Source organism: Epinephelus lanceolatus, chromosome 1 (assembly GCF_041903045.1).
Source record: "Epinephelus lanceolatus isolate andai-2023 chromosome 1, ASM4190304v1, whole genome shotgun sequence".
NCBI classification, from domain to species: domain Eukaryota; kingdom Metazoa; phylum Chordata; class Actinopteri; order Perciformes; family Serranidae; genus Epinephelus; species Epinephelus lanceolatus.
This window is the reverse complement of record NC_135734.1, coordinates 34,449,854-34,681,289: the sequence shown is the minus strand read 5'-3', so window position 1 is coordinate 34,681,289 and position 231,436 is coordinate 34,449,854. Positions and strand designations below refer to the sequence as shown.

The 231,436-nt window shown below is 40.4% G+C and overlaps 10 protein-coding genes across 13 annotated transcripts; 3 read left to right on the top strand and 7 right to left on the bottom strand.

Annotated features, from left to right (window-relative positions):
- Positions 1-22,941: 22,941 nt before the first annotated feature.
- Positions 22,942-53,424, bottom strand: LOC117256736 (ras-related protein Rap-1A-like). Of its 4 annotated transcripts, none has more exons than XM_033626344.2 (8): positions 53,278-53,424; positions 44,927-45,015; positions 42,786-42,854; positions 42,431-42,487; positions 40,067-40,207; positions 35,857-36,000; positions 34,421-34,547; positions 22,942-23,954 (listed from the first exon to the last, which is right to left on the bottom strand). In XM_033626344.2, exons 2-7 carry the CDS (start codon positions 44,981-44,983, stop codon positions 34,458-34,460), a joined length of 558 nt encoding a protein of 185 aa, XP_033482235.1. In that variant the 5' UTR covers positions 44,984-45,015; positions 53,278-53,424; the 3' UTR covers positions 22,942-23,954; positions 34,421-34,457. The 4 variants fall into 4 exon arrangements, with proteins under 4 accessions (XP_033482235.1, XP_033482238.1, XP_033482236.1 ...); XM_033626347.2 differs by having other exon boundaries at positions 44,927-45,020; positions 53,278-53,330; XM_033626345.2 differs by lacking the exon at positions 53,278-53,424 and adding an exon at positions 50,604-50,753.
- A 3,190-nt stretch (positions 53,425-56,614) lies between these two features.
- timm17a (translocase of inner mitochondrial membrane 17 homolog A (yeast)) lies at positions 56,615-65,805 on the bottom strand. Its single transcript, XM_033625486.2, has 6 exons — positions 65,675-65,805; positions 64,593-64,692; positions 63,475-63,538; positions 61,583-61,711; positions 60,539-60,649; positions 56,615-57,541 (listed from the first exon to the last, which is right to left on the bottom strand). Exons 1-6 carry the CDS (start codon positions 65,788-65,790, stop codon positions 57,465-57,467), a joined length of 597 nt encoding a protein of 198 aa, XP_033481377.2. The 5' UTR covers positions 65,791-65,805; the 3' UTR covers positions 56,615-57,464.
- Positions 65,806-69,327: 3,522 nt separating this feature from the next.
- Positions 69,328-75,268, bottom strand: lmod1b (leiomodin 1b (smooth muscle)). Its single transcript, XM_033627843.2, has 3 exons — positions 74,849-75,268; positions 70,533-72,263; positions 69,328-70,459 (listed from the first exon to the last, which is right to left on the bottom strand). Exons 1-3 carry the CDS (start codon positions 75,134-75,136, stop codon positions 70,433-70,435), a joined length of 2,046 nt encoding a protein of 681 aa, XP_033483734.1. The 5' UTR covers positions 75,137-75,268; the 3' UTR covers positions 69,328-70,432.
- A 4,630-nt stretch (positions 75,269-79,898) lies between these two features.
- Positions 79,899-92,607, bottom strand: shisa4 (shisa family member 4). Its single transcript, XM_033627344.2, has 5 exons — positions 92,380-92,607; positions 88,226-88,403; positions 87,275-87,411; positions 86,998-87,189; positions 79,899-81,075 (listed from the first exon to the last, which is right to left on the bottom strand). Exons 1-5 carry the CDS (start codon positions 92,456-92,458, stop codon positions 81,035-81,037), a joined length of 627 nt encoding a protein of 208 aa, XP_033483235.2. The 5' UTR covers positions 92,459-92,607; the 3' UTR covers positions 79,899-81,034.
- A 6,987-nt stretch (positions 92,608-99,594) lies between these two features.
- On the bottom strand, positions 99,595-116,444 carry ipo9 (importin 9). Its single transcript, XM_033627258.2, has 24 exons — positions 116,147-116,444; positions 111,851-111,912; positions 111,607-111,693; positions 111,263-111,464; positions 109,668-109,756; positions 109,432-109,518; positions 108,974-109,093; positions 108,622-108,722; positions 108,220-108,278; positions 107,970-108,121; positions 107,509-107,607; positions 106,821-106,927; positions 106,219-106,358; positions 105,740-105,902; positions 105,022-105,248; positions 104,582-104,730; positions 104,303-104,431; positions 103,844-104,119; positions 103,567-103,733; positions 103,158-103,291; positions 102,913-103,032; positions 102,374-102,484; positions 102,177-102,253; positions 99,595-100,452 (listed from the first exon to the last, which is right to left on the bottom strand). The coding sequence occupies exons 1-24, from the start codon at positions 116,304-116,306 to the stop codon at positions 100,342-100,344; spliced, it is 3,129 nt and encodes a 1,042-aa protein (XP_033483149.2). The 5' UTR covers positions 116,307-116,444; the 3' UTR covers positions 99,595-100,341.
- Positions 116,445-121,231: 4,787 nt separating this feature from the next.
- LOC117257069 (guanine nucleotide-binding protein G(s) subunit alpha-like) lies at positions 121,232-169,476 on the bottom strand. The gene is made up of 12 exons (XM_033626946.2): positions 167,852-169,476; positions 165,261-165,333; positions 160,145-160,199; positions 158,862-158,981; positions 150,312-150,409; positions 131,136-131,190; positions 128,198-128,271; positions 127,802-127,860; positions 127,414-127,534; positions 126,144-126,274; positions 125,713-125,780; positions 121,232-123,614 (listed from the first exon to the last, which is right to left on the bottom strand). The coding sequence occupies exons 1-12, from the start codon at positions 167,988-167,990 to the stop codon at positions 123,468-123,470; spliced, it is 1,140 nt and encodes a 379-aa protein (XP_033482837.1). The 5' UTR covers positions 167,991-169,476; the 3' UTR covers positions 121,232-123,467.
- Positions 169,477-175,800: 6,324 nt separating this feature from the next.
- Positions 175,801-179,998, top strand: tubb1 (tubulin, beta 1 class VI). Its single transcript, XM_033626482.2, has 4 exons — positions 175,801-175,953; positions 176,871-176,979; positions 177,173-177,283; positions 178,259-179,998. Exons 1-4 carry the CDS (start codon positions 175,897-175,899, stop codon positions 179,401-179,403), a joined length of 1,422 nt encoding a protein of 473 aa, XP_033482373.1. The 5' UTR covers positions 175,801-175,896; the 3' UTR covers positions 179,404-179,998.
- Positions 179,999-181,824: 1,826 nt separating this feature from the next.
- prelid3b (PRELI domain containing 3) lies at positions 181,825-189,834 on the top strand. The gene is made up of 6 exons (XM_033626483.2): positions 181,825-181,982; positions 183,686-183,854; positions 185,210-185,299; positions 185,750-185,820; positions 185,923-186,025; positions 186,872-189,834. The coding sequence occupies exons 1-6, from the start codon at positions 181,951-181,953 to the stop codon at positions 186,986-186,988; spliced, it is 582 nt and encodes a 193-aa protein (XP_033482374.1). The 5' UTR covers positions 181,825-181,950; the 3' UTR covers positions 186,989-189,834.
- A 1,970-nt stretch (positions 189,835-191,804) lies between these two features.
- aurka (aurora kinase A) lies at positions 191,805-196,735 on the top strand. Its single transcript, XM_033625910.2, has 9 exons — positions 191,805-192,157; positions 192,575-192,640; positions 193,211-193,562; positions 193,696-193,738; positions 193,836-194,027; positions 194,550-194,688; positions 195,448-195,596; positions 195,842-196,016; positions 196,178-196,735. Exons 2-9 carry the CDS (start codon positions 192,578-192,580, stop codon positions 196,358-196,360), a joined length of 1,296 nt encoding a protein of 431 aa, XP_033481801.2. The 5' UTR covers positions 191,805-192,157; positions 192,575-192,577; the 3' UTR covers positions 196,361-196,735.
- A 3,152-nt stretch (positions 196,736-199,887) lies between these two features.
- slc32a1 (solute carrier family 32 member 1) lies at positions 199,888-204,438 on the bottom strand. Its single transcript, XM_033625507.2, has 2 exons — positions 203,454-204,438; positions 199,888-202,406 (listed from the first exon to the last, which is right to left on the bottom strand). Exons 1-2 carry the CDS (start codon positions 203,844-203,846, stop codon positions 201,219-201,221), a joined length of 1,581 nt encoding a protein of 526 aa, XP_033481398.2. The 5' UTR covers positions 203,847-204,438; the 3' UTR covers positions 199,888-201,218.
- Between the last annotated feature and the right edge of the window lie 26,998 nt (positions 204,439-231,436).

Below are 231,436 nucleotides of genomic sequence, written 5' to 3'. Positions count from 1 at the left end.
GCTGAAGGAGCCAGGGATCGAGTCGCCGATCTTCCGATTGGTGGACAACCTGCCCTGCTTACCTCTGAGCCACAGCCGCCCACAGAGTGGCAACACTCCAGTGGTTGAAGGAGAAACAATACTTACGTGTGAAATGTTTCCGACAATGTTTAAACTCAGAGAAATCTTTAACCTCTCTAGTTGCTCCAGGGGAAACGTGGGAAACACCAGATGATACGTCAGAGAGAGAGGAGGGAAGTTGTTGAGCCATCAGTACGTTAGCTAACTTTACTTGCTTACAGTTGTTTCATTAGAATGAAATGACATGACGCGAATAAAACTTTAATACATCTGAACATGACTTTTGTCGAAACATGTCACATAGATTTCATCGGCAGTGGAGGTTGTTTAATATTGGTCCATGAACCCACACTACTTCATGATGTCATCAAAGTCTGCAGCAGAAATGACATACTGTGCATTTAAATCTGCACATTCCCATGATAGGAAACAAATACTTACCAAATAATGTCGTCATTTTGGACATTTGAATGCAGCACTCATGCTGTGTGCTTTGTGCAAACAGCGTTATGTATCCTTGAGATCTGACTCTGCAGGATCGTCCATCAAAATCGTTCCCACTCCTAAATGACTATCCAGCAGTATTTTATCCAGTCTTTGTTACACTGCAGGAAATTAGGGCCACTCAGGCCACTTAACACAGACAGCAGCTGTGGATACTCGCTTCTTGAGAGTCCTTTTTGAAAGAAATATCAACCTGCACCATTTCAATAGGCTGCAACACAGCCTTTGAGAGGCAGGGCGCTGTGTTCACTTAGCTATTGTTGTGGGGAAATGGCTGTTCATCTGGGTGATATTTAGCTGTGGGTCCTTTGGTGTGTAATCATGCTCCAATAAGCAGCTCAGTATTCAGTTCACTCATCTCTGGCTGTGTAGTAGAGAACCACATGGGGACGAGGAGACGATTATTCTTGTGTGTGTGTGTGTGTGTGTGTATGTGTGTGTGTGTGTGTGTGTGTGTGTGTGGAGGAGTGGTGATGAAGACTGAGCTCTGTGATGAGAAGCCAATTGGCTGAAACCTTCCTCTTCCTCCCACCACCGACACACATGGTAGAGACACGAGAGTCCAGTGACGGATAAACGGATTTCCTCAGTCTGATTTTGACAAAAAAGAAACACAAAAAAAGTTCCCTTTGTTTCACTGTTCTATTGTCCGTTTAATATGTTATGAAATTCAGCTGTTCTGAACTGTGTCTAGCCCCGTCGCCACAAGAAAATATTGGCATTGTGCATTTCTGCAGACTGCAGATATGTTACATTTGTACAGTTCATATCAGCATTTCTAAAAAGCCACCATGGCGAGACAGCTGCCAAGCTGCAGACCACTGTTCCACACCAGCACACAGCAGAACAGGATGTTTTTTAGCGGGACGTCAGTCGCATTTCCGGCTGTGACTGTGCCACCAAAAGCAAATATTTTGAGCCAAAATATGATCTCTAATTAGAAACACTTATATCCATTGATGAATTTAAGGGCATCATCGAGACTGTGGTGACAGAGACATGTGCTTGTTTTTCTTGAGAGGCCACTATGTTTGAATAATTGTTGCTTTACTATGGATTGTTGTTGCATCTTGAATGTGTTCTGATTGGCTGCTATCTCAGCCAGGTCTCTCTTGTAAAAGAGATTTTCAATCTCAACGGGACTTCCTCGCTAAATAAAAGTTAAATAAATATTTTCCCAACCATTACCGAGTGGTTTTTCCGCCTAAACATAACCACAGGCATTGTTGAAATGTAAAGAACAGAGAGTTTCAGCATATCCGCAACATAATAATGAATCTGTGGTTGCAGAAACTTAAGCACTATTTGGATGGGATTAGTTTTACATAGGGATGTGGACTAATGTCAGTTTACCACAGGATGTCTGTAATAAAAATGTCCAATTCGCACGGGACAAGAAATCTCCGTAATTCTACCAGAGATGGAAGTGGTAGCTCGGGTTGCGCCCTGGCGTCACCTCCCTGTCGGCATGTGCGTGCTACATTGCTTCCTGTAAGCATCAGCTGAAGGATAATAATAATTAATGATTAGCCCAAAATGAAATATTGCCCATGATCAGGATTGTGTGTACACAACGATTAGCAATATGGATTTATATTAGGTCTACCTAACACAACCAGAAATCTCGTGGCTCTGATGAGTGCTTTCTTCTCGACCTTTTTGATTGGTCTCCCACGTAGGGCTATGCGATCATTAGAAGAATATCCACTATCATGACTGCCGACAACACCGAATGCTTCTTCAAGCGCCTCCATCATTGAAAAAAAAAAAAACATGGAAAACTAGCTGCAAAAGTGGAAAAATGGTTGTAAACAGGACATGACGAAATATTTACATACAATTTAAAAAGGATTGCGTTCGCATGGGATTAATATTACCCGAGGTATTTTCTCCGGACCGTTTTACAGAAGGTAAAAGTTGCCGTAATTTTTACTGACATCATCTGTAATGATTACAGACATGGCGCACTCGGATGGGACTAAAATCCCACGTCTCCACGTTAAACTGATCCTGTCCAAATAGAGCTTTACTCTACCAACATTTACTCTGTCGATTCGGTTGCTATGTCACATTGATTTTGCTGTTTTGAAAAGGTGTCTGCACCTCACTGTCTGAAATTTTTTTTCTCCCAGAAATGGAAAATCTGGCATTTTATTTATGGCGACAAACAGAACATAATTTTACAGAAACACTGGGGATTGTAGTGAATTATTGCAACACGTCCAACTTCAGTACTCAAAACTGACAGTTCACAAAGATCCCTCCCCTTACTGTTGCTACACCTTGAAGCTTTTCGTTCTCGTACAGCCAATTGACCATCAAAATTCGTAGTATGTTTTTTAAACAGTATATGTTTTACTTTTAAATTTAGATGAGAAAAGGCATTTAGAGGGCGGAGTAACTAATTTGTGTGGCAAAGGTAATGCTATTTGACTGTGGTGGCTGCTAATGCTGCTAACATTAGCTATCCTAATTTCTGATGTAGTAGTATCCAGTCAGCTTTCACACAGTGAGGAAATACTACACAATGGATTTGAGCTGCAACTCCACAAAATAACATTAAGTCCTCCTTGGCTGAGTAACAGTTAGGTTTGGGTACGGAAACCCATATTAAACGAGCCCCAGGGCTAATCAATCAAAGACCATAGTATTGATACGATCGGCTATCGGTTCTTAGTTTACTGATTGATTGATTGATTGATTGATTGATATTTTCAATCTAAGCTGCTGGCTGAGACAAACAGCCCCTCCTCTCTCTACCAGCACTAATGTTACCTGCACATCAGGAAAGAGGGAGCAGGACAGAGGACAGGAGGACAAGAGGAATGACTTACAGTGACTAATAAAAACTAAACTTGTGATGTCAGTAATATTATTTATATAGTGACTTTGCTCTTGTAAAAATTACTGTTGCTGCTCTGGAAACAATATTTAGTTATACTGAAAATATTCAGTAACTTGGCTCTGAATTTATTCATTTTCAAATTAATATATTTTCTAAAAAGCAGTTATTTAGAAATGTAAAAGAACCAAGTATCGAAAAAATCCCGTCCCTACTAACAGTCAGTTACAACTGTAGGTAGGCTGGTAAAGCTCGTTAGCTGGACATGCTAATGTTTGCAAATCAGGTTAGAGAAGACAAAAGGATACATTGCACTTTTGCTTTGTTTTTGGAAATCTAACAGCCACCACTCTCCGAACTAACTACAAAGGTTCAGCTAACTGTCAGTTTACAATTTTAATAAGCTATATTAGCACGTGACATTGAGATATGTGGTGGCTCGTGACAAAAAAGGGCAAATACCTGAAAATAATCAGAATACAATTAGCAATTACAAAACAGCTTCTCATTGAGGAATATTTTCATGAAAAGCCTTTAATGTTGAACGAGGACCTTACACCCTGAAGGGCAAACACTCCTGAATAAAATTCCCCTTAATGTAAATAGATATTTTTTTCATGCAGCGCACATTTTCTGGTGTTTTGTTCTTATTTCACCGAAGGCACAGTGTAACTAAATGGCAAACCCCAGGTGAGGACTGAATGTGTAAGCAATTATACCTCAAAATGACTTTCTGGGGGCTGATTTATCTCCATTGTGCACAGAGAGTGTATTATGAAACCCAGTCAGCGCACAATAAAACCCTTATTACACAAGCAATGAATTTCGTCAAGGAGTAGAGAAGAGGAGAAAAAAAAATCCAACCATCCATCCATCTGTAGAGTCACTGAGTCTACCTTGTGTTGAGCTGCAGCTGAATACAGAGCAGCCCAGGGAAGCCTCCACAATCCCTGGCAAGATATTCATTACAGCCACAAACCTCCAACTCAGCAGAACAGGAGAGCAGGATTCAGTCAGAGCAGCCATCTCCAGTGGCTCTGATTTCATGCTCCAAGCCACATTTCCCCCGTTGCGGAAAACCATCCCCCCCAAACACCCCCCACCCTTGTTTTTCCATTGTTCCAGCCGTTTTTCCGCTCGATGTCGGCCCACAAACGTGACTGCACGCAGAAAGTGGCCATCACGCTCAGGAGGGTAAAGCTCTCCTCCATGAGCTGCCAAGAGGAGAGGGATTGGATTTCATCACCTAACAAGAGCTCTATTTACCTGTGTGTGTGTGTGTGTGGTGTGCGTGTGTGTGTGTGCCCTTAATGTGGCTTCATCCATGAGGAAAAAACGCTCCTGCATCTCTGTAATATAAAGCCGTGTAATAATACGAGGTCCCCTCTGCTCTGTTGTCGGGGTTTTAAATCAATGGCGGAGGCTCTGCAGCCCTGACTCCAGTTCAGGGTGGATAATCACACAGAGATCCAGCACACACACAGTCCCTATCAGTTTTCATGCAACACACATTGTTCTGTTCTGTTTTTATCGTCTCATTTTTAAATCTCACAAAGGTTTAATAGCTGAGTTCTTCACATATGACTAAATGACTAACAGGAGAGAAGCATGTAAAAAATCTAACGGCAGGCTGACTCAGTGTTCAGACTCTCTGACTGCAAACGGCCAGATGTCAGCAGCTGCCTCATGAAGAATGTGTTTCTCTCTTTGAGGATCACCTCAGGGTCAAAGCTCATCTACCGCAGAAGCCCGCTGGTGATACACGTGTTCTGCAAGACAAATGCATATATAACACGGAAAAGCAGAGACAAAAAGACGACATCAAGGAGGGTCAACCCTGTCCCTTAGAAATCACGTTTGTATGTTACTAAACTGCGTTCTTCATTATGTCGCTTGTGGAGGTGAAATCTCTGCCTGGATTATGATCAGAGTCAACATGTCTTTCAGGTAATGAAACATTACATTCATGTATTGTGAAGGCTTCACAAGGAGGTGGCTGGGGAGGATGGCGGGGGTACAAAGCGTAGGACCATGACACCAGAACCTCAGGGTTTGGCTCACGACTCTGGTCATAGGTTTAGGCAACAAAAGCACTTTGGTTACAGTCAGGGAAAGATCATGATTTTGGTTAAATGTTAACAAAAAAGGTAATAAAATAATATCGCTGCAGTCAAAAGTGGACACTGTATGGCAAGATTGCTTGGGGTTTTTTTGGTGTTTTTTTTACTAAACATCTGATTTAGCTCTCTCAGACAAAATGTACAAAGCACACATATACAGGAAGAGGTGATTTCAGACAATCACGAATATACTGTTAAGCATCTATGTATCATATGTACTGTATATGGAAACACTCCGTCCCATTACAGTAGACACTGATGCAGCAACTAAACATTTAAGTAAGAGAAAAGACAATAAATACCAATTAAAAGACATAGTATGACAGAATAATAAAAAAAAATAAAAGACACTTGGGCAGTGACTTATGGCATCAGACACTGACGAAAAAACTTGTCTTTTAATGTGGGCATGGTATAGAGCCAGTCACCACTGTCGTTTAACGGCGCTTGACGGTATCAGGGTGAAACACGTTGGGACAAGAATGAAAGTTAAGGTGCAAAAGTCTGAGTAAGGTGGGTGGGAGGGGTGGTGGATGGGTCCAACAAACACAGACTTTCACCTGGGAGAGCAGTGTTTGTGTCCCGTAAGATTCTAAAATGTGTTTATTTTGAAAGAGACTGTAAGTGGTAAATTTCCTGTAAAAACAACAGTGTATTTTGAAAGAAGACAATGCATGTAACAGACTGAACTTGACACGGTGTCCCAGAACGTCCACAACCAACACACCCAGGGTACCTTTCACCTCGTATCTGGACATGGAGAGTCCATGACCAAACGTCGAAATGTGACGAGGTCGGAGTGAGAATGTGTTGAAACAGGACACATCAGTCAGAGAAGGATAAAGGATAAGTTAAATAAATACATAATAAAATACCGAAAAATCATCCGAAAATGTGACTTTGCCAATTTTCAATACTGCAGTTTATCAATCCCCTTATGTTAGATATTCCATTGGTATAAGATTGCCTGTTTTGGTAGAAAACTATTTCAAATTCAAATTCAATAAGATTGTACAGATGACTAAAATATGTTTTCAGTGAACGTTTTGTTCAGTATAAACAGATTTGCAGTTTGCCAGATGTGTAATTTGCAACACTTCCTCATTATGTTAACAGAAAACGTCATTTGCTCGACATTAGGTTTCCCCTTAAAAAACATATTTGCTGTTTCAAATTAGTTGTACATTTCTAGGAGACAGGGCTGTGAGGGCAGCACCAGTAAATAATCTAATAACATAATTGCAAAACGTTTTGCCTTGATATGATTTAATATGGCATCTGATGGTGACAGCAACCGATTTTTTTTTGCAATAAAGGCAACCCCCATCCATTATACAATAAAGAATACAGGAAACTACAGATAAGGGAAGGCATTATTAATATAGATAAAAAAGATTATAGTATCATACGATGAATCTGAACCCAATTAAACCCACTGACTCATTAAGATACACAACAACTAGAAAAAGACAGATAAAAAGAAAGGAAAATGCTACTGAATAAATCTCTGAATAAATGTGGTGACAGAGGATAAGCATTAGGTCTCCCCTCCTCCTCCTCCACCTCCTCCTCCTCCTCCTCCTCCTCCACCGCCATGAATAACTATGCAGGCCAGTGACGTGGTGCTATATCACAGGGGGGACAAGGTTAGATTAGCAGAGAGGGGGAGCAGCAGAGAGTCAAGGCGCTGGAGTGAACTGATATTGAAACATCACTAACACCGCTGCAGCCATCGCATCCTCTCTAATGACCAGGCTCGTACACACACACACACACACACACACACACACACACACACACTGATTGTGGTGTGTAATAGTCCTGTGGGAGCTGGTGTCCAGGAGGAAGAATGAGGTAATGATGAAAAAAGCCTGTGACAACAAGAGAGGAGCCGTCGTCTAATGAGCTATTGACATTTTCAGAGGATGAGTTCGAGGAGACACGCTCAGCAGCTGGATTTAGAAAACATGAATGAAAACAGCAGAAACAATTGAGAGGCATTAAAGACGACTGACACTGACATGAGAAATTAAAAGCATCGCAAAAACAGAAGATCAGGTTGCAAAAATTCAATGATGAATGCATCAAGAGGAGGAGAGGCTCGATGTGAGATATGATTTGAATCCCAAATCTTTTCAAAACACATAACAAACATCAGAAATAACTGCACAGCGCTCAGAATTCCCATCAGGACCATTTTTATGCCTCTACAGTACAAGCATGGTGATGTCTTGAATAATCATACAAAACACTGCACATACTGTATAATCAACACCAGTAATGATGTTGTGTTTTGAAGTGTTCTAATTTACAGAAGAAAGAGATGTGCACACACTGTGTAGCACGGAGCCTGAGCCGTATTTTCCTGTAATTATCACAGCAATTTGTGTCGTCTGTGTGAAGTTAAGACTGATTATAAAAATATTAATTAGTGTATGAATTGATTTTCCTTCTTTTTAAAGCACTTGGGGAGTTTTAGCTGTGTATTTTCACATGTGAAAATGAACATGTTTGTTTGTGCCGTATGTTAGTCAGGTCACAATTTCGATGACTTTGGAGTGAGACCAGGTTGTGAAAAACTACATTCATGTATCGCGTATGATTTTACAAGGAGGTTATACCAGGCTGCTAGGGGTTGCAATGTCTGTCGGTCCAACGCATTCTCACTCCGATCCTGTCACATATTGACTTTCTGCATCCACATATGACATGCAAGATACCCTGGGTGCATCGGCTGTTGACGTTCTGGGACGCTGTACCAACTTAACATTTACATAGTCTCTTTCAAAATAAACTACGTCGGTACGACACTACAAATTGATGTTTTTCACCTTCAACAACAAATACACATGGTTGGGTTTAGGGAAAAGATCAGGGTTTGGCTTTAGAATCTTACGGGACACAAACACCACTCTCTCGGGTGAAAGTCGATGTTTGTTGGACCCATCCACCTCCCCTCCCTTCCACCCCAGTCGTACTTTTGCTGCCTTAACTTTGGTCCTTGTCCCACCACGTTTCCCCCTGACACCGATGGGTGCGTTAATCTATAGCTGCAACCGGCCGCGTATCATGTCGACATTAAAGGATGGCATTTTTCGTTGGTTTCGTTGGTTGCTTAAGTGTTACCACAGTACAGAGGAAAAGGGGCGGGACTCAGGAAGGGTTAATTGTAGAAACTTAAAAGATCCATTCATTGTCATCAAGTCAGCTGCAACATTAGTAAGCAACCACATTAAACTGAGATGGTGAAACACTGTAAATATTATGCCTGCTAAACATCAGCACACTAATATGCTGACATTAGCATTCTGCTCAAAGCCTCAGAGAGATGGTGGCATGGCTTTGGACTCCTTTAGTCTTGTTATGGGTTGAGTGTGCAGTCACGACCACAGACATTTGTGGTTAGTTTTTAGTTCTGTCTTGTGCTGTAATTTAATCTTTTTGTACATCCAAATGCTTGTATTTGTGAGTAATCGACCACATTTCCTGGAATAGCTGCCAGAGAAAACTATGTCACATGGTCTTCATCTCTGTAATTACTACCTACTTCCTAAAAGTCCTAAAAATGTGCCACAGATGGAATAATGACAGCTATTGAACTCACCATGCAACAGATCCATTTCAGTGACAACTCTGCAAACTCAATCAGCTGATGAAGACTGTGTGATATGATTAAAAGCTCTGGAAAGAAAAATCATCACATGAATCATGGGTTTGGATTGTTTGGTTAAACTGCAATTTTCAAGGTCAAGAATAAATTTGTGCTTTCCAAACTGGAATTACCAGCTTGTGGTTGCATCCCTCTGTGAACCACTCAAGTTGCAGTTACTAAATACATCCATATCTGTCCAGACACATATGTCACCATGACAGTAGACACTTTTCAAATATGGATGCTGCTGCAAAGAAGCTACAAATCCTAAAACATGGATGCTTCACACACATCCTCAACCCAGCAGCACAGAAGATCTATACAGTCACCACGGTTTCAAGATGGGCACCTGTGATTAGTGTCACCAGTATCCAACCAAATGTTTCCCCTTCTGTTCCTCAGTTATGGCCTGTGTCCGAAATCATTCACTCGTTCACTGCTCCATAGTCACTATAAAGGGAGTTAAATGTAGAGGACTATATAGAGAGCTCATCTGCAACATGGACAAACACTTTCGGACTCTACTCAGGTCATTTTCTAGGTGCCATTAATTACATCATTGCTGTCACACAATTGAAACATGTCATATCAACTTTGGCTGGTGAACCATCCATAACAAATACTGACATGGGTATGTGTGATAAAAACATGTAATTATATTTAGCATACAAAGTACTTTGTGGCCATTTGTATTGTATTGTGTTGTGTTGTCTTGTCTTGTCTTGTGTTGTGAGATGCTGCTCTGCTCATATTAAACATGTTAATAATGTTAATGTTAATGGAGAGAGAACAACACAACTGCAACCTGTCCTACTAAAATAATTATTTACTGTGTAACCTTTGTTGTGTTGAAGTTTGTTTTACCAGTCAGTCATATAATTACTTGTGAATTCAATGGATAACGTTATGCATTATGACATTATGGCACAAATCAGAGCTAATAGCGACCCAGCTTGCTAACATTAGCTAGCATTATTAGCCCTACTCTGTACAGTAACTGTTAACCTCTACAGAAGATAAGTTGCCAGTTTTATTTTTATCTCTTCAGAGACTGATGGTTACACATTAAATTTAAAGTTTATTACATGGCAAAGAAAAAATGTCTAACTCACTTTATAGTGGACTATATTGTGAGTAGTGAGTGATTTCGGACACAGCCATGGTTCTACAGTATGTACAAGTACATTATGATGTCGTAGTGAAGTTAACCTTTGATCTTTTGAATAAAAAATGTCACCACTTAATCATTATATCCTATCAGACATTTGTGTGATTTTTTTTCGTAATTAGCGTATGATTTCTTTATGGCCAAAAACATGTTTTGTGAATTCAAAGTGACCTCTGACCACCAAATTGTAACCAGTTTATTGCTGAGTCCAAGGGACATTTGTGCCAAATTGGAAGAAATTCCTTCAAGGTGATGGAAAACCCCAAAACATAATTCCTCCAGCCACAGCCATCGCCTGCGCAGAGGCATGAAAAGTTGCCTAAACTTCTTTCAGTCATGTTGGAAGGAAGCTACAGTGATAACAATCTGGAAATCCATCGGTAAAAAAAACATCTTTACCTCTGGAGACACTGCCCGTAGTTTTTCGACTAACGGAAGTGCAGGGGCCTCGGGGATCGCTCAACCTCTTCACTTCCGGCGATGCCCCCAGGGAATCGCTGTGTTGTTTACAAATACTACCTCTTGAAGCTCATCGAGAGAATGCCAAGAGTGTGCAAAGCAGTAATCAGAGCAAAGGGTGGCTATTTTGAAGAAACTAGAATATAAAACATGTTTTCAGTTATTTCACCTTTTTTTGTTAAGTACATAACTCCACATGTGTTTATTCATAGTTTTGATGCCTTCAGTGAGAATCTACAATGTAAATAGTCATGAAAATAAAGAAAACGCATTGAATGAGAAGGTGTGTCCAAACTTTTGGCCTGTACTGTATATATATATATATGTATATTTATATTTATATTTATATTTGTATATATATATATATATATATATATATACAAATATAAATATATATATCACATTTTTCACGTCACTATATCACCGTGTAAACTAATCTGATGTTTGTAAAGTCTATAAACACAATGACTGAACAAACATTACTATTTATGTGTACACGTTTTGTAATTAATAACATGGTTATCGTACGTAGATTAGCTGGGCGCTAACCGTTAGCTGTTAGCCCCGTTAGCGGTGTCTGTAGTAACTCAGTAACTCAATAAACGGTCCATGAAAAAGATATTTTTTCCTGCGGATATCTTAGTTACAACATGATTGAGCTAGCAAAGCAGTTTTGTGTTGCTATGTGTGGTATTTATTCAGTTTTGGGAAATCACGATGTCTAGAAAGCATCAGTGGCTGCAGCTGACAGGGACAGCTAACAGCAGCAGCAAAGCTAACATCAGGATGTCACCTGTTAAAAGCCTCCCGTTGTCGGATACGACGTGAAATTACTCCAGTTAGTTCAATCATGTTGTAACTAAGACATCCGCTGGAAAAAATATTTTTTTCACGTTGACGAGACGTGGTTTTGGGTGCAGCGGTCACCATGGGCGCAGAGCTTGCTGTTTCTGTAGGTACAAATTTCCTGGGGACACCTGCATGTCTTGGCCCCGCCCCCTCCATTGTGATTGGCTAAAATCTGTCTTGAGAGATTACAGTGATAATGAAAATGTAATAGTGTGAGTTAGAGGAGTGGTTCCCAACTGGTGGGTCATGGGTCCATTCTGAATGGACCGCAAGAGACTTGCAAATATGTCAAGTTTGTAAAAAACATACTTGACACTTTAAGTACAGTGAATTTCCGGCACAGCACTTTTACTCTGAAGTGCTGTTTCCTGCTGTAGAGTGTGACTAACAGACAGCAAAGTAGTTCGACGACATGGCCAAACACAAGTATGACGCTGCATATATTACATTGTGTGGACCTTGAACTAATGACTGAGGATAAATTTGGACCCCGTGGCTAGACTAGCTGCGAACCACTGAGTTAGAGCATTATCAATATAAAGTCACAGGCTTTGCTCCAAATTCAGGAGGTTTAAAGGTTTAATTGGATTGTATTACATTGCTGTTGGTGGAAAACAAGATGTCCTCTTTTATGACTGATGTCAGTCTTTATGTTAGTTGAATATCTGTACAAAACAGAAAGCCTTGGAAAAAGATATTACTCTTGAGAAAGCATGACAAATATTTTGAATATTTTTACATTTTTCCTCAGACTGCCAGCTGTTTCAGGGGAAGCATCTCAACACAAATACATCATTTTTAAAGCGGATTTCACCCTAAAAAATAGCTGCATCTGTCTGATGATCATGATTAAACCACTTCATGAGGGTGAGATGGGGGAGCCATTTTTCTTGTACTATCAGAGGCTGTGATGCATTAGCACAATCTCGAGACAGACACACAGTGTTGCAGAGACGTATCACTAAGAGTAATTGACTGGAACTCGAGCCAACAGAAACAGGAAGGTCTCAGTAGAGTGGCTGCCACTTTGGGTTTTAAACACATTAACATTGATTTGTCAATGTTCTCTTGTCATCACAATCCGTACAACATTTCAAAGGGCAGAGGTGGTACTGACCAAATTAACACAGTCAAGTTCAATAATGAAAAAAGTAATTATAGTGGCTTTTAATTAATTAAGCATTCTTCTGCCAAGGTTAGTACATACATATGTAATATTGTACTAGAGTTATGAGTTTCAATAAGAGGAAAGATGTGAGGTAGTTAGAGGCTTTAACAGCAGAACTTTATAGATGAATATCAGGAAATGATTATTCTGTCTTGTCATAAAAGAAGTCCATCCAACTTTGTGATTCAGAGAGCAATAATGAGTTCGAAATGAACCATTAGTGATAAAGTGTCACACACATTGAAGTAATAATGGAGCACTACAGAATCAAGTACAGGCTTTAAAATGGACTGTTTTACAAATTAGAATGGACCAACAGCCTCTAATTTATATACAGAAATTTGGTAGTATTTGATGCCATGGGAATGAGAACAGGCTGAAAGTAGACTGAGGAGGGGTCAAGGTCTTAGTTGGAGAGTCAAATAAAATTGTATCATCTGCATATAAATTAATTTTGAGGTACATGTTATTTTTATAAGAATATTATTTATATATAATCTGAACAGTAATAGACCAAGATTAGAGCCCTGTGGCACTCCATCACTGATGATGCTGATTCAGCACCATCACTCATAACAGTGTGAGCTCTCCCTGTAACAACCAACTGAGCGCAATATCAACTAAATACTGTAGTCTGTTAAGAATAGTTTAATGATCAACAGTATTGAATGCTTTTGAGAGGCCACTAAAGACAGAAGCTCAAGAATGGAGACAGTGTCAGTAGTTAATGAAACTGCAGCTGTTATAAAAGATTACTACTGTATATAAAAGTACAGCAGGTTATAGTGTTGCTGTTGCCTGACAGATTTGAAATATTCAAGACTGAGCCACATTGCCTCCAGTTTTCCATACACCAACTGTCACAACCAAAGAGTCACTGCTGTCTAAACAGTCAGGCCACAAACCTGTGCTGCTATATATGTGAGTGTAAACAAAGACACAGACTGTGCTGCACGGTTGCCTGTGTAAATACAGGTGGGATTTGCTGTGGACAAATTGCCTCTTATTCCAAACGCAAACATAAAAGAATACCAGAGGGGGGAAAAAAACATCATCCATTTTCAATTAGGTGTCACTGCTAATGAGATCTGAAGCCCTTCATTTTAATTACAAAACTGTGCGATCGTAATCACGGGCAGGCTGGAATATCCATGTTAATAGAAAATTATACATTCAGCAATGTGTGGAAGGAAAAAACTAAGATATGGAAAGTATTTGGAAAAGACATGGTGTTAATATAGTTAAGATATATATGGGATAGTGTATTTATTTAAGTCCAGAAGTAGCACCATCTTGTACAAAAATTGCCTTTAAATCTTCATCTAATTGAGACAATTATAAATATATAGAACGCACTTTCTTTGAATCACCGAAAGTAATATTACAGTCATGTAACAAATGAACAGACAAACACTAGAAATGGTTGAGAAACCTGGGGAACCAGGCATTGAAATATATGGAGTATTAGACAATTACCTGGGCATCAATACAGCATCAGTGTACATCATCAAAATAAATAAATTACAGACAGGAAATGGCAGATGATGAATCCTGGGAGGGCAAACGTAACCTTGCGCTCCAAACTGCCAATATTCCCCTGACACTGAAGCTCATGTTCACTCCCTCTCCAGAAAATACATTAGACGCAGATGATATCCCGAGCCCGGGCCTTCAATCTATCCCACACAACCACTAATCTGTTAATTGATCTGGCGAGGGGAAGGAGAGAAAGGGTGTGTGTGTGTGTGTGTGTGTGTAGGGGATGGGGGGGATGACATTACAGATGAAATATATAATCTTTTATAATAGGTTCAGGGACCTTGAGTGCGATGAAAGCTGGCTGTTGTTTGGAGGCCCTCTTTAAGAATTCATCCATCCCAGTTTATTGTTGCAATCTCTGAGAGCAGTCTATGCTGCCATTGTTCAATAGAGACTTCAAACTGTGTTGAAGATGTAATTCAGACACTTAAATGGGACAATTTTTGACAGATAGCACCACCCACAAAACAATATATTTTCCAACTGTGAAAAGGTGTCAGATTTCAGAAGATACTGCGTACATCAAAGTGGGACACCACTGGCATGATGATAATAAATGTGAAAATGTCAAATGAGATGCTAAATGGGATGTTTTACTCAATAAAATCAAATTACAAGTTACGTTCCTGCCTTGTCTTTCATTCTCAGTGTGGAAACAAGACTAAGGGCCCTATATGAATAATTTATATAGGACAAGTTCATTAAGGGCACGTCCAGCCACTTTTGCTTGTACAACAGCACATAATCTGGGCATAAAGTAAGGTGCATGGGGCAAAGGAGTTATATTCAGTCCCTTAATTTATCATAGGTTTGTGTTTTTTGCCTCAAAATAGAAATACACTAACAAACTAGCAAACTGAGAGGCATACAAATGGAAGCCAAACTGTATGACAAGTATGGCTTCCATTTGAATGTCTCTCAGTTTGCCATTCACTATTTAAAGAAAAAACTACACCTCGCACGCAGGTGTATTGTATACAGCCAGTTAGACTGAAAATGGTTACTTTTTAACATCCTGTCCATTGTTGCCTTATGTATGCCCTGATAAAGGTAGAGCAGATAGAGGCATCAGGAAATAGCAGCTAATAAACATCAGGCTGCATCAATTAGGTGATGCTTAGTGTGTGTTACTGCTTGTAAGATAAAACATCCACACATATCAACACCTATGGTCATGAACTCTGGGTAGTGACCGAAAAAATGAGATCGCGGATACAAGTGGTGGAAATGAGTTTCTTCCATGGGATGGCTGGGCTCAGCCTTAGAGATAGGGTGAGGAGCTCGGACATCTGGAGGAAGCTCGGAGTAGAGCCGCTGCTCCTTTGCGTCGAAAGGGGTCAGTTGAGGTCGTTCGGGTATCTGACTAGGATGCCTCATGGGTGCCTCCTGCCCACTGGAGGTGTTCCGGGCACGTCCCACTGGTAGGAGGCCCCGGGGCAGACCCAGAACACCCTGGAGGGATTACACATCTCGTCTGGCCTTGGGGTCCCCCAGGAGGAGCTGGAAAGCATTGCTGGGTAGAAGGATGTCTGGGGTGCTTTGCTCGGCCTGCTGCCCCCGCAACCCTGCCCCGGATAACCGGATGAAAATGGATGGATGTATCAACACCCAGTGATTTCAGCATGATGTAAACAGCTGCACTTTCGTAGAAGTTTCTAGACCAAGGAGCGGTTTTATCTGTTGATGACAAATGCTTCTTTAAGATAATATATCTTCACTTTGGTCAGTTATTTTGGTGGTTTTGTATTGTCCATGATGAATGTCTTTTTCATGATGTGGTCTCCTGGAGCAAAGATGGTGGCACACCTGAGGCCTGTACGACAAAGCAAGATTTGGAGTTGGCGAGGCAACTTCAGGGTTAACTCTGGGGTTTCAGTGCTGTGAAGCTGGTTCTCCTTTTACCAAGATAAATCATCATGGTAACTTATGTTGAACAGCTAACTTGCTCTGGAGCAGGTTAATTTCAGAGTATCGGATTACAGCCTGTCAACGACATCTGACTAATCAGATCACGGAAGAAAAAAGTATCCATGGACAACTGGAAGTCTGGAGTCTCAGGTAAAGGAGAGGAGCCTCAATACTGTTACAGGTCAGTAGAATCATATCATTGTTCCAGGGCTCTGTTTCCACTGGTTTCAAAACAGCTTTTGAGAAACACAGAGATCATTTGCAGGATTTTAACTTATGCAAAGTTTATTTTACTCTGCAGTGATGGCGTTGCTATTGTTATACCCTGATTCCATCACTGCAGCTCAAAATAACATGAGACATTAGTGTCATTAGAACCAGGACGAAACAGTCAGACAGTAACACCCTGCCTCTTGCACATGAACGTGCTCCTATCTGGATAGGAAAACCCAGAACTGACTGAACTAGTTGAAAACCAGCTTTGTAGTACCGGCTATTCAGATGGCCAGTGTTAGGGTTAGTCAAACCAGATAATGAAAAGATGTCCTGGGTAAGTTGAACTGGCTTCACAGCGGGGTCAATCAGCTGTTGTTTCTGGACATGTCTCCCTGCTCCTGAGTAACTCCAGTGTTACAGTTCAGTCTTTCCACGCCTCTCTTTGTTCAGCAGGGTATTGGCATGTTGAAACAGATAGAGGTCTTCCCAAACTAAAATATACTTGTTTGCTGTAGCATTAAGTTTTCCCAAACTGGAAGGAGCCTGTCCTATCATGAAAACCGTTCCACAGCAAAGCCCACACAAGTATGACGATATGAGTGTCCATTTACTTTGGTCATACAGTGTAAAAGCATGTAAATATTTGAGGGACTGTTACCTCCAAATCAGAGCTACATATTTTCCCTCTTACCTGTAGAGCTATTTATCAGTCAAGATTGTTTTGGTGTAAATGTGGAGCATTGGTGATATATAAGCTTATTATACCATGTTTTATACAAGCCCCAATAGCTGTATACTTGGGAGGATCACATTTTGTAACACCCAGAAAAAGAGTGCTTTGATTTGACTCAAGCCCATCTGGTACCAAACAGCCCTCCTACTTTTCTGAAGGGACCTGGAGAAGCTGGAGAAAGCTCAGACCGGGGGAGTCTGGAGGATGACAGCAGGCATTATTTCACAGGGAGGATAATGAATGCAAAAGTGTTTTGGTATTACTGTGCTTCTCAACCACTAAAGGGATTAAGGGCCCGATCAAGGCTGCAGTGTAGGTGATAAGAGTCAAAAAAACAAGAACAAGAAGTGAGTCACACGCTCTAATCCCTTCTCCACCGTTCTCACCAGCAGACATTTAGCATCCTCCTCTGCTTGACACGTCCCCCTCTGAGACATAAGGAGCTTAGATGATGCAGCACATTTTTTTTCTCTCCTCTGAAAAATGTTCAGAAAACTTGAAGAAGAGCTCGTGCTCATGGTCTGCCTGGTTATTCTGACTCCTGATGAAACACAGACGCTTCTGGTAGTGTTACAGAATATATTATGCTGTAGGTTTCATTCAAAGTTATATGATATGATGTGATGCAATACGATAAGATACAATAAGATACCATACCATATATGATGTGATATGATATATGATACCATATATTATATGATACCATACCATACGATACAACACCATACAATACCATATATTATATGATATGATACCATACAATACGACACCATACGATACCATATATTATATGATATGATACCATACAATACGACACCATACGATACCATATATATGATATGATACGATACCATATGATACCGTATATGATACGATACCATACCATACCATTTATGATGTGATATGATATATGATACCATATATTATATGATATATATATATACGATACGACACCATACGATGCCGTATATGATACGATACCATACCATACCATATATGATGTGATATGATATATGATACCATATATTATATGATACCATACCATACCATACGACACCATGCGATACGACACCATACGATACCGTATATGATACGATACCATACCATACCATATATGATGTGATATATGATACCATACCATACGATATGACACCATGCAATGCGACACCATGGGATACCATATATTATATGATACGATACCATACAATACAACACCATACAATATGACACCATACGATACCGTATATGATACGATACCATACGATACCGTATATGATGTGATATGATATATGATACCATATATTATATACCATACCATACCATACGACACCATGCAATACGACACCATACGATACCATATATTATATGATACGATACCATACAATACAACACCATATGATACGACACCATACAATACTGTATATAATACGATACCATACCATACCGTATATGAGGTGATATGATATATGATGCCATATATTATATGATACGATACCATACAATACAACACCATACGATACGACACCATACGATACCGTATTTGATATGATACGACACCATACCATACCATACCATACCATATAATACTATATATTATATGATACAATACGATACCATATGATACTATATATTACATGATACGATACCATACGATACAACATCATATGATACGATACCATATGATACTGTGTATAATATGATATGATGCCATACGATACGATACCATATGATACTATATATTATACGATACGACACCATATGATACCGTATGTGATATGATACAATGCCATAAGATACCATACCATATGATACGACACCATACAATACGACATCATATTTTTACGACACCATATGATACTGTATATGATATGATATGACGCCATACGATACCATATGATACGACACCATATGATACGACACCATATGATATGACACCATATGATACTGTATATGATATGATACGACGCCATACGATACCATATGATACGACACCATACGATACGACACCATATGATATGACACCATATGATACTGTATATGATATGATACGATGCCATACGATACGATACCATATGATACTATATATTATACGATACGACACCATACGATACGACACCATACGATATGACACCATATGATACTGTATATGATATGATACGATGCCATATGATACGATACCATATGATACTATATATTATACGATACGACACCATATGATACCGTATATGATATGATAAGAAGCCATACGATACGATACCATACGATACAACACCATACAATACGACACCATATGAACCGTATATGATATGATATGATGCCATATGATACTATATATTATATGATACCATACCATACCATACCATATGATACTATATATTATATGATACCATACCATACCATACCATACTATATGATACTATATATTACATGATACCATACCATACCATACCATATCATATGATACTATATATTATATGATATGATACAATACGATACAATGTCATACGATACACTACCATATGGTACTATATAATATACGACATGATACGATACCATATGATGCTATATATTATATGACACGATACCATACAATACCATATTTGAAATGACATGATATGATACGATACCATATGATACGACACCGTATGATACCATATATGATATGATACGAAACCATACGATACAACACCATAAGGTGTATAATAACATATTGATACGGTACGATACGGTATGATATGTTATACATTTATCATACAATTTTTACTGAAGTAGCTATCACTTTAACATGTATGGTTTGGTTTATTATCCATAAACAGTTTATCATTGATTTTTCCAGAATATAACAGCTAAAACAATTAGATGATTTATTCATTTAATTGTGAGGATTTACTTTTCTTTATCTAACGTGATTGTAAATTTAAAGAGGAGCTATGCCCCATTTTCAAAATTCAAGACAAAACAGTTTTAGAACTTTGCAGAGAAAAGTTGCAGCTGTGTGAACTGGCCGTCTGTGCTGGACTCAAGCCGGCTGATGGTGTCTGGTCTTTAAACATCAAGCATGTCACCTCTTTCCACAGCCAATTGGCTTGTAGTGAAGTCCGCTGGTCAAGTCAAAATGGCTGCACAACTGCGTGTTCGCTTGCTGTGGCAGGTGCTCCCTCCCCGCTGAGCCCCGTTTCTGTCCTCATGTGATGTCATCAAGTATAAAGTCTGGAGCTGCTCCATAGACAATTGGTGCAGCTGAATTTCAAGGAGGCTACATCATCTTAGGATTCATATTAGGAATTTTTAGAAGATAATGTAAATTAAATAGGCTCACTATAAGGCACAAATATGTATTGCAGCTCCAGATAGATTTTTTAAAGTAAAGGTCACCGACCCCTGTACCAGACCAAGTGAGGCTATGGCAATTAAACCTCTGATTGTTCAGAAGTGAATAAGAGTGTTTCATTGCTTATGAACTCAACATCTCATTTGTAAAACAGAGGACGTAGTCTGGCTTCAAATAAAATTGTAATCACATTTGCATCTTCTGGTATAAAACACAAGCTTAGGTTTGTAAGTGATTATGTATTACAACAATTACGGTAAGTATGCATCTTTAATATGAAGTTTAAACTGAAATCAGCTCAAATTCATCTGCAGTCACTGCCATTGAGGTGGTACCTTTTTCCAGGTAAATATTCATGAAAACTGGTATTTCATCAAATAAAAATCATGTTGACTATATCCAGTTTAGCCTTCAACCTTTCATCTAGTCTGATTTTTAAATCCCCCCCAGCTTTTCTTTGCACTGTAAATCAGTGAGAGCAGATTACAGAAAATCCTGTATTTCAGGTGAGAAACTAAAATTAATCCAGGTTGTGGAGGCTCAGTGTACAAAGCACCAGGATCACTGTGAGATTTGCAGCACACACTGTATATCGTCCTTCCTTCTTTCCAATGTACATTGTTTTTGTGTGAGGAGGAATAATCATGAAAAGATGCACTCAGTTCAATGTGATTGATTGTCCCATTATTCCACATTATATAACTCAGTGCTGGGATGCAGGGTTTGAATCAGTTCACTGACAGCTTCTCACTCAATGTGTCATGGATTTCTGTTCATATACTGACACCTTGTGGTCATTTAAAGTAAGGCAACACATCATGTGTATTGTGGAGCATCATACACTTTAGGGGTACGTTTTTTTCAACCTGTACCCTTTTTCCCCCATGTTTTTGCACCTCGTTGACTAATGGGACCAACAGTAGTAATCGGTCCAGTTCTGAGCGTCATTGGTGCAGTCACAACAGCATCCCAATGTCAACTTATGTCCACTAAAAGTGTTTTTTTTCCTACCAATAACATGCTCTGACAACTCATGAAAAGCAGATTGACCCTTCTGTTAAAGAGTAAAATCCTTTTTTTTTTTAATCCTTTAAAACCTGGAGCAACATCACTTTTCTTGTGCTGCATTCAAAAGCCTTTGACGAGTATTTAAACCTTTCAAGATTGATCAAATTTCAAAAACATGGGTAAAAAAAAGGCACTGAGCAACTTGGTAATGTCCCATGAACTGCAAAAACATATATATATATTTAGAAAATTAGTTAAAAAAAAGCTAGGGAAAAACTATATTTATATTTATAATAATTATTTTAATATTTATATTTATATTTTAAAATTATGATACAGAACAATTAGTTTTTTTCTTCTCCTTTTTACACTAATTTTCTTGTTTTTAATTTTCTTTTACTAACTTTGTATTAATTTTTAAGGTATTTTTTTCCTTTCACTGTTCATTGCCTTCTTGCCTTCCATGTTTTTAAATGAGTCAGTTTGCTCAGGTTTAAAGGGGTTAACCAGAAACAGCTCTAAAAATTGCATCAACAATTTCCACCAGACTCCATGTAAATAAACAGTAATTTAAGAGTGTATAGAGAAAGCATATTTTCATATCTAACTGGGTGGATGAAGAGTTTATTTCAACAAAACCAGAGCTGGTGATTGTTGATACAGTGGAAAGATGAACCAAGACCGTTTTCATGACTTTTATTTTGCATCTGTCGACTCTGACGGAAGTGTGAGCTACAGTGATAAAATTACTGTATATTTAAATGGAGTCTGGTGGGTAAGTTGATGGTGAATTTGGGGCTGGTTCTGGTTTAACAAAAAGGGTTTTCCTCTTCAACTGAAAGGTCCGTCTCTGTAGGGATGCTTTCTGTGCGTTGTCAGACACTCAAGATATTATTCTATTAGTGGAGTGCACTTTTGATGGACATAAATTGATGCTACACTGCAGGGGTGTCACTCAATAGTGGACCAACTTCAAAAATTGTTACTCCCATTAATTTCTTAATCACAAAACACAGGAAAATAGGGCCCAGGTTGAAAAATACTCCACTGTTACTTCAAATATGTTAGTTGTAGAGTGCACATACTGCCATAACACAAACTGCCTACCCTCCCTCTCAGTGCCACCTACTGATCAATGAACACAGTGGTTTCATACCTAACAAAATGTCCACGTGCAGTTCCTATTTTTGTTCCACATAAAGTTTCCAGCCCTTAAAAACAGACCTTTTAATTTCAGTCTTCTCAAATAAGTCAAATCCGCTTTGGATAAAAGTTTAATTCACAAAAATACATTGACCAATATAATGAAAATGTACTAAAATGTACTTTAATAATCCATAAAAGCTGGAACATCATTGACAGAAAAACACAAGAAGCATTATTAGAGTTGGTTTAGTATAATATATTTCAGCTTCAAGAGACATAGAAATCAATCCTTATTTTTCCCCATATTTCTTCTATAAAAGACCCATTTTTTTTCTGAAGCATTATTATGCAAAAAATGGCATTAGAATATATTATGGGAGCTATGAAATCCCAGTGACTGAGTATAAAATTAAGTCACATCAGAGAGAGATATTTGCAGAAGAGAAGTCCATGAACAACAGGGCGAACAAAGAAAAAAAATATATAATAAAAATAATAATACATATTATAGACCTTGATCTATCATCACTGACATGACAGGCATGGAGAATAGGTGTATGGCTATAAAAAAATTCTCACTTTTCCACTTGATTTCACTTGAAAACATCTACACTTAATAACTGATGCATTTTTTTCATGCTCGTTTTTGAAGAATATTTATAATCATACAACTAAAAAGAGGTCAACTTCCATGTCTTTCAAATACGATATTGATATTGAAAAAGATGAAAAATACTGAATCCAAGTTCTAACTTTGTTTTTCCTTCTTTTCAACGCTGTTATTTTCTTTTTGTTAAAACTGTCAAGAAATGAAAATAAGTGGGCTGCTGTCTGGCCACGTAGGCGGCTCATGGACACTTTTTTTTTTAAACTTTCAGAGGCTTTTATCATCATCATCATCATCATCATCATCATCATCATCATCATCATCATCATCAGTTTGTGGTGTTTGTTGGTGCAGAAAATGGAGACTGTCCGTTCAGGGTTCACACTGAAACTGAGACACAGAGGAAGGTCCTCGGAGGCGAGAGACCAGAGTCTTCTCTTTCTCTTACTGTCTTTTCTTTCTCTCTCGTCACTCTCTCCATCTCTCTTTCTCTCTCACTCTCTCTGGTGTAGATCATCCTCGTCTTTGATAGGAGCAGTTCAGTCAGCTGATTCACCGTTTATGGCTGATGGAGGGAGGGGGGGAGGGGCTGTTGGAATGCTGGCACGTTCCAATCAGGGCAACAGTTCTTCATTACAGCATTTCTGCAAGACAGCACAGACGTTAAGACCTCGTTTCAAAGCTTCACTGAACATCATGTACAAGTAATCAGCGCCCTCTAGTGGCAGGTCAGTCACATTACACCTGTAGGAGGAGTAGGAGGACAGTGTAGGAGGAGAAAAACAAATTCAGGGCCACTGTGTTACATAAAACCACTCAGGAGTAAAATTTTGGCCTTAAAGCTACAGCTGTTAACGCTTATAAAAATAACCTGCAGTGTCATATTTGCCGAAACTGTCACTATGTTCTGAAAAAAGAACATGAGGCAGATTATCTGTGAAAAAAACATGTCGCTCCTCCTCCTACTGCTTCTAAAGGCATTTGCCAGAATCTCCCACAGCTCACCAACAACAACCCATCAGAGCTGAGGAGTCTCTAAGCAGCTGTCAATCATGTCAGTCACATTTTAGCAAGGCAATTCAAAGTGCTCTACATAAAACATCAAAAGCATCAAGACAAGGTGCAAAGAAACACATTGTAAAAGGACATTTTAAAGACAGCTATAATATAGAAAATAAAAAGTTAAAATATTCTAAGACAGGTATAAAATCCAAGAATAAAAGTTACACTGCAGTGTGATAAATTAACAGACAAGTCATCGGCCTTGATTTAAAAGAACTGAGAGTTCAGGTCTATGGAGGGAGTTCATCTGGAAAAACACTCTGAGGTTCTTTATGACTCCCCAAATTAAAAAAAATCACAAAGCAACAACCTGAACATGGTCAGTGCAGGAGAATGTGTGTTAACATGTCTGCTGGTCATTTTCATATCTTTTGGGAGTGTCCTAAAACGTCTTCTTGCTGGGTAGATGTGGTCACAGAGATCAGATCAGTAATGAGCTTACTAGCAGGTTGTAAAAAAGCAATAACCAGGAAATGGCTGAGTAACGACCTCTGAATGGATAGTTCAGGAAATTTTGTGTGCTTTTTTCTTTTCATAAAAAATAAATAAATTTATTAATAAATAAGGCTTAAAATATAGAAGACTGAGAGTTGCAGCAGACCTGCCATTTTCTGGGAGTTTGGGTTTGAAAGCAGGAGCAGTTTGATGAGCACTGCCTAGTTTGACAGTTTGACCACCGTTCACTAGCGCTGACTGGCATGATTGACAGCTGCGTTAAAGACTCCTCTGCTCCGATTGGTTGTTTTTGTTCACGTGTTAAGGTGATTAGAGGCACTACAATGCAATAGACTAGGCATTGTATGATTTTTTTTTTTTTTTTACTGATTATTTGTCTCACTTAGTGAGAGTTTCAGCAAATATTACAAGCAATATTTTTTTTTTTTACCAACTTGAGCTTTAAGGGCGAAAGATCCATTTTTAATTCTTATTCTCCGATTCAAGATTAAGTCAAGTCAATTTTATTTACATAACCCAATATCACAAATCAGTAGAGATGGGCAGATGAAGGCTTACGAAGATTCAGGGCTTTCTTTCTAATTGTGCTGAAAAAAATTCAAAGCCTAAGGTTTTTAAATGCAGCAAACACAGTGACTTCTAATGGCTTGTAAAACTTAAGCATTCCTTCAAGATGAGTATGAAACACTGAAACATTAAATTTGTTCAGAGGAGCTGTATTAAATGTAGATGGCATTGCTTTGGTGCATCTGCATCATCCGCCCATCTCTACTAATCCGCCTCCAGGGGCTTTACAATCTGCACAGCATACGACATCGTCTAACGTTAGATCCTCAATTTGGATAAGGAAAACTCCCACCCTCGAAAAAAATAATCCCTTGAACGAGGGGGAAAAAACGGAAGAAGCCTCAGGAAGAGGAGGAGGAGGGATTCCTCTCCCAGGACGGACAGAAATGCAATAAATGTGTGTACAGAATACACCAACAGAGTAAAACTGCACAGCTGACACACAATACAACCAAATTATAGATAGACTGTAAATATGTATGAAGAATAAAGTGTCATGCATAAATGCTCCCCAGTGTGGAGACAAGGTCTTGGCTTTCAAATTATTTAAGAGCTCTGCAGAGGTCTCCTGAGTCAGTAACCAGCAAGGCAGCAGCTGCATGTCTTCCATATTTTTGAATAAGTGTATAAAAGATCCGAGGTCTGAGCTCATACTCACACTACCACAACATAAAAAAGGTTCATGACATGATGGATTCAGTGTAGTACACATTAGTGCGATTCTTCCTAATGTTCACATTGAACATTAGATCGCTCCCTGGTGGCTGGCTGCAGTACAAGTCATAAACCTCACCCCATCCATGTGGACAGGACATGGGACGAACTAAAAGATCCAAGTACATGTCAAATTAATTTTTAATGTAGTTCTTTTCCCACTCATCTATCTTTGAACCACCTGAGCTGGCCCCTTTGAGGCGGTTCAGGCATCTGATCGGGATGCATCCTGGGCTCCTTCTAAAATGTTTGGTTTTAATTCGTTTTTGATGCCCTAAAAATCAGGTGTGGTGTCATGATTGCGTGTATGTCGATCAGTATGCTAACAAATGGTGGCGCTGCTCCCGTGGGTCTGGAACTCAATACCGCAGCTCCACTTCCTGATCACTACTGCACAGACTCTGGCCACAAAACTACAAGATGGCAGTGCCTGTATCGGAGATTTGTACGGTGTGTGGAAGAGGAGACAGGTCGTCCATCTTTTTATACAGTCTATGGTTTTTACCAATGGCAAAGCCTGAGGGTGGAGGACAGACAACAGTCCTGAAGGTGCCATGCTACCATCCAACCAGCCAGTGAGGGCAGTTGACTTGTCTCAGGATGCCAAGGAGAAAGTAAACCAATATTTTTCACAGCTGACATGTTGACTTGTGATGGTTACGAAGCACAGATGTTATTAACAAGATTAACGATGGCTGCATTCCAATTAAATGTTCCGAGGCCATGTTATCATGCATGCTACTGCAGCTCACGACATGGCATGACCAACTGAGGAACTTAAAAGGAAAGTAGCCATAACTAATGTCCTTGGTTTCACCTGTGCTTTTGCTGCTGTGACAGTCTGCTTTGGAGTCTATTGTGAAGTCTCTTGGATGTGTCTCCAGGTGGGAGGTGTGTATGAAACTCAAAGTGGATTTTAACATTTAAAAGACAACCCAAAGTTACCAAGTCTATAAACTCTAATGGCAAACTTGTGTATTGCAGTAATAAAACAACATGTGGGCACATCTGACTCAACACTGCAGAGTTTAGCACTGAGGGGGAGGAAAGCCACCTGTTGCCTGTAAGGTCTGTCTGATTTTTCTCAAACACAGTTATACTCAGATCTTTTAAGACACATCGCCTCTTTTTTTTATCTCCCATGTGTACAGTATGTCCTATAAATTCCAGGTTAAGAAAGGTCTATAATACTGGGGCTGCATCTGTTCTTGTATTGGTACTGAACCGTCATGGTTTGATGTACGCAGCCGCACGCAGAACACCCGGTATGTAGATTGATGCATGTAACATGGAACCAAAGATCACAAGCAGGAGCTCCACTCAGAAACTCAACACTTGCACTACCGTCTGTTTAAAATGTCTTTTTTCCTTCTGCTGTACCAAACTCACACCAAACTGAGGTACGACCTCTACTGAGCCAGCGTGCTTTTGTTTCTGGTCGTCTTCATTATTGTAATGCCCTATACACCAGCCTACTTTAAACTGCTATTGCAAAGGTGCTATAGAAATAAAGTTCATTCATTCATTCCTAACCCTAGGTATGAACTGAAATGTGACTTTTGTGCATCGTTACACCCCTAACAAATACTAATATTCTGCACCAACACAATCAATATACCATGATATCAGGTATCAGATCTCTGTCACTGTCAGCCACAGTAAATCCAGTGGCGGCTATAATCGCAGGCTGACAGCTCATGAGGTCAGCAAACTGGAAACTGCCCATGTTGTGCAAAGTGAAATGTCCCATTAACTCTCTCTCTGTGTCCTGTCCGAGGCTGGCACAGTAACCCCTCCCTCTCTCCTACACTGTATGAGCTTATGTGTTGGGAGCAGTGGAACAGGGGCGCTGTAATCCCATTAGTGTTGGTTCACTGGGCTGGCCAGCGTGTGAACGGGGGCGCGGACAGACACCGCCCCGGGGCCTGCTGACAGAGGCCCCACTCTCACACACTGGACCACTAACTGACCAACACAGATGGATTCAGACGAGGAACGCAGTGGGTGGTTCAGTGACCCTGATGTCTGGGCTGGGCACAATGGTGCTGTCTGTTTCACTAATCCTGTGTTATCTGTCATATCAAAGTTTTATTCCCCCCCCCTCGCCCCGAAAGTTAAAAGTGAAGGTGGATGTAAAATCTCTGCTGCTGGCTGATTCAGTGACGCTGACGTTTTGTCCTGACAACATAATGAGTTTACAGTGATTATGAAACCTTCTGACCAAAACTTTTGAAAAGCTCTTGTAAAATGTGAGCTGCTCAGCCACACCCATTTTAATATATGAACAACAAAGAGGCCCTGCTGCTGACACCAAACCCACACTGTTTTATGTTACATCTGTACACTTTTAATGAACTGTTTATGCTTATTATTTAATGCTGGCATACTGCACAAAGATCTCACAGTCTAATATAGAAAGCATTACTCATCAGGGTTTCCAGTATCCAGTAATTACCGTTCTTTAACTGAGGCCGACATACTTAAATCTCTGTGGGGGAAAACAGAAGAGAATATTGTAGGTCTAACATCGAAAGCAAGCACTCATCTATTACATTGCGCCACCTAACATTGGACACTTTCTGTCTACACTTAATCAGTTAAGTATGAACTTCTGTTAGGTCAGTTACGTCATGTGAACAAACCAAGCACCTATCAGCTGTGTGCTCCAGATCAGCCTGGATATGTGGGGTGAGAACTTGCTATCTTTCGCCTTTGTACTTTTTTTAAACAAATAAAAAACATTTTATGCTGTGATATTTACTGGAAATGACATACGGTGTAGCCAACAGAAAGTATGTTGTCATTAATGATAATCATTTACCAGAAACTTTAAGCTCCCTGGCGATCTCCCTCCAGCCAGCTGCCACCTTATTTAGGTTTTTGTAGTGAAATGAGGGGTAGGTAACTCCTCATTTCCACAAATTAGCCGCTCCTTGTCCACTGTGGTGCTTTCAAAGGGAGTGACAGGAATAACGGGGTTGTCCGGTAAAAGTTCAGCTCAGGCCGACAGAAAACAAAGCAATCAAACTGATTTTGTTGCCAACACTCGCTCAGGTAGCATTCAGTTAGAACATGATGTAAAGCTGATGGAAACTCTTCATGTTGTATGCTATAATGATAAAGACACCAGATTTTAGAGGATGAATAAAGTGATAAACAGGTGGGCAACAGTCTCTCTCCTGCAGCAGTAACTCAGTACTAATACCAGAAACAATACAGGAGATTCAGCAAGAGACATTCATGTCAGAACACTGTCAGCAGAGAATATAGCTATTATGATTACGTGATTATGACAATGTGACACTGAGGTCTGTGTTAAGAAATATATTTTTCAACTCAAATAAAATAGTCAGCTACAGGACGGCAGCCCTGAACCATGTCAGGATCAAGGACACTTCAGCGTGGTTGACACCCACAGAAATGACAGCTCATACTGAAGTCCTGCAGTCTAGGACAAAGTCTATTCATTTTGCCACCCTGGTGCCCATTAGTCTCAATGACTAAACACAGTGGGGGTGAAATAGAAAGCTTCTAAAAATTCAGGCAGCAACGTGGTGTCAGAGGCTCCTGTATCATCAACAAATATGAGCCAACTAACCCAAAAAGTGTTGAGGCCTTAGTTACAATATTTGTAACTGTCCACTGACCATCATGCCCCCAGGCAGGGCTTGAACTTCTCTGTCAAAGCTCTTTTATTCTTCATACGGCTACGTCCTTCACTGTTGGTGTTTCAATCCAAGTGCAACACCATGAATGCCCTTTGTCTCGTTCACACTGCACAGTTCAGCTTGACTCAACTCACGTTTCTACTGCAGGTACCCCTCAGTGTAGGTGTAGGCTATCAGCTGATCGCCATAGTGACGCTGCATAAACTGCAGAGATGTCACGTTTAAGACAGCACTCACTGAATGCTTTCATCGGCAACCAAACAGAGGGATGTCTGTACTTCATCAACTGTATGTTGTAGTTTTGAGGACTGGCATTTTCTAAAATCTGGAGAGCCAATAAGGAGCAAGTCAAGTTGAGTAGAGCCGTGAAAATTCAGCATTTCACTCTCCGTCCAGCTCCTCATCCTGCCTTTGAGAGTGGCCATGAAGAACATTTCTTTCCCAGTATAGTGTACGCTTTAGGCTTATACCTTCAATGTTTGGAAATACTGAGGCCCAACTCCATAATCTCCATGTGAGGCTGGATATACATCATGAGATCTCACAAGATCTGCTCAACTGACTGAACCTAAACTCATCTTTCAAAGGAAACTTTCCACATCAGGCTGGAAACATTCTTACTGAGACTTTTTAAGTCAGCGAGCGGTGGGTTAACTGGGGTTAAATCTTATCGGCAGCTCATGGTGACCTCTGATCTACAGTGGGTTTTTGGCCAGTGTGACCAGCAGCAACTGCATAAAAGGGCAAAACACCATGTAGGATGGAGAGCTTTTGTCCATGGCTTCAGGGAACACACAGGCCAAAGTAAGTGTGTATATACAGTATTGTCAGATGATAGAGATTTGTCTCTTTGCAGAAATTTAGCTTCAGCACTTAAACCAAAGTAGCTATGGCTTTACTATTTCTGTCTGTTTAAAGCTATTATGGCCACTGTTTATGGCCAGGATTGAAACATCTGCCGCCACATTCTGATTTTCTGTTTTTTTGGAGCTCATTAGGTGCACTGTTTGAATATATACATACCGTTCAGTTATTCATTGCTCCATACTCTGGCAGTGCAGAGCGTACTCTAGGCACAGAGAGCAGCAGAACGTCAGGTGCAGTGACAGTGAAAATCATTGTGCGGGCTATTTGTATTGTATTGTATTTTGCTTTCACTTGCAAACAGCTGCTCCCCACATTCATTCATCAGATCAACTGATTAATAATCCACCCTGCAACTTAAACTCCACAAACTGCTGCTGAGGGACAAAATGAAGAGTTCCACCTGTGCTGCCTTCATGGACCCACAAAAACCTTAGAATTTACAGAGTGGACACAAACTGATACGCAAGGACACCCAGCCAAGAAAGGGGAAAAAACGGACCTAATGATTTAAACCGGTAAAAACACTGAATAAAGCAGTTCGACGTTTAACGTCATGAAAGGACTGTTAACGACAGTGGTCGATGCAAAAACACGAAGGAACTGGACTACTGTAGAAACATGTTGGTGCAACATGCCGGACTCTATGGACGATGACGCTCTCCCAAAGTCGACGTAAACGGCTCATTCTAAGATAACGAAAATACGGTGATTCTTATTTTCAGTACCTGGTTATACATTTTAACATTTTTTATAATAGTTTCTCAGCTGAATTTTCAGGTAAATCATGACACATATGACAGCAGATGTACCATGACAATTTTCACCTTCAGCTAAAATAAAGATGTATAATATTTAAGACAACTGTAGAAAAATCCTTAAAACATTACAGCAGAAGGGGAAAAATGCAGCTACCAATGTTTACAGAAAGGGCTGAAAGGTATCTAATGTCCTGTTAGGCTGCAATCCAACACACCAACCATAGATGAAGATTAATTATTGCATCACGTACAGTAAATACCAGTAAACACCGGTCTAAAATTAACAGACTTGATTCTCTATTTAGAAAGATTGACGGGAATAAGCAGCTTCGTTTACAGAGCGTGTCTGTTGCCAGACTTCCTCTTTACTAGTATCCAGTCAAACGGTTAAAAAAAAGGCTGCGAAAAATACATGAAAAAAAAAAGAAGAAGCGATTCTGACTTTCCTGGGAAACAACCTGATGACAGATCCAGATTTCCTCAGATTTAACCAGCCGCTGCAGTCTGCTGAGGGCCATGTTTAAATCCAGCCATCATACAGTGACTCATTCATTCAACCGCTATGAAGACGTACAAAAAATTTGCTAATGAAAGCACTTCACACGTTTGAGGACTGACTCAGGGGATGTTTGCCTGCCCAGAAACATTTAGTGGATCTGTAACTAATCAGCATCAAAGAAATGCTATTCATTGTCACAGGATGACAACTGCAGCCATTGACAGAGTGTGACAAGACATGTCGGACACATACAGCTGGGATAAAGAGGTCTGATCTGTTGTCACGTGTAATAGTTCCTCTTAGGACAAACACTCCATTTGAAACCCAAGACAGAGAAGAGTTACACAACTAAACACCAATTAGTTGCAGTGGAATAACTACACACACACCTCAAAACACACATATGCTTGGTCAAATAAGATTGGAGGTGTCAAACACATGGCCCACAGGCCAGAACTGGCCCGCCAGAGGGTCCAATCTGTCCCTCTGGATGACTTTGCAAAGTGTGAAAGTTGCAAAGACGTCATTAATTTCATTTCTTTTTTAAATAAAATGCACAGCTATACTGTGGATCACAGTGTAAACGGTCCAGTTTTACTATTTCTTCACTGAGGTAAATGGGAAGCCAGTGTGTTTGGTGTGTTCACGGTACCTTTCAGGGGTCAAGAGTATATTTGGCGCCACTCTCTGACTAATCATGGCAAAAAATATAACAACATGCGAGGACAACTGAAAACACAGATGATAAATGAAATGTTGGCAGGTTTGAAAAAACAGACTGTTTTTATTCATATCCAAGAGATAAGCGATGCAGCTGTTAGCTACCTAAAGCTAGCTGCCTTATTGCTAACAAAATAGCATCAGCATCAAAGCCATACTATGAGGGAGTTTGTGAAGACTAGGGGTGCAATGAATAATCAATGTAGTTGACAAAAATCTATGACCAAATTAACTGCCGATGAATATAATACTGCATGCATTGTTTTGCATTGTAACATTTGCAAAGCTGACCTCGCCTGGCATGGGAGCACATCATTTATATTGGAGCATCTGAAGAAGAGGCACACTGGCTCTCCTGATGTTGAAGGCTTGTCTTGTAAGTTAATTAGCTTTTTAGCTAGCTAGCTTAGTGTTAAAATCCATGATTTGAAGGAATTAAACACCATCTGTGACCCGCATTAATGTCCAATGGCACATGAGCTGTAATGTCCTTTGTTTGACCAAAACACTAAATCCTGGAATCCTGGACTTTTTTTTAATATGGCGATCTGACAGAGTTAAGGAGTCTGTCGAAAAAGAAGCAGGAGATGTGTGCTTCATGTTGAATAAGGACTGTTGTGACAGTAGGAATACTGAAATGCTGAAATGCCGTTCAGAGGCAGCTGCACAGCGGAGTCACTGCACATGTTCAGGGGAGCGACCATGCTGCTATATTGTAGAGGTCAAGATAAGTAAACAAACTACGACACGTGCCCCCTGTGACACAAGAGGTCAGGAAATTGTACACGATTTTATGTGACAAATAGATAAATTGATTGATTAATTGCTGTATATAGCCACCTGTTTGGACCCAGACAGGACGTGATTTTAGTTGAACATTTTGTTGTATCAGGTTGTAACAGGAAAATGTATACCATCCTTTTTGTTAGCTAGCACAAACAAAACAGCCTCAAACTACATTTAAAAAGGTAATAAGCTAAATAAGAGCCATTACTTAATTGTGCAATTCATAATCTGAATAGCTGATTGTTAGTTAGGCTATCAGACTAGTCCTTAGTTGCAGCCCTTGTAAAAACATGCATGCTGAAAAAATGAGACATACTGTTGAAATTGGACTTGTTATTCTTAAGAAGTCAGACATCACACAGGTTCATCTGTTTCATAAATGGATTGTTCATTAATTGTGAATGTTTTCAGAATTCAGAAAACATTTCAGAATGTGCATGTCCTTCTTTACATGTAAAGAAAAGGAAACATTTGGAGCTCATGTTATTTACAAGTTATTATGTGGCCCATGAACTTAAATGTGTTAGATGAATCGTACTCAGATGTTTATGAGGAGTCAGATTATTTGGACTAAACTGACCCTGTTAACTTAACCTAGCAAAATAACTAAAGTTTCCACAGAAACCTTTGTAACATTTTCCTTCTTATAGCATTTGTTGCACCCCCATCTGCCTGGAGGGGGGGCTCTCTCTCTTCTCCAATACTCCTTATGTGCTCAGGTCCTTATAAAGCTAAAGAAGGGACGGTAACAACTGTTGACGCAATGTAATATTACGCTATACTGATTAATTTGACTCTACTTCACTGCAGGTAAACTTGTAATAGCCTGTGATGAATGATGACCCACAACTGATGTTAGCAGCATCATCTGAGATGACACAGAAAGATCAGAGCTATTATGTAACGCTAATTAACCTGACAGCCTGTGCCTATGCATCATGACCCCGTGAATAGGCAAGCTGCTGGGCCATTATGACTTACACTATGTGTCGAGAAATTTTAGACACACACACCTGGCTCAGAGCTGCTGCAGGGGCTGGAGGGGGATCTTTAAAGGAGGACACAGTTGGATTTCTTTTTTGCCTTCTTCTTTTCCACTGGCGTTTTCCTATTTATCTGTCTGACCAGGTCATAGAAGATCTGAGGAAGACGCCACAAACAAAAGAGAAAACTGTTAGTGATTTGACAGTGGTAAAATAATCCGTCATCATTCATACACAGCAACACACAGCGGCACCTTTCAAGGGGACCCATTATGCTCCTTTTCAGGTTCATACTTGTATGTTGGGTTTCTTCTAGAACATTTTTAATTTTTTTTATGATCAAAAAACACTTCATTTTCCTTTATAATGTCTGTGCAGGAACACCTGTATTCACCCTCTGTCTGAATCGCTCCATTTTAGCACTTGTCTCTTTAAGCCCCCCCTCCCAAAAAAGCCCAGTCTGCTCTGATTGGTCAGTGTTTCAGGTCTTCCATATCCTGGCATCTCCGCACCATCATTGCAGCCATGGGAATGACTGTAGCAGAGTTTAGCGGTACTTTCTGCCATGAAAAAAAAATCACCAGTAAAAGCTGTTACACTTCCAAGCTCACAATCGGACATGTTCCAGCAAAAATCTGATCCGAAATCAGGGAGGAATTAACATCGGCAACCAAGAATACATGTTTCCCTGTTGTTAGCATGTAGCTACACGTAGCAGTTCACACAAGAAGTGAGCACAAACTTCTTGTGTTTATTTGAACTGTTGTTAGCATGTAGCTACACGTAGCAGTGTATTTGCAGATAAAGTGTGACTATGTATAGCGGTACTTTCTACTATTAAAAACCACCAATAAAATCTTCCCACAACCGTACATGTTCCAACAAGAATATGATCCAAAATCATAAAGTAACAATATCTGCAACCAAGATTAAGTTAGCATGCAGCTACAAGTAGCAGTGTATGTAAACACTTGCAATAGCGTGCCTGGAGCAGATGACCATATAAAGACATCCATCACGATCTGACATGAGTATTCAGCGGTCACACAGGGATTACTTTCACATGTGCTTACCTTATTATTTTTAACTTAAGCTACATTTCACATGAACATCCAACATTGCGACATTATATGTATGATGGGAAATAAGGAAAAGCATAATAGTTCCCCTTTAAAAAAATCACTTGTAGCCTCATCACTAAATGGATTTATGTCAGCGTTTACACACAGTAGGTTTAACAAGGGTGTAGCACTGAGTAGAGGGAGTAATCCAGCTGAGCTCATTACCACCTGCATCTTGGATAAACCTTAGTGGTCTTTGTTAACAAAATAAAACTCTGATGAGGTTGCTTTTCAATTAGGTCAGCATTTAAACACTTCCCTGAGAGATAAATGTAATGGTGTGTCTTGTGTTTGAGGACTAATTGTGTACAATATGGGCTGTGATTTGTATCTGTGTGCGCTCACATCGAGGACGTTGATCTTTGACTTAGCAGAGGACTCTAAAAAGGCACAGTGGTTCCACTGTCTGGCCAGGTTCTGGCCCTGTTCCTTCCCCACCACACGCTCATCCTCCAAGTCGCACTTGTTCCCCACCAGGATCATCGGCACCTGAGGACATGCAAACAGAATGTAAGTAGGAATCCCTTTGTGGAAAGTGTGTTAGTTTGTTATACATATATACACATAAGTTGACTGCACACATGCCACTAAAAATACAGCACTGTCTCTTTTAAAATATTTTCTTTATACAACATTGTCCAACAAAATTGTCAGCACCCAAAGAGGAGAAACAACATCTGAAGCGATGAAAAATGCTGATCAAACACAGATGTGTCTTGACATTTATTTGAGTGGTAAGCCTGAAGGTTCAACAGTAAGCCCATAAAAACAGAGAACAAGAGGCAAGAGGAAGCGAGTGGTGAGGAACATTTGGTAATAAAAAATTAAAAGTTAGACAGAGAGGAGAATGAAGAAAAGTAAAGGCTTTAGAGGAAAGTGAAAAAGGATATGGAACGATGTTTGTGGGACAGTGTGAGGCATGAGCGAGATTTTTTTTTTTTATACGAGTGCCAATAGCAGTACACATTTTAAAATTGTACTTGCTAGATATAACTTTGATAACATGAGAAACAAGTTCTTTTTTTAACAAAATTATCCAAAATTTACAAACAGTGTGTATGCATGTTTGCATCTTTTTTTATACTTTGCTTCGCTTGTGGAGCCAGCCTCAAGTGGCCATTAGAAGTACTACAGTTGCTGCTTGGTGAACACATGATTAACAGCTAAGTAGTCTATCCACTTTAATTTGAAGCCTGGATTATAGGGTCACAAACACAATCAAGGGAATCAATCCATCCCTGGAGGGAGGCCAAAGTAATCATTTAGGTTACACAACAGTAACAAAAGAGATTAAAGAATCAATATGAGCTTCCAATGAATGCAGTTTCTTTTGGTTTTGTTTCTTTTGAAAGAAAATCCTTTTCAACCTAAACTGAAAACACAACCACTGACATGAAGTGCAGCTGGGTTTGGAATCTCCCAAATACCCAACACTTCTCCTTTCGTGCCCCGACTCAGATGTTTCAACGACCGAGGTCAAAAAAACAAAAACTCTCAGAGGAAGAGAGAATATTCTGGGCAAAACTTCAGCCCTAACTGTCACAGTGGGCAGAGCCGGGGCAGTCAGGGTGTCGGGATGCGTCTCATCCTGCCTGCTGTTTCCTGACCGTCTATCTAGGGAGCACGCTGGCCTGGAGGAAGTCATGGCAGCCCCGCCCAGCCCGGGATAACATCGCTTTCCTTCCTGAATGTTTTCGAACATTTCAGCTGGATTGCACGCTCCGACTGCTCCATGGAATTATATGATAGTGTGAGGCTGTGTGTGTGCTTGTGCTCATTCGTCATTTAAAATTAGCTTTACTTTACCGCCCTCTATAAACCTGTATGACACCAGCGAAAAGCTCAAGACTCAAGTCTGAGGAAGAGTTCAGTGCTTTATCTCAGTTTTCCAGGGGTTCACGGGATATTTGTGTTTGTGGTGCAGCTTAGCAAACAAGACACATAATCAACGAGTGGAAAATTTTGCAGGCAGCACAACGGGTGCCAATAATATATCAGCTGGGGAAATCTATTTGTGGTGGGACTGCAACAAATAAATCCATGCATGGGAAATCCTGCCTTCTCTCCCTTCTCCTGGTCCAGAAACAGCACCCAGACATGTCTTGTGGATCTGGAAAAACTGGGTATTTGTCAGCAATATGGTCGTACCCTGACATGCTTTGACTTGCTCAAACTTGAGACCTTCTCCCACCCACAATTCGACTGCTCAAGGGTCGTTTTTGACAGCACTGTGGCCACACTCCTCCAGAAAATAATACTTTTAAAGGCACAGCATGAATATTCCAGGGTTCTTTTTTCTTTTCTCTCTCGCCCTCTCTGAGCTGTGGGGCAGACGACAGGAAACTGCAATGTTTAGATTAACCCCATGGAGGTTGCTGCTTGATGTTTGATATCCAAACAAGCCCTCACACTGGACTGCTGAACGACATTTCTCCCAGGGGTCCTGGGAGAACGAGTGCTATGCCCCTCCTAACACAAACCCTGGGCCAAGCTGGGATGAAAAGGATGGAGAGAGCGGATGGTAGGATGGAGGTATGCAGGGAGGTAAAAAATGTTCAGTGTCAGCAGCACACGAGGCAGCATTAGCCTACTTTAAGAATCCATGCAGCCCACAGAGAATCTGTTCAGAGGCTGTTAACATGTTACAGACAGGTCCTGTCCCGCCCACAATGGCATGCCAGAGATTGGATTGCAGGGAACACAGAACGCAGTATAGAGTGGCTTAAATGAATGGAGCCAGTCGTTCCAAATGGAGCGGTGAGTCACAAGCATGGAGTCAAGCATTAGCACCGTCCGAGTCACACAAGCAGAGACGGAGATGGCCCGGAAAGGTCATAAGACCTCTCTTACATAAGAACAGTGGAAGGAAGTAAATGGAGTGAGCTTTTAATACACTGGTGACTGCTCACTCACTTTATTCTTCTCTCCTAACGACTTTTTCTAAGGAGATGGAATTTGGCCCCACTGTGTTAAATGTACAGTCATTAAAAGGCTTGTTAATTGAGCTTGGCGATATCAAGTGCGTCTGTTCATTTTGCCAGCTTTGCAGTAAATGTTGCGTAGAAGAGCTGAGAGTGAGAACAGCTGCAGCAGCAACGAGAATGTCTGCTTTAGCAAAAGCTTGAAAGCTTTCACCAATAAGAAAATTGCTCCTCTTGGATGGAAAAAAAGGAATGAATGTTAAGCATTTCCTTTGTGCATTCCTGCAAGGGGCAAAGAAAGATAAACAGATGTCACAGTCAGAGGTAAGGCTTAAATCACCAGCGGACTGATAGCTGACAGAGTGGCTGTTATACCCAGATAAGCACAAACTGGGGATATATTCACAGGCAACATAGTTAGGGAAGAAAAGGGATGTCAACCGTTTTCCTGCACGCTGAGGAGCCACTGATCCTGCAATCCATCTGTTAGCCTGAGGCTAACCTCAGCTCCCTGACCACGTAGGCCCTAATGAAGAACCACAACCTCACGATCCTGTATGTTTTTGATGAGCTGAGGCTTTCCTTGCACATCATCCCTGACAGTCCAATCACCCGCACAGAGTGCCAAACCACAGTAAGACCACAAGGCAGGCCGTAAAGAAGACGGGGAAAACACAGAGCAACAGGCGCTGAAAAGGCCAGTCAAAACAACAGGCAGAGGAGAATACTGGCACACATATAGAGGAAGGGGAGCAAGAGAAGGACTGACAGAAAGATGGACATAAAAGAGTGGTATAAAGCTTCCTCGCCAGGGCTGCATTGGGGCTTTTAGATGGTTGACAGGGAACAGAGAGATGCAAGGGAAGGAAAGAGTGAGGAGGAAGAGAGAGAGAGGGTTATGGTAACATTCCCTCCAGAGATCACCAAAAAAGGGCATCTAAGATCCAGCTGACGCACTATCTTCCCCACCAGAGAGGGGACAGAGGGCTTACTCACTCTACAGCCTCACAATTAAACAGAAAAATGGAAATGTGCTTCGAACAAACAGCGAACTAGGAAAATAATGACACATCCTCTTTTTATTTGCACTGTTTCGGGCAGACTCAGAAGGGAAAACCACATCCTATGCGTGTTAAAAAGCAAGAATAAGGGCTGAGCATCCACCAGTGAGGCAAAGACATTCCCTTGATTTTAATTAGCTATGTGGGGATGTTGGCTCTGTGTCCATGTTAAACAGAGATGAAGTAATCAAACCACAGGGACCTAACATTAGCTAATGCTAGGCTACGTACAGTACACAACTTTCACTGAGTGCTTTCTCATTGTTTTCGCTCCACGGACAACACAGAAATGACACCATGACACCGTGTACATTATGTCGAGCTCATACAAATTTGTAATTACTGGCATAAGATGCAGTGATTACAGTGTTGAATGGTATCCATAGCAACAGTGCAACCAGGTCCTGAACAATGTAGGCGGCTGAGAACACAGAAGTGGGGAGCTTGTAACCTATCTGTACCGTTAACACTGTCTGTGTTGCTACAACCCATTCAGCCATGATTTCAAGTTGTGTGAAAATGAAGAAGAGCTGGGGTAAACATGCTTAATAAGAGTGTACACTAAATACTTACATCCTCTGTGTCCTTTACTCGTAGAATCTGTTCTCTCAGGTCCTGGAGGTCGTTGAAGGTGGACTGTGCTGTGATGGAGTATACCAGGGCGAAGCCTTGGCCGTTCTTCATGTACAAGTCCCTCATTGCTGTGAACTGCTCCTACACAGCGGGAAAAATAAAGAGCAAACAGCTCCGTCACATGTTCTCTGCGATTTTATAAACTGCTGAATGGCTATTGTAAAAGTCTACTGCATATTAACAGGAAATCACAATGTCGTGATATGATCTGAGATCTATAGTGACAGATGTAGTGCAGTGGAAGTGTTGGATCTCTGTCAAGTCGTTCCACCACACACACACCGTTGTTCAGTGTGGGTAGACTATCAGCACCGTCTGATTCTTTCCACTAGAAACAAGCATGAACACGTATGTTGCCCCTGCACCATCGACATACGTACAATTACCTTACATTCTTCCAGCATACCTGTGCTGGACAAGACAGAGGTATTCCTACATGAACAAGACTTACAGTCTACAGCTATGTTGTAAGGCTGTACCTAGCTTTGATGCTAACATGCTGATGTTGAGCTGGTATACTTACAATATTCATCATCTAAAGCCCCTCTCACTTATGCACTTCAAACTTGAAATTACCTAGACATTACCTGGAGGAGCTGTATGTAAGTAGGCAAGTCTGAATCACTTGGATTGGACATTAAACGAACGTCACCCTACCAGCACCCGAGTGTGTGACTAAAGCAGGTAATTGTCCAGAAAACTCATAGCGAGCAAGTGGGTGTGTAAATGATGTGTCTATTGTGCAGCTTGGGAGAAACTGGAAGAAATCAAACATCTAAGGGTGAAGAAGGAGGGTCATTTACACAAAGACGGCAACAAACATGTCTATTAGCATGCTAACGCATACTGATGAGAGCTGCACACAAAGCCCAAACTCAATAGTTTTTTCAATACTGGGTCATAAACCAAAGTGTTGAACTTATTTTATTCTGTTCTACATCGATCCTATTTTATTCCTATATTTTAACTTGTGTACTATATCATGTCTTGCATTCTCATTCTTACTTGTGTTTTTCTTGTCATACGTTCTGTAGAAGCAAGGGAGCCTGGGAACATTCATTCATTCCATTGCTAACAAGTACTCCATTGTGCTTGTGACATAATAAACTTAAAACTAATGATGATACTAGATAAAATATTGGGGGGGGGGGGCAGTTAAAGTATTAATTGTTTCCTCACAGACACAGGAACATCTGTGCCAAATGGTAGTCCATCCTAAACCACTAATGTAAACTTTAAGGTGGCACTAGGGGAAAAGTCTGGGCGTCAACAAAGCCAGTAGATTTCATCCTGTGGGGAACAGGAGTTGCCAACTCTTTTCCAATTAAAGTAGCTAGCTCCAAAAGTTCACCAGATGATGTAATGCACTCGTATGCATTTTGGTGACACCACTGTGTATTAATTGGGGATAATGGAAGCATTTTACAACTTTGCTGGATTAGATTCAAAAGAAAAATCCTCAACAAAACATCTGAATGCAATGAGAGCTTCCAATCCAGAGAGCCAGAGTGTCAACTGAGCCATAAACTACTGAACTCCCACAGTGCAGCAAGCAGGGTCTACCCTCCTCCCGCCTACACCACACCTACTGACTGCCTGCACCGTGCTGCTGCATAGCAGAGAGCGGGAGAGACCCCTTGCCATCATCAGAGGAGCAGCAATTACTTTAAGCAGCATGCAAGGGAATGAATTCCAACTTATTATCTTTGAATCTAGTTCTCGTGTTTCCTCTAATGGTCTGAATAAGTCGCTAAGTGTCACAAATCACTTTTTAGAAATAATGTCGCAAAGAGGGTCTGAAAAGTTATTAAATCTAGATAGAAAGTCGCCAAGTTAGCAACAATGCTGAGTACTCTAAATGTCTTTACAAGGTTTTATCTTTATCCATAATAGTTGTTGAGTTTGATTCAAATACTGTTTTAATCTGGATCAACCTCCCTTCCAACCAACACTGCCATCCTTAGATCCACACCACTCACATGCTAAACCGTAACACATAATGCTGTCCAAGAAAAGGTATGATACGCTACATTTATGCAGGGGGGGGGGGGTTATAACAGTGTCGCACAACTTGATGGCATCTCAGGTGGTAAAATCTTTGAATGCAAGTCCAGACATTCGGTTCACCGACAGTTTTTTTTTTTTTTTTAAGATTTTCTTCAAAGATTCACATGTTAAGCCTGACATTTCTGAGAGAAGTTTCCATCATCTAAAATGTCACCGCTCAATACAGTGACTCAGGGGTCCGTATACACAGCGGTGCAGGGTATCGACAGAGACTTCAGTTGTATGGAGTTCACTTACTGTGCCTGCTGTGTCGAGAATTTCAAGCATACATTGCTGGCCATCTACCTCCACTTGCTGTAAGAGAGAGGATACGGTAACACATTTCAGGATAATGGGCAAGTCATTTCATATTTAAAATACTGCATACAGTGAGAATAAAGAGAGACTAACACAGAGGGAGAGATAAGAGAGAATAAAAGTGTAAAGACAAAAAAAGAAAAACAGGAGGGAGAAGGAGAAATAGAGAGATGAAGGGAGTTAAAAAAAATAGAGCACAATATCATGACGTGAACCCGCCGAGCAGCTGCTAACAATCAGCTCCTTCCTATCCAGCACTCGGCCTCCCCCTCAACCCCCCTCTAGGGACACTCACCTTTCTGTACGAGTCTTCTATTGTAGGGTCATATTTTTCCACAAAGATTCCCTGTACAAACTGAACTGTCTGTAAGAGAAGACACAGAGCAAGCCAGCGTCAGATCAATGTGACCTCCCCGGCCACAAGAACAAAACATCCAGAGTGGCAAAAATGGCCCCAAGTGCCAGATGTCCTTGCTGGGCAGGAGATTGGAGAAGAGGTTGTTCATGATGTTGCCAGAGAGACCAGAAAGGACGCAAGTAAAAGTCTGACTGATCTCATAGACAAATGTGACATACATATGCAAATGAAAGACTCTTAGGCAGGACAGTGCTACATTAAAGTGACGGCTCACTCGAAAAATCAAAAATATATATTTTTCCTCTCACCTGTAGTGCTGTTTATTAATCTAGATTGTTTTGGTGTGAGTTGCAGAGTGTTGGAGATATCAGCTGTAAAGATGTCGGCCTTATTTCTAATATAATGGAACTAGATGGCACTAAGCTTGTGGTACTCAAAGCACCAAAAAAAAACAAAAAAACATTTGAAAATCTCAACAGCAATGTCTCTTTACAGAATTCATGACTCTCAACTATTTTCGTTGTACCGAACTATACCCGCCAACCGAATCACCAAAGAGAAGGAAGAGTGCATCTACTCATGGACCTCATGGTCTCATAGTGAGGCTTGTACTCGTGACAGCTCCATATTTAAACATAAACTAATCAGCTGAACTGTAACATTAGCTAGCTCTGTGATGCTAGGTGGGCTAGCAGTAGGGCTGGGAATCACTACAGGCTCCACGATACAACATTATCACGATACTCCAGTCACGATACAGTATTATTGTTATTTTAAACGCATTGCCATATGCTGAGTATTGCTATATATTGCAATTCATTACCTGTTTTCGACTGCATAAAAAACAAAAACCTTACAGTTATTAGATAGCACAGATGTTGACAAAGTTATATTCACCTCAGTCACTTTTTGCAGCAGCAGCAAAATATATCTAGTGGACTGAAAAAGCAACTGATTATATTATTCAAGATGGCTACCTAAAGTTTAATTTGTATTTGATATATTGATAATTTATATAATATGATATGATAATGCCACACAAAAATATCGCAATACTATGCAATATTGATTTTTCCCCCCTCCCATAGCTAGCAGTAGATGCACACTTCCATCTGTGCAGTGACACGATTGGTGGGTGTAGTCCGGTTGAGAGAGAATAGCTCCTACATCACGAAAGTGATCACAGTAAGGTCTGTGGATTATCTTGAGTATCCAGGTCATGATTTCTGGAAAGAGACATTGCTGTTTATTTGTTTAATTGTATAGATTTGGCTCTTTGAGCACCACAAGCTGAGTGCCATTTAGTTCCATTATATTAAAGAGAAGGCAGACATCTCTACAGCTGATATCTCCAACACTCGGCAACTCACACCAAAACAATCTGGATTGATAAACAGCACTACAGGTAAGAGGTAAAGTATGTATTCTTCATTTTGGGGTGAACTGTCCCTTTAAGCACTGTGCCTAATGGCAGGTTTACATTAGGGGTAGACTGAGTTCACCTAATAATGTCTTAAGGTCTAAACATGTCCGCCTGCCAGTTTGAGGGATTAACCTGACTTCAACACCTGGTCGCAGTAAGCTAAGGAGGACATGCAACATTTTACAGACATTCACAGCCTCCTGACAAACTTACAGTGACAATAAAGTACACATAAGTACAAGACTCTGTGTTGGTACTTAATCAAAATGGTGAATTTGGAAATGGATTTCGACTTCTATATATCCGTCAATCCTTGACAAATAGATGGGGAATACAGAGTCAGAGAAGCCTGCAGCACACACAGCTAATCTTTTGAAAGAACTGTACTGTGTAACACCGGGCTTGAAGACTGTAGAGCTGAACGCTTACCTATAAATAGTGATAGCAAAACAAAACACTTGAAGTAAGAAACAGACAGTTTGTTCTGAGGTGTTGTTGCTCGCTGTGACAAAAATGCCTCACATTATTTTACAACAAAGTTTTCACAAAGTTTCAATGACAGCCCTACAAAGCCTGAAGGCAACACACTGCAGAGGTGTAAGAGGTGATGGTGGTGGTGTGGGGGTCAGAAAGGGGTTCAGGAGTGAATACTCACCAGAGCAGACTTGCCCACGCCTCCAGAGCCTAACACCACTAGCTTGTATTCACGCATGGCGGGTTTGCTTCACTGGACAGCCCAACAGTCTGCACTGGACAAATGTGGGAAAAGCAAAAATGGACAGACTGATTAGAAAAAGGTGCAAAAAATAGATAAAGACAAAACAAAAAAACAAAGTCGAGCTTTTCAAGTAAAACAAAGGAATTTTCCCAGTCTGGTCTGTGAGTTTTTCCACTCGAGAAAAGGAGGGATTCTAGTCATTCCTGGAGGTTATGGACAAGAAGCAGCACAACAATGGAGGCAACACCCATAAGTGGAGCTGCTTCAGGGTGGAGGAGGTGAAGAGTATGTGACCCCTCTCTAACACAAACCAGCTGTGGTGTGTACGAGTGTGGGGGGAACTGAAGGGGAGATGATACATGGATCTGGCAGATATTCCTCCTAATGACACAATAATCTGGCCTTCACACACCAAAACACACCCTGCTGTCAGATGTTTCAGTCACTCGCTCGTTCTTTGGTATTGTAACACAGCAACACACTGTCAGTGTTTTTTGACTCATGACAGAAAACAGCTGAGGGAAGTGGAAACTGCGATGGGGAGGAAATTGTGAAATCACTGGAATATCCCTTTAAGGGATGCAGAGGCTTCGACTCTTTGGCACACAGTGTGGCGTAAAGTCAGTTGGGTTAGCCAACTGGGTCACTACAAGTTGGGCTACAGGGACGGAGAGACGGCTACACTGAGGGATAGCTGAGGATGGGTGAAGCGGGGGATTTTGGATTCTTTGTCTTCTTTCTGGCCTTACATAAAATTATATTGTTGGAAAATCTGATGATCAGTCTGCAAAATATTTAAACTCCTAAATGTAAAAACAGTTCAACACAGAAACAATCCATATTTAGGTTTTTCAATGATTTATTTAGTTTAAGAACTTGGAGAATTTTTTTCAAGCCATAAAAAATATTAATCCTTCAGGTTAGAGCTGCAAAGATTTGTCAATAAATCAGTTTATTGAAACTACTTTTTTTCTTTGATGACTGATGACTCATGAGTCAGTTTTTTTTTTAAGAACAAATCCCAAAAATCAATTTATAGCATCTTCCTCTTTAAAAAGATTTTTGCTTTTAAATGAATAAAGTCTGACACACTCTCACATCTAAAGACCATGTCAGTTTTAACTCACACACTATTAGATCTCACAAAGACTGGTAAGATTGTAAGACTACAAACAGATTCCTTTGGAGATTATTTCCGGTCCTGATCTGGGTGGAAAACATTACACCAAACTCCCTTTAAGAAATATGACATATTAGCAATTACTCACTGTCCGCAAAAACACAAAACTCTAGAAACCCTAGATAAAATATGCCATATGTCAACAGTGTTTTTGTCATTTTGGCATCAAGATAACCCAGAAAGGTAGAACGCATTTGCGTACAAACTTGACTTTTTTTGTCGCTTTAACTAGCTACCAGCCTCCATTCATTAACTGCGCTATTTTAGTGGGAGGAGACTGTAGGAATGAGAGGCAAACAGTTTCAAAAATTTAGATTTCTCAGTAAAATAAGTGCTAGTTGGTGGTTTCCACGCCAAATTTAACACTGACTCTTGTTCACGCAACAACTCCATCAGAATCGCCTCCTTTTTCACAGTTCAAGAGAATCAAGATTGGTGTGAGGCTGGCGTGAGGCTGGCATTAGCCAGAGAAAACAGCTCATCTGAAGATGTGACCTTTGACAATTTTCACCATTTTCTGGCTATTTATAGACAAAATGATTACACAAGAAAGTAAATCTAATCTATAATGAAATAATAATTTGTTGCAACCCTACCTCGGTTAAAATGAAAAATCCCCAATCAACATATTTACAAATACATGGTTTTTACTGACAAAAACTGTCATGTTTTTCTTCTGTGTCGAGATCATTTTCCCCCTTAATTCATGTCAGTATTCTCTTGAATTGAAATTTTCATAATTTTTGGTGTCTGTTCCTGCACTGGGAATAAAGATGATGAGCAACCAAAATCGTAATAGAGGCTAATACTTAATCAAAGGCGAGGCTCAGGTAAGGCGCCGCCATCATTTCGGGAGCCAGTTGCTCCAGTCAGAGCTGGAGCTGCTGTACCCAAACTTCCTGAGGGCAAAACAGACACCAAGTTTCTTTGACTGAACATCAGAGGACTAACTAGCCTGTGATCCCAAAACCAGAGGATACAACTTAGGTTGAAAAGTGCAACACGTTGGCATCATGGCTGTGTTGAAAATCAGACAGTGGCTTCTGTTAAAATAAGGTCTCAGGGGAGAAAGTATAGCCTCGCATGATAATCAACCCTTTTTACAAACCATTAAAAGCTAATCGCCAGCCATTCTGGAAAGCAGATGATCCCCTCCTACACTGTTCTTTTTACAGCACTCTCCATCGAGACACTCAGGGGGTTGGACAAAGGACCAAGGACCTCAAACTTCAATCACAAGCAGTGACCATGTGGGATATGAAGCCCTGACTGTGAATAATTCATACTCTCTAATCCTCTACACACAAAGAGAAGTTCTCCTTGCACGATTAGGGAGGAGCCATTACAGGGGAGAAGAAAAAGACCAGGGCTGCACGAGCGCTGTGCAAACAGTCCCTGCTGCACTCTCATGTAAACATTCAAGTACAGAGTCAAGTGCATGCACAGTGTCACATATACGATGTCATACAGACAATGTCACGCTTAGATTTAGGCTAGGCCTCCCTTGTCAGCTACCCACACGTCACGGTTCTTGTACGGACGCTGTGGACTGAGACAGATGACCCGCTCTGTGACAGTGGCTGTTAGATCATATTGTGACTGCTCCAGAGGTCGTTATGGGGGACATCTGCTCCTCCAAAAAAGTATCAGTCAAACTTTATCTGTTCCCTCCCACGTTTAAAAAGTCCTTGAAGGATGAACAAAATTGAGGCGCATCAGACCTTGGTGTCCAATCTATGTGGTGGTGTTTGTCCAAAGCCCTACTCGCATGAGACTAGTATTACCTGGGGACCTCTGGTAATTTATAATAACCATGGAGGTCGTCTGTGATCTTAATCCAGTGTGAATTTGCCATGTCCATAATTCGTCACGTAAAAATTCCAAGATTTTTGCAAACACAGAGGTCATAACGATATCTCTTTGTTTCGGGGTTGTATTTTTTATTTTTATTTTTTTTTGCAAGGTTGTTTTTTCTTCGCCCTTCTTTGCTGCCTCTTTCCCAGTCTAGAATCATGGAGTCTGCATTGGCGATTATAAATGATAGTTTTGGCAGCACTTTTAGGTGCAAATTCACAAGGCTCATACCTATACAGTTTCGGACCAACAATTAACTGAGTCACTCTTTGCGTGTCCAATGCCTGTTTTTCTTCTTAGCAGCCATTGCTCTTGTCATTCAGGAGGCGAATGTCATGCACTGCCTTGACATCGTATTTGGGGGATAATGTCACTTCTCAAGTGAATGAGCCGCACAAAACCCAGACATGGAGAGCTAACTTCTGTATCACATAAGATCCCCTGGTAATACTAGTCTTGTGCAAATAGGGCTAAAGGCCTTTTGTTTTCATTTTTACCACAAAAATACCAATAATTTGACTGAGTCCGTTTAAACTCATTCACCTGCATTTTATAGGAAATTAGACAGTAATGCAGTGTTGTCAAAAATATCGCTTCATCAATCACTATCAGTCACCTTTGAATATTTGAAACGCTTACGAGACTCATTTTCTGCAGTATCGACGGTACCAGCAGCTATTTCTCACTGTCTCTTATTGTTTAAGTTCACTAAAGCTATTATGTTTTTTTCTGCTACTAACCAAGAAAATAATATTCATCATTATCATGTTACAGTCTTGATATGTTTATCTTTTAATAAAGGTGACGTTTAGTTCACCTGGTAGAGCCTGCACCCTGACGATCTAGGCACTGACCGCTGTTCGATCGAAAAGCAAAGCAAAATTGCTGGAAGCTTTTATTACAGTGTGGATCTTCTATTTGATTCTTGCATTAAAGTTAGAAAATTCAGTATTGTGACAACACTGTAGAAATTAAATCATTTCTTCTGTTGGTCGAAGAGGCACTCCTTATTTCAAGAGAGGCATGGTGCCTACATTTAAAAATGTTAAAGGAAAACGTGTTGTGAAAAATGAGCACATTGTATGGCCTGTTTCTATGGTCTATGGTTTTATATGTAAAGCCTATCTCGATACGGGGGATGGGTGTTTGGTTTGACACCACAGGTGTTTCAACAAGTTTGGTCACCAACTAACCAACTAAAATGAGAACTAGTGCATACGTTTTTAGTTTGCAATTCTTGGTGCTGACCACAGTAAAAAACACAGCACCATGAAAGAAAAAAAAAAATAGGGAAGAGTCATGTTCACAACATGAAGTAATGGTTTCTCCTCTCCAGAATCCCCGAAACTCTAGAGCAACTCTCATTAAGGAAACGAACATTTATTCTTGGAATGTAACTAACGATTATTTTTAACATCAGATATTCTGTGGATTATTTTACCTATTGGTTGATGAGTTGTTTGGACTGTAAAAAGTCAGAAAATTGTGAAAATTGTTGATCAGTTTTTCTTATGACGTCCTGAAATTTCTTGTTTTTTCCCACATCACAAAAACATTCAGTTTACTGTCGCAGAGGAATGAAAGAAGAGAAAAAATCTTAACATTTAAGAAGCTGGAATCAGACAATTTTTACTGATTTTTACTCAATTTTTTACTCAAAGCAATTAATTGATTATCAAATTAATTTGTAATTCATTCAATAGTTGACAAAAATTAAATAATTGTTGCAGCTCTAGTTTATCCAAAGTAGAAATCAGAGTTTATATGACAAATGTTTTTTGGCAATGTTGGCACTGTGATTTAGTTACTTTTAAGTTAGTTGCTTTCCTGTTAATTTTCACATAACCGTGTCATAAAAGCGTATAAAAATTGGCTGGTAATGAGCCGGTAAGCTGACGATTAAGCTCAACATTTGCCTACAAATAAAGACAATTAAGCTTTTGAATTCAAAATGCATCATTACATGTAGGTATTAGGCCACTTAAAATGGCAAGACTCTGAGTGCGTCTTACTGAGCTCAAGTAGGAGTCAAGGACAACAATTCTCAGCTCGAGTGTGTAAAGTCGTGTTCTCGAGAACAGCGAAGTGGTTGTGTTGCTTAATGCCTGCCAAGACACAAATATCACTCTGCCCAAATCAAATGACCTTACTGATCAACGCTCAAACAATTTTTGCTTAATATTCAATTCATGAACAACACCTGAACTCCTTTTATTTGAGCTCCCCACTCGTAACTGTAGCACTTTCTACAAATGGCTGAATAGGATGCTCATGCTTTGACACCTTTTCTACAAACTTTCATACCAGGAAAACTACACACAATGCTGCACTCACTCAACTGCCTGCCTACACACTCACTACACACACACACACACACACAAGGCCATTTAAGGACATCTCCCTTTAAAAACCAAACCTCTCCCGCTTTCCACTGCCCTCAACTACACACTGTCATTCCCAACAAAACAAACACGCTGCTGCCGTTCCTCTGCTCTTGTAGTAACCCCAGCAAATAAGGAGCGAGGGAAAGCCACATGCCACAGCAAACATGCTCCACCATGACATCACTGCATCACTCACCCTCTACAGCCAAAGGTATGTATCCATCTAAGGCTGGGAATTGGACGAGGTGGTGCTGCTAGTGAGAAAATGCAGCGAACGTGCCTGGATAAAAACCACGTCTCAAACCAAAGGAAACTGAAATGAGAGAGCAGGAGGCCTCACAGCTAAACCTACAACATTCAGGATGCACCGTTTCCTGGTGTAGTGAGGCTAATCCGACAGCGATGAAGCTGTCACAGCGCCTGACTCAGCAGGACGGTGTGATTGACAGCTGCCCTCTGTATCTTCCACCCCTGTGCGGATGGTACAAAAAAAAAATGCACACATCCGTTGGTTAAGCTAGCAGCATGATACCGACTCATGTGTCATCTTCTTATGTGCCTGCTTGTTGACCCACATGACAATTACAGGAGTTACACTGAACAAAATATCCCCTTGAGGTTTAAGGGTAGAAAAAAAACAGGGTGAGATAATAGTTGTTCTGGTAGAGTGTTTTTTAATGTTGATAAGCTCCTGGTTACTCATTACCTCCACCACAACCACAGCTCACATCACTTGTTCACAGTGAGCTTAGCATGAGAAACCCACTAACTTCAGGGGAATAACGCAGAAACTACTGACAGCAGAAAACCTGTCAAGTAAAGAGCTTGAGTAAAGAGGACAGGGCGCTTTAATTTACAGCCAACTTAGAACCAACTAATATCCTAATAATATCTTGAAAATTTTCTTGGATAGAACGATGTTATTTAGTGCTAATTATAGAGGGGAAGAGACTGTTTGAGTAGTTGTGTTGAGTTTAAAACCAGCTGCTGAAATCCAGAGGAATTCCCCTCAAAAAGTTGAACTGTATTATTTCATCTACTGTATTAAAGCGCATGATACCGCACATATTTCCATGTTTAGCTGACCTGCTGTGCCCTAACTAAAAGACTACTTAGCTTTGCAGTTAATTGGAATTAATTAATTGGAAGTATACTAATTGAACCTTGTCACCCTGTAATTAGTGCCAAATCACATAGTTGTTTCTAGGAAACTTCCCAGGAAATTACGGATTTACAAGCCTGTAAAATAAACCACTACCATCACAGCTTAAAGAAAGAAATGCCACCTTTTCACAGCGGCAACTGCTTTTAACACTTCACAGACAACACCACATCATTCAGGTAATCAAGACTTATGAGTAATGAGGGTGTTTATGATGTTAATGCTTGACGATGGTGTCAAACTTCCTGCACAATCTTTTCCATCAATGGTATACCTAAAAGTGCAAAGAAGCGAAAGCTCCTGTTATCTCATTGCAAAGTTCTTACATCTCTTTTCAGGTCCAATACAACCCTGGATGCCCCCGTGAGTCAGAGCAAAACTGCAGCCCGGCACACAAAACTTCACACTGACAAAGATCTGTAACTGACAAACACCATCAGCCGACTACATCTGTGTCGCTGGGGCCTTGACCTGTAACCACATCCTCTTTGCAGAGAGCAAAAAGGCTTCATGCTGATAGGATGGAAAAGGAGTAGCTACCAACTAAAATAGCCTCTTCCAGTCTCTGTTCCTGTTCAAGACTCCAGACAGCAGGTTTGCATCGAGAGAGAGGGGGGAGGAAGTGGGTTTTGACAGCCTGTATCTCATCATCAAAAAGCTGGGCTATGAAGAGATTCAGGGCACAGGATGAGGCAGATGTATCATTTCAGTTACCACAGGAAAAAAGAGACTCCTTACAGCAATGTCTACTTCACTTGGCAACTGTGATGATCCATTATTAATAAAGCAGACCTCCTGTGTGTTTATAGTTTGAGGATGGAGCACACACCTTTCCTGTTTCACACCACTGTCCCCCTGCAGCAAAAATAACCTGCAACAGGCTGGGGCTCCCAGACATGAGAAAGTCATTTGAGCTCTTGGGTTATCTCACTGTGAATCTACCTAATTTGCTTACGGCAGTAGCATATGCTTATCACTCCAGGTCATGCTAAGTCCCTGCAATCTGTGGCTGTGACTGTGCACCACAGAGCAGTAACTAACACTCCGTCGATGCATCATTATTAGCTTCCATAACATTAATCAAATTCCGTTCAAATCACAAACCCGCTTAAAGATAAATACCTAAAATACCCATAATCTGTAATCCAGGCGACTGAGACCAGCATATGTCCATAAACAATCTAGTTTCATACCAGCAAACTACACTAAGTCCCGTTATCAAAGCTGGTTAGCTGCATTCCGCTAACTAGCTAGCTTTAACTGCTCGCGACGGGCCGCCGACACTTCACAACCGCTAGCAACGGCTCGTTAGCAACAAGCTAGCTTAGCCGACACATTCCTGTCCTCGGCGTACAATCAAAACACAGCTAGGTTGTCAGAAACACGCTGCAATCAAGCGCATTTCACAGCTCAAACGTCAACCGGGCTTGGCAGGGGTGAAATCAGCCCGCATCACGGTGTATTTGCTCGGGAAAGACCGACTAGCTAACGTTACCTGCCCTTCCGCCTGGCCTTGACTAAAATGGGAGTGCACACTCCGTTTTGTACTTGCGGACAATTCTTCTCATTTCTCCGACACATATGAAAAGACGCCGTGCACTCCGCTGTTTCTGCTCGTTATCCCGCGTGTGTGGACGCGACGTGCTCCCACGCAAATGACTTATTTGACCGCGTTTGGCGTGTAGTAAAGTTTGGCATTTGCACTCACCGTTTCTCGCTCGCTGTCTTTCGCCGCTCCGCAAGTGTCAGTTTGCCTCCGGCCTCTGTGCGCAGCAGACGTCACTCCCCACTATTTCTCATTTTTCTTAAAAGGGCATGACACAGCGGCCACTCGTCCCGCATCATTTGCATGATAACGGGGCTGCACAGTAACGATGAGTGTCACTAAAACACACACATACACTGATTTAATCCATTATTACCTATATGATGCAAACACATTTATTACAGGAGGATTTAAACACGTTACAGTCTTGAAGCATGACTCACTTTCTGCATGTGAAATCTGTGCAGAAATGACAAAAACTAAAAGAAAGTACTTTTGTGTGTAAAGTGACATCACTAATTATCATGTTATTGTATTATGTCCAAGATATCTAAAAGTCCATGAGTAAGAGCTGCTGTAAGTCTATTCTGCAATCAAGTCAGCACAAGTCTCAGGTCCTTGAGGGTAAATTCTGAGCTTCCTTCTGTTCAATTTCAGGTTTCACACAGACACAGCATTATTTTTTTAGTCTTTTTAATTAAAAAAAAAAAAAAGAAAAAAAAAGTCTTTTTAATTAGGGATAGATAACAGCAGTAGAGATTTACAAGTGCTATTATTATTATTATTTTTTTTTTTTTTTGGTTAACAGAACAGGAGCAGTGAAAATAGTCTCTGCACTGTGAAATAATAGTCATAAATGATTTAAATATTATCAAGTATTTTTCCAAAAAATACACTACGGTGAAATGTAAGTAAGTAAACCCTCACAGTTAGCTTGGTTAAAGAGAAAGAAGGAAATGTGGACAAATAGAAGAATAAAAATCTAATAAAAAAAGGTAAATAACAAATTCAAAATAAATGAAAAAAATATATATGATTAAAATAAATAAAAATAAAATTAAAAAATGGTTAATAATCAATTCAGAGGGAATACATTTTTAAAATATATATACAAATAAATAAAAGAAATAAATAAAAATAATAAAGGGGGGCAGGGGGTTAGTCCAAGGACAGGGTTGGTGAGGAATTAAAGTAGTGGACACGCCCTTTAGAACATTTTCCTCGAAAATAGGTTAAAATTAGAGCTGAAAACATTAGTCTTTTAATCAAATAGTTGATCGACAAAAAATTAATCGACTTTAATAATCAACTTATTGTTTAAGTAGAGTTATTAAGTGTCAGGCTTAAGCTCCAGCTTCAAAAATCTGATTATTTAGTCCTCTGTGATAGCATACTAAACTATTTGGGGTAAGCTATTCCAATATGTCAAATGACTTAAATTCTTTGGGGCAAGTTAAAATAAGGTCTCAAGACAAGTCTCAAGCAAATTTCAAGTCAATTCAAAGTCTTCATATGAGGTCTCTGAATACTGATCATTAAAATGACAAACATTTTCCTTTCAAAGCTGTTAGTAGTGTTTATCATAGACCTGGCTGAGACCAGTGTTGAGGAGCAGTTGACTAGATGTAGTTCAGTTACTTGTGTAACTACGGTCTGCAGTGTTTGGCTGTCAGTTTAACTACATTCAAATCTCAGTAGCTTTATTAATGATTAACTACTGCGGGTCATGTAGTAAACTTGAAGCTACACGTTCATACTACTCTCATGATGTTTTTTGCCATACAACATGGCACAAGATCACTCACCTGCCATTTGACTAACATCAGCTCTGATTTGCAACCAACATGTCTGCACTCTAATACTAGGAGTTTCCCTACAAGTGTAGTGTGTTTCTGCTTCCACCCCTGCAGCTGCTCCCTGTTGTCTCCTTAAAACGCATCCTCAGGCTGCCTCAGGGAGGACTGCCTGCCCTCGTCCCTAAATCACACACACCTACAGTTTACTCAGAGTCAGTGTCAGTTGTACCTGTGTGTAACAATCTGACACTCCAGACTCAGATTGTGATCATTTCCCATAATGCAGTCTGGACATAGTTGAACTACATGTTGGAAATAGTTTTACTTTGACAAGCTGAACAATTCTGAGCGTAGTTAAGATGTAATTTAACTACTGCTCATTATGAAGGACCTAGTAGTTTGGTCCTGGTCTTCTAAACTTTCTGTGACAGCATTATGAATATTTTTGGGCTTTGGAGAGTTGGTCTGCCCAAACAAGGACTTTAAAATATGTCAGTATGGTTGTCTGTTGAAATTGTGACGTTTTCCTTCATTTTTTTCAACATTTTATAGATTAATTGATTCATTATCTTTTATTTAACCTTTATTTAACCAGGAAGTCCCATTGAGATTATGAGTAATGCAAAACAAAACAAAACAAATGCAACATATAATACAAAAATCCACAATAAAACAACAACTATTCAAACATAGTGGCCTCTCAAGAAACCCAAGCACATCTCCATCACCACATTCTTTATGATGCCCTTAAATTCATCGATAGATTTAAGTGCTTCTAATTTTAAGTTACTTGATTATTGAACAAAACAAGGGCGTGGTTTTGTTTCAGCAATGGGGGTGACACATGAAACAGGAGGTTTACAGATCCTTTGTCATCAAACACTTAATTTCTTGCATCCTGGTGACTTTAATGCACCAATTTGTGTTATTTCTGCATCAATATTTGTATATGTCTGTAATCTTTTCAAAATAAAAGTCTTCTGCTTCTTTCTTTTTTCATTTGGTGGGGGGAGGCAGTGCACGTTAAAAATATTGAAGAAGATGTGTCCTGTGTCCTGAAATCTTCACTTATGTGAGAAAATACTATCCATATTAATCGTTAAAATCTCTCAATGGTTACTTGTCCCAGTATCTAAGGTGTGTGTCATGTAGTGAGTCTTACTGTCTTTATTCTGTATTGTTCTGGATCTCTTTTTCTAGTTGAAACTTGAGACTTACGCTTAACTGAAGTCTGAAGTGTAAAGCTTACATTAAATGAACAATCCCTGACCCCAAATGTCACACTGATGATGCTAAAGTTGCATCACCTGCTCCTTCCTCATCGCCTTATTCATCCAGCATCCTTCACCTGTCACCTCACGGAGCGGGCTTCAAACCGATAACAGGTGTGTGTGTGACACCAACATACAAGAATGTGAGAGCAAAGTGCTCCCTTATGTGGCTCCTGTAAACACATCCTTAAAGAGTCAGTTGCACAATTCTGGCCGAGCAAAGACAGAGCAGTGTTGGTCTGTTTGTTTGAGAGGACTACCCTCTAGTGGGGAATGAGCCGTCCTGTCCAGACAACACTGATTATAGGCGACTGTGGCACCAGTACAGTACACTGTAAGACTTTGATGTACACTCACCCATGATTTGCACTCCTCACGAGCCAAAGCAGAAATTATGTCATAAGTGTATTTATAAGACTACGACAGACACACTTAACAACTTATTTGTTTTATTGTACCATAGAATAATCTATCATACAGATTTCATACAGTATGCATTCATCCCTTGCTTGAGTTCCTCCATTCGTTTGTACTGCCTAGGCCATCCTTTGTCATTAGCAGCCTTTGCCACACCTTTGTGTTGAATGTCAAAGCACTGTCACATACAATAGAACAATATGGTACACGTCTTTACAATCTAAAATAAATAAATCACTTTAAAACAAACCAATATCCCAGGAATAGCATCATATCTGAATGGTGTTTGCCTTCATAACTCTACTAAAGTCAAATAAAAAAATGCTGGCAGGATGTCAGCGGCCAGCACAAGCAGGTCGTTTAAGGCAAATAAAGACTAAGTGAACACAAGCAGGAAGCTTTTACTGTATATACACATAAGTATGCTTATATATTATTCATGATGTTCCACATGTGACATGTTTTTCCTAGATTCAACACTATCCAGAGCTCCTCAGTCTTGCCCTCGCGCTCGTTGGGCCACATGCAGTGAACACTGAAGAAAACAGATAAACACACCTCGTCCCCACAAACCATCGGACAACAAATCTCACCACATGTCTGTATTTAACCAGTGTACGGTGACACAGATGCACATGACAAGGCTGAGAATGGCAAAAGGCAGATCTGTACATGGCTCGTGAAAGAAGGGAAAATGAAGATGTATTTTGTCCTTCGGTTCTCTGACACGGTCCATAAAGTTGGGTGCGGTTGGTATTGTTTGATGTGTGGTATTTTACATCTCCATTTCTTCTTTGTAACTTCAGCAAGGAATTCAAAAAGGCCTAGTGGATGAGATGTGTCGGGTGGGGGGGGGGGGGTCCTCTCACTGGTATTGTCGGTAGTCTCCAAAGGAAGGGGTGGGCATGGGAGCAGGAGCGGGTTCCTCTGCAAACTGAGGTCCTGGAGAGAAAGGGGAAATGACAGTGAGATGATGGTAAATCAGACTTCTAACAGCTGTTAACTACGTGGGCATTGCCCTAAAATATGACATTTACACCTGAGCTTTGCCTAAACTCTACATTAGATACTTATTTTGGACAAATTTTTAGTATGTCAAGTAGCTCAGCAACTATGTTTAAATATAAAAAAACCCTGAAAATGTCACAATTCCCAAAAGGCCCAAGATGACTTATTTATATTGTTTGTTTTGTCCAACCACCAACCTAAAATTCAAATATATTCAGCCTGCAATCACAGCAAATGGAAAATCCACACTGAAAGCATTTTTAGAGGTGTTTTTGAAATCTGTCACTCTCGCATCGTTTAGACAGTTTCGCCTCCATTTTATTAAATGCATAAATCCACATTCCTCATTTAGTGAAACATAGTCTGCATAGACAACTGATTAAATAACACAAATATCCCACTGTATATGTGTTTTATGTGTATATGTTTTGAACTTCTTAACAGCATAAACATTGTATGACCGAGGCTCCTAGTCTATCTGTGAACTAGCCTGTTTCACTACAGGCAGATTCCCCTCACCCAATAACGTGAAAGGGAAATAAAATCAACAAATCAATGCATAAAATCGCTGCTGATTTCTTCCCATGGAGCCAACATGAAAACTATTTTGGTTCGGTAAATTTCTGCTGTCAGTCAGCATGGTGAAGGCAGGTCAGCGCTGTCTACGCAGTTCCCCAGAAACTGCTGCTGACAGACTGCTGAGACATTAAATAATTAGTCAGTGTGGACTGGATGAGAAAACACTTACACACCACTCACATCTTGCTTCCAAAGGGCAAAGCAAATATTCCCATTTTTAAAGCTAGAACCCATTCATTTTTGCCTAATCGTTTGGCCGAAAAAATGACTTATCTATTAGTCAATAATTAGACTTGCTGCAGATGATTTTTTGCTGATGAATCAATTCTGACAAAATTGAGTACACTCAACAAGGTTTAAGATAGACTTTTTTTTGGGCAGTGTTGCAGTTAATATTCCAGAATTCCAACTAACCACTAGATAAATGTTTTAAATAGCCATTTAAAAGCCTACATTTAAACAGCAATAAAGCACTTCAAATAAATAACTTGAAAATAGGCTAAATAAAGAGGCGGCCTATAAAACACAGTGACTAATCACAAGTTCAGTGGCAGAGGCGGAATAGAGGAAAAGGACTCTGGGTGGCAAGTGTCACCATAAATCACCAAGCCTGCTGTCCACCATCTGGCTTGTCGTGGTGGAGTGAAGCGAATCTCTAGGTCTTACTGGGGAACTTGATCCATCATGCCATCACCTAACTACATTGAAACACACTACAAATAAGATGGTGACCACCTTGGATGTGACGTTCGCTCTGAAGAGGGTTGAGACACATTCTGTACATTTTCAGTGTATCAACTAGGGTTAATTGAACCAATACAGTACCGGTACCGGTATCTGGAATTCGGTACCGGTACCAAACGGTACCTTATTTTGGTACTTTTTAAAGTCTAAACTTCTGAGTTTCAACATTTTATTGAGAACATTTAGGAACAGTGCTGCACGTTAACTTTGGTCTGCACATTTTTTTTGTCGCCATTGTTGCTGAGTCTGAGGTGCGAGTCATGTGCTCTCGCTCCGCCTCCACCTCAGGTACCGAAATTTGGTACTCTGTAGTACCGACGTGAATCGGTACCAAGTACAAAAAGTACAGAGTTTCGGTACCCAACCCTAGTATCAACAGATCCGTCCATAATCAAAATCTTAAAATCTGGCCTGCACAATATAACTTTATATCCAAGTTCTCTTGGCAACATATCTTATACATCACACAATATTCTGCTATTTAATACGCTAGTAATGAATGTATTTATTTATTTGGCTCATTTCCCACTAGACAATTTGCCCGTGGATGTTTTCATCTGCCGGACAACTACACGTGATACCGGCCAAAAGTTTGCATATACCGGCTAACATAAACCCTGATACTCAAAGAAGTTGGCATGCATGCTAAAACACTTGGTTTTTGAGTATGATGTGTATGTAAACTATTATCCCAATAAACAGAACACCATAGAAATGGTAGGCCTGCTCATGGCTGAAAAAAATAAATAAATACAAAAACAAAAGGTAGATTTGAGCTCATCCGAAAACAATTTTTTTTTTAGTCTTTGGAAAAACATTTGTCTCACTGAACGATGGTTTATTGTATACTAACTGTAAAAACAACATACTATTAAAATTAGTGTATCATAAATGCTGCATATTACATTACTGAAACAAATTATTTGAATTGAAAAAACCTTTTAAACAGCCGACATTTGTCTTGTTACAGCAGGAAAACAGGGATATAACTAATAATATTAACGATGCTTCAGCTGTGTGTCCTTAACATAACATACTCATTAATGTTCCTGATTACACCTGTGCTTTCCCTACTATGACATTTCATAGTACTGTCTTGTTTTACTATATAAAAGATGTTCTCTGTGTAAGGAAATATCTACAATGAAATGTTTTCTGAAAACATTTCAAAACCCATCACTGGTTAAACTGAAAATAAAAGTGAAAAATGAGACGTTTACCATTAAACGAAAAAATATATATAATTTATCGCACACCTATTACCCCTGGCATTCATATTTCATGTTAAAGGATATATTGGGGTTGGGTGCTGTTTTCTGTTGTAAAGCATGGTTATAGGTGGAGAGGTGACGAAACTGTATGCAGTGTAAGTCAACAAAGACAAATGTGTCAGGCACAGGGCAACCAGAAGTGAAATTGTTGTCATGGTCGGTATATTTTCTTTGCCACAGCAGATGTAATCTTTCGCAACTGTGAAGGCATTTATACCTGGCTGACTTATGACATACAGAATCATCACACTGTTTTCTCTGTCTATGTATTATCCTTTATGTCTCTATCGGTCATTCAAGGAAACAAACCACCAATATCTGAAGAAGTATTACTCACCAGTTGGGAACTGTGAAGAGGCAAACCTAGTGAGCAAGATTCCAGCGCCCTCTATTAACGCCAGCAGGATACCTCCCATGGCTGCAGAGCCTACCATAGCTACTGGTCCATCTACAGAGGAACAGTGTGTGTTAATGCATCACAAGCACACAGTACATTAGTCTTCATATTTTACATAAGAAGTAGATTAAACGGGAAGCCTAGATGCTACTGTATGTCAGAGGTCGACCACTGTTTCACCACTTTGTTTTTAAATATAAAAAAGTTTGTGAAACAGTGAAAAATGAACACAGTAAAATGAACAGGACATTGAAAAAAGTCAAACAAGCCTGATCTGTACACATTCACACAGTCCTAAGGAGGAGCCTTTATCAGGCAATAAATTGATAACACCTGTGTGAGTGGACAAGAGGTATGTGAGGTCTTCTTAAAACTTGATTAAAATGACCAAATGTGGACAGTCTCAGTACTTTACAACTCCGCTTCCTCTCATTCAGTGAGGTTTATCTGCTTATTTTCAGTTTAAATACAGCAAATAAGCCAAGCTCAAACAATTTCAATAACTCTTTAGTCAAAGATGCCAATCAGGCTCTTGTCAAGTTGTGACACCTTTACTGAAGCTCATCTAAAAATGTTTACAGAAAGAAACCAGATTGTCACAGAGACCACAGGTTGACATTAGAGTCTCTTATGAACAATGTGACTGCAGTCCAGTTTCAGGACTAATAAAAGATATGTTGCGACATGCATTGATGTCATCGACGTTTAAGCTTTAACTTCCTCTGTTGGTGCCGGACAAGTCACAGTGCTTCTCTGAAAAACTGACTTTCACTTGATGTACTGTTGCAAAACAATGTTGGTGCTCTAAAAGCATGCCAAGCAAACACATATCCCAAAAGACACTCTTACTAATGTCTCTTAGCACCCTGGGTTTACTTTTAAACTCTGTTCAGGGTACAACAGCAACACACCGTTTGCTTTTTGTCTGAGGCATGTATGTGCTCTATTGACAGTTAACTGCCAGCTTCTTCTAGGGTTACTCACTTCTTGCAGCCAGGATAGCTCCTGTCATGGCCCCACTTGTAATTGAGTTCCAGGGATCCTCCTTCCCTCGTACTTTTACTAAACCACAGTCAATCATGGAGAAGAGGCCTCCCCATACTGCAAAGCTTCCTGCAAGCACAAAACATTCAGATTAGTTCAACAAGAAACAGTTCAGAGCGGAGTCCTGCACAGGTCCATTTTTGAAAACCCGCAACCCTCCATACCCGTAAGGATCAGTACCAGAACCAACTCATTAACAGTCATTATGTCTTAGTCAAAACAACATTGCTGCAGTTATTCTTTGTAAAGACGTTGGGTTTTTCCACGAGGTATATGAAGATGTCAGACCACTGTGACTTTTAGTTAAATCATTGATCCAGTGACCCATCAATTAGGAAACTTTACCCCATTGCTCAGAGTTAATTTGTTAGTGTAAGACCATAGACGCATTGTCATCTCCGTAACTATTAATAAAAGACAAAAAGCCAAATCCATGTTTAACAGATGTGAGTTTTTACAGTTTCTTTTGATGATGAATTATGTTTCACCACGTAAATACCTCAGTTCATATAAGCCTAACACACTGACACGCTCTACTGAGCATCCAGCAGTGGTCATAGCCTAAATATCGAGATTCTAATTAACTGACGACAAAACTTTTTTTGTTTACTACAGCAGGCAGATCACAAACCCATGGATGTGAACACGACTGATTGCAATCAGTTGAGTAATATAAACACTATAAATAGAGCTTTTAACATGTTATTTGGTGCTCACAGTGACACCACTACGATGCCTTTCTGCCATCAGTTCGGCTCCGCCCACAAAACTGCTTACAAATGCAAAAAGGGTCTATTACAAATCTGGCAGAAGAAAAAAACTCTCTTTCACTGGCTGTGCTTGACACCAGGATGGTGAAAACATTCTGCTCAATCACTGCTGGGTTAGGAAAAATTTTTAGCATGCTCCTTCACCACCATAAATCTCAAAAGAATCCTCCTTATCATCGAGCAGCAAAGTTTCATCATTGGAGGCCTTCACGTTGGTGACAAATGTGATGACAGAGTCAAAGGTGTCACAAAGACTTGTGTCACTGACTTTCAAAATAAAAGGAATTGTAGCTTTATAATAGTTATTTAGATGTCAAATTGTTACACATATAGCCTACTGCACAGTTTTGTGATGTGTTTTATTCTGAAAAATAAAAAATATACACGCCAACGTGTAGTTCATTTTTACCTGTGCCCGTGAATACATATACCCGCAGGTACGCAACCCAGTGCCAAACTCTGATTCAGATATGCTTTGCACTTTGTTAGGCTATTTTGCCACGACTGGAAGTTATACTTATACACTATACTTATTCCACCAGAGAGTGAGCTACAGCCCGTGGCTGTGGCTAAACTGACTTATCACAGGAGTACAACTGCTACACACTGACACTTAAAGTGAAAGGGCTTTATCAGGACGGGAGCATGGCAACACTGTCCTCTTTACTTTTCGTCCCCATCCAAGCATGACATATTAGGATTATCAACATGTGGAACATGTTAGCAGTCATTTAAACTTAATGCACCACAGCTAACGTTACACCATGTGTCACCTAACATTATTATTCAGCCGTTTTATATTTTCTGTTTACTTTAACAGCCAAACATGAGTGAGAAAATGGCTTAAAGTAACATTACAGACTGTTGCTATGGTTAGATTAATTGATTAGGTGCAGCCCTTATCAACATGATCAATCAACACCAAGCTGACTATAGGCCCTGTTCTTTGCAAAGGAGAACAGAATACCCTTTCCAGCCAACAGTGAGTGAGTTTTTTTATATCAAAAATAGAGCATCTACCATTTCAGGCAGATAATGTTGATATTTAGCAGTCACTCTTACCTCCAAGCTGTGGTGCTCTGGTCTTGATGGCAGTCAAGCTACCTCTCATTCTGTGGCTCATTCCCTGTTAAAGACAGTGACACCAAACGCAGGTCAATGGACATTCTTTGTCAACCCAAGGTACCTACTTTCTTGATGAATGCCAAAATTGCAGAGTATGACAATGTTAAACATGGAAATATCTTATCGTGTCACTGAAATTACTGAGAAGATTCCTAAGTAGTAGAGTTTAGACAAGTGTGCCATGCCAGAAAAAAAAGATAACATTTACATGGTATAGTGTATAGTCCAATTTTATCTGTGTTAAAAAAGCAATGTTTCTGTTTAAGACAAACACTGACTGTGGTGAAATAATGTTATTTGTGCGCATGTATGTGCATCTGTGGGGAGGGACTGTAACAACCACAGAAAGCATGTGAATTGAAATCACTGGTAGAAGCCACTGCTGTTTAGGCTTGTCTATGCATTATTCCAAATTATGCCCCAAGATGGTAGATATGTGTGGTACTTAATAATACCCTCATCTATGATCTTTGAGCTCATTGTCCAGCAGGAAACACAGTCTTAGTTTTTTTTTAATGCCAGTGATTCAATTAAATTTTACTTTACTGCTAATGTTGATTTTTTTTTTCTGTTTTAACATTAACCCATTTAACATTAGGTTTCCACTTTTGGGGGGAATACAGAGCATACACAGTCGTCACTTGTCATTGGTACCAAACCAATTATTTTTCATAATTTTTGCTTCATGACTGTTTGCAGTACTTTTTTTGCATATCGTATTTTCTGTAATATGTTTTATTGCAGAAAATAAAATAGGCAAATTGCTGGTATGTGAAAACCAACTTGACAACAGACCTGTTTCTTATTTCGGATTCTGGTGTAAATCTTATCATACAATGAAGCTGCTGGTGGTGAAAAAAAAGAATGACATCTCTACAGAGAATTTCCATCAGTAATCTGACAATGACATAGTGTATGCTCTAAACCGGTTGCAAACAAGTCCCATGCTGCATGTAGTATGATTTGTATAAGGATGTCATGATTGTCTGATTTTTATATTATCTGACTGAGGCCAAACAGCAAGGAACACTGTCAAGCTACATGAGAGAACTTACTGAGGGTGCATTTCTGAAGCCTTTTACTGCCTGAAATATTCCTCCACCTATAGCGCCCATGGTGAAGGCTCCTCCACAGTCGTCCACGATCCTCCAGGGGCTGAAAAGCACAAGGCTGCTATTAGCAAAGGTCATTGTCAAATAAAGTACATAGTGTGCATGAAGGTTGCACTGACACGTGCCAGTATCATGACCTCTGATAGCAGGTTTAGCCTTGATATACCCTACAAGTACAGACTGGAGGCCAAGCGTGCTTGTAGAGCGACAAGCACTCTGTTATTGTTGTTGTAACGAGAGTAAAATACGGATAATCTTAACATTTCTATCTTGAAAACTGCATTTTTTTCTTTTGTTATAGCTAGTTGTTACATTAAAACTGCGAGCTGAGTAAAAGCAGTGAAGAGATTAATGTTTAGATAATGCTTGTATTGCCTGGTTATTACAGGATGTATCACCTGATCAGGGACAGTCATACAGCATGATAACAGACCATGATATAAACGTGTCACTAATGCTAACCACAAAACAAGTCATCTTTAACGCCACATCGACACTATTAATTTCAGTCACTAGGTTTCCAGATAAATTGGTTTGGTCTTGACTCAAAGTACCCTTCTCTAGCTGTTGTGCAATCCCCAGGCTGCCCCCAACTGATAACATTAGCACACCGGTGGCTAACTTAGCTAGCTTTCCGATATACTAAAACATCCGTAACTGATGCTACAGGGATAAAACTGTCACAGCGACTCTTGGTATTCACTGCAGGTCATTTATCACCTTGTTCACCGAGTGACAGGAGTCAGTGAACTGAATGTGCTGACACACGGGCGAGTAAACCGACAAGGTCACTAACAACGTGATTTAGCAACGACGCTCTGATGCTAGCACACACCGCTACTACAGCTTTATGTAAAGTTAGCATCTATGCTAACGCTGGGTAACTAGCCGGCTTTGAGATATCTGGGGTGATATGACGAGTTATACCATAAAAATAATTACACACACTTAAAGTGGTAGTTGATAGAAAGAGATGACTTAGTAAAACAGAAGGTAAAAAATATATTATAGCCGGTTAGACTCACCATGGCTCTCTGGCATATTCCTCCATCTTGTTCTTTCGCTGTTCCCTCGGACGCACGTGACGCAGTCGACAAAATGACGTAACGGCACAACGTGACATCCTAAAGAAGCATTTCATGTGCTCAAGCAATGCGCCCCCTGCATGCAAAATAGGTTAGCTTGAGGGAATGGGACGCTAGGTTATTATACAGATTATTATCTGGCAGAGGAATCAACAAATTGTCTTGTTGTTTTGGTATACTTTGAGTTTTTGCATTAAAAAGACAGCTTTCTGGGGAGTTCAGGGACCCTGGACCCTGTTTGTTTATGCGTAAACATCAGTGGTTCCCTACTGACAGTTGACCCTGGGGGTCCAGTATCAACGTAACCAAACCCTCAGTAGGCCTAGTGCGTGACAGGGAGGCACGCTTTGCAGCCATTTAAGCCACAGTTCAACAAGTGACAAAGCACTTTTTAATAAGTGCCTTACAGGAGGAGAAAAGAGAAGGGGGGGCATACATAGACAGAGTATGATCACATCACGCTGATTTAAGCCTCTCTACATTGGCTCCATGTTTGTTTTAGGATTGACTTTAAAATATTATTGATAACTTTTTAAGGCTCTTCATGGCTCCAGATTACTTTTCAGACCTTTAAGTCCCTTATGAACCTTTGCATAGTTTGAGATCATTGGGCAAAGGTCTTCTGCTTGTCACAGAGTCCAGGCTAATGAATAAAGGGGACAGAGCTTTTGCAACCGGGCCCTGATGCCCTGGAATGACCTGCCTGAGGATATAAAGTTGTCTGAGTCACTGACTTTGTTCAAGTCTCTCCTGAAAATGTATTCCTATCGGAAAGCATATCTGGACTTTATCTGATCTGTCTGTCTATTTTATTGCTATCTTATTTATTTTATTTCCCATTTATTATCTCGATTTTAGTTTTGGGCCTTCTTTATTTTATCTTTGACTTTGGTTTAATTTTATGACACTTTAGTTTGTTTCAATCTCCTTGTGTTTTAAATGTGTTTAGTTTTATTGTACAGCACTTTGTAACTGTGCTTTGTTTATTATCATTATTATTATTATTATTATTATTATATAAGATGATACATGTAATTTAAAGTTATGGAAACAAACAAAAAAAAAGAAAAGAAAAGAAACAGGTTTTTTGGAAGCTTTTTAAAAGTGTGCATTAATTTGGCCTCTGTGGGCCCTCACAGGAGAACGTTCCAAAGTCAGGAATCAGCTATAGCAAAAAAAATTAGCAATAGTTATAATAATAGCAATAAAAAGCGTAATATTTTGTGTGTGTGATAGATGAATGGCACATGGGAAAAAGCCAGGTATCTAAAGAAGGCTACTGCACAGGGGGTTTTACATTTTGGGCTACAAATACAACAGCATCACACTGATCGGATAAAATTTCCTTTAGAATAGACATAAAACAACAGGAAAAAAAATACAAATACACAGCAATAAAGATTAAATTATTAGAAGAATTCAGATCTTTTAGTAAAAATAGCATAAGTGTAAAAATACTCAGTTAAAAGTAAAAGCATCACTATTTACTAAAGTAACAGAGGTAAAAGTACTCATTATGTTGAACAGACCATATTGGATTATTGGACTGGACTGTGTTCATCACTTTAACGTTCCAGCTGCTAAAGGTGGGTCTAATTTAGTTGTCGAATAAATATAGTGGAGTAAATAGTACAGCCCCACAGGTTTATTTTAAGGCCACCAGTTAGAATTATCACTCCACCAATGAGGTCATGTTCATCATTTCCTGTTGGAGTGAATCTGAATTACTTGGTGGATACACACATTATTTTACATTGTGAGATAGGTGAAGGTATACGCTCTCTGAGAGCTCCTCTAGTTTCAGCTTTGTTTGTGGAAAATGTTTTGTCCATCATTTTGGCATGGAGGATGGGTCTAAACACTACAATACCCACGAACCCTGGCCACTGTTGGCATGGAGACGAGGCCTGTCAGAGGCACGGTAGTGAATCCAGAACACTTTGTCATCACAACTGAGAACAGAGCATAGCACCATAACTTTATTACGTGATCTTGGTTCCTGTGTCGAAATCTTGTTTTATTGCTTTACCATATTAGCTGATACAGCACAGCATATTGTTTAAATCAGACTGACAAGGCAAACCTGGGCAGAGGGGAGGAATAGGGGCCCATCAGCTCATTTTTGCCCTGGGGCCCCCGAGCTGGTTAATTTGGCCGCGCTACAGAAAGGAAGGAACCTTAAGGTACTTGATGTGAATAAATGCATCAGTGAATGCTCACTGAGTTACTTTCTGCATACAAACGATCGACCGAGTTGTCCTCAGATCCCCTCTGTTGGCGCAGAACAACCCGTAATCTCAACATTTTCATTCCTTCCCCTCTTTTTCCTCCAGCTGAGATCAGTGCCGCTGGTCAGGGGAGCAGCTACAGCCGAGAGACAGACCGCTGGCCTGCAGCCCATTATTAGGAACAAGAAAGGAATGAATTGCAGAGCGAGCTTTCATTGAGAAATGACCAAATATAGGCATTTCATGGATGCAGAGGCCGAGGCAGGGAGATGGAGACGTAAACTGGCCTGCTGCTGCTGCTGCTGGTGGTGCTCTTCTCCTTTTTTCCTCTGTACACCAGGGATGATGGCTGCCTCACCAGCTGGAGGGTTGACAGGCTACACAAGCTCCCACTGTGTCCCTGTAGATTTAAATACAGTATGTAAGGAAATTTTCTTGAGTCCTGGTTGCAGAAGCGCAAGCATGTAAGAAGCGCTTCTTTATATCAAGATGTCAGGATTCACATTAAGTGTTACAAGAGTCCTTTAAAGGAATACTTCACCCACAAACTGACCATTTGTATATCAATAAGTCACACTGTGTTACCTTGAATTCATTAGAAAGACTGTTTTCTCATGTGCCTCAATGGAAAACATAGATATTGAATTACTGATTGATTGGGGACAGCATTTAACAGCAAAACTATATCAAAACATGAGTTTACAAACTTTCACACAACTCGTGCAGTATAATCCAAGTCTCATTTATTCAGTCGTATACTCAGACTCTAATACAAAGGTTTATTTTAGTGAAAATGCATGTGTTTGGTAAGTACCGAGCATACGACTGGATAAATGAGACTTGGATTATACTGCACAACTTGTGTAAGAGTTTGCATACAGATGTTCTGATATAGTTTTTCTGTTGTTAAATGTAGTCCCCAATCGATCAGTAAATCAATATGTTTGCAATTTTCCATGGAGGCAAGCCAGTTTCCGTCAAAACTTTGAGGTAACACAGCATGCCTGAATGATTTGGTCATTTTGTGGGTGAGGTATTCCTTTAAATCTTGTATTTACACTGCAGGTTAGTTGTTGGCTGTGGCTACATATCTATATATGGCTCTGTGTACATGTATTGTGCGTATCTTCTTAGCAACAGCTCGATCTAAAGTGGAGTGTAGACAGTGAAAATGGAAATACCAGAGTCTATTATTAACGGTGAACGATCTCATTCAGACTATAAACCAACTGAAATGAATGGAAGCTCATTATATATTACATACCTTGATTTATCATACTGAAAAATATCGCAAAAGTCACTTTACATGTATAGTACATATTCTCCTTAATGATATCAGCCAGGCATAACATTACACTTGTGATGTGTCATTGCAAACATACCAGAATCTTTTATTGAAGACATACAGGCTCTGTAAGAAAGGCATGTGTAATCAGATATCACAGAGAATCCTTCAGCACACATACGAGTGCCCCTCGTGATTTTTCTTGTTCATCACATTGAACTCCTTTAGAAATGACATTCACTTCAAAGTGTGGCATAAATCAACAGGAGGGTTGATACAAGCCAGTAATGGTTTTTAACAAATCCCCTTAAGGTTAAGACGTGTGGATGTATTACATTACAAGTTATGTAAGGTATCCAAACACGCAGGCTAGAATGATTCTGTACACAATATAACATCAGATACTGAAGGACAGCCGTTTGCACTTCCTGATAAAAATGCATTATGTAATTATTTCCATGCGAAGACTCTTTCGTCATGCACCAGGATTCCACTGGGCCACTTTCCAATCCATTAAACCCTGCCTGAGATGTCTTGAGATTTGGCAATGAGAGACACACAATCAAAGACCACCTTGACCTTTTTTTTTCTCTTACCCAGATGTTTTTTTTTTTTAAGTCAGGCCGCCATGTTTGTTAATTCCCTGATATTTCCGCCATTTCAGAATTCCCAGTTTGAGCAGATTTACAAGTATAAGGTGGATTCCCTCTCCACAAATAAATAAATGGTCAAATTAATGTCCACTATATCACTGATAAACTTTTTTTTGTATATTAGAGTTTTATAAAGAGTTATTTGAATATCTTCTTATTAATAAGCTCACACTCCCACCACGCTCACATTCAGATGCATACACGACATGTTATATGATCGGCTTCATGTTATCTAGTGCAAAAAGCGTCAATATGTACTGAAGACAAACAATCACAAAACTCATGGCACTCTCCGCGGTCGGCTAATAGAGAGCCCCGCATCACTCATTCTCCACAGAGTCCTTTTGGTCCAGTGTTTGAGGGGAGAACTCATAGTGAGGGCTAGTCATCCAACCGGTCTCACGTTTCACTTTCTCCGTCCGTCCCACAGCGCAGTTCTCCGACTGCATCCGAGGGACAGTTTGTCTCCTTGACAACCTGTGGTGAAATGTCCCTTTGTCTTCTTTATCACGTCATATTCCAACAGGAAAATTTACTGCAACCACTTTGGCACCGGCACCTGCGTGAAAAGTAAAAGTATGTGAGGATATGTATTGGGTGAGCAAACCGATACGTAAAACAATCTTACGTACCTTCTTGAGTTGTTTCTTGTCGCTTCCTCTGATCGAGGCAAGCAGTTGGTCCCTTGAGTTCTTACTACCGGCTGGGCCTTTCCCATCCAGCTTCCTCTGCGAAACCGGGGTCAGAGAGTTCTTCAGGGCGTCTACATCCAGCATGGGAGGCGGAGGAGGTGGAGGTCCACCCCCAGGAGGAGGCGGAGGTGGTGGTGGACCTCCAGCTCCTCTTTTAGGCGTCAGCTTTGGTGATGGCATAGGTGACGGTATGGGGGAAGGTTTAGGGGAAGCTTTGGGCGAGCCTCTGAGAGATCCTCCGCCACCCACTTTGGGTACCTCCAGCGTCTCCTTCTTCTCCCCGTTGGCCTGGGCCAGCTTCTGCTCCTGCAGGCGCTTCTGCCTCTGTCGGTCCATGTTGCGACTCAGTATGTTTGTCGTAGTCATCCTGGGTCCGGCTAACTCAAAGTGGTAGCCCAGTTTGAGCAGGGTTGTGTTCTCTTTCAGGATTTTGGTCATTTCCATCTCCGTCTTCCCGCCGCAGATGTGACGCTGGTTTTGAAAGCGAAGCTCAGTCAGTGTGGAGTTGTGTGGCAGCGCCTGGATCAGAGCCAGGATGCCTTTGCCAGTGAGATGGTTGGAGTCTATGTTGAGGCTAGTGAGAGTCTTGTTGTTGCGAAGCATGCCTGCGATGGCGTAAGCTACGTGGTCGTCCGCACGGCAGTTAGCCAAGGCAAACTTCTTAATGTTGGTGTTCTTGTGCAAAGCCTCCGCAAACTCTATGAGCGTTTTGATCTTGATGACCTCTGAGTTGTTGACGTTGAGCTCAGTGAGGGAAGGGTCATTGCTGCGAACCTGCTCCATCAGCTCATCAAACATGCTTGAGTCTTCGTCCTCCTCCTCTTCCTCTTTCGCCTTGCTGTTTGGGGTGTTTTTGGCCACACAGTTGCCAAGTTTCTCAGTTTCCTCAGGTTTTTTAACTTTTCCTTTACTCTCCTCTTTTTCCTTTCTGTCCTCGACTTTCTTCTCCTTCTCCTTCACGTGGTCACTATGATTCACCAGCTCCTCTCTATCTGTTCTCTTCTCCGCCTTGTCGTGTTTCACCTGCACCTCACCCCTCACTGATGATTGTCGCTCAAGTTTGACATCAGGCTTTTTATCTTCAGCTTTTTTCTCCTCTGTTTTAGGCTTCTTCTCTTCAGATTTACTCTCCGGAGCCGGGCTTTCTTGTGCCTTGCTCTGTTTCTCCAGCATCTTAGAGACAAGCCCTTGCGTCCTGAAACTCTCAGATTTTCTCTCCTTTTCCTTGCTCACATCCTTCTCTTGTTTTTCACGTAGCTTTGAGATAATGTCTTTGGTTTTGCCTTCATCTCTTCTCCTGCTGTCGTCTTTCCTGTCTTTGCTGTCGTCCTTCTTTTCCTGTAACTTGGAGATCATATCCTTTGTTTTGCTGCCTGTGCTCTCTCTGTTTTCTCTTCTGTCTCTTATCTTATTGTCCTCAAGTTTCTCCTTGGTCTTCTCTTTCACGTCACTCTCTCTGCTCTCCTGGTTCCTGAATCTGCTTGAAAGCCGACTCCGCTCCTCTCTCAAACTTTCAGGACCTTTGCTGTGTCTGTCGGCCACCTTAGTATCTTTTTCATTTGAGATACTACCTTGTCTTCGTAATCCGACTGTCACGTCGTCGTTCCCCTCCTGGCTCAGGCCCATCTTCCTCAGGTATTCCTGCTTCCGGCTTTCCTTCTTAGTCTCACCCTGCAGGAGGACGAACATGAGGAGAATGATATGAATAATTATATAAGCAACATGTCAGAAAGTAGAGTAGTTAAAGGGATAGTTTGGATTTTTTGAAGTGGGGTTGTATGGGGTACTTATCTATAGTTAGTGCATTACATGCAGTAGATGTCAGTCGGCACGACCCCAGTTTAGAGAAGCAGGCTGGATGCCAATACAGAAGCTAAGCAATGTACTGCAGTTGATGGGGTCAGCAATAAAACATATTTTAGCCTCCTAAAAAAAGTCCCACCTAAAAAAATCTGTTTCAAGTGATAGTTTGCTAAATTGAGAATATTTTCACCACTTTACCTTTCTGTCAGACAGCCTGTTTCAGCAGAGGAAGCTTCAGTTCCCCATTTAGGATCTCGTCAAAGCCATCAGACTCCACTGACAAAAACAGTAATTTTAGCTCGTTGAACACGGAGGCTCAAGCGAGAGGGTTCAAGAATTTCGTGGTCTTGTTCACGAGTGAGGGTAGAATGGAGCGTCGGATGGATTGGCGGTTTAGTGCGTCTTCTGCAGTGATGCGGGCGCTGCGCCGGAGCGCCATGATGAAGATGGAGCTTAGCCGGAAGGCGAAGCTTTCAATTTACTGTTCCATCTACGTCCCAACCCTCACCTATGATCATGAGCTCTGGGTAGTGACCGATAGAATGAGATACACCTGGCCGATATGAGCTTCATCCCAGAGGTGTCTGGGCTCAGCCTAAGAGATAGGGTAAGGAGCTCGAACATCTGGAGGGAGCTCAGAGTAGAGCCGCTGCTCCTTCTCGTTGAAAGGGGTCAATGGATTTGGTTTGGGCATCCTCCTGGGCGCCTCGCGCTGGAGGTGTTCCGGGCACATCCCACTGGTAGGAGGGCCCGGGGCAGACCCAGAACATGATGGAGGGATTATATATCTCATCTGGCCTGGGAACACCTTGGGGTCCCCCAAGGAGGAGCTGGAGAGCGTTGCTGGGGGGAGGGATGTCTTGGGTGTTTTGCTTGGCCTGCTGCACCCGTGACCCGGCCCCGGATATGCAGATAAAAATGGATGGAAGGATGGATGGATGAACACAGAGCTGATGGTCTACCGCTGCTTCTATTTGTTAGTTAGTTTGTGTTATTGTGTGATTTTGGTGAATCTGAAATAATTATTTATATGCCAAAGTCACACAATAACACAAACAAAATAATTGTTCAAGGCAGCCGTAGACCAGCAGCTCCTGTGTTCAGCGATGGTAAATCACTGTTTTTCTGAATGGAGTCTGGCTTTGAGGACAGTGTTATAACAACTTAAGTTTTCTGTCAAAAATCGCTGTCTGATGAAAAATATTCTAAATATAGCAAGCACTTAAACTGATATTGATTTTTTCAGGTGGGACTGTTTTGAAGTGTCTAAAATTTGTTTAGTTGTTGATGTCTCCACAGCAGTACACTGCTGAGCTTCCATGTTGGACTCCAGTTTGTTTCTCCAAACTGGGGGCGTGTTGACTACCATCTACTGTATATAATATATTGTCTATGAATAAGTACCCCATACAACCCCACTTCAAAAAGTCTGATCTATCCCTTTAAATATATGTCAATACCAAAACTGTTACAGATAGTATCAAATGATGTAGTGACCTAAACCAAAATAAATCACAGCAGGTACAGAGTAAGACCATTTCACAGAATTCAAAGGCGTCTTTAAAGTCTCATAATAATTTATTGGCTTGAGAGTACAGAAGTTGTTCTTGCAGACGTACAGTATCTAATGCACGACATGTACCTTATGATATAACACCTAATACTGTATCCCTTACTGTCAAACAGCTCCTCGTCCATCTGCTCACTGTAAATACATACACTCCCCCTGACACTGTATGGCGTGTGTGTTTACAGTCAGCAAAAGGACAAGGAGCCATTTTTTATAGTGCAGGGATACATTTGCGGCGAGTCGCTTGCAAAGTGTTTGATTTGTGAGCCTCCATCTGTTTTGCCGTGTGAGGCCGTGGCCCTGGCAGATGTATCCTTAAAAGGCAGTGAGTGTATGAGCAATCAACCAAGGAATTCCATCAGGCCGGGATTAAGAAGCTCCGCAGGGCCTCAGCTCCATCGACTGAAGTGTCTCTCCTTTAAACACACAAACTACAAGAAACCTAGCTCCCTGACACTCAGACAAGGCGGGCTCTTTTATAGCATGTCACAGGAATAAAAGAAATGGTGTGGTGTGTTTCTGATGCTGCCTTCTCTGCTCGTGAGAAGATGATTGAGAATGTGAAATGTATGTAAGCAAGCCACAGAGGGGAAAACAATGTTTTTCCTGGCACAGAACGCTACACTATTTATGAGCTGATGGACTCAGGGTTCATGAGGTCCAGTTGGCGCTTTGCTTCAAGCAAATTGAAAAAGAGCACATGGAAGCTATCATTAGAATCCCCTGGGGACAGTGGATGTTACATAAGTCATAAGTGCATTAATTGCTGTTTGATTTCATAAACTCATCTAAATCACCCATCTTCAATAAAAACTGCTCAAAAAACAAACATCTTAAGAAAGTTAAGAGTCTTGTGCCACAAGATAAGGAATCTTTTACAAACCTCAAATGACTGTTCCCTCTCGCTGAGCCTCCCTTTACGGTCACTCTCTCGTCTGCTGTCCAGTTTAGCGTCCTGGACATTGTTGCTCGTAGGTGGCTGCGCAGCTTGGCTCTCCCCTGCGACAAGGATCTTCCCATCCTCTGGCTTGAGGTCTGGCACTTTCATCATGTCTTTCTCCAGCTCCTCCATCTCCTCAGGGGAGAGGGTGGACAGCAGGTTGTCCAGGTCTGGGTCCTCGCTGACCTGACGACCCGTACGGGTCAGGCCTCTCACCTTTCTCCTGGACATGGTTGCCTATAAAATCTTGGGACAAGGCTACGCCCGTGGAGAAGAGCAGAGAAATCTGGTTTCTTTGGAGGCGTTGGTACGGTTAATCCCTTTATTTCAAATCTGATTATTGTGTGATTTCTCTCTTATGGTGAGAAGTTGAGTATTCCCATAGGCCAAAGCTGATGTCCTGCTGTCCTGTCGCGTCCCACTCACCAAAAAGCCACCAGAGGCATCAATCCTGGTGCAAAGAGGCTGGACTCTCAGTCCGCAAGCGAGGGGTACCAGTGATGAACTGCAAAAGCCTCGCATCATCAAAGTGGACTGTGAGGCTTGGACATTCTTGGAAATCCTGTGAAAGTGCATGTCCATATTTAGTTCAGGGTACACACTCCTTTAAAGGTAATGGGAAGGGCTGAAGTTTACAGAGATGCCAGAGCAGAGTTACACAGACTTCCTATTGCACAGTTTATGTTTATACAGAGACCAGATCCTAATTTTGTGTTTAGTAATGAATCTAATTTTAACAGGTGAGACTTTCACATTAGATTTTATGCCACAGTGAGACACGTCTGTGCTTCTTTTAGAAGCTTTTCTTATTTCCTAGTTCCTTAAATTAACACATTCCCAACATTTTTTGGAAAACAAAGCAATTTAAAACAGCTTTGTTTTTACAGGAGCTCCATGGAACACCAGCAGGTCAATGATTTAGGGGGAAGCAAATGATTTATGTGTCAATAAATATGTGGAGTGAAACACATGTTGGGATACTCTTGAGGCTGATCTACAATCTTCAATAAAGAACAATATCCTGCTGTTAAAGAGACCAAAATACATTAAAATTTTACAATAAATAATAATAATGATAATAATCATCATCATAAATAGTATAAAAATAAAATAAAAAACTTGAAAAAAATATATAAAGAAACTGAATTAGAAAAATAGATATAACAAATGCAAATAAAAATGGAAAAATATATAAATATTTTAAATTATTTATTAAATATAATAAATAATTTATTTTCATATATATATCCATGAAATATATATATATATGTATATATATATATATATATATATATATATATATATATATATATAAATATATGCAATGTAAGCATTAAAATACCAAATACTGACCTGGTGTGTACAGGCTGTGTATTTTTTCAATACATAAAAATGTAAAATGTACATATGTCAAAGTTGTATGGAAAACTGTACAATAAAATCTTATATATGATTGAATGAAATATATAAATGACAGTTTTATTAATCACAGTATTTTTTGTGTTGTTTTATAAAGATGTGATGCCTCTTGAGGAGGCTGTGCAAACATTTATTAATACGGATATATGCTATACTTTTTATGTATGTTGTCAATTAAGAATTTCAATTCAATTAAATTCAATACAATAGGGGCAAATATCCACTATGGACATATCTGTATAAGTGAAAAGTGTAGATATATTGTATATAGCTTTTATTTTTATTTTTGTCTTGCTTCATTTTTGTTTATCACTCAGTTTTTTCCTTTGCCTTTGACTCTTGAGCTGCTGTAACAAGTTATTATCATAGAAATATCTTGTGGTGTTGCATAAGATGAGTGACATAAATCAATCCAAAGCCAAACTTCTGGACACATTTAACATTATTTGGAGGTTAATGTGGACATCTAGTGGTCAAAATGATGTACACACGAAACCCCTGTACAAATGCTGTATAATCAGATTTCTTGTGAACAAAAACACACATGAGACAGGTGCATTTTTACATTCCAAAGTTAAATTTTATGTTAATAGAAATAAAAACTTTTCACTCACTTTATATTACAATGTCATACCATCCATATGACAACAGACAAAAAAGCCATATCCAGAAGTTATTTTTGCCGACTGATGTCATTTCATTGAACACACTCATGGAGTTGGTTTAGAAGCACAAATAAACAGAAACATCATTGAGCAAATGTTATGTCAAACTACATATGAAAGCATCTTACAAAGAAAAGTCTTTCAAAGGTGTTCTCTTTGTGCTTTACAAAGGCTCGACAAATCTGTACATATGGACGTCGCCATCGGAGGAAACTAATTATGCTGTGAACTTCTGCAGAAACAAATACAGCATTAAGTCTCAAGAAGTTTGCCCAGGCCTCTCTGATCAGCATAACAGTGTTTTATACTGTCTCATTTCACTTTGAGGTTGAGATACATCACACTCAAAGAGTTATTTATAATCTAGTTGTCAGACAGCTGACTGTACAACACATGCTCGAAATGTCATGTTTTACAGTTCGCACATCTTACACAGGACACAGGGCTGTTATTGCCTGTCAAAGATGATAAATAGAAGAATTTCAGTTTAACGTTACAGACCCTGACCTCACTGGAGCCCAAATTGTGAATTAAAACAGTTTGACATTTGGGAAATACACTTACGTTGCCTGCTTTCTTGTGCTGTTAGGAGAGGTTTGCCTAGAGGGCTTTCTGCCAGAAAGCTATGTCTCGGTTACAGTTAAGGTTTCTGCCCTTCTCCACGTGCTTTTCTTGGATAATGCTAATGATGGTTTAGCTGCAGCCGGTTAGCTTAGCTAAGCACAAAGACTGTAAACAGAGGGAAACAGGTAGCCTAGCTTTGTCAAGCTGTGACATAAAATAAACCTCATATCATGTGCCGTCGGACTAAAGTAATGGTAACTATTCCAGAAGTCTGTTGCCTAGCAACCGCTACCAGCAATTAGCCTTCCCCCGCCGCATAGCTTCCCATTAATGGCAAATTAAATATATATACATTTAAAAACGGTAAATCTGAGTTTCGCCAATAGATACGGCGTTAATTAGTGAGCTTTAAAGTGGCTGGTAGTCCTGGTTTTTTTTTTAGCTAAGTACAGAGCCAGGTTAGCCGTTTCCCCCGTTAATTAACACAGATTTATGAAAATGTAAGTACAAGAAGTCGCCATTTTGTATGACGTCATGTGCCGCCGGACTTCTGTTGCCTGGCAACCGCTTCCAGCAAATAGTCCTCCCCGCCACATACCCACCTATTAAATGGCAAATTAAAATATATATAGAAATTGAAAAAAAGGGGGTAAATTTACGCTTTGCCCACAGATAAGACGATAATTAGTGAGCTTTAGAGTAGCCAGTAGTCATGTTTTGTTAGCTAAGTACAGAGCCAGGCTAGCCATTTCCCCCATTTCCGGTCTATTTTAGCTAGTTGCTACGCTAAACTAACCCACTGCTGCCTCCAGCTAGCAGCTAGCTAGCTACATATTTACAGTGGCGATCTTAGATTTTAGACTCTGGAGGGGCCCCAGGTGAAGAAGCCCATGGAGGCCCAGCCCCCCTAGGCCCCCATAAAAATGCAGTCATTTCAGTCAAAAAATGCATTCACTCAGTTGTGCTTCATCAAATGTCATTATCATTTGTTAAATAAATATATAAATAACACCATTCACACAAGCATCATAGTATTGGAACAACCAGCTCTCATAAGGTAGCAAGAGGGGGCCCCACTAAGGAGGGTTTTTAGGCAGTGGCAGTGGACTTTATAGACCGAATCGCAGTGACGTCACACAAGATAACTGGCAGTTGTTTTAAATTGTGGAAATTTTCAGTCATTTTCAGTTGTAACTGCAACGTTTACAGGGTGTCTGGTTATTAGAGTGAATTAAGTCAGTCTACATTTTGCCAACAGGTAAGTGCAAGTCTAAAAAGACAGTAAAGAGTAGTATTGTTGTTTTAGATATTTGTAACATTAGAAATGTTGACTTTTACATAGAAAGGCTTCACTCATTTTCACAAAAATAAATTTAAACATGGATAAATGAAATTAGATAGAATGGCTGTTGTAGTTAAGACCTCACAAATTAAAATTTAAGACTATTTAATGACTTTGAAGGCCTTATTGTTATAACATTGGGACCTGTAGACACCCTGGTTTAAAGATGTTTAGCAGTATTTAGCCACCTAAAATACACATTATCTCTGTAAGTGTACACTATATTTGAATTTTTGCTAAGCTTTACCTTACACACTAACCAACAGAGGCCTCAGTAGTCCAGCAACTCAGTGTTCTGCTAAATGGCTTCACTTCCCTGTTAGAACAGGCTGTTGGCAAGGTGAAGCGTGAAAACATTCTAAATATAGCATACACTTAAACTGATACTGATTTTTTTTGGGCCTTTTTGTAGTTGGCCAATTAATGGATGGCTAACTAACTGAGTCAGCGTTTTCTCAGTGCTGTTGGATTTTATGTACATGAGGATTTTAGTTCTTGAAATTAAACATTGTGATTCGGTCTATAGTGTCTTATGGGTGATTTAAGGGGGTTTATAGTTGTCAATGCGAAATGTGCAAATGAGAGTGGCCATTGGGGGCCCATTTTCCCATTTTTTTTTGCCAATCATTTGCCTCACCTAAATGCACCTCTGCTTATTTACCATAGAGACATGATATTGGTATTGATCCTTAACTCTAAGCCAAGAAAGCATACTTCCCAAAATGTCAAACCACGAATTTAAAGAGAGGTGGTAAAAAAAAATCTACTTTTTCAACAGTAGTGATTTTTGGCTTCGTAGCTAGTCCACAAGGTGAGAACCCATTCACAGTAAGAGGTAACTTCGATAATGACAAATACCAAATGGAAAGATGCCAGAAATGCTAAAACGTCATATCTTATGTTACAATAACAATACATTATGTTTAAAATAACTTGTTACAATATCATAAAATATTCAGCTGAAGAACAGATTTACAAAATATGTATTTAAATAGTTAATCTCTTTTTTTTTTTTGTCGTCATGTTTAATTATTGTAAGGCGGGACATTTTTTGTTTTAACCAAAGCAGCAAGATCTGCAACTCCCCTGACCTGATATGTTACAAGAAATAAACATTTAACATGAATTTCACTGGAAAACATCCTACGTGGCATTATGGGATTAATCTAAAGACCTCTAATTCATTTAAAACCAGAAAAGAAGCATGAGAGGACAGATAGCTTTGACTGGAGTAGCATGCTGATGTCGAGATGTTACATTAGAATGGTGCAGATAATATACTACCATAAAGTAAATTAGTCGAGTTAGATACAGAAAAGAAGAGACAGAGTTTAAACTAACGGGTGACTAAAGGCATCTCACACAGAATTAGGAGTACCATGAAATCCTTCGCCTGCCAATTTAAGACAGCATCACGCTGCCTTTGAGCCAAACATGTCATCTTTTTAATCAAACATGCAGTTTGTTTTTCACTTTAGCCTCTAAAATATTACAGGAAAAAAACATCAAATACAGAAATAAAGACATCATGTAATCATATTTGGAGCGTGTGGAGAATGTGTGACCTGGAATGTAGCCGTAGGCAGTTTCAAATTCACTTCAATTTATTACAAATTTAACAAAAGTGAGGAAGTAAAGCATTTTCCCTTTGATCACTAACGAGGGAGTGCATTATCATATTTGTAAATCCCTCCTATCCCCCTCTTTGCCATCTTTAGGTCACACCCTGTCATTGAGGTGAGTGTGTCAGAGCACAAGTGGCAGCACAGAGTTGAGACGCCAGCCGGATACCTCCTCACTTTGGGGATGGTGTGACGGCCTCTGTGAAACCCGCCGGGAGTGTCGAGGCGTCAGGTTGCAGAACAGAATTTGACTTACGTAAATACTCTGGGAAAAGTAGGACAACATTGTAAATAAACAAAGAAAGAAAAAAACAACCCTTAAAGTGCCTCCTGTTCTCTTTCACAGACAAACCACTGCTAGTCGAGTTGTAGCATTTGAGTGTTTGTGTGAGTGTGTGTGTGTGTGTGTGTGTGTGTTTGAGTGTGAGAGTGTTGCTGCCTTCTCCTTTTGAAACAGTCTTTGCTCTCAGTTGCTGTTGTTTCCCTCTGTGTGTATGTGTGCGTGCAGACGAGCTCATCAATGTCCAGGATACTGAGGTGGAGAGTAAGGTGGAGGGGCTGAAAAATAAGTTGGTAGAAAGATAAAATAAAGTCAGATCTTCATATACGACTACTGTAAAAATCAATTAGAAAATAAAATGAATAAAAGCCAGCAAATTCAGTAGGATTCATTCTCAAAAATAAAACAGCTGTTAACGGGAAATTTTGGTTTATTTCAACCTGTCTCCTATCGTCCTAAATTTGTTTCAAGTGACTAGTGACATAGAAATAATAGTTAGCATGTTAGCCGTTAGCCTAGAAACAGCCGGGCCGCATAGTAGCGTCAGACCTGTTAAAACGTAAGTGAACGGGCAACCTTCAAGTGCAAAGTTGGTCCACTAAACAAGCTTTTTTTCCACAAAGACCGCCTCATGTCGTTAGGAAAAAAGTCAGAGAACATATAGAAAACGACATGTAAACATGTTGTCTTACCTTACCGGTGTCATACTGTGCCTGAAATCTCGCGAGAACAAGCAGCAACAGCTGGAAGGCAGAACCGGACAGTAGCCTGAAAAGTTCATTCATTTATTTTATGAAAGATTTATAGAACAATGGCTGACTTTTGCCAGACTTCGACTTTGTGGAGGAGGAATTTGATTTTGCAGAGTTAGATGGCCGCCCTTATTTATTTGAGCCAGAATACACTGACGAAGAGCTTCGTGAAATTGAAGAATGGAGGAGGAGAGACAGAGAGGCGCAAAAGGTAGAGGACGAGAGAGGAGGAATGGCTGCTGCAAGGCTGAGTAGCTCTGGAGATTGGTGGTGTACCTGTGAATGCTGTGCCCCAGTGCCCACAGAAGAGGAATGCCTCTGTTGCAAGGAATGAGACCGGTTACAGCCTTATTTTCAAGGTCTGGATGTGACCGAGGACGAGACACCTCCACCTGGAGTAACGTTAGTATCCAGCTGGGATTTTTCTAGAGCTCACGAGATTTCAGGCACGGTATGAGATCGCTGCTTGTTCTCGCGATATTTCGGCTGCGCTTTGGAAAGCAGAGCTAGATGGTAAACAAACATGGCACCACACCGGTAAGGTAAGACAACACATTTACATGTCGTTTTCTATATGTTCTCTGACATTTATCCTAACAATATGAGGCGGTCTTTGTGGAGAAAAGGCTTGTTTAGTGGACTAACTTTGCACTTGAAGGTTGCCCGTTCACTTACGTTTTAACAGGTCTGACGCTACTATGCGACCCGGCTGTGTCTAGGCTAACGGCTAACACGCTAACTATTATTTTTATGTCACTAGTCACTTGAAACAGATTTAGGATGATAGGAGACAGGTTGAAATAAACCGAAATTTCCCTTTAAGATATGGTGACTTATGCCCAGTTCAGACCAAAGATCCACGACAATGCACCATTCTGCAACGTTCTAAATACCTGCTGGTTCACACCAATGCAACTAGACGAGGCGGTGTATCATCTCTATGCAACAACTCCCTGTACATCTGTTCTGTTTCCATCTTTTCAGGCTTATTTTGTGGCTGAATATAATTTGTCGCTTCTTAAATATGAATGAGAATAGTGATAGTGAGATACTGGCTACAGCTGCATAAGCAGTCGTGATGAAATGGCGAAAAACAGAAATAAAACCAACATCAGATGGACTGTATTCATAATAAATACGCCACAATAATATTATTAACCAGCACCAATTAATCAAATGAGAATGTGTGTGTGGGGGCATAAGCACATACAGCGAGCAGCATCAGCAACCCACCACCAGCAACAGAGGGACTGGTGGGGACAGAGCACCTGCTGCAGCAAGTGAACATGTCGTTCTCGTTCATTTGACTTGACCAGTGGACCTAGCTACATTCACTGTTGAAACAGGTGAGGTGACAGGCTTTATGTTCTAAAACCAGCCGCCAGCAATTTGACCTGCTGAGCTGCAGGTGACACCATCAGCCATCATTTGAGTCGAGCTCAGACCAGCCAGTTCACACTGCTGCAACTTTTTTTCTGTAACGTTCTAAAACAGTTTAGTCCCGCTGCAAATCTTTGGTCTGAACTGGACCCAACAATGTAATCCTTAGAGCTGCTAAAAATGTCAAATTTCCTGGCAATAGGCCTTTCTCACAGCAGACATTTTGACTTGTCACAGTAGGAAAAGCACAGGTATTACTAATGACACCAACAATGGCTCTGCTGTATTCAAATGTTTCAGTGAGAGTGACAGTGAGCTAGCATGCACAATATCAGAAACCTGAAATCAAAGCAGCTAATGGAATTCAGTCATTATTTTCACTATTTACATTCTCGCTTTTCCCACTGAGACAAGTCAGAATGTCATGAGATGAGCGATAAATCATGAGATACTTTCCATTTAAGGTGACCTTTTCAACTGCTGCTGGTTCTAGAGGACAGTGTCTAAATCCGATGGCAAATTACTGATCACTTTGTTAAGATAGAAAGCATTCCTTCATAAGCCCCTCAGTGGGAAACTAAATTTTTTCACTATGCTGTTAACTACAGACACATGCATAAACAGAGTTCAGTGCCTTACTCAGGGACACATCGGCAGTGCCCAGGAGCATGAACTGGCACATGTCCGTATTTGGTCTGTACGGGGACTTGAAGAAGTGACCCTCCAGTTCCCAAGAGAAGTCCCTGCGGACTGAGCTACTTCTATTTCTTGTTCAGATTTTCATCTGGTGTTGGTCCTCCAGGTAACACAAGGGTGTCACCCAAACACCCCGTGGCCAATTAAATATCCAGTGTTTCCCATTAATTAACGAAACTATGGCAGCCCGCCATAGTTTAATTTGACCCGCCATAGTTTCTAAATAAAAGATTTAGGCTGCCGAAAGTATTGACTTCTCATAATATAAATAATATCTCGAACGCTGTAGCGTTTTGTGCCGATGTGCTCAGGCTGTCAGATCCAGCGCTCGACAGTGCGAGCATTTCACTCAACTAAAACTACGTGTGTGCGAACTGTAAAAAATATTTAGGGGCAAAAAAAAAATCAGCCGAAGCAGCCTATATTTTTGTCAATAAAAATATATGATAATCTAACCACAAATGTTGGAGGAACTCCAGCCGCCTTCCCTCTTCCCTCTTCCCCGTGTGACACGGTTATGAGCAGTTTTCCAAGCCACTGTTGGCACAATGAATATAAGTCCCACTGTCGGCTGGGTGGAAATAAGTCAAAGGGCTCTAGTTTCCCGGCACAGCGCAGGGTGGCGAACCCCACACAGAGCTAGTTTCGAGCTCAGTTTGGTAGTTTGGCAGACCGAGGTGCGCTGAGATGGGTTTGGTGGCGCAGCAGGGGGAGGTGTCGACAGATCCAGCTTGGCGCAGTGATAGTTTCGTGCCAAAAGGCTTCGCCGAAGGTGCGCTAAAAGCTTGCCATCTGAAACCAGGTCTACTGTCAGCGCAGGGGGAGCGCAGCCGGTGTAAGCCGAAGTTTGGCTGACCGGCGGACAGTGCGCACACGTCACCAAAACCTCACAGGCAGGTTTCCAGAATATCAGGCACATTAACAATGCAATAAATAACCAAAAAAAACACTATTCAATGCAACTATCTGCAATCAGCACATAAATGTATCTCTATATCGACTGTCCCGTCACATCTGATGTCAGATCAAAGGGGACTGGCACCGTTTGGCACGTTTGGCACGCGTAATGGAAACCCAACCTGATTTGATTAAACAGCTGCAAACTAATGAGTTCACATCCCTCTCAGCCAACCACAAACAGCCACAGCATCAGATAGGGAGCATATATTCAGCATCTGTCATCTTAGAAAAGTCAAAACAAAAGAAACAGAGTGAGACTGCGAGAGAGAAAGAGAGAGCGCGCGCACGAGAGAAACGCATCATTGATTTACAATTGTGGTGACCTCCTCCCCGGCTACCTTTGCATCATCAGCCCGTGGAGGTCTGCTCGCAGTTCCATATATTTGGACACTGCGAGCAGACCTCCCGGACCAAAACATCAGGTTCCTCCTGGGAGAAGTTTGGCTGTCTGACGCTGCTGCTCTCTTCTGCCATGGCGAATTGAGTAAACTCTCATTACGCCTTCATGCGGCACATTTAAGGGCAAGGAGAGGGGCTCATTTGATTGGTGTGATGTGTGTAAAACCCACTCCACGCCTTCTCTCCTCCCTCTTTCCGACTTTTGGAGGGACGGAGGTGGGACAGATGAGTAGCTGCGCCAGCGCGCACGGTGTGCCAAACTTGCAAAATCCGCCTGGCCACACCCAGTTGGCGAAGCGCAGGTGCGCTGCGCCCTCGCCTCACCCGGTCTGCGAAACTAGAGCCCAAAGTGTGGAGAAGAGGGACCGGGAAAAGCGGCGGACCTCCGGGGAAGCCTGCTCCGTTCTCCCCGCAGTTAGGGACCGTTCGCCACGGTACTGCTGCTGGGCAGGGTGGAAATAAGTCCTGCAGAGTTACAGAGGACCTGGAGAATGTTTTAGGATAGTAATAACATTATATAAGATAATCATATTACAAAGATAATATAAGATAATAAAATTAAAGACAAAATGAAATTGCAATACTTTTTCAAAACTTGATGATTTTACCTTTCTGTACATTTTGTATACAAATTCATTTCAATTTCAATTTACAATGTTCAAAATTTTCTTCTTCATAGTTTCCCAAAATCCTGTGGGAAACACTGATATCCTTAAACAGATTTTATGGCAATCTGTGATCTAAAAAACCAACATCACTGTTCTTACTTCCTGCCGTTAGCAGGGTAAGGGCGTGTGTCCACAGAGCGTTTTTTTTCTGGGCACCAGCTTCTTTTTTGATTGTTCCCAATGAGGTGAGAGTGTATGCTGCTGCATGCTGTGTCCTCCAGACAAGGCGCTTTCAGGAAACCAATCACATGAGGCGGGACTTGTCACTCTGGTAACCAAGGGAATGGAGGATAAGCTTGCTCGGGCCGTGTCTATCCCATAGACTGGACGTAGCTACCATGACATCGCCCACTAGTTTGTGGACTCCTGTTCTGAAGCCTTGAGTCCTGGGGTCTCATTTATAAAACAATGCATAGGATCCATACTAAAAGTGTACATACGAACAAAAGCCAAAAATTGTGTGTGCAATGACAATTTCTACTATCAGGCTTCCACCTCACTATCTGTGTCGCCAATTTCTCATCTCTTAAATGTTTGTAAGCATGGGTCAAAGTTTCTCCCATCAAGTATGTTTTTATAGATCACAATGTTTGCTTGGGAAGTGGCGTACGCCTCATTCAGGCCTCGTTTTGTGTGTACGCAATGTTTATAAATGAGACCCCAGGACACTATCAGCAGACAGCCTGTCATTCGAAGTGGCATGCCCTTAATTATATGTAAGTTTAAGCCTTAATAAAATGTAAAGAGGTGAGTTATATAACAATTACCCCCGTACAGCTGTAGTTAATGAGGTAGTTAGCTATAGAAACCAAAACCGTTTCACTTCTGTGTTGGCTTCATTTTTCATCCTCAGAGGCTGCCGCTTTGTCTCTCTGAGCTATATGTCAGACAAAAACTACCATAACAGAGACAGAGAGGCTCATTTGTGGAAGAATATCAGCTGGACTCAATATTGCTAGTGAGTGCTTTTATCCCCGTACATATACGCTGGTATCTTGTACAAGCTTGTTAGCTGTGTAAACAACCCTCCGTTAATGTCGCCTCATCAAAAATTGCTGGGAGTAGTTTTTTATGAAGCACTCCCCAGTGCCCTGCCACCACTGGCTCTCTACCAAAGAAAGCGCTATGTGCACACAGGCCCTAATAGACACAAGACGCACTTCCTGTGTATATTGGCTCCAGCAGGGGCCACTTCACTGTCCCAAAGGCAAGTAACAGAGCTTGTAATTGAGACAGGATATTGGCACATTGATTTATGTGCATGTGTGTGTGTTTGAGCTTTTTTAGATGAGTTTTTTGGTTGTTAGTGCAGATAAAAAATGTGGAAATAATGTCTAATGCTTACCCTGGTTGTATGCAGGGTCCATCAGGTGTGGTGGATAAGGTCCAGGCTGCATCATAGGGTACTGTGGAGGCATTCCAGGGTACTGGGGTGCCATTGGATAACCTGCGTGTGGATAGTCAGAGGGTCCCAGTGGTTTTCCATAGGCGTCATACATGGGCTCCACTGGATAGCTGGCCATGGGGATCTGCTGGGCTGTGGGTCAAAAAGTACAGACAGCTGTGAAGGGAAACTATAGACTCGTATGTAAATGCTTGGACGTAAAGAGTGGAGGTCTCACCATCATAAGGTGTCCTGCCCCTCTGCTGCCTCCTCTGGTAGAGGTAACAGCAGGAGCACATGAAGCAGCACACCATGGTCGCAATGATGGCCACAAACAGCAGGATGGAGGAGGCGATGCCGGCTAAAGTGGTGGGGCTGAGAGGAGAAAACAGACAAGCGCTTAAGTTACAAAGCATTTCCTTTCTTGCTTTGATCATCTCGCCTCGCGTCGTTCCTCCCCCTCTATCACGCTAATTACGACTCACTTTAGAGGGGATTAAAGCGGAGATGGCTGTGATGTGAAGCTTTTGATTCAGTCGGGCTGTTTAACACAGACTGACCCTGAAATCACATCAGAATTAATGACGTACACCCTGCGTCTCTCTCTGTTTCTCTCCACCACATCCCATCACCTCATCGTCTCGGTGAAGCAACAAAGCCCTCCATTTCAGCTCAGCCTCCGCCGCCCACTGATCTGATCTCCCACTGGGCTTAATAAGCTGCAGGTTGTCTGCTCGCTACTGGATGGTGATGGATGGTTTCCAGTGCTGTGGAGGGAAAGTGCCATGGTGCAGTCTCTCAGGTACGGGCTTGCTTAGTCCAGCATTATCACAACCACTCACAGGGGAGCGCTGATGTGAGAGAAGGACTAATGAGAACATATTACACTGTGGGGATCAATCCATTACAGTGATGTAATTGAAAGGCTCTTGCTTTGTTGAATTGTTTTAGTGTAGTACAGTGTGTACTTTGTATGGATGGATTTCAGTTAACAGATGCTCAAGGGTGCATCTCATTGTACAGACTGTGGCTACAAATTTCCTCCAGCAGGATGTTAAAGTCCGCCTTTGGAAAATGGAGGATACGTGATCCCTGCAGTGATGGCCTTGAATTGTGAACACAAACACTGACTCTTGGTGTCGAGTACATTTATAAATAAGTCATTAAATTAAAACCCAGCTGCTCCTACCTGAACTGGAAGAGCATGCAGCGCTTCTGCTCCCTCTCTGTGATCATCTTGAAGGCGTCCAGGCAGCAGTAGCGTCGGTGGCAGTTCCCACAGCAGAACGTGATGAGAGGGCAGTCAAAGCCATTGTGCCAGGTGCCATTTTTGTCCACGTACCACAGACAGTCCTCGTTCCCACTGACTGCGAAACAAAAACACAAAGTGTGAGGCGGCGTGACACTACGAGGAAGACAATCAAAATGAAAAGAAGTACAGAGAGAAAGAGAACGAAGGAAGCAGCAGGTCGGACTTCAATTTGTCCTCTGAAGAATTTATTATCCTCAAATTTGCCGACATGCTGTTGCTTCTATTGTATCACACATTCTGACGTGCTCGCTCACTTACAGACACCGCTTTGTTCTGCCTTGGGGAGAAAATAAATATTTATTTTGAAAATGTACTGGCTCTTCTTTCTTATTCCAGGCCAAACACAGCCGTAATGCATTATTCAGCGGTTCACTGTGGCAGAGGTTGAAAACTGATTAGGGGTGGAGTAAGGTACCTTGGATTTAAATGTCTGATTTTTTTTTTTTTAAGTCCAGGTATTAATTCTGGGGCTGTGACTAAGGATTATTTTCATCATCAAACAATTATTTTTCAACCAACTAATCATTTGAGCATCAAAAGGCCCTAAATGTCTTTTTGTCTAACCAAAAGTCCAAAAACTGGCATTTTTGCTTGACAAAATGACCTAAACAATCAAACCCACTATCATAAAAGTTGCTATTTTTGGCCACTGTATAGTACAAGTTCACATGATCAACTTTTTCCAAAAGCCAGAAATAAAACAAAGATCTGTGGTGTTTCTTTAGAGACTAAACTTCACACACTCACTGAGAAACATTCAGCATACTGTCGGTCATCAGAATAAATACATAGCGAGTCCTAAATTGAGTTGGAAGGAGCTGGCCTCATTATGTTTTCCATAACATAGAATTCCAGGCACACTAAATTACAGCCTGGTGAAAACAGCCACACGTGTGCACAAGCTGCTAAAAGTCACACTGACCTTTGTTTTCTCACATCTGGGAGAACACTGACGCACATAAAGTATCTTTCCCAATACGACCTGACTGAATACTGAGAATTAAACAGCATGTTTGTCCTCAGAGAGCCACACTTGTTTGTTGAACCGATGATTCCTCGAAGTGTATTAAACTAATGGAAACTCCATTAGAGGATATCTGCAGCGTGGAGCCAAAATCTATGAAGACTTGGCTGGTGAAACTGTTTGGATGAAGTTTGGATGTTGACCTTTGAGAGCTGGCATCAAGAACTCTTATTGTGCCATTTGATTTAAGTCTTGATATTATTTATAAAATCTATTGTTGTGTAGTAGAAGTTTTAAACTGCTGTGGCCTCTTAACTTTTAAGAGTCAAATAACAGTCAAATAAAAGCAAAATAACTATTTGTCTGATATTATTGTAATACTGTCTTGTACATATTGCCTTGTAATGACTAGCCTATCTTTTTTAGGCAAACAGTGTTTAAGGCAATATTGTGTTGGAAAATAAAGGCATTTTTGTACCGTACTTTCATTCTTGAACAAAAAACAAAACAAAAAACAATAAAAAACAATTAAATTAAATTACGTTAAATTAAATAATAATATTGTTTATCCCGAAACCTATTGTCAGGCTAATGTTAACTCAGGTTAGGATATTAAGGATATTAATATTTAAACCACAATACACAAACACTACTGCGATTTTAAATGTTTTGTGATATCCTGAGTACTGCGATAACATATATTGCAATTTATTTTATTACATTTTTGTCAACTGCAAATCATGCCCCCTAAGGAAAACTTTAACATCTGTTTTATCGAATAAGATAAAGTATTCAGTCCGTTCATCTCCCTTTAAAAATACTTATTGCAACAAAATGTATCTTGTGGACTGAAAAACGACAAATTTATTATTTTAGTTGGTTACCAAATGTTTAATTTGTATTTGCAACATTAATCATTCCTATAATAAAAAAAATCAATACTTGGCAGGTGCCAAGTATGATGCACTACTGCCATGCAAATTACTGTATACTAAGCTGTATCGATTTTTTCCCCACCCGTAATGTTAACAATATACACAATATTAGCTATCTATCTATTTTTTACTATTTAATTAAAAATTTAAAAAAAAAAAATTTAATAAAATAGCAATCTGGAAATCCATCAGTTAAAAAAAAAAAGTTCTTCCTTTACAATGTAAATTGCAGAATCTGTCTTGAGAGATTAATAAAATAGTAACAGTTTAGCTGAACAAACACACACAAAAACCAGGGAAACTATAGTTTCCTTTTCAAAAAACAAGGATTATTTCGTGGACAGAAAATTAATCTGCAACTATTTGATAATCAATCAAACATGAGTCATTTTTCAAGCAAAAATGCCCAAAGTGTGGTACCTGCATGTTCTCAAATGGGAGGATGTGCTGCTTTTCTCGGTCTTATATTATAGTAAGTTTAACATTTTCAGGATTGTAAACGTTGGTTGGACAAAACAAGATATTTGAAGAAGTCACTTTAGGCTATAAAGCAGTAGTGCCACAACATACTGCCCGTGGGCCAGAACCGGCCCACCAAAGGGTCCAGTCTGGCCCTCTGAATGACTTTGCACACTTAATATTGATGCACATGTGAAGGCTAAGAGGTGCCAGGTTTCAGGAGTTAAACCTGACTAGAATACAGTTCTCTAAAAAAAAACAAAAAAAAACAACTCATTGGGGTCATATTTAAAGATACTGATCACATTATATTTATGTTCTTTTTGAGCTTTAATTGATAAAGACATAAATGTAAAAACTAAAGCTTACCAGCACCCCCTTGCATTGTGCAGTGACTTTATAGTCAAACCTGTAAACTAAGACACCTTAAGTTTCCCTTCAAGGTCCAGTGTGCAGGATTTAGGGGCATATAATTGGCAGAAATGGAATATAATACAATAAGTATATTTCCTTTAGAGTACAATCACGTGAAAATAAGACCAGTCATGTTTTTGTTACCTTAGAATGAAATGTTAATAACGACCATGGTCTCCATGGACTATTATCTGTGGATAATTTGGCTCCCGTGAAAACCTCCAATAAACACTGGAGGAATTGTAACTAAGTTTCAGCTGGTTGCAATGTGCAGTCCTCACCACTAGATGGCACTAAATCACCTTAAATCTCACACACTGTACCTTTAATAGGTTAAAGGTCCTGAGTGAAAATAATTAACTTTCACATTTAAGTTTCAGATTTAATTAAAATGTGATGAAAAAAAAACTGCATACATGTTTATAATCACAGTTTAGGGAGACGAGAGGAATCTGGAGATCAATCTGGATATGTTGTACTTTTGGGACGATACTGATCACTGTGCAAAAATAGCGTCAATCAGCAGCTTAGGTCAAAAAGAATCTGTATCAAACTTATATCCTAAAATAATATGGTGGCTGAGGCCCTGCCAAAACTTTAAATTTGTGAATGGTTTGTAAGGCAGCGGGTAACTTAACATGCTTCATTAATAACTTCCAATTTGGTGTGGCGGTACCACATTGAAATTACATGTCTTTTATTTAAGACAACTCAGGCTGTTCCTTATCTATTTTATAAATTAAATAACATTTTATAAATTTACTTATTTACAGTAAAACAAGTGTATTTATAGGTTATTATACTGTGGTGTTACTCGTGTGGCCCACTTGATATCAAACTGGGCTGTATGTGGCACATAAACTACTCTAGGATATAATTAACAGGCTTTTCTCACTGTTTTCTAATGATTTTTAAAGACCAAACGATTAATCGATAAGCAGATTGATCGATAAGGAACACAGTAGTTAGCTGGAGCCCTGTGGTGAACAAATGGCTCCCAGCATCAGTGAGGACAGACACTATGAAGTGACGGTTTGGTGACAGTTACCAGGACTGAAATAAACATGGAGGTTAAAGTAAACAGCCGGGGAGCATCATGAGAACACGCTGTGGCCGCTACAGGACGTTACATGGAACACACGCCATCATTAACGGCTGTGATAAATCAGGAACACGCACGCGGGGCAGCCGTTAGCAGGGCTGTGGAGTTAAACCGTTAGCAGGCGGCGCGCGGCCTGGATGGAGCTCCATAATCTTACCCTGAGAAGTGCAGAGGACGACGGTGAGCAGCGCCAGAGCCGACGCGATGAGGGACATGTTGCCCGCTGGAAATATCATCCTCGTCCTAATTAGAAACCGAGCGAGTGAAGTGTTAAAGAAGAGGTGTACAATACACGGGGATTTAACTAGCTAACGGCCGTCCGCAGACATCCTGGCTCTGGAACAGCAGAGGAGACGGGACGGCTTTGACGAGCGGTAATTTATCCGTCGAAATGACACATCGCGGCTGTGACGCCGTTTACCCGGGATGAGGAGGGTGCTGCCTTCAGGGACCGCCTGGAAGCTCGGAAAAGATCTCCATCAAGAACCAGAACCTTACAGTCATCCTATGAAACAGGGATTTATGCTGAAGCAGAGGTGACAAAAATAGAAATGACAGTCTAAAAATACTGCATTTATATTTAAAAGGTTTTTTTTAAGTTTAATACAAACCACATATGTATTATCAGCAAAATGTGAAGTATTAATAAGTATTACATACTGTATTTATTTATTAAATTTCATTTTATTCTATTTTATTATATTTCTTCCACTACATTTTTGTTGATAAAGTGTTCATACAAAACAGAAGCAGCTTTTAAAATTCATTTATTTATTTTATGTGCAATCATTTTTAACGTAGTTTTTGTTCAAGGCATATGTTGGCACTGCTTGAGTGTGCATATGTGCGCATGCATGAGTATGAATGAATGATATCTTATCCCCTCCCTTATTTATTTATTACTTTTATAATGAGTTCCGTTTTATTCTGTGCATTTATTTATGTTGTATTTATTTATAAAAATGAATTGAATTGAATAAAATAAGAAACTGTAAGTAAATTGTCCATTGAAAATATTCTACTTTGAATCGTGCAATCTTAATCTGGCATGTAAATCTTTTTATTTATTTTCATTTTATTTTTTTGTTTTTTTTTTAAATTGAATCTTATTTCATTTTTATTTATTCAGTTCAGTTTTTCGTTGTTGTTTTTATACAAAAAATGAAATAAAATCTAGTGGGAATATTTCATCCTATTTTAATGCAAATTCACTAATTTAAAAAAACTGATTTTTCATAATTTGATCTGATTGTTGATTTAAAATCACCTCGACCAACTACCATAAAAAAAAGATGCTCATATGTTAATGCATCAGTCATTTACAGTTTACTTTCTAAATTTACATTTACTTAAGTAAATGTTGGACTTTTACTTGTACCAGAGTATTTTTACTTTGTTATATTTTTTATTTAAGTCATATATCTGCACACTTCTGCTACCACTGAACTCTGGTACCAAGGTGCAGGCAACATCTGTAAAAATGTTTACAAAAAACCCCCAGAAACAACAAAATTTTAGCACAGTTTATAAAAAAAAATACAATAATAATAATAATGAAGATAATAATAGATAGAATACATTATATTTTAAGACTTCTTGGGCTCCAAACTACATCAAATAATATTTAGAAATAGGTTTAATGTGTCTATTTTTAGTGTAATCCTCGGATTAGCTGTCCTGTGTATTAGAAAATCCCTCCCATGCTCAATATATAGATGTAACTCATGTTTTCGAGCAGCTTTGAATGCAGCATGAGAGGTCAGAGCGCCCCCCTCCCTCCCCGATCGGCCCTGATAGAGACAGAAAGAGACTGGATGTTAACATGCTCATCCACTTCATACAGAAAACAGCTGCTCATCATCAGGAGCTGTTTTCACGTGTGATGCACAGTAAGGAGAAAATGTAAATGCGTTTCCTGTGGTGGTGATTTAAACACAATAAAGAGGCAACAATAAGTTTTAAACACCTTTTATGTGAGGTTAGAATATACTGAATTGTTGGGCATCATAGAGACAACTTTATAGAGATGTTACCCTAATAAATAAACACAGAAACACACGTGGCTTTAAATCTGTGTGAGGCTGAAGTCAGTCCATCTCTGCATCTCTGGATTAATGATGAAGATGAAGAGGAACAAGCAGCTCACAGCTCCCTCTTGTGGATCACCTGAAAGCTCCCAAAGGTGCCCTGCATCATATATAAATAGGTGTTTTCACTTGTGCCTGATGAGACCTACTCTTGAGGGCAATGTGGGGATGTGCAGACTGTAGTTTAGTCGCAGAGGATACACATTTATCATCTTTTTTAAACAGCATTTTGACTTGTCATAGCAGCAACAGCACAGCTGTAATTAATAACATGAGCAACTCAAATGTCCCAGTGAGTTCTAACAGTGTGTGAGCATGCCCAACACCAGGACCAAACTGTGGCAGCTAAACGGAGTTCGGCCGTCAATCATTTATTTACACCTGGGATTTTCCTGCTGTGACGTGTCAGTGTGTGCTCTCTGTAAAAGGCCTGTACACAATAGGGTGTGTATTTAAAATCCACGTTTTCATCCCTTTGATTCTCAAGTCCAAGTCAAACATGGAGGCCGTGCCTTGAGTACAAACTGTTAATTTATTTTGGGTATATCTGTGTAAGTTGTATTATTCGGTATATAAGGTACGTACGTGGATTTTTGTTTGTTTGTTTTTTAGTATTTTGTCCACTTTCTGCTAACAAATGTTCCCATAAAACATTAAAAATGAAGAGTATTTGGGGTGCCCAGTGGCTCAGTTGGTAGAGCAGGTGTCCTGTGTATAAAGGCATTGTCCCTACCGCAGGGGCCATGGGTTTAAATCCAACCTGCGGCCCTTTGCTATACTAAAAAAATAATAATTACAAAAAATAATAATAATAATAATATTTCACTAATGAATACCCTTGAACTAGATATTTCAAGTGGTCACTTTCATTCTAAGGCAGTTTATATCTTTAAGATTCATACCTCCTATCTCCAGCCTGACAAAATGTTGCATTAAAGGACCTCTGTCCACATAGCGTTTTATTTTTTCCCAGCACAGGCATCTTTTTTCGAATGTTCCCAATGAGGAGAGGGCCTTAGGAGAAGCGCTGCGCCTAGCATCCACATGGCATTCAAGTTTAAAACAGCTTAATCAGCACTTTATTCTACTTTTATGGATGAGTTTCACCACAGTTGATTTAAAGCTAATGAAAATGCAAAAATATTGCTTATAAATACTAAAACAAGGGGATCACACAGAAAGTGTTTTAGCAGCTGGAGGTGGCTTTTTATTAGGGGCCGAGCAGCCCACGCTGCCAGGACCCTATTGTTATCCTGCATGTTCTTCTTCTTCTTCAAAAATTCATAACAAATCAACCATATGTGCTACAGCTTTGGAACTTTCACTCTGAAATTTGCTTTTCCATGGTATGGATGGCTACTGTCTGGCACCCTGATGCTTGGCTTAGTCAATTTGTGAAACCACACATGAACTGTCACTTGCCAATTAGCTCAGTGAGATAGAAGACAGACCTTAGTCTCAGAAGTTGTGAGTTCAAGCCTCAGCTGAGGCAGAACGGACATTCTAATGTGAAAGTCCTATGTTCAGGCATCATGCTATGTGGATTAGAGACTACTAAGGGTAAAATAATTATGATCCAGGCAGTTTTGCGGAGAGACAAATACTCCTCATCAACACTTTTCCCTGTTATCCCTCGTCTTTTTTCCCTGTTTATTTGGCTTAGCTATCAGTCAATATGCAGAGTCTATCCAATAGCTACTTTTACATTTTAAAAAATGTTTTCATCTTGCCTAATTTTGCCTAAAATTGCCTGCCCCGACCATTGCTGTGCAGCAGCTATAATTATTGTTTGTAATGTGAATGAAGCTTTTTGCTCGCAGTTTTTGAGTTACGACACACCTCGGGTTTCTGGACTCTTAAGCGCCTGGCGTTTTTGCCAGAGTACTCTGAACTCCTCTGAACTTCAATTCAGAGCACAAACACCCTACATCATCTCTTTCTTTGTCATCTTTTCCCATTGTACAATCAGATGACCTCCAAGGCTGCTCAGCCTCTGTCCAAATTGGTAATGTGTACTCCCCCTCTGCCCCCATCTTCTATGGTGTTCCTCAAGGTTCCATTTTAGGCCCAATTTTATTTTCACTATACATGCTTCCATTAGGCTCTATATTAAGGAAATACAATATATCTTATCACTGTTATGCATATAATTTCCAGTTGTACCTCCCTTTGAAACCATCAGATCCTTGTAGCATTAATTCACTATGACAATGACATAAAATCTTGGATGGCACGAAGCTTTCTCCAGCTGAACCATGACAAAACGGAGGTCCTTATCTTTGGCCCTACAGACATTTCTGCCTCTGTTACCAGTGCTCTTGGTCCTCTGTCTTCACATTTAAAATCTCATGTAAAGAATCTTGGTGTCATCTTTGACTCTGGCTTTAAATTTGATAAACAGATCAGCTCAGTTGTCAGCTCAAGCTTCTTCCATCTAAGATCCATTGCAAAACTCATTTCTGTCCGTAAAAGATTTAGAAATTCTGGTACATGCTTTCATCTCCTCCCGATTAGATTACTGTAATTCCCTTTATACCAGCATCAACCAGTCAGCTCTGTCACGCTTGCAGCTCATTCAGAATTCAGCAGGAAGACTCATTACTGGTACCAGGAGAAGTGATCACATTTCCCCTGTATTGGCCTCGCTTCACTGGTTACCTGTAAAGTATAGGATTGATTTTAAGATTCTTTTATTTGTTTTTAAAGCACTGCATGAACCAGCACCAGATTATATTTCAGAACTCCTCACTCCCTATTCCACCTCTCGTCCCCTCAGATCCACTGGCAAATCACTGCTTTCCATCCCACTTACAAAGTTAAAAATCAGAGGTGACAGAGCTTTTTCAGTTGTTGGTCCGAAACTGTGGAACAGCCTGCCACAAACAGTTAGATCCTCACCCTCTATAAATATATTCAAAGCCCGGCTTAAAACCCATCTCTTTGCCCTAGCTTTTGGTGCTACATCATGAGAACATTTACTGTCTTTAATACTCTCTCTTTCCATCTCCTCTGTCTTTCCTTCTGTTTCGTTTTAATATTTTTTAATGGAATCCAGGCAATGGAAATCATCAGCCAAAGCATCTTACAAAATTTGTTAGATATTCTTCCTTTCCATTGAATTTGCTCAAGGCATTTACAGTATGTATCATATTTTAAATCAGTCCAGGCTTTAAACAAAGCTGGACCTTATTTCTAAGACCTTTTGTATTGATGTTTTTAAGAATACCTGTGAGCAGGAACTCTGCTGTTTTGGATGATTATTTTTCTTGGTTGTGCATAATTGTATCCATTGTAAAACACTTTGGTCAACGATTGTTTTTAAATGTGCTCTATGAATAAAGTTGACTTGACTTGATTTGAGAGATGGATCTTCTGTGGTGGTCACAAGTTTACAGTTGGTAAACAATGGAGGAGAAACTGGTGGTTGTGGTTGCTGGATACCCAGAGCTATACGGCCTGACGATAGACTGCAGGTTGTCATACTGCCCCGAGGCACTAGTCATCCTAAAATATGCCTGGAAACAGCCATCATGGAGGTGAAGCTCCTGGACCAACTGGTGGTACTCCCAGTGATCCACCCACTTTTTTAGGGTCTCATGTACCCACACAGATCTCTGTTTCCCCGTGCCCGACATACTATGTGCTGACAGCCTCTCACCCTCAACCAGAGCTACAGCAAGTACCCTCTGCCTCAACATTTTAGGAACTAGCTACTGATTACTTTTGCAACCTGCAAAACACTTTCTTTGTGATTGGGGCCTAAGCAGTGTTGGGCAAGTTACATCCAAAATATAATAAATTATATATTATTAGTTACTGTCATTTGAAAGTAATTAGTTACATTACAATATTACTATCTCTGAATTGTAATGCGTTACACTACTTTTGCATTACTTTCAACAAAATAGCCACAGAAATACATGACTAAGCAGTTAAAATGCTAAAATGCAGATTGTTGTAGCTGATTATTTACATTCAGTGGAGGGTGATGTAACATAATGACCGTGTAGGCCCCTAAAGCTACTAACAATTTAATATAATAGGCACAGTAAAGGCTCATGGCGCAATACAATAAGTAACAATGACTGTTAGAATCATACAAGCAAAGGATCCAAAGGATCAAAGTCTGTCTGTCTGTCTGTCTGTCTCTTATCATAGAGATGCTGCAAATATTTAAAGTTTTGGCCTATTCATATGAAACAAAATAGAGCTAGAGCCCACTATAACATAACCTATAGCCTTATGATATGACAAACAATCTCTTTTTCTTTTAGTTTCTATTATTTGTTCTACCTTGTCATTGCTGGTGTTCACAGGGATTTTGCTGACAAGCTTTCTGAACGCTGGCGATTCTACCGTTGATAGGGAGTGCATGTCTTCCACAATACATTCTGCCACCAGTCTCCTCACTTCTCTGGCTTCAAGAACCATGGCAGACCGAGAGAAACTTAACTTTTGTTGCTTTGTCTGTCCCATATGCTCGTCCTCTTCTTTCTTTCTCTTCTCTGCAGGTGCATCTCTCTCTCTCAGCTTAGTGTTAGCGTGGCACCAGTCCAGGTGTTTCTTTAACATTAAGTTACTGAATGTCCATCGCGCAAATGTAGAGTCCAGCGTTGTGTCTGTTGTCATCTCAGCCTCAGCGAATTTCAGCAACAGGAAACAGCTCTTACTCGCGGCTTTTTTTCTGTTGTCGGGATGTCTCGCAAGTCGCGGTGTAGGTGAATTCTTTAAAAAACAACAGCTAATTGGGTTAAAATGCGTTGTAACGTGCGTTACTTAGATTTTAACGGGTAAAATATTACCGAAAATATATTAGTAATGCGTTATATTACTGCGTTAGAGCAAATAGTAATACATTACTGTAATTGCGTTACTTTTGTAACGCGTTACTCCCAACACTGGGCCTAAGACACCTTTGTTTTTATCACTTGGTCTGTTTGGAGAGGAGTAGACCTCTGCAGATAATTCAGCTCCCAATAAAAACCTCTTGAAAAATGAACACTGAATGAATTCTAATCAAGTGAAGTTTCAGCTGGTTGCAATATGCAGTCCTTACCACTAGATGTCACTAGATCCCCTTAAATCTCACACACTGGACCTTTAAAAGGTTTAAAAAAAAAATGTACACAGTAGCAAGAGCATCTCAAGTAATCGTTCTTCCTGAGGGAAAATTACACATTTTCCCATTTAAGTTTCAGATTTCATTAAAAACGTGCTAAAAGAACCTGCGTACATGTTTATTCTTCACAGTTTAGGGAGACAAGAGAGGAATCTGGAGATCAATCTGGATATGTCTTTTGGGACTTTTATTTAGAAATTTTTCCATCCCAAATTTTAATGGGTACAAGGAAATGACAAGGCTGTGAATCACCATGGCAACAGTGTGAATTTCCCAAATACCCACCGTACCCCAAGACACGATGACAGCTGGTCGAAGAGCTTTTCGTTTCCTGTCAGAAACAGTCAATGTTTTTTGTTCTGGAATATAAGGCCGCCAATGTTTCTGTCCCTCTCCGGTCACAGATCAGGACGTTTGTTTTAGTTTGACTTTTCCTTCAGATCAGTGTAACGTCTCTTGAAGTGTTTTCCATGTTGCATTTTTACTCTGTTTATACAGAAACACAAAAATAACAGGCTAAGTTACAAATAGGACATGGCAAACTAGTCCGTTCATATTTCATGGTTCACCTGTCCCACTGTGACGCCGCCACCTTTTTATCCAATCCTCTCGTCCGGGCTGAATTTACTCTAAAATGGCGAGTCCTCTGACCTTCTTCAGGCAGTCTCTCACCTCGTCATACTCCTTGATTAAACACCTGCAAAGTCCTTTATCCCGTCGTAAGTACGTAGAAACAGGAGTCATGGGTAAGTGCGTGTCCGTCTCTTTGAACTCTGTTTCCTTCGTCCACCAGGCCCATCGTCCCATTCCTCCTTCTTCTTTGCTGTGTTGTAAATTCATCATGAGCGCTTTAGTGATGGGGCAATAGAGAGTTTAGATGAAAGAAGATGTGTCGGAGTGGCAGACGGCGGGGCTAGAGGCCTATAGACTGCAGGGTTTGTCTCTCGGCGCTGTTGAGGTGGCCTGAGAACATGCTGTAACATGGCTGCTGGGCGAATTGCGTCAGGAAGTCTGTCAGGTAAGCCTGGAAAACACAGGTGATACACCGTAGGTTAATTATAATCACATCAACATTATTAAAGGGATCACACTTACAGGACACTGCCAAACTAATGCACATACACTTACTTACACTCTCACATACACGTGTTTAAGCCCTGTTTCCACCGAGCAGTACAGTACAGTTCAGTTCAGTACGCTTTTTCCCCTTTTCCTCTGTTGTGGATGGTACCAATGGAACCGCAACCTCTTTTTTTGGTCCCCCCTCTGTTGGGGTACCTAGCACACAGATCTGGTACTAAAAGGTGGAGCTGTGGGGCGTCGGTGGCTTAGTGGTAGAGCAGGTGCCTTCACTATCACTTCACTATCCTATCAATTAAAGGCAAAAATGCCCTAAAAATATCTTAAACAAAAAAAAAAAAATAAAAAAAAGTGGAGCTGTGAACACTGCAGTCTGTTGATTGGTCAATAGAGGACGGTCACTCTGCTCAGGGCTGAGTTGTGGCTGGTTTTGTAACCACTGTTCATACCGAGAGACACTCTCACTGCAGCCTGTTTAATTTTGTTCTGAAAATGGCGGCATGCAGCCTCGTTCTGTGGATGATTAACAGGGTGCAGACTGATAAAGGAGGAAATACAGTGAGTGCTGGACGGAGCAGTGAGAGACAACAACCCTGCCCACATTTAAGAGTACTGTTTGCAGTGGAAACGCTAGGGTCTAGGTACCATGTCTGAAGGGTTACTTTTGGTTCCAAAGGTACCATACAGAAAGTGTTCGGTGGAAACGGGGCTTTATATTTGCCCATACTGACATAGTATCTGTATTTTAACTACTCTCTAGTGTTGTACATATCGGATCTATATCTTACCTCCAATTGTTAAGTCTACTGGTAAATGGTACGGCGCCCTTCTAGTGTTCAGGCCACTCACATCCACAGCAAGGCTATCATACAAGATGCCACCTACTACTCACTTTAGACATTCACACACACAGGTGATGGGTTCTGTATCTTTTCCAAGGATTCTCAGACATGTGACCCGCTCTACCTCCTGAGCCACAGCCACCCCATTGGGTCGAATTCTGGTTTTGCTATTTCGGTCCGGTGTACGAGTTTAACAGGGTGTCTACAGGTAAAACCAACTTAAATTTAAGACTTTTTAAAACCAGCTTATACGAAATTTAAGACCAAACTTGCAATGGAAATACACAATATATATTTTTGTGTTACACACATGTAAGTACTCTTTCCAACTAAACCACTCAAAATGAGCAGTAAGGAAAAATGACAACAATTGGGTGACTTCAAGTTTAATGTAAAGAGAAAACAAAATCTCATCGCTGTCATAAATGCTATTTATTGGAATTCTTCAGCCTGTCCAATGATTGTTAACAGTTATTGGGTCTGTCAGGCTGGACAACTTTTTGTGGTAGTGTGACTAAAAATACACCCATTGAATCTGAATTCAAGACATTTTAAGACTTTTTAAAGGACCTGTAGACACCCTGCATCCATATCCATCAACAGTTTCCCAGATAACTGACTATATCATGATATATTTTGATATCACAGCATAATATTAAATATATATAGTGATAGATGATTTTCACCACAGCACCCCCTCCTGCTAGTACAATCTTCAGCTAAGTGATTAAACTGAGATCCTCCAGCTGAGGGAACGTCTCCTGACTCATGAACCCTCACAGCTGCCTGACAAAACAATACATATGGAAGTGAAAGTTTAGAGTACCTGCAGATCGATCTGATATATGGGGTCTTTCAAGGCATCTGGATCATCCTCCTCATCATCCTCGTAATAATCATCATCTGTAAGACAGGAACACATCTGGAAACTTACTGACCTGAAACAAACTCCTACTTTAAAGACAAGAAGAGAAAGTGAAGACAGAATACGGGAATAGCTGATGCACTGGGGAGATACTGTACCGTATTTGTTGGAGGCGATGAGATCAGACAGCAGCTGCCCTGCAAGGCCTTCATCCTCCTCCTCATCCTCCTCCCCCTCTTCCTCCTCCTCCTCCCACATACCGCTGGAATCTGAGGCAAACAACAGCAGGTGACGGAACATGTCTGCTGTCCTGTTCTTTAGTTTACAAGCAACTAATACAACAAATCTGAAATCTTACAGCAGGTCCACAGTTTCACCTGCAACATATGACAAAATGCACTGCAACTACTTCACACTTCAGTGATACGAAAATGAATCATCCAGCCCTACTTCTGATTTGGATATACTGTATGACCTCACACTGCCTCTTAAAGTTTATAGACCTCAAAGTTAATTGAAACCGGGGCGTCGGCCTTGTACACGGGGCGCCTGCTCTACCACTAAGAGCAGGCGCCCCATATACAAGGCTGTTGCCGCAGAGTTCCCACTGCAGAGAAGCCACAAGTTTGATCCTCTTAACTGTGTTCATGTCCCTTGCCATGCTGCCTATCAAAATATTTATATTTTCTATATTTACCTTGGCTCCAGTCGGCTGCGTTCGCCCTGCTGGCGTTTGCCTCCACAACCGTCGACAGCTCGTTGATGATCAATTTAAAGATCTTCACCAGTAAAGGAATGTTGGTCCACCGCTCAGGGTCTGTGGAGGAGACATACATGATGAAGGGCACAAAGACACCGAGGTCAATGTTTGGTACATATCCTGATATCGCTGTGTGGATTAAATGTGATGTACAGCTGTCTCTATGTCATCTGCTGCCTTACTCTTAGCAGATTTGGAGCGTGTGCGGATGCCGTCCTCAGGGCTGTAGATCTCCTCTCCCTTCACCACGATGTCCTGGAGACGTTTGTCGTCAGTGTTGAGGCCGTGCTGCAGCAGCTTACAGAGCGCCACCGTGCTGCAGGAGTAAAACACAAAGAGGAGAAAAGTTTAAGGGTTTAGTTTGTAATAGTTTTGTAAAGAATGAAAAAAGCAGGCTTGCATTTGTAGACAGCTACAAGCACGATGTGACTGAGAGGAAGATGGGTTAGCATTAGCATTAGCAAGCTACTGACACACCTAGTTTATAAAAAGCTTTGGCTGTTGGTTCAACTTATCTGATGGGTTTACATTTTAAAATATTGTAAAATTATTACTTGTAAAGAACAATGATGAATGAAAATGTTGTCTGACCTGACTTTACCCTCGTACTGTCCGTAGAAGAGGTGCTGCCTGCTCATCCACTCCGTCATGACAAACTCCAGCGCAGGTTTCCCCGTCGGGCCAGGCAGGCTGCACAAGAACTCCAGCAGAGGCTCCAGCTGGGAGTGAACCAGGTGGGCGAACACCATGATCAGAGACTGCACGCAGAGGGAGGGAGAAATAATGAAGCAGTTAAGATACATCAACATATGAAAACAGAATATCAAACACATCAGAGACAGGTTTAATGTTAACATTCGCCGCCTACCTGCATGACACTCAGAGTCTCAGCTTGCTGCATCTTGCTCAGAATCGCTCGGAGGATCTGGTCCAGCTGCTCGCCGAGCTGCGTTCCCGCCCGAGAGATCAGCGTGGACACCAGCCTGCCCACGAAGGCGGCCGTGAACTCAGAGGTCCGAGGGTCCAGCAGCTGGTTGACCACCTGCATGACGTACCAGAGGCCGCTGTTCCCCTGCTCGTCTCGCCACTGAGCGATCTGCTCAAGGGCGACGGAGACGTACGCCCGCAGACACTCACCTCCGTTCTGGGGAGGAGAGGATGACGGTGATAGAGCAGAAGTAAAAAGATAATTAGAGGAGAGCAGTGCTGACACAAACTGTAGTTCAAGGAACAGTTCACAGGCGCTCATAACATCCTCATTTTCATGCTGCGTTCAGTGTGCTCGTGTCTTAATAAGATGCAAAAAGTTGACCTGTGTTGGGTGTACCTGCATTATGGTGTTGTCGTCAGTACGTAAGGTGCACTGTGCCACCACAGGGAAAGCCTGGCACACCAGCATCTCTGACAGAGGAGGTTTGGTGTTTCGGACGACTGTTGTCAGGATGTCGATGGACGTCTGTGGTGCAGCAGGAGGAGGAGAGATAGAGTGTTTAAAATCTGTTATGACTCTCAGGAAACTAACTGATAATTACATCACAAAGCAGAGCTGATTATTTGGGTTTGGTCCTGTAACATTTTTAAAGTCAATGTACCACAGTCTACTCACAGCACAGAGTCCAGAGGGGATCTTGTCAGGAGGAGCCTGCATGATGCTGACCAGCGTGGGGATGAGACGCATCTGCATGGGGCCCTGGCAGCCTTCTATCTGTGCCAGTTCCTTAAAGATGTCCTGAGCCAAGGACGCAACCACGGGGTCTATGGAGAAGAGAGGAGACAAGAAAAGGTACAAGACAATTTAAAATCTATGTTCATTTACTCAACATGTCTACGTCTTCTCTGGAAAGTCTGAAAAAGTGGGTCAGAGAAACGGATTCGAGTCAATCTAGAGACAAGCTGGAAATTTTTAAGTCTCAGGTCTTGACAATGTGTCCTCTATTTAACCTTTAGAAGACAGGAGGATAAATTCAGAGAAAAGACATCAAAGGAAGTTGAACTTTAGAGTACAGTCTGATCAGTCTGATGTGGTCAGAGGAGCAATATCAGTACCATTGTTATACTTCAGGAAAATAGCGATGGTGAGGGGGCAGATCTTGTTCTCAGCGCTGGTGGTGAAGGCCGGGTCGACTGTGCAGACGATGCACAGAGTCTCCATGACGAGGGTGAGCACCTCTGAGCTGAACTGGGCGGCCAGTTGGACCAGTCCCTCGAGGATGCTGGGGAGGAAGGGCTGAAGGACGTGGGTGCTCTCTGACAGCTTCAGCTGATCACAGTACCTGAGAATGACACGGCGTCAGTGAACAGACAGTAACCACCAAACATCTTAATGATCACTTCATCCTTTTCAGACTCTTACAATGCTCACTAAAAGTTTAACATTAAATTTTCATGCGTATCATGTCCACATGTTTTGGTGCTGCCCATCACTTGTTAACTTTTGGGAAGATATTTTTAACACAATTTGAACCATATTCTCTCACTGCGCTAGTTTTAACCTGCATAAAACTGGAAAAAATCCGACATACTCTCAAAGGATCTAATTCTCTGCAACATGGACACTCTTATGTCTTTTATCTATGCATATTTTCAGCATGAACACTGAGAAGATCCAGGTGTTTCGATGCGGTCACACACTAACAGTCTGACCTGCAGTTTCTGGCGTTCAGATACAGTCGTTCAGCTCTCTGTCTTAGATCATAATGATAATAAGAACACTCAGTTTGGGTGGCAGCACGGTTAGAAACAGTTAAGAAGACAGCTCGCTCACCCCCAGATGGCCCTGACCGCGGAGATGCGGACGGAGGGCGGCTGGCTGTCATGGAGACCGCTGACGGTGGCCTGGAGGAACTGCTGGATGAGCTCAGGAGACATGGCTGCCGTGAAGCGACTGGCCGCCCACAGAGCCCGGCCGAGGAGGAACGGAGACGCCGCTGGTAAAGAGAAAGCAAAAACAAGAGATGGCGGTGAAGTGAAAAAAATTTGATATTATCAGAGTTATTAGATAATAAAGTGCTGTAGAAATCCATTATGTGCCTTGACAAAACTATTTTATACAGTCATTACCAAGGGCTTTAACATTGTCAGTTTGTGTGTAAAAAGAATCAACAAACGAAGTTCATAAAAAAGGGAAAAATACTATTTTGTTTTTGACAGTAAACTGATCACTGTACACTTCAAAGAGTTGGTAGATTTTGAAGGTCTTCTTTCTGTGTCGTTGATCACTTCTAAGGTCAGTGTAGGACTCACCTGCCAGGTTGAGGTCGGCGAGGATAACGCTGGCCAGGAAACCGTGCATGTCAAACTGGATACGACCGTTCTTCACATTCTCTGTGATGATGGTTTTGACAGAGCCGAGCGCCAACATGCAGGCTTCATGGATCTTCCACCTGGTTGAGAAAAACACAACCAGTATTTTTCCAATGCCCCTGTCACTGACGGGCCACTAACTACGGTGACATGAAAATTTGAATGGCCCTATCTCGAGCCAGTGTTTGGTTTGTCTGTTCTGCGCTACTGTAGAAACAACATGGTGACCTCATGGTGACAGACGAGGACCTGCTCTCTATGTAGATATAAACAGTTCATTCTGAGCTAAGGAAAACACAACAGCTCTTATTTCCAGGTGATTATACACGAAAGAAAACATACATAATATATTCTATTCCTGCCAATATTTCCCCTAAATCCGACACACTGGACCTTTAAAAGCACAGATGGCAGTTATTCACATTTAACTTAATCTTGCTAAGTCATGCTTGGTCCTCAGTGACCTCTGTTACAGCAGGAATGTGGCTCAGGCACTGAGATGTCATCCGATACAGAAGTGTTGGTGTAGAGTTTCTCCTCACCAGTGCTCGTTGCCGCTGTTCTTGGCCTGCTCTGCCTCCTGGAGGTGTCTGGTCGCTGCCGCTGCCAGCGCTGCTGCGCTCTCATTCTGAAACTCTGCAGCAACAGCCTGCGAGCACAGGTCAAAGGTCACCATCATTAAGCACCACACACAAAGCGAGTCGATGAGCAAAGAGCTGCTGTGAAGACAACTGCAAACTTATAAATGTGTTTCTGACCCCTGTTTTACATGTGACAGCACCACTCAGCAATCTTATGATTCAACACTGCACAGAAACATCACTGCTCATAAGTAAACAAGTATTTACAGGCGTTTTCAAGGAGCAGGGCAACGTGGGTCAACAGACGCCTCGAGTGTTTGTGGAGGCTGAATGTGTAGGAGAGGAAGAAGGAGAACAAGAAGGCGTGTTTGTCCAGGACGATGTGTAGAAAAATTATTAGACCAGACTGTGACTGGAACTTGTTTATCATAAATAAAGACTGACAGACAGACACCAAACATGTTAGATGTAACAGCATGGTCAGATACCTTTTTAGGCTGATGGTGATTTAAAGGAAACTCACTCAGTTATACAGACTTCTCAAAGAATTAAGAAAGCATAAGCTGTAGCAAAGGTTGTTTGGTCCGTTGCATTCTTTACACAGATTTCTTGTGAATTTAGAAAAGGAGTTTTTAGGTTTCTCTCTCACCAGCAGCAGGTCCTGAGCAGAGATCCTGACGGAGTAGGAGAAAGTGTCGTCATCCTCATCCTCCACAAACTGCTGGGGGTTCGCTGTCCACACTTTGATCTGAAGAAACAAGACGGCAAATGACAGTGAATCATGTACATAATATAAATACACCAGTCCAGTGCTCATCGAAAATGTGCCTGTTCAGGCAGGTTGCGTGGCCTGTGGTATTAGTGCTCATCAAAAGATATTCATACTTGACACTGTGCTTCTTTGGGTCCTAAGCAATACACCTGCCATGACATAGTTACGTCCCCTCGCATTGCTAAAGTATATGTGTCATTTTCTAACAAGAGAAACAAAAGCGTTCAATTGCCACTCTCTAGCTGCACTGTAATAAAGGCAATAAAACATTCCACAGCACATGTGCTCTGCATCCGTCGCGTCCTTACTGTATCCATGGCGTTTAGTTAATCCCTCACCTGGTCCTCAGTGATCTGCATGTACAGGATGATGTAGTAGATGAGTTCGGGCAGGGCTTTCTTCACCGTGCTCTTGAACTTGTTGTTCTCCAGCAGCGTGTGGACGAACTCAAAGATGCTGAACACCAGGTTCTCAAAACCCAAAACCTCACCTGCAGAAATGAGCCAACGACATCAGAAGATTAAAAAAGGTGCCTCGAAATCAACACGTTCATCACATGGACCGCTGCAGTGAAAGCATCCTGCTCACCATCTGAGTCTACAGGGTCGTCCACTTCCTCTGTGTAGTTCACCTCTGTCCTCACGTAAGTAAACATCTGGTTAAGGAATACTTTTAGATTTCAGTCTTTGTCTCAACATGAGAGTGTTTTGATGTTGCTGAGTAAGCGGGTGTTTCCCATAAACCAGGCCAAGCTGCTGCATTGAGGTGGATTAGTGGTCTAGAGAGGATGTTCTGCAACCAAAAGGCCACAAACTCGTGTCTCACATGTGCCCAAAAGGAAGTAAAACCTCTGGTTATATATCATGTTTTCATCCCAGATGGAAGCTGCTCTCACTTCCTGGTCTCTAAACACAGCTTTTAAATCACAGACAGCAGCAGATATCTCAGCATGAAATCAGCTGATACACAGTCTGGCATTGTAAAGGATATAAAGCTGCACTCTCAGTCAGTGTGTTCCACACGATGGGTAATATCTGCTGCATGGAGGACACCATGGGTTTGGGGAAGTTCTTCACCAATGCTGTCACAGCCTGAGAGAGAGGATGAGAAGAAGAAGAAATGTAGATTTAAATCGCAGATAGTTTGTTTGGTCTGTAGAGCAGAGTCCTGTATCGGGTCAGGAGCACTGATCAGCACATGGTTATTACAGGCTTCGCTGTTTCAGGTCGGGCTGCAGATCTTGTGTCACAGAACTAAATGGTCTTATGTGCGTCACAGTTTCAGTTCAGCAGCAGATCTGGAAAATCAGAGCCACGCAGGACTTTGCTGTGGAGTCTCTCACCTTGAGGACCTCCATCTTGAGACCGCTATCAGACGAGTGTCCATCGGGCATCTGTAGAGCCTGCACAAACGCTTCTGTGAACTGCTGCACCACGGGGAAAATCAACGCTTTGGCTGCACCCTACACACACACACACACACACACACACACAGAAGAGGTACAGTTACATTAAAAACACTGTATTTTTATGTCCATGTCACTTCCTTTCTGTAAAACATACAAATATAATGTGACACAACGTGAGGACACGTTCAGAAAAACTGATTTAAATGAATCCCCAGTCTGTCCTCTGTAAATGATCAGCTGCACCTCAATCAGATTCAACATTTTCCATGTCGAAAGAGATTTAATTAAAGTAAAAGAGCTCCATTATACAATTAATTCAAACTAAATTTATTATGTAATGACTTATATAACATCTGACAGAAAACCATCACGTCTCATTGTGACCGTCTCACCTTCTCCAGCTCTTCAATAGCACAGATGAGGTTGGCACAGGTGGTGAAAATCTCCACAGCTCTGGATCGGGTACGGATACTGTACACCTGCGACAGTTAAAAGACATTAAAACACAGTGCGACTCTCAACTAAGCCCATCATCTCCTTTTTTAAAACACAGAAACACTGTATAGTGCTAACAAATGTACAGTTTAACACTCTAGTTGCCGAGCAGAGATGAGAGTCGCATCAGTACCTCGGCCATGGTGAAGATCTTGTACATTTCAGGTAAGATGACTGGAGCCACCAGCGGCATCTGTGTATCAGTCACCTCCCGAGTAAACTCTGGACACAACAGACAACAGGTTGTTACATAACATTTACACATTCGCACGTTTCAAAGGGAGAGTTTCTACCTCAGGTGTTTACTTCTTTAAAGCAGGAGTTAACAAAACATGCAAGAAGTGAAACGCAGACAAATAGGAAAGGTTTGTGAGAACTTAGGGAATAAAAAATGAGGGTGTGTAAACAAATATATGTTAGAGCTCTGGAAAATGATGGTGTGGTAAACATTTTTAAGTTAAAACAGAGTTTAAAATAAATGCAGCTTGCATGTTTTCCAACTTTAAAGGAGCTGTATGTGACATTCACAGCATATCTATGATTCAGAGTCTGAGCCAGGATTGCCTCTTTTACATTGCCTGTTCAAGGCGGGAATATCACTCTGTCATGCCACCATGCCCCTTCTGTGTATTAGGTACAATTGTGGAATGGGGAGACAGAGTGGTCTCGCCTTTAAGCCACCACAGGAGGGAGTAACAGCGCCGAAACAGTGTCTGTATCAACAGAACAGGCAGCAAGGCAGCAGGGCAGCAGGATGGGAGTGATGTTTTGACCACGTGTTACGTGTGCGACCCATCACAGGATATTTAAAAAGTAGCTGTTAGCAGTTGGCAGCTAACTCACAGAGGAAGCACAACAACCAAAAATGTCTGCAAATTGGGAAAACAATGCAGCCCAGGAGCTCCTTACCCTCTTAGCAGAGGACAAGATCAGCTGCCATATAGCACGGATGTAAATGATTGTTACTGACAAATTAATGCCAGTGTTAATGTTTATAAAGCGCTGCTGACTTGTATGTTTTATGTCACACTAGAGGCCGACGCTGTTGTGTGTCATGTCACGCCCGTCAAGCCTCTTCTGATTCTGCAACGCTGGGATGCAGACACTGGAGTGGCATGATGCCGCTGTCATTTTGTTTGGTGTAAAAATGCAAAGCCAGCTTAAAGACGGGACTTAGTAGCCGCTCTAAAGTGCGATGTCTGTGTAAAAAGGGCTAATATAAAAATTGCTAAACAGGGTGCTAGTAGCTAACGGTGCTAACAGCGTGAACAGTGCCAACAGAGCTGGATCTGGACATCATTATCAGTGGTAACCGTCATATGGGTACAGTGCAGAGCGGTGGCAATTAGCTGGCCAGTGGGACACACACTTAGGGACTCACATGCACACGTGGTCGGACCAGCTATCACAACAAAGAACAGAGAAGTTCGGATTACAACAAACACAGAGGGAGCGTGACTTCACTTCTGCTCAGGACGCCATTACTCCACTATACCTTTACACAGCAGGTGTTTGCTGCTTTACTAATGCTCTGATGTCGTATACAGTTCCTTTAAGAACTTTTTTGACGCTAATAAAAATGATTAATGTTGAATATTAGCCATCACTGCTGCTTTCTAAAACAAATATTACTCTGAAAATCTTGGTCATTTTCAAAGGAGGTTTGACATCATGTTTTCAAGGACATACGTGTACAGCTTCAGTGTGTGTTAATGTGTATCCTATTACCTGTGAGGACCCTCATGGCCCCGTGCACAGCATTGACATCTCCACTGACCAGCATCTCCATCAGGAGGGTAAACAGCTGCGGCCAGGCCTCAGGCCAGTCCCAGTGGGCGATGGCCGACACGGCGTACGCAACACTGGAGCGGACTTTACTGATGGCTTCCCGCAGTCCGCCTGGCAGCAGATCCCTGATGGCAGCTTTAGCCTGAAGGGGGACAACAGGAAGTGTGACAACATTCAGCGGAAAAAGTCCTCTGAGGTCAAATTAAATTTGTGTGTAAAAATACATTTGAGAGACAGAACATCTGCTGGTAGCCAAGATGTATTTAAGGTGGAGAGTGGTTTACCTGCTCTGTAGTTTCAGGAGGCCTGAATTTCTCTGACTGGGAACACCAGTGAGTCTCCACATACTGCTTCAGGATGACTGAGGCTAACTGCAAACACACACGACAAGACAGGCACATGTTATACAGGCAGTCACAGTCACAACACATACGCACATTATGACTGTCTGAGACCTTTATTTGACATGCACGTGTGTAGGCTGGACATCATTTACTCTGTTGTAAAGGCTACTATTTTTATGCTCACCTGACGGATTGCGAGTGCTCCCTGAGGATCAACTGTGAGTTCTGCCAAATGGACGCCAAACTCTACAGCAGCAAGGACAAAAAGTAAATTAGTGAATGCAAAAAATTAAAGAGAGCCCAGAACATACTTTATATGCAAAGAGCAGACTCAGTGTGTTGGCTATGGCAGGCCGGTATAGAGAGAAATTATCTAAAGGGTATACACCCGTGAACTGAATCACCACGCAGAGAGAAGCGTGCGTCTACTCGTTGACGAGAGGCTCTAGCTAGCTCAGATGCACCCTTCCTTCTGTATGATGATACGGTTGGCCACTGTAGTTCAGTAGAGAGAAAATAGTTCCTACATGAAACTGCTCACAACAAGGTCTTCAAATGTCTTTTTTGGCGCTTTAAGCATCATAAGCTGAGTGCTACCTAGTTCCATTATATTGGAGAGAAGGCAGACATCTCTACAGCTGATATCTCCAACACTCAGCAAGTCATACCAAAACAATCTGGATTAATTAACAGCACTACAGGTGATTTTGTCCCTTTAAGTTGTTTAGATCACTGGTTCCCAAACTGGGGTCCCGAACCCGACGAGGGGTTGCAAAAGCCTCACAGGGGGTCATGAGGCCCTTTTGAGAGAAGTGTAAGTAAACCTTTAATAAAATATACAGTAGGCCTATATCAGGATTTTGTTCAATTCTGTGAAGAAAACTAAATGGTAGTAATTTTTAAAGTTTAAATTATTATTCAAGATATGAAGTTTAAATGAAAATCTCACATAAGGGTCCTGTGATGACCCGAAGACAAGTTACATTCACAGAGGCTTCATGCTCTGCTAAAAAGGCCTCATCCTGTATCAGAAAAGCACACCATTTAAGCAACCACAGAGCCAACTGAAGAATGGCCAAGCTTCAGGGGGAGGAAAAAACACTGAATTTGCCAAAAAAAAAAAAAGAAGCCTATTAGGTATTATGATTATCAAAATTTAGAAAAATACATAGTACAGACAAAGAATCGTATAAAAAGCTCCTAAAATTGCATGCATGATGCAACATTCACAGCAAATAATCTGAGCAAATTTCATCCAAATCTCTCGTTTTACACAAAGTTATTGTGTTCAGTTATTGCGTTCACTATTTGGGTTAATTTTTCAATTTATCAGTTGTTCTGTTGTGTTATTGTTATCGCTGAATATACCACTGGTTTAGATCATTTGTTTCAACTTTGACATTGACGTTTTTCCCTGTTAAAAACATGAAAATAAATGTTTTTCCCTCTTATCCAGAAATGAAACTGGATATTGCTTCTGGAATAAAAAACAGCTGCAGCTACATGATGACAGAAAGTCACGGTGTGATGCCAAGTGAAAAAGAAAACACAAGAAAGCTACAGCATATACGCAGAACCAACATATTAACAGTCTCTACACTGGAGCTGAATATGACAAACGTCTGGGTGTCTTGTTGTGATCCTGTGTATGACAATAAATGACAATATAGGTATAATTTGGTTCCAACAACACTGAACAACCGATGAGCTCTAAAGGTAACGTAGCCCCCTGGTTTGAACCTGGCCTGACAGGCATGCAGAGTGTGAGCGATAAATGCAGTCCAGGATCAGCATCACCCTCAGCTCTGATCCCGCTCGCTCTCACTGGGTTTTATGAAGGGTGACATCAGGCACCAGAAGACAATGTTAATGCTGACAATCCTACAGAGCGTCTGCCTTAGAGAGGGGCCAGCGGAAAGGGTCAGCCTCGCTGCGACGCTGCAGTCCAGCCGACAGACAGCGTGCACAATTAGCCTTTCACCAGGGGCACGAGGACGGCAGGACAGACAATGGAAAGTCTAGTGGAGTGTAAGCTGCAGTCACTCCTAGGTACTGAATCATCTGTCCCAATAAAGGTCTTTTTATTCAAATTAAAACACAGTGGTTTGTTACAGGTAAAATTTCCACAACACACCAACAATTGTTCACATAAGGTGTATTGTCAAGTTCATGTCCAACATACTTGCAAATATATTTTGAGACAGTTAATGACCATTTTAAAGCCAATGACAACAGATAATAGACCAATTCTGTCAGAAAATGGTTTATTCAACTTCTTATTTACCTACCAGAGAATAGAGTACTTAACTGGCTTAATTTTACAGCTGGTAGCTTTTGGTTACATCATAACACTTCTATTGTTTTTAAATACTTACAGACGTCAGACACAAGGTGCCACAGATGAACAGGGACGTGCACGGGTGGAAACATTACTTTTAACTAACACTACTTGGACTGGAAGAGCATGAAAGAGCTCATTTTGGGCTGCAGCTACAGTAATGCACACAGTGGTGTAGCAGAGGGTATACATATGCCAGGGTTGGAAATGTACTGTTTTGCCCAGCCAACACTGCGGCTGATGGATTCCGAAATCTACCATCTATCACTCATAATCTTAAGTCTGTGCAACAACAAGGAACTGACCAGTTAAACTCCACCTCGATTAAAGTTAGGTAAGCTTTTTGCCTGTTAGTTTCTTCTCTCTTCTCCCCTCATCAAAATGAGGGAGTAAAGGGAGGTGTGTACAGCCCGGTTCGGCAGGGGAGAGTTCAGTCCACACAGACGTCTCTCTTCTGCTCTACCTTCTCCTACATTTTTAATTCCCTCATGCTAACAGGGACAAATAGATTCCCTGTAAATATTTTCTAAATTAAATTAAAATTAAGAGTTTGCCTCTTTATTAGGAAATGGGTGCACACAACATATTGATAGAGTCAATTAAAAATTCATTCATAACTTTTTGTATAGGTCCAGCTTAATGTTGCAATTATAATGTGTGGCTACAGCACATTTGGACTGGCATCATGGCACACCAGTTGAGAAACACTGGTTTACAGTGTACCCACCCATCAGCCAAAAAGCCATTGAAATATATCCTCCTGAGACCCTGTGTCCTCATATGAGGACATCATATTTCGGGTTTACTTGGACCTTCTGTGCCATCTCACAGTAGTAAGAGCACAATACACTAATCCATGTAAAAACAAGATGGCAGCCATCTCTGCTTAATCAGTCTGCAGCTGATCCAAACACAAATGTGGACAAGGTCCAAAACCTGATCACACTGTATGGTTAAAACTTGGTTATTTCACTGTTGTCCCATTAGAGGACACTGGAACCTAATTATTGTTGACAATGTTTAGTTATTTATACTTATCGGGTGCTGCTGATCCCAAATAGCTAGGAGAAATCAAAAATGCATGCCAAATAAAAGTCTGAGTATACCCACCCTGGTGTAACCTCCCCATCTACCTACCGCACATGCACCTGGTCAGATAACAGCACTAATTTAAGTACAAATACTTTATATTCAGTAACGTGTACATCATGTATGCATGGATTCATGGTTTACATGATGTCTCAGAATCTCTTGCCCTCCAGCAACAAGACACTTGTGGACTGTAGTCCTCTTTGTCTGGTGTCTCCTGATGGTGCTGTTGATGCGGGAAGCTGGCAGCTCTGAAGGCGGGATCCGCTGGACAAGCCCCTGGGAGACATCTTCGCGGGAAAATCTGTCATCGGGCATCCGGTAGTTGCCATAGCGACCGTGGGATAAATTAGTAAAACTCAGTTTTGGTCGTAAATCCCGGGGTTATCATCAAACTGTAGCTTTTAATGAGTAAACACGGTTTAATTAGCAGTTGGTGATAGTTAACGATTCTGTTGCCATGATTCCACCGTTGCCAAGTGACGTTATCAGATTCCAATGCGCTCGAGACCAGTTTGTGTTGCTATAGTTTCAGAATTGTGCCAGTATTTAAGCTAGTTTCCGACACATAACGTCCGAAGGGAAGTAATTTAACGCTAACTGTGCGTTTTTACTGAGACAGGGGAACAAAATAGTGTCCACCCTGTTGCTGTGCCGCTGAGGCCGGGTCCTCACAGTCCCCCATGTGCTTATGAACTTACTAGCTAACGTTAATGATTACAGTTGTGACACCGTTAGCTGTGACTCGCGTCAGTTTGAGCACGACATGGCAACCACCTCTCAGCTCAGGTAAGACAGCACGTTCTCACGAGCTTTCAAGCTAACTTGGTTATCTCTAACTTCTGGGGAAATGGCCTACTAGGAGAGAAGACAGTTCCCCGGCTAACGATTGGGCTGTTAGCTAGCCAAAGTTAGCACTGGTGGAAACAGCAGACAGCTGTCCGCGTGCTGCTCGTCTCTGAAGAGGCCCGTGCCGTTAACGAGCGAGACCACCGGGCAGCTAAGCCTCCGTCAACTCCCGCAAAGTCGCGTTTAGAAACAGCCACCACTCACCCTCTGTCACTTCCAGCACTTTGATCTGCTCCTCCGCGGCGGCGCGCACTTCTTGAACCGGGGACAGGATGGCCGTCAGGGTCTCGATCAGAGCCTCTTTGAGTCCCTGCTGTACCGGACCAGCGGCCGAACCGGACCGAGCGCTACCCGCCGCACTCATGCCTGCTTGTTTCCACCCGCAGCCCGCTATAGAGTCAGTCCAGCACCACCACCGCCACCCGGGGAGGAGCAGAGAGCCACAGCCACAGAGGCGAAGCGCGCCAATGCATGGAAACGTGGAGGCGGGGCTTAGCGGGAAGGAAGCACATTTTTTTGGTCGTCCGGTTCGGCCCACGTGTTTTGTTTTCAGTTTTTTGGGCTGTCTTTGTTTTTGAGCTGTGGCTCCCTCTTGTGGAGTGGGGGAAGATGACGCCTTCAAGTGCTGTCAGAGGTCTGAAATATTTCCGGGTCACTATTGGAAGCAAATAATTTAGTTGATAAATGAAATAAAATACCAGGAAAGTGGATTATATTGGCACTCTGGATACACTAAAACATGTAGGCCGTGAGAGACACACAGACAGTTTTGTTGTCTAATTAAAGGTTTTACATAAATATATGCAGTGGTGCAATAAAGGATATACAGGCTATACCCACCTCTTTCACAGCATACACACCTATCAGCCAAAAAGTAATGGGAATATGTAAGAGAGTATGCCCACCTTCTCCTTGGAAACGCCCCAGTTAGAGTAGGTTCCCCAGTAGTGAACCCACCTCAACAACCACTACTACACCACTAAAATATGTAATAGAAGTTTAGTCACATTATAACAACAGGAAAATGGACATTAACCTGTATGTCTAAACCAGATCACAAGTTAAAAATATGCTGCATTAGTATTATAATTACACAAAATTTGTTTCAGTTGTTGTTACCTGACACGCTCAGGCCTCCGTGGTCATTATGTGGAACGTTTGATACTCAGTTTCTGTACCCTTATGTTCACCTTTGGGAATACTCCACCTATAAAGGGGTGTCTCTCGCCTTATCTCTCCCCTTTTGCTGTTGTGCTCCCTGGGAGAGGTAGGCAACATTGCTCTCATAGTATTTTCCAAGTTTTAGTGCTGTTAAGCTGTCTATGAGTTCATTTTTCAGACTAAACTTATTGTATAATATGCTAACATATTCCCATGTCACTTAATTTGTGTAGGGACTCAAGTTATATGGTCGTAATTGTAAGAGGATACTGGAGAGGTTTCATTTGGTTGCAATCACTGACCTCACCACTAGATGCCACTAAATCCTACACATTGGACCTTTAAGACAGGCGGGTTTTTTACCTCTTGCTGTCAGGAATAAATGGAGATTGTGTGTTGAATGTGTTAAAGACCTGCTTTGACATCACTGATTAGGTTGTAGCCAATGTTCACTATACAGCAAAAAGTATGGTGACGTCCCAGTTCACACACTTTTTTGTGCTTTGGGCTGCTTTTCATGGCTTGGACAAAACCCCTTTGGTCCCCATTAAGGGAAATCTCAATGCTACCACACATAACGAAAGTCTAGACTCGTGGTTCTCAGCCAGGGGTCCTAAAGTGAGTTCCAGGGGCACCCCAGAAAAACTGGGAATAGTTTACTTTCACTATTTTATTCAGGATAGAAATGAAGCCAGTGTGAGTAAAAGTCTCAAGATTGACTATTCTGATAATAGGTTTCGATTCTTCCATGGTTGTCTCCTCAAATGTTGATGGCAACTAAAGAATTGTGGTCTTCATTATATCTAACAACCAAAAGGTTTTAAGATGGAGGTCCCCGAAGTGAAATCTAATCAAATGTATATCAATATATATCAATTTAGGGGTCCTTTACTTGAAAAAATGACAACAACTGGTTTTGACGGAAGTGTGTTTCCAACTTCGTGGCAACAATTTGGGGAATACTCATTCTTGTTTCAATATATCAATGTCCCTGTGCATGAACTGAGGTTCATAAACAAATGGTTTTCCTCATTTGGTGTGGAAGTACTTGCCTCAACTTCAAGGGATGAATAAGGAAGCTGACTGTGAACCTAGACTTACCGCCTGACATCGGTGGCTGACCTCAATATGAGAAAATTTTTGCAGCAAAATCCCAAAACCGTGAGGAGAGCCCTCCCAGAGGGGTGGAGGTTGTTATAGCAGTGTATTATTGCCCATATCTTTTAAATGAGATGTTCAACAATCACATATAGTTGTAATGTTCAGGTGTCCACATACCTGTGGCCATGTAGTGTATTTCAAAGTTTGAATTAATAGACAGTTTTCCACCCTGCATGACTGAGTCCTGATTTACCCTTTGACGTCACTTGTATGGCGTTAGCTGAAAGTGTTAGCCCAGTCACTCCAACACAGTGGGTGGTGCAATACTATGCAGATTAAATACATGCAGCAGGCCCCTTGTAAACTGCCGCAGATGATACAATTTCCCTGTGTCTTATGTTAACAGGTGTGGCCTCACCTGAGCTTCACCTTCCATTACAGACTTCTCCATTCTTCACACTGACAGGAGTAATATTAAACCATCGTGAAACAATAGCGTAGTTCTTTGTGAGGTGACTGTCGGCCCGTATACACTGGAACTCTGGAAGTGTCAGTGGGTCTTGTTACTCAAGGAGGAATTACCTGCTTCACCTCATAATCCTGTTGCTCCAACAAGGAAACAGATGGAGTGTCAGCAAGGTTTCTACGAACGTGAGACGAGCACGTGACACTGTTTGTTTCTCTTTAACCTCCGCTGCAGCTTCATCTCTTACATTTGAATCTTCTTCTCAGTCTTCATGTCTTCATTCAGGAGCTTGTCGGTCGATCTCAAAACCGTGGTATAGTTTGGATAGCTTTTGAATAGCATGTTACATAATGTTGCTCCTTTTGTAATACACAGTGACATAAACAATAAGTCACTGACTGAACATATTGTACATTTAACTGGATCTAAAATCTCATACCCTGATATGTATGTACTTGCGTGTCTCTCAGAGTTGTTGTGACTTTGCTATATGTCAATCTCCAACATCTAATTTAAGTATTTGTACAAAATGTACAGGAAAAATTCTCCTCATGGAAAACCCAACAAACACTGAAAACGCTTGATGCCAAAATAGAAAGAAAAAGGCAGATGGGAGTTTCTTCTTTTTGAGCTAAAATTAAACCCTTATTGCTGCAGCCTGTGTGGGAGGCCTTCAGGAGAACACAGGTGAGGAGGTGTTGACACAAAAATAAACAGTGAATGTGATCTCTTCTCTCACATTATCACTGCTGCAGATCTGGAAGGATTAAACCAGAGAAGGAAACCTGGGGACTCAGATCTCTCTGACGAAGTTAAATAACTATACAGTTGATAACATGTACCAGGAAAGCCAGTCAGTGTGTGAATGTGTGAATTATAATTAATAAGTGTATTATGCTAAACAACTCCAACACCTCAAGACTTGAAAAATAAGGCCCTGATGTCATCGAGACGAGAGAATTTCAGACCTAACTGTTTCTGTATGCTCCGCTGAAATTCATCCCTTGTGTCGTGTTGAGTGAGTTGTGCAGGAAGTGACTTTGCCAAAAATTTCAAGGTGAAAACCGTCACATTCCTCCAGACTGACGAGTGTCAGAAACACAGATTAGTTTACACTCTGTTGCCAGTTTGTTAGGTACACCAGGATAGAACTAACGCAGTCTGATACAACAGGACGACAAGAAATCCTACTTTCATAAATGTTATAATGTTCAGTTTTTGTTTAAACTTTTAACACAGGTGGTGACTGAACTTTATTGTTACTGAGGCTGTAGTTGTACATGTATTCATTACCTTACTTAAATTAGGTAATTTGTCTGCATGTGTATATTTATTTGTGTACACAGGTAAAAAAAAAAAAAAAAAAAGGTTGCTTGTATTAACTGATCTAAATTTTTACAGTCCACTTTTCTCATGTTGTGTTTGTGTATGACTTTATATCAGGGTTCCTACAAAGACAAGTTAAATTGAAGACTGAATGAAATTCAAGACCAATTTTACAGTAATTAGTTAGTGCAAGAGGCCTTCAGTAGATTATTTTCAACAATAGAAGTTACCGTTTTGTTTTTTTTGTTGTTTTTAATTTTACAGTGCAACGTCAGGAAAAAATAATAGTTAGTGCAAGAGGCCTTCAGTAGATTATTTTCAACAATAGAAGTTACCGTTTTGTTTTTTTTTTTGTTTTTAATTTTACAGTGCAACGTCAGGAAAAAATAATATAAATCCTACTTCCCATGTCTAAGCAATTTCAAGACTTTTGAAAGACTGATCAGAGACATTTCAATACCGATTAAATCCATATTTTTAGATGAATGAATTCAGTACCTTTTAAAACTTTTTTAGGATCTGCAGGAACCCTGATTTGTGTACGTATTTTCTATATTTTTTCTCTTTTAAAGCACGTTGTGATCTCTGGTTTTGGTGAGTGCTATGTAATTTAAATTTACAAATATTAATTGCATCGTTTTAGAGAAAGGTCTGTCCAATATTTAGTCTACCCTCACTGATATAAATGGAGTGGGCACAATAGAAGAAACACCTCTCATTGAACATTATAACCTTCATGACAGAAGAATTCACTGTAGGACTGTAGTATATTAGACTGAGCTTTAAAGGTCCAGCATGTAGGATTTAGGGTTATATTTTGGCAAAGACAGAGTATAATATTCAGTACTGTTTTCATTGGTCTAGATAAGCTTGAAAATAAGAACTATTGTATTACTAGAAGGAACTATTTATACCTACAAACGGAGCAGGTCCTCTTCCATGGAGTCGGCCATGTTGTTTTTACGGTAGCCCAGAGAGGACAAACAAAACACTGGCTCTAGACTGGGTGGTTCATGTTTCTGCGTCGGCCATTGTAGCTCTATTATATGCTGGCACATGGGAGAGGTTTCAGTTGGTTGCAATCTACAACCTCACCACTAGATGCCTCTAAATCCTACACACTGGACCTTTAAGACAGGCGTACCTAATAAACTGGCAGATGAGTGCGTGTGATGCAGACGTAGAGAGGATCTGGTGAACTCAGCCTGAGAATGAACCAAACACTAATACAACTGTTTCTTCTTGTTTAAGCAAAAAGAATTTGGTTTATGTAGAAACAAGCAATGTTTTGCAACTGGATATTTCCGTCTCCTTCAAAAGAGTTAAAGCTAAAATAAAATTAAAATAAAAAAAACAAAACAAAAACAAATTAATACCCATCCCATTGCACCCAGAATCGCCACCTTCCGAAAAATGTATGCAGATGTTACTGACAGAAAGCAAAGGAAACCTGGGGGACAGCTCACAAGGGGGGATAGATATAAGTGTACAGTGCATATATATAAAATATAAAATCTGAAATATATTTTATATATATTAAATTGTGTTAGGGTTCAGTATCTTTCACTACACAGCATTAAGGTGGTGTGTCTGATTATCTTTTTTTTTCTTATTTTTTTTTCTTTTCAAATCCTATTATATAAACCAGAGGAGAGTCAAAGCAAAACAAATGAATCAACGAACAAACAAATCTGGGGAGGGGAGAAAAAAAATAAAATAAACTAAGCAACAGACGAAAGGCCTCCGCCCCGATCCGATGCCCCTCCCCCCAGCCTCCAGCGGAGGGGCGAGCCAGCACGGACGAGGTGGGACAGACCCGTCCAGCTGTACAGCGCAGTGAAACATAACTTACATATTAGCTCATTTTTACACGTACAGTCGTGATCAAGGCACAGGGATCTTCTACAAGTTAATTTTTTTTCTTCAATAAAGTTGTACAAAATAATACATTTTACAGTCTGTACAAGAATAATAGTCCAGCAGTAAAATAAAGACAGACGTACTTAAAGCTGGGAGGGGACAGGAAGTGGGAGCGGGAGGTGTCAGAGAGTAAGACGAAAGGTGGTTGTGTGTGGCGGGGTAGGATGTCGTGTGGGGAGGGAAGGGGGGCTGATGAGGGCTGAAGCTTGTGTGTGTGTGTGTGTGTGTGTGTGCGCGTGTGTTCCCAGGTAAAATGTTGCATCCAGTCTCGACAAGTCATTTCTTCTTCATGCTTTCCTTTTGTTATTTTCCATATTAAATAAAACCTCTTCTTTATTTTCCACATGTTGAGTAGTTGTCAGATAGCAGCAGGGGCAAAGGGGCGAGGCTGTAAATGTATGTGTGTGTGTGTAGGTGAAGAGGAGGGGGGGGGGGGGGGGGGGGGGGGATTAAATGGTGCACAAAGGCTGATCACACACACAGTGTACACCAACACACAACATGGGGTAAAAACTAACAAAAACTTAAAAGTTGATTTGTGTTATTACAGGAATATATAATATTTATATTTATATATATACATATTTATATACACACATATATAAATATCTATATATATAGCTTGGATTTTTTGCACTGCATGAAGTTCACTGGTATGCATGAATTTATGCATTGTATGATATTTCTTTTTTTTTTTTTTTTCCTCGACATTTTTTGTTGTTGTTTTCTGCCGTCCCTCCTCGATCGGGGTTCTTGAAGAGCGGGTCATGTGAGCCGTGTGGTCTTATGTTCGAGTCACGCTCACGTCCACAGGCAGCCGTTAGTCAATTAGTCCGTCTGTTCGGGCAACAAAAAAAAGGCTCACAGCCCTTTTCTGTATCAGTTTGCCACCCTCCGTGTCCATCGTTCTCTTCTTCTCCTCCTCCTCCTCCTCCTCCGTCGTCGTCGTCTTCAGCACGCGGTGAATAAACTCCTCTCTCTCAGGATGCATTATTTAATTCAGCCTCTGTAACTGTTAAAAGCAGGAGGACTTTTAAAGGATCTGTGTGTGTGTGTGTGTGTGTGTGTGTGTGTGTGAGATATGAGACATTAAAACCTGTCGAAGGGTTGTGCATGTCTTACGCTGTAGTGTGTGTGTACCTGCGAGTGTGTGTGTGTGTGTGTGTGTGTGTGTTGATATATCTGAGAGAGAAAGAGAGCTAAAGGAGGGAGAGCCTGCACTGAGGGGTTCCAGTCCTGACCCTCGTTCCTGGGTCAAAGTGTAGCTGAGTACAGCAGTCAGTCCTGGCTAATAGGTGATGAAGATGATGTTGGTGGATCCTTAACTGTGTTTCCTTTTTTTAGAAAAACTCTTTCCACTGTTTTTCTGGAGTTGTGTGGGACAAGTTCTGTAGGAGCTGTATCGAGATGGAGGCGAGGGCTCGGTCGTTTGGTGAAGTTGGTAGAAGTGGAGGGGGTGATTGGCTAACTGGTTGTAGGGAGTGGGGGAGGGGGTGGGGGGGTAGATAGGTAGGTTGGTAGGTAGATACGTAGGCCAGACGCCGCTGCCCATCACAAGAGCTCGTACTGCCGTAGGTGCATCCGCTGTATGATGTCGCGACAGTCATTGAAGACGCGGCGGATGTTTTCTGTGTCGACCGCGCAGGTGAAGTGGGGGTAACAGTAATGCCGTCCATCCCCGCTGGCTGTGCTGATCCTCTGAAGAAGACACAAAGGAAAGACATGTTAGTGTTGGAGGTGTTCTGTCTTATGTAGCTACGAAGGACTCCCTGAAAACGTGCCTTAATTCCTGCGTCACACAGTGTTGTGTACCTGGTGCGCATTCTCGTGTCTTTGCACTGGTTTCTCTTGTCACTTTTTGGACAAACTCACAAAACTATAACCTAGAGAGCTGTTTATTATCCTAATCTTTGCTTTAAGCCCAGAATTTAACCTACGAGAGACTTTTTTATTTTTCGTGATCATCAATTTACGCAGACACAATTAGGGTGTTTTCACACTTGGTCCTTTTCAGATCTCTAAACAGGCTTGGAGCGGTGACTCAGCATTTTTTTGCGCCAAGTGAAGACTTCAAGAGAAGTCAGACCCCTCTGAAGTGAACAGAACTCAAACGTCAAAGTAAAAACAAAACTATGTCAATATATATTTTATTCTATAGTGTGACCAGGAAAGAGAACTGAGTCCTCTTTCAAATGATCTGACAATGTGAACACAAAAAGATCTGAGTCCCTTCTCTGTTGGTCCACTTTTTGGTGCACTTTCAGAGGACTGAGTTCGGTTTGCTTGAAGAGAATTATATGTAAAAACACCCTTAGATTTGGGCTCACTGTGCTGCTGACACAGCTGCAACTGTGACTAGACTTCCCTGCAGACTTTTTTCCGACTGCTGTTATTCAACGTCAGTCATAACATTATACCAGGAAGTAAGTACAACTAAAATAAATTGATATTTAGATGGACTAAAATATGCAATGTCAGACAAGAAGTTAAGTCAGAGTTTTTGAAACAGTTTTCAGTCGAAGCACCAAAAATAATCTTACAATTAGCCCCTTTATAGCATGCAAAAATACTTTGCCAGACGGTTGAGCAGTTGTTTACAGTTTTCAGTTAAGGCTGCACGAAATGAAATATTTTCACGGGAAACAAAAATGATGCTCGACTTTTTCAGCATCTTACTCGCATTTCACGTGTGGTCAAACTGCCTCAGTTCAGTAGTGTTGGACTGCTGGTGACTAAAATCAGATGAGAGCGAGCTGTAATCACAAAACTATGACAGAATTTAATATGTATGGCAACGATGGAGCCTTATTAACATGCATCAAATAAACTGATCTCATGTTGTATGTGTGTATCATTCAGTGTTGCTTCCCTAATTTCCAGAGTTTTAGAAATAAAACCATCCCATACTCTGTCACTCAGAGCAAAGTAATTCAGGATTTTTGTTCTGTGTTCTTACAAAGGTGCATGCAGATTATCACATAAAGTATTAACGTGCACTCAGAGCATGGGCTGAGATGGTCATGGAGCTCGCAACAGTGTGCACTGCTGTGTCCTCCAAAACCACACCCATCCATGTAATACACCAAGTTTTTAGGGAGTCCTGTACCTCCACAGCCCTGTCAGATGAACTCAAGTATCCCTATAAGCACCACCTGTTATGCCCCTAATGTGTTCTCTGAATAGATTTACACTGGATGCATTTTACTATTTATTATAGAAAATCAAATATTGTCACAACACTTTCTTACTACAATTTCAGCTGTTAATGTTTAAGTCTGTTCAGTAAAGTTGCATTCCACTTAGAGGATAGCGCAACCATTTACTGATGACTTGTAGTTTCCTATTCAACTGTTAATCCACACTTTTACCCTGTTTGGACTTTCCACTGAAGTTACTGAGAGTATCTTGAAGGCAAATATCCTCTGAACACAGTGACTGAGAGGAACATCGCCATCTGCGAGATTTCTGTTTTGATTTTGGTGACATCTTTGGTGCTGAACTTTCACTAGTGTTGATTTAGCACGGCACGTCCAAGAAGAAGAAGAACATTTGCCAGTCGCACAGTTTGGATGAAACTGTGATGTCTTTGACTTTCTGTTAACTGCTGTTGCTGCTTCTGTCAAACTACAACCAGTTCATGAATCACTACTGAGTTATACAGGATTTTAAATCAGTGATACAGGTGGCAACATGTACATTTAGCGGACTGTCAGATCTGTGAACAGACCTGGTGAAATTATAAAAAAATATAAAGTTTGATGAAAATGATCAGGTAAAACATGAGCTTTGTACGTACCAGAAACTCATCCCGAATGAAGTACTTTGCCCTTGTGACGCGGGGATCCTCACCTGGCTCTGGTATTGCTGTTTGACAAGAAAAAAATCTGGTCACCATTAAGTCTCTCTTTTACAGTAAGACATTAAACACATCACTCCTCCTGCTGAACAGGATACGTCACCATGAGGAGCCACATCTGGTAAAGCTCGTAAGGATGATGAAGAATATTGTGACCAATTCAATAAGGTATTCTGTAAAGCTGATGTAATGTGCTATTAGACTTTACTTATTGGTTACGATAGAGCTTCATATTTAATCCTCAGCTGATTTTTAACTAGATTGTTGTATTTTGACTCATCATTTGAAAGCGTCGGTTTTGACCACAGACAAACTGATGTGTGTGTGTGTTATGTACTGGACACCCACAGATACCAGTGTCAGCCTCTTACCATCATCAGGTGTAGTGTAGCGTGCAAACTCCGGGAAATACTCCTCAATTTTAGATTTCCCTGCCAAAACCTTCTCAGCGAGCAGGTCCTGTTTGTTCAGGAAGAGGATTACAGAAATGGTCCGTAGCCACCTGCGGAGGGAAATGAAGGACGAGTTCAGTGCCAGGTTTCTTTGGACTTTCGATCAGGACCCAAAGTACGTTACAGGTCTGTTGCTGGAGTCCCCAGTTTTTAAGTGGTGTTATGTTTTAACAGGCTTCGAAACATTTACTCCTCTGGGCTGAAAAGGTCTTAATGCTCGTGCCATAAACAGTCCATATGTTCCCACATGGAGAGGAGGACTTTGTCTTCTCCCACTGTACATACATGCACCCTGAGCATGAATATTTCCTGGTTTCAATTTTCAATCCTGTTTGTACAGTACGTCACAGCACTTGTTTAAAATGTCTCTCATATTTTGTCTTAAAAAGGAAAAACCTTTGGTAAATAGCACTGACGTATGACGGTTCACGTTTTTGCTTTGACTTATCATTATTAGGTAAATGCCAATAGTACAATGTAATGGCTATAGAATAATGACATCATCTGTGTGTAGACTGGTTCTCTATAAGTCTCACTTTCTGCCAACGGGTATGAGGGCTCGATTTACAGCACAAAGGAAGTGCGTCAGCCATTACACAACCTGGTGGTTATCAGTAGCTCTCCAGAGTTACCAAAGAGTATCAATGTATGTGAAAAAGCCCACATTGTTGTATAATAAGTTTGCCAGTCTATTGCACTACGAGTTTATTTGCTTCGTTCTGATGTAATTTGATTTGTCTCACCTGAGTGACGTCATTGGAGCTGCTGTGTTAACAAGCCAACAAGGTTTAGTGTCAGTTTTGTTTGTTTTAGTTTGTATTACGACACTATTTTTCCTCTCACGTTTTTACAACATTCAGCTATACTAACTTTGTTTATTGCCGTGTGTAAACGCCTAAAAGTGAGCGTGTTGATGTTTATAGTTGAGACTCATTTATCAGAGTGATTAGTTGCTAGTGACCAGGAAGTGCAAAGCAGGCGGTAGGAAAGGTCTGATGGAAAAAACAGTGCTTGCCCGAGATGTCCCTTTGTGCCATATGCATTTTCTGAATGCCTTTTATTTCTCCCTTTTCACCTTAAACTGATACACTGGATGAACTGGGAGAGAGAGAGTGCTACTAGTTTCATATTTGATTAATAAATCCAGAAAGAAAAATAAAACTTTGAATTTCAGGAAGCTGATGTTCACCTGTTGTTCCAGATGTTCTTGAAAAGGTTGAGGGCTTCCTGTAGTCTGTTGGTCTGATTGTCTTCTCTGATCACCATGTTGTAGCTGCTACTCGCCACTACGAAGATGATGGCTGTCACATCTGTGTCACACACACACACACACACACACCACAGGATATGATTAACACATTAAAGAGGAGTAAAACTACCAAACACTCTTGATTACCTTTAGAGATAAATAAACACTGAGACATGCATCTGGAAAAAAACTAGAAAACAATCCTGGACACAAAACAATAATAATAATAATAACAATAAACAATAACAAATTACTAAATTAATGACTGATTGTCACTGATTATTTTTAAGTAATTCATAAATAGTGAAGCAAGCTCCAAATAACCTACCGTTGAAACACTGGATCCATTTTCGACGTTCATCCCTCTGACCTCCAACATCAAACATACTGTGAAACAGAGGAAGTTCAAAGGTTAATGTGCATTGCAAAAGTGGAGCAAAGACTTTAAATACTGACATCACTGTTTACTAAACAGAAACAAGACCTTCTCAACCAAATAAAAAACACATGACCTCACGAGACCTAATATTCAATATCAATTAAAAACAAATTATATAAAAAGGTGATTCATTTGTCATCCTGGGAATTCACATTGCTTATTGCCCTTCAAATATTTAATCTTTGGATGTTTCACTTGCAGAGTAAAAAGGGGAATATTCTGTATTTGCATCTGATTTTTACTTTATCACAAACACTGTGATAAATAAACTTTGAGGTAACTCACTGGAAATTGACTTTGTCTATTTGAAATCGTGTCTCAAAGATCCCAGATGTCAGCACTCTGCATCTCAACAGGTCCTGAAAAATAGAGACACACAGGATGGAGTTAAGATCATTAAAGATAAATATAGAAAAAAAAATACAGACATGGGAGGTGTAGAAAAGAGATGTCAGGAGGACAGACGTAAGAGTGTCAAAAGAGAAGAAAAACAAGGTAATAAAGACGGGATTATTAACAGAGGACAAGGATGGATAAACTCAGTACTCTTATGATTTATTATTGAATTTATAGGCATTTCATCTATAAACAAAGCATCATTTAAACTTCCTCTTAACTCAGGTCATACTGTATTTAATATTAAATAAAGACAGCTTCTTTATGTTAAGTATTACAATTTATTACAGAGCAACAGATATATTCATTATTATTTAATCTGTCAATAATCACTTTCGATGATTCATTTATTGTTTATGCAAGATATCATAAAACAGCAAATTCTCAGTTTTGTCTGACCAACAGTCCAAAAGTGAAGATATTCACAGAGAAAAGCAGCAAATCTTTATAAGTGAGAAGCAGGAAACACAAACTGTGTCTGAATCACATCCTATTTAATATATAGTTCACCCATTCTTGACAAATCACGCCCCACCAAAATATAAGAGCCTTTAAGTTGTAATTCATCAACGGAATTATTATTCTTTGGGGTGGAATATTATAATAAAAGGATTTACATGTAGGAAAAAAATATGATTTATAAAATACTTTGATCTGCTTTCATTTTTTTAACTTGTAAACTTGTAAACTAAACCCAGTGCCAGAAAACACATTTGTCCCAGACAAGAATTCACAACTTCAAATAATTAAAAATGTGTTAAAAGCCTTCAAAATCAGTTTGTACTGATACCATTGGTGTAAAAATGTTCTGCTAATCTTCTTTGTTTTAAAGTTTATTTTTTATGAAAATGTGTCCCAGAGTTTTGTCAAGTCTGTCAAATTTCTAAAAACCATAATTTAATCGAGCATAAAATGTATTAGCTATATCATAAGGACTCCTGTCTCACTTCCTGGTTTCCAAAAAGAGGGGAATGCTGCTCAAGTACCAGTAAGCTTTCTATTTACTGGTAAAGTCATTAAATAATATTGCTATTGAGTGTCTCAACCAGAACATGTCAACTCTGTAGCCTTCTAAATCCAAACTAAATAAGAATTAAGGTTTAAAAAGGAGTAGTTTGATTAGCATTAAGGGAACTCTTAGCAACTTTGAAAAATAAAATGGCTACTCACTACAACTGCTGTAAAATGAATAAATATATAACTTTTTGTCAACACAATAAGACACCAACCTTGTCAGATCTTACCTCTGACATCCATTATATAGCTAAAATTTGATCACTGGGAGGTCGGCCCATTACAAGGTTTAATAGTCAAGGCACAAACACAAAAATAAGGTTTGGCCCCATTTGTCAAGAATAGGTGAGTGCACTATTTTTACACTGTGTCTGAACTCTATAAAATGTCTGGGCTATATAGTTGCTTCAAAAACTCCAACAATGGAACAAAAAAAAGTTGAGTGCATGGTGCTCTGTGCTCACAATCCCACAATGCAATGCCTCACATTTTCTGGATGTAAAAATTACAGTTGTGTGACTGTACAGCTGTCAGGGACGACACAAAATGACGCTGATTTATAAGAGTCCAAACGCTTGATTAACTGTGAACTACAAAGTATACTACTGAGTGTGTGTTATATAGGAAGCAGTGAGTGAGTGAACGAGGGAATGATTTGGGACGCAGCCAACAGTCCATCTTCACAGCGGACATTTTGACTTGTCATAGTAGGAATGTACAGATGTTACTAATAACATTAATGATGACTGTTTCAGTAAACCATGACAGAGTGACAGTGGCTACGATTGCATGCACACTAATATTCCACTATTTTTTTCGAACATGACAGTAATTTGATATGGCTCAGGTAAAAATCATATTCTGTTTAGATATTCCGAAATTAACCTTTTTCCGACTTCAAAATGTTCTGAGTAAGAAATGCGGGATATGTTGGTATTATTCAGGTTTTAATAGCATTCTTTGGACATATATGTACACAGCGCATTAAGAATATTCGTCTCAATTGGGGTTTTTACAGCAGTTTGCGACACATAGCATCTTGCCTTTTTACGGTCAGCTATGTGCGTTGTCATGGATATGTTGTACATAAATCAACCAGCCGACAGTTCGCAAGGTTGTGGGGAAGAGATGCATGCCCAAAAAAAAGCACACATTTCTTTTCAGAAGGAGAAAAACACCTACTTTTTAACATTGTGACAGACTTGGATATCAACAGGTTTTTGGATATGCACAAATATCGTAGAGCCAAAATTTTCGAGAAGGTGGCTGAAGGAATGAAAGAAGGAGGCTGTGTTCACATGGTTGAACAAGTCCGCCACCGGTAGGAAACTCTTGAGGTTATTTTGACGTGTTAAATGACATGTTAAGGCACCTAAATCAGAGTTTGTACAGCTGCATGTAAACAGGAATATTAGTGGAATATTCATTTTCATTAGCTGCTTAAACAGCTTATTAGAAATACTTTTATATTTTTTGGAATAAGGGCAAAAACTGTAATATTTTGTGCACATAAACGTAGTCAGTGAGGCAGTACACACAATACCAGAACCCTGAAATTGATACAGTAAACAGAGTTCACCCATCGATAATTTAATTATCTATATCTGTGCTGTTTGTGACAAGTCAAAATGCTTCCTGTAAAAAAGCACCATATTTGGCATTTTTTCTTGATAAATCAAATCAAATAAAAAAATTCTTGACGCTTAATTTTCTGTCAATCAGCTAAACAAATAACTGACTAATAGTTTTAGCACCACAGATGCAGACAGAGTGTTTCAATATACTGCAGGTGTTTGACTGTAGAGCATCTCACCTGATCAGTGGGTGTGTAGTCATTCTGCCTGACCACATCGATCCTGTCTAAGAAGCTGCGAGAAAGAACAGAAAAATACAGCCGGTTAGATCTTAAGCACATTATAACAATATAATGATAAAACAATAATACATGTACATAATAACACAGTCAAACATGTCGACATCTGCACTGGACACTTTCAGTAATCATCAAAATAAATGTACCTCAGCAACACATTTACCAGATGTTGATGCAGACAATTTTTAAAATCCTACTATACTGACATACTATACAGTGTGTGGTGGGAACTGTTATGGCACCCCAACACACACACACACACACACACACACACACACACACACATCGGTACATCCCAGTACATTAGTGTGAGCTAGAGAAAGATGGAGGACGGTGGTCTGTGAGCAGCCACCAGGGGGCGTGTGTTTTAATTCACAGCGAGATCAGAAGCAGCCAGTCTGAGTCACCAGCAGCCGTTTGCTCTGTCAAGCCAGAGAAGCCTCGTCAATGGAGCTGCTGTAGTAATACTTGCACAGGAGGAGAGGCGTGCGTGCGTGTGTGTGTGTGTGTGTGTGTGTGTGTGTGTGTGTGTGCGCGCGCGCGCGTGTGTGTAAGTGCACATCGGTGTGTATGTGCGTGGGCGGGAATGCAGGCCTACGGTGAGATCAGATTTGCAGAGCGCCTACCCAAATGAATGTTAATTGTTCCGATGAAGTGGCCTACATAGCTGCTGCTGCTTTTCAAGGTGTGTGTGTGAGCTGCCCTGATGCTTTCATGATGACTGTATCAGGGTCACCTGCTGGAGGTGTCTGCTGCAACAAGTCAGGGCTCAAAATAGACACTTCTACACGAGCATCTGTCAAAGAAACAACAAAATGTCTCTCATGTATCCCAGGCTCTCCTCCTTTACAATAAGTGAGGTATCGGATGAGCAGACTGAGTTTGTGGATGATGTCACAGGACTCAGACTTTTAAATGTCCCTGCTGTCCTGACAGTGCTTTGAGATGTACAGAAGAAACATTATGTAGGAAGAAGAACAGGAGGTGCTATGCTCTGACAGTGGAAAGACGAGTGGGCAGGCTAACGCTGCTGCACTGAGTGGAATTTGGTGATTATCTTTAAAGCTAAAGTGGCAACTATCGTGAATGTCCCACAAGCCTGCATCAATCAGACAGAAGCACTGCAGGGTTTCCCCACAAACGGCTCCTCTCAAGGGTGAAGCGCAAACACATCCACAGCAAAAGAATAATCTACAGAAGCACTTATAGTGCATCGTTTAAAGCAGCCTTGTAGGGTTTATACCTTTTATTTAAGCCACTAGAATCATCCTATCACTATTTGTCTCCTGTTAAACTTTACAGAAAAACTCCATTTCTGCCATAAGAGGCCCCAAAATACCATTTTTCTTCTTAGACTACACATCTGCAAAATGCAAAATTAAGACACAGATCATTAAAAACAGCTAAAACGACAAAGTAAAACAAGTGTTACTGATATGTAAACTACCTGCTTGATTGCACTTTCAATTCCATTATGATCAAAAGCACCATCTCAAGTCAGTTTGGGGATAAACAGGAACATTAACTGCACTAGAAAGGCTAACACTGCCAACACTCAGCAACTCACACCAAAACAATCTAAATTATTAAAGAGCATTACAGTTACAAACAAATATGTATTTTGGGGTGAACTGTCCCTTTAAGAACCACTGATTGAGCTGTACTGTCTGTAGTAACAACCAGCACCCGATGAAACACAGAATCCCTAAAAACCCCTGAGGTTGAAACACATTTAAAACATATTTCTGCCAGACAGAAAGCAAGAAAGGAGGAAACTCTTTGGTTTAACGGCTTACAACAGGTAGATATACGCATGCAGTAGCAATGGAGTTATAAGTTTTAATCTGCGTCATAAACTGCTTGCGACAGCTCCTAAAATACAGACCGCTTTTTTCTCTCATGTCACAAAATATTAACGTTTACATTTTTCTGAAAAACATAAGATCAAGCTTTATGGAAATCAAGCAGACTCGATAATTATGTGGTCAACTAATAACTGAACGAGACCTGCAATGATTAAGTGATTAGTTGTCAATAAAGCCTGAGTGATACTGAATTTTTAGGGCTGATGCAAATACCGATATACAGAGTAAAACATCCAGATTGTGATATGTCAGCCGATATTCTATCTATATATATATATAATGCAATTATCCCAAAAACTTGTGACAAAGTTATGTAATGGAGGCAGGATATTTCACACAATAAATGTTATTGTCAAAAACTGTATCATGCACTGAAACAGGAAACATCACTTTGATAATTATAAATTACTCCAACACTCTTTTTCTAGATTATGTTTTGTTAATAAAAAAAAAATCTGATCAGTGCTTACTGGACAACATACACGCCACTACCAATATATCTGTGAGAGGCCACTTAAATTAACTGCCATCTAATTTGGTAATTGATTAATCAATTTGAGTAATGTTTATAAAGGGAAAAAAAAGAGTTAAAAATCTCTGATTCCAGCTTTTTTAATATGAATATTTTCTGTTTTTGTACTCCTCTCTGACAGTAAACTGAACGTCTTTGGGATGTGTAAGAAATAAGACATTTAAGGATGTCATCCTGGGGTTTTGGAAACACTGAGCAACATTTTTCACCATTTTCTGACTTTTATGAAAGCAAACAACTGATCGATTATTGAAGAAAATAACTGACAGATTAACTAACAATGAAACTTATTATTAGTTGCAGCCCTAAAAGAAAACTGACAAACAAAACAAGATGCATCAGGGCGGCGCTCAACGACTCCTCTCATCATTAATATCCTGGAAAAACCCTTGACACAAACTTTACATGTTGGGAACCACTGTTTCAGGTGGCTGCTAACGTAGATAAACTTACTGATCTACCACCCTGTTTGATTCCTGCACGGCTGTCTGTTTTGACTGATCGTCTGCCCACCACTCTTATGACTAGAAAGGCAAGACACTCTCTCGTAGCTGCCTCTCAGGGCAAAGGTATGTAAACCCCTCTGAGATAACTAGGAATGTGGCAGGCAGGGGTGAAATGTGACAGGAGGGCTGCAGGTAACACACTGAGAGGAACAGGGGGCTGGGTCTGCGGAAGCTACAGCACTGGACAGACAGACGGAGGCAGTCAGGAAGAAGAGAGTGTCAGTGTGAGGCTGAAAGAGAAACAGAAGAGGACAAACAGTTTGGGGAACTAAGAGACGCCCCGTGTGCGTATCTCTGCACAAATGCACACTGACACAGATATTCATATAAAACACACGGAGGCAATTAAGCAGCCAACCAGTCTGGTACCATCGGCTCTCTGCAGGGGCCCAAGTGGCTCAGCTGTTCCCACACCACAGCACCTCTGCTGTGCCAGCACACCCAGAGCCCTCGCTGGACAACTGTTCAGCCTCTTACTGCCCCGTATCCTCCACTGCTCAGCGTCTGACTTCACCCTCCCGTAACATCCCCACACCGAGCTCCCCAAACACATAAATAACCGGGATGTGACAGAACCTAAAAGCTCTAATGATGACAGAGTTAACATGGCTGCCGCCGACATCTGCCGAGGCCAAACTCTTGTTTATCTACAGCTCTGGTCTGAGGCGGCGACACGCCCAGGACAAACACACTGCTCAATTTTTAGCAGTTCTCCCTATTAATAGGAGAAGTGCCAATAATAACCGTGCCTTGTAAGTTGAACTAAATAATAGTGGCTGCCCCAGTAACAGAGAGGTCTGCGGTGTTATGAATAACCTGTCAGGGTTATTCTGGGGTAGCAGACAGGCAGGCTTAAACACTGGAAATACACACAGGACTCTTGTCTGGTGATTGAAATAACCCAGTATTTACAAGAAAAGATAAAGTATAATTTTAACTTTTTAGTGCACCTTTCACTTACATATCATTTTTGTAGGTTTGCAGGTTCAACAGTTGTGAGGGGTTTAAAGTAGGACTAAGAAAAATGAACACTATATTTATAAACTTAAATCTTTATCATTATCATTATTATTTTAAACTACATGTTTATAAGAGATTTTCTCTTTACATACACATGTACATACGCATACAACAAAAGAAAGGTGTACCTCGTCAGCCGAAGCACACACTGCGGCACAAACGAACACAAAACACAAAGAAACAAACTTCTCAGACATAAAGCCATATTTTCTATGTATATAAACCCGAAAATTATTATATTTTCGTCACATAAATTGAGTTCAAACAAACCAAACTGCAAGGTTTCTATTAGAGTACTCTTCCTCTTCATCATCTTCTAAGTCCATTCATATCACCAAAGCACTAAAAAAAATCTGTATTATTTAATTTAATATTTTTTTTTGTTATAGCTATATAAACATAACCAACTCCAAACACTTTTTAAATTTAATTTAGGTGAAATTTGCTCAAGTTTAGACTTGAGATGTTTGAGGTAGACGTAACTTAATGACTTAATAGTTTACAAAAATAAAGAAGCAATAAAACTTTAGAATTTCTAAAGCTACTTCCTTGAATACACTGCTCTAAAAATATTACTAAAACTCCCACAAACAAGTTTAAACTACACAGTCAAAATCACAACTGCAAATAAATATGAGTTTATTATTTTCATTAGTTATTTTCCGGTGGTAAGAATTCTCCAACAATCAACAGGCAAACTGAGCTCTCCGCTGCAGCATCAACAGCAGCGTCCTGGTCCAACAAAGCTGATAACCCTCGATACTATAACACACTCATCTTGTTAAAGTGGCAGTATTAGGACAAAGGATTACCCAGATTATGAGCTGGTTTACATCTACAGCTCTACATGGGATTAGTCTCCTCTGAGCCACACGACCGTGTTGACTCGTCAGGCCTCCGCACGTACAGCTGGACTGGAAAATATGCTGAATTATTAGCTTCATTTACTTGAATTAAAAAAAAATCATTCACTTTATAAATAAGATAACATGAGCAGGTTCAGGTTACTGACTTAATTTAGTTTTCACTTCATGTTTAACACATAAAAAGTTTTTGTCTCTCCTCTGTTTACAAGCAGATTGTATTTAACATTAAACAAGAAACTAACTGTATTAACAAACCTAGCAACATGTAGTTTAAATATGAGTCTTGACAGTGTTTAATGTGACACAAACACACAACATCTGGGGACCTTTGCCCTGCATCTGAGCAACTCTGCAGATCGGCTGTGTGACACACACACGCACACACTGACACACACACACACGAGCAGGCCGGCACGATTACGCCCCTAAAAAGTGCCTCTTTCTTTCCACATCTGCCAAAATCCATTTGTGTCTCCCAGATTTCCAAACGTTCAACAAGCAAATTTATTTTCATGTTCACAACATATCCTTTCAAACGAGCACTAACACCATCTCAAACAAATGCTTTTTCATTAACGTAGAAAACAAATGTCATATTTCAGAAAAACTGAGAACGTGGCTAAAAAAGCTCAGCATGAAAAAGTTAGAAATGGTCATGTTACATAATTAACTCAGCAACAGGTGGGAGGTTTAAAAACAGCAACAGGAAATATCTATCAAATTAAATATAGCTTACTATTAATGTTACAAAGATGTGGGCACATAAAACACGTATTTTGTACAGCCCTTATCCTTGTTAAGATGACAAAAACATGTAAAAAAAAAAAAAAAAGAAAGAAAGAAAGAAATTATGTAAGGACTAAGGGACTGTTCATTATTTGTGAGGGGGGAGGCGGTGGTGCAAAAAAGGGGGAAGCATGTCAAATATTTTTTTAAGCACTGTGGAGGGACTTATGTTTTTTATTTTGGCTAAGGAGAGGGGCTTACAAATAAAAATAGTTGTATTTTGTATTTATTTTACCACAGATTTTTAAAGGAAACATGTCTGTTTTCTTTAGAAATTGTTAAAATTACAACATTTATCACAGGCAGAAACTGTAGAAACAGAAATTATTGTTGGGTTTCAAATTTCCAACAGTCCTTGGACACATCAGATCTAAAAAAAAAAACAAAAAAAAACAAAAAAACACTTACATTTGAGAAAAAAAGAAAAAGAGAAAACAAATCTAAGCTCCAAATAGTGACATTTCATCATTATCACTTAATTCTACATCTCATTTAAGATTTGAAAAAATAAACCGCACTAACTGACCCGCATGCAGGACAAACGTGAAAAACTGAGGTCTTCAAAAAACTTCCTCTTCAATTTTTAACCTTCAAACATCAAAGCGCAAGTTTCAAAAATTGCTGAATAACTAAACTAAATTATGTTGGAGGGAGGGTCATGTGTTTTCTGCCAATATTTGTAGCTTAGGGGAAGGTAAAAAAAAAAAAAAAAAAGTAAAGTCATACCATAGCCACCCCTCTCCTGTGATAAGTAAAGAACAGTCCCTTAATTCCTTAAACTTGCACCATAAACATACAGTAGCCTATTCACGCTGAACTGCACAACTTAGAAATTCAAAGCAAATTCCAGTTTTAAGCACCATAAAAACACTTTTAAAACATGTGAATTTGTCCCTTCAGGAAAACTCTGCACAAGAGCAAACTGAAGCTTCACAAGCCTCTGAAACACCAAGTCAGAGAAGTCAGAAAATGGTCTTGGCGCTTCCTCAAAGGGGGGAAAGATCATGCATGGCCTGCAGAGCTGAAAGATCTGGGGGCTTTACTGCGTTTTTGTACGTTAACGCTTCACATTGGGCTTCACCAGCCGATCCTTAATCAAACACACACACACACACACACACACACACACACACAACACGCACACACACATCCAGGGAGAGAGGGAGAAAGAGGAGGAAAGAAAAGAGAGAGAAGGCTGTGTCTGACATTACAGCGCTGCTCCAAAAATAGCTCCCTGGCGCCCTGGCCTCCAGCTTGGTTGTCATGGCGACAGAACCACAGGCGCTATAAATAGACAATCGGCTCCAAATCTTGTGCTTCTGGAGTGAGGCCAGAAAGAGGGAGAGACAGACAGGGAGAGAGGAGGAGGAGGAGAAGAAAAGAGCGAATGACAGATAGGAGAGAAGGAGAAGAGGAAGAAGAAGAAAAGACAGAGTGACAGAAGAAGAGGGGGAGAGGAACAGAGAGCAGGCAACAAAAGACATACAGACGGAGAGAAATGCAGGGAATGGAGTGGGTTAGAGAGACAGGGAGAGACAGGGAGAGACAGGGAGAGGAGGAAGGAGTGCAAGAAAGACAGAAAAAAAGGAACAAAGATCAAAAAGAACAAATTAAAGAAGTTAAGAAAAGAAAGGGAAAATGAAAAAAGTAAGAATCAAAGACTTAACAAAACAGGAGTCAGAAAGAAAAACGAACCGGATGAAAGAGAAACACAAAAAGAGACAGAGAGAATACAACAATGAACAGGAAAGAAACAATAAGAAAGAAGAGATTAAAAAAGGCAATTAATGAAAGAATGCAAGAACAAGAAGAATGAAAGTAGACAAGACAAGAAGACAAATAAGGAAAGAACATATCAAAAGAGAAAAAAGACAAAAAGACAAATTAAAACCCAACAAAAAAAAGACAGAGAAAAGTTGATTAAAAACATGATTAAAAGAAAGAAATGCAAAGGGACAGACAGACATAAAGTAAAGGAACAAAAGACCAAAAGAAAGAAAAGAAACAAAAAAAAATTAGACCAAAGAAAATAAAGACAGGAAAGACCAAAAAAATGCATAAAAAAAGAGAGAAAAAGACAAATTAAAAAGAAAATAAAACAAGATAGAGAGAAAAGTAAAAAAAAAACTCAAATAAAAGAAAGATATGCAAAGAGACAGGCAGACAAAAAGCAAGGGAACATAAAACCAAAAGAAAGACAAGAAAGAAAAAAAGACCAAAGAAAATCAAGAAGGGGAGAAAAGTCGAATAAAAACCAGAATAAAAGAAAGAGACAGAAAGACAAACAGTAAGGGAACATAAGACCAAAAGAGAAGAAAAGACAAGACCAAAGAAAATAAAGTAAGAAACACATAAAAACTGATAAAAACTGAATTAAAAGAGAAAGAAAGAAATGACAAATTAAAAAGTTAAGAACAAACAAGAAATAACAAGACAGGGAAAAAACTTGAATAAAAAAAAAGTGAATAAAAGAAAGAGACAAAAAGAGATGGAAAGACAAAAAGTAAGGGAACATAAGACCAAAAGAAAAATTTAAGACCAAAGAAAGTAGGGGTAATAGAGACAGAAAAGCTCAATAAAAGAGACAGAAAGAAAAAAGACAAAATAAAGAAGTAAAGAATAAACAAAAATGACGAGACAGAAAAAAGGCTAATAAAAAACTGAATAACAGATAGAGATGTAAAGAACCAAAAATAAGGGAACATAGGACCAAAAGAGATAAAAGAAATAAGAGGAATAAAAAACAAGACTTGCGAAAATAAAGGTAAGAAAGACAGAAAATAGGTAAATAGTGTTTAAAGAAGAGAGAAATAAAAAGAGAAGTACTGGGAACACTGGTGTGTTAAACAGCAGCTGAACACTGGGAGCGACACTATCACTGAACACACACAGCATTCAGGACATCACAATACAGTGAGATTGCTGCAGCAGTTTCTCTTCTACTTTAAAATGTACCTGACTCATGCTACACATCAGCACAGCCACAACACGTCAAACATCTGCTGCTTTAAACATGTCTAAATATATTCACAATCACACCACACTGAAGTATTTAAACTACAACCCCCCCCTCCATCCCCAAAAAATCAGTTTGTGTTTGCCCATCCCTCTTACTCTCCCCCTCACTCCCTACATCCTCGCGATGAGTCAGAGACTCAATCCGAGCCATTTTCTGTCCCTGCAGAAACACAACTACACATCACAGGGAGAAACAGCAAGGGGGAGGAGAGAGAGGCGAAAGAGGAGGAAGGATGCCGGAGAGGTAAATCAGGGGGACTCCGGCACACGTTCCCTGGGACAAGATTTCAGAGAATCGACAGATAATAAACACCGGCTGGTATCAAATCCAGGCGACACATAACACAAACAGACACACGTACTGAATGTATGAGGACGCTGTTACACACTTCTCAGTTTTCTCTGAACATCTGGTTAAAGACACTTCTGCAAAATATATATTTAATCTATAAATGAAGTTGTTTTAAAGCCTTTAATAAAAAACTTGCTGTGAGGGCCAAAAAGTCCAATCAAGATCAAATTCTTACATTTGAGAAGCTTGAACCAGTGAGTGTTTGGCATCTCTGCTTGATAAGCTACTTTACTTTATGATTAATCAATTGTAGAGTTGGGCAATGGAGTCTAAAGACAGACTGCATACTGTGAGACAATGTAAGTTTACTATAATGTTACTAAATAAATCATCTTTAAGTCTTACGGTTGATTTCTCACTAAAATTCAGATCTGCTATAACACCATTAAAGGTGCTAGTGAAGCTACGAACTCATGACTAGAGCTCCTTCTTCATACAATCAAATGAGATAATAAACTGCTCTGTCAACTTAAAGCAGCTCTATGTGATATTCAGAGTGTATCTATGATTCAGAGATTCTCTGCACATGGCTCTCAACATGGAGGTTGCTGCGCTGGTGGTTCACAGCTGATGATGCTAACAGTATGAACAGAGCAGCAACAGTGCTGACAGAGCTAACAGTGTTAACAGGAAGGAACCAGAGGGTGGGTGACAGGGCTGGAATTTCACGAGGGCCATGGCTCTCATGCCCTCCTCATTTGGCCCTGTGCCCTTGAAAAAAATATCTGCCCTAAGGCCACAGTGGCCTTGATGCCCCGCCCGCACTGCCCCAGGTGATTTTGCAGTTTTCTCCTCTGCCTCTTTCTTGTCAACACGGCTTTGACACCTGCTCTTTTGAGAAAAAAATGCGATGACATTCTGGACTCTTATTGAGCAACATCAAATGAGACGATGCGTACATCACCAGTGGGGGGGTTTGATTCGTGCCTGGCATGAACCGCTCGGACGGGCTATAACGACAGTTTGACACCAATCTATCACCGGCCAACCAGGAGACTTCATCAAACACCCGGGCAGAGATCCGTACCGAGACCCGGTATTAAACAACCCAAGGCAAGTTTAATCAACACCGTAATAACAGTAAGCTCCGCCATTATCGGCGTAATTTTTTAAAGTTTCAGTTTCATGTATCATCATTCTGCAGAGGTGGGACTGCGGTGCAGATGAAGGGAATATAACTTCAAGATGACTCTAGTTAACGACAGCTACACTTGTTACTATGAGTAAGTGTGATAAAACCTCTGCCAGCCAAGCCAATACTTTATCAATGCATGTGATCAGCATGTAGAAAGCCATATTTCAATCTGCTCTGTCCGCAGTCTCTCATTCACCGCTGATGAATGATTTATGATCACAGTCGACACAAGCACATCGTGCTCTCAGTGCTAACAGCAAACTGTTATAGACTTAAAACTAAAATGAAAGCTGTCTGTATGTAGGCTAACACTTTATCTGAACATGTACCTGAAGCAGCGACCTGCAGACAGTGAGTGTCCTCAGTAGAGGAGGGACAGAGAGCAGGATGAATGACTGATACTGATGTCTGTCTTCATGCTGAGATAACATGGCTTTCTTCACTCAGTATTGTGATGTCAGGAAGAATATTTATATTCCAGTGAGATATTATTGGGTTTTAAATAGCGACTTTGTTGTTGTAAACATGACTGTTGCTGCCATGGAGTGTATTAAACTATATCCTGTGTAACTGACCTGTAAGGAAAGCATCAGGAAGTGAGGTGTGTGCGTGTGTGTGTGTGCATGTGTGTGTGTGGAGGAGAGGAGAGAGGGAGATGCTGGTAGAGAGATAGTGTGTGATGTTAGATACTGTTAATGTCACTTATTATGCTTCTGTGCATTGATAGCTCTTTTTTATTCTGTTTCTGCATCATGTTGAGGAGGGCCATGCCTGTGTATATATAAATATATATATGTATGCAAAAAAAAAAAGAAATGGATCATTGCTCACTGCTAAAAATGTGGCCCGTCGACATGATCTGGCTTTGAAATGCGGCCCAGTTGAAATAGTAGCCTAACTGAATAGCCCTGTTGTAGTTTGTTTGTTTGTTAGCTATCTAACAACACATCAAAAATAGGCTAATTGTAAGCCAGTCTTGTTCAGTGAATCAGTTTATCATGTACACTCAAAAAATATTTAGGCCTAATATTTAAGATTGTTTGTTTATAAATACATGAACCTGGTTGTTCTATATTTAAAACACATGGGTTTATTAGTGCTATTAAATAAATCACATTATTACTTATTATATTCATTATTATTACTTGAGCTTGTTTTATTTATTCATTTCACAGATAGTTATACATCCTTAGTTCTTAATTTCATTATGAACGTGGACTTAAAATCATTGTTTTATTTTATGGCCTTGCTGCCCTGGCTTTTGGCCTTTGTGCCCTCAAAAAATTGACAACACGAAAGGCCAAGTGGCCTTACCCCTAAAATGATGAAATTCCAGGCCTGGTGGGTGTTATGCTTCTGCAGAGCGGCGGCCATTAGCTAGTCAGTAGAATACACACACCGGACTAACATGCACTAAACATGCATGTGCAGCTGGACCATCGACTAAGGCTGACGCTCTCTCTCTAGTCGGTTGGACAATATGTTCAGCACTCGTCCTCTGAGATGGTTGGTCTTTTTTTGGATTTGCCCCACCCCTTCTGCACTGCGATTGGACGGCTGGTGACAGTGCCGAGCACAGCTTTTGACGCAAAGTTAAACATTTTCAACTCGAATTTTAGTCAGAAAAACTGAGTCCGAAACTTTCATCTGTCATAAAAAAATTCCGAACCAAAACAAAAAAAACAAAAACAAAAAAAAATCAGAAAAAAAGGGACTGTGTGCAAAGGCTTTTATCTTTAGGGACTGCTTTTACTAAGTGTCAGTCAGTTCAAGGCTGGATTACAAAGCTTCTGAGAGGGATACGATCACACCGGAGCCCTCCTTGGAGCGGCAGGATGGCTAACGTTAGCTTATGGGCTAAAAACAGTAAGTCTTCTTTCACATGCAGTGTTAGCGACATAGTTAGCATTAGTAACGCTATTTTGTATATGACATTAGTTACCTTCTATAGTGTCCAGTATGTCAAATTTTTCTCATCAGTCCCGTTCAACGTTTAGTGGTGAGACGGTGAGTTTAACTGCCCTCAGCAGGTGTAATGTCGAGCTCTGTGACAAGAACAAAAACGTTTTGGTGGACACACACCGCTACCAGGTAGAGTACACCTCCAGAGCACTGTGGCCGATTTAGTTAACCTAAAGAGAACGTGCAGAATTTTTTTCCCCCATTGAACAATTGATTGGTTGATGAGTAGGTAGAATTTCAGGCGACAAAGATTTTCATTGGTTGATCACAGCCCTATGGATTACAACACACACAGAGGTAGTGTGACAGGACACCATTACTCCACCATATCTTTACATAGCAAATAGTAGTGTGCTGCTATATTAATGCTCACAATGTCGTATAGAGCTCCTTTGAATGCCACATGCACACGCTGTATATTAAACAAATATACAAAGTATCCCTCAACACGTGACAGGCAGACAGTTTAAAAGGCATAAAGGATGCCATGCATTGGCTTCTATTATAACCCTCACGTCAGTAAATATTAAACTTAGCTGAACATAGCTTATCATAACCACTGAAAAAAGGGGAAAATAACTAACATAACTTTGTCCACAGGTACAAAATCTGCCTACCAGCACCTCTGTGGGTAAATTTTGATTAGCTCACTTATTAATACATCATAGGCCCTATCACACATCCGGCACAAAGCAGTGTAGTGCAACTGTCTTGTACTTCTGCTCTTCTGTGCAACCATGGATGTGTTGCTTTTTAAATAAGGTGTGGTCAGGTGCATTGTTGGCGTGTTTCTATTCTGAGGCAGCAGAAAGCGTTTGCACCACTCACCAATAAAACCTGGTCTAAAGTCAATGGTGCAATATTTTCCAACTATTTAAAGGGTGCATTATTCAGATAGATGCACCAACATAGTCGGCTTCACAACACGCATACAATCTGTTACACACAGGGATGCACGAACAGGTCACAGGTGGATGAAGTAATACATCATTTATTTGGAAAATATCAATTACAAATTTATTCTGTAAAATGTGAACATAGCAGAGACCAGAGCAGAGCTGCAGACTCCCTACTAGGAAAGTTTAGTTCAGCTTCTACTGTCAAGTTTATAACTACAGCTTTTAGTTTTGTTGCTTAAATGTCCCACAATATTTGCTGCAGTGATTTTACTGCTCTTACTGAATACTCTCAACAGAAAACCACTCACTTCTCAATTTGCCAAATCCGCGATCCACAGGTGCACCTGGCTTTTAAAAGGGAGATAACATCAGATTGGTTGAATTCATGTTACCACCAAAACACACCGAATTAAGGGGACTGGATACGACCCCTTTGCCCCTTGCACCTTACTTTGAGACCCAGATCTTGCTGCGTTTAAATAGCAAAAGTAATTTGACACGCACTAAATACTGCGTCATGTACGGACTATGCGCTACAGACTGTTTAAATAGAGTCCTACATCACCTACACATTATCTAAATTTCTTATAAAACCATTTTGTAAAAACAATGGCTTTACATTAGGTTAGTGCTGGACTAGTTTTTAGTTGGGTGCTGTAACTTCCTGAAATCTCCACTGGTTACCTGGCAACCTCGTGGTGAAAACAAAGAGTTCAGGAAGTTGTGACTATCTAAAATAACTTAAAACAATCAAGTCATACATATATTATGTATCCCGCCACAGCAGCACTAGAGCCATAAATGTTTTCATGCTAAATACGTAATTATCTCTTTTAAAGACATTTTAGAAAACAGCTCTACACTGTGTCTTTGTTTTTAAAATATTTTTTTTAGTAGCGTATTTACACACTTAATGATAAATGATAATAATTTAACATCTAAACATATAAATAATACAAAAAGGGAAGCTTGTAAGACTGTAATGTGGAGGTGTAAATGTTATAATCATTTCAACTATGCACGATTACTTTAAAAGAAACCATTTCTTCTTAAGATCTCAGAAGTGATTTACTATCAGGGGAAAGTTCCTCAATATTTCAGGACCAAGTTTACAGCTGTGTGATCTCCATGTGGATGGAACAACAGAATACTGTCAAGCAGGCCTCATCTTCCGAGACAAAACAAACCTTTTCACCTCTGTCCTGTTGGGGGACACTGTCACGTTGTTTGGACCTCACATGTAAATTGCCTACAGTCGACTCAACACAACACGTCCACATGTAATCAAGGACAACAACATCCTCGCAAACAAGTGTGTGACCATATAAAGTGACAGGAAGTGTCAATAAAAAACAACAAAAACACATTATAGAGGAGCATGATGGAGCAAAAAACACAGTCTGTGAAGCTTCGGTGACTTCCTTCTCGTCAGACGGAGACAACAAAGCCTCACCGCCCCGTCAACTTCTTCTTCCCTTTTTTATTTTTATCATGGCATGAATCAGATATAATTTCTTTTTTTCTTTTTTAAAGGGACAGGCGGGGGTGTACGGGGTGGCCCTGACTTTTCCCGCTCTGATCCAGGGTTGACATTTTCATTTAATGCTAACAACCTTCATCAATAATGCTGAAGTTGTCTCTCTCCTAACACACTCGCTCATTCTTTCTCCTTCTGCAGCCTGCCTGGGTTAAAAATAGCTCTCCCCTCTCTCTTTCTCTGCTTCTCCGTTTACATAAGCACACAGAGGGGGGAGGGGAGCACTTCCGGTCTGGCCACCCAGCCCAGCATCTGATCCATAACACTGGGGCTGCTGGGTGTGGGAGAGAGGAGAGGAGAGGAGAGGAGAGGAGAGGAGAGGAGAGGAGAGGAGAGGAGAGATCCCGCAATGCAGGGAAGCCCTCTCTTTCTCGATTTCAATTCATCTCTTCAATACTGTCTCTTCTTCAATCATTCTGTCTCTCCGCTCGCAACTTTCTCCGTCCAGGAAGCTTTGTCATGATTGTCCTACCTCTGCTGTCTCCACTGACACCGCACCTCCCAACAATAAAAAACATGCAGCACCACGTCCATAAGTGACAAAACACCTGTGGACGTGCATACAGTCTAAATGACAAGGACGCACATACAGTACACACCCACGTTACTGTACTTCAATAAAAAAAAAATTGCCACTTTATAAAACAACACCAGTACTTTTTAGAGGGAAGTATTCTACTTTTTATTACCTACATTTATTTGGAAGCTGTAGCCACTAGTTAGCATTTTAAGTTTTAAGATTCTACATTTAAAAACCACACAATAGACAATATATAAAATCCAATATATTGTTAAGGATTAAATTAGTGGTCCAAATCCTCTTAGCTTGTGACCTCTTACAAAAAGTAGTGTCATGTTTCTGATAACTATTACCCTTTTCCAATAAAATTGGCGTTTATGTGCAGGTTTTTTTAAGCACAGGAAAACCCGCTAAAAATGGGCAACAGACTCCCTTCTCACTGCCAGTAGAGTCACAAACACACTGGAAACAGGGTAAGTAAACAGTAGAAAGCAGCATGGCGGCCAGTGAAAATATTACAGTGGTGTTAGGGACAAAATTTTGTGGCGGCGCGTCAGTGCATTGCGCTGGATAAGGAGCAAAAATTAGCACATCAGTCCTGATGCTGCATCTCCATCACTGCCGATTTAAGTCAATCGGAGCTGGAGCCGACAAATACTCGTGACTACTGCTGAATTAAGTGTCCCGGGAGTAAATGCTGATTGTAACCTTTACCATTTAAGACAAAAGCCAGATGTTAGTGGGATTATTGTTGAGTGGAAAAAAAGCTTTTACGCTGTTAGCAAGTTTATCAAACAGTAACTTCGTCACTTAACTTCTCAGATGGTTTCATTTCAGTTCTCTCCAATATTTCACAAAAAAAAGAAAATCCCAGAGAAAGGTCCAAAAAAAGAAAACAAAACTGTGTGGCAGACTTTTGTTCTATTTTTCTAACCCTCATTAATCATCTCACAACTGCCCAGATTCATCCTGTGACCCTTCAGAGGGGCCTGACCTGGCCTGAAACCACTGGAATCAACTTCCTAACTTTATATAAGGTGGTTAAATCTAGCTCCACCTCGACCAGCTACAACTGTGTCACGTTACTTACAAACTGATCGGTATCACAGGGGACATTTTTTTCTGCACGCTGCTTTGATCATTTATAAATTTTGCTGTTCATATATTCATATACTTTCACTAAAAGGAGTTTGAATGCAGGACTTTTACTTGTTAAAGTTACACATACAAAAAAAAACCAACTGCCTGACACATGCATATTGATGCACCAGCATATACTGTACACAAACACACACGGGAGAGAGTGGGCAAGCCTCCGCCCTCCAAGAGCTCTGGCTTCATGTGACCACTGCATGCCTTATAACAGAAGCAGGCCTAACTGAGATCACAGTGGATGAGAAAAAAAATACCAGAAAATAAAGAAATAGTTTGGAAACAGAGGAGGGAGAGCCGGGAAGGCTCCGGAAGATGAAGATTTTAAGGGAAAAAATTACATGTCTCATCTTCAGCATTTGTGACAAGTAATTTCAATGCACAAAACACCAGCAATGAAAACACTTGAGAGGCAGCAGGGATACAAAGAAACCTGGGTCGCTGTCACCGACCACAGACACACACAAACTACCAGGTCAGAGTCTGAGCTGTTAGGCAAGACTGCTAACTAGAAAGCAAACTTATTAAAAAACTTTTAAACTGCTCAATACATGGCCGGACAATCTGCAATCAAGCACCACAAAATGTTAAAGGACAAAGGGCAGTCCACACCAAGAACGATAATTACAACAATAGCTATTGCTTTAAAAATCTTTCATACTAAAGTGGGTGGCAGAGTCGACACCACAGACCACCACACTACAACAACAGTAGTGAACAATACAGTTGAAATCACTTTCAGAGGGATTTGATGAACAACAGAAATACTGATGACCAACAAATATCCATCCGTATTTAGAGGGCATCACGTTCAACATGGCAGATCTTCATAAAGAAGAAGGGTATCTTTGAAGCAACCGATCTCACCCTTCAGAATCAGATGCAAGTGTTTTTGTTATCAACGTATACAAGAGATGATTATCATCTAGCATTACCTCAGGTAGCCTAATGACAACCATATTACCTCCTTTAAAGAGAATAAACCCCTCATGGCTATAACAGTAGTTTCTACTTGAGGCTGACATTTTTTTGGGAATCCTGTGGGTCACGAGAGAGAGTCCTGTAGGATTCCCGCAGAATGAGAGTTCATTTCACTCTTCATCACGTGACTGGGACAGGTAAGGAAAAAAGTCAACGAGAGCTATTGGTTTGTTTCCACAGACCATAGGAAGTATATGTCTGTACGTATGAGCACCATCATTTTATGTGAAGCATGGGAAGTTAAATGGATCGTTAGTAAATGGTGATTTCCATTATGTTTTAGCATTGAGCTAACGGACTAAGCACTGGTTACTTGCCACACGGTTGTAGCAATTAAATCCAGAATCAAGAACAGACTATTATCACGTAGATTTTCACTCACAAGGACTTTGCCTTGGTGTTTGGTGCACAAAATATGCAAATCAAGAGGAAATAAAACTGAAGACAAAGTACTGCAATAATCAGTAACATAAAAAAAATTACAATAAAAATATGAAAAACTATACGATAAAAATATGAACAATATAGCTGTGTTAACTGTGAGGAGGTTATTTCACCAGTGTGCTATACTGACTGAATATGCTTAGTTTTTATACCTAAATCTGGCGTTCTAATATGTATAAACGATTTTTTCTTCATGTTTAAAAGCACTACAAAGGAGCGGGATGGGACAGAAGTTATTCTTCAGGGATGGGGACAGGACGGCAATTCGGCTTTTACTCTGTCATGAGATAAGGACGGGACAGGAGTCTTTCTGTGGGAGTGGGATGGTACAGGAGTGAAAACCTGGTAATCTACTCCCATGTCAGCTTCTAGTCTCTATCAAGCACGAAATACTCACTTTCACTTTACAGTGCTTGAATTGTCTGGGCTCACACCCTTAAATCCATTGACTGATTCGTCTGGCATTGTGATATGAAACAGTGGATTCTCGGCTAAAATTAGAAAAAAGAGCCAATCGTGTCATGAACATGAGCAGGACTAACGCTGTTGTCAAACTGTGCGCTACAACTAGTGAGAAGTAGGAACAACAATGGCAAGCGTTATAGATGAGATAGACGCTGGAATCAAGCCTGTTCTAAAATGACATGTGTTCTCAATATCACCTCACATCGTAGTTTGTTTGACTTCACTCCTCTCCACTATTAAAACCCTGGCAAAACAAGTATGTTGCCACAGCTACGCATCAGTATGGACCTAAAATGACGGTAGATTCAGTTGGACATCATGTCTCTAGTGATTGGTTAGGGAAAACCTTGAATCCTCCTCCCCATAGAAATCTGTTAGAGTTGACGCAATGTCAGACTGAAGATGGAAAGAGGGTGTAAAAAGTTGACAATTCTGTCTGATGTCAGGTAAGAGCATGAATTCTACACAAAGGAAACTGTGTTACTGTTCATCAGTGTGGATGCTCACAGCATTATAGTAAAGTTCTTGGTGTGGACGGCCCTTAAGTCTGGTGATAATCTTTTTTTTCTGGTCAATGAGTCCCATGAAAAGAACATGTGTACCAAATTTCATGACAATCCATCCAACAGTTGTTCAGTCTGGTCCAAATCAGTGGACTGACTGACAGACCAATGTTGCCATAACTAGAGCTATGCTGCTAGCATAGCTAAAAACAATTAAAAGCACATCATCGAGCCACATCTTTGCACTGGCTGACATGTTTCTGCATTGCAATGAACACCATAGTTTATTTTCCATGCTGTAACACACTTAGAGCAGATACACTGTGTAGATAGCACAGCATTCATTGTCGCCTCATGAGCCTTGAACACTTTGCACTCACAGTAACCACATGTTAAAACGACCAAACACCCCAGTGTGGGTATATACGTATGTGTGAATTTCAGAGTCAGAGAGAAAAAGGAAGTGTGTCTTTTGTCTGCCTCCACTTAGAAACATATGTATGTTTAATTGCAAGAGTGTGTTTGGAGATGAAAGTAAAGGAAAGGGGAATAAAAAAGAAAAGAGAGACTTACTACTGTGCACAGTCGATGAGTTGATATTCGTTGGACCTTTCCCAGCAGGCCCGCACCCCATCGTCCTGCCAGAGGATCTTTGCATGGTCATAAAACTCCTGGAAAGAGAAAGAGGGATCTGGATCAACGGCATACCACAACTAGAAATAACTGCGAGTCAGACTCTCGTTTTAGGATCCCTGAAACAAAGATATGATATCACAAAAACAACTAAAGGAAAAGTGTGTGTAAGTGGGTAAAAAAAAACCATTATATACACACTCTTATCATTTATCTTTTGTATTCCTCTGCATTTTCCAGAGAGAGGAGAAGAGAAAAGAAGAGCCGTTACAGTGAAGACCCCCAGAACATGACGCAAAGTTCACTCCCCGTCTCTGGCCTCCAAAATTACAGATAAAAACAAAGTGCTATTTGGCACAATGTCACGTAGATTGCTGGAGAAAGAGCAGGTTGCTTATTTCTACAGTGTTTGCTAATGCACAAGTTACTTGCCGACAATGCGGAGCGAGAAGAGGCAAATCTTCTGATGTGTTTAATCGATTACACGCAGTGGTGGGTAGTAACCTGTTACATACACTTAAGTTTTACTTTACTTACTTGAGTTACTACTGACTCACTTAATAAATAGTGCTTCTAAGAACAGTCGATTTGCAGAATACTCTTACTTACTCTTATTCGAGTACATCAGCAATAAAGTAGATGTATTTCTACTACGTTACATTGGACTACACACTTCTTGCTACTTTTACTAATAGATTTAGCTGTAAATATTTTTTTTATTCAGCTGAGCTCACACACAGCCCAGCGATTTTCAGACAACAAGGGATAAGTTACCACTATAGCACCGCAGATAACGGAGATTTGGGTTTTGGACACTGACGCACATACGATGCCGACTGCATTAAAGCCGTTCCTTAAAGAATTCTGGGTTCTGATGGGCACAGCTGCCGCACCATGCCCGCCAGAGCTGATCACGGCCAATCTAGACAATGCCTGATTGCACTAGATGTGCTGAGGTGTACTACGTACAAGAGACTCTCTGCTCTGCTCAGCGAGTGATGCAAAGTTTTTTTCTTGTTTTGTTTTACAGCATGTTTTGTCATTTCCTGGATATAGCACGTCAATGACAAACATGTATTTCACATGTTGAATTAATGAATGAATGATTTTATTTTCTACAAAACAAAAACATAATAAAAACAAACAATGTTTGTGTCCAGTGTCCAAAAAGGTGTAGGTAGAAATAAAACGTATATGTCCCTACCCCTTTCTTACATTTCTTTTAACTCATATTATTTCAAATTTATTTACAACTAATATACAACTATCCCCAGTCTATTTACCACCAAATAAATAAATGAGTAATAAAGCCAGTTTATTTACAGTCCAAGTACCACCCATTGTTACAAAATAAATATGCACTCCCCTGACACAACCTTTCCTCATCTATATACTGTATCTGCCAAAAATATCTTTAATATATAGTTTTTAAATTGATTTATACTTGTGCTTTGTTTCAACACATTATGTTAAAGACCCGTTAGAACATAATACATTGATGTATAAATGCATCTTTTGAAGTTAATCACTATTTGAGTAGTTTTTTGAGATGTTCTTACTTTTACCCTAGTAGTTATTTTTGTGAGTGCTTTTACTTGAGTACCCTTTTTTCTTTTTTTTCACTCAACCCACCACTGATTAATCGATGTACTCAAAATTTACCAGCAACTATTCTAATAATTAACTGAATAATCATTTCAGTCATTTTTTAAATCAAAAATGACAAAAAAATTCTGGTTCAAGTTTCTGAAATGTCAAAATGTAATCATTTTTTTATTCAACATGATAGTAGACTGAATATCTTTGGTACTGTTGGTCAGAAAAAAATAAAAATAAAACAGATACCTGAATACGTCACCTCGGGCTGTGGGTATTTAAAATGTTTTTCACTGTTTTCTGATGTTTGAAAGTGAAAAATGTCTACTGAGATGAGAAACAGACTGATGCAAGCAGATCAATAAATAAAAAAATAACCATTAGTTGCAGCTTTAAAAGGAAGAAAAAAAGAGTTTAACAGTGGCTTATGAATAAACTTCAGTAAATGCAGAAAACAACACTTGATTGGTGGATGATAATAAAAAAAATTGGTGCTGGTTGGTATATTTGGATGATATCTGTGTCCTTGGGTTAAGACTGTATTTCCCGTCCGAGTCTCGGTGGGTGAAAACATTTAAGGACAGATGGAGGGAGGCTGATACTCCCTGGCTTAGTCTGCAGTTGAAGGCCGGCTCAGAGAGGAGCAGCAGATGAGCGGGCTCTGACAGAGGCAGGAAACAGAACAGTTCACTGAGTTCATGAAGAAATGGAGAGCTTTGTACGGACACAAGGCTTGGCTGTCACTACACAGGGGCCTATCTCTTCACTACGATCTGCAGCGGGTCACATACAACGCGGCCAAGCACAAATAAGCCATTATGAGCCGTGGAGTTTTACTGTACACCCTTAAAAATACTGGATGTAGCTGAGAGTGGGCAGGTTTTACAGTGGCCACCACGTTACTGACAGATACATGGGACAAGGTCTGTTTAAAACTAACAGTGTTGTTTGTCAGTTGTTTTCTCTTAGCAGAAAACAAAACTGTCAAACATTAGTAATTACTGATTATCACTGACAGTTAAATATCTTCACTTGCACACAAAGAGCAACTGGGGAGTAAAAAACAAGGGGTGAACAGAGTTTGGTTTACAGACAGAGTAGTATAGTATACACGTTAAAGAAATGCAAATTGCTTATAAGTTCAACTATCAGCCAAATAATGTAGGTCTTATTTGTGTTCTCTTAGTCATCCTTTTCTCTTGTTTCCTTTTTCACTTGTGTGTTAAGTCCTACTCAGGGCTTGAAGCCAGAAAAAATCCTGTGCCTGAAATTTTTTTAGAGAGCCTTCTGTGCTACGGGGGTCCGGGGGCATGCCCCCCCGGAAGAGAATTTTGAACATTTGACGTCTAAATGAATTAATCTGGTGCACTTTGAGAGTATCAATCAAGTATCACATTAAGGAGCTAGAATAACAATTTCAAGGTTTTTAATAATGAAATATGAACAGTTCACCAAAAAAGGAAAATTTGGTCATCAGCTACTACAAAATGGTTGGGGCCGGGCAATTTTAGGCAATTCTGAGTAACAAGTGGCAGAAAACAACAAGAACACATTAAAATGTACGTTTTACATCAGTTGAAGCTTGAACTCACGACCTCTGACACCAAGGAGCATCTTCTATCTGACTAAGCTAATTTGCAAGTGACAACTCATTGGTGGCTTCACAAATTATCTCACTTATCTCTACCACACCGCCTCTTTCTCTTTCTGTATGTGTGAATTGCAATGCCCAACCTGTAGCCATTTCTTCTCTCTCTCTCTCTCTCTCTCTCTCTCTCTCTCTCTCTCTCTCTCTCTCTCTCTCTCTCTGTCTCTCTGTCTCTGTGTGTGTGTGTGTGTGTGTGTTTTCATCTCTCTCGTGTCTAGACCAAACTGAACAAATATTTATAGACAGACAAGCAACATCATAATTAAACAGGCTTTTATTTTTTAAATTTATTTTATTTTGAAAATTGGCCGGATTCTCTCGTCTTTTCTGTGTCTGACTTCCTGTTTGGTATGATCCGCTCTATCCAGCTTGACAGAGGCGTTCACGGCTCGTGTGAAAAATAGACCAGATGCCGAACTGAAGCGCTGCAGTGCACGAGCCTCCGCAGGCGCTCTGCTCTGCTCACCGGCCTGTGTGGACAGTCAGATAGGTTAACATGGACGCCAACTGAAAACTGCCTCCGCTGCTGGGCGCTGCGCTTCGGTTCTGCGTCTGGTGTATCCATGGCGTGACTGAATGAGAGACTGTGAAAACTTGAGGCCCGCCCTACTCTGCCTCTGATTGGCTAGAAGTCCTTGTTAACCTTGAGTAATGTGATACACCATTGGTAGTTGGAACTATCACTTTGCTTTGCTTTAAAACGACTGGTTAAATCACTGTTGCTACGGCAAGATGATAAAATACTCACAAGAAAAAAATATTCCTGCACCAGAATATCCCTGCACCGGAAATCCAGCACCGTGCCGGAGAACTTCAAGCCCTGCCTACTAGCTCAAACTACGAGGCCTCAAAGAGAATCAGTCAGACAGAAAGTTCCCGGGGTAATTCACAGATTCAAAACAATTACCCTGAATGAATCAGACTTAAAGGTTCTGTATATGAGATTTTGAATATTAATGCGGCAGCAAACCACAATTTGCTATGTAAAGATAGAGAGTAACGGCGCCCTAAGCAAAGGATAAAGTCACACCCATTGTGTCGTAATCTAAGCTTCTCTGTTCTTTGTTTCGGTAGCCTGGCCGGCCACGTGTGCATTTGAGTCCCTCCCTCCATGTCTTGACCTAAGGTGGTGGAACGGCATCATCGCAGAAGCGTAGCACCTACCCCCTGGTTCCCCAAATCACTGTTACATTGAGAAAAAAAAATGATGGAAAATAGAGAAAAGTCACGTTTTCCAAAAGCCCAAAGTGACCTCTTGAAATTGTTTTATTTGTCTAATGAACGGCCTTAAGTCCAAACTATTTAAGGGTTGTTGGGTTTATTTTGCCTTTATTTGATAGGACAGATTAAGCGTGAAGGGGGGAGAGAGAGTGGGGATGACATGCAGCAAAGGGCTGTGGGTTGGAATCAAACCGTGGCCTCTGCAGCAAGGACACAGCCTTTGTACGTGGAGTGCCCGCTCTAGCAGGTGAACTAGTGGGCGCCCTCAAACTATTTAAGTTAAAAGTCCACAAGGCAAGTAGAGACAGCAAGTGAGAAGCTGGAAGTGAGGCTGCACCCGATTCAGAATTATGTCAGTCAAATCAGATTTGGCTGTTCAATATGAATATTTGACTATTAATTATTTTATTTCCATATAGATTTTGAGAGTTTGAATGGAGTTCAGCAGGACGTTCAGTGTGACATTCACGTAATGTAGTTGACCAGCTAACTACGCTAACAACGATCGGAAACGTGCAACATTTTTTTGACACTAGAGATCTAACAAAAGCCAGAGACTGGGTCGTATTAAGTATCTGTGAGCTGTAAATACAGAACTTTAAAGCACAAGATAACATTATCTCTGTGCCTGAGCAGACAAAATCTCAGCAGGCAGCTGCATCCGTGCGTGCAGCTGCCTGTATCGTAGAGCAGCGTCAAAGTGAGAAGCACTCACTCTGCAGCTAAATCTGGGGACCGAAATGTGCCCAAGAGTATGCTGCACACTGACAGGAAAAATTAAAAAACAAAAAACACGACTGCTAAACTTGAAGGAATCTCAGTCGACTGAGGGCTCTCCGAATGATGATATGAACCTCCGACTTTCAGCAAGCAATAAATGTCTGCCATTTCTGCTAAATGATTAATCAAAATCAACAGACAGACAGTAGGTAGTGAAGTGTCAGAGGTCAGCAAGGTCAACTTCAGAGTTTCACTCTCTGTTTTTGCTTTCATAAAGTTAATATATGGGGCACATGTACAATTCAGAGTTTGACAGAAAAAGGAAACGGCTATTTCATGATGCCTCTCATTGTGGCTGTGCAGCTCTGTGAAGAGTTTAAGAATAGGAATGGCTGTGACCTGAGTGAAGACCTACTTTGAGATCCTGTGTGAAAACAGACAGCACTCTAAAGACATGCTGCAGAATTATATCATACATTTTGAATTAAACTGCATTCATACAAGGCTGAGAAAAATGTATTCTCCTTAATCTACCAGGTGACAGGCATATTGTGAGATTTCAAACATTTTTGGGGCAAACTTCACTCTTTTTAAATCCTTTAGATGTATGAAATGCATTCAAAATGACATTCAAGCCGATGCTACATGATGAAGAGGGTTCAGGGAGTTGCTCTGTTTATACAACATCTACTTCATGTCTGTCTGTTCATGTCTGTTGTTGCTCTTAATGAGGTCTCTCCCCTTTTTTTCCTGTTGAAAAGTTATTTGTGGAGTTTCTCCTGCTCCAAACAACAGATTTTAAAGAACAGAGGGTGTCATATGTTGTAAAAATTGTAAAGCCCTGTAAGGCAAATTTCTGATTTTGAGCTATTTACAGTAAATAAAATTGCCTTGTCATTGTGCTGTGCTGGGAGGCTCAGGAGAGGTGGGCATGGCAGCGATCACTCTGAGCAAATAACCTCGGTGACTTTATTTATGTTGCATAAAAGGCGTGATCCTTTTTATTATTTTAGGAGATTTTTTTGGTGAATAATAACAACAAGGATTACTGATTAGAAACGAAGCTCCGACGGAAATCAAGACTGATTCAGTCCAGGCCCTGTGCTTATTTTCTCTCCCTCTCTTCCTCCTCTGCTGAAGGCAGAGTCAACCAGTCCAACTGGTTTCCAGTAGGCCCTAAGGCCAGGAGAGGGGGAGCGGGCTAAGAGGAGGAGGAGGAGGAGGAGGGTGGAGGAGTTGAAGGAGAGGCTGAGCCTATAAAATAGTTTTCTACTGTATTCTCTTTTCCAAACAACCAACCATTCACTTCAACGGGCATGATCGAAAGCCGAACCCTTGCTTCTGCTTCTGGGAGCTGATGCTTCAATAAACGCAGCTATCATTAGGCTCAAATCACGATTTAAAACAACAACTGTAACACGCCTGTAACCTTCCACACACCCTTCATGAAAAACTGAGCATCAGATCAAAGTGTGAGTGCTGGTTTTTTCCTTCTTCAGTGGAAGTCTGGTGACTGACTGACAGCCTGAGGGAAGGGTCAGCTCGAGATAGGCCCGCATAATAAATTTGCCATGAAGTAACAGAGACAATATCAGGAGACTTCCTTTTGCTTACACACAAATACACTCACTCTTCACTGGAAACTCAGCTTCTAAAAACACTGAACACTGAAGCTATAGTGCTGGAAAAACACAGGGAGGACACGATGTTCTTCTTCCTCTATAGGTAACAATTAGACAACAGCTGAAACGCTATTTAACAAATAGACATTAATGTTCTAATTTTGTAGATTAAATTCAGATGAACCATGTTTTGTACTTACTTACGTTTCACTCCTTAAATTTGTGAAACATTTGAACTTAAATGCGTGCTTCTTTTTGACCATTATACCTAATCAACCAATTTTTTTGTTTGTTGTTGTTGTTAACAGTATTTGAATTTCCACGGTCTTAAATTGTAATTATACTTTGGCGACACGTGAGAAATGTCAGATCAATAAAGCTTACTGAATTGAAATCTAAATGTAGTTGATTTTAAACACATTTCCCAGTAAATCAAACAAGCTATCTTTGATTGAAAACCCTTTAATCTTGATTAAGATTTATAATAAATCAACAGTGTTTGATTTATTGGGGTTTTGGACTGCTGGATATGACCATTTATTGACATATCAATCAAAAATGGCATTCTATTTTTTCATTATTAATTAATCTGCTGATTATTGTATTGATTTTTTGGTTAATCAAATTGTGCTTAAGCACAATATGGTGTATTTAAATTCTTATTTTGTGCGACCAGCAGTCCAAAATCCCCAAATATAAAGTTTCCTGATAATACAAAGTGAAGAAAAGGAGCAAATCTTCACATTTAAAAAGCTAGAAACCTTGAAAATAGCTTAAATGTTTTATAAATCATCAAAACTGCCCACATTTTTGTTGTTTTTTTGGCGATCAAAGCAATTATTTAAATGTTTGTTTCATCCCAGTTGGTTGTGGTCTTATTACCATGTTTGACTGTGCTGGGAATCTCAGAGACGCGGCCGGGCGCAGGCTGCAGCTCAGGGGGAATCCCTCTGAGTCTCTGTGTTTCTGGAGGACAGGTCCCTCTGGACACATTTAGGGTTATTACAGACAATCAGTGTTAATAGGTGGTGTGGATCTCTCAGGTGAGAGGCTCATTCAATTGACGGCCTCCCAAGCGGAAGCACACCTGCTAATTACTGAATCACTGCGCAAACACACTGGGCGAGCTCATAAAGGCTGCCGTGGGAGGTTCCTCTCTCAGCCTACAACACACCTTGTCAGGGACCTGCTAGGCAGGCTGGCATTGATACTCGGTGACATTTAATGAGATCTATAATAAGAGGTTGTGACCAATTTCACAACAAAACATCTATAAATAAACATGCATAAAAACTAAAGCTGGTCTGTTTACTGTAAGACATTCAATGATTATTGTTAGTACTAACGTTAGTATACCATTATTTTCATTACCTATTAATCTATTGATTATGTAATGAATAGATCATATGGTCTACTCAATGTAAAAAAAAATAATGCAAATGAAAATGCACATCACAATTTCCCAGAGCCCAGGTTTGCATATTTAAACGTATTTTTTTTGTCCAACCGACAGCCCAAAAACCAAAAATGGAACCAGAGAAATTTTGCCATTGTTATATAAAAAAACAATACTTGTACTAATAATTATTAGTAAAAAATGGGACTTGCAGCTGACAGAGGGAAACAAACCAGTGCAGAAGTAAAACAGTTAATAGATCCCGAGAAAGTAAAGGTGCAACTTACCGAAGGAAACTCAAAATCCTTCTGGTTTGCTTGGTTCAGGACATAATCGATTCGGCATTGGTTTGCAGGACAGGCTAACTGGCATGGCGGTGTGAGCGTAGTCATGGCGGACACAATCGTCTGGATGGAGAGAACACAAGTAAGCACAATTTGTTAGAAAAACCTTAAAAGACACCAGGATTAATATTCAACCCTTTCTTCACTTGCACTGTCTAACATGGTTACAGAAAAGTTTGTTGCTTTACATTATCACTATGAAGGAAATGCCGATTGCATCCTGTAATAGCTATAGAATACTGACATCATCAGCGTCTAGATTGGTTCCCTATGAACCTCACTTTCACTGTGCAATTCTGTTTGTCACCGGGTATGAACTCCAAGGAAAATTAAGGCTCCATTTAGGATAGCGCTTTTGTTTTCCGCACTAGCTATCGGCCAATATCCCCGGTTATCAAAGATAAACAGTGTAAGTTCAGAGCTTCATTTCTTCTACATGCTCATTTCGAAGGCAACATGTTGCGTGAAGTTCATTACTCAATATCTGTTGTAGTGTTGCACGGTATACCGGTACTAAAATAGTACCGCGGTACTAGAGTATTCCAAACGGTACTATACTGCATTTGGAAAATACCGGTACTTTGAAATTGATTCAATTCATTAATTTAGTTAATTTATTTTACTCATTTATGCACATAAACGTCTTTCTTGTTCCTATTGGAGCACAGATTGCACAAGTGGTGTGTATGACAACACCTGTATCAACATCCGCAGCTGGTGCACGTGAAAAGAGACAAGAGAAAGTCTGCCTCGCAAAGGGAGACGACACGAGACAACACAAACTTGGTGGAACATTTGAGTAACCAAACCGTGACGTCCGTACCGAGGTACTTACCGAACCATAATTTTTTTGGTACCGTTACACCCCTACTATTTATTGTTCTAAAGGTTTGTATCCAAAAGCACTTTTCCTTAGGAAAAGTACTGAAGACTATCGAAAAGTATCGAAATTCATATTGGTATTGGTACCGAAACAAAGATTTTGGTATCGTGACAACACTAATCTGTTGTCACGTAAAGTTATTTCATTGCCTAACAGCATGAGTAATAACTGATTATGAGACAAACAAACTTAATTATGAACTCCAGATTTTCCCCTTTTTCTTTTGATGCTCAGTTTTGTTTCTTATTTGTCAAGCCCCCCAAAAAAGTAAATCTCTCTCGACTGCTCCCAGTACAGTAGGGAAAGTGCTCTAAAATGTTTAAAATGTGTCAAAAGATCTTACCTCTATAGCTTCTTTAATGTTGTTTTTAATATCGTGTATTTTCTGTTTTTTCTCCCTGTGAAGAACAAAGAATGGTTTGTGTTATTTATTTGCACACAAAAACAAAAAATTCCAAGAATAAAGCATCATCTCCTGGAGTCAAGACAGTGAATGCAGTCAATCCTTTTGCTTAAATGCTAATAAAACTGTGATTATTGTCATTTCCTAAATATAGCTCAATCAGGAAGTGGTATGTCACCTTTAAATCCGAATATGGATAACGTAGCTATACAGGCAAAACGTAGTGTTATCTAAAATATTAAAGAAATAGCCTTAAAAAAACAGAGATTAAAACATTCTCCTGTGTTAATGTAAGTTTTGGTCGGAATTTTCAGGATAGCATAAACCTCTCTCTGTCAGCCTGGAGGTGAAATATATCAGACATCAGTATTATGGCTGCTCCAGATGCAAAGATACCTTTATTTTGCTGACCAAGTGCAACCCCTGAATTTTGTGTACTTGCTGATCCCAAATGAGAGCAGCAGAACGTGTCTTCATTTTGGCAACGACATTTATTAAACAGAAAACAGCAGAGTGGGGGTGTGGAGGACAACACGGACTGTTACAGTATATTTTAAGGTGTTTTAAAGTCCAATATTAACTAGCACCTGCCATGAGCACATAGCTGAATCCAAAGTATTAACAAATCCAGTGATATGCTCCACATTTTGTCCGTTTATTGTTCAAAAGACAAACACACCAAGCATGGCACTGGGGTTTATGCAATCTGTGGGCTTCACTGATACCAGTAGTAAAGGTCTAACGTCACACAGGTCTTTCAGAAAGCAGACAAAAGACACGTTTGACAATTGAAAGTCAGACTTGATACTGAAATTCCCCAAACGAGACAAACTTAGAGCTGCTTACACAATCAGGTACCTGCATGGTGTGACTTCCTCTGAATGACCCATGGAAAAATATCTCAGTGTCTCAGACCAACATGTGCATGTGTGTTGCATTCGAGTGCACTGTGTCGTATATTTTGTCGACATTACAGCAGCCTGTGATACTCAACAGAGCATGGATGAATGTGTTCTGTTTTAAGGGACTTTGGTGAAAAAGTGACACCATCAGCGTCGCTGCGTGCTGTAATCGAAACTTAACGCTGACTGAGGGTATGGTGGAGGACAACACAACAAAGTTTCAGCCTTGAATGTGTATTTATGTTTCCATGGGGCGATTCTCAGTCTGCTAAAGAACATTTTTAATTGTCTATGATCATTGGATGATACTTGCAAATAAGAATATCTAAATATTTAAAACCTAATACCTCAAGAATGATCACATATAAGGGTTTCTGGGATGATGATTGGTGCTTTCAGAAGACAGTAAGATAAGATGACCAAAAAGTTACTGATATTCAATCATTTCACTGAGCTTAAATGTCATATGTTTACAAAATATACCTGAATAAACCCACACATTTAATATTTTTTGTCAGAGATTCAGAGCATTCTGGTGATGTGCTCATTGCAACAATTTCCCAGGTTGGAGAAGATTTTTAGAGGCAGCATTAAGAACAGGAACGTCATAATTCTGCGCCAAAGCCGGATAACTTCAATATCAACACAGCTGGGCAGGTCGTTGTACGTCCACTTACAGAAATAGCAACTTTTGTGTCTATATATTTCTTCGACACGAGATGAAAACGTCTCACAGGCTTGTGATCAGTTAAGGAAAACTCAAACAGAGTAGCTTGCAATCCTCAAACAAAAATGGCCGACATGAACATAATGTGAAACTGAATACTAAGGTGAAACAAAAAGACAATTCAGTCTGATTATTGAGATCAAAAATGGTATCACTTGACTTACGCTGCCCTTTGTATTTTAAAAAAGCCAAATCCCTTCAGATATTTGGTGCAGGATTGTGACACTTGACAGTAGATTTATTCATTACTCTACCGCAGCTGTTGACAACTGATTTTACAAAAATGATTGGTTGATTAATCTATACGTAGACGGACAGCAAATCAAATGGCAATAACTCTGAAAAATGACTGAAGTAATCGCCAAAAATTCCCAGGTTCGTAAAAGAAGGGCTTATGTCAGCTACCCGAATGATCCTCAGATTTTAGAACTGTACGTCCTCTCAGATCTTGAAAAATGAATCAAATCTATGTTAGAAATGGTGACATAAGAACTGATATTAGCTAGAGTCAGTGATGAAGGTGAATTTTAAGAAGTCAAGGGAACACTTTTTGCTCCTATTAAAGCTGGGACACTGATGATCTGATTGTATTGTTCTAATTGCTAAATATGTATTTTGGTTGTTCTAAATATGTGCATTTTCATAGGTCTTTTGATTCTGTATAAAGGTATTAATATGTGTGTGTATATTTTAATAAATAGAAACGTTAATTACATTATTGTCCCCTGGTTTTCTTAAGGTTTTTTTGTTTGTTTTTTAATGATAGTAAATTGAATATCTTTGGGTTTTAGACTGCTTGTCAGACAAATGCAGACATAAGAGGACATCTCCTCAGGCTCTAGGAAATTGTCACAGACTTTTTTTTGACATTCTATAAACCAGAATTAATCGGAAAAGAAGCAGCAGATTTACCAATAATTAAAATAATCATTATCTATTTTACAATATATATTATTGCTCACGATAAATAGAGAATTTTTTTATGTTTATTAGTGCTGAATCAACTGCCAAGTTTTTAAACTCAAGGGAACCAGTGATCCCACTTTAAAATTTTCGGTTACCAAACAAGAGAACTTAAAGGAAACATCATTAATCTGATCGTTTCCTCAAAAGAAAGGAGATCTTTGAACTTTTTAAGGGTGGCTTTAGGGAGCTTCCCTCAGCTCCTTGTTCCTTAATTTCACTCAGAGTGGTCGCAGTACGACAGCGAGAGACAGACTACATTCCTCACATAAAGGACCTCCACAAACAACCCTCACCCTCATCCCTCCTACATTACTATGTCATTCCCTATCTTCTCCTCCTGTCCTCATCCTCCTCATCCTCCCAGCACATTGTGCCGTCTGGCACTGCCCTGCACTCAGCGGGGAAACCCAGCAAGGTGAACTCCTCCGGGTCCAGAAAGAGCGACAAACCCCCTGGAGCTAAACAGGACCAGGGGAGTTACAGCCGACTGTGGTTTGTCATTACACATGAGCGTCTGGGTCTGTGAGGAGCATCTGTTCGACATGACCCAGAAATAAGCACATGATGATGCTCCTACCCCCAAAACCCCTTTCTAGGAAACAGATGATTAAGAATAGAAAAATGTGACTATTGTTTCCATTGCATCAATTTGGGAATTGAGTTTTAGGAAATTCACAAGACAGGGTGGCCTGAAACCACCCAGGGGCAATGTTTCCATGAAAACCTGAAACAGATAAAGCATTCTTCTGGCGCTACGCAACCTTTGAGTATTTACTCCAAAACATTACAATAATATGCCCAAAACATTTGACTTCATTAGGGATAGTTTTTTAAAAACAATGACAAGAGTCTATCCCTTCATGCCAGAAGAAATGGGGAAAATATTTGTTTACTAGCCAGGCGATCAGTTGCAGTCAATTAAAATCCTTTAGTGCGTAGAAAGTTATCCCAAGTTTCCCTTCTAATAATCAGCACAATGATTCATCAATGTCTCGTTACATAATAAGAAGAAAAGCCTGCTTTTCTTTACTCTTTATAGGATTTATAGCTGGAATATGTACTACGTTACATAATTAATATTTTAATTTTCAAGCTACAAGAATAGTGAGATTTGATATACTTGGTTATTGCTAGTCTGATGGTTAGTACTAGAGCTAGCTGTATGCATTTGTTGCTAAGGATACGTTTAAGGAGACTTATTATGGTTTTTCATATTTTGTGTCTTATATATAGTGTTACAACGAAGGATGTTTATATTAAACGTAGCCAAATAATGAGGTAAATATATGTAAAGTAATCCCTGAGCAAAAATGTAAGGTTTCCCATAGCGCTGAACACTGTTACTAACAGTTGTTTCTACTCATCTGCTCCAGGCACGCTGCTACAAGTGCTTACATTACGTAGCCTACACTGCTACATGTAGCTACATGCTAACATCAGAAAAACGTAATCTTGGTTGCTGATGTTAATTTCTCTCCAATTTCAGATCAAACTTCTGCTGGAACATGTGCGGTTGTGTTTAGAAGCTTTTATTGGTGATTTTTCACAGTAGGAAGTGCTGAAAATCTCTGTTACAGTCATTTCCAGGCTGCAATGAAGGTCCAGAAACACTGAAATATGCAAGACCCAGAAACACTGACCAATCAGAGCAGACTGGGCTTTTTGGGAGGGGCGCTAAAACAGAGCATTTCAGACAGAAACCCAAAATATAAGTATGAACCCCAAAAAAATAGCGCAATAGGTCCTCTTTAAATGTTAAAGATAGTATCAAGATTAGGATACATTATTGTCTCAAATTTGATTATTGTAATATTGTTATTTCCATTATTCATTAATCTGCTCATTATTTTCATAATTTATTAATTAATCATTTACTCTATGAAAATGTCTGAAAAAAGTGAATTAAAGGTCATCGTAAGTTCATCAAATTTCTTGTTTTGTCTTTGAAAACTGTCCAAAACCCACACATTGAAAACAGAAAATCTTTCCATAAGAAAAGCTGAAACCAGAAAATATTCGAAATTTTTGTTTGAGAAATGACTCAATTCATTCACCAATTATCAAAATAGTTGCCAATATTATTACTATTATACTATTATTATTGTTGTTATTAATTATTACTTTTCTATCCATTGACTAACTGACTAATTGTTTCAGCTCCAGTGTACTATAGCTTAAATAATGATTTGTAACAGTATCATGTCATACTGTTTGTTGTCGCTGTGTCTTGTGAATGCACCAGTCTTCCTCAAAACATCATCAAGGTATTTGGTCAACAAATATTTTCGTATCTGTTCATGCCAGTATCACCTGATCGCTCCTGATTATCAGTTTCTTACCTACATTCTGTAAATAAAACCACCCAAACTGACTGTAATGGATTAGTGATGCAATGTGCTGTATGTGTGCGTGATTAACAACATGTATAAAAAGTAAAATATAGAAGGAAACCAACACTTACTCTGCATTGAAGCCATTAACGTGCAATATTCGCATCTGTTTGACTATCGTGCTTTTCCCAGATTCACCGGCCCCTGAAAGCAGAAAGAGGACAGAAAGATAAATGTTTGTTAAAAGCCAAACAAAACTGCGTCTGAGACATCCAGAGTGGGGATCCATCTGAAACCAGTGGATCCATCTGAAACCAGTGGATGATGACCGAAAGCTTGTGTTACTGGATACTGGATCTGTGAGGGCTTAGGCATTTTGGTGTCTTAGTTAGTGGAAGTTACTCTTCACATTAAGATTGTACTTGATAATCTTTGCATTGTTAAAGATTAAAGCAATAGTTCCCAACCTTTCTAGCTTGTGAGCCCTTACAAAAAAGTGTCTAGTTGGGGCCCCTTGTCATGTTTTACATGTCAATTATCCATTATTTCACAAAGTAGCAAAGACAGGAGAAAATTACAAAACATTAATACAAAAAATGAAAACTACCTCAACCAGCGAGAGCAGAACAATGCTACTTATGCATTGTTGCATCTACTAATGTGATAGTTAATATGTGTAAATATATCTGTAAAATGGCCACTTTTAATACTATAAAGAAGAATTTTGCTGCTGGAAAGATGACCCTGTCATAAAACTGGGCTTTCTACGCAGCAGAAAGACACAAATACTTTTGAAATTGGTGTTAAATGACCAGAGAAAACAGAGGAAAAAGGGCTGTGGCATTTGCTTTTGCTCAAGAGACAGAAAACCTACAACGACCAGAATGCACTGCACTGCAGCAGACCAATTAACACTCCCACTGGTGGGTAACATAATACTAGCTTGTTTTGTTTTTTTGGACACAGAAACAATATGGCGGCCAGATGGTAAGAAACAATCTGGAACTACAGTTACACAGTGAGCTAAAATATATTTCGGGAAATATCTGAGCCACAAAATAGGAAGCGCAGTCACAGAATCTTGGTTCATATTTGATCAGCACTGCTTAGTTTTAACATTTGATCTCAGTTTTTTTTTAAGTCTCCGTTTTCAGAATACAGGAAACAGTATGGCGCCAACTTCCATTCACAATTTCTCATATTACAGCCAAACAGTGCACTAAAATATGTTCCTGAAGATATTTAGGGTGAGGAATAGGTGATACAGTAACAGAATCTTGGTTTATATTTGATCACCATTGCCTAGTTTTACCATTTAATCTGAGTTTGAGAGAGAAACAGAGAAGTGGGTCTCTCTCAATCCGCTTCTATACTCCTCATGTCTGTAAAGGCAGGCATATGAAAAGAGAAGGTACAAGCGGTAGTTCGAGCAACAGCCCTAGAGCCAGAGAAACTCTGCCACATGGCACCAAACGTGGTTTTCAGCTGGGATATCAGCAGGATGATCTGGGCGCAGGTAAGACCCACATACTACCCACATTGTTATGATACAAAGCTGGTTGAAAATTGGCAAAGTATCCCTTTAAGTGCATTTTACTGATAATACATCAGTACCTTCACTTATAGGTAGGAGGCTGAATGTAGAACATTGACGTATACACTGTTGTATCGGCACTCTAACTGAAGTAAAGGATCTGCTTCCAGATGTGCGAGGGGCTCTCAGCATCAGGGATAAGGACAAGAAGAATCGATCAAGCTGGTAGACGAGATCAAGTGTTGTTTTGTCTTTGAGCAAAAGGCAATGTCATTCTCCATAATTCTGGCATGATAAATGGTCACACATGTTCACAGTTGAAAAGAGAAAAGGTCCTATATGTGTCCTTGCAATCTGAAAATTAAAGAAGCCAGGCCATATCGTCTCCTAACCTGAACACAAGGAGCTAGGCTACAGGCCTGCGATTCAGAGCCTGAGTGTGAGTGTACAAATCTAGGATCAATTTCAGATTAGAATGAACAGGACAGGTCTTTCAAGGGAAGCTAGTAATCCCTAATAGTAATCCTAATTTGCTCTCTCTCCGTAGTACTCCGAGAGGTTTAGCAGAATACTAGTGCTGGCCTTGAAGTTCAGACTGTATCATGACATGGAGGCCTGGATGATGAAGCCAGAAATAGCTTCATCAAATTAAAAATAGTGGTAGTTTTTAATAAGAATATCCATTTCCGGACTAGCTGGTGAGGATTACGCAAAGGTGAAGTTTGAAACATAGCATCAAACATAGAGAGTCTATAGGCCTGAATAACTCAAGGTGAATGCACACTGCACACACACAAACACACATTTGCCGTGTGCTGCCCTGGTAAAAAACGCCTATTGGTGGCCTCCCAGCCTCTGCATGCTGCCTTCACACAAATGCTGTCTGTCCGTCCAGCGTCTCTCACATGTTCTGTAATCATGCTCCATAATGACCCATGAATGCAGCAGACAGGCCTGCTTTTCAAAATGTCCAGTGCCAAGAAGACACTGTGACATCATATCATTGCATCATGTATTGATGCTTCACCAAGACATTTTTCATGCCTACAATCTGAATCAATAGTGGTTATATTTAAATAAACAGGTGAAATGCTTTTGTGTTGTTTTATGGGTGCAACAATTCAGTAGAAATGGGCCTAAAGTGGATACACACACACATTAATGAATGATGAATTTGACCAAACCTACCTAATAGTAGTAGCCGGTGAGTCGCCCGGTATATCTGTTTGTCTTTTTGGAGCTGCTTCTCTATCTTTTTGTTGGCTTCCCTCTGTGCCTTCTCCTCATTTCGTTGGTCTTCGGTCTTACTATTGCCAAGACAGCCCATCTTCCCAAAAACCCAGTGTTAGGTTCAGGGGGGAGGCAGGGTGGGTGGGTGGTTGGTTGGGTGGGTAGGTGGGTGCAGGGAGGGAGGAAGGAGGGAGGGTGTTGATCAGAAGGAAAAAAAATCAATCAATCCTAAATTCCTAGACTGGCCCAACAGAGGAACACCTGGCTCAAAATGGGTGACATTTATGTTGCCAGATGAGACAAGATGTAAACCTGTTAAGGTAGTAAGTAAACGGTGGCCTCCACCAGGGCTTTGGCACGATATGTATGGATGGATGTGGCTATTTACTGGCGATTTATCACCTAGAGATCACTCAAAAAAACACAAGAGCAGAGCAACGATGCCGCCCTCTCAGACGATTCTTGTGTTTTTCACTGTAAATCCGCAATGAAGTCATCAACATTGATATGAGAGAGTGAAATCCCCAGCCTTGCAATGTACATGAATGAACGACGGTGCTCCTGTCTCCTTACAGATGCTTTAAATATAAAGGCTGGTGTGTGTGTTTTCAGTGTATTAGGTTTAATTTTCTTAGCAAATGTCTCCTCCGGAACCCATCTTCGGCAGATATCTCACACTGCCATTCATTTCCACTCACAACCCCTATTTTTCGACCTTTTTCTTCCAATATATATTTAAGGTTATTATCTATCAGGGTAGTTTGCAATCCACCTCACCAAAGCACATCAGAGGGCGGATGAGGAAAAATAAAAATAAAAAATAAATATTTCCTCTTAAAATGACGGCATGTGAATCATCAGGCTACACCGGGGCTTCTTTCTCTATCACAACCGTCTCTCAAATCCGTCACATTATATACACCGTTTTATTTTGGGGAGGGGAGGTGGGCTGTCGTCGTTGATGTTAGCAACCTTATCAATAATATCCTGTTTTTAGCCGATGTCAAAATTATTTCCTCTCGCCGTCAACAGATGCTGGTGCTTGCTTTTTGTCGGAGGGTTTGACCAGACCCAAAAAAGAGGCCCCTTCTCCGTCCTTTTTCTCTCTGTAACGTTAATTTGTATTTCTCCTCACATCGGAAAAGCTTCTCCGCGCGAGCAAAGGCGGATTTTGGCAGTTGGGATGTCCTTGAATATAACGCGATATCCAGGTGATAGTCGTTGGAAAATCCTCCGTTATTTCCCCGTTTGGCGCAGGTACAGCCCGCTGTCAAGTCTCTTCTCAGCTTTTTGTATTCCCTTTGAATCCGTATGGTAGATTATGGTTACATGTGCATGATACATGAACATACCGCGGTGTTTTCAATCACTGGTCCGACGGCGACACGTTTGTTCGTTACCGCCGACAGGCCGCGTCTGCTCCGGTGAACCGGTCGGGGAAATGAGAGTCGTTTTCTTTGCGGCGTTACTCTGAATTATTTTTGCCCCCTTTTTTCTCTGAGAATTGTACATTGAGATAGATAGCGTTGAAGAGGTGGGGTGGGGCAAACAGCTCTCACGGAACCCTGGGAACGAAGAACGGTGGTCAAGCTCCGCGTGACGAGAATTGCAACTTCCGGTTGCGGCTTTCACAATAAAGCCCCTCGTGACAGCGTCATGCTCAATGTACAAAATTGTGTTTAAAATTAATAAAAAATATAAAATAAAATCCTACTTTTAATACAATAGTTAGGACTAACAAGTGTGACATCTATCAAGAAAAACGCACTTACACACACATTCAGTGTCCACTTTATTAGGTACACCTATACAGTGTAATGCAATCCAGTACGATTGTTCTGCCATAAGGTCTACTTTGATTATTCTATAGATGTTTATTATGTATGTTTTGCCTCATTTTTTCTACTTCCCACATGAAGGGGGCAGAATATATGAGAAACATCTCCTAAATCTGGCAATGTCAATAATAACTGAACATATAAAAAAAAAACTTTACAAAGGTAGAATTTATGGCAGAGTTGCTGTATTGAGTTGCATGAGATTGCACCTAATAAAGTGGCCACCAAGTTTAATTTATAATTGATCATTTATTCTTAACATTCTGATGTCATCATCAGCCCCTGTACGCATTACTGCATGTAGGCCAACTGGTTTAGGCTTGACACCTCTCACAACAAAATAAAAATACAAATAAATAAATAAGTAAAATAAAATAAAACAAAACAGTGTCTAGTTGGGATCCGCAGTCATGTTTCAGATGTTGTCAGTTCCACCAGAAAAACATTTTCCCTTGAAAGTGTTCAGATGGGTTCATTTTAAAAACTGTTCATATTATCCAGCATTTCACGAAAATAAAATAGAATAAAAGAGTAAAGAAAATGTCATGTATTTACAGATTTAAATGACATCACAAGAAATTTAGAAGGGAACCCAACTACACACCATTTTTGTTGTTTTGGGTTTTGTTTTGTTTTGTTTTGTTTTGTTTTTCTTTTGCTAAGAAGTCACAAGACAAAAAAGTTGGGAACTACTGTTGTTTTTTTGGCAGTATATTGCATTTTACATTTTTATCAAATGTTTTCATGTAACATCCAATCTAAAAAGCAACTAGTAGGTAACTACCACTCTCAGTACAAATACTGACAGTATTTATATTTGTAAAATAAAAAAATGTAATAGAGCAAGTTGAAAGTAGCATAAAATGGAAATTGTCAAATAGCATGTAAGTACCCCAAACCTGCTCTTAAGGAAGAGAACTTGAGTAATTGTACTTTGTTGCTTTTCATACTGCTTCCTGAATAATAATACAGTGGAGGATTCCTCAAAACAAGATCTTTATTGTATGGGTAACTTGTGCCCCATCACTAAATTTCATTATAGCCTGATAACATTTTACTCTAAACATTCCTTGTAGCCGAAGCTATCAATAAATTAGCATTTCAGAATAAATACAATGTAGCATGTGTCATTTAACAAAAAAAAACAGTACATTACAACACAATAAGTATACCTGCACATACAAAAATTGAAAATAAGTTACTGATCAATAATGTATACAAACCATCAATTTTTGCAATTTTTTTTTAAAACCACATTAAACCCTGATAATGTAACATGCATTTTAAAAAAGGAACAGACAAACCCACAAACATTAAGCTACCCACTTACCTTTCATCATCAAGGCGGAAGACATATCTTGCTTTTAATTTGAAGTCAGAATTCGAGTACTTCCTGTTTCCTCCTTGCTGCCGCTTGACGCATCTGGAATGAAGCAGGCTCGGATCACATGATTGCCCGGAGCGTCATGAAGCAGAGATACAGAAGGGGAGAGGCGCCCTCTTTGAAGCAAAATGATTATCAACCTATACACCCAAAGGTATCAATCAATAACTCTGAAAACCTTTAAATTAAGATATAAAAATAGTCAATGCCACAATATACAGTTAGTAGCAATAATAAAAATATATATGATGCCAAAAAGTGAAGGATAGACTCTAAACAGAGAAAGAGTTGGTCTAGAAAATGTACAAAAATAATGCAGGCTTTTAAAAAAATTATTTATTACTTTCAAATATCTTAGAGAACATTTAAAAACAACGTTATCAGGTGTGTTTATTATTTCTGTGACCAGTGTTGGGGATCTAATCTGAATTTTGAATCCCTAATTAAATCAAATTGTCTCCAGCTTTCAACATTTTCTAACACAAGTTAAAAATAACTAGAACATATTTGGGATCCAGACTCCTCTGACAGTATCTCTGGTTGGATAGTGATAAACCCTGATGTCTGAGTCCTACTTATCTTTGACACTTTACATATTTGGGTTGAAAAGACTGGAGAGTTTCCATGAACTCCTCTTAACCTCCATGGCAAGACTTTTATCCAGAGCAGTTGCAACATTATTTAAATTGATGGATACACTTATAGAAATATTTAGACTGAGATGTTCCCATCAGCTTAACTCACCTAATGGTGATCTGAATTTTTAAACGGCTCCCTGTATTTTCTTTTCCTCTTTAGCTCTCACATGCATTCAAACACTGTGCATCAGAAATCACACACCCACAGACACACATACTGTATGAAGCACACACACGCACACACACACACACACACACACACACACACACACCACCCTCTACAAATACGTCAAAAGGCAAGGGAAAGAAGCTCAGGGCAAAACACATAAAGGTCATCAATGACAACTAAATGCTACTGTGGCTCTCTAATGAACCCCAACAGACAGCTGAGGAGGAATGACTTCAAGGTAATCTTATCCTGTTTCTACTGTGTTTCTATTTAACAAACTTTGTTTACACACACCAGGAAGTTAGTCTTCTTGTCTAAAAGCCACACTATCTGGTAAATACCCAAACAGTGTCACGGGTACACCTGTGGACATTGACCCTTTGTGCACATGCTTCCTAACTCCCCCTCTTCTAAAAGAGGGCTGATAGTGGAAAACACGCCTATTAACCACAGCAACAAATAAACATTTGAATATATGTGGCATCATGTCTGTGTGAGTAAGAGACGAGAATTAGACACAGGTTTTCACGTACAAGGAATTTGCCTGCATAACAGTTACAATAATCCTAGAAAGAGAAAAGAGAAAACAGGTGCTGCAAAGGTCAAGAATCATAAATATAAAATGGGAATTTACAATGAAAAAAAAGTTTTAAAATGAAAACAGCTGTAAAGTGTTTAAAACCAAGATGATTTAAGTGCACAGTTGTTCTCAGTATGAAGAGTTTTCAGTGTCCTGTATTGTTATCATCATCCTGTGCTTCATATTGTAATACTTAGTCAGGTACAGCAGTACAGTGTCTGCTGTAAACATCATATGATATTAAATAATTAACTGCAGTACACACTGAGGGAGAAGTAAGGGACATGTAAAGCAAAAGCACATCTGCTAGTTAACAAAAAATATCTTTACGCTCAGTTTGTGGATCTCCATCCAAATAAACTTTTCTGGAAAAAAAAATCTATCCAGTGTTTATGTATTTGGTTTTCTTTCATGGTAAACCTGTGACTTAAACTGTGACGTGTCAAAAATCTCTCCAATGAGAAATGCCACCACCGCTGCCTTTAAATGAATCCTAATCTTCAATTGTCCCATCATCCTGCTAAGATTCATTTATATTCTTATACATGTAAAATATAACAATGTGAGCTACATGCTGACAGATTAAAGGGACAGTTCACCCCAAAATCAAAAATTCATATTTTCCCTCTTACCTGTAGTGCTGTCTATCAGTCTAGATTGTTTTGGTGTGAGTTGCTGAGTGTTGGAGATATCGGCTGTAGAGATGTCTGCCTTCTCTCAAATATAATGGAACTAGATGGAACTCATTTTGTGGTGCTCAAAGCCCCCAAAAAATACATTTGAAAAACTCCATGACAATGTCTCTTCGCAGAAATCATGACCCGGTTACTCAAGTTACAGACCGTTGGGAGCAGTTTCATGTCGGACGTATTTTTTACTGCTAGCTTACTTTGCATCACTGCACTGTCACAAGCACAAGCCTCTCATCCATGAGTAGATGCACACTTCCTTCTGCATGGTGATGCGGTTGGAGGGTGTAGTTTGGTAGAAAGATAATAGTTCCTACATGAAACTGCTCACAACAAGGTCTGTGGATTACCTTAGTAACCAGGTCATGATTTCCAGAAAGAGACATTAATGGTGAGTTTTTCAAATGTGTTGAAAAACACCACAAGCAGAGTTCTATAGGGGTGTAAATACAGACAGTGCAGGTAGTGCATTGCACTGGGGCCTCTAGGATGGAGGGATTCGTAGAAAGTGATGCAAGTGATTCAGATTACCACCTTGGAAATATACCTGTGTTCATTGATACATTTTTTAAGAAAAAAGAATATTGTGTGCCATTTGCTACATACGTCCTCAAAAAGGCAAACCCATCTGCGTGATTGTTTTCTTTTTTCCTTTTATTTTTGACATAGTCAGTAGGTATCTAAAACAAAATTATATATGTGTTTGCTGATCCTGTGAGTTTATTTATCTCCTATAACTTTATCTTATATCGGAGTTATGCTATGTAGCATGTGAAATAGAGTATGGTGAATGTGCTAGGAAAGGTAGTATCGGCACTGTCTCTACCTGGAGCTTAAATGAACAGAGCCTGGGTTTGTTGAAGGTGGCAGTGCTGTTTGGGCTGAGAAAGCCATGTGTAATGTAAGGTAAAGGAGGTTGTTGGGCTGGTGTGGGGAGCAGTGAGACCTGGCATTAAGGGAGTGTCTCTGGGACGCTAGAGATCACTGTCTAGCCTCCTGGAGGTGTCGTGGGACAAACTAAATGAAACACTGGTGAAAGGAGGTTCCCACCCGATGACCCAAAGACATGTTAGTTATCACAGCTCACTGGTCTGTATAGTTAAGCTTTGCCGTAATAGCTAATCATAGGGTTTAGGAGATTATTCACTGAGTGCTGATCCTTTTGTAGAGCACAAATGTCTTGTGTTTATTTGAATGAATATGCTTTTTCTATATAAGTACAAAATCTATAAATATCCTATAAAAACTATTCAATTAAATGATTAATTGTTACTTTGTTTGATATTTTTGTCAGGTATGCAGGGATGATTGCTGGGTAATATGTATGTTGATGTTGCCCAATGTCAAGTCTCTACTTGTGTCAAGACAATACATGCGACGTAACTTCCTTACGCCACTGTATCTAGTTCCATTATACTGGAGAGAAGGCTGATATCTCTAACACTCAGCAACTCACACCAAAGCAATCTGGACTAATAAACAGCATGACAGTTAAGAGGGAACGTACTGTTTGGAATTTGGGGCAAACTGTCCCTTTAATGTGATCATCAGACAATATTTATCAGTCCCTTTATATATGTTGGATCTAAAACACATTGGTAAAATATTTATTTATAAATACAGTAAAAGAAAATGCCAAAATTAAATGTAATCCACTTGCTTAATTATAAAACAAGAACAGGTCCATGATGTCATGCCTGTGATAGCCCTCTAGATGGTAGCATCTCTCATACTTACTCTCCCAACTACTGCACTTTTTTTTACTACATTATTATTACACCTATACTGACTTAGTGGCTGAATATGGAAAACTGATATATTTTTTAACATCTGGGTCATTTAGTGAAGGAAACTTGGGATGCATTATCAAAAGTCTGCTGTGAAAAGGCAGCAAATGGTCGCACAATCTTTTAAACAAACGTTTCAGCATCTTTGTCATTAAAACTACTCCTTCCTGTCAGACATGGACACAACATGTGTGGTATTCGTGTGTGTGTGGGTGTGTGCATGCATGCGTGTGCACAGTATAATCATATTAATGTAGTTAATCAAATGAGGGTTATCTGACACTGACCAGAGAAACACACAACTTCCATTGATCTTCTCTTTACTTCCTTCCTGTTTTTGGTCACTGGTTCAGCTCACAGATGTGTTTTAGCCAAATAAAGTCATTACGATAATGCTGTGCTCTCATTGCACTGTTTGTTTTTTTTGCAACAGTTAATAATTTATTCATTGATAATACATTGACAAAAAGACATGTTAGGAAGGTTCTGCCACCAAGTTTGCACAGCTTTGCTCAACAGGGATAAATACATGTCTTTTCCATTTTAACATTTCCTTTTAAATGCAGCTGAATTTTTATTGTGTTACTTATGTGCAATATAATGCAGAAACAAAACTTTGAGACACAAAAATCATATGTCAGCATATTAGAGGACATATAAGGAAGGCCTATCTAAACTATCTAAAGAGTGTACAGAATGATAAACTACATCATATAAATTGCATTCACACTTGTTTATTTATTTAGTAATCTATAAAAGAGTGTTCCTAATGTATTAGGGGCCCCTCATGCATTACGGACAGGGGTGACTCCCTGACATCACTGGTGATATCACTTTTGGCGCTGTATATAAGACAGTTTGGAGGACTGAAGCCTATCGGAGACCCTCAGCTGCTCTGTGTACTGTAGTCTGATCATCATGCGTGAAATTGTGCATCTGCAAATTGGACAATGTGGCAACCAGATCGGCTCAAAGGTAATAAAATATTATCCTTCTCCACTGTTTAACTTAGAATGAATGTTGAACTTGACTCCAGTTGAGGCCTGTTGAAAATGTTACCTAATATAATGATGTGTCTTTCCTCATGGCCAAAATGAAAACTATAAATGTAATATTGAGAAGAATCTGTTGAAATATAAATTAGCAGAATATCTGCTGGATGACTGAAGTCACTGTTTGATTATAAATTACCTGTGTTTTGTCACATTAGCTGAGATAAAATGATGAAAATGTTTAACTTAAATGTTTAAATGAAATCTATTAGATTTCAAAAATATATATATTTAAGTATATACTTATATTATTTCACCCTTTTTTAAAAAATTATGCTGCATATTTTGCACCGTCCCTTTGAATGGTGCCAGTAACAGTTATGAGTGACACAGGGTGTATACCCTGTCAAACATTCAGGGAACAGATAAGCGCGTAAGCGAGACTGGCATGGGTGGGACATTTATTATCATGGCTAACACAAAACAAGAGAGAGGAACTACGAGATAATACAGCCAAAGTTACACATTATGCTGTGACACTGAAGGACAGGCAGTCACAGAATCGAGCAGTTCTTATTCTGTGAACCACATTTATCATTTTACCATATGTAGAGTTGCAGAGTTACAGAGTCATGAGTTGCTTACTCATCTGGGTGTTGTCAGAGTAAGCATAGATTATTGAACTTCTGCCCAACTGCATAAAATATTTTAATTAAGCAACCATATAAAGACCCTGAGGTGAACTTTTTGGATGAAAATATTGTCTGTGTATTAATATTCTAGGTAATTCTTTCATCTCTTTAAACAGCTAAACTTGTAGAGTTTTGGCTACAGCTAATTCATGTCTTTCAGTAAATTATGCTGACGTTACAATGAGAATTTCCGTCTTTGTCTTCCCAGTTTTGGGAGGTGATCAGTGAAGAACATGGGCTCAATGCAACAGGCCTCTATGAAGGAGACAGCAACCTCCAACTGGAGAGGGTCAACGTCTACTTCAATGAGGCACATGGTAATACAGAGGTTACTGCATATAGACTGCAAATTGTTCATTTAATAGCTTCTTTCTAAGTATGTTTATTTCATCAGCACCAACTCCTTACTGATTGTTCTTTTTGAATATAACTGTTCTTAAACTCTGACACAAAATGAGGCCAAATTTTAGTCCTGGCTATGTTAGAGATGCATTTTCATTCTGTTTCCAGGTGGTAAATACGTCCCCAGGGCCCTGCTGGTTGACCTGGAGCCCGGTACGATGGACAGCGTGAGAGGAAGTCGTATCGGCGCCCTGTTTAGGCCAGACAACTTCATCCACGGTTAGACAAATGACAAAACAGTCGAACTGGGGAATACCTGCTATGACTGTCTTCCATCTATGTGGTTATTTAAAGTGTATGCATTTTTATTGTTGATGTTTTTTATATTTCATGCTTTCATTATTGCAACAGATCAGTGGTTCTCAACCAGGGGTCTTTGAGGGGGTTCTGACTTTTCAAAAAAGTTTCCAAAATAACGTAGTTTTATTCCAGCCGTTAAGTGGTTACATACATTTTCTTTGGGAGCCTTTGTTAAATAAAAACACCAGATATAAAGTAATTTAATTAATAAATCATAAGGGGAGAGGAGGAGGGAGTCTGCATGTTCTCCCCGTGTCAGTGTGGGTTTCCTCCGGGTACTCCGGCTTCCTCCCACAATCCAAAGACAGGCAGGTTAATTGGTGACTCTTAATTGCCCGTAGGTGTGAATAGGAGTGTGAATGGTTGTCTGTCTCTATGTGTCAGCCCTACGATAGTCTGGCGACCTGTCCAGGGTGACATGGTTAGGTTTCGAAAAAGATCATGCTTGGACATAAATACTGGTTTCACATGAAACCAGAACCCTGGTCTCCTGGGTAAAAGTCCTGTGCTAGTCCCCTATCTGGCAGAAAGTTTAATTTCATGGCCCAACAATTGCGTTCTAAACCTAAAAGTAGGTGTCACAGGCACCTGTTAACCCATATCTATGAAGTTTACCACCACTGATAATGTCCACTTACTGGCTGATTCTGATCATAGGTTTCACTTCCTTCACGGTCAACTCTAGTTAACAACTGTAGAATTCTGATCTTCATCATATTTAACAACCAAAATCTTTTCAGATGGATGTCCTAGAGGCCAAATCTGATCAAATGTGGGTCTATGATATAATATGTATCATTTTAGCAGTTGAGAATCACTGCAACAAATATTGTGTATCTCCCTCCACTAATTCTATTGACAAATAACAGGATGTTATTTATTTTGGTGTTTCAGGAAGCTCAGGAGCTGGGAATAACTGGGCGAAGGGCCACTACACGGAGGGAGCGGAGCTGGTGGAGCAGGTGGTTGACAGAGTGAGGAACGAAAGTGAGAGCTGTGATTGCCTGCAGGGCTTTCAGCTGGTTCACTCACTGGGGGGTGGCACCGGCTCCGGCATGGGAACCCTCATCATCAACAAGATCCGAGAGGAGTACCCTGACCGCATCATGAACACCTTCAGTGTCATGCCCTCCCCGAAAGTCTCTGACACAGTGGTGGAGCCCTACAACGCCACCCTGTCCGTCCACCAACTCCTGGAGAACACAGATGAGACCTTCTGCATCGACAACGAGGCCCTCTATGACATCTGCTTCCGCACACTGAAACTGACCACACCGACCTACGGGGACCTCAACCACTTGGTCTGCATGACCATGAGCGGGGTCACAACCTCTCTGAGATTCCCCGGACAGCTCAACGCAGACCTGAGGAAGCTGGCTGTCAACATGGTGCCTTTCCCTCGGCTCCACTTCTTCATGCCAGGCTTTGCCCCCCTGACGGCCCGCGGCAGCCAGCAGTATAGAGCCCTCAGTGTGCCTGAGCTCACTCAGCAGATGTTCGACGCCCGCAACATGATGACAGCATGCGACCCGAGGCGGGGGCGCTACCTCACAGTTGCTGGCATCTTCCGCGGCCGCATGTCCACCAAACAGGTAGACGAACAGATGCTTGCAATGCAGCAGAAAAACAGCAACTACTTTGTGGACTGGATCCCCCATAACGTCAAGGTTGCTGTGTGCGACATCCCACCCCGAGGCCTCAAAATGGCCTCCACCTTCATCGGCAACAACACGGCCATTCAAGAGATATTCCGCCGTGTGGGCGAGCAGTTCTCCCTGATGTTCAGACGGAAGGCTTTCCTCCACTGGTACACAGGGGAAGGCATGGATGAAATGGAGTTCACCGAGGCAGAGGGCAACCTCAATGACCTGGTGTCAGAGTACCAGCAGTACCAAGATGCCACAGCTGATATAGATTGGGAAGCAGAGGAAGAAGAAGAGGAGGGACCCTCATCAAGAGGATCAACAAAGGTTCAGTCTCAGATGGAAGTTACACTGGAAACAGTGACTGAAACGAGCAAAGAAACTGTAGATGAGTAGAAGACGTGAAGGTCGTACAGTGTGGTGTGTATTGATACCTTGTTGAAAGGATGTAGAAAACATGAGGGATTGTTAGTCTGAAAAGGAACTCTTATTTTATAGTTTAATTTATGCCTATAGTTATTATTAGATAAAAGGTGTTGACATATTTAACAATAGCACTTATTGTCTTAAATGCATTCATCAAATGATTTTTATGCTTGCATGTTTGTTTTTTTGGAGTTATTTCTTTTATAGTAAAAATTGGAAAATCATAAAAATGTTTCATTTTCAAAAACAGATATCTTCTTGTATTTATTTTCATAAATCATGTTTTTTGTGCAATCCAGGGACTATCAGCTGAAGTTGGGCTTTTTTGTTAAGATATCTTAATGTATTTTTAATTTCATACATTATATCTTTTATTGTGCACTCAAAGTGGAACATTAATCTAACTGGTTCCGATTTATTCATCTTAAGAATGGCTTATATCTGTTTTTGCAAATTAATTCTTAATTTACATGTTTATACAGTATGGAAAAGTTTATGTTATGCCAGCTCTATATAATCTCCAGCCATGAAAATGAAATAAAGTTAACACTGTTTGTCCAATTTTTTTTAGATCTACAGTAAATGTTGCATTGAGTGTTTTGTATCTAAGTTATTACGGTAATTAAAAACAGTAACACCAAAGAGTGAAGATTTCTAATAGTATATATATTCATTATAACATAGTGAAAATATCATCATTCAGTTTTAGTTAAACTGGACTGAAAGTAGCTCAACTGCAGTGACAGACAGTACTCTGACAGCACAGTGACAGCGACAGGGTTCAGGGCTGTCACACAGTTTCCTCCAACTGTCGCCCGAGTCTGGGACACAGAGATTACACATAACTTGGCCAGAGTGTCTGCACTTTGAGATAAGCACACATGACGTGGAGATGTCTGAACTACTGCACTGAAGTCGAACAGACTGATAACCCATACAAGGATAAGGGGGATAATTCTGCATGTAACCCACATGTGAATATAGGTTATGGTGACAAACACAGGATTGCTTCACAGAGGCCAATCTGCTTTAAGTTACAAGGTGCCAGTGAGGTCAAGACGTTCTCAGCTTCACAGCGCAGGTTGCGTTAATGTGCAACAAACTGTTACCAGAACTCAGCCTTCACTTTTGCATTTGATAACCATAGATTAGGAGCTGGCATCCTTGGCTCAGAAAAAAGTACTCGTAGGTGCCTGATTGACGGGTTTGCTAGAAATAAGGAAGCCAACACTCACTCAACAGACAGCTTTCAGTAGCCCAGTGGGTTTTGACTTTTCATTGGGACCAGTTCAACCTAAAAGTGTTCTCTTGTTTCATTTAAATTATTTTTAAAGTCCCTGATTTTTAAAAATTAAGTGGCTAATTTGCTAAAAAAAACAACAACAACAAAAAAAAAACTAAAATCAAAATTAAAAAAACAAACTAAAAGCGCCCAAGAAAATAATCACTTCTTGAGGAACATGTCTTTTTATTTTCCTGCCCTTTTAAAGATCCTATTCTGTTGGGTACCACTGCAGTTGACTATGTGTCTGGAAATAATCATGGTGGGTTTCTTTGAACTTATGTCATAGAAATTACACTTGCACCTTGCAGGTGTTAACAGTTGCAATATGGAAAAATGCTCTAACTATGGCATGATTTCAATAAAACAAAAACAAAACAATATATATATATATATATATATATATATATATATATATATACATAAACTGGTGGCATGAGGAAAAAAATCACTGAAAAACACATCAGACTGTTTTTTGTAAAATAAATATAAAATCAATTTAAAATAAATACATTCATAATTATAAATATAATTTTTAATGCCTGTGTTTTATTTTTCAGTCGAACTTTTTTCTTTTTTAATTTTTTTTTTTAGCTAATGCCACATTTTAGTTTCAAAGCCAAAACTTTATCTACTGTGACTGTTCAGCTCCACACAAAAAAATAATAACCTGTCAAATGTAGCACCTAAATACCCCACACAGACATACTGTACAGCAATGCCTATGATATTTGCTTAATCATGCGTAAAGATTTGAACATTGAGTTCAAGTTGTTGCGTCAACAGCACGCTGTCTGTCTTTCATTCAAGGTTGAAGAGGACTTTCAACTGTCATTGAGCTAAATTGTGTAACATCAGAGGTTATATGGCAGATATCCCCGTACTGCAGCTCACATGGCGGAATATGAAACATACTGCATGGTCTAAGTTAAGGTGAAGAGCTACGTTCATGTGATTTTCTGACGTGTATTAATTGTCAAGGTTAAACATAAAATATATTTCATTCAGCTGTCTTCAGTGTCACTGTGCCATGCAGTGGATTCTTGCGGCATGCAGACTACCGGAAGTGCGTAGCTAATACATCTCATGTGACTGCTGTGGCACAGTGGGAGGAGACTTGGCAGTCGGCTTTGAAAGTGGTTCAGTGATTTCAGTCAGTGTGAGTGTGTCTTCCTACCACCGGCTTATCCGCACCTTGACTCCGGCACCGGCAGCACCTGTCAACTACTTAAACCATGAAGTTCTGGACATCAGAGCACATATTCAAGTAAGTAGGCTAGTTAGCAGCATAGGCTAACCTGTTTTATAATCCGGTGAGATGTGTAGGAGAGATGGTCCGCCTGTCAGAGGTTATCTGTCTGCGGCAAACGTCGTGTTTAATCCGGCGAACGGCACACGCACGATTTATAACAAAAAAATTTAACCCGAAAAAGGTGCTAACTACAACTTTAGTCCTACTAGCTAGTATGCTAATAGTGGGAGCTAACTATAGAACGTTACATGACCAGATTTCCCCCCGTCTAACGGCAGTTGGTGGCTTTGTCTTTAAACGAGACAGTATGGTACTCACACACGAACTAAAATGACGTAGATTTTTTATAGAATAAATGTTAAAACGTGTAAAGGGTGAATACATCTCTGTCAGTGTCTGGTTGTTGGAAAAAAAGCTGTCAAGTTGCATAATCCGCCGGTCAGGGCCAGCCCCCAGCGCGCGACCTTTCCCCTACATTTCTTTCTTGCAGTGCCTGCTTGCATCACAGGGCTACGTCTGCGGGGTGACGTTCACGTGTCTCCGTGGCAACCATCCACCACTACGCTCGATTCATTTTTATTGTGCTGTGCTTTTAAACACATATCCCGATATTAATGAAACTTAATGTCATTTTCTTTTCACTTAATTCACCTAATTTGAATCTTTCATTTTTTTAGAGATGCTGCCAGTCATTTAGAGGACTTGAACCAGCTCCAGAGAAGATCTTGACATATTAATTTCGTCATTTCAACACATCAGTTTGAGCTTTAATTAACCAAATTGTTGGTGCCCTGTTAGTTCGTTAATATTGTCACATAGGTAGGGGTCAAAGTGTCCAGATTCAGTACAGATCCAGTAAAATCTAGTAAAAATACTCAATTATAGTGGATGTTAAAGTCCTGCATTGAAAATATTACCCAAGTAAATGTTTGTCGGTGTGAGCAAAGTGTTGCAAAGAAGTTGCAAGTACAAGTACTTCAGGATTGTACTTTATGTACAGACTACTTCATGTATGTTGTAATCACCACCAGCACACCAGCACCATTTGTTTAACGATTAGGAATGAAGGGTAGGAATGCTCAAGTTGCTTTGCCCGGAGGCCACTTCTGCAAAATGTAAGGAGACCAAGTTAGTTTAGGCCAGTTAATAAATAGATATTAATATATTATTCTAAATGAATTGCCTGTTTTCAGCCTTTATACATTTTTTTGTCTTTAGCAAAGAGGCAAATCCAGTTGCAGCAGCCCCACAGGTCAGGTGCACCCAAGGTGTTTCTGGGATTCCAGAACATTTGGAGCTTAGCCCAGATCTCTTTTTGTGAGGTCTGGGGGATCCTCTGCAACACTTTCTTTATAAACAAGCTCTGCTGTTATGCTTTTTTAATGCATTCTGGCATCTTATTAACATTAAAACTAAAAGTACAAAAAAGATCCCAGTGTGAATCACTTTATTTTCATTGTGAATTAGAAAATGATGGGTGCCCCGCACAGCACCCTTTTTGGCCCACTAGCTGTGACTTGAGTATCACTGATGTAGGGTATTAAGTTTTTATCTGAAAATACAAAAAGTCTTAATGGACATCACACATTTTTTCACCTTTGTCACTTTTCACCCTTTATCCTAAATACATATGTATATAAATATTTTAACTCACTACCAGATAGTCTGTGTAGTTGCAATGCTTCAATGTCATTTTGTTTTTGACTTTCCCTCAACAGCCATCCTTGGGAGACAGTGACCAAGGCTGCCATGCAGAAGTACCCCAACCCCATGAACCCCAGTGTGATCGGAGTGGATGTTTTGGACAGGAGCATCGACAAACAGGGACGCCTGCACAGTCAGAGGCTGCTCAGCACAGAGTGGGGTCTCCCATCCATAGTGAAATCTGTGAGTTTCAAACCCAGTCTGCTCCCTCACATCACTGTCAAATACCTTTCTTTGGTCACACTTAAAATGGAAACATGTGAGTCTGAATGGAGAAAGACATGACGGACTTTGTTTAATTAAAGCAGTGTGACGCTGAATGAAAAAGTGTTGGAACATAGCCCACAAATTGTACAATCCTCTGATATCATCGTGATTCTCAAAAGTCAGTCATAAAACATGACACAGTAAGCCAGTAATAGCCAGAGTAAGGTATGTACTGGCGATAGTGCAGGTTAAGGCTTTCCAGAGTGTGAGCGTGACCTTACCCCTCGAGGCTATTTCTGTCCGGGGGCAGCAGCAGGCCTGGTTGCTGACTGGAGCCCAGAGGGGAGTTCATGGCCGAGTGTCATGACTCGTGTTGTACAGGACACCATAGTGCCATTTCTGTCATTGCTGAGATGTAACCCCCGCCAGCATGTGATGTAACTTTCCATGTCTGTCTGCGCAGTCAAAACTAGAGGTCATTAGAATGAAAAGCAGTGACAGAGGCCCCTCGTGATTTTTGCAACATACCATTTGAACTTTTGTCTTTTCACTGTCTCGTGATAAGGTTGGAAAACGCCAATATCCTGCTACTCAATCATGCTTTAGCCTGTGTAAACACTGGTCTATCAGTTGCTGTTCTTTAGCACTGACCTTTGCTTAGACGTCTGAGGATGGAGTTGTAGTCACTGACAACATCTATGAATAGTCCCTTTAATTCCAAGGACAGTCCCTGACACAGACTGTCCCAGTGATTGATAGCACATTAACCTAACCCTTAATCAGATTGTCTCAAAGCAAATCACTCCTTAGCCTCAGCGTGCGCATGTGAACTGGATGTATCATGGAGAGGTCTTCCTGTGACGTCTGTTTACCTCTGTAATCTTTGTTTTAAAAACTTACACACACAAGATAATCTTTTGTCTCTGATGAACAACAGAAAGTCACTGTATTACATTATGACTCAAGCTAGTAGAACAGGTGCTTGATTAGAAGTGGTGTGGAACATCAGATTCATCTTTAAAATTTTCAGGAAGCACTTAAAAAAATGTCACATACAGCTCCTTAAAACATGACTTGGTAAACTTTAGGTAAATGAAGCCAAAGTCAACAGATCATTTGTATATTAGTTGCAAACAGCACACAAAGCTTTGTGCAACTTTTTGAAGTATCCCAAACACCCAGGGGGCAAACAGAAGTAAATAAATCAGTAAACAAAGGCACCATTTCAACGGTGAAAATGCTGCAGAAATAAGAACAGTGAGTAAGTAACAACTGTTATTTTTGGCAGTTAATTTCAGTTTGTAATAAAATGTGTCTGTTTTTGTCTTCAGATCATTGGTAACTCACGAACATACACCTATGTTCAGGAACACTCTGTTGTGGATCCCAAAGAGAAGACTTTTGAGCTTCAGTCCTCAAATGTGAGTATACATGACACAGCAACCCCCTCTGAACCATGTTAATGTTGAGATTTAATTGTGTGCATGAAGGCCATGAGCATGAGTAAGAACTCAGTATCTGAATGTAAATGCATGTCTGTAACTTATAAAACTGAAGATTTTCCCATACGTACTCTTATGAAGCACCTTTTACAAAACATGTTCCATGCTAGATGTGACATCCAAAAACACCCCTAACACTTGGTGTCTGAACACATGTTGAGCTCACATGTGCTCATTAAAAGGCGAGACATCTCTGGAATGAAGTCTCGGTTGTTCTACAGGTTGATATCTCACATTTCAACTCTGAAGTTTATAATGCTGTTTGAGACTTGTCTGACAGCTCTCACTGTGGGAACATTATGTGCATGAGACATGTCACACTGTATCTTAACATTAACTACTTCATCTCCTGTGATATTTCCTCTGCAGATCACTTTCACTAACATGGTGTCTGTGGATGAAAAGTTGACATACAAGCCACATCCTGAGGACCAGAACAAGTAAGGGTTTTATTTTTTACATTTCAGGGATTTTAAATAACAGTGAATCTTAATTTTCTGAAGCATTCAGGGATTTTGACCATTTTTTTTAACCCTCTCTAGAACAATACTGACCCAGGAGGCGATCATATCTGTGAAAGGAGTCAGTCTCAGCAGTTACTTGGAGGGGGTTATGGCAAGCACCATCTCTTCTAATGCTGGAAAGGTAAGAGGTCCTTTAAGTATGTTTTATGTGGGGCCAATGGGTTATCTCTGGGTTTGGAAGGTGAAGCCAAACCTTCAGTCTTTTAATGGCCAGCAGGGGGCGACTCCACTGGCTGCAAAATAAAGTGGGATTGCAGACAAGTTTTGGAGAAAATGACCCTACTTTTTACTTGATTCATTACCCCAGTAAATATTTTCTGGTCTCAGTAGCTAGTTTCAAGTCTTCTTTAATACAGCATGATGTTCACTTTGTAAATGATGGTCCCTTTTAGAGTAAAATAGACGATAAAGCAGGGTATGCTTTCGGGTGTGGCTACCTTGTGATTGACAAGTCGCTGCCAGAGTGGTGTGATTGGCTTCTCAGTCAGATCCACCCCTCGCTCCTCACAGCTCCTCCCTCTTGTCCAAATATTGTCACCTCTGACACCATGAAACCAAGATTGTGACGGCTGAAATGCTAAACTTGGATGCGTCCACTTCTTTTATACAGTCTATGGCAGTGGTTCTGAACGTTTTTCTTGAGGGGCCCATATTTTTACCGTTGTAGACTTTGGATTTGAATGGATTTGTGATGTTGCACTTGTTTGTGCATACAAAAAGTGACATAAGACTTTATTTTAATGCTGTTCCACAATCCCAGCAGCATGTCATATGAAGCATACTGACCCCTTTTCCCGTAAATCATCCTGTTATCCTTTTAGTTTATGTTTGAACTCATTGCAAATGTCCCGACCCTAAAGTTAGTAATCTCTGCTCTCTTTTCTTTTATTGGCAACAAATCTTGTCTTTTCTTCTGTTCTTTTTATCTCCTCCTTTGGACTAATAGTTTATGTTTCTTGTTGATCAGGGCCGTGAAGCCATGGAGTGGGTGATCAGGCGACTGAATGCAGAAATCGAGGAGCTGGCAGCTACAGCACGCGGGACCATACGTGCCCCCATGGCTGCTGCGGTCACTGAGAAATGACACCCGCCTCTGTTTTCCTGCAGCGTATGAGAGACAACTGCACGCCAGCACAACCAGCCTCCCTTTATGATGCTCTGATGCTGTTTTGGTGCTCTGGATCTCCTACACTTTACTATCTACATTAGATATATTTTAAACAGCAGCCTGCAACATAAAGGGACTCTGTGCAGATGTGCTGCCTGTCAAGACTGCCGTGACGATGAGAGACTCTGGGACACCACTGTTATCTGTGGGTTTGGAGACACGTAGCACAGAAGTAACAGAAAACAACACAAGAAAAGTGCCAAAGCAGACACACTGCTTTCTGTCCAGCACCTTTGCCAGCTGCATTTTCATCTGGCTGAATACCTCAGAAGTCTCCTGGCATTAACTCTGATTTTACAGCAACAGAGTTGTTAGGAAAAACAGTTACGGTGAGATGTAGAAGTGACTGTGAGGAATACTCCTGTTGAGATACGAGGCAGGAAACAATGCCGTGTTGAGGCGGGAGTCGAGTGGAATGAATGTCAAGGGTATGTGGAAGTAGTTTCGGGTGTCAGACAGTAAATGGTTTGGTTAACGCAGCCATCAACAGTGACACGTCAGTGAAATGTTTCAGCGTCAGGTTCATTTGTGTTAGAGAGCCATCTCAAACAATGTTTTCTTGCGGGACCTCATCAGCAACAAGACACTGCACCAGGCGACGTACGTAAGCCTGGATACAAAATGAATGTTGTTATGTGATAACTAATATTATTATGAAGATATTTATGTGAACTGAAGGGATCAAGGTGTTTGCCATATTTATGTTTCTGAAGTGATGTGGAAGACTTTCTCAAATGCTGCGATAGTATATGTCAGTGGTTCTCAACCTTTTGAGTTTCAAGGACCCCTAAAATGACACATTAAGTTAAGATGTCGCTTAAGGGACCTCCATCTGATGAGAGTTGGTTGTTATCAAACCATTATATGGCTGTTATTAGTGGTGCTAAGTCAGAGATATGGGTAAGCAGGGGCCTATCACACCATTAGTTTGAGGAGGCCATTTTCAGGCCAGGAAAAATGACACTCTCTGCCAGAAGTGGACTGGCACAGGACTTTCACCCAGGAGACTGGGGTTCGACTCCCATGTAAAACCAGTATTTACACCCAACTGTGATATTTTTCTAAATCTAAACACATTTTCCACGGTCATTGAATGGGCTCATAATTGTCTTCGCAACCTCCAATTAGGTGTAGCAGGCCCCTACTGATCCATATCTATGAGGCTTATAACCACAGATAACAGCCATTTAATGGGCAGATAACATCCCAGTCAGGTACCAGACAGTCACTCTTGCACAGTGAATTAAATAGTGAAAATAAACATAGGAGAATGAGATGCTGGTGTGCTCGAGGACTGTCTTTATCATAGGAAACTCAGGAAAAAATGCAGGTGCTCTTGAAGAAATGGTCAGCACATGGGAAGAGAAAATGAACTTCAGGCACTCATGTGTGGAGCAGAAACAGATGCACTTGAATTAAGTTAAAAGGCTGTTTACCTTGAAAACACTGATTGGCTTCAACCCTAAGGTCTTCATAAGGGTTTTTGCACCCTGATGAGACCTTTATGTCGACACCATTCATATTAGTGATTGCCTGAAGTGAATAAACTTCCTAATTCTTGTTCTGACCCCCTGGAATCCTCTCAAGGACTTCTTGGAGGTCACTGGACCCCTGGTTGAGAACCACTGGTATCACTGATAGGAATCAGTCCTACGTGCGTAGACTGAACATTGTCAGTAACACACTGTACCTGAACATGTTTGCTAAACTCAAACTGTTTTATCAATACACACAAGACTACTGTTCCTCAGTAATAACACAGACTTCTCAGTGTGTCGTCTCAGTGTGAAGGCTGAGACCTTTGCATTTACTTTTTTTGCACTTACAAAATAATAATTTTAACAAAGAAAAGCTGCTAAACACGCTGATTATCTGTGAATATTTTGGTATCCCTGAGAGTCAGTTTGAATTTGAGAACGTCTTTCTTTGTGTAACTGACAGCAGTGTGGTGATGGTGAGAGATTTAGTTTCTTTAAAATATATATTTTTTACCTGTAACAAGAATATTTATTTAGAGAAACAGTTTGGTTCAAACGCTGAGAATTGTGATATCACATGCTTAGTTAGGAACTGTAGTTTGTACATTTTGTCTGGGTGCCTCTGAAAAGAAGCGGTGTCACCAGCTGCAGAATGTGGCAATAAAATAAAATATTTTTAACCTGTTTAATAAAAGACCTTAAAAACTTTAAACTTTAAAAAAAGACCTGCTGTTCAAATGGAAATCAAATATATTCAGATAAATAAATGTTCTGTTTGTGAGTTAGTTTAATATGAGTTATACAATATTTAACAAGGAGTGGATATTTATCAGAATTAATTATTTTCAAGTGACAAAATGGCCTATGTGAAAAGAAACTGTATTGCAGTGCATATGTTTCTGCCAAATAATAGTTTGTTGCTCACTAAATATGCATTCCAGTAGTCAATGTTAGCTAAACACTATGAAGGTATATTTTTGGAGTGTTCCTCTGTGTTATAAGAGTCTACATTCTTTAAACGTTGGTCATTTAATAAGATGCATTGATGTAGCATGTTTGAAATGTAAGAGTAACATGCTGCCACACTGTGGCCAAATGCTACATTTCAACTTTCATCTTTAGAAGAGTAACAAAAGATTTAATGTAAAGTTATCTCAGATCTTATCTTGTCAAAAGTTCAAAGTTTAGGGCCAAAGTTTATTTTATTTTACTATTGTTCTGTTACTGCCTGGAAAAAAAAGTGTGACAAAAATGGTTGAAAATAAAGATATTTAATTTATTAAATGATCTGTGCCATTTCCTTTTCTTTATGTGTAGTTTGAAGCACTGAATGCAGATTTTAGTTTTGAAGGGTATACATTCTTGGATTTTTTCCTTTTGTTGATATTTGCCAGTGGCAAAGTGTAACTAAGTATATTTACTCAAGTAGGCTAATATACAAATGCAAAGTGCTTGTACTTTACTTAAGTATTACCATTTTGGGTGACTTCATATTGTTATAGGCCTACTTGTAGTCTACCGAGACAAACACTGTAGTTTCTAGTTCACTACATTTGTTTGATAGCCGTAGTTACTTTTCAAATTATTGTTCCTGCCTGTCCAGTGAAAACCATCTGATGATTTTGAATATTAATTTTTCTGAGAAGCTGAAGGTGTTGCTTTATGGGTCGAAAAAAAAAATCTCCTTGAACCATTTCTGCAGAATGAGTACTTTTACTTTTTGGGGAAATTAAGAAGAAAAGAACTATAAGCCAATTTTTTCAAAGAGTTGTATTGCTACTTATACTTGAGTAAAGTATCTGAATACTTCTTCCACCACTGTTATATGCAGTATTATTTATTTGTCATGGTACAAACTTCAGATACAGACCTTTGAGGCGTATTTCAGTGATCAAAGTGCCAATGATGTTGATGCAGTCGTCTGCTAAAGACAAAACAAAACACATTCTTACATGTACATTCTTTCATCCATCCAACGTTTAACGTCCAACGTCCTATATAAGGAGGTGAATTAAGGGTGATTGGGACATATGGTCAGATGGGACAGTATAACTATACAAGGTTTATTTTCTTACCTGATGAGTGGAAAAAAACAAACACTTTTTTTGCTGAGCCATAGCTGTGTCTGACATCTCATAGGTGGGTGGGTTTAGATTCAAACAGGAAGTTGACCTTGCAATGCATGAGGCGAGGAAAATGACATTTGCTTAAGCTAGTTTTTATTATAAAGTCTTAAAATTGTCATGGTTAATATAGTGCTCAAACTTTTGATGGAAACATGATTATGATGTACTACTGCTCTAAAATCGGTAAATACAAGTACAAGTAGTCAACTCCACCTCAAATTGACATTACATTTAAAGGGGGAAATAATATATCTTTACATTGAAAACAGCTCTAAAATGTAAGCCAATATTCCTGCACAGGTTCACTTGGGAAGAAAATTTGTTCATTAACCCTCTCAAGGAATCCTAGTGAGTTGTTATCCCAGTTAAATCTTTCATGTAAGGAGTAGTTGGATGGATAGATGTGATTCAAAAATTTTTAAATGTGATTTCTCTGAACCATCCAGACCTCTTAGGTCATCTGGGACAGGTTTACTTTGTGTCCCCAGGGTCTGAACATAGAGAAGCAGCATTTAGCTTTTATGTACCTTATATTTGGAGCAAACTCCTGGAAAACTGCAGGTCTGCTGCAGCTCTAAGTTCTTTTAAATAAAGGCTGAAGACTTCTCTTTATACTGTTGCCTTTAATTAAATCAAATATTTATTCATTTCTTACACTGTACTGTAACTTTTATTCTAGTAATTTTATATTTTCAGTATAATTTTACTTATTATTTTCTATTCTCTCTATTTTCTAATGAATTGTTTTGTCATTTTATAATGTGTTTCTTTGCACCTTGTCTTGATGCTTCTTTATGTTTTACATGTAAAGCACTTTGCCTTGTTGCTTAAATGTGCTATATAGATAAACTTCCCTTGCCTTGCCTCTGGCTTTAGGTAGGATTGGATAGGATAAATATTGTGTCTTTATTTTTTCTTATATTTTTATCATTATTTGCACAATGTGTAGATGAGTGTGTAGATGAGTGTGTAGTATTGTCTGTGGAGCTCAATCCTGTCTGCTGCTGTTGCTGCCCCCTGCTGTTCGGGAGGCTTCCCTCTGACGTCACATCAGCCAATGGGGAGCGAGCACAGAGCATTCCCTCAGCCAATCAGAGGCCGCGGTATATTTAAAGGTTTTAAACAGAGGGACGTTTGAAATCGAACGAGCTGTGTTTGGGGGAAGTGTTAGCCAACCACATTGGAAGTGACATTCTTACGACTTTATACTTTTATTTGATCCGTATTTATCTCCATTTATCTTCACACAACATCGAGACGGGTTTTTAAAAGGAGTTAAACGGCGGTAGCGGTGAAAATTCACCTCGCGGGAACGTTACGCTGAATATTTATGTAGCTACAAACCTCAGCTCTCGTCGACGGTAGGACGGAGGTGCTAACGTTAGCTAGCGAGAGTGCCTGCTTTAAGAGCTGCTGTGGGCTTGAATTGTGGATAAACTATCGGTTGGCTGCTCTCGGTCATCGTGCAATAACATATTTAGGTAAGTTATGTCGTTCTTGTGTTGGTTTGCTGTGGTTATCTAAAGCTAACGTTAGCTTTGAGGTTAACGTCTGTAAATGTAACGCATTTAACGTTAGCCACGCGACGGAGAGGGCTAACGTTTTATCCTCCTTCGAGACTGGCAACGTTTAGCTTGTACATTTACCACCTATTATTTAATTAATATGCTATAAAAGTTAAAGGGAACATCAGTGATAGGTTACACCACTTTTCTGGTAATAATGTTAATTGTCATTTTTACATTTAGACAGTGTAACCAAAGGAAATTGACTCTGGCTACAACGGCTCAGTCTTTGTGTCATTGTCTAAGACCTTTTTTGTTGTAATGCTATATTAACTGTTTATGATTTGTTTGATTTAAAATATAATAAACAGCAATCACTTTACCTTTACTCAGGAAATGGACTCGTCTGCCAGGCTCAAGCAGACAATGGACATGAAACTCCAAAGGCCTGAAGTGAAGGTAATGCACATTATTACCCTGACCATAACACTGAAGAAGAAGAAAAACACAGATTTTGGGCTCAATTTTGTGACATGGGTTATCATATTCTGATGTGGATTAAGCTTACAGCTTCAATTGTATGCTAGTGAACACCACACAGTCTCTGCACACTTTACAGGTTGAAATATAAATATTAGACACCTATAATAAGTAGGCATCAGGGCTGGAAATTTACTTTTATGTCCACCTGCTAGTGTGACTACTGGTTTCCAAAACCTACCAGCCATTCAATAGATTACCATTGTTTTTGAGGCTGGTGAATGACGCAAATCTAGCAGACACTTGCATATTTTACCAGCATTTGGCTGGTGCACATTTCCAACCCTGGAAAGCATGCACATACTACTAAGAATGTTATTATTACAATGATATTGAGGCTATAACAGAATCAAAGTAACTAGTTGTCAAAGTAGGGAGTGTGTACCTAGTTAGTTAATTTCTGATGGTACAAAGAGAAAAGATGGAGCTGTTACTCTAGGATAAAAAAAAGCCATCTTATTCAGTGTGTGGTAATTTCTTTCCTCGCAGACAAAGGATTATGGGCCAAAGCGGATTCCTGTGTCACATCAGTCCCAGACGGCTGTAGTTACACCAACTCCTCACCAGAGGGTCCTCGGCATGTCAAATGGGCCCCAACGCATTCAGCGGCCTATGAGCCATCAGAAGTCAGCATCTCATGTCTCTGTCGCTGTCAAGTCCACGCACCCTGCCGATCAAAATGTGAACCCTGCTACTCAGGCTGTAAATCGTGCACCCCAACCCCAACGTATTTCCCAGCACAACCAGCAAGACAAAGACAAGACAAAGACAGCCGTGCCCAAGGTGAACCCAGAGCCGGTAAAACCACCGTCAGAACCGGCAAAGCAGGAGAAGCCACAGAGTAAGCATCATACAGAATTGGACAAACTAATCAAATGAGTGTGTGTGTGTGTGTGTGTGTGTGTGTGTGTGTGTGTGTGTGTGTGTGTGTGTGTTTTGGATGCTAAAATATATCCTTGTTTCTTTTTTGTTAGACAAACCTACCAAGAATGATCCTTCAAAAGCCTCTTCATCAAGGTATGTCTGTTAAGTGTGATTCATTATATTCTTTTTTTATTTCTGTCATATAGTCTATGATAAGATTACAAACTGATGCATGTGTCTGCTCACACAGCAAGCGGTGGAGCCTGGAGAATTTTGACATCGGTCGTCCCCTGGGAAAGGGTAAATTTGGCAATGTCTACCTGGCCAGGGAGCGACAGAGTAAGTTCATCTTGGCCCTGAAGGTGCTCTTCAAGAACCAGCTGGAGAAGGCCGGGGTGGAGCACCAGCTGAGGAGGGAAGTGGAGATCCAGTCTCACCTCAGGTAAGTGCGGCTCAAATTATGCAGTTTAATGCCAGATATGAATCCTGACTGTAGTTGGGCTGATCAAAAGAGGTCTCCAAGACTTCCATTGCTGCCGACCCGATTCTGAATCACCGGCAAGACAAACCTGTTTAATTTTGGTGGCTGGTACAAAGTTGATGTCACATAGTTTGAATGGGAGAGTAACACAAACTCCATTGACCAGTTTGGTTTAGTATGAAGAGAAAAAACAGACAGGTCTGGAGGTTAACTCAGTTTGCAGCAGACACTGCTTTACAGAAGGGAACTTGATAATATAAACAGTAGCTGGGACAATTACTGACACATGGAGTTGATGCAAAACTTGATTAGTGATCAAGAGAGATCGCTGGCCAAACTGAAATTTGCCTTCTTGGATAATTATGTTTAAATATGTTAGTTCAATGTGTATGCAATGTAACTGTAGACTCAAGGTCTACAAGTATCAGTCGGGCACTCCCAACAAAATTTCTCAGAATGCTCCTCTGCCTCGCCGTCCCACAGGCACCCAAATATCCTCCGCCTCTACGGTTACTTCCATGACGCATCTCGTGTGTATCTCATCCTGGAGTTTGCACCCAAGGGCGAGCTGTACAGTGAGCTGCAGCGCTGTGGATTTTTCCCTGAGGCCAGAAGTGCCACAGTAAGTGCCAGTTTCAGACCTTTTTAATCTATACTTTGGTATCAAATGTACAAATGACAGCACCAATTCACACATGTATAATCTTATTCTGTGCAAGAAATGATTAAAGTCCATATAAGGTATACAACATGTTGATGTCTAGTGGCTTTCCTTGAGATATTCCATCCATTTATTCTGTTTTTCTATGAACGGGAACATGTGTAGCGGTCTGATTGATTTTTCAACATAAATCTAAAAACAGCTGTTTTAGATGGAGTTAATAGCTATAATGAAATTACCTGAGAGGCACTGATGGTTCTCAAGTGTACATTAAATGGCCAATTTGGAAGTTCTGCCTTTACATGCCTCCTCTAAACCTCTCTAAATTCACTCTGCTTCACTTTATTGGCATCAGTCTATGTGCAGGTAATGCTCAAATGTTGTAATATGGTTTGCTATAAGTTTTGGGCTGCACCTGCGTGACCTCAAAGGGATATGCACTCTGAAAGCTTACAGGTTTTTTTAGGTGGAGATAAAGTCTTTCATTTATTCTGTCATTTCTTCAGTTACGCTGACCCACTAGCGTCTATACTGATGCTTATCTCCCAATTGTTACCATTATTATGATTTCAAGATTATTCATGTAGACTTTTTTAGTCGGGAGACATACTCAATTTTAGCTGACAGTTTCGAGCGGAAGCCAATGGAGTAAGAGCTTATTTAACATTTCAGACAAAATGAAATGCATATTGTATTCACCATGCTTCTTGTGCTGTACAGTACATCATGGAGCTGGCAGACGCCCTCAACTATTGCCACACCAAGAAGGTGATCCACAGGGACATCAAACCAGAAAACCTTTTACTGGGGGCCAACGGGGAGCTGAAGATTGCAGATTTTGGCTGGTCTGTTCACACACCCTCCTCCAGGTATGCACATGCACGTTTGTACAAATAGACCCTTTTTTTTAATTAAGTATTAATTCTGTAGAGCACTTTAGTGAAGCTATGGTATTTGTATGTTTAGCTTTACACTTGTTTGGCTTCAGTGTCGGCTCAGGTCAGGAATTATGTATATCTGTATACCTTTTTTCCTTTTTTTAGGTTTTTGTGTAGACTTCTTCTTCACTGAGAGCTCACAGTCTGACTGTATCCATGCATTTGTCCTTGTTTAGGAGGTCCACGCTGTGTGGAACACTGGACTACTTGCCACCGGAGATGATTGAGGGAAAAACTCACGATGAAAAGGTGGACCTGTGGAGCCTGGGCGTCCTTTGCTATGAATTCCTGGTCGGAAAACCCCCCTTTGAAACAAGAAGTCATGAGGAGACCTACCGCAAGATATCAAGGGTAAGGCAGAGATAACTAGACACCCTAACAACTGGCACATAATTTAGAGCTGTATAGTTTCAAAACTGTCACCTTTTCCATCCCACTTGTTCTAACAGGTCTGCACTACAGTTCACTGTATAATGGCTGTTTAATCTTTGTACTGTTTTTTCGTCATCCAGGTGGAGTACACTTACCCTGCACAGTCCAATATCACCGCTGGAGCCAAAGACTTGGTTGCCAGGTTGCTGAAGCACAACCCTATGCAAAGGCTGCCCATCCATGGAGTCCTATCCCACCCATGGGTGGTTGAGAACTCCACCAAGAAGCCCACGACTATGAACGTTGAAACGCCCAGCGAGTGAGGAGGCAGCCTTTTTGTTCGCCTCCACCCAACACCTGAGGTCTGTAAGTGTGAGGACAGGGTAGTGCTGAACAGACTGGACAGAGGAGTTAAACGTGTGTGTGCACCTGATTTGTCACAGCCTGTCTGTACTACCATATTGACTACAAAATCACTTCATGAGGATTATTTCTGCAGGCATCTCGAGCCACTTGGTTATCTTTTGGTGTCTTTTATTATCTTCTTTTTCCTTTCCTCGTCTCACCAGTGGCATTTCTATTGCCTGTAAATATTTCACTGTTGTTGTGTAATTATGAAAATTTTATCGAGCCTTTCTAGAATGCCATTACTTGAAATAAAAGATAACTTATCTTCCACGGGAATATATTAAGCAGCATATGTCTGTCAGTGAAAAGTATTTTATGTTTGTCTTCTGTGCATTTCCAGCTCTGTCTTAAGTTCTTGGTAATCAAGGCTTTGCACAAATATCCACTGAGCTAGATGCTTCCATCAACACCCACCACTACCTTTTATTAAGCTCCTCCAGGGGCCAACAGGGGGCGTCAGCACACCATTAGAGCTGACTCGGGAGATTGTTACAGATTTTAGTTAGTATTAATTTCACTGACACTGTTAATACATCCACACAGTTCATATCTGCTACAATAAAATGCGGAAATGTAAATAAGTTGGTATTTTGACTTACATCTTTTTTTTTTTGTTTGTTTTTGCAATTGAATTAAAAAGGATAAAAAGTAAAATGATAAATATAAAATAAAGTCAGATTGCTTTTTTAAATAAGACAGATTAAGAATTAAGAGAATTTTTCCCTGTTGAGAAACTAACTAGAGGCAGTGACTGAATAATGCAATGAAATAAAAAATATTACACTAAATTGGTGCCTTGGACGCCAGTTAAAAGGTTGACAGTTACTCAAACAAAAGAATAACTTCCTAACATGATTAAAGGTGAATAAAAATGGTAAAACATACATTATGCCTGCAGTGTTTGGGAGTAACTAATTACATGTAACTAGAATTAAAAATTGATGTAATTGCAATTGATTAGTTATTAAGTTACACTTACTAACAAATATGTTGGTGATTACAAAGGGGTTTAATTCAACTATATTCCTTTAAGTAAAAAGGTGACATGTAGAATAAAACATTCACTCTGTTGCTTTGCATCTTTTTGCTGTTCATGATTGTCTTCTTCTGGCAGAGCATATTTCCAGACATATTTCAGCTTTGTTGCCCAGTTTAAATCATTTGTTAGGAAAGTAATCAAATGTAATAAGTTGCATCACTCTGATGAAATAATTAAAATAGTTACATTACTAACTACAGCTTTAACAGAGTCACTAGAAGTCTGTAGTCAGTGGTGTAAGGTAGTTACCACAGGCCCCAGTGCACACTTCTTAATAGTTACAAGGCGCACTCACACACCAACGGCAGCTGTTCATAGAAATGCTAGAAGAATCTAATTTAGGGAGCTCTGCTACTTCTTCCTCCTGTTCATTTCTCTCTTTTCTGTTCTTACTGCTGCTTTCATAATTAATAGACATGACTGCTCACTTGACTTGCAGATGAGCTCAGCTTGAATCAGTCTTGACAGATTTTGCACCTAAAACAGGCTCCTGTATGGCATCATCTTGTCACATGATCAAACAGACTTTGACACTAGGCGACATCAACATGCATGTTACCCAGTAATCATCACTGCAAAAATATAAAACTAAATAATATATTATTCATTTAATTGAATAGTTTTTTTTACACATATCTTCCTGAGACCTACATTTTTGTTTGGCATGCATTTTTAATTTCTCCTAGCTATTTGGGATCAGTAGGACCTGATAAGTATAAAAAAACATTGTCAACGATAATCAAGTCCCAATGTCTTCAAATGAGCCCCCCTAATTAAAAGTGTCTTAGCTTGTTAACTGTTGCTAAAATTGGTCAAATTTGTTGCCATATCAAACTACAAACATTGATCATAAACAAGTTTCAGTCATAAAATTTGATCAGGTTTTGGACTTGTCCACTTTTAGGTCTGGATCGGCTGCAGACTGACTTGGCAGAGGTAGTTGCCATCTTGTTTTCACATGGATAAGTGTATTGTGGTCTTACTAAAGTAAAGCTGTGATGTCGTCATACAAGGATGCAGGGTCTCATGAGGATGTAGTACATTCATAGTTTTTCTAGTTCATGTAGAATAAGTATATAATTTGGTTTTAGACTGCTGCTGAATATTTTACAACAGAAGATAGGAAAATAATGATGGAGATGGGGTTGCATTTTTGAGGGCATATAGCCCAAAGCAAATGGCACCATTTTTAATTTAATGTGACTTCTTTGAGCACAAGTGTAGCTCCATGGTGGCACTGCCTGCACTGTCTGTATTTACGCCCCTGTCTGTAATCTATTACATTTTAGAGGTAACCTTCCCAACACTGCCTGCAAGGTGCGTATCTCTGATAACACAGTCCTGCTGTAGTGTTTCTGTGTTTAAACAATAGCTCTTCTGTCCACTAGGTGGCTCCCGAGGCATGATAATATTCAGTAAAGCCGTCTGAGATGATTATAGAAGGAAATTTGTATTATTGTTTGTTAGCAGAATTCCTTCGTCTAGTTCATGACTTTATTTATATGAAGCTATTTTCTTTTGCTGCTTCAAATTTAATTTGTTATGGCTATGAATTGATAGCTTTTTCTGACAGATAGAAATACTAACAGGTTTCCTTGTGGCAGAAAAATGGCAGAATTATTTCAGTCAGGTTTTATTTTGCACATTAAACTGAGGCTAAAGTCTGCGCTATAACCAGATTATTAAAGACGTTGCTCTACCTGCAATGATATGCGTGTTTAGGATGAATCTGCGTGCGCTTCTCAGTTGTTAATCCGGTAATCACATCAAATTTAATAAAAAATCACAACCACTATTTGTTTCCCTCTCCCTATAGTTTAGTTGCATGTGAACTGGCCCCTTTAAAGCTGCCAGTGGTTTAGGGTGGATTCACCATGAGCGCATTCGTATGCACCGGGTAGCTTGATGTTTCAACAGCTGGAGATTAGCCCACTCAGAGAATAAACGCTCTGTCCAGATGTTGACTGCGCAGAAAAATCAACACAGTGGATGAACAGGTCGACCATAAGGCCTGGAGCCTGCCTGCAGCAGGAAGTCTGTCGGGATGATTTTCATCAGAGCATGCAGGGAGGCAAGGCCCGGTCACAACATGCATGCTCTCAATATCTATATATGATATATAGAGAAAAATGTGTAGTAGGATTTGTAAAAGGATTTGGAAGAGAGGGCGTGTGTCAACCCCGCCCCCTCTCACACAAACCCATACATTATATACATATATATTGCATGCCGTGAGGCCTTCACAGCCTTTACACGATTTCAGTTTACCTGAATTTCGATTTGGGGGAAAAAAATATAACTGCGACTATTTTCTCCATCATTTTCTGTCTTTTATTATAGAGAAAAAAATACATGTTCTGAACGTTTTTCGTTTTACATAAAACCACACACATTTTTACAATATAATTTCACTTATGTCTTTATTCTTTAATATTAATTTCACGATATATGATAACGACTTTGAGATATACATTCCATCTTTTTGAAACCACAATAACACACTACACATACGGTTTTATAACATTTCCACAGGACCCATTGGATTGCACAGAATGAAAAATGTCTGTATGCACATTTTCCTCTTTAAGTGATCTCTTTATTTTTTTTTATTAGTTAGATTTTCAGACACCGAATTTTCTAGACGGGAAATTAATTTCATAACAGGCCACGTGTTTCTTTTTAAATGTAATGAAAAAAGCATTATGGTTAATCAAGTGTGCAGGATTTCAATTTGGGGTCCCCATCTTATAGCTGAAATTTGGGCCAGGGGCTGCAGGGGAGTATCCCAGGTCTGGTGCCGATTTTCAAAGCTCAGTAAAATAAATTTCAAATATTGGAGAAAACAAATATCAAAGCATTTAACATTTTAACGCGAAATTTGGAGGATTTGTTTCATTTCCACTTCCCAGTTTCGTTATGTTTTGTGTGTCTGAAATATCATACATTCAATGCATAGTTTGTATAGCTGCTGTGTACTTTGATATTTTGCATTTCCAGTATTTCAAACTGCTCAGGGGGAGGGGAAGGAAGGAAGGTCCAATTTCCACATGTCTAACGAAACTCCGCTTTTTCTTTTACATATTTCTATATGTGTGTCTCTACTGCTGGTTATTGCCATTGTGTTATTGTGTGTCCACCAGGCTTTTTTTTTTTTGTTTTGTTTCTGGATTTTAAACACCACATTCACTCCATCATATTGCAAATTACCTATAGACGAAAGTGGCATTTCTTAATGTTAATTTTCTCTTTTTGAAATAAACTCATCTTAAATCACATTATGCTGTCGAAAGTCCGTCCATCACAAACTCTAGCGTTACATGAAGTGAAGTCTCATGTGGGAAGCACCACAAGAGCGACGACAAGACAAACTGCCCTTTGTTGCAAATTTAGTTTAAGGTCAATATTGTAAACGTTCACTCCACTGGAAAATATGTATATGTTCGCATATTTATACAACATGTATTGTCCATATAGTGTGTAGTGGATGCACTGGATTCCCTCACTGCCATCGGCTCTATATCTCTGTGTGTGTAAGTGTGTGTCTGTGTGCGCGCGCGTTTTTTCTGAATCAATACACGACTGTATGAGCGCGGAAATGTGTTGTGTGCGCGCTTTTTACGCATGAATCAAGCAGAGGGGGGCTGCGCTTGCCGGGGAGGTTGTGTGTTTTTAATTTTTTTTCTCACTAAATGGGGGGTTTGCATTTAACATCTAGTTCCAGCAATGGCTTGCATCTAATCTTCTATGTTGTATTTGAAAGCCTCTATGAGCCCTTCCATGGAGTGGATAAACCCAGATATGCTGCATATACCTCCTATTACAAAGATGGCGACATCAAAGAAAACCTGGTGCCATAGCAGCTTTCTCCATAAAAGCCTGAGGTGGAAGAGACTGGGAAGCAGAAAGCACAGGCCCGCACCTGTCAGGCTGCCAGTGAGACCCATGAGGAGGGCGAAGTGTGGCACATAGATGGCCATGAGCAAGGTGAACACAACAAGGATACATCGCAGAGTGAGTCCCCAGGATTTTAGGCGTCCATCGCCTCCGTAGCAATCTGGAAAGAACGCGCGTCCTCCATCCTGGAAAAAGGATTTCTCTAATACCTCGACAGCAGCGAAAAACGGCAGCGGATACGACAGCAAAGCTTTGGCCACTAGAAAGAGGTTGACGACAGCTCTGATGGTCGGGGGCAGGTTGTCTGTGATGACCTCCTTGGTGGCGTCAGCCCAGGTCAAGTAGGCCACCAGGGCGAACAGGCCCTTGAGGATGCAGGCAGCGATGTGAGTCCAGTTCATCATGCAGTGGAACTCACTGGGTTTCTGCATGTTCCCCTCCAGGGACGGCAGGAAGATCTGCGAGGTGTAGCTGAACACGATAATCCCAATGGAGATGGGGAACTTCTTTACATCGATGTAAAACTTGACCTTGTCCCAGGCCCAGTCCCTCGCTCTGGAGAGGCAGTATGCTATCACCAGGACGTTGATGACAAAGTGGGCCAGTGTGCACAGCAAGCTGAACTTGGAGACGGCTTTCAGGTTCTTGAGGAAGGCGCACGGGAGCAGGGCGGCGGTGGCGATGATGGCCCACGACTTCTGGGATATTGGCATGTTGGGGAAGCTGTTGTACATGAGATTGCCGCTGACCACCACGTACAGGATGCAGGTCATCACTAGCTCTATGATTTGGGCTACATTCACAACATGGCCACCTAAAGACGGGAATCTGGGCGCGCAGCAGGCGTTGGCAATGTCCACATAGGAGTCCCTCACACGGACGAGCTGCCCGTCTTCGTCCTCCTCGTACAGGCAGGCAATGAGGATTTTCCCCGTGTAACAGCACACAACGGCGGCGAAAATAATGAGAAAGAGTCCGAGGTATCCTCCGTGCAGGATGGCGTAGGGCAACCCAAGAACAAACATCCCCTAGAAACATAAAAAAGAGGGCAAAAATCATGTTGTCAATAAATTAAACTGTTAAACATTTAATCATTAATGCTTTTCTGAATATATTATTCAATTTAAATTTAATAAATCATATTGAAATTAGGCCTTGGCTCTGCCTCTTCAATGGATGTCACTCCCGGTTTTCATGTTGTGGGTTTTCCACTTCGCTTTGAGCATATCCGCCCGCCTCTGACGTCACCACGAGCTGGAGGAGACACATTCTGACGTCACGGTGACCGCCGTGACCACGGCCGTGATAATGCACGAAAAGGATTGCGTCTAGGGATTTTTGTCGCATAGCCCTACAACACGCAGAGTCTCGAGTAAAATCCTCGCACTTTAAATGCGCCTCTTTTACGCACATTAAAAAATATATATTTTCTACTTATTTTTGTCTGCAAATTTAATTGCCAAGACTATTTAAATTTATATGTTCTGAAAAAATGTGTGCAGGCATCTTAACATATTTCCATGCATTCTCTTTTTAAGCTGTAATTAATAAATTGTGTAAAAGCGCCAAAATAATCTAAAAGCTTTGCGCTCAAAGTCTATATTTTCTTCTTTATAGACTGATTTATTCATTGCCATGCGGCGTAAGTGTTATCAGGGGCGTGCATCGGTGACAGTGGACATCACTATACAGACAAAGAATGTGTGTGTTGAGGGGAGGAGGAGGGTGAAGAGGAGGAAGGGGGGCACAGGGCATCAACTGCCTCCGTGTTTTTTCCAGCGCATAGCTGCTCTGAAATTTCTGCATTCCTCCGATAAAAATATATCACAATAAAAACTGGTTTAATTCTGCAGCTAAAAGTAATTTAGGTGATTTATTTACAGCATTATTAAAAGCAGAAAAGTTGCTTCAGAGGGAGAGAACCTGGTGTTTTTGAACATGAATATTAAAATCATTTTACGCGGTCGCAGGTGTGCCTTTATCTCAAATTTCACAGCAGCTCTGGAGGCGACTCAGCCAATTAGAACCAAGCACCGGAACCGCCCGTTTATAATCCGCGAAGTGCGTCTTTTTACCTGGATTGCATTCGTGACGTTCCAGCCCGCCTCCCATGCGGTGATTTTTGGTCTGACTTCAGACAGCTCGTTCGCCGGTTCTCCGTCTTTTGAGGCTGAGTGCGGCGGACCGGTGCCGTCCCTCTGGTAGTGGCTGTCCCCCTCCAGCCCGCCTCCATCTCCGCTCCCCTCTCCTCCCATCTCGTCGGTTGTCAAAATGTCCATCTGCATGCCTTGCCGGTGGTCGTAGTCCAGGTCATCGCAGGCGGCGAAGCCCAGAGCCTCCTCGTCGGTGGCGGCCTGGAACCCCATCCTGGCGAACATGCCGCTCACCTTCGCCTGGGATTTGTTGGAGACGGCGGTGGCTGCATTTGACAGTTTATTAGAAAGCTTGCTTCTGATTAACGTCGCCATTTTTCGCTCCTCTCCTGAATCTCAACTGTCTGCAGCTTAATTAGTGTGTGCGCTCTCCTCCAGTCAGTAAAAACGTGAGGCTACTTTGGATGACAGCTCTTGGTTCTCTGCATCAGAGGAAAAGCGCAAGTTTTTGTTTCAAGACACCGACGGTTGTTTTTTTTTCTTTCAGTTGCTATCTCCACTTCTTGTTCAGTGTACGCCTGCTGCTCTTGATTATCCCCAGGTTCATGTCACCTTCAGACGTCGTTGCTCCGTTTCTGCATCTTGGCACTGCGCTCTGATGCTCGACGAGTATAGCGCACCTATTCAGTCTCTGAGGCAGTTCGGCGGTGTGCGCAAAAGCTTTACGCACGAAGAAAGGCGAGCCACAGGTTTCTGTAGGGCCTATAATATCGTTTTCGTGCGGGTTATAAGGTGGCAAGCAGCGCTTCCAGGAGTCGGTCGTCGGGTTTTCAGGTGCCTTTACTGATGCCAATGCGGTACCGTGGAGCCCGGAGGGGGAGGCAGGGAGGAGACACGTGTCCTCATCAGCCTGCCAATGCAAAGCACGTCTCCAGCCCTCCCAGTGCCCCACCAGGAGAAAACGGGAGAGATTTGCTGCATTTCTAGGGGAGGTGCTTGCAGTACCCCCACCACCCCTTCCCCAACCCATAATCTATAATACCTCATCCTGACATCCAATGACATTCCGGGGGCCTCAAATCCTGCATAACTTTACGCATATAAAAGGAGGCTGGAATTTGACTCAAACGCAAACTCTTTGGACCACTTTATATAAAATACTATTATTTATTTTTTTCCTAAATAAATCCAATTGATTTTTTTATTAGCTATTATTCTTTTCACCTAGAAGAGGACGTGGAGCATCTGAATAGTAACCCAAGTTGTTTCTTGGATTACATGGATCGGGTTTAAAAACCGTGTTGCGTTTGATGATGAAGGGAAAAATATATTTTTGTGCATTTTGTCTTTGCTAAATGATGGTAAGATAAAGAACTCAGGACTGCACGTTTAGATATAACGTTTTAAAGTTGTTAATATTTATTTCTGCGTACACTTTGATCTGATTTATTTATTTTTAGTCTCCATTCAGGACTCTCTTTCATTCATTCACTCATTCAGTGTCGGTGATGATGTGACAGTCTGAGGCATGGCGGCGTTTCCGTTCAGAAAAAAATATATATTTGTGTTTTTGCTTGGAGATTTGTTAATTGAAAAACATGAGAAAGGCTGATTTAAAGAATTTTTGATATAGAAAATGTTTTAACTCTTTATTTATTTTGGATTTATTTAGATTTTTTTGAAAGTCGCCTTTTTCCAATTGTTCCCTAAATATACAGTAAGTAGAATTTCCTGCTTCATGCAAAAATAAACCTTTTAAAAATGGAAGAATAGTCTCATATATTCAAGTAAAACGGTGGTTAAACGCTTTCTAATTTCCCTGTCACATTATATTCGTCTTATACAAAATATAAAACGATTTAATTGCAGTGATTTTGTTCCCGTTAATGTAGCCTAAGTGATTGAGCCAGCGAGGCCCAAAGTGCTGTAAACAGTTTGTTGACATTGCCTTGTCACTAGTACTTTGTGTCCACCATGTTCAGTGTTTCCTCAGGCTGCAGTATCAGAGCTCATCACCATGATACAAAGCAGCGGCCTCGCTCTGCGCACAAATAGCCTGAACTAACATACAGTAAGTATACTGTAACCCGGTCTGTGGGCATCCAGACTGTTTGCTCTGTGCTCCAGGAAATGATAATAGTAATGTGACGTATTAAAAGCTTTGAACCTGTTTCACTGAATGGGATGTAACCTGATCAGGGCTGGGATGCAGCAGAGTAAAGAGACATCTCCAACTGGTGACCATCACGTGACAAACAGGGACAAAAGTCTGCTTTTATTTTTGTTTAGAGTATAAATCAATGGCCTAATATGAGTGTGTGTCAGAGATTTAAAGCAGGGTAAAACACTGCATACCTACCGGCACTGTTAGTGTAAATTATTATAAAAAAAAAAAAAAAAAGTAGAATATTTTAACCCATTTGGCGCAAACTGTTCGATTTTTATTTATCTAATAACCCTAATTTAAATCCAGGTCGAACCAAAGCTGCATCAGGATGATTTCCCTGCCAGCTTCAGATGAGGCCGAGCTGTATCAGGCCTGTGCATCTCTGTTAAACCTCCAGCCTGATTTAAACGACAGGATCTTCAATCATAAAACACAAATAAATCGCTCACCCCTGTCTCGCCTTTGTGTGCGCGCTGGCTTTTTTTTTTTTTTTTTTGTATTTTTTTCAGCTGTGGGAACGAAAATGGCTGCTTTGCCTTCAGCCCCCTGAATGAAAGAGTTAATGACAGAGGCTGTTATCAGCGGGCTGCAGCCCTCCTCTGATCCGCGCTGTCTGATGGAGTGTGCTGCAAGATGAAAAGAGCAGCAGTGACACCAGCAGCCAGCAGGTTACAGCCGCCCCACACCTTCCCACGACCCGCCGCACTGATAATACAATCATTATTATTTTACTATAATAACAACAAATATTTGGTTTCTCATTAACGGGGAGGGTTTTAGATTCGGTTTACAATAACATTTAGGCTTATTATAATCAGAGGATGAATCCCACACGGGCGCGCGCAAATGGTCGTGCACGAGGACTGGCGCATTTGAGGCCTCTGTTACACAGTGTAAAATGCAAGTTTCACCCCATGCTACTGTGGGAAAATGTCTCATACTGATGGATATAACAGGTTTGGAGGCTTTTCTCGCACACAATAAGCTGCACCTTCATGTTCTTTCCAGGCATTGACATGGGCGTAGATTTCGGGGGATGAAGAGGGCAGGTCCCCCTTAATTTTAAATGCATTAGGTAAGGCATTATGTAGTGTTGGGCAAAAAAATGTGTGTCAATGAGGATGGTTTGTCACTGGTGGAAGCACAAATTATTAAGGATAATAAGCAACAAAGTCCATGCAAGGAGGTGGGAGGGGTGTGTATAGGCATAGGTGTAGATTTTGGGGGCCAAAGAAGGGGATAGGTCCCCCTTAGTGTTAAACATGAAAATAGCAGAGGACTCAACAAGGCTTTATGTAGCAATGGGCACAAAATGTGTGTCAGTGAGGATGTTTTGTCAGTGGTGGACGCACAAATTATGGATAAAGAGCAACAAAGTCCACATAAGATGGGAAGGGCATCAGAAACCAACAAAAAAAGGTGTCCTTTAACATCGGCATGGTACACGGCATGCCTGGTTGCATCATGGGGTAATGCAGCAGGACAAGGACCAAAGTTCAGCCGGCAAATGCTTGACTTGGGCAGGCAGGAGTGGTCATGGATGGGTTTAACAACTACTGACCTCCACCGGAGAGAGCGGTCTTCCTGCTGGGATTAATGGCAAAGAAAACATGTGGTTGGGTTTAGGAAAAAAAGAACAGAATTTGGCTTCAGGATTTTATGGGATGCGAAGACCGTTCTCTTGGGTGGAGGTCGGTAGTTGTTGGACCTATCCACGACCCCTCCTGCCTGCCCAAGTCGAACATTTGCCGGCTTAACTTTCGTAAGCCAAATTCTGTTCTTTTTTCCAAAACCCAACCACATGTTTTCTTTGCCATTAATCCCAACCAGGGAAGGAAAAAAACATCAACCAGTGTAGTGTGTTTATTTTTGAAAGAGACTATTTGTAAACGTTACATTTCCTGTGACAACACAAGTGTATTTTGAAAGAAGACAATGCATGTAACAGGCAGAACTTGACACAGTGTCCCAGAACGTCAACTCACCCAGGGTACCTTGCTCATTGTATGTTGACGTGAAAGTCCATGACCAAACGTTGATATGTGCCGAGGTCAGAGTGAGAATGTGTTGGGTGGTACATCTGTACTCCTTTGTTTAACTATGGTCTGTTGAAAAACCCAATAGACAAAGTTAAAAAAAGAAAAAAAGAGAATGTGTTGGGTGTATCGGCGCAAGTCCCCCTTTCCAATCAAAACCATCAAACCATCATCAAACCATTTTCACCATAAAGAAATGCAAAAAAGCCCAAATTGATGCATAAAAATTATGTTGGAGATTAAGTGATGCTATTTTTTTGTTTTGGCAGAATATCCCTTAATTCCCCCAGTTCACATGTGCCCCCCAAATGTTAAAATGAAACCTACGCCCCTGCTAGTTCTAAAAAGTGTTTGATCACGGTTACTTCATAATCATCTGGGTTCTGTCTCTGAGCTCTGGCAGGACTGAAGTGATTTGCTCAGTTTATCACCCATCCTGAGAGTCATCAGAGGGTCAGGGTGCCACGTCCCAGAGGACTCCTCGTCTCTGTCGACACAGATATGACCAATCAAAGCTCTCTATCTGCTTTGTGCTTGACCCTCATGTGCGATAACATCCACCGGTGATGCCTTTCTTTCTTTTTTTAGTGATAGAAAGTCAAATCCAAAATGGCATTGTGATCTCACTGTGTCCTCCAATTCAGTTCCTCCAGTGTACCCACCCCCCACGCACCCCCTCCTCAGTGTTTCACCCCCGGCTCTCCTTTTTCACATTACACACATGGGTGAGCTGGCACAAGGTTCTCCGCCTTCATGTAACCCCTCCCTGCCTCCCTCCGCCCACACCCACCCAACCCCCATCTTTTCCTCGAAAATCACAAAAATAAAAAGCCAAATTTTCGCAACAATGGAGGTAAATTGTCTGATATCACACGAAGATCTGCAAAAACTGGGACCACCACCTGCTTCCAGTGATTTCCATAAAGTAAAACAAATCATGTGGAAAATAATAAACATAAAAAATACACACTGTAGAGCTTCAATATTTTTTTAAGCTGCTGCAACATCTGTTATATTTTTTATTCCACTGCGCCATGAAGAGCAAACTGGGTTTTATGTTTCCATGGCGTCGCTGGCTGCAATTATGTAGGTCTACAGTGACTTTCATTGTAGGCTATCATTACCTCTTCCATTAAATGTTTTCAGTGAGACAGGGTAATGACGAGGCGTGTGTGTGTGTGTGTGTGTGTGTGTGAGTGTGTGTGAGTGTGAGGGGATGTTACATGACTCATTTGACGCACGACCCAGATTGCGCCTGGATAAGAGCTGAGGGAGTGAAAGAGGTGCGAATGCTGCAAAAAGATTTTTTATATAAGATTACAATATCTGGAAGCATAAGTGTCAATTCTGTGCAACATCACCTGACATTTAACCCATGATTGCCTGTCTGTCTATGTGTCTGTCTGTCTGTCTGTGAGCCCAGCCAGGCAGAAAAATACCACCCAACACTCTGCAATTAATAAGAGGACAGTGAAAAGGCACTCCGGGCTCTCAAGGGACTGCAGAGGAGGGAAATTAGCCCACATCAGGCTAATCAGAGGACCTCAGAGTCCATTAACATTTGCATCACAATCACAGGTAGCACACGGTCTGTGTTATCGACTAGATTATGTGTTTGCTGCAGCCCAGCAGTTTGGTGCAAAGCGTTTGGAAAGCCGAGAATAAGAAACACATTTCAGAAGGCTGGTGATTATGGAGTCCAGATTTCAGCACCACGGACAGCGTTTGGTTCTAGTCAACAGCTTTAAAGGAACAATCCACACAAAATGACATTTGTATTGTGTTTTAAGGTTTAAATTTTGACCTTGGAAACAAAAAAGCCACTTACCTGATGTTTGTGAGACGTTTAGACTTGAGTTTGTAATGACACTATGACACATTTCTGAGACAGTGATGGTGGCTGAATGGGGCTGATTATTAATTATGATTAATTATATTTCACTGACCTCTTCATGCTTTCATTGTGTCCGTAGCTAAAGGTTCAGATGATGCCTTATTACACCACAGGTTGTGTCTCTGCTCTTCATCTTGAGGAGAAACTGCTTCAAAATCACATATTAAAAATGAGCTGCAGTGTCATAAAAATTACAGATACACAGTAAAATCAAATTTAGGTTGGATGCTCAGGCTACACCCAGGGCACGTTTGAAGACAAAAAACATGTATATAACCTTATTTAATCAGGTAGTCTCACTAAGATCAAGATCTCTTTTAAAAATACACATACAAACATTTCAATTAAATGACATTAAAAGGTTGAATTCATTCATTAGGGTGAAACTTTTTAAATTTCAATGCCATAACACCAACAATAAACTACTGTGGTACCCACAGTGAGCCTGTAGTGCTCCCAGACACATCTCTAAATGGGGGTCCTCATAATAAATGGTATCATTTTACTGTATTTTCACCCAATATAACATTGTAACAAAATAAGACATATCTCTATTCACTAAAGTTGTATAAACACCAACTGAGAGCACAGTAGACATGCCACACCTTTTACCAGCCGTTATGGTCCAGTCTGTGTTTGAACAAAGAGCACCGTGCTTGGACAACCCTAACTGGAAACAGACGGTTACAAACACACAAACACCATCATATGTATCTCCTCTGTTTCCCCTCCCTGCAGCCCGGAGCCATCAGGCAATCACAGCCGCCGCCCACTGCCACACAGAGAAACATCCAGGTGGCCCACAGTGGTAAAGCACTAAGAGCCTTTTCATTGCTCCTAATGCGCCTGTTTAATGGCTTATTATGGGCTCCCCAGAGACCTCCTCAGAGAGGGGCTTGTGTTAGTCCTGCATGATGGCGTCTGTCTGACAACAGCAGTGACAAATGGCAGGAGACATTCTTCTACTCTATCTTATCTCATTTTATCTTATCTCATCTTATCTTATCATATTCTATCTATCTATCTATCTATCTATCTATCTATCTATCTATCTATCCATGAAAGTGTGAAATAAAAATGTACGTACAATAAGTAAATATCAGTACCTACAGAAATGTGTAGACCTGTGTTGGGGAGGAAGTAGTTACATTTTCAGTGACTAATTTAGTCGTAGAATATTATAACATTTTTTCTGTTGTCATCTTTTCATTCTGCAGGAGTTCCTTTATTTGGCCTATTTTCAGACATTTCTCAGTTTTATTGCCTTTTTTGAAATAAAAATGTACATACAACAGGTAAATATCAGTACCTACAGAAATGTGTAGAGCTGTGTAACATTGTAATCAAATATCAGCTGATCAATAAATTTATGTGAAGTTTAACTTAAATATGCAGACAGAAAAATGTATTTAAAAAAGAACGAAATATAAAATAAAAACAAATAAATTGAATAAATAAAAAATAAATAGATAAATAAAAATAAAATAAATAGATAATAAATATAAAATAATAATATAAATTAAAAATTAGATTAACTCATAACCTGTAACCTAGTTCAAAAGTAACCCCCCCTCCCACACACACCCACACACACACGATAGATAGATAGATAGATAGATAGATAGATAGATAGATAGATAGATAGATAGATAGATAGATAGATAGATAGATAGATTTTATATTATTCTGTTATTATTCTGCACCTTTTAACTGTGCAGGAATTCCTTCTTTTGGTCTAAAACATTTGTTAGAGAAGTAATTAGACTGTTATCACATGTAATAAGTTACATTACGTTGATAAAGTAATAAAAATAGTTACATTATTTAATACATTTTTACAGGGTAACTCGTAATCTGTAACCTATCTATCTATCTATCTATCTATCTATCTATCTATCTATCTATCTATCTACCTGATGATCAATGAGAAAGCCAACAATATTTACATGAGTCATATTATCCATATAAACAGTATGATCTGTATGTATAGGTGAGTGTTTTCCTATTTCCTCCCTGTTGTCGCTCCTGAACGCTCCCCTGACGCCGTTTTGCTGTTAACCCACAGTGACTCCGCTCTCTCCATCAACCTTTTGACGTGCACGCTTCCCGGGTTCACTCTCCTGCTGCGACACATTAACATTGTAATTGCCTTTTTTTGAGCACAATAAACTGGGGCAGTCCGCGGGGACCTGCACGGCCCGGGGCTGGCACAAAGCTATGCCATCGATTTTTCACACACACTGCCGCTACAAGAAATAAATAAATCTCAAACCATCAGCACACATGGACCTGCACATGCATGTGTGTTTTTTTATTCATTTTTAATTCATGCCAAAAATCTGCAGATGATTTATGTGGTGTGCCCATCTGACACTGTAGCCTCAGGGAGAATAAAATAAATTGTGCAATAAAAGAGCTAATTATTGTTTTAAATGGCTCACTAATGACTTTAAATGCTTTTATTCTCAGCTGGTTTTATTTTGTGAGACATTATTTGTAAGTGCAAGTGAGTAACAAAGCAGGGAACATGTCTGCTGTATTGATCAGGACTTAAATCATCAATATCTATCACATGTAATCTACTACAGTAAGAACTCCTTCCATCAGTGCTATTGATGTATGTGGTGTGTGTCTGCATATGTGCAAATGTGTAACTGTGTGACTGAGTGTGATTGTGTGTGTGTGGTCTTGTCACCCAGAGCAGAGTCAATGAAGGAGCAGGCCTCAGTGGCTGTTCAGCGGACGTGTAACAGTTTTGTTCTCATTAAAGTTTTATGTCATGAGAGCAGCGACATGTTGTCAGCTCTCTGCAGGGATTCCCTCACATTTGAATCAGGCTGCACTTTGACTGAGAGAGCTGCAAAGGTTCGCAGTGTTTCATCCTGCAGCACTTGAACACAGCCACAATAACACACGGTGACAGGGAGAGTTTGCCAACAGGACAACTCGCCCGCTGAGACTAGTCTGTAGGAGTGTAGCAGCATCATTGTGTTTTCAGTCCATACATTATTAAGAGACTCAGACTTGCCTTCATGTATCAGTGAATTAATGCATATCTGATAAAACAGTCTCACCTTAATCTCTGTTTCAAGGTCAAGTATGAGATTTATCTCTCAGTAAATTAATACTTTCATGTTGTATCATACACCCAGAGGTTCCCAGCTCACATGTGTGCCTATGAGACATTGGTTACATTATATACAGAAACAAGATGGAACAAAATAAGCAACAACACAAAAAGTAAGCAAAACATATGGATATGTATTAAAACATGTAAACAAACTAAGCACTGATGGTGAGATCTTACAGGAATATTTCAACATTTTGAGAAATATGCTCACCAGTATTCACTTCCTTGCTGACAGTTAAATGTGAAGTTTGATACCACTCTCACGTCTGCATGAGAAAGCCTGCAGCTAGTTAGCTAAGCTTAGCATACAGGCATGAAACAGTGGGAACAGCACAACACAATTTGTCTACCAGCACCTCTAAAGGTGTGTCCAGATGATTACAAATGAAGTCAATGCAAATACACAAATAGGTGCAAATTTGAGCCAGAAGATGCAAATAGACGCCAGTATGTGCTCACAAGAGCTGAAATGTTTAATAATGCTGTGTCGAGATAGCGTATCAGCGTTGATGATCAGTGTTGCCAACTTAGCGACTTTGTCGCTATATTTAGCGACTTTTCAGACCCCTCTAGCGACTCTTTTTCAAAAAAGCGACTAGCGACAAATCTAGCGACTTTTTCTGATGTTACTGATGTTACTTAATTGCAGTGGATGCTGCCGTGGGCTCCTCTCTCGCCCCAAAGCACTCAAAGGCGGCTCAGTCCTCCCTCCCAACAGCAGTCAGAGCAGGAGATGTTAACCCCTCCACGTCCAGACTGCAAGTGAATCGCGCATGCACAGAACTGCTGCTGGCTGATCCCAACCTGGTTTACAGTCAGGGCGGGATGTAAATGTAAAATTTTATTTGTCTAATATAAATCACTGAAAGAAGGTTCATTTGTAGTTCCAAACATATTCAGGGTGTTTTTTTACTCAGTTTTTGTCTCTCCTACGACGTTATTCCTCTCTCCTACAGCGGCCACTACAATTACATGCATATGGACAATTATGCAAATTAGGCGATGACGTCATTTAGCGACTTTTAGGACAGCCAATAGCAACTTTTCTTACTGAGGAGTTGGCAACAGTGATTGAGATCAGAGATATTGGATAAAGCGAGATACCCCACTCAGCTCACTTCCTGATTCAGTGACATCAGCGCCACGCCCCCAAATTTCCCAAATGTAAATATTGGGTTAATTTTCCACAAGCCACACATCTTACCAACATTCTGACACTAAAGCTGCATTTTTCATCCACACAGATCAAGAGAAAGTTAACTTTGTTTGAGCCCTGTCCATCTCAGAAAATAAGTTCTCGGGGTTGAGGGAGAACAGGCTCTGATTGGAGGGAGAGCTAACCACGCCCACTTAGGAGACAGGAAGAGTAACCGTTTTCTTAACATTGGATAAGCCTATGGTGGGGTATCTCCTTTATCCAATATCTCTGTTGAGATTCTCCTTACCACAGAGAATCAGAAATGGAGGACAAGGTTATTGTCACCCTCTGTGGGCACCGGCAGCTCTAGGACTTAACGACAGTCCAGAGACAGAACAAAAAAAAGAGAGGGCTTGAAAGAAAGTGAGCAAAGTTATAGGACTACATGGTAAGTTCTGAAAATATGTATTTGTTATTTGAATCCAGTTATACTCAAACCACGTTAGCACTAATGTTCACGTTAGCTGCCTTCACCAGTTAGTTAGCACAGCTGTTAGCAAAGCTGGCACTGCAGCAGCTCTAATCACACAAGTTACGCGAGGCAAAAAAATTGCTTTGTGTTTCGTCTGAACACAACTTAAAGCTCATTGATTAACCTGTTACATCATGTTTGTTTTATCTGTACAAAAATAGTTTCTTTTATAAGCTTTACCTCGGTGATAGACAGATATTGTTACCTTTTGGACAGAGCCAGGCCAATTGTTTCCCCCTGTTTCCAGTCTTTATGCTAAGCTAAGCTAACCGGCTAAAGGTTGTAGCTTCATACTCAACAGACAAACATAAAAGAGTGGTATCACTGCTCACATCCAGCTCTTGCCAAGAAAGCAAGTGAGCATATTTCCCAAATGTTGAACTATTTCTTTAACAAGATAAGAGCTAAGTCAAACAGTTTGTTGCTACTGACGTTTATACTCATCTGTAATGTTAAACAGCAACTGTGTAACTCAAAGATCCTCATAAAAGTCAAGTCAATTTATTTATACAGCACATTTTAAAAACAGCCAGAGGCTGACCAAAGTGCTTTGCACAGTATAAAGAAAAAAAGTACAGAAAATTGACACATGAAGGCAACATTTGACAAAAATACATATCGACATATCTAAAACACACAGAAAGCCAGAGAAAACAAGCAGCATTTAATTGATGGTTGATGTTTGATGGTTGGTACTGAGCGAACATGTAGAGGGAGACAGTTCCACAACTTGGGCCAAACTGCAGAAAAAGCATAGTTACCTGATTGTGACTATCTGAGATGGAAAGCAGCAACTTATCAGATGACCCCAGTGTTCTGAGAGGACTGTAGGGATATTAAAGGTCACTGGGATTTGCTGGCGCTCGCCTGTTTAAAGCTTTAAAAATGAAAAGTAAAATCTTTTAGACAACTCTAAATTTCACTGGTTGCGTTAAAATCATAGGCGTAGATTTGGGGGGCACACTGGAAACATGTCCTCCTCGATATTTAGAACATGTGCAATTGTCCCCAACATTAAAAAGATGAAAGAAGCTCAGGACTTTTATTTCAGCAAAATTAAATCCTTTTATTTTTTATTCACAATTTATTTAATTTTATTTTATGTCATTTATTTAATTATTTATTTATTTTTAATGTTATTTTATTGCATTATTTATTCTATTTTATTTATTTATTTCCCTTATCCTATTACTATTATCATTTTCTGTGTGTCTGATGTTTGATTTAAATATTTATTTTATTATTATCACTTTGAGTAAGGGTGGGAGGGGTATATGGATATGGGAGATCAGGGTACAAATTAACAGTATGGGATCAGTTCATTATTAAAAAGGTTTTTAAATCAGTTCAAACCGTAATGTTTTAGATCTTTAGGTACTGACTGACAAAATAAAGCAGTATAATTATCACAGCAACATATCAGCCAAAATATATTCAAGCATATCTCTTCATATCTGTCAGAAGCCCATATGTAATCTCCTTGAGGTGCCTCCATTCACTTCCCTTCACGTGTCTAAAAAAACATTTCACCTAACAAGTGTTTCTGTCTGGGAGCATAAATTGTTTTTTTTTCTTTGAACTGGATCAAAAGCTGCGAACAGGGAATCCCTTTTTCAAATTAGCACTGATGCTTTGTTTATTCTAACGCATCCCTGTGTTTTTATTAGTATAACCCATCCATTTCCTCTCCCCATCCAGGCTGAATGATTCATTGAAATGCACATCTTGTTTGCAATTGACTACATTCACAACCTGCTGAAAGCTTTTTGTTCTGTCCCTGTGATGTCGGCAGGCCTTCAAACAGCTTTGATTTAATTGAAACTCGCAGCGCTCATGGAGAGTGCTCGGAGCTTAATAAAGGCAACTGCTGGCAATGTTGCATACAGGTTTATGAATAAAAACCATGTATGCTTTTGAAAATGGGTTTCTCCCTCCGCGTCCTCCCATCCCCCCACAGTCGAACTGTGCAGCCACTCTGGGCTGTCATTAACTGCTATTGTCAGCGGCACAATCAAGAGCAGGAAAAAAAAATACTCCAGCACTTATCATGAGCTCAGCCACAGGACCCCCCCCCCCCCACACACACACACACACACACACTCACACACACAGGGACACCCAAAAATCCCCAACACACACCAGGAGAATAGATGTTACTATTGATTTCTGGGCTGATGTGTGAGACGTCGCACAAATACAGAGGCCTGGCTACAAAAGGTGTTTTTGTCTTTCAAGAGCGATAATCGTTCTGCAACACCAGGCCAATGGCTGGCTCTATAGTTAGACAGCAGGTCAATACAGCTGTGGAGCAGACAGAGACGCTGCGTCGCTCCAATCTTTAGTTTCATCTGAGACACTCGTACCTGCAAGACTTCTTTAAGAGCCAACTCTCTTACATAGCTTTAGAAACAGATGTCAGAGCCCAGTGAAATAATATGTGATGGAATATTATGACAAAAGCAAACCAAATCACCAGAGAAAATTTTGGCATTGTACATTTCTGCAAACCACAGAAACGTTACATTTGCTGGTTCTTAAGTAGAAACTTAACATCAACAATGCTGTGATTGGTGTGGTTATGTTTAGGCACAAAAAACCGCTTGGTCATGGGTAGACAAAGATCATGTTTGGGCGTCAAATACCTGGTTTGGGAGGCACAATCATGGCAGGAAAAGCAATGATGACTCTGCAAAAACATCCACTTTTTGTGCCACTATCTCAGCAATGTGTTCATAAAAAGCATCCACTTTTGGGCCTAGAAAGCCACTGCAAACACAGCAAGACTGACTGGCTAAATCACAGCAGGTTTTGTTGTTTGACTGTCTCAAACAGTGCTCTGCAGCTCGGCAGGCCTCATTTTTGAAACGTTGATGTTACAAGAATGAAATGTGTGAATGTAATGTATTCGTTTGCAGAAATGTACGATGCCAACATTTTCTTCTGGTGACTGAGCTGCAAATTAAATGTGCTGAGATGCTTGTGCTCTCAATCAGTGTCACATAGTTTTTCCTTCTTATTAACAAATCACATGAAAAGAACAAAAACAAAAATGAATTGTCAGTGCCACAGTCCATCATTATTGTCCAAAAACTATTAATAACACCTCAGTGAGCCACACTGTTACACTGGGTGACATTTTGCCTTCATTGCGAAGAACATGGGCACTGTAGCTTATTTTGAGTCAGTCTCACACACCTTGTGGTGCTTTAAATGCTCACTAAGACAACAAATGTGTATTAATCCGCCGTTTACTCTGGTTTGACGAACCTGTGGTAAAAACTGCAGTGCCCAGCTGTTTGAGAAAATTACTGAGCCTTATTTAAAAATGAAAATATGTATATATTCCTGACCTGTGGATAAATATTTCTGTCTTTTGTGAGTAGCGATGGAGCTGAGCAACACAAGTCAGAAAGTATGGAGAGACAGGCTAATGTATTATTGTTTTTTATGACATTGTTTGACATTAACAAAAATATAGAGATAAGTTTGGTGATATTCTATCTATCTATACAACCATGAGCTGAAGAGGTTTAAAAAGTTTTGGTTTATAAGAGCATTTCATACTTCATTCATGGAGCCTATCCCAGCTGACATTGGGTGGGAGGCAGGGTACACCCTGGATAGGTCACCAGACTGTCGCAGGGCTGACACATAGGGCCCGTTTCCACTGAAGAAGTTCCTGGTAGTATTTGGGGGGCAGGAACTTTACAGGAACATTCTCTTGCTCGGCCCTCTCAACCACAACCATTTTGACCGCGGCGACGCGGCAAAGAAACAAACAAAGAAGAACAACAACAAAGAAGAAGAAGCAGAAGTACGAAGCAGAAGTAAGAAGAAGAAAGTAGACATAAGAAAGACGATTATCAACATGGAAGGAGCTGAGGTGGTTGCTGGGTTTCTGGCGTGTCTCTTCGTTTACATGGCGGTGGAAGCGATGAACGACAGCTGCTGAGTTTTAAAAATGGCGGCTATTTTGTCGTTTTCTGTTGACGTCACATCCTGCCTTAAGCATATCCAATCAGCACTAAGTAAACCCCAAGGAGTTTTTCGGGGCTGTTCTGAGTACCTACTCCGAGGCAGGGACTTGTTTAGCTCCTGTAAAAGTTCCGGAACTCTGTCCTTCGGGGGTGGTTCCTGCGGTGGAGACACGCACCAATGGCCCCGGCACTGTAAAATTACCCCGAAGTTCCTGCGGTGGAAACGGGCCTATAGAGACAGACAACCATTCACACTCACATTCACACCTACGGCCAATTTAGAGTCACCAATCAACCTGCATGTCTTTGGACTGTGGGAGGAGACAATGCTAACCACTGCACCGCCTTCATACTTCATATTTACTGTCTTTTTTCTTTCATTTTCAGTCGTTGTAATACATAATTTATTTTACAACCCTAATGTTTTCACTATTAACTTGTGTCTTAAACACTTTCCTGCTCCCTCAATTTTATCTTACATTAAACATTTCATATGTACAATGGATGTTTCAATTTTTTTTTTCATCCACTCCAATAAAGCCAAACTTTTATTTTTGTTCACAGTTTTTTAAAGCCTCTGAAAACTTGGCTTCAAATCTGAAGTATTTCTTTATGGGATTAAATATACATGACTAAATAAGCAACAATCACAGTTAAAACTCAGCTAATCTCCTTCATCAGGACATTGTGATCAGATTTTCATTACATTTGCTCAAGAAACAACCGACAGTCATCAGATTCTGATTTGCTAAATACTGACTATACCTCACCTTTTTCCATCATTGCTCCGCCCACGTCACGCCACTGAGAGCGGCTCAAGAGTATGAAAAAAAACCAGAGTTGTTCAAACCCTTGCAAAAGAAAACTCATAGTAAGACAATAATTGAGAAAATAACTTTTCAAAAAACAGTTTAGAGTTCCACTTGTGTCTTTGTTTCTCTCAAACACATCTTTCATACACTTCCATCGACAGACTCGACTTAATCTCGCCTGTTGTTTTCTGCCTGAGTTGTGCTATATAGCGAGCTGCGTCCCCGAGGGCAACTGCAGTAACACATCTCATACAAACCTGTCAATATACTCAACTTCTTTCAGTCCTCTCAACACCAGCCCTCAGGCTCTCGGCCTGTGTGTCTACAACTCACCACTGATTGCTTTCTGATCTCCCTCTTGTACTGTTTAAGCAGGACATTGAGGAACACATGCACGGCTGCAGAGGGCAAGCTGGCCCGACAGGAAACACAAAGATACTCAGGGGTTTTCTACACCTCAGAAGAGTCATTTTGAAGGCCATGTTTTCATTATTATAAGATGTTAGTTAATTAAGCAGAAGTGATGGATGCCTTTTCGTATACTTGGTGTTATTTCTACTGCGTATTTCTTGATATACTGGCTGTACAATGCAACACAAAGGCCTTATGTATGCCGCATTATTACAGCAACATTTTCCACAGTCACCTTTGGTTGTAAACATGTTATACTGCAGACACTCCCTGCTGAACAATGCAGTGACCATGGCGAAATGATAGATATGTAGAGAAAGAGGGTTGGCTCAAAATAACTGCAACCTGTGATATGCAAAGCAGGACGTCTCCATTTCCACGCTCATTTTTCTTCGTCCCCTCTATCTTTGACAGAAATACAAATCAGCAGCCTCCCCGCCAGCTGACCACAGCCTCCCGTTTTGGTCTCACTGTGTTCACGTTTAACAAAGCTGAGCAGGTACCGAGCTGCACCCACATTTCCCCTTGAATGTGCTTTTGGTAGAAACAGAGTTGAGGTTTAATTACCACAGGAGTGTCGAGGGCCGAATTCAACAAAACCTGAAGGACCACACCAGTGGGTTTGCACATTTTAGCCCATTAACTAGAATTTACGTACTTAAACTAAATTACTGCCACCCATTTTCATCAAGCACACTGCCTCTTTTTAAATTCATTTCCTAACGTCCTGGTAGCCACTACTCTCAGTTCAACCCAGTATGATAGGAAAATCAATCATCTCTGTAAGTTGAATTAATCAAATCACTTTTTGTATTTTATGTATTTGCATTATATTCATGAGCAATCCCGCAATCACAAAAAAACAAATCATAAACAAGTCTTAACACTGTAAAAATTATTTATTACATTAAAAATATGCAGTTTGGACGATGATTCCTAATGCGGAATTTTTACTTCTGCATTAAATCGATGGCGTAGCTGTGGCATAGGCTCTGCATCAACATGGAGCCTACGACGTAACCTACACCACTGCCTTACGTGCACCGCCCCAGAAATGTGACTACACGTCGTGGCGACACATTAAGCTGAAACCATTTCCCTCAGTGGAAACAAAGCTTTTATTTCCTTTAATTTCACAGATAAGAAAATATAAATTGTGAAGACAATAAAGCCTCCACAAAATAACATTTTAAGTCTTGTGTGTGATTTATCCTGGCTTCATATGAGCAGAGGAAACCTCCGCTAGTCGCTAGGCTAATTTATACAATGTAAATTGCCAAAGGCTTGTGCTTATAACGTTAGCATGTTGTATTTGTTTGGAAAACGTGTTTAGTATGAGACAGTTGTTTTGCCGGTGAACCTTGCGAGTTGTAATGGAGCCAAATTATGTGCCGTTACCTTTGTTAAATGTTGCTATTGTCCCTGGATTTATATGAGAAGAGGAAAAGATCATCGGCCACTAGGCTAATTTATACAATGTAAAATGCCTAAGGCTAATAACGTTAGCATGTTGTATTGGTGGGGGAAATGTGTCCAGATAAAGACAAGCGTTTGTCTGTGAATGCTGCGAGTTATAGTGAAGCAAATTTGTGTACTTTGTGTACTAAAGTACACAAAGTACAAAGTGTTTTGAATCAACTAAACTTTACAGCACTTCACAGAAACCCCAATACCGACTAGTGGTTTGGAGGTGTAACTGCAGAGTGACACAGACTTATGCCCTATTTGCATGGGATTAGTATTACCTGGGGACGTCTGGTAATTTGTAAATTACCCCCCCACGTCTGTGTTTCTTGTGGTGCATTCGCACGGGATAAGCGAAGTCTGTATTTTACTCGAATATGACATATAGACATACAATATGGCTCTTCTGATGGATCTGAGCTTGCTGTTTCTGCGAATGGGTCTCCATATTGTGTACCAAGATGATGAGACTCCTGCATTTGCACTTAAAATGCTGTCAAAACTGTCATTCATAATTTCCACCGCAGCCTCCATAATTCAACCGGGAAAGAGGTAGAAAAAAGGCGTGCAATAAAAACAACAACAACTAAAATACCCCCCAATCACTGAGATGCAGATTTGCACGGGACTAGTATTATGATGGGACATCTGTGTTTAGCGAAATATAGTAGGTAATTTGAGATGGAATTTTTACTTTACAAATTACAGACATGGCGCATTTGCACGGGATTAAGATCACAGATCCTCCGCAATTATTACAAATTACCAGAGGTCCCCAGGTAATACTAATCCCGTGCGAATAGGGCTATAGACAAATATAAATGCTCACGATGGTGTAGGCGACGTGCGTAGGCTACGGCGTAGGGTCTCCTTAGAGTTGACACCCCGCTTTAGTCAGCTAATTGCATATTAGAAACACAAAATTGTAGGCTAGACAATGACATACATGCTACAGTGATGTCTATCACCAGTAAATCAGTTTTTGCACTTTTTTTAAACACAAATATCATCACATACTGTACACCCTGAGACATCAGGAAGGTATGAAGGATAAACAAAATAGATACCACCCAAGCCTAGTTCCAACATACCACTACTTCCTTGTTAATGGGCTTTATCACTTGAACATAAACATGTCATTTTGAGGGATTTGCTGAAGCGACTGATGTTTTTTTTTTCTCAGAAGGACAGTCTCACTTTGGAAAATATACACAAGCTAGGTACATTCATAACTCTTGGTCAAGATGTGCTAAACAGTGGTCCTCTTTATAATCCTCTTTATTTGTATCATTGACTTTATTTCGCTGCTCAGAATATTCCTCTTCCATCCAGTCAGTTTACCCTGTCTTTGGCCTTCCTATAAAAAGGAGTAAATATTCCTCTGGTCATATCTGCAGTTACAGAAGTCAAGCTATTAGATCACACCTCTCCCTAATTCAATCTTGAATGTAGCTTATCACGTTTCCACCCTGATCTGAAATGATTCTCCTGCGTTAGGTGGGCGAGATAGCATCTCTATTGTGTGGTTGTGTTTAGTTGAGATAAACAGCAAACAATATTAAACACCTCCATATCTGCGCCTCCTCTCTCCTCACACAATCCACTTCTCACTCTCTCAGCTGCCTTATTGCATTTCAATCTCACACCTTTCTGTATTTTCCTGTAATGCTCCTTTACTCTATTTGATTTAGAGCTCAATCAACAGAAAATTTTTCGGCTATTGTAAAAGGTCTAGTGTGTAGCATTTAACAGCATCTAGCAGTGAGGTTGGGGTTTGCAACCATCTGAAAATTCTCTCGTGTTCCAAGCGTGTAAAAGACCTATGGTGGCTGATGCAAAAACGTGAATCCACGAATGGCCCTCTCTGGAGCCTTTGTTTGATTTGTCCATTCTGGACCACTGTAGAAACAACATGGCGGACTCTGTGGAAGAGGACCTGCTCCATATGTGGATAAAAATGTCTCATTCTAAGGTAGTGAAAACACAACAATTCTTATTTTCAGGCAACAAAAATGTCTACCATTTCTGCTAAATCCTACACATTGGACCTTTATTTTCATTTTCTTGTTTTACATAAAGTAAATTGACTATTTTTGGCTTATGTACTGTTGAGTCCAGGAAATTAAGATGGATATTTATCACCAAACGATTAACTGTTAACTGAGGAAACAATCAGTAACTTTAGTGACAATGAAAATAAAGGTTAGTGTGGCCCTAATTAGTTCAGTGACCTCCCCGTCCTTTTTGTATTTCTCTGTAAGGTATCCTCACTGTCATCTCCGGTCATTACCATCTCTGCCTCTTCTTCTAATTCTCATTGTATTTTTCACATCTTTCCTCTCCTCTATCCTTTCTTCTTTCCTTCCTCCATCCTTCTCTTACTTTACCTTCATCCTCTCCTGTCCTCCTCTTGTTCCTCCTCCCCCCTCTGGCTGTGTCCTGTCTCCCTCTGCTCTGTTGTGATCATACCTCCACCCAGGCACCTGACTGCAGTTAATCACCCGAGAAGAAAGAAAGAAAAAAAGCTCAGTTTTTATCTGCAGCCACAGCTGCAATTCATTGTAGAGTGGTGAATGAAGGGGAGAGATTAATAGCACCCCCCTCACTCTCTCCTTCTCTCCTTTTTCCCCCTTTCCTCCACTTTCTGTCAATGCTGTCTCCTACAGATGGTGCTTTCTGAACGGTGAAAAGACCAGCTTTTGAATGCCCCATTTTGAATTTGCTGAACAGCAGCTCTAAATTATAGGCTCTTCTTGGAGAAGAAGATGATCATATTACAGATGAAGTTGCACACTGGCTCAGAAAGTGTCCCCCTCTGATTGTTCATCTCTAACACATTAATCTGGTATTAAAATCAGCTTTAGAGTTCCTCTACTTCTAAAATTTTAACATTAACATGTAAACTACTTTCAGACAATTTCCTTACAGGCAAAATTAATTGTCTGTGTATTAAGAGCCAGTTGAAGGGCTGGTGAGCGGAGCGAGGTGCTATTTAAAAACAACCGTTTGCTCTTGCAATTACGAAAAGAACAATTCTGACCCCAAGGCAGCGCAGCTCACAGCGTGATTTAAATGGCACAGGGGAGCAGCGCTTTGCAGGGCTCTGTGTGAAATGACACTCTGGCAGGATGAACAAAAACACTTTGCTTTGGCCCAGACGAGAAACGGGGACAAAACCGATCCAGGCTATAACCTGTACTGACTCCCTGTCCTTTCCTGCAAACATCACGAAGGAGAGACGTCGCTATCCGTTTGATATTTTCAGATTGAAGGAAAGACACTGATTTAAAGTACTTTAAAATTCATTCAGGTTTTGAGATTTGCTTTGGCTTCAAAGTTGAAAAGACACATGATTGCACACACGATTTGTCCAACACATTCTCACTCCGACCTTGTCACATATCAACATTTGGTCATGGACTTTCCACGTCCAGATACGATGTGCAAGGTACTCTGCGTTGGTTGTTGACATTCTGGGACACTGTATCAAGTTCTGCCTGTTACATGCATTGTCTTCTCTCAAAATACACTTCTGTTTTCACGGGAAATTTAACCTTTACATACAGTCTCTTTCAAAATAAACAGTGCGAATTGATCTCTAGGATAATCACAGCCTCATAAAACTTTACAGCCACAAACTAGAGACCTGGAGAATTCAGAGGATGTGTGGTTTTCATAAGTATATGAACAATAAGGGGGTTTCTTAGCACTTTCCAGAACAGATGTGCTCTTCATCCATTCACTGCTAAATTAAATTCTGAAAGAAATCTCAGGATGTCAAATGTTTTTGATACACAAGAGCTCCATAAGGAGAAATGGTGGAGATTACCCAGTAGCAGTACACTTCAATGACTTCAGGCATGATATCTCATCATCTATGTTCCAGGGCACTGAAAAGTTACTCTGCGAGAGAGAGGTGGTAACACTGAGACTTAGCAGAAGAGAAGTGCACTGGATATTAAGGATTAAATGATGAGATACCATGGCATGGCATGCTATAATGGATCTGAGGATCTCAGAAGACCAATTTATGAGACACGGCATGAGAGTACACAATGTTGAACATTTTAAATGATTCATGAAAGCTGCAGGGCCGATGTGTTTATTCATAAAATCAACATTTTTAGTAAATAATGTCGTAAATAGTCTTTATTGTGTAAGGAGCTTCAGTTTTCTAGGGGTTTTCCCTGTGTTTTTCTTGTTCCCTTGTTCCTTCGTTTGTGGGATATGTGACACATGGTGCACAGGCTGTTGTCAATTATTGAGAGACACATCTACAGCTGATTAATTCCCCCACACCTGTGCACACCTGTGAAATGGGTGGGGCAATTTCTATTTAAGCTCAGTGTTGTTGAAGGTCCAAGAGGATGAAACGTTAGTGTTACTGTTAAATTGTGAAGCTGAGCAAGAGCAGTGTGTGGGATTTTCTGTTCAAAAGTTTTTGATACCAAATAATTTTTCTATGTTGTTCCTCAAAGTCTTGGTGTCTTAATGTGGTATTTTAGAGGGATATTTGACCATTTTATCAATTCCCAAAATGTCAGAAATCCTAATCCTAGCACCAAATCTGTGTGACAAAAAGCAGCAACTCAAAAATTACTGCATCAACTTATGAGACACAAAGCTCATGTTCAGTGTTAAAGAATTCGATGATAGGCTTCTCCTTGACAACTTTAAATAAACGCACAAATTCCCCTAATTTTTTAGAAACATTTCCTTATTTCAGGATCCTTGCAAACTAAGTAAAACACAGCGAAATCATGAGAGTATTCTACATCTCTCATATTGTTAAAAAAAATGCCCAAAAATATGTAAACATTTAAAAAAAAAACAACCTCTGGTAAAGTAAAAAAAAGAAAAGAAAAGAAAAAGGGTTTTAAGGTAACAAATAAACCCACACCAGTTGACATGATATGTGAGATTATCTCTCTGCTCATTATCTCCTCTGCCGTGTTCCTCTGTAGATCATCTGAGATCCGCTCTGTTCTCAAACCCTCTGACATTATTTCCACCTCATGGCGTGGCATGGCTCTCCACTCCACTGTGTGAAGGGGTGTCTGGGGACGTGGACACGGGTCGCAGGCAGCGCCGCATCAGGGCATCGAGCTCCAGCCGAGTGGGAATTCATGTTGATTTTCATGCTTGGCTAAGCCTGTTTTGCCAGCTGCCATTTATGCTCAGACATTCATTCTGTGTGAGTGACTGTGCGTCCTATTTTGGCCAGCATAATGTGGCATCCGGCTTAAAATAGAAACAGTGTCATCGTAGCAAAGCGTGATCATCAGAGGCCCTTGGAAACAAAATAAAACTCACTTTCCTGCTGTAAATGTAAACACAAACTGCAGCATCGTCTTATTCCTGTCACTTCAAAAGCAGAGCTGAGAGCTTTTTCTTCTCTGCCTCCAACATACAGTAATTCAGCCCCGGCATCTAATTCATATCATTACTGAAATTGCCTCAAATTTGTTGCCATGGTTATTTTTCTCCTCTCTTTTTTAAGCTTTGTACCTCCTCAGCGGCCGCTGATTAGAGTAGACAGCGGCTAGAAAGAGTCTGTGTGTATGTGTGTGTGTGTGTGTGTGTGTGTGTGTGTGTGTGTGTCAAGAGGGAGACAGATATGCTGCAAGGCAGTGACCTGGTAATAGTGAATTTATCCACAGGCCATATTTAAAGGTAGTTGTTATGGTCACAATAATTGGGAGGCAGAGCAGTGAAAAAGAGAGACGTGTGTGTGTGTGTGTGTGTGTGTGTGTGTGTGTGTGATGAGGTCTCAAGTCTACAGACAGACAGAGTGAAAGAGACAAAGAAAAAGAGAGACAATGAATGACTTTGAGAAAAGGAGGCTCGAGGCAACACTGCACACTAGCAGCAGGAAGTGGTACTACATTACCTGCTGCTGACGAGTGCTCACAATACACATTGTGCAAAGGATGGACAAAATAATAGGGACACCTTTGCTGTGTTGTGATGCAATCTATGGTGTAAAAATCACCACAGTGGTAATGTGTGTTCTTGCAGTAACTCATCTTGTCTGCACCATGGATGGGTTTAGAATAACTTGGTACTGCGCTCCAAGATGGCCCCCATTCATTCATGTAAAAGTTGCTCACTGGATGCATTTATCAAAAAAGTCTCTGTGGGATTTGGCACTTTAAGGCCCATATAGCTGATTAATGGTGCGTTCCATTTGTACTTGAAGGAATTTATGAGTTCCCTGTCAGAAGTCAGAAATTTCATCTGGGACGCCCCCTGATGTCAGATTTTCAGCTCGTAAAGCTGGAAGAACTTCACCAACCCCAACCCTGAAATCCAAGATGGCTGCTCCCTGCATCAACAGTAGTGAAAGCCACGGTATGACCCTGTTGATTAGCACTTCCCTTATTTATTTCTCATCAAATTTATCTGATACACAGTCCTGTCCAACTTCTATCTGTGGACCAGTTGTTATGGTAGTTTTACGTTCAAAATACAATGTAATGTGTTGTTATCAACTGACATTGCTAACAGTGGCTCACCTGGCTTGAACTGGTATTGCTAACAACATCTTGGTTTTCTGACTTGTCGTACTGGAACACGGTCAACTTGGTTGTGACATCATTCCAACCTCGACCTCAGTCTTCCAAGGAAAATGCAATGCAGCATGTTAGAGACAGCGTGACTGTTGCTCAGGAGGTAGGGCAGGTCATAACATCAGCGATCGATCCCCAGCTCCTTCCAACACATTCTCACTCCAACCTCATCACATATCGACATTTGGTCATGGACTTTCCACGTCCACATACGACGTGCAAGGTACCCTAGGTGCGTTGGTTGTTGACGTTCTGGGACATCGTGTCAAGTTCTGCCTGTTACATGCTTTGTCTTCTGTCAAAATACACTTCCGTTTTCACAGGAAATTTAACGCTTGCATACAGTCTCTTTCAAAATAAAAGCACTACATCGGTACAACACTGCAAATTGACGTTTTTTTTTCCTTCAACAACTTACACTCATGGTTAGGTTAAGGGAAAAAGAGTAGGTTTTGGCTTTATAATCTTACGGGACACGAACACCGCTCTACTATGCTCCTTTATTCATTGGTGTCTGATGCCGGAAGTCACTGCCCAAGCATCGGATTTGGGCAACTTCGGAGTGAGACATATCTATAGTTAGTAATATTTTCACTGTTTTACCTTGCTGTCAGACAACCCTGTCTCATGGGGAACTGAAGCTGTTATATAGTCACCAGACTCCTTTGACAAAACCAATAATTTTACCTCACAGAACATGGGAGTTCTGGTCTACCACTGCCTTGACTGGTTAGTTTGTGTTATTGTGTGACTTTCAGATCTGAACTCATGTAGTTCACAGCAGTGCATTGCTTAGCTTCAACGATGCGTGTTTAGGGATTAGAGGAATATGGCTAATTTGGAAGATCTTAACACATAATTCTGGAGGAAGGCTCGGCTCTGTCATTTTGATGGTAAAACAAACATATTTGAACATAAATTTTTAATTTTCAGAATTGACTACATAAAATACACCACTGGGAAGCTACAGAATAATTAAAAAACCTAAACAAAAAAAGAAAGAAAAGAAAGTCGTGCCCTTTAAAAACTAAGCTACAGTAGCTGAGTTGTGTTTTCTTTTTGCACTGTGTGTAACCCTGTGTGTACATCTGCTGTCGGCCCTGTCGCAGTCTGTCTGAGGCTGAATGAAGCGCCCTGTCTCGTCTCTCTGTCACAACACAGCATCATCATCATCCTCTGACACACTGAGATCACAGGGGTGTCCCGCGCCCTGACTGAGACACACACACACACACACACACACACACATTAGTGACTGTCTTGCTAACCTCCGGCGTCATCATTACTACTGTCCACCCACATCTCTCTGCCTCTCTCCTCCCTCCTCATGCTGAGGTCAGGAAAAGCCCCCTGGAGGGAGTGGTGCATCGTGGGTGTTTCTCTACTCTACGCACGCTGAACAGAGAGGGAGCCGGGACAATGTGGTGATGACGTGGTGTGTCGTGTGGGCGTGTGCTCACTTTGTGGTTCTGTATTGGACGATGGAACAAACAGGACTCTGGTGCAAAGGAGCTGAGAGACATCTGAGGGCACATCTGAAGGACAGAGCGGCTCCTCATTTCCTCACCTTTCTTTCCATCTCTCCTTTCTTCTTGTTTCCTCTCCTTTATTTTCTTCTCCTCTGCATTCCTCTCCTGACCTCTGCTCTCATTTCTTTCCTTTCCTCCTTTCCTCTCATTTCTTTTTGTTTCCTTTCCTCTACTCTCTTCTCTTGTCCTCATCTCATTTCCTTTCCTCCTCTCCTCTCATTTCTTCTTGCTTCCTCTCCTCTACTCTCTTCTCTTGTCCTCATGTCCTTCCCTCTCCTTTCTTTCCTTTCCTCCCGTCTCCTCATCTTTCTTTGTTTCCTTCCTTTGCTCTCCTCTCCTTTCCTCCTGTCTTCCCATTTCTTCCCCTCTATTCCTTTCTTGCCCTTTTCCCCTTCCTTTCTTCTTGTTTCCTCTCCTCTCCTCTCTTGTCCTTTCTTTATCACCTCTTTTCTTGTTTCCTCTCCTCTCCTCTCTTGTCCTTTCTTTATCACCTCTTTTCTTGTTTCCTCTTCTCTGCTCTCCCCTCCTTCCCTCCTCTTCTTTCTTCCTTCACTTTCCTTTCATCTTCATCCTCTCTTCTCATTTCCTCATTTTGTTTCAGTTCCTCTCCTCACCTTTCCTCCTCTCCTCTTGTTTCCTCTCCGTCTCCCATGTCCTTTCTTTTCTCCCTTTCTTCTCTTCCTCTTGTCTTGTTTCATCTCCTTTCATCCTTTTCTCTGCTCTCTTCGCTTTCACTAATTTCTTCTTGCCTCCCTCCTCTCCTCTCCTCTCCTCTCCTCTCCTCTCCTCTCCTCAGATGTTGAGGACACCAACAGTAGGGACAGAGGTGACAGATAAAGATGTCACGGTAACAAACAATTCAAAGAAAACAAATGTCATCTTATATAATGATTACGGTATTTGGGGCAGACATGAATGTGTTTGATGTGTGTGTGTGTGTGTGTAAGGGTGTATGGGGGGTGGTGGGGGTCTTGAAGGCAGTGACGCATGGGGGGAAGTCTTGATCCATGAGTCATGTAGAGGAAGGGAAGCACAGCCCTCCTCCTCCCTCAGTGGGGTTTTTGATGCTCAAGGCAAAAAGCTCTCTATTGTCACTGTGTTGTAGTGATAAGGTTTGTGTGCCACTCAGTCGCTGCTGTCAGCATGTGTACACAGGCACACGCACACACACGCACGCACACACACACACACACACACACACACACAGAAACTCCCCTTTTTTTCTCTGGAGTATGAAAGCATCAGTTTGTGCATACAGTCAGATTCGCTCAGAGTGACACATGCTGTCAGTCTCAAGTGTTACTGTTTGTCTGTGTGTGTGTGTGTGTGTGTGTGTGTGTGTGTGTGTGTGCGTGGGAGTGTGGGTGTGTGTGTGGGTGACCCAGGGGATGGAGCGTCTGTCATTGTCAGTGAGGCAGCGCTGCCAACAGTGTGTGTGTGTGTGTGTGTGTGTGTGTGTCACAAACATCATCAGCTGCCACAAATACAAAAGCTGCTGTTGACACAAACACACCAACATCATTTTTCTGTCACATTATGAAACTGACAAAAGACAGTAAAAAGTTATCGGATGAGTCAGAAATAAAACTGAATACATCAATAATTCAGGTAGTTAAATAATTAAAATGATCAAAGTTATGAATTGATTAAGCAAATTAAAATTTATTTTGCTCTGCAGTTTATTATATATTTGGTTTTAAAGTGGATTATTTCTATGCTTGGCCTTGAATTTATTCACTAGAATGTTGTGTTGTAGCAGGGTTTAAATAACATATATATATTATATATATCATATTGTTGAGTTAATCATGTACAAACGACCTCCAAGTCAATCCGAAGTGCAAAAAACTGCAGTTCATCAAATGGCCACTGGAGGCTGGCTCAAAAACGAGTCACTCTTCACAGACTCCAGTGTTAAAATGCCCGACTTTACAGCAGAAATTAACATGTTTACAGCCTGGTACAAAAACAGTTTTGGTCTCTGTCACTAATTTTCCCCTTTGTGACAACTGTACAGGAGGTGAATTTTCATATAACTCACTCGTTTACATTTTATTAAGGCTTAAAGTTATGCACATTTAACGTTGGGCTGCTTAGGGTGACAGGCTGTCTGTTGACAGTGTCCTCAGCTCCTCCACGGCTCCACCCACTCATCCAAATATTGTCCCTTCTGGCTCCAAAAGCCTAAGATGGTGATGGCTAAAGTGCTAAACTCGAGGCTTCAAAACAGGAGTCCACACACCAATGGGTGACATCACAGTAGCAACGTCCATTATAAGCTATGGTTTTGTACTGGTAGTTGGCAC

Coding starts and splice junctions, on each gene's coding strand:
- LOC117256736 (XM_033626344.2), bottom strand. CDS start 44,983: ATGCGTGAATACAAGCTAGTGGTGTTAGGCTCTGGAGGCGTGGGCAAG. Junction 42,488..42,785: donor TAGAAGACTCGTACAGAAAG/GTGAGTGTCCCT, acceptor TCTCTCTTACAG/CAAGTGGAGGTAGATGGCCA. Junction 36,001..40,066: donor GAGTAAAGGACACAGAGGAT/GTAAGTATTTAG, acceptor GCATGTCCTCAG/GTGCCGATGATCCTGGTGGG.
- timm17a (XM_033625486.2), bottom strand. CDS start 65,790: ATGAAATGCTTCTTTAGGATGTCACGTTGTGCCGTTACGTCATTTTGT. Junction 64,693..65,674: donor GAATATGCCAGAGAGCCATG/GTGAGTCTAACC, acceptor TGTGCTTTTCAG/CCCCTGGAGGATCGTGGACG. Junction 61,712..63,474: donor CAGAGCACCACAGCTTGGAG/GTAAGAGTGACT, acceptor TTGTGCTTGCAG/GAAGCTTTGCAGTATGGGGA.
- lmod1b (XM_033627843.2), bottom strand. CDS start 75,136: ATGTCCAGGAGAAAGGTGAGAGGCCTGACCCGTACGGGTCGTCAGGTC. Junction 72,264..74,848: donor AGAGGGAACAGTCATTTGAG/GTTTGTAAAAGA, acceptor GTCCTCCTGCAG/GGTGAGACTAAGAAGGAAAG. Junction 70,460..70,532: donor ACAAGAAACAACTCAAGAAG/GTACGTAAGATT, acceptor CTTTTCACGCAG/GTGCCGGTGCCAAAGTGGTT.
- shisa4 (XM_033627344.2), bottom strand. CDS start 92,458: ATGATATTTCCAGCGGGCAACATGTCCCTCATCGCGTCGGCTCTGGCG. Junction 87,412..88,225: donor TGCATGCTCTTCCAGTTCAG/GTAGGAGCAGCT, acceptor TTCTCCTCTCAG/CCCCACCACTTTAGCCGGCA. Junction 87,190..87,274: donor GGGCAGGACACCTTATGATG/GTGAGACCTCCA, acceptor TTTGACCCACAG/CCCAGCAGATCCCCATGGCC.
- ipo9 (XM_033627258.2), bottom strand. CDS start 116,306: ATGAGTGCGGCGGGTAGCGCTCGGTCCGGTTCGGCCGCTGGTCCGGTA. Junction 108,279..108,621: donor CTGACTGAGAGTGCAGCTTT/ATATCCTTTACA, acceptor CCAGATGTTTAC/TTACGTGAGGACAGAGGTGA. Junction 102,254..102,373: donor CATCGCCTCCAACAAATACG/GTACAGTATCTC, acceptor CCTGTCTTACAG/ATGATGATTATTACGAGGAT.
- LOC117257069 (XM_033626946.2), bottom strand. CDS start 167,990: ATGGGCTGTCTTGGCAATAGTAAGACCGAAGACCAACGAAATGAGGAG. Junction 150,410..158,861: donor AGGATTTTGAGTTTCCTTCG/GTAAGTTGCACC, acceptor TTCTCTTTCCAG/GAGTTTTATGACCATGCAAA. Junction 131,191..150,311: donor CTCATCGACTGTGCACAGTA/GTAAGTCTCTCT, acceptor TCTTTCTCGCAG/CTTCTTAGACAGGATCGATG.
- tubb1 (XM_033626482.2), top strand. CDS start 175,897: ATGCGTGAAATTGTGCATCTGCAAATTGGACAATGTGGCAACCAGATC. Junction 175,954..176,870: donor GCAACCAGATCGGCTCAAAG/GTAATAAAATAT, acceptor TTGTCTTCCCAG/TTTTGGGAGGTGATCAGTGA. Junction 176,980..177,172: donor CTACTTCAATGAGGCACATG/GTAATACAGAGG, acceptor TTCTGTTTCCAG/GTGGTAAATACGTCCCCAGG.
- prelid3b (XM_033626483.2), top strand. CDS start 181,951: ATGAAGTTCTGGACATCAGAGCACATATTCAA. Junction 183,855..185,209: donor TCCCATCCATAGTGAAATCT/GTGAGTTTCAAA, acceptor TTTTGTCTTCAG/ATCATTGGTAACTCACGAAC. Junction 185,821..185,922: donor CATCCTGAGGACCAGAACAA/GTAAGGGTTTTA, acceptor AACCCTCTCTAG/AACAATACTGACCCAGGAGG.
- aurka (XM_033625910.2), top strand. CDS start 192,578: ATGGACTCGTCTGCCAGGCTCAAGCAGACAATGGACATGAAACTCCAA. Junction 194,028..194,549: donor GAGATCCAGTCTCACCTCAG/GTAAGTGCGGCT, acceptor GCCGTCCCACAG/GCACCCAAATATCCTCCGCC. Junction 196,017..196,177: donor CCTACCGCAAGATATCAAGG/GTAAGGCAGAGA, acceptor TTCGTCATCCAG/GTGGAGTACACTTACCCTGC.
- slc32a1 (XM_033625507.2), bottom strand. CDS start 203,846: ATGGCGACGTTAATCAGAAGCAAGCTTTCTAATAAACTGTCAAATGCA. Junction 202,407..203,453: donor ACGTCACGAATGCAATCCAG/GTAAAAAGACGC, acceptor TTATGTTTCTAG/GGGATGTTTGTTCTTGGGTT.